Source organism: Drosophila willistoni (assembly GCF_018902025.1).
Source record: "Drosophila willistoni isolate 14030-0811.24 chromosome XR unlocalized genomic scaffold, UCI_dwil_1.1 Seg8, whole genome shotgun sequence".
NCBI lineage: Eukaryota > Metazoa > Arthropoda > Insecta > Diptera > Drosophilidae > Drosophila > Drosophila willistoni.
Genome location: NW_025814059.1, coordinates 2,424,262 through 2,711,042, shown reverse-complemented (window position 1 = coordinate 2,711,042; position 286,781 = coordinate 2,424,262). Strand labels below are relative to the sequence as shown.

The window sequence follows — 286,781 nt, the reverse complement described above, 5'->3', positions numbered from 1 at the left end:
AGTCACGTTACGTTACTCGAGTAGAGTAACCGATTTTTTTGCATAATATACATAGCTATAGTTTATTAGTTGATTATTAATTTAATAATTAAGTTTAAGAACTTAATCAACCAAAGATGTCATGTTTTCGTCTGGCCACGAGTCTGGGCCGTGCACTGCCGAACAGAAGTCAATGTATCCGCCTGCCGCAGAGCCACAGCACCCGTCTAGATGTTAACCTAACAAGGCGTCAACTTTCCGGAAAAGCGACGGGGACAGGGAGTGGAAAGAAGCAATCAAATGGCACCTTCAAATTGGCCATGCTGGGAGCATTTGTGGGCGCCGCCACCGGGTCTGTTTACACCATATTTACAACCTGGACCGATCAAAATTCACACAAGGAACACGAACACACACCACCAAAAATTCTAGATTCTTTGCCGGCTGGTCTGCGTATAACTAAACGATATGTTAATCCCAAAGACACATCTGACCTGGAGATCATACTCTTCCAGTATCAGACATGTCCGTTTTGCTGCAAAGTACGAGCCTATCTCGATTATATGGGTGTATCTTATTCAGTGGTCGAGGTGGATGCCGTTCTGAGACAAGACATCCGATGGTCATCAGTGAAAAAAGTGCCCACAGTGTTGATACGGCAACAAAATGGTCAATACGTCCAGATGATTGACTCGAGTGCCATAATATCTTTGGTGGCCACATATTTGCAGGATAAGCGCACAGATATTGGTGAACTTGCTAAATTCTATCCCCACATCTCGTACTTCGATGATGATGGTAAAAAACGGATGGATATTTTAAACAAATATTTCCTCATGTACGGAGAACGGACGCCGAAAAATGTTACAAAAGAGATAGAAGAGTAAGAGTGCATTTAAACCAGACAATGGTAAACGAATTGTTATCAATATTTTCCTTTTTGCCTTTTAGAACGGATCGGAAATGGCGCACGTGGGCAGATGATCATTTGGTGCATTTAATCTCACCAAATTGCTATCAGACACTTGGCGAAGCTTTCGAGACATTTGAATGGTTTGCCAAAGCTGGTGAATGGGATGTGCATTTTCCGAAATGGGAGCGAGATCTAATGGTTTATGGCGGAGCCACTGCCATGTGGGGTATAGCAAAAATCTTAAAACGACGTCATGGTCTCAGCGATGATGTACGATCTCATATGTATGATGCTTTGAATAACTGGACGAGAGAGTTGAAGAAAAAGAATACAAAATTCATGGGAGGCAAACAGCCTGGATTGGCGGATTTGGCAATTTTTGGCATTTTAAGCAGCATGGAAGGTTGTCAGACTTTCAAGGACTGTCTGGAGAGTACTAATATTGGTTAGTTGCAATCAATAACTAGACTTTGTTTATTTCCCACTTTCTACAATTCTTATCAATTTTGTGTTGTCATTTCGTTTTAGGCAAATGGTTTTATGATGTCAAGGAAGTAGTGACTCAGAATCGCGGAGAATTGCACAGAGAACGCATTGAAGGCGCTGTTGTCGCTTCAAACACAAATGCTTAAAGATATCTGAAGAGTTAAATATGATTGTTGAACATCCCCTTTTCTCTGCATATGAGAATTGTTTAAATAAACACAACACAAAAAAGTTTGTGAGTTTGCCGATTTTGAGATGTATTTGAAATGTAGAAAAAGCGATTTTAGAAAATAGTTTATAATAATATCCAATTGATGCATGCTAATCAAAAATATTTAAAATCCAACAAAAGAGCTTCAACTCTGTGGCTGTCGATAATAAGAATAACGCGATGGCGGCCGTGGGGCTCGTCTTGGTGGATGATGGAACGTGGATCCATACGAATATGGCGGCGGTTGCAGACCGCCCCCTCTATATCGCGGTGGATGAGGATATTGAGGAAGAGGTGGATAAAATTCTTGACCGGTCGCCGGCCAGGCCTGCAATAGTATGAAAAGAAAATTAGATAAATAGATAAACCAAAGGGCATATAGTCTCTAACATAGTTAAAGGGATAACCAGGAGCTGGTACGGGCACAGGAATAGTTATAATGCGTGGCATCGGTGAATGGCGCCGCCGCGGACTTCGACTCCGAGATCGACTATGTCGTCGGTGAGCCACTCTATCCCGATATAATTCTCGCTCTCGGCTTCGACTACGACTTTTTCTACCATGGATAGATCTTTCATTATTGGATCGGTTGCTATATCGAATTCTGGATCTAATAGTTGTGTAGGAGGGTGGAGAAGGTGTACGGTTCGCATGTAAATTACGCCGCCGATCGGATTCGCGTCGAACATCGGTAAAATATGGAATCTTATTTTCTTCCTCTCGTCCGGAATTAGATTTACGCACTCGTTCTTGTTCGCGTCGAGCATCGGCTATCCTGTCACCTGCTTCAGGGCGACGCCGGTTCTGATGGGTTCTCTGTGAATCTGCATAGAAGAATTCGGATTAGTTTCGTTGGCTTCTGTCCGTCGACGTAGATAGATTTCCTTGTTCATTTTGTCCATGCATTTATTTGCCTTTGGTTTTCGTTTTCTCTTCATCTTTACACTATTCTCTTTTCACTTTTTCATTGGCACTAGAAAAAAAACAACAAAAAGATCACTGCAGCAGTTATTGCTGAAAAGGGGTAGGATAAATTGAATATTACGCACCTCGGCGTCGTACACTTCCACTGCTGTCGGCATCCATTGTTTTTGAAATTTTTTTCTTTTACCAATTTAATGTTCATTAATTTTCATTTATCGATATGTACTCGAAATTTGAGACAAGTGTCGATAAGTACTCAAAGCTGCCATAATGATATATCGATAACGAAATGCGATAAATACTCAAAACAACGATAGCATTTGGACATTTATCTTGTTTTTTAATACGGTCACACTGCGAGTTGAGAAGTTGCAAATCATTTCATCTTAAAATTCGTTTTTGTGTTATTCGCCCATAAATATGAACAAATTCGAGCAATTCCCAGATTACCAAGTGCCCGGAGTGCAACATCATGACTTTTCTCCATACGAGTCCAATGGAGGGTAAGTAGATCCACCTTTTCCATTTGCATAATGCTAGATGATTGTTTTATATGTTGCTATTCCAGCTCCATAGTGGCCATAGCCGGTGAAGATTTTGCGGTGATAGCTGCGGACACTCGTCTAAGCAGTGGATACAATATTCACACTCGCACTCAGAATAAATTGTTCAAATTATCGGAAAACAGCGTTTTGGGCTCCACCGGCTGCTGGTCTGACACTCTTTCGCTGACCGGACTATTAAAAGTCCGCATGCAAATGTATGAGCACACACATCTAAAGGTGATGTCCACCGATGCTCTGGCCCAGATGCTATCTATCACCATGTACAACCGCCGCTTTTTCCCTTATTATGTATCAAACATTTTGGCCGGTGTTGATAAGGATGGCAAAGGAGTTGTCTATTCCTACGACCCAATTGGTCATTGTGAACGGGCTACTTATCGTGCTGGCGGCACTGCTGGTCCCTTGCTTCAGCCAGTACTGGACAATCAAATTGGATACAAGAATCAGAATCTGTCCCAGGATGAACTACCCAAGCTGAGCATTGACCGAGCCGTGGCTGTTGCTTTCGATACGTTCATTTCGGCTGCCGAGCGTGACATTTACACTGGGGATTCGGTCATAATCAATATCATCACGAAGGATGAAATAAAATCCCAAGAGTTACCTTTGCGCAAGGATTAAACGGTTTATTGGCGGGCTGGATGAAGGATCAGAAAAAAAGCATTCTAAAATTAAAAATTTTTTGTAATTCCCTACAGAAAACAGGATAAATAAAATAAATCTTGTATAAACAAGTAATAAGTAATGTTAGCTTAAGCTTTTCTAAAAAGTTAAAGGCTCCCGTAGGTGTATAACTCGGCATCGGAGTCCCATTAAACGACACTTTACTGTATATTATTTTTAACGTGATTTGGTCACACTATTACCAGAAAGTTGCCGATTCAATATCTGGCAACTCTGGTGGCAACAGAGTGTTGCCAGAATCAGTGATTTATTTCACACTCACACGTACACACAAATTTAGATTTCATTTAAATTGTTTAAAAATAGTCAAATTAGTTTAACTTGGAACCGTAAACAAAATAATAATAACAATAACAACAATGAAAGTTTTGCAAATTTATTATAAAGCCGAGCTAACGGCTTAAATTCTAGCCCAGCGACCTGTCAAAAAGAGTGTGCAGAGAGTGCAGAGTGGAAGAGGGAGGGAGATAGAAAGAGCACACACTTCAAAAAGTAAAATTCAACAGTAATTCAGAAGAAAACATTGGAAAAAGGCAAACAAACACACAACAAAATGGAGCGTCGCGTTAAACTTAAAACAATTAATCCGCATATCACGTGTAAAATCTGCGGCGGATATTTTATAGACGCCACCACTGTGACCGAGTGTCTGCACACATGTGAGTAAAAGTGGTGTTGGCGGTGTGCCGGAGACGGATTGGATTCAGGGAGCATTTGTCCAACATGTTCATTCTGTTTTTTTTTTTGTTCTGTTATCCCATTTCAGTTTGCAAAAGCTGTCTGGTCAAGCATTTGGAGGAGAAGAAAACGTGCCCCACCTGCGACAATATCATTCATCAGTCACATCCCCTGCAATACATTAGCTTCGATCGCACCATGCAGGATATTGTTTATAAATTGGTTCCAAAACTCCAAGAAGATGAGTCCCGACGAGAACGAGACTTTTATAAAAGCCGCAATATGCCCTGCCCCAAGGATATAACGCCAAATCATGAAGATGATAACGAAAAGGTGATGGAGGCGCATGCAGAGTCCGATTTCCATCGTCTTGATGAGCAGGTCAATGTGTGCCTCGAATGTATAAGCAATAATTTTAAGAATCTGCAAAGGCGTTTCATCCGCTGCAGCTCCCAGGCGACTATAACGCATCTCAAAAAGCTGGTGGCCAAAAAGATACTCAACGGCATCGAAAAGTATCGAGAGGTAAGTCCAAATGAGAGCTTTGCAAGTTTATAAGGATTATTTAAATTACAAATTCCTTTCAGATCGACATATTGTGCAACGAGGAGCTGCTGGGCAAGGATCATACGTTGAAATTCGTGTACGTCACGCGCTGGCGTTTCAGAGATCCGCCGTTACGTCTACAATTTCGTCCCAGAGTTGAGCTCTAAATCAGTCTATAACCCAAACTCCCTCAACAACAAATGATCTATATATATTTTTTTATAATTTATTGACGAAGCGTAAAACAAATGTAAGTGTAGGTGACAGTGAGTTAGATAGAGAGAAAGGGAGAGAGAATAAGCGTATATATATATATAAGCCCTCGTTAATTAGGGCTAGTTAGTTATTCAGGCAATTGAAATTTCACTTGCCTGGCTCTCTCAGATTTAGGTCCTCCTAATGTCCTGTTTACACTAAACAAACATTTTCACATCTCAACATTCTGTTTAAAATTCTTCAGCCCGCACTTGACATTGATTTTCAATTTTCGCTGACATTTTCCTTAAAATTCCGATTTTAATTACTCTAAAAATGTGGCACAAAGTGCATTTATCGACATGGTTCTTAATTCTATTTAAGAATTATTTTAATTAATTGCTTCCCTAAAGTTTCCATTTGTAATTGTTAAAGCTTTCTATCTAAACTGGAACATTATGTTTCTTTTTTGTTTAATCTCCTATCTAGTTTGCATACAAATATTATTAAAAACACAAGTGATTTGAATCTTTGAAGCAATTGTTAAATATCCTATCGAAATTTTTGTTTTTATTCTTTTTTGGTATGTTTCTTATAACGCTACGTCACATCTTATAAAATATGTTGTTTAGGATTTGTTTAAATCTCATTCAGGTTGGCGAAATATAGTAAACAATTCGTTCAATATCGTAAAAAATGTTGAACTTTTGACCACAACAAAAAAAATAAATAGATTACTTTTGTGTAAATAGGACTTCAAATCGGTTTCACGTCTTTAAACAGGATTGTTGAAGGATGTGATATTTAAAAGTGTTTGTTGTGTAAATAGGGCAGAAATCGTTTAGATCCTAACTAATGTATTTTGTATGTTTGTGTATAAAGTCGTAATTAAATATAAAAAAACTGTATATGTATATTTTAGAATAGTCTTAGGTGTAAACACCCCTTATCCTTTTTTTTTTTTAATTTTATTTTATTTTTTATTTCGTGTGTCGCGTTTGCTCATGATTTAATCAACATTTTCCTATTTGCAATATATAAATGTTCTCCTTGATTTTATTAAATTTTAGTCGTACTTGATTGCGCCCAAGGGGCGGGCAAAATTTCTTAAACCTAAATGCATTTCAGGCATAGAAAAATTGGTTTTGCCGGCTAAGATAATTTGTTTTGCTCAATACTTGCAAAACGTTTCAAACTTTAACGTTTTGCGCCGATAACCGATAACAAGTTGGCACTTTGGTCCTATTGTCGATAATATGTCGACATGTTGTTCCGATAACCGACAGTCTGCATTCAAAACGGTAAACAACAGCTGTTTTTATGATGTTTACCTCAGCCTCTGCCCGCTTTGGTGGGTGATTCATCCAAAACAGTAGAAGAAAAACCCATAGATATTTGTAATCAGTTCTAGGCTCTTTTTTTTTTAAACACAATTAGCTCCCCATCCCAGAAAAAATTAAAAAAGAAGTAAAATGTTCAACAATATATTTGGCAAGAAACCCACCGTAAAGGAGCAGCAACGGGAAAACGATCGGAGCTTAAGGAAAGCTACCCGTGACATTGAACGTGAACGTTTGAAGTTGGAGCAAGAGGAGAAAAAACTAGAGGCAGAGATTAGGAGGAATGCTGCTGCTGGGAACAATGATGCCTGTCGGATACTGGCCAAACAACTTGTGGAGATTCGCAAACAAAAGTCCCGAAGTTATGCCGCAGCTGGAAAAATTCAATCCATTGGCTATCAAAATAAAAATATGGGAGCCAATATTGCACTAGGCGAAGCAATGGGAAGCACAGCGAAGACAATGGCCACCATGAATAAGGTGATGCGTCCAGAGCAAATAGCCGGAACAGTGCGAGATTTTCAGGCTGCAAATATGAAAATGGAGATGACGGATGAAATGATTAATGATACGCTAGATGATATGCTTAACGAGTCGGGCGATGAGGAAGAATCGAATGCTGTGGTCAATCAAGTGCTTGACGAGATCGGCATTGAAATTTCCGGAAAAATGTCCAATATACCGGCAACAGGTACTTCATCGGACTTCGAGACAGCGGGCAAACGCACAGAGAAGGATATAGCTGACCAATTGGCAAAGCTGCGTTCCTCATAAATCAACAGCCAGTTGCAGTTGCCTTATCTAAATCTATTTATATTGAAACAAAATCAATCATTGTTATAAATTTATATTCACTAGCTCATAAGCAAATTGTAAATGTATGCAAAACAAAACAAAAAACACATCCTAAATGAATTGCCTTATAGACGTGCCGTCATACCGCCACCAGCCACTATAGACTCTCCAGTGATGTAGCCAGCATCTTCGGAGACTAGAAAAGAGACTACTCCAGCCATTTCCTCGCTAGTGCCCAAACGACCCATGGGAATTTTGGACAAAGCTGCCTCATTGGCCGACTCATCCTCATACAAGGCTCTCGAGAATTTTGTCTTAATTACGCCGGGCGCTAGACAATTGACACGAATACCTTCGGGGGCCAAATCCTTGGCGGCAGCCTTGGTAAGGCCAATTAAAGCAGTTTTGCTTACCGAATAGGCGCCCAAGAGCTGAAAGAGAAAAATCATCATAGTGAAGTTGATCGACGACCTTTGAACTAAACTAACCTCAAATGCATCGTAGCCTGCTATGGATGAGACAAAGACAATGCTGGATGCCTTCTGCTGCCTCAGATAGGGCAATGCCTCTTTTGCCAACATATAGGAGCTCTTTACATTAACATCGAATATCTTATCCCACACTTGTTCATCACATTCGAGGACGCCACCCACTGCCGGATTGGTGGCGGCATTGCTAATCAATATATTCAATTTGCCATATTTACTAATGGTTTGTTCAAACAACTCCTTCCGATCCTGAGCGTCACTAACATGACATTTCAGGCCATGAACATTAAGATTAAGTTTCCTTAGCTCGGCTAAGGCATTATCCACATTTTTTTGCTTACGGCTGCTAATAACCACGGCTGCTCCGTCCTCCGCTAGACGTTTTGCTATGGCAAACCCAATTCTGAAAACGAAAACACATTAATATTCCATTTGAAAAACAATGTGAATGGATCTGGTTTACCCATCGGTGGAGGCGGTGACCACAGCAACTTTTCCTGCCAAACGCTTCATTTGATTGGGTTCAGAATTCGGACTGCTTCCACTTGAGGAGGACGACAAACGTTTATGGCAAAGATTTTGATAATGTTTGATAGCTAATCGCTGGTTCTTGCTGTCGTTGTTATTGTTGTTGGTGAGATTTCTCTTTATGGAACTTTGGACTCCGACTCCGTTTCCATTCACCGCCATAATCGACGTGGGAATAGTCAAAGGTAACTTGACTCCCAATTGTTTACTTAAATTAAACATTTTTGAGCCTAACTCTGACCTGAATTGACCCTAAGTAAATGTTTTATAATTGATTTTTACACTCATAAAGTTTTGTTGTTTCTATTATCTGCCATCATTTGCTTGCTTGCCATTCACCCCGAAATGGGCACAAAGTTGGGCGCGTAAATTTTAAATATTTTTTTTTCACTTGCGCTTTTTTTGTGAATAATAAGTTCAAGTCAATTACTTATGTATATATATATATTTATTTTATTCGATTTGTATAGTCAAATTATTCAGATTATCTTATATTTAATTGAATTGCCGAATCGACTGAAAACTGTCTGCCTGGCTGGCGACATCGGCAAGATAAGTAATAATGTTCGTTTTGTCGCTGCTGAAATGAAAATCTACAAATAAACATTCTGTTTCGTAATATTTTAGCAAATAAAGATAAATAATAAAGTATGACAAACAAATATAATCAAGTGGCAACAGATTTGCTTTAGACGTACACCCAAAATACGTCAAATATACAGTGATAAGTCCCTAAAAATTACAAATCTCGTCGATAAAATTATAATATATACATGATAGCGAAAAGATTGGGTAACAAAAAGAGTCATATTTTGTGTAAGAAATGCGGATACCTTTTCAATTTTATTTAGATAGTTTTCAGCAGGTAGTGGGGGGAGCTTTGCCCCATAAAATATGCAATAGACTGTAAAAGTACTCATTGTTTTCAACAAATTTACAACAAAATTGTCCCTTCTGTTCCAAAATATCATTATATGCTTCAAGCGTTATTTTTTATCCACAGGATTTCTTTATATAATTCGAAAAGAATTTTCGAACTGCTTAGGGGAAAAGTACTCCTAAATTTTTAATTGAATGTATTTTATAGACATTCACTTAAAGTCTTTTTGGTTAATGCTCACTGTACATATTGCTCGTCTCTCGATTGAAAGTGCAAATTATTAAAGCTGTCAGAGCGGCTTCCCTTCCCTTACTCACCAACCTATATACATAGCCACAATATGCTCTGATCCCACACTTTTTGTTTTGTACCCTCAGCTACAGTCGGCCAGTGGCAATTCGTTGGTCTGGGTCGTACCGTCTCCACCTTCGTCTCGGTCTCCGGTTCGCGTTGTACCTCCTCTCCTCCAGCACGCGGTTAACGCGGCATGTGATAAAAAAAAGAAAAAAAAAAACCACAACTAAAACTAAAACAAACAACTAAACGAAGACGATTTTTAATTGTTACATTTAACTTAATATTTTATTCAAAAGAATTAATACAAAATGTCCGAACAAGAGAAAGAAATTGCTCCTGCTTCGCCTGTTTTGCAGGATTTCAAGGCTCCTGTTTTTACGGATAATAAACTCGTGCTCTATTTCCATCCATATAACTTCTATTCGCAAAAAGTTAGTTCATAAATCATGTGATTTTCGATATAAGTAACAAAAATTACAAAACCAAAGCGAATTAATCATCATCATTATCATCTTGATGATCATCAGTTGTAATGACAGGGCCAAATCCATTACATGGACGCAATGGAGCCGAACCAAGTTGAAGGGGTTTGGGGTAGCATATTAAATATGAAATTAACTTCTATAATTTTGTATTTGATGGTATTTTGTTTCTTTTAAATAGATTTTTAAGTTTTCCCGATATAGTTTTATGACCGCATCGAATTGATTTATTTATTGTTTACCTGTCTCAGTCTCAGGTGCTAAGTGGACAAATAACAACTCAAATGAATTTGCATAGAAATTGATCAAAGAGATTGCGTTTAAAGCTAAATAAATATCTCTCAAAAAATGTAAAGTCTAACTCAAGGATTTTAGCTGACAAATAAGATAATATATTTGTCAGCTAAAATGTGGAATTAACTTATAATCAAATCATATCTAAGAAATATGCAATGAAAACTGTAATAACTAGGACATTTGTATACACTTGACTTAATAATAGAGATAGATTAGAGAAAATGATTCTTTTCTATTATATTTTCATCAACTTTTATTGGATTCTAACTCTGTTTAGGTTCTCCTGGTGCTCTATGAGAAGAACATTGACTTTACTCCCTATGTGGTGGACTTATGCAATGGCGAACAGTATTCCTCGTGGTTTTTGAATCTAAATCCCAAAGGCGATGTGCCTGTATTGCAGGATGGTGCCTTTGTTATACCCAATTCTCATCATATAATCAACTATGTGGAGAGCAAATTTCGTGGCGGTAAAACAACAACAGAGTCTTCCCCCGCTTCAGAGAAAACAACAATAAAGACTTTTTATATATTCTTTGTAACTTACAGAAGAGCATCCGAAATTGAAGCCCTCGCAGGATTCAAAAGAATTCGATGATGTAATGGTCTATGAACAGGCTCTGGGACGTTTGCCCATCGGAGCATTGAGTTTGGGATCATTTGTGCACGATGATCTCAAATTGGTGCCCAAGGCACCATTTATAGGACCCGTGCGGCAATCCTGCCTGAGTGAGTGATGCATAAATTTTCAACTTGTTCTTGGAGTTAATTTTGAATTTATCCCAATAGAAAACAATGATAAAGTTCTGGATTTGCTACGTCGTTCTTTGGAGGAGTTGGAGCCCCATAATAAGAGTGCTTTGGAGCATAAATTGGATATACAATTGCGTCGCAAAGATTTAGTCTCATCCCGTGATGATTTCCAACGTGTCTTGGATGCTGTTCGTCATGTCCTTTTGTATGTGGAGCAGGAATTATCAAGAAAATCCCCGCGCACTGATTGGCTAATTGGGGATCAACTTACATTGGCCGATGTCAGTTTGGGTTTGCTACTGCACCGTCTATATCAGTTGGGATTCGAGAATTATTATTGGTCCTATGGCAAATTGCCGCAAGTGGAGAACTATTTTCTGCGTTTCAAGCAGCGTCAATCGTACCACAAGCTACAGCCAAGCAATTTCGAGATATTAAAGGAGATGTGGTCCAAAACGCCGGGAAATTATAAAATAGGAGCAGGAGCTGGCTTCTTGGGTATGGCCATGTTTGCAGCCTTTGCTCATAAATAATCACAGATATGTACATACAGCAGGGTGGGCAGCAGCTACCAACTTTTGGGGTAAATGTCTGGCAAATATCCAAAGATAATAACTGATCCCTTTCCTTTTATATTATATATATATATATATATATCTATACATACATATGTAGTTCTTGGTTTGTTTTCTATTTGGGGCTGCTTGGAACCCATGCTAGACATTTGCCATTTACTTTTTAGTTAACAAATCCAATTTTTTTTTTTTTTTATTATCAATTCGTTATTAAAGTTGGTCACATATAAACAACACAAAACGCCTTAAGACTACCGAGATGACATGGCAACACTCATCACCCATCACCCATGATGCACCAAGTCAACCTATTCAAAAGAAAAATTAAAATTAATTTTTATGGGAAGAGAGCCTCTCATCTACATCTACAACATCTTCAACAAAAACTGTCGAATAAATATGTATGAAAAATTCAACATAAATTTTGGTATAAAAATTTCAATTCCTGCTATGCTTGTTAATCGCTTGGAGGAGGAGGAGCGAGTCTCCTAGCTTTCTGTGACGGACGCCTGTTGATCCCTTCGTTGCTGTTCCGCTTGTTGTACTGATGCTGCCGCTGAAGCTGCCTTAACATTGGTAAAAAGCGGCATACCCATAAATTTGGGTATTTGCTGCTCTCTACTACTCGAACCATTTGTATGTGCACGCGATGAACTTGCTCCACCAGCACCTGGTGTATTGGCTGAGCTGTTTGCTCCTAAATGCGAATGCCTTTTAAGGGGAAAACTATCTCTGGTTGCCCGTTGATAGCTAAAGCTACCAAATCCAGGAGCATCGGGCAATAGACCAGGTGTTGGATACCAAAATCGATAGGTGAAATACCAGGTCAGTATGGCTATAATACCACTTATGACCTTCTCAATCATGCGATGATAATATAGCATCGTTCCAACCAGCATAATGTCCCAGAGCAACTGCAAGGCAGCCATTCCAATGAAAAGAGTCCGTATTATAGGTGTCAATCTCTTGTAGAGAAATTGTAGGCTACGCATTTGTTCTTCGTTCAGTCCTCGCAATGGATTCGAGCCGGTATTCTCGGATATGGAGCGATTGTGTAGCTCATTGCGTATATGTTCCTTAATCGTTTCCCATTTAACAATGGGGCGAGCCTCTTCGATGAGCACCAGACTAGAGTGTATGAGTATAAAAGCATGGCCAGAAATATCGAAACCTTGCCATAGATGCCCAGCTTTAAGACAACTTGATTTTGAGGCAAAACCTGTCAAGAATCAAAGAAATCAATCAATAATCATCAAACACCTTGACAGACTTTAAAAACTTACCCCTAATGGTGCATCTGCCATAGGAGGTTTCCACAACATTGAACAGCTTCGTCCAGAAGAACCAGAAGAATGTTGCTATTACAATGCGTGGAAAATGATGTCTTAACATTCGTTTATGATCACCACAGGTTATTGTATAGGCCGAGAGAACTAGGAACGGCACGACAAATAGCAAAGTCCAGCCCCAACCGACTTTCACGAAATATAAATTAAATAAATTATCCGAACGGGCAAAGTACGTCTTGGGAAATGGCACAAAGTCACCAATAACGGAGATGACAAACAGACTACCCAGGTAAAGGGCCACTTTTAGATCTGTATTGAAGAAAATGATTTTCTTGCATAAATGTATGATGCCCATGACAAGAATCTCTCGAACGCTGGTTGGGGCTGCTGTTGGTCTAGTGCCACGCGCTTCAGATCGACTGATATCTGGTCCACCGGGACGGAAATTCATATTTGTCCCAGAAGTATTTGGCGCTGGGCCGCTTCCTCCGCCCAAGTTGGGTCGAAGGGGTCGCCTTTTGGTGGCCATGATTTTTTTGTTCCTATTTGTTGTTGGAACGTTGTATTTGTATCTCGATGTTCACTTGCCCTTTTTTGGTCTTTTTTTAACTGCGTTCGGAGGGAAAGTGAAAGTTTTTTAGAAAGTGTCAAAGTTCAAACGGAATCCAAGTGGCGTAGGTTCAAGACTTACCTACGTTGATTCCAAATTTCGTAGTTTTGCGTTACTTTTCATTGATATTTATAGTATTTTTCACACGTCATTGGCAACGTTTTGTTCTTAGAAGTATTTCTCTTCTTTTTCTTTCTTCGTTTTAACCAAAATAAAGTGTGCAACAGCTGCACAGGTGTATGGCGCTAACGTCTCACTGTGAATGGCAATAACCCAAAAGCTAGAATTGTTCCCCCTTTAAATTGCTTGAAATAATTATTTTATGTTTGCCATCTTAAAGAATAAAATAATGAGTTCAAATTGTAAAAAATGAAAATGTTCATTTATTTTATTCCAACTTTACACGGATATAAATTTTAGAAATAAATTTTATTTATCTTGGCTCGTTTTTTGCCCGCTTGTCTATGTATTTTAAATCATAGCTAAAGTTCGCATCACTGGTTTTTGAAGGAAACAGCTGTTTTCTTTGTCTTTTGTTAACTCATAATTTTTAAAAATTACCCGCTTGAATATTGAAATTGACAAAATATTGTTTAAATGGGTGTTAAGGAACTGTGGTCTGTCCTAACGCCACATGCCGAGCGTAAGCCCATAAACGAGTTACGTGGCAAGAAAGTTGCAATTGATTTAGCCGGCTGGGTCTGCGAGAGTCTTAACGTTGTGGATTTCTTTATACATCCGCGGCATCATTTGAAGTGAGTTTTGGTGTAAAAGTCATTTTCATATCTCATAATATGCATTTCTATAGAAATCTTTTTTTTCGTACTTGCTATCTGATATGGGAACAAGTCACGCCAGTCTTTGTGTTGGAGGGAGTTGCACCTAAGCTTAAAAGCCAAGTAATAGCCAAAAGAAATGAGCTGCAGTTTCGTGGAGTAAAACCAAAGGACAGCGGCTCGTCTAATAAGGAGAACACTGATAAGACTAAAGAAAAAGGTCGCACTCGTTTCAATCATGTGCTGAAGCAATGCGAGAATCTGTTAATATCCATGGGCATACAATGTGTCCAGGGACCAGGCGAGGCCGAGGCCTATTGCGCCTTTTTGAACAAGCATGGGGTAAGTTAGAAATTGTGTTTTTCTGATTTAGGTTTATTAACTGAATGTCAGACTAGTTGGTAGATGGCGTCATTAGCCAGGACTCGGATTGCTTTGCCTATGGGGCAGTTCGTGTCTATCGCAACTTCTCCGTCTCGACACAAGGTGCCCAAGCGGCTGCTGGAGGAGCTGTGGATATCTATGATATGAGAGATATTTGCTCTCGCATTGACTTTGGCCAAAATAAGATTATTGTGATGGCTTTGCTTTGTGGTTGTGATTATTGTCCCGATGGCATCGGTGGCATAGGTAAAGATGGTGTTCTCAAACTGTTTAACAAGTACAAAGATGCCGAAATTCTGCAGAGGTAAAAGGACGAAAAATATAATGTATATATGTACATATATAGAGAATGTAACTTTAATTCTCTTTTAGATTAAGAAATTGGCGCAACGAGACAAGTACGTATAATGCCCTGGAGATACGTGTGGATGATAAGTCAATTTGTAGCAATTGTGGTCACCTGGGAAGAACTCAATCTCATACAAAAAGCGGTTGCAGTGTATGTCGCACCAATCGAGGATGCGATGAAAGTTTATGGAAGTGCGTCACTACCCCTAGATATGTATATAGAAAATCCAATCATTATCGAAATTCTTTAATCATTCTTCTAGAGAACAACGTTTATCGATCAAGGCCGAGTTAACTCTAAGGAAGAAAGCTTTGCTCTCTGCGGATTTTCCTAATGAAGAAGTTATTGCTGAATTCCTAACTGAACCGGACAGCTTACCACAACTCAAACTAAATTGGCAGCAACCCAATTTGGTTAAATTCATCAAACAAATTGGTCATCTATTACAATGGCAGGAGATATATTGTTTTCAGAAGTTCTTTCCCATACTTACCAGGTGGCAGGTTTCACAAGGACGTCAGGGTAGTGTTAGCGTATTAGAACCTGTGGAAATCCTTAAGAAACGTACAGTCAAGGGTATAGCCAGCTTGGAGTTAAAATGGAGAGACTCCAAAGGGAGCTTTAAGGGCCTAATACCTGACGATCAACTTAGGGAATTCGAGATGGAACATCCAAAAGGTTTAGAAGAATTATATCAGACTGTGGAACCATTGGAATTGCTAGAAACAACGTATCCCGAATTGGTAGCCACATTTTTAAAATCCAAGGAAAAACCTGCGAAAAAATCAACCAGAAAGAAGGCGATACCAGGAGATGATAAACCCAAAAAGGTTTCGAGTCGAAAAAAGAACCTACAGCAACCGTCCATGGAGCAATTTTTGCAAAAAGACAAAGAGAACACCCCAGTGAAGACCAATTCTGCTTCATTGGGAGTTGGACAATGTTCCACACCATTGACTAAATTTTTGGACGCTGATTTGAATAGCGACGATGAGGAATTCGATATGTCTGATATTATCAATGGCATTGTATCCAATCATAGGCCTGTTCTTACCCAGCATCAAGGACATTTATTGCACTATGAGCCCTTGAATAATGATCTGAGCCTGCGACTTGCACAATTAAGTTTGAAGAACGAAGTGCAAGAAAGTAAATCGAACGACAACTTGAGGACTGAGTCTGAAGATGTAGATGATGATGATGATGAACTGAGTTTACATCTTGGACAGCTAAGTCTTAGGAATGAGATAAAAGCAACGCAAAAGCGAGATATTAGCTTGGGAACTGAACCCGAAAGTAAGCGCCTGGACCTAGATGATAGCTACGATCTGTTGGTCAAGGGTGACCTAAAGAGAGTTCCTCATTTACTGGCCAAGACACCTGTTGGACGTTTTAAAATGCAACACAGAATAAGCGATAGAATGCCATCATCAGTGGAATCCGAAGCAAATGTGAGTTACTTTTTTAATCAGAGCCTGGAGCAGGCGGATCTTTTTGAACAGCTGATGGAAACAAGCTTGGGTCATCAGCAGCAGCAGCAAGAGGAGGATGAGGAGGAGCAGGAGCAGGAGGAAGATGAAGAGGATGACATTGTGGTTATTAGTGACTAATATTAAAGCGTTTGTTTTTTTTTTATTCAAACCCGAACTCAACTCGATTGCTTCAATCACAAATAAAGCTTGGCAAATTTATTGGCCTGCGTTAGAGCCTGCTCCAATTGCTCTTCAAAGAGATTAGAAACTTTGCGCGATTTCATATTGCAGACCAACTGAGAATTTTGGCCCTTCGGAGCAGCCACCTGACCCTTAAAAGTGACAGCAAATGAACTTAACCAGGTGGTAGCATTGAAATCCTTTGTAAGGCAAGACTGAAAGGCCAAAAAAAAAAAAACGATTTTACAATATTCAAGATTCAAGAGGCAATTCTTCGTTCCTCACCTGAGGTACACAGCATCTCGCCTTGACGTAGCCATCACACATGCTAACAACCAAAATGGGACGATCTGTGCATAGTTTGGTGGCTCTCTGCAGGGGTATCTCCTCCACCAAAGCAGAACTAGTGATGTAGTGCAATATGAATGGATGTGTGTCCAGTGGCTTTTCCATTATTAAATTTCTCATTTCCACCTCCACGAATTCTCTAAAAAAAAAAAACAAAATTATATGGATTCGTGGCTAAAAGCTATAGATTAACTCACTTGAGCGTTGTCCTTGAAGTTTCCTTCAATCTCTTGAGCATCTCATTGATTCTCTCCAGAGTGTCCATTTTGAAGGCATATGGCAATTTGATATCCGTATGTAACATATTATGGCGTATCGTCTGCAATTCCACTTCAGTGGCATTAGTTAGCTTATCCTTTTGGAATTGCTCAGCAAGCACATCGACCCGATGACGCAGCAGAGCGGCTGTCTTCAGGACATGTTCCGCTGCTTGTCCCGCGACAGCTGTGAAGGCGAAACGGGCCCTGTTTGTTTGCTTTAAATTCACAATGCAAAAGCAGGATAATTCACGGGTATTCGTCACATGAGTGCCACAACAAAGCTCCTTGGATAGCAATTTCAGTTCATCCGATGCGACTTGAACCAAGCGCAATCCCTGCTCGGGATAGACTTCACCAGGAACCATTGTTATATCATTCTGTTGTAGAACTTGGGCGGCATTCAATTGATCCACCTCGACAGGAACACCAAGACAAATGAGGCGGCTAGAAAAATAAAGGTAATGATTATCAGTTTAGGAAAGTATATTTCTTCTTTCCTTACTTAATCAGATCTTCAATGAGTTCAACATCCGTCTTTTGCAGACGCTTGCCCAGCACGGCTAATTCTAATTTACATTGTTCACTGGTAACCGAGCTGGACACTTGATAGGTGACTTTGTGAAACAGGCAACGTATCGCCGCATTTAACAGGTGAGTAGCTGGAAAAGGACAAACTCATTATTGATACGGAAGTAGTGCAGTTTCGTGTACTTACCTGTGTGATGGCAGGTATTGAGCTGCCTGTGCTCGGCATTTACTAACAGTTCGACTTCATCGCCTAAAGACAGTTGAAACTCTTCACTTTGAGTCGGTTCAGTTTCAGATGGGCCAAGTCGACAAATATGTACTACACAGTTATTGAGATGCTTAACACTTTCCACTTGTAATTGTTTTTTGGAATCCTCCTCCTTACTTCTCACCAGCAAATGCCCTTTATCCTCTTCCTGGCCACCAGATTCATAGTAAAAGTTACTGGCCTCGGTGACAATTGATATGGTATCACTTTGTTTCAAATGACCAATAGAATTGACCTCCTTTGCATTGAGTAACAAGCCCAAAACTCGAGTCTTAAGCTGGGGAAATTCATAGGATTCATTTGTCTGATCATAGTGATAATTATATTTTGGGCTATTATCCGTGGAGATGGACAGTCGTTGGGTAAGTTGAACCTGAGCATCGGCTATGCTATCATCATCATCAGTGTGAGCGACATTTTCTCGACCCTTTTTCATTCTCGTCTTGGCCATGGCTACCTCTGCCCGATAACGTTCCAAATCACAGTTCATATTCTCCAGCTCAGCCAATTTAACGAAACTCTCCTCGGTCAAGCCATAGGTGTCTGTCAGTTTGTAGAGAAAGTCACCTGGTATGGTGTTATTATTGAATTTACTGCGTTGCACCTGAAATTCACGATAGGCTGGAACAAATCCCGGACATTCCATTAGATCGATATCATCCAATTTGGGAAATTCGGTGAGAACCTCAGCAAATGCCTTCGATGAACTTTCCCTTAGATTTTTGTACACATCATGTTCGTGATTAATTAACTCAATGACATCTGATTGCTTTATGGACATTTCAGGATACGCTTCACCCAAAGTCTCTACTACAATGGGCACTAGGCGGGACAATAGATTCTCCTGGGCAAAGACGTGCTCTGATAGATTTAAAGCTTTGCGTAATACACGGCGAAGTTTTTGGCTAAAGAAAAGGCAAGAAATCAATTGCGAGAAGTAAAAATTTCGAAATTGTTGGCTTACTTCTGATCTGGGAGCATGCCATCGGCCAGACAAGTGGTTATCATGCGTGCATGATCCGCCAATATTCTATAGCTTGTGTCCAGAACCGCATCCTTTTGAAAGCTTCCCGTATAGGCAGGAGCCCTCGACAGCTGATGAATGCTATCGAAAATGGGTGTAAATAGATCGGTGTCATAATTCGAAGACTTATTTTGCAAAATCGCTGTTAAACGTTCAAAACCCATTCCAGTGTCCACATGATGCGACGGTAATTGGGTAATTGATCCATCTGAATGTCTGAAAATGCTCAACAATGGAGTTTGTTTTTCTGTTAATGTTATTTATTTACTATTTACCGATTGTATTGGATAAAAACTAAATTCCAAAGCTCTGTGAGATCCGAGCGACCCGCATTGACCAATTTGGCTCGTTCGTCCACAGAAGCGAGCTCGGGTTGATGATCTATATGGATTTCTGTGCACGGTCCACAAGGACCAGTTGTACCCATTTCCCAAAAATTATCGCGACAGCCAAAGGGTAAAATTCGTGAAGAGGGAAAACTATTATAAGAAACATAACCGGATTATATAACTGAGGGAAGAAATATATATTACCAATTATTATATTTTACCCCAAGCTGCGCCAAATTTCAAAGCATTCCAAGTCTGCTGGTATTCCTAAAACCTTATCACCAGCGAAATATGTGACATATAGACGTCTGGTATCTATATTATAGGGTCCACGCAGCAACTCCAAAGCCATGGAACAGGCTTCACGCTGAAAAGGCAATATATTCTGTTGTTAATCACTCTTGGTCCAACTTATTCCCTCTTTCAGTTTCACCTTAAAATAATCCCTAAATGACCAATTGCCCAACATCTCAAAGAACGTATGATGATAACCATCTTGACCGACAACAGATAGATCATTATGCTTGCCTCCCACTCGCACACATTTCTGGGAGTTGACCACACGTTTGTGCGGCGCCGCTGCTGTGCCGAGAAATACGGATTTAAACTGGAAAAATCATACAATAGGCTAATCAGTGTGAATCAAATCAGTGGGAGGGAAAGTGACAGAGCACTCAGAGAGCTCACCTGATTCATGCCTGCATTCACAAAGGCCACAGTGGGATCACAGAAGGGCACCACTGGGCTGGAGCGTACGAATTTGTGTTCATGGCTGATGGTGAAGTAGTCAATGAACGTTTTCCGAATCTCTCGTGCTGTTAGCACACGCTGCAACTGTTTGGCCGAGTTGTACATGCCAAACACTTAATAATTATTAATTTTGACGCCAAATTAATTACATTTAATTTGCGGCCTCTGCCGGACCGGCAATTAAAATATGCTCCTGATAAATTTGCTTGATCGATCAGCTGTTGCAAACAGCTGTTTTTTCAAAAAACCAAGAGACATTCACAGTGGAACGTTGACAAGTGAAATCAGCATATTTTTAAGCTAGAAACCCGCCAAGTCATTGGGTAGAAAATATATTGAATTTATTTCAACATAGTAGTTGATAAATCTTTGTAAAATTCATTTTTATTTCGATCAGAAAGTTATGAAATTTTAAATTCAACAATTGTTTTCTTTTCTGTTTTTGGTTTGACAGCTGTCGGCGTTGCACTGTGACTGCGGGAACAGTCGTCTGACATTTGGCAACACTGTCATCAACATCGACGTGTCGTGTTCGTCGTCGAAAAGTAAAAGTTTTCTTTCTCTGGGCAAATTTCGCATGTTTACTGTTTGCTGCAAGGTCTGAAATCAAAAACAAAACTACAAAGCTGCCACACACTTACATACATATACACACAGAGAAGACGCCAAGATGGTTTTAGCAGATTTGGGTAGAAAAATAACCACAGCCCTGCACTCGCTTAGCAAGGCAACGGTTATCAACGAGGAGGCTCTAAATGCCATGCTGAAGGAGATTTGCGCGGCCCTGCTGGAGGCTGATGTAAACATCCGATTGGTGAAGCAACTGAGAGAGAATGTGCGAGCTGTCATAGATTTCGATGAGATGGCTGGAGGCTTGAACAAACGTCGCATGATCCAATCAGCTGTGTTTAAGGAGCTGATCAAATTGGTGGACCCAGGTGTGAAACCCTATCAGCCCGTCAAAGGCAAGGCAAATGTTATTATGTTTGTCGGCCTGCAGGGATCGGGCAAGACAACTACATGCACAAAGCTAGCCTATCACTACCAAAAGCGCAACTGGAAATCATGTCTGGTATGCGCTGATACCTTCCGTGCCGGCGCCTATGATCAAATTAAGCAGAATGCGACCAAGGCCCGCATTCCTTTCTATGGCAGCTACACAGAAATCGATCCCGTTGTCATTGCTCAAGAAGGCGTGGATATGTTTAAGCGTGAGGGATTCGAAATGATCATTGTCGACACATCGGGTAGGCACAAGCAGGAGGAATCCCTGTTCGAGGAGATGTTGGCAGTAGCGAATGCTGTCAGTCCAGACAATATCATTTTCGTGATGGATGCCACAATTGGACAGGCTTGTGAGGCACAGGCCAAGGCCTTTAAGGATAAAGTTGATATCGGTTCAGTTATTATTACCAAGTTGGATGGTCATGCTAAGGGCGGTGGTGCCCTGTCTGCTGTGGCCGCTACCCAATCGCCAATTATATTTATTGGTACCGGCGAGCATATTGATGATTTGGAACCCTTCAAGACAAAACCATTCGTGAGCAAACTCCTTGGCATGGGCGACATTGAGGGACTGATAGATAAGGTGAGAAGTCAAATCTTATTTAAGAATTTAATACACATTTGGTTATCCTTAGGTCAATGAACTGAAACTGGATGGCAATGAGGAGCTGCTGGAAAAGATAAAGCACGGCCACTTCACAATACGCGACATGTACGAACAGTTCCAGAACATAATGAAAATGGGTCCCTTCTCGCAGATCATGAACATGATACCGGGCTTCTCACAGGATTTTATGACCAAGGGCTGTGAACAGGAGTCAATGGCTCGCATGAAGCGCATGATGACCATGATGGACAGTATGTCTGATAGTGAACTGGATAACCGGGATGGCGCTAAGCTCTTCAGCAAGCAGCCCACTCGCTGTGTTCGCGTAGCCCAAGGCTCTGGTGTCATTGAACGCGAGGTCAAGGAACTTATTGCCCATTACACAAAGTTTGCAGCTGTCGTCAAGAAAATGGGTGGCGTTAAAGGACTCTTCAAACAGGGCGATATGACCAAGAATGTAAATCCCACACAGATGGCCAAGCTGAATCAGCAGATGGCAAAAATGATTGATCCACGCATGCTGCAGCAAATGGGCGGCGTTGGTGGCCTACAGAATATGATGCGACAATTGCAACAGGGAGCGGCCGGAGGTTTGGGTGGTCTGGGGAATCTGATGGGTGGTTTTAGTGGCAAGTGAGCCAAGTAGCAGGTATCCTGAGTTGGTTCGTATTTTTTATGTTTCTTAGTAATAATAAATTTTTTCTGTTTGTGACATATTTTTTTCCGGTGAGCGCGTCAATTTTCCCTCTACCCGAAAATTTAAGTAAGCAGAGAATTCCAAAATCGGTGTATCAATAAAAATATATAGTTAACACTGCGATAGGGCTTTTTTTATAATCATATAATAATGATGAATATATTATTGCTTAAACAATTGAAATTTTGTGCATTACCTATAAGAGGGCGAAATTGAAATAAAACGAAAAGAATTCAAATGCATTTTACTAACTACATATGTGTATATTCCAATTAAATGTAATGAATTGTAATTCAAATGATTCAATATACATACATATGTAAGTATATCATCTCAAGTCGTCTTTAAAATAGGACACAAACCAACATCGAAGTTTAATTATATATGCTTTATCTTGTTGAAATTTAAGGGTATTTATACTTCGATGCGTCGAAAAAGCCACTTCATGCATGCATATGTTTATATTTTCACACATACACAGCAAACCACATACAACTACAACAAAAAACAACAAGGGAACAGGAGCCCAGAAATGTGTAACAGGCGTCAGACAACAGAAACGAAACATGAACGTAAACAAACCAACAAACAAAGCGCAAGTGTGAGTATACGGGTGTGTGTGAGAGAGTTTCAGTGTGTGTGGTGTGTGTTTATGACGTTTATCCTATGCGAGTTTGGGGGCGTTGGAAGAGCTTTTGGCATCAGCATCCCTTACAAATATGCGTGGTGGGGCAACAACAAGATGTGAGTGGGGTTGCGGATACAAATGCGGATGTTATTGTTGTTGTACAATGAAGAGGCTCTTATGGGCCATAAAAATGTCCATTATCCTGTCAAGTTTTGACACTCATAAAACCATCAAACAAGTCAAACGAACAGGTGCACAGCAAAAAGCGCAAGTTGAACGCCTGTCAACGTTATTTTTCGTTCATCCTTGTGGTTTACACACACACACACATATACAAAAATTCCTGCCCTAAGGGTATAGGCTTTTTACATTTGCTGCCTGAACCCCCTTTGATTGTACACAAGCAGGGCCCATGGCTTAATCTAATGAATGGGCATCATAACAAGTGGAGTCAATACGACCAAACCACACGCCGACGAATTCAAAAAAATAATTTAAATTAATAAATCGCTTCTACTGATAAAAAAAACCCCTATTGATCCACATTTGACAATACTAATTTAGTATATCCCGAAACAAAATATTCCACCGTTGTCCAACACTTATTATTTCAGTAGCTTTTCCATTTTCACAGATTCTGGGCCTTTAAACGAGATTGGAAAATAAAAAAAAAAAATAGGAACAAATGAACTAACTGCAGTGAAGAAATAAAGTTCTTGAAAGTGAAACAAAAAATATTAAAAACAATTGCCCACAAGAATTACAATGTCAAATCAACGTTTTAAGTTAGCGGCGCACGCTCAACTGTGCAAGACAGAAAGAGATGAAAATTTCCCGCGCGGCGGCTTTGGCGTCGTCTGTGGTAAAATAAATTTGAGATTTGTAATATTTGATATTTTTTAAACATAAAGGTAAATCCTAAACAAGTATTCCATTTATTTAAATTAAATGCTGGTATTTTTCGATTTGCCAGGCTTTAACTTAACGCACAACAAAATTAAAAATGGCGACTTAAGAGTTTTGGACAGGCTAACCCGTTTTCACGTATCAGCCTCATTCTTTTAAAAAGGACATTAAAAAGAAGGAATGGAGGCAACAAGCATACGAAAATCGTTTGAATTCAATGCCTACATGTGCAAATATTTATCACACAACTTGGCAAGATCAGATAAAGGAATAAAAGAGCCGCTCCATACATGTATGTTATGTACGTTATAACGCCAGCGTTAGCTCTTGCAGCGACGTCAACGTTAGCTTATGCAGCGACGTCAACGTCAGCTCATGCAGCGACGTCAGCGTTAACAGAAGCAGAGGTTTCGTCGTTAACATCGTTACTTTAGGTAATTAGTTTCTAATCAGAATATATTTTCAAATTCAATTTCGTCTTTTTACATACATATTGCAAATTGCAGATACAAAAATTAAATCATATTGGAATCCATAAAGCCTCAAAACATGTGGGAAAAAGATAAATAACATATATATTGTATTATATATTGTAATTAATATATACAATGGTAAGTTGTCTTAAACATATGTATATTTTACCTATCAATTGTTGCCAAATCTTAAAACCTAATAATTGCAAAAAGGATTCAAAATTATTGTCCCCGAGAAGTATGCAATATTATTTTAAAAAGATCCGTTAACAGTGTGCTGTTAGATACGAATATACAAAATTTTAAGATTCCAAATAATATGTATTAGGGCCTTGCCTAGATCGAATAAGATCTATGTTAATCCTTTTTCAATTGAAAGATATACCAATTTTTTATTTTATTTTCTATATATGTATGTATAACTTTATTGCTTATTGTACTCTGCATGTGTATAATTTTTGGTTTTTATTTAAATATTATGAGAGTCCTTTCCCGAAGGTTTACCTATTATTAGTTGTAAATGTATCTATGTGCATATGTATTGATGCTTGATGTATGATCCAGTTAAGATGCAAATCCTAAACCTAATTAATGTTTCTGTGCAGGCAATAAACATAAAAAAAAAACAGAACAAAGAATATCAATTATGTCATTGTTCACGATGATGAGCTATGCATCAATATCAGAGGCACTTCATTGCCATATTTAGTACGTTCCTGGCTGAGTAGGGCCGATTCGCTGGAATCCCTCATCATCATGGCAATGGAATTGTTGCGTTGCTCCTTTTGCCTTAACCGACTATGTCGAACGCTATAGGAGAAAAAGATGGCCAAACCGATGGCAATCCAAATGCTAAAGCGCACCCATGTTAGGATATCCAATTTGATCATTAAGTATATATTGATCAGGATGGATATGCCTGGTAGCCAGGGTACTAGAGGAACTTTGAATGAGAGCTTCACACCTGAAGTGGGCTGACGGGAAATAACGAAGAGCATTACTATTAAAGGTATGGCGCCGAGTATTAACAGTATATAATCAAAATGAGTGACATGTTCCAGATCCTCTTCGAATTTCGTCAGTATTTGTGAGAAGAGCAGACTCCAGAGAGCTAAATCATATGTTTAAATGAAAATGGGAAATTAAATGTTGTACGGAATAATTAAATCTCTTGATTTGTTACTTACAAAACAGGGCTACTGTAACGGTCACAATCCTGGCAGTTTGTCTAGTCGACACGGTCTGGCCATTCAGATTGAAGAGACGCCGCCACAGGGCACAGGACTCCTCACTGTTGGCGGAGGCGAATCCACTGCCGTTCACAAGACGACTATCACGACGCTCGTCGACCTCGTAACGCAACATTAGAACACAGCTGGCCACCATGGAATAGGCCAATAAGGTGCCAATGGACATCATATTGACCAATTGGCTCAAATTGAATATGGCTGCCAAAATGCCAGTTAATAGACCCGTCAACATGGTACCCTTAAATGGGGTCCTATATTTGCTGCTAATCTCGCCGAGAAATCTAAATAGTAAACCATCATTGGACATGGCAAAGACAATTCGTGGCAGGGGGAACATGGCACCCATCAAGCTGGCACACAAGCCAAACATTGCTCCAATTGTAACCACATATTCGGCCACATGCCAACCATAAATACGAAATACGTGTGGCAATGGAGCGCTCTCATCCTGCTCATAGTATGGCAGCATCATTGTTAGTACTGAGGAAACGCCAAAGTAGGCCAAAAATATCATGGCCAGGGAGACGATCACAGCAAATGGAATGGATTTTTTTGGATTTTTAGCCTCCTCGCCGGCAGTGGCAATGCAATCAAAACCAATAAAGCCATAGAAACAGACAGCGGCGCCTTTGATAATGCCTGAGATGCCATAAGGCATGAAACCTCCATCTCCATAGCCTTCTGGCACTTTTGACTTTGGTATAGACCAATTGCTGCTGGAGACTGTTAAAAGATAAATGCAAATATTTTAGAAATCTACGAACTGCATACATCCAAAGATGATTCTCACCTTTAAACAGACCGGCAATAAAGACAAAGAGCACGACGCCCAAATTTAGCATGGTAAAAACATTATTCACACGGGTCGACTCTTTGGCTCCCGATGCTATGCCCCAGGAGAATAATATCGTGACGATAAATGCAAACAAATCTGGATACGCACTCAAGCCCTGGACATTAATGGGCAAATGTGTGCCCAGGAAATCACGCATGGCATAACCGCAAAGTGAGTCCAAATACGTACTCAGCCCTTTCACCACACTGGCGGAACCTGTTAAAAAAAAAAAACCAAAAAATATATTTGAATTTTGTCGGTTAGACATTAAATTGGATCAATTTAAGACTGTGGACTGTAGACCGTCGTCTACATCAATTAAAATACAAGCTTACCAATTGCGTACTCGAGTATAAGATTCCAGCCAATGATGAATGCGATGAATTCGCCTATGGTCACATAACTATAAATATAAGCCGATCCAGCCTTGGGCACACGGGCACCAAATTCCGCATAACAGAGTCCGGCAAATATCGAGGCAATGGCCGCAATTAGAAAACTGATGACCACTGCTGGGCCGGCATAACGCTTGGATACTTCACCGGCCAGGACATAGACACCCACACCCAGTGTCGAGCCAATACCGAGGGCTGTTAAATCAAATGCCGATAGCACTTTAGCCAATTTGGATTCCGTGGAGTCCTCCAATGGCTTCTTGCGTGTGAGAACGCGAAAAATATTCGTCACGCTCCAGTTGGGCATGCTGCAAATATACATATATAAGTACATAATACATATGACCGATTTGAATTCTATACATATTTTTATAGACTCTATTTCGCTGAGACACACACAAATGTATTAAGAATCATGTTAATCGAATCGACATATTAACACGTTTAACGAAAATTTTGTATGTCAAACCTGGCCGATGGTTGGTTGGATGCCTCATTGTCAGTGGGTGACCGTGCCAGGCCGATGCCGAGACCAGGGGAAGGTATGGGGGAATGGGGAGCTAAGGTGGGGGTGGTTGGCTGATTGGTCGGTCGGTGGATCGGTCAAAAAAGAAATGTGCGGAATATGTGGTTTACAACCAGCCGTAAGAAAATTAGTGATGATCTGTTAATGTGCGAATGTAGAAAACTTCTTTTACTTCTCCTCTCCCCCCGCACCGCCCATACCGTTGGGTTTGTATGTATGTAATTGGAAAGCTTATTGAAATTGGAAGTCTTGTGATCCCCAAAAATTGGATGACTAACAACAACGGGGGAATATCACAATTGTAAACAAACAAATTTTACAATTTGACACTGTATTATTGTATCTAAATCTATCAGGGCATGTGTTATAAAGATAACCCTTTTGGATATTCCTTAAAAAATAATTTCCACTATAAAACTGACCTTATGAAAATGCTTCCTCGATCATGAAACGTATCGAATCCTTACCTGATCTTCTATAGAATAATCCTCAATTAAATTTGATAACACAAGAAATGTGTTTAGATTTATCTTTTTATTATGATTTCCGGCCACTTGAATGGTGTGTGTGTGTGTGTGTGTGCCAAATGATATCTTTGGGATTATCCTTAGATATCACAATTGGTAATCCATTCTAACGTGTATATGTGTTATCGTATTAGATATCAAAGCATTAACAATGATTAATTGTTAAAACAATGTTGCTTGTATCTTATTTAAATTTCAAAAGAAATCGAAAATGGGAAAATTGAATTGAAATTTAAGAACGCGATCGGAGCCCGCTCGAATTACGTCTGAGCATTTGCCGTGAATGCGAACGCTGTTAAATACCGATTCGCGAGTATGTATTTTTTTTTTTTTTTTTTTTTCGTTTCGCTTATTTTTGGCGTCGTGGTGAATTGAATTGAATAGTAGTAGTAAGTGAGTGAGTGAAGCTCTGTTCAGCCATGTCCATCACCCATCGACAATCGGCGGCGATCCTCAGAAACCGCAGAGATATGTCTGAGCAACCAGCTGAGATTCAAATCGTTGATATTACTAATTAACGGGCCCACATTGTCATTGCTGGGGGGGTTTCGGTTATTTATGGGTTGACTTAACTTGGCCCTTTTGGCCCGATAATATGTATTTACCATATAGATGCATTGTCATATTCGATTAGCAGTTTATATATATAACTCATTAGCTATTGTTCATGAAAATGAAGCGTATGAATGCGAATTTTGGATAATATTATTTATTTCAACGGAATATGAGTATCAATTTTGATTGCCTTACATCAAATATACAAATATCATATATCTTTGGGGATCGTTGGCGCATAAAGTTTTGTATCAAAGAATAAACAAGAAACTTTAACCCAGTTTGATATCAAGTTTTTTTTTTTTGTTTATTTACCTTAAAAAAAACTTGCTGATAATTTCTTTAAATTCTCAAATATTCTAATAATATGAGACTATTTATTGCTCTCTTCATACAATTTATTTTGGTTTGTCCTTATATTGTTTTGTCCTTGCCATATATTTGACATTTCTATGGTTCCATGGTTGGAACTGAGATGATCCTTTAAACTAATTATTCATAAACTAAACAATCTAAGTGTTTGCAGAGTATTCCGAAGTCAAAGCTTTGACACAAATATCTACATATAAATTATTATGCTTATCATAGTAAAATCTTAGCTTATCTTTCTCTCCTTAGTTTTCTTGACTAATTTAATTTGATTGATTTTGTTTGCAGATTTCATTTGCAGCATTTGTTTATAACTAATTTCGCATACGCTATTTCATTTGACTCTTGACTATTCGTTGTCGTGTGGCTTCTGTTTGGCCGTGGGTGTTAATAGATTTGCCTAAAAATATCAATTTGCTTGCATTTGAATGCTAATTTTAGATAGAGGCGAACTCACCACCAACTTGTGGCATGCGGCGTGTCACAGTTGAACTTCTAAACTACACTACACTACACGTAATTACTTACCCATAGAATTCAGCGAATTCTTCCATTTTGTTGGATGCTGTTTCCAATTTCGATATCAATGAATTTCAATTAATATTGTCGTCGCGCTTTGCGTTTATATCACACATCAATTTAGGGCCAATTTCTTCTTTCTCCCAGTTTCTCCCACATGGAAACGCACGATTGATCTAACGCGAAACAGAAGACACGCGGCAAAGCGCAACAAATTCCTACTGCGAGGTTAGTGCTTGAGGTACAACTGCTGGCGTTGCTGCTGCCGCTGGCGTTAACGAAACACATGTGAGCGGTTTTTCATACTCTTACCAATTGATGGTACATTCACTTTGAACTCAGCCGCTTGCCAGGCGTAGATCGAAAGCATATTCCATATTTTATCTGTAATGTTGTGTTTAGAGTGGATTTTGTCTGATCTAATGTGGAAGGACCTAGTGAATAAGATATACGGATATATTCGTTAGGGCATACAAATGTCGGCATGATATTGGTATTAGCCAGTTCTTGTTATCCATCGATGCCGGCCACGAAAATCACGCTGTGCCGCAGCTGCTCGTATTTTGTGGCTCTCTTTTGTGCTCGCTATCGTTCGCTCTGGTACTGGGTTGTCGACTCGTTGCAATTTGGCCTTATCATTGGCCATTTATGGAGCACTACGTTTTGACCTGGCAACCCTTAAACAAGAATCCACCCCCCAAAACTAAATCTCTCACAAACTTTTTTCCAACCGGCAAACATTTCCGCTCTCGTCACACACATTTCTCTTAGTCACACACATTTCTAGCTTATTTCATTTGGCCGCCACATTGCGTCAGTCTTAAGATACAAATAGAAAAAACTTCATTTCCAGGGCTGGACAAATTCAGTCTAAGTAAAATGTGCTAATCAAATATCATTCCCCAATCGAATGGTACTTTCCAATTTATATATGAGTGGATTTCCATCCAAAAACAAAACATCATTCAAAAGAAAAAAATAACCGAATATTTTATGGTTTATTTATAATTAACGTCACATTTTGAAAATGTGTTAATTAATTAGTCTAATGGCTAATTTGATTGAAATGAATCATGTGATTTATTATTAGGGCAGGTTTGCTGCGTAGGCATCGAAATTTACTGATAAGAACCTTTTTATGTGTTTATAAACCTATTGAAAATAGACATTTTTGTAGTATTTAAATTTGTATTTCACAATTACTTATCTTATCTTTGACTTGTCTAGCATTTATAATAAATCAGTTTTTACCAAGAAGAAAAGACATAAATGAAACTATGATGGCTTGGAGGTGCCAGCCAGGATGTTAATGGGGCTCAAGTAGGAAAAGAAGTTTCTTCTTTGATAATCCAACAAATTGTGTTTCGAAACTCTTACCTAATTCCCACTTTTTGAAACGAGTTTTCGACGCAAGCCTATGAAAATTGCATAGTTTGAAATGAAGTTCGAGTTTTAAAGGTGTGAATAATATGCAGCAAGCAAACCTTTTCTTACACCATACTCCCTTTTCAAATAAAGACCTTTGAGTTAAACGTAATTGTTTGTATACTCAATGAATTGAAAGAAGAAAAATACCAAACGGTATAATTTAAATTTTGAAAGTGCCTAAAAGTATGCTGTATAAGTTTATATACTGACAAAATCCCCTCTCAACAGCCATTGGGCTAATCATCATTCGGAGCACCCACACGATGAGAGCGAGTTTTGAATTAATTAAAGTACTTAACAATGATGGGCATCAACCGGTTGTTAGAGTTTGGGCGCTACTCAAAGCCCGCATGCAGTTTCAGTTGCTCTCCACGCTTCCAACCGAGTCCAACGGGCCCAGCCGGTAGACGGCAACATCAGATAGCAGCGGCCGCCAGTCACCCAGCCAGAGCTTGACCATTCAAAAATTAATTGTATATAAAGGTACTAAGTACCAAGTACTTGTTTGGTATTATCTAACAATCGAATAATATAATCGCAAGTGAGTTCTAACTATGTTCAAAATTGTTGTTTGCATAAACCTAACTGATAAGCTTAGTTAGGTGTGTGTTTTTGCTGTTTTCCTTTGTTATTGGCTCTCGTTTTGCTTTGTTTGGTGCGACTGACTACGGATATGTGTGTGAAAAACAAAATGTAAAACGTATAATTATTATCATCTGGGAGAGGAGAAGAGATTATTGTCAAACAAATACAATGATTTTTGGTTTTGTTTTGTATTTTTGATTTTAATTTTTCATTCTAATACATGGATTTTTCAAATGTTTCTATTTTTCCTATTGGAGAGTAGTTATAGGGAGAGTCATTTCTCTCACTCTCAAATTTTGATCCATTGAAATTTTTGTCGTGTAAATTTTATCTTGTTTTTCGCTCATTTAGCGCTTATTTAACAGTATAAGCTAAAAATGTTTATTTAAGTGTACTGAAACTGTGCAAATGTTTAGTTTATTGCCAATTGTACTAATTTTTGTTTCGCCTAGCAAAAATTCAAAAAAAAAAAAATAAATAAAAGAAAACATATACATAACATGGCCAACGAATTTTCAAAAAGAAATGGCTATAAATTATTTAAAATTCATCATGAACCATTTGGTTCATAAATCGAATAGGTCTGTTTGTAAATTTTGTTTGTCTTATTTGTTTAAGCTTCATCATCATCATTCATCATCAGCCTAGACAGACTTGAGAAGTATGCAAATTTCTTTTTTACTCTCTCTCTCTCTCTCTCTTTCTTTTTCTTATCTTCATCTAAATAGTTCCTAGAAATGTCTCCAATTCTCTGGCTAACATTCGGTTTAACATTCACACTAACGAATGGCCAAAATGGTAAACCAAATATTATAATCATAATGGCTGATGACTTGGTGAGTTTACCTGGGTGTGTGTGTGTGTGTGTGTGTGTTTGAAGGTATATGATTTGCAATCAATCATTTTCCAGGGTTTCGACGATGTCAGTTTTCGTGGATCGAATAATTTTCTTACACCCAATATCGATGCATTGGCCTATAGTGGAGTTATACTAAATAATCTTTATACGCCGGCTATGTGTACACCAAGTCGTTCGGCTCTGTTAACTGGCAAATATCCCATTAGTACGGGTAAATAACAACAACTGTTTCATATGATATGCATAGACTATACTGATGAATCCATCTCTAGGTATGCAGCATTATGTTATAGTCAATGATCAGCCATGGGGTTTGCCCCTAAACGAGACGACAATGGCGGAAATCTTTCAACAAAATGGTTATTATACCAGTCTTTTGGGCAAATGGCATCTGGGAATGTCTCAGCGGAATTTCACGCCCACTAAGCGTGGATTTGATACCCATCTGGGCTATCTGGGTGCCTATATAGACTACTATGATCAGACGTATTTACAAAGCGTAAGCGTATAAGATATTTCGAGTGCAAAATAAGTTCCTTAAAATATTTTTATCTCCATAGAGTCAAAACTATTCGCGTGGCCATGATTTTCGTGACAATTTGGAGGCCAGTCACGATAAAGTGGGTCACTATGTGACCGATATTCTAAGCGATGCAGCCGTCGAATTGATCGAAAAGCATAATGTGACGGCTAAACCGCTGTTTCTACTTCTCAGCCATTTGGCTCCACATGCCGCAAATGATAATGATCCGTTGCAGGCACCCATGGAGGAATTATCTCAGTTCGAGTACATTCAAAATAAAAGTCATCGCTATTATGCGGCAATGGTGTCACGATTGGATAAAAGCGTGGGACGAGTCATTGAGGCTTTGGCTAACAGGGAAATGTTGCGGAACAGCATTGTATTATTCCTATCGGACAATGGAGGACCCAGTGTGGGTGAGCATGCCAACACAGCATCCAACTATCCACTCAGAGGGGTAGGTTTTGAAATAAAAAAATCCATTCTAAGCTTCTTGCGTCATCCATTGTTCGTCCTCTTGCTTCCACAGCAAAAGCACACACCCTGGGAAGGAGGCATACGATCTTCGGCTGCCATTTGGAGCACGGAATTTGAACGTCTCGGTAGCGTTTGGAAGCAACGCATCTATATTGGGGATCTGCTGCCCACATTGTGTTCTGCTGCCGGCATATCATTGGACCCCTCAATGCATTTGGACGGTCTCAATCTCTGGTCGGCTCTTAAATACGGCTATGAATCGGTTGAAAGGGAAATCGTTCATAGCATAGATGCAGTAGATCCACAACCTCATCTCGCCTACATGCGTGGCAAATGGAAGATAATCAATGGAACCACCAACTCTGGCCAATATGATGGTTGGCTGGGTCAACGTATTACCGATGAAGTGGATCCACGTTCTGTCCATTATGATCAATTGATACGAAACACAACAGTTTGGCAACAGTTGCAACTTCTTGCAGATAAGCCGCAACAGGAGCGAAATATCACCGAATTGCGGCAACAAGCCCAAATTCTGTGTCCGACCCCGGCTAACGCCAAACCTTGTATGCCCCTAATAGCACCTTGCTTCTTCGACATCGAAGTGGATCCTTGCGAGCAAAACAATTTATATGATGAATATCGTAATACGAGTATATTTCTGGATCTTTGGGAACGCATTGATCAATATGCAAGAAATGCTCATCTGCCAAACAATAAGCCAGCCGATCCAAAATGTGATCCGCGATATTATCGAAACGAATGGACCTGGTGGCAGGATGAGAAGAGCAGTAGTGGTGCAGGTAGTTCAGGTCCTGCCATTGAATTCTTTACAGTATTCTTCTCTATATCAGTATGTGTTGTGTTTATATTTAAAAGTATCTAATTTACTATACATCTGAATAGTATGAAAACATTTGCCAAAAACTAATATTTTATCTGTAAATAGGTTAATCTAGTATGCACAACTGTTCCACATGTTCATATGTTGGGAGAATGCTTCAGTACCCCTTAATAACCGGTGAAATGGTTATAGGTAGTCGCGTTAAATAGCCTAGTTTATTGGTTTCAACTAATAAACTAGCGAAATAATTATTTTTTTTTTTTATACCATACACCCATAGGGTGAAATGGTATATTAAAGTCGCCAAAATGTATGTAACAGGCAGAAGGAAGCATCTCCGACCCCACAAAGTATATATATTCTTGATCAGGATCAACAACCGAGTCGATCTAGCCATGTCCGTCTGTCCGTCCGTCCGTCCGTCCGTCCGTCCGTCCGTCCGTCTGTCCGTCTGTCCGTATGAACACCTAGATCTCGGAGACTGTAAGAGCTAGAGCCACCAAATTTGGTATGTAGACTCGTGTAGTATGTAGAGTGATCAAGTTTATTTCAAATTTTTGCCACGCCCCTTTCCGCCCCCGCAATTTAAAAAAAACGTTTATCTCAAAAACTATTCCAGCTAGAGACACCATATTTGGTATGTATATTTGCTTTGTAAATGCACACATTTTGTATGTATTAAAATTTTGCCACGCCCTTTTCCGCCCCCGTAATTTGAAAAACTTGATTATCTCTCGTATTTTTTTACCTTATGCAATCAAATTTGGCACACTTAAATTTAATACTAATATCTAGCAAAATACCAAATTTGATCAAAATCGGACAAAAAACAGTCGAGTTGTGCATATAAACGTTTTTCCATAAGGCCGGAGTTGGCCGTTGGCTGGTGGGGGCGCTAGGGTGCTCGTATGATTGAGTGAGCGAGATACTAAGATATGCTTGTAAAAAGCATGTGAAAATGCATTTGTTTAATAAAGTTGAAATATTTGATTTACTGGTGTATGGTATACCTAAGTCGGCGAGACGACTTACTTACTTCATTATTTTACATAGTATAGACAAGTTCTAAACGTTATAGTAATGGGTGGGAAACCATAGACCAACCACATTTACTTTGCTAAACTGTTCTCATTTTAAATTTAGCCCGAAATTATACTACACTTTTATTATTTGTTCTTTTTAAGTTTATCATATAATAGATTAAGTAGTCAGAGTTACGATAATCCAATTCTAACATAAATGATCTGATATATATACCAACATGCTGATATAATTACATAGATTTCACTCTAGAAGGAAGATGTTCAATTTCCAAACACTTTTACTTTCCAATACAATTGAAATTGAAACTAAATGTAGTTAATCTAATACTAACTGATTACAGTAAACGTCATTATAGACGTTAACTATCAGCCAAGCTAAGTTATTAACCAATGAGTAATATTTTGAAAAGGCCTTTGAAATCTATAAAGCGATAGCAATAAAATCCCCCCTTAATAGAAAGCTGATAAGGCTCTTCATTTCCAAATTTAAGTATTAAGTGTGACTGACGATAACCACTTGAAAGATAATCATCAAATGATTTGAATAAGATTTATAAGCAGGAATCTAGAGATCGAATCGTTTTATTTATACGCTGAACCATTATTCTTTAATTAGCACTTCATATTTATCGAATGTACGCATAGACAAAGTATCACTTTTAATGTAGCAGAGTTTCTTGGTAAGGTAGAGAGTTCCAAAGATTATGCCACCATCAGTCTTGGCACGGCAAATGTATGTGGGCTCACTCTTTGCCGAAGTACCCACAGAGACGGCGTTTTTCTCATAGAAGCCATCAAAACTGCGTGCCCACCCATATGTGTTGTTGCCTGTGGAGACAAGTAGATCGTACAGGAATGCCTTGGAAGACGTGTAATCTGTGTTGAAGTTCGCTGTTCCTGTTTCGGCCACTACGCGAGCGGGCAGAATGTCAGAACTATACTTGACACGACCCACATAGATCTTATAGCCATAGGGATCGAAGCCTCCTAGAATGGCATTGCTGGGAAAGGGATACGACAGATTGCCAGCCACCCATACATTCTCAGTATCTGTTGGGAATTTCAAAATTATAATTATTATATTAACACTTGAAACACTGTAAAGATTTCACTCTCAATTACCGTAGGCTGATGGCAAGCCATAGGCAACAGCACAGAGTGCAAGAACCAGGCCAACGAATTTGTAGTACATCATGAATTGATTCTTAGTTAACTTGTGGTAATTTTAGACCTTCGGCTAGTTGCTTTTATAGTGATTTCTTATCTAGAGGGATTCCTAGCTATCGTTTTATTAATATTGATAAGAAGGTGTTCTGACTAACTGTCAGTAACTATCTCAAATTTTGATTATGACTTTTATATTGGACATGATTTAATTTATTGTTTGTAACGATTCCTGGCGAAATTCTTGGAAGATCTTTAGTAAATACAATGTATGTCTATGAAGTATAACTAACTATAAATCGAAAACGGGTTGCCAATCACAAGGATTACACATAGACGGAAGGTCTATGGAATAAGAATATTTTAATTTAGCCAATATTGAATTAACATGTCCTTACCTCGTCAAAACTCAAACCGTTGGCCACTGAATGGCTAAAAAATTAAATGAACAGAAATCAACTGAAATTTGCAATCATTTTGTTGATGTCTTAAGTTACGTTATAGAAAACAAACTAATAAATAAACAAAGAACCTAATTGGTTTCAATATACGTCAACTTTACGAAATTCTGACAAAGTCAAAATTAATACACACTCTTAATGCATAAATACAAAAATTAGAAATTTGACCAAGTCAAAGTCGCCACAATTGCATGATAAAGTTCTTTTAATTGCAAGCGCTAAAGTTTGAGTTTTTTCTTAAACATAAATATTCCCCAAAAGTATGCTAAGAGTTTTTTTTATATCTTAACACTCGAACATAGATCATAGATCTAAAGTTGTTTATCTGAATATTTCAATAAGATAGTCCTTATTACCAATATTTACCATTTGATGTAAAATTTTTGGCTTTTAGTGGATATTTCTTTACAGAGAATATTAAAAAACATGAAGTTTTGCACCTGATAAAACTAATTAATATTGTCAAAATCAAAAACCAACTTCAGGGATCGATTTGGCAACTGTTAATTATTTAATCTAAGTAATAAACTATTATACAGATGGAATTAAGACTTAATGACACAAAATGAAAATATAAAATTGTTAATTTTTTTTTATCATTTGCTTTATTTTATAAAATACTTTTTAATGATTTTCAATTTCCAGGTTAAAAGGCATAAAATTAGCCACTTTTCGCTTTCTGATCAAAATTTCGTACTTGGCGAATGTTCTCAATGGATAGCTTTCGTATTTAATAATGCATGCACGCTTCGCCAGATACAGGGTGCCAATGAAGAGGCCTTGATCGGAAATAGCCCGGCAGATGAAGACACGATTGTTGGTTGCATCGGTTCCCACAGAGACGGCGTTCTTCTCCCTGTAACCATCATAGCTTCGGATCCACTCATAGCTTACAGTTTCATTGGCCACCAGGACCTCATAGGTGGCAGCCACATTGCCCAATGTTTCGGTATTGTATGTGGCCTTGCTCAATTCGGGAACGACACGGGCTGGCAATACCGCGCTGCTGTACAACACACGACCGACATAATTGTAGTAACCATCTGAATCGAAGCCGCCTAGAACAGTTCCATCGGGTATATCCGTGGTCTTGTCCAAATAGACCCAATGATCCTCATTGTTGTAAGTTCCGCCATGAATGCTGGCCACAAATTGGACTAGAATTGCCGCAAGGACAATCAAATGCTTGGGTGAGTACATGGCTAATACTGTTGGTTTCCTGATCTGATAGTTCCCAACTACTTAATGCTGCCTTTTATATGCCAATCAGTTTCTGATAACCGCTTCTATCACAAATAAGCAGTAAATTATATAGTTCGGGGGTTATTGGAGCTGACCAATTGATAAGATAAGACTGAGAGTAAGTTTTCTGATTTTGATGGTTAACAGCAAAATGATTAATCCCAGTCGATTGTTTACCTGCTTGGTCATCAAGTGAACCCCCCACCCCATGACGATTTGAACTTTGGTGAATATTTCACAAAATTTTAAAATTTTTTGTGTTCTCCTTCAGCAATCTGTCCTTACCCGGACAATCAGCAGAACGTATGAAACATTGACTTGTGGAGAGATATGATATTAGCATTATCATCGTAGGTGGTAGGAGATGAAAGATAATGTAGGGATTTCACAGTGATTCAGAACTATTTATATTTGTTTCTTAGGTTTAAGGCGAAAATTGCAAGTTGCTAAAGTTAACAATAGTTAAAACTATCGTGGAATTCAAATTACATGCATTATCTCCATATAAATTATATTGGCAAAGCCTAATGAAAGAAACTACACAAGTCGGTACTTTTTGTTATCGTGGCACTTTAACTGTCATTTAATTAAATTTTCAAACGGTCAATCGCGGAATTTTATAACTATCTGATGTATGTGACTGACAGTCTATGTTTGCCCTTGAAAATTGTGGACAGACATTAATTAAATTAGAGTAATATTAAAAAAAAAAAAAGTTGCTACCAAATAAATATGTTTGCATTTGGCTATAACCAGTTATTTAACTATGCCCTTGGGTCTAGGAGAAGAAGACTAACATTTCCGTATTCCTCGTTTAGCTTCTCCTCGATTAGCTTCTCTCTCTAACTCTCCTGTCTTTTTTTCATTACCTATCAAAATCTGTGCTATTTTTTATATGTATGTATTTGAACATTATAGTCATATGTGTGGTCTATCCGCTTAAACTTTATAGCTAAAGTACTGGTTAAGTGGTCTTAACCCTATTGAGTTGCCCTTTATAAGTATACTTGGATTCAGAGTATTACATTTCCTATTACAGATTATATATTTTTAGCAATGTTTTTATTTAAACCATAAATTTGAATCGTTAGCTACAAAACTAACACCAACATTTTTACCTTATTAGCTTACTATGTATATAAATAGTATATATAGAGCTCAAAAGTGTAACTACATTTTAGTTGGGTTGTTTCTGGGTTTTTTAATACACTCACAAAAAAAAAAGATTTAAGACGTTTTAACGAAACATGAATCAAAAATAGCGCAAAAATCTAATTCTAGGATTTTGGTTCTAAGGATTGGCCATAATTTCTTAAGCACTTCACTTTCTATAGCTCCCATACTTATGTGTATGTATATCTATTGTTAGGGTATTGGCAAGGGTAAATAAACTTTGAAATGGTTCTCTGGTTTTATCTGCTTTTTGTCTTTGCAATTGCCTTTATTGTTATTGCTTTGGTTGGTTTTGCAAAAACATGTTGTTTTAGTTACTGCTTTTACAGTGAGTTTGCGTGTGTGTGTGTGTGTGTGTGTGTGTGTGTGTGTGTGTGTTTTGTTTATAGGTTTTTATTTTCGCGCACGACTTGTGACGTCAGAGCCAACGAAAAAGCGTTGACTCTTAAAACCATTCGCACTGTTAGCCGGCCCGTTTAGTCGCTTGTAGCAGACGCAGCTGAAAGGATCTCATCATATGATCGGATCAACAACAGACTTTGAGTGGCTTATACATTGTAGTGGGTGGATGCAATCGAAACCCATAAAAAAACCTAGTGAAAAGTGAAATAAAAAAAAATAAAAGAGGAGGAAAGGTGTTTACCCTGTTGTTGTTAGTCGGCGAGGCGCAGCAAAGTGCAAAGGTGAACACTTACTCTTATAATTTGAGATTTTGTAATAGAAAAATTGTTAAACTCTGTGAAAATACAAGAAAAGTACACAGTTTCATAAGTAACTGAAATTGAAAATGGCAAATATTTTCCAATAACCATTTAGAAATTCCATTGCGATAGGACAGCGATCAAAACGAAATGCATAAAGAGTTTGCATTTGTTATAGTCACGTGTTTGACAAAATTGTTATAGTCACGTGACTGCGCAAAAGTTGTCGTTACGGTTTAATCAATCACTTGACTTAATCAACAACTAGAATTTAGCTAATATTATGCGCAAATCAATGTTCACGCCTTCTCCATAAATAGTCGAAGAAAAGGCAAACAAATGAATCATACCAATGTATGTTTATCAAGATGGTTTATGCACAATGCCTGTTGGCCAAAATGAAACTGAATTCGGAAATAGTAAAGGACAGTTTCAAATTTCTAACTATAAACTTGTATTTAAAAAAATGAATTGAGTAAACATTTTAATTAGATATTTGATATTATTAAGGGACATCCGCAAAGACCCAGCTACGAAATTAAACTCGCAAGTGTTAGTTGCCAAATTTGTGATATTATTGTTGGCCAATGTTGTTGTTGTCAGCGAAACAGACACTAAACAGGCCCAGAGCAGGGGCTTGCCCAATATTCACTTACATGTTCATAGTTACAAATGTAAGAGCCCTCAAGTCGCAGCAGATAGAGTTAAAGTTAAAGCAAATCGCTTAATTAAAAAAGAGGAAACACAAAGCTTGTAGCATGGCGAGGATGTTGAAATGCCCCGCGGATTGTGGCGACTAATTAAACCAGTTTCGCTTTCAATATGCCATTGACAAACGCGAATGAATATCCATTTAACTGTCAAGAATATTCCCCCAAGCTCTTCAATCTGTTCGCATAATGCATCGGGGAAACAGAAAAAAACCCCAAATTGAAACCAGTCCGTTCTCAATCTAGATGAAGTTCTACCTTCGTACGGTTTTAGTGTATAAGTCCCCTGACCCTGACCATAGGCAACGCCACCTGTTTGGCGATCCATGAAGGTCAAGACGACGAGAGTTCTAAACCGCTGGACGTTCTCATTGTGAATTTACATATTACATGTATGTATGTACCTATCAATTTTCAAGTTAATTAGCTTTTAATCATGGCCCAATTTCCATTTCTGTTTATCGCGAAATTAGTTGTCAGATTGTTTTTTTGTTGATGATTGTGTGCAAAGTGTGTTTTCTTTCCGAATGTTTATGATGTCTTTCTGTCGGCGACAATTTAACAATTAAGAAGATAAAATGCCTCATAAACAAAGCAATCCCAAATAAGTATAAGTGTATATACGTATGAGTCCGTAAGTACTTGTGCTTTATATAAAACAGTTAAACAATTGTTAAAAAAAAAAAAAACGCACAAGGTTCGGTTGAATGAACTGGGTAGTGAGTTTCAAAAAGAGAGTTATGTAAGATGGGGAAAATGACTATAAATCAACTTGAAATAATACACATTATGCGAGTATATATACATATATATGTATATAATATTTGGCTAAAATGCCAATTATACATATTAGCTAACGACAACAATTTGAACCCTACAATGTACTATGTACTTCGGTCAAACCTATTTCGTAAATGTATAACGATTGTATAAATAGAACTTGTTAAGATCAGTAAAGACCAAAGTTAAGAATCTGTTTAGTTTGTTTTCATCTTTTATTTCATACAGGTTCTTATACAAAATGCTGAATATTTCATCTTTCATTCTGATTGTCAATTTAATGCTTGGCTTAAGCCAAGCAGAGACACCCTCAACTAAACCAAATATAATTATTATATTGATCGATGATATGGTGAGTTCCACAAACTATTATCAAAGGAGACATTCTTATATCGATTGCATGGCAATTTCAGGGATTCAACGATGTAAGTTTTCATGGTTCAAATCAAATACTAACTCCCAATATCGATGCCTTGGCCTATAATGGGGTTCTATTAAATAAACTTTATGTGCCCAATTTATGTACACCCTCAAGGGCAACTCTACTGACTGGAAAGTATCCTATACATACGGGTAAGTGATATATATATTACAACGATTCCATTCGATTTCAACTAAACCTTTACAATTGCTTCGATAGGTATGCAACATTATGTGATTATCACCGATGAACCTTGGGGCTTGCCAAAACAAGAGCGCCTGATGCCTGAATTTTTCCGCGATGCAGGCTATTCGACTCAATTGATTGGCAAATGGCATTTGGGTTTTTGGGAAAAGGATCTTACACCCACTATGCGAGGATTCGATCATCATTATGGTTATTATAATGGTTATATTGACTATTATGATCATACATTGCATATGCTGACCAAAAATTACACAAAGGGTGTAGATTTCCGTAGAGATTTGGATCCCTGTCCCCAGGATAATGGCACATATGCCACAGATGCCTTCACAGCGGAAGCCAAACGGGTTATAGAACAGCATGACAAGAGTCGTCCACTATTTATGGTGCTGAGCCATCTGGCCGTGCACACTGGCAACGAGGATAATCCAATGCAGGCACCTGAAGAAGAGGTGGCCAAATTTGCACACATCACCGACCCGAAGAGGCGTACCTACGCCGGTATGATTTCTAGTTTGGACAAGAGTGTGGGACAGACTGTGAAGGCCCTATCGGATAATGGAATGCTTAATAATAGCATTATTCTACTCTACTCGGACAATGGAGCACCCACTGTGGGCATACATTCGAATCAGGGATCCAATTATCCGTTCCGTGGTGTAAGTAAATTGAAATCTATATAAATTATCCTTTACGAATATTTAATCTGTCCCCAACAACAGCAAAAGGAATCCCCCTGGGAGGGTGGCATTCGTTCAGCTGGGGCTATTTGGAGTCCGCTGCTGCAACAACGAGGATATGTCTCAAATCAGATTATACACGCCATTGATTGGCTGCCCACATTGGCAGCAGCCGCCAATGTTGAACTTCCCGAGAATCTGAAACTCGATGGTGTTAATATGTGGCCATCACTGTCCGGTAATATAGAACCGCAGCCTCGCAGATTGCTGCATGTTATGGACGATGTCTTCGGCTATTCATCATATATGCGCGACAATCTGAAGTATGTGAATGGCAGCAGTTTTGAGGGTCAATACGATCAGTGGTTGGGTGACCTCGAGTCTGGGCAAGATGATCCCCTCAGTCCGTACTATGCCCAGCAGGTGCTCTCGTCGGAGGTTCACGCTGTGATTGGATCACAATCTGTGACCAATGAACGTATAGAGCAAATGCGCGAAGAGGCCACCCATCGGTGTCCTCTAAATGAACAAGATCACTTACAGGAAATTTATCTCTGCGAACCGCTCAAAGCACCCTGTTTCTTCAATCTGGCCAAAGATCCTTGCGAACGCTTTAATCTTGCAAATTTGTATCCATTGCAATTGCAATTCCTTTCACAAGAGGTTGAACAATTTCGACAGAATGCCGTTCCCAGTGCCAGAGTTCCCATATCAGATGAGCGGGCTAATCCGAAATTACATGGCGGCTATTGGGAATGGTGGAACGAAACGGCGGTAGGTGGTAGCCCTAAGATAGTATCTTGGAATCTTACGACATTGCTAGGTGTGCTTTTATTATTTAGAGTTTTGTAAATATATAATCTAAATATAGAAATAATTTTCAAGCTAATTCCCAAAAATCCAAATTATGTATATAATAAAATTGAATGCATCAAAACATTTCATGATACAAAACACTTTTGTGTACACACACACACCAACAACTCAAAGCACATACATATGTACATTCCATTTAGCAATTTGTCTATTATGTCGCACAATTCCACACAATCCAGTATCACAATTTTTATGATTTAGTCATTGCTTTTGCATACTTTCGAGCTTAAATTCTAAGACTAAATAAACTTGTTTTCACGCTTTTTTTTTATTAAATGGAATTTAAATTTTACTGCCTTCATAAGCACATTACCTATCTTGAGAATCTTCTTCTTTCTCTCATCTGCACCTGCAAATTAGTTTTGAAATCGAAATATTAAGATGTACAAAATTTTTTCTGTGGGTGATTAATTTTCTTTGTTTTTTTTTTGTTCTCCAAGTATTTGTATTTAGCAATCAATTGTTAGGCAAAACAACAACATTCTCACTATAACGATTTCATGTTCTTATAACAGAGAAAATAAGTAACCATAGGGCACTACAAATATATATAGATATATATGGGTAAAAAAAAAAAAATAATACAAATTTATGTAACAGTATGATAACACTCAATTATCAATATGAATACATGCACACGCACTAAAGTATGTAACAACTAAACGCATACACACAATGGGATAATACTCTTAACAGATACAATTAAAAATGGGTCTCCTGTGAGCTCCAATTGGGGGCACCGGCACCGACACCGATCCGTGCCTTTCCTCCCCCTCCTGGATGGCGCTATTCAATCATGTTGAACAGTAAACAGGAGAATATCATGCCAAAGATCTGCAATAATCATTAAGTTAATGTATATGAATCCATTGGGAATGGTTGGATCATTCATCTTACCATAAGTATAGCAACTGCAATGGATGTGCCACCGATAACTGCTGCATGATCTCTTATGAAATTGGTCGTCACATATAGACAACCCTGATTGTACAGATTGGTGACGGTGGGGAACAATGTGCATTCCTTGCGCTGTCCACCGAACAGCTCCTGGCAGCAGGATTCCGGCACTAGGCCATAACGATTCCAGTCATGCCATGTATCCACACCGCAGCACTGTAAACGTTCCTGCGTTAAATCCCAGGCTTGGGTTATTTCACGACGACTGCCATATAATGCCATGGTGGAGCGCATTTCCTATATTCGGGTAGATGACAATTGAGTTAATGAAATCACAGCTAACATAACAACAACAACAACACCAACAAACTTAAAGAGTTGCAAGTGTTACTTTGGGGCTACTTACCTGTCGCATGGTCTGCTGCACACGCTCACGAAAAACGTACCCCAAAACGCCGCCAATTAACATGGTCACGAAAACCAAAGCAACAATGATGAAATACTAGAAATCGAAAAATGTTAACCAAGCGATCGGAATATTGGTAATCTCTCCCCGTCTCTGTATTACTTACCGTTAAGAGCAGACATTTGACTTCCTTGCCGGCGCCCACACAGCCCAAAAATGATACAAGACAAATGATAATCGAGGTGACAAGTAGAACATAAACAGCGCCCGAAAATAGATTTGTTCCCAACAGTTCATTGACGAAACTCCGATCCACCAGAGTCCACAGTGTCAGGCAAAAGACAATGGCGCCGCCCACCTTGAAAGGGAATAAATAATGATTTAAGAAATTCTCGTCTTTTGTTGCTGTTATCATACTCACAAATATTACAAAATTGGCTATGAAAAGGCTATATTTGACGAACTGGCCGCAGCAGTCCATGCGTGAACTGAACCCCATATCGTCGTCCTGTTGGAGGGCAGAAGGCAGACAATTGTGTGAGTTGTTTATCGAATACAGTGAATAGAGAGTGAAGCTATTCAAACGACAGCTAGAGAAACAATGCGTAGCCAGCAAATGCGCATGCGCACACTGCTGAGAGATACCAAAGTACAATTAACCATGACCCACTTTTATGACGGTGACGATGACGGTGACTGCGGCAGCGACGTCAACAGTGACGCTAACAGAGAGTCGGAGACGTAGACGTTGACTAGCAATGTTGTTAAACGCAACAAGCGTTCATTTATTTGCTATATAGTCGGTCGGAATCGCTCTTGACTATTGCCACTACCGACTTTGTAGAGAGGCTTAGTTTTTTTTTTTTATTATTTTCAGTTAGCAGCAACAGCAGGCAAGCGAAATTCAGCGTCAGGCAATTAGTCGCAACTTGAAAATCTCCCCAAACTTCCTACCACATCCCCTCCCTCCATGTCGACTCTCCATACACACACAAAAAAAAAATCATCATAATTAGGGTATAAGAGGATTACAAACTGAACAAAAACAAGACGAAAAAAAAAACCTAAATATCTCGATTACTGAATCACTTTTTAACGTTTTTTGTCGTTTGTTTGTTGCTTTTGCTTTGAACTGTTTGATGTTCTAAACATAAATTAAATGCAATTATCATACACTGTGAATTGTGAATTATGTGAGTAATCGTCTTTCAGTTCAAAAACGACATCTCATTTCGCGGATTATATATCTTTACATATTCTCCACAGCTCCTCAGTTAATTGTAGGGTTATTAAAACAACAACACCAGAACGAAAAACGAAAAAAAATTGTTCTCACACTGTTTGAATATTTTATAATTTTATCATCAACAACGACTTCTAATCCTAAGCATAGCTGAAGGGGGAGAAAACAACAAAAAATCGTGTCGTAAAGATGACAGTAAGTCATCTGAAAGTCGCCATTAATTACGGGGCGTTGCCTGACAAGCGTTCTAATAGTTATACTATCTAATATAGATACACTCACACTCACACATACATATATTTAAGTATCTGACTCGATTTAGTTTTTTGTTTTTTTTTTTCTTTTGCACTTTTGCATCGTAAAACTAATTGACTTTATGATGATTGTAAAGCTCTACATCTCTATCTAACCTTATTTTCAATTTTAAGTACCTTTAAATTTAATTTGAAAATGGTGGGAAATTACTTGGCACTCAAAGATCAATTAATGATTCTTGTCAGTTAATAAGATGTGTGTGTTGTATGAGACACAAGTACACACACATACATACATACATACTTAAGCATGTTTTTGAGAATCAGTAGTTAACTTGAGATTGCATAAACGAATCTACATTATCTGAGCCTTGATTTCTCATATACTATAATTGCTGCACCAAAGATACATACATATAGGCAAAAGTTATCTTATATAATAAAATTTAAGGTCACAAATTGCTTTTTAAGTGGATTTTTTAAAGTTCAAGTTCAGTGTTTACATTATTAACTTTATAAAATTAATACTCTAAGAGAAAATTAATTAAAAATCTAAGATACAAAACAATATAAACTTATCTAACAATAAGTTAGAAATTTTCATAAACAAGGATACTTATTGGAAACTAAGTACAATTTTATACTTAAATCTTTAGTATTAGACTTGAAGCGATCAAAATCACATTTATATCGGGGCAGAAAATGGAATCAAGAATAAATTTGTAATTAATTACTTTGAACTTCATTAAAAATTTAACGATTAACCGGTATATAAAAGTCGATCTGGCTCTAATTGTGTGTCCAGCCTGCTGTTTGTATTTTTGGTCAGCTACCAAACACAGAAGCTTAAATCAAAATAAACCATAAAACTGTCAAAACCGTTTTGGGATTTAAAAATTCAATTTCAATTCTTTTTTTTCTCATTTACAGACACTTGAACAATGTCTGACAAGAAGAGTAAGTAACCATAAGATTATAAAGAGTTATAATTGGAGCAGTCAAAGGCATTGTTTATTTGGTCTCTAGTAGTTATTAAATAAAAAGTTTTATTAATTATTATATACTTACTCGATTGCCTTCGTGTAGCACAAACGAAGTTTTCGTTAGGTAACCAATTTTGACGGCGTTTGTTTTTTATATTATTTATGTAAATTTCGTTTCAGTTAATTTGTCAGTTACACTTGGTTGCACAAAGCCTACAAAGGGACGATAAAGAGAGGGAGAGAAAGAGAAAGAGAGTGGTAGAGGGGAAAATAGTTTTCATTTAACATTTTCTTAGTTATAAAATGTAGACTTATATATATATATATTTATATAGAAAATGCAATTGTATAAAGTTGCAAATAGTAGACGAACTTGGTTCAGATCATATTATCATATTTATTTATTCTATTTATCAATTTTGTCTCGACCAATTGTATGTTTCTTGATAATTGTTGTATATATGCATACACTTGTTATATACATTCACTTACTATAGATATACATGTGTATATATATCTATACTTATATATACATATATAAATATTGTTACTTGTACGATTGCTGATTTTTTTCTTTCTACATTTATTCCAGTTCACCATGGGGAGCAACTTTTAATACCCTATATCCATGGTTTAGAAAGAGGTATATCACACTAATGGAAATTTGTGTAACAGGTATGTAAGTGAAGTACATATAATTCATATTCAACTGAGCTATCATGATTTTGCAAATGTCAGAATGGTAGTGGTTTCATTTCTCCCATCATTTTGAGCATTACATTAAGTAAAAGGATAACAAATTGGAATTCGAGTATCAAATATGTACAGGGTATATCAAGGTCGGTGTAATCGACAAATGTTTGTGTTTGTTTTTAGTTGGTTGTTTCAACATTTTTTGCCTTGATATTAGATCTGGATTATTGTAGGAATTTATTGTTTTCAGTTATTTTATTCTTTATTGTTTTTCGGCTTCTTTTTTGCTTGGCATATATTAATATCGAAATATATACATATATGTGTGTGTGTGGAACATAGATCACGTTATTTAACTGTTATCACATTTATTATATATTATGGCATTTGTCTCCACAAAATCGTTGATATGTGCTTTTCAATTGATGTCGTTGTCGCTCTTTGGAAACTTTAATTTATTGTTTATTGTCACTGTCAAAGGGACCTCTCAACTCACTATATATTCCCGATCGATGTGTGTGTGGTGTAATATGTATATATTAAATAGTTAATATTTCTCCTGGTTGTTGGTGCTGTTCACAGAAACAACAACAACGTTAACGATACGAAGGAAAGGAAAGAAAAAAAAAAACAAAAATAAATAACAACGCTAAAACGCAACAAGTAAAAATCTATTTCGAGCGATCACTTGATCCGACGCCACGGCTCAAACGTTGGCTTGAAACTGGTTGTGGGAACAGTTTGTACGATCGGTTTTTTATTAATTTCCTTCACAAAGAGCTTCGTTGTCTTGTCTTCAAAAAACATACAAAAACCCACTAACAACAAGCGACGAAAAATTACAACAATGTTGCAAAATTCAACAGGTGCAAAAGAGAGAAGAAGTTATATATGTATATACATATGTATGTATGTAGAGAGAGTGAGAGAGAGAGAGAGAGACAAAGAGCGAGAGAAGAAGAGTAGAGTAGAGGGAGTATGAGAGAATGAGAGACCGAGAGAATCGGGAGCTTAAAAAACCGCAAAAATATTGCTTATTTCGTTTTGTTTCGTTGTCTTATGATTCGGTTGTTTCATGTGAGATGCCTCATAGACTAGGTAAACGCCCCCGCCACCGCTTCTAGTCCTCCCCGCATCACCACCCACCCACTATATGAGAATGTGTTAAGTAAACATACGAGACAAATACCGTTTCGTTAAGTTAGTAAACCGACTAAAGCATTCCCTGTAATCATTTATAGGCCCTAATCACTTGACTTATGTAAACTAAATCTAGCAGAACCTATTGCTTTTTCTCTTTTGTTCAGGGATCCACCTAGCGGTGAATACTCAATACCCTATTAAAATTTTAGTTTGCTCTTGACATCAATTTGAAATAGTTAAATCAGCATACCCTAACAACCTACAAATATAGGGTATATAAATGTTTCATGAACCATGCCGAGAGTAAGTAAAAAATCTCGCTTTTTCTTCTTTCACACATTTAGGACATAAATCAGAAAGAAAATACAAAGGATTTAGTCTTAAACATTAGTTAATACTAATCTATTTTCAAAATTAATGATTCTATTTAAAAGTATTTACAAATTCTCAACCTTCAACAATAATAATTCGGTTAATTTGTGTGTAAACTGTACAAATTATTTAGCTTAAACAATTTCAGTTTCCCTTTTTTCTTTTTTTTTGGTTTTTTTGTTAAGGTAATTGAACAATTTGCCTAACTAAGGTCAAAGTTGGCCGTGGCTGCGGCTGGCGGCTGATAACAAATACCAAAACTGTCTGTTGGTCGTCACACCCACCGCAAATCCTCCCTGCCCGTCTCCTCATCCACTTACAATACACGTAGCAGTTGAACAAATTGTTTAAATTGTTATTGTTGTGAGGCCAACCACCACAAAATTGTTGGGTTGTTTAGCACTTTTATGGCCATGTTAACACCAGCAACTTGTCATCGTGTATCCAAAAACTGCCCCTCCTCCTTCTCCCCTATAACTCTGTCCACCTCTCTCTCTCTGCCTCCAACTGTCCACCCACCAAATGCCTAAAGTTGCATGGCAAATCTAACCAAAAACAATTACACTGCCTGTTAATTTTGCATCTTACACACGCTCACTGTGGGAACCTTTTGCGTTTTATAGTTGCAATAAAATACAACAAAATGTAAATAACAAAAAAAAATAAAAACATTTTCAAGTCAACAAAATTTCACATAAGTAAAAAAATAAAACTACTCAATGTAAAAGCAAAATGGTCAAGCAATGACTTGAAATTCGTTTGCATATTTGTTACAATATTGACTGCTATCATTAATAAATGTTTTAACTAGACGGCCCAACTAACAGACTATGTCACAATTACTATACTCTATACATACTCTTAAACACATAAGTTGAATCTCTTAGCCATAGCGTATATACTTTATTTGTGAGTGTAGAAATATTCTTTATTTCATATTAAACAAGTCAATTTTGATTCTATGATTAATGTGATTAGAGTTGGCAAAAAGCCCTGAAGGTGACAAGCGTCAAAGGCGTTAAATTGTTTAATTCTAAAAATGATTGCAACTCGATTTGGTGTCGTATCAAGGCTGGAACGAGGTAGTGATTAGTATCTAGGAACTTTATTTATACCTTCTCCTCCTCCCAAATGTATGCCATTTACTACCATCAGATTCTACTCAAATTTAACAGACGAATTTGTTTTGTATTATTATTTTTGATGATCTAATCAACGGATGAGGAGTCATCCATATGTGTTCTGGATCCCTTATAATATATTCTCCCATCTAGATAATATTTCTGTTACAAATGACTCAAATTTTTAAAACATTTTCTTGTCATTATTTCTGCTAGATTTTTTTTTTGCATTTTAATAAGGGGGCGGATACAAAAACAAAAATAAACTTTCGCCCGGTGCCGGATTAAGTCAAAGCGTTGGCTTTAGTAATCCAACAACTTGAATATACATTGTTGAGATAATTATGAAACGTAGAATATTACTTTCTAATCTAAAAGTTAGAACATCAATGAATATCGGTCAAAAAAGATTCGCAAGGAATCTTGTTTCTTTCTTTTCAGAATTTTTTAACATAAATTTTGAATTAATGTGTTGTTTTTTTCATCCTATATTTTTGACGATTTCTTACCGATTACATCTCATTTAAATCACAGTAGGCAAATTTTAAAATGACATCAAACACTTGGATATTTGAAAAAATTAATTTCAAACCGATTTTTTATAAAAATCATGATGATTTGTTCATGATCATGATTTATTGCAAAAATCGACAAAAATTTAGTTCTCGAGATTTCAGATTGAAAGACATTATGCTAACTTGAATATAAAGACATCAATTTTTCAAATATCAAAAAAGATTTACCAAATTAGAGCTTCATAAAATTAAGGTTTAATGGAATATTTTGCTCTTAATTGGCATTTTCTTCCTTGAAAACATAACTTAATAATTAATTACCTTAACAAATACTCCAATCTAATAATTGAATTTAGATAATAATAGAATTGAGATAAAACTGTCAAAAACGGGATAAAATTTTATATAATTTGCAGATTCATACAATTAAAAGATTTCAAAAATTTTGTAGAGTTTTTTTTAACTTGGCAATAAACAAAATTTAACAGCGCCCCTCAAGGACCGGGCTGCTTTTGCCTCACCAATCTATTTGTATGCCCTTTAAAGTGTTTATTAAATGTATCTAACTAAAACTGAAATTAACTGAATGCTTGTGAATGGTTATATTCCATAAAGAATATACATATATAAGTATTTTTTAATACTTGTGATTGATTAAGTCGAAAATACCCATTTTAAGCATCAAAAGCTGATGAGTCCTATGCAAATTGATGAGAGTACATTCATTTACCTGATCTAGAGATAAAAAACAATAACAAATTCTACTTGTATATCATCAACTTGAATCATCGTGATCTCAAATTACTAATATATTCCATTAAGATTAGTTATGGTTTTTTTTCCCCTACTATGTGTTGACTCTTTTAATGGAAAATTATTCATTGAAATTGCATACTTAGGTTTAGAAGAATGTATAATTGCAATATAATTTAAATATATGGTGGAAATATTAGTAGTTATCATCGTAATTAGGGCGTAATGACTGCAAATGAGTGAAAAAGGATGTAGGATTAGGGTTTGCCAATCTGAGCAGGGCCATGGGAAAGAGTTATCTTTCAATGTTGGATTATAGGCCAAAACAAAATTCATGTTGTTGTCCACTTAAGGTGCAATGGAATTGTTCCATAGGGTTCATCTTTACTTTTGTTTATTCTGCTAGATCAGCTATATTGTTTGTTGAAAAGGTTATTGTGCTTTATTTTTCCCGCAGTTCTTTCCTTGCACTTCCTTTTTTGAATTGAGTATTTAACTAAACAATGTAAATTATTAAATGCAGTGGAAACCAGCAAATTTTTAGAACCAGTGTTCTAGATCAATATGATTAATATTAAGTTATTCATTCCCATTTCAGAATTTGTCTTTGTTTTGTCATGCTAGAAAGAAGTAACCTTCAATTGGGCTTTTAATCGATATCGATGTGATCTATCTATTCCTAAGTCCTTGTCTCCATTCCCACATGTGCATATAGTACAATTTATGTTTTTAAGCATATCATTTAACACATTTAAAAGTCACCTTGACAACCGCAAAAAACGCAACAAGCTCTCAGCTAAAAGTCAATCCGTCTAATTGTTCCCATGCATACATATGTATATGTATATTGTATATATATTTTTGTTTGGTAATATGTTTCAACACCAACAAAATTGACAATTTTCGACAATTTTCCCCGTAATAGTTGCAGCAATAGTTGACCTCAACTACTGGCTAATAGTTATTTGGCCCTCACATGATGGCTAATCAGTTGCTATAGTCGGAAACTCTCTGAACAATTGTCTTAACTTATTTTTGTTGCTTGGGGCCGCCTTCTTTAGTACTCTAGTACCTCCCCCCATCCTCCCACGCACACACACACACTCATTCTTTAGACACATAAATGTACAAACAAATTAAGGCAAATAACCAAAATGACAAAATGTATACAAAATTTTAACTTTAGTCATGTGCCCGCTAATTGCTCGGTGTCAGCTCGATGATTGTACGTGGTGATGTGTCGTCTCGGGTTTAACCTTTTCGTATGTTCTCTAAACATGGCTTATTTAAAAGTTTTGTGTTTTTTTTTGTTTTTGGGTATTTCCGTTGCAATGGACGACGACGCCTTTGAAATCTGTGTGGATGGTATTTTGATATTTTAAGTTCGATGCCTAAAAGTAGGCAACTGTTTTTCGCTTTCAGAAACGAGACAGAAGAGTGAGTAGCAAAATTGATAAGGATAGAGATAGCTAGAGAAGTAAATGGGAATTTGGTGACACTTTATGCTACATCATACCGTTAACCATATTTAGTATACAAACTAATCATAATCCTTAAGTTAGCAGTTGTAAATTTCTAGCTATGCCTGGTTTAAGATAACTTCTTACCTTAAATAGTCGTTTAACAAATCTCCCACACACTTGTATTAAATAATAGATAGTAATTTTAGTTTCATTATTATTATTATATTTTTTTTTTTGCATATTTATATACAGCTTTATACAGTTTCTATACACAATCTCTTATAGTCTAATATGTATGTATGTATATATATATATTGAATTGTTCATTTTGGTACAAATTGCACAAAAACTAAATGTTTTGGTGTTGTTGTTTTTGTTGTTGCGATACATTCAGAAATGTAAATTACTCTATTGACTTAACTGGTGGGCTTTTAAGTACAAAACGAAAAAAATCATAATAATAATGTAGAATTTAATTATTGCATTTTAGTCTATTGTAGGTAACATGTTCTGCTCCTTCCTGAACTTCCTTCTGTATGAAGGCACTTAAAGTTACATGCTTAATGCTAGGAAAAATCTTGTTGATTGTAAGACGGCAACAAATATTTTGTTTCTTTGTTTTTTCTTTAAAAAAAAAAATGGTTCTTAAGCAACTAGAATTGATTAATTGGGAGGATGGATGGGGTGTATATAGGGTTTGCTAGGAAAGAGGAATTGGTGGGGAGCGGGATTTAAAAGGGGGGGTTTTGGTGCTACGATTCACAAGCTATCACTTGGACATATCACAAAACGCGTCTGCATCTTTAGGAAAATAAAAACATTTGTAGAAAATTCCTATCACGCAGTTCGACATGCATTGGCATACTCAACGGTGTCGTGCAACGTGGGAAAGATCTCAAATGGTCCTTCACTCAGGGCCATGCTGTGGACCAATGTATCATAAACTCTATCCACTGGACTGGACAGCAATAGGCGTGCTCCACGCGCCTTTAACTCCTTGCTCAGATCACTTAATGTCCGACAACCGGCCACATCAATGTGTCCCAGCATGGAAAAGTCAAGAATGAGGAATTTAAATAAGCTCGACGAATCGACAAATTCGCAATTCACAATGGCCTTGCCGCCATTTTGGGAGACAGGCGAATAGGAGGACTTTTGACTCCGACTTGGACTCGGACTGCTGCCGTTCGATTGGGGCTTGTCCAGGCCCACTGCCTCATACAGAGCACGTCGGAAGAACAAACTAGTGGCAAAGTTAAGCGAGCCACTATACCGAAAGATACGTGTCTCGGGCACCTGCATGGCATTCCGATGCTGATTGAGGTCCATATAGATGCCAGGGGCCTCGGGCATATAGCCAAGTAAACAGGAATATGGCTTCAATCCCTTGATATACAATGCCAGCAGCGAGATACAGACACCAATGAGCAGGCTGTAAAAAATAAATAATTGTCATTACATATGAAGTTGGATTAAAAATTAATTAATACTCACCCTATATCAATGTCAATGAGTACCACACACAGGAAAGTGGAGATCCAGGTGAACATTTCCAGTTTGCCTTGCTTGGCGAACTTCTTTAACTCTTTGGCTTGCATAAACATTGGCTTGAGGGCAACAATAATGACGCCAGCCAACACACACTGGAAGAGAGAATGATGATGATTATAATGACGCTGAATCATCCAATCAACTAGGCATTGCCACTCACCCTGGGCAAATCACTAAAGAATGGACCAATCCACATCAATGTGGCCACTACCATGGATGCCGATACTAGTGAGGCTATTTGCGACACTCCACCCGTTTTCTCTTGTATAACCGAACGGGAGAGGGAACAAGCCATCGGTATGCAGGAGAAGCAACCGCCTACAATATTTCCAATGCCCATGGCAAACAGCTCCTGATTGGCACGCACCTCATAGCCATGCTTCTTGGCGAAAGTTAAGCCCATGGACATTATAATCGAATATGTGACAATTGCTATGGCAATAGAGTCCACGGCCACTTTGGGTATTAGATCCAAACGTGGCAGAGTTGGTTCTGGCAAACCACTTGGGATGACACCAACCAATTCCACGGCGAACTCTTGATGCATATTGCAAAATTTCGAGATCAATGTGCCACCAACAACAGCAATCAATTCGGCGGGCAGTGGGAAGCGACAACGTTTGCTTAAGCATGGTTTCAAACACTCATTGCAAATGGTCATGAATATGATGACGCCCAGACAGAAACCAAAATTCATTAGATTCGTTTGCGGAACACTTTTTATCACATCGATCAGAGTGTAAATGATCTTGAAGGCGCCCTTATACCGTGGCACCTTAATGCCTAAAACATCCTTCAATTGGGCTGTGACCACATGACAAGCGGCTGCAGTTGTGAAACCATTGACCAGCGGATCACTCAACAGGGAAGCCAATGTGCCCAATCTAAAGAAGGCCATAAGAAGCTGCCAATGAGAAATACATATGGATTATTTGCGGGAGGTGTAAGAGATAAATGTTGACACTTACATTCACTATTCCCACTGCCAGGGCCAATGAGGTGACCACCTCTACATGGGTAATAACATCTCCAGCAATTGGTGTGGCTGCTGTAGCATTTACCAATGCAAATGTTGCATTCGGATTGCCCGTCAGCATCAGTGGCGATGGTTGTGACTCATCCACCGTGGCATAGGTTTGTACCACCTTCAGGGTCATCATACTGGCCACAGCAAAGGTGCCAATCGAAATGTGTTTCGATGTGCCCAACAGCATGTAGACGAGCACCGGAAATACAGCCATATATAGGCCATTGCCGGCCGAAACGCCAGCCAGAAGGCCATAGGCCATGCCATGAGGTATATTCATAATGGCCACGGTGAAGCCAGCGATTATATCGCCAGCCAAATCACGTCTCACCGAATACTGTGGCAGCCATTGCAGTATCGGTATGACTCCCGTAAATAGGGCAAAGAAATTCCAACTTTGCCAACAACTGCGCACCGACGATGGTATACTCTTATCGCGGGCCGCATAGCCAGTCTGTTTGATCACAACCTCATGGGTGAGGACATCCCGATGTATGCTATATTTCGGTTGAATTTTTGGTTTACTTTGTGCGCCGCCATTGTTATTGTTATTTGTGGTATTGCCATTTAAAGGTTTGGTTCTGCAAAAGAAACAATTAAAAATTTTATGAAAAATTGTATGAAATCGTGCCCGCAAAAGTATGCAAAAGACTTGAAAAGTATACATTGTTTTTCACAAGTTTATAACTTGAAAATTGTCTATAAACAATGTTTGCTTTTAAATTTCTTAACCACTTTTCAATATTCGAGTTCTTGGACTGCTTATTGCATACTTTAGGGGGTAAAGTTTCCCTCTATTTTACAGATCCGCCACTGTTCAAAAATAACTACTCACTCTTGTTGATTCTCTTTATCGTTGGGCATATTGACTATATCTACTTCTTCTGCTACTATATCAAGACTTTTTCTACGTTCCACATTGGTATCGGTATCGGTATAGGGATGGATTTGAAGATCACGTTGATATTGTGATTGTCGAAACTGATTTAAAACAGAATCGTTTGCTCCAGCAGCTGCTTCTGATACTTTCAATTGGTTTTTGCTTATGGCTCCAGTATTAGCTTGATGCGGTGATTTGCTTTGATTTTCAAGTGGTATTAACAAGGTACTAGGTGAATCCTGTTGAGCTTGTATGGATCGTCTTTGTTGCTGTAGATCATGTAAGTCTTTTAAACGCTTCCAGGCACTTTTACTGGCCGATTTGAAAGGATTTTTTGGTTTCTAAGAGAGAAAGAAAGAAAAAAATGGTCACTTCTTTTTGAAGGGAAAACAATTTATTTATGATTCGTTCTGTTATTGTGTTTATGTTTCATGCCAAATCGGTTTTGTTAAAGGTTCCTCTGGCTAGTTTATTTCCTGTTTATAGTTTATCACAATTACACAATTTGCCGTTTTTTTCTTATCAATAATTTGACTTTTATTTGTTCTTTACAACTTATTGAGACAGAGATTTATACAAGTTTTTATCGTATTTTCCCCCTTATCCTCATCAAAGTATTTCACAATTCTTTATGGTGACTTAGTTTATATAATACACACTCCATCATAACCACTTAGCATCTATTTTCTATACCTATTATGGCCCAAATTAATTCTGGCCACAACTTAAGCTTATCACAGACAAAACACAACTAAAACATTGATCATCGTGAAAGCGATCTATAAATACAAGTTGGACATTTTTTTTTTGGGATATAAACATATTTCAAATACATATACATATATATCAAATTAACACCAAGGGCTAATTGGCCAAATCATTGGAACAACATGTGTCCAAGTGCTGACCAGAACAGAATAATAACAACCAAAAAAAAAAAAGCCAGAGAAATAGAGGCTGTCAGTCAGTAAGAGGAAGAGAGAGGGAGAGAGACGGGGAGGACTAGTTGCTAATCGCTGCTTATCTATTGACAATTGTCTTCTATTGACGTCCGTGTTTTGCCTTTTTTTTCTTCGTTGGGAAGGGGTGTGGGCGGAGAAGGTTTATCAGTCATTCAGTCAGTCAGCCAGTCATGTTTTAGTACCTGGAAATCTGTGTAAATAATATTAAATACACGCTGAAGCTTAACTTGAACATTTCGCAAGCTAGACTTGTTAATTGTTTAACAAAGTAAATGAAAGTAGACATTTCATACCAAGAAAATGGGTAACTAACTAACTGGGCATTTTGCGTCATTATATTTATACAATACTCTTTTTTTTGTTTTTATTGGTTTAAACAATTAAGCACTTGGTCTTTATGATAGATAATACCTTTATGGTTGATGTCTGAGTTTTTATATTTATAATTGCACAAGGGACGACCAACAAGTGACGACTATTGACACAACATCAATTTTGTAGTTGAGTGTACTTCAATATACAAAGATACTTATATAGGTTTAGCATGTGTTGGTGCCACTCATTTGTGTGTGTGTGTGTGTGTGTGTGTGTGTGTGTGTGTGGGGGTATGACTTTGGACAAAAAGGTTGATTAATGAGCTCGATTTGGAGAAGGTTTTCGTGCCTGAGATAAGCAAAAAGAACAAAAAAAAAAAAAAGTGAACGCCAACTGATAACCAGCAAACGGCGGCAACACAAGCGAATAGCGAAAAAAAAAAGGAAAACGAATTTAACTTTTAGTCTGATGCATTAACTATATGCATTCGAGACATATGTATGTATGTATGTATGTACATAAGTAGTAAAGCTGGGGTGGCAGAAATTTTAGTCGTTTTGACTTTTCACACTTGTGCTTCTTCATTTTTTCATCGTTTTGTATGTGTCTGTTTGCTGTTACAAAAGCCATTTTTGTGTTAAGCCAATTGTTGAGCACTGTTATATTTATTTGAATACGAAAAAAACAAAAAAAAAAAAACGGCAAACCGGTTAGTCGAACTAATGAGAAGGTGCCTCCCCTAACCCCACCTAACCCGTCTCTTCTGTCCACCTCTATCCAAACCTCCAGACCATCCGACCGACATTGACAACAATGCTCAGACCAGGGGCAGCACAATTAAACTGGTATTACACACTCACTCACCGCTACTTATCATCTACATATTAAATACACAAATAACTGGGTACCTAGTGGAATGGATTATTAGTCATTTGGTTATTACTGATTCAATGATAAATGATAATGGCATAGGAATCATCAATAAAAGAATCATCCACAAACATATACATATGTCTAATATTTGACCTAGTGACACTTCAAGAGACAAAGTCAGTTTAGAGCACTTGTTGCATTTGCCGCCCTCTCCCAACGACCCCCCGCCACACCATGAATGATCTTGGGTGACGAATCAGGTTTCTAAGAGTGCGCTCCAACATTGAACTTGACAGTCGTTTGGAGGGGAACTACATTGCCAAACACACACGAGTTGGAGACCTCTCACAGTAGTGACGTTGCGATGTTAAAAGACCAACCAACACACACATTTCAACACATTTTCGCTACTTGTGCTTGAGTCAGCCACACACACACACACACACACACACACACACACACAGTCGACCAGTTAAAGTTGCTTTACTTCCCATTATTGTATACCGTTTTTATGGTCATTTAGCACTCGCAGTGTCAGCTGGTAACAGGGAAAGATCAGTGGCAACATAAACACAAATAAAAGACACATGCACACACACAGACACAGAGAGAGAAGTTAGTTAAAAGAAGGAAAATATATATGTATACATATACACACTTTATCAACAGTCTATATGGAGGATTTTCTTTAGATGCGATCAATTGAAATGTACTTTACTAATCAATTCAATCAAATCGGTTAAGTACATTGAAATATTTGACAATATGTCATCAAACATATATACAGTAGCTATATATATACATATATCTCTGTATTTCGTATGTCATTTATTGTGGGGCACCTGTTTTTCAATATTTTTCGATTCAGAGACACTTGTTGTCGACTCTTGATAACAGTTTGGCCCTTGTTCTCTTATCAGTCAACGCGTCAAGTGGCCATGAAATAGTTTTTGTCATCCTACTAAAGCCTGGAGCACTCGATGTGAGCTCGTTCCATTGATATCGAACTATATCGATTATGTAATACAGACAGAGGGAGAGGGGGCTACCCACAAGAGAGACATGGAATTCAAGTTGGTATACGTACTTCAACCATATTGACGACGTTTTTAGGGTATTCAGAGGGATTGTTCCTTTAACTTTCTATAGTTTTGTTCTTTTGCACTCTGGCCCAACTTCCTGCTTTGCACTATTTGATCCGACTAAATCTGAAAATCATTTGCCTACTGCAGTAGTTTTGTTTTGTTTTTTTTTTTGTTCTTTCATAAGTCCGACTAGATATATTTATATTTATTTAGCCGATCTTGTCGGGACGGGATTCCTTCAGATGATAAAACTTGACGTATTTGAAAAGTACATAAACGAACATTTTCTTCTTGTTAAATATTTGTGTCTGTCTTATTTGATTATTTATGGGGGCATGCTCTTTTTTATGAATATAATATAAAATATATAAATAGAGAACAAAAGAGACAAAGAGAGATACAGATGAGTGGTAGACCAAGAATCAGAGTCGAGACAATATTGTGAGTAATATTTAATTAGGGTCTTAGGCGATAGCCTAAAAATAGGTTCTTAGAAACGGTTCCGGAATGAACAAACTTTTCTTATCCATTTGGAATTCCATTTTGCATAATCTTTGGAGCAAATCATTCATATGTGATTCATTTAACGTTGAACTGTTTGTCATTGTTATTCTATATAATACCTAAAAATGATTCTCTTAGCATTTTCTATATATATATTTTTTTTAAATAGGATCTGAAGCTAAACCATTTCAAACATTGTGAAACTGAAACTGATGTGCCCACAGATAAAAACGTAATGATTTTCTACAATTTGCCAAAGTAAATATTAAAAATTCATTAATTTGTCAACTTTATTTTCCTCGTTTGATTTCTATTTTGATTTTTCTCAGTGTAGAAACGATAAGTTAGCTAAGCATATGATGAATAATCAACAGTAATAACAGGAACAATAATAATAATAATAACTAAACATGATGATAATGCCAAAGCCAAGCCATTAAAGTCAACTGCGTGAAGTTTTTTTTAGTAAGTAACTAACTGAAAGGGGCAGCAGTTCTGGGAATGAAGGAGAGGGGGAGGTATTAGAGGATCGATGGGGGGGATTTAGGTTGAGGCCAGGCCAGACCTGTATAATGTGCTTATCAGTAACAGACAAAGCCAGCTATCGATATTCTGGTTTATTTATTTTAGTTTTCTTCTTATTTGCCCATTATTTTGCAATTATTGCTGGCCTTTTTTATGTGTGTGTGTGTGTGTTTGTACAAAGATTGCCGATTCGAAATGTATCTGCCAGATACAGAACACACACACACACACACACAATTAGACATACATATGCGGAATATGCAATTTCTTGTTTGAAACTTCAGAGAAGGAATTGGAAAATGGAAGCTCTCAATTATATTTATTGTTTGTTTGTTTATTTAGACTTCAATTGTGCGGCAATTATTTGATATTTATTATATTAATTGTTTATTCTTCATTTTTTCTATACGTTTCGCTTGCGTACGCACAAAAATTGAAATGCCACGCCTACATATACATATACATACATATAGCATGTATATATAGAAGATATATGTACATACATATATGGACCTAAATTTGGGGCAACATTCAATTGACATGAATCAAACGCAACTCTTTAAACTGATTTTTTTTTTTTGATTTTGTGATTTTTGTTTTATATCAAGACAAATAGCTTGGCCTTTGTTTTCTGTATCTGGCCATTGATATATATATGTATGTATGAGTGTATATGTACATATGATACATGTATAAACAGAGTAGATATGTTCGCTTTGATTTGCCATTTTGCAACTTTTTTGTTTCGACATTCCACATTTTCCAATTTCTTCTTAAATCATTTGTTTGTTGACTTGCCATTTCCTTTGTTCGGAAATTGATCGGCCACTTCAGGTGTTAACCGTTTGTTTCAGGGCCAAAAATTCTATGAAAAAGCAAATGAATGCTATCTGGATTAGTCCATGTTTTGCTTTTTATGACAGATTATTAGTTAAAAGCTGCCTGGCTGGCCAGGCAACCAAGTGATTATCTGGCCCCAGGCGACCTTGATTTCTCCATAAAGAGAGCCCTGCGAATAAACACACACATGGGCAAGTCTTTAATTTTAATGTGGAGTTTCTATTCATTTGATTGTTGAAATATTTACAAACGTTTGACTGATGATCTGTCAATTCCTTTCATGGATGATCTTCGTAAATAAGAATCAATATAAACTGTAACTTTCCACAAAGATAAATCGATTCCTAAAAGACATGTCTAGATCCAATTCTTATGGAAAACTAATGTTTCTTAATGGAATTATTGATGGCATTTTAATCTGCGAAAATTACTCATCAAATTCTCAAGTTATTAGCAAAGGGTATACAATATTGTGCACTCCCCCTCGACCCATCAATTGGTGGTACATTGTTTCTGCTTTGTTTTCGTCGGCAACCGGAAAACCCGCTACCAAATTGGGTTTTGCCAAACAACTACATGGAAAGGTAATTGACCACGCCAAATTGAATATAAAGCACTAAGCGAAACAAAACCATAAAATTAAAGAAAAGAAAGTAAAGATTATATCAATGGATACCAATATAAGAATTATGAAATACCCTTTCTTTGGTCACATACCATGCATAATGTTAATAAGTATGTGGACCTGATTTAATCTGTTTTATTTCGACAAATTCTCATGGCTTACATGATTAAAAGTTCGCTAAGAAAGGGTATACACAATTCCATCAAAGTGAAGAGGATAATCGTTAACGCTTGACAGCAAAATCATCAACCAAATAAATATATAAATGCCAACCGATACAATCACAACAATCATATATATATATATATATATGTATACATTTGATATACATATACATATATGTATGTGTATATGTATGTATATAGCGTGTCAAGTGCACTTGCACTCAGTTGATGAGTGTAGAAACAAAGCAAAAACGAAAGGAAAATAAAAAATAATAATAACAAATCCTATGTCAAAGTGTCGCCCTATAGATACCCTATCCTAGTTACCAAAAAGAATCTTTGACAATGCCATAAATTTCACGATCTACGCGATAACTATGGCTAAAAAACTTTTTATGTATTTTTTGGCTATATATGTATATGTATGTACCGAGATTATATATACCTCTGATCGCGCACAGGGTATCACAATTAGAGCAATTAATTTGATTGGCCCAAATTGACGTATAAATCTTAGGGAATACGTGCTGCTGGTCTCCTCCCGGGCAAGATAACTTAAATTTAGTCAACAAAAGTGCATTTTTCTTTTTACCTTTTAGGAAAATTTTATTTTTTTGGCAATCAAGCAGTTGGTTTTTGTTGTTGTCGTTGTTGTTGCTGCTGCTGCTGTTATTGTAGGTTTTTAATGTTGTTTATCACCTTCAACTTGTCAGCGGCGCCTCCTCTTGTCGTATCCCTCTTCCACCTTGATTTGGCCAAAAACAAAACACAAAAATTTCTTTATAAAAACCATAAGCCGCGCAGTTTGTAATTTCTAATACTCTTGCAAAATTCGTTCCTTTTAGCCGTTTCTTTCTTATTCTATCAATCGTGTTTTGATGGTCCTAAAGGCTAAAAACACACGATAACCAACTATAGATAAGCGGAAGGACTTGTTCTATTTGATTTCACCCCCCACTACAAATAATGAATCCCTATGCCAATCAAGAATCTATATACATGGCTAAATACACACATAACTTTATATAGATCTTTGATCTCGGCTAATACGGAAAAGCGTGTATACTCTAGGCATTGGCAAGGGTATAATTAGCACTTGAACGAAATTCGTTTGACTAACACTTTCCAAACGCGTGTGTGTATTATTGAACAAAAAAAAAAAAAGAATTGAACTTTAAAAAAAAAAGATAATGTTTTATACATATATATTTATAAATAAATAATATGATTTTCATTGGATGTGTTATCCATTTAATTATCACTTTCTCGCTAACTAATATATAGTAATATTCGATTTATTAGAAATTTAGTTCTTTATTATTTTAAATTTTTTGTTTTTTTTTTTTGTATTTTCAATATTTTGTTGTCGTTTGTTATTTAACCACCCGCTGCGAGTTGTTGTTGTTTATTATTGAGAAATAATTTGTCGCTGTTTGTTGTTGGGGTTCGCGCCAAAAGAAGAAACAACCCAATCACACACACACACACTCAGGCCCAAAGGCACGGGGCCCATACATGCACAGGAACACGGACACGAACGCACACACACACTTACAGCACGCACTTGCAATAAGCTCCGCCGAGCAACAACGGTTCACAGTGTTCGAGTGACCCACAAAAACTGAAACGGTAAGAAAGCCCCAACTCATACAGAAACCAGAGTGAGCCAGGCTGCATGTCAAGAAGCCGACGTTTGTATACTCTTAAAAATTATAATTTCAAGCTGGACCATTGACAATCTCAAGTGGCTTTTACAATATTTGGTTTTATACTGCATTTACAAATAATCGGCCTAATGCAATAATATTTCTAGCTCTTTTTGACATAATGCCTGATATGCATAACAGAAAGAAAGCAAACTTTAACCTAAAGTTAATATACTCTAACCACAAGGGTGTAACAAAGAAAAACAAGCACTCTAAAGTTTGCAAAAAGCTTCTATTGCCACTGCCGCCGTCTTTATTCTTGATTAATTCATATTCGATTTTTCTTTTTGGCGTTAAATTAATATTATTATTTAGTTTGCTTTAGGAAACTATTAAAATAATGTAAATTAATTTGTTGTCATAGCATTTACACTTGCACATTTTGGTCGGAAATTTAAAGACAGCTGAATGTTTTGTCTTTCTCGCAAAGCTTTCTAAACAAGGGGGCTGCCACCTTTTTTTAATCACTACGTTATACTTTACGTTGTCGCTAACGACAAAAAAGAACCCTGTTAACGTAAATTCGCTTCGCTCATGCGGCAACTTTAATTCGCCTCTGATACCCGGCAACGTTTTTCAATCGAGTTGGCAACACTGACAGTACTTTACTATGGCAACAGAAACTTTATATTTTAAACAAGTTAGTTGTCACCGAATTTTTCATCAATTTATCCACAATTCTTGATAAAAACATTTCATTATATAGGCATCATGGATAAGCCCCAGATGATAGAGCATCTCCATGAATCCGTTAGCTATACCGTATACGACACAAAATGGATTCCCTTGTCGGCCAAATTCGTGGTCCTTGGCTCTAAGGCCAATAGTCAAGGAGTTTTGGATATTTTCGAGTTAAACGAAGATAAACTGGTGAAGATCAAGTCCATTGACAAGAAGGTGGCTTTCAAATGCGGAACATTTGGAGCAGCATCGCTAAGGAATCGCCACATGGCGATTGGGGACTTCGAGGGTCGGCTGCAAGTGCTGTAAGTAAAGAATTGTCCATGATGATTCGTTTGTTTTCGTTCTAACGTGTCTTTGTAGAGATCTCGAGCATCCAGATTTGGCTGTCTACAATGTGAAAGCCCACAAAGGCATCATAAATTGCATTGATGCTATTGGTGGCACTCAAGTTGATTGTGGAGCACCGGAAATTGTCACTGGAAGCCGTGATGGGGCTGTCAAGGTGTGGGACATACGACAGGGACAGGCGCCAGTGGTGGACATATCGCCACCACCACAAATGGGTGATGGCATTAATAAGTGTGGTACTCGAGATTGCTGGGCTGTGGCATTTGGTAATACCTTCAATTCCGAGGAACGCGTTGTGGCAGCCGGCTATGATAATGGTGACCTAAAACTTTTCGATCTACGTTCGCTGGCTGTGCGCTGGGAGACTACGCTAAAGAATGGCATCTGTGGCCTGGAATTTGATCGTCGTGATATACCAATGAATAAGCTGGGTGTTACCACCTTAGAAGGTGGCCTTTTGGTCTACGATTTGCGTACTCAGCATGCTACAAAGGGCTTTAGCTATGTAGAGGAACGGAACGCTGGCCGAAGTGTGGGAACTAATGGCGTCATCAGTGGACCAAAGGCCACAGTGTGGACAGTGCGTCATTTGCCACAGAATCGGGATTTGTTCCTAACTGGTGGTGGCACTGGTTCCATACGCCTCTGGCAGTATGAATATCCCGACAAGCGTGTCATCGATGATACGGATGGCAGTAAAGTTGGTGTCGCTGGTTCATTACAAATGCTTAGCGCCGTCACATTGAGTTCACAGCCAGTGCATTGCTTTGACTGGCATCCAGATAAACTGGGCTTAGCCGTGTGCGGTGCATTCGATCAGAGCGTACGAGTTTTGATAACCACCAAGTTAAATACTTTTTAACTATCATTGGAGTACGATTGATATTTAGTGATATGCAGAGTGTGCCTAGTAACAATAAAACAAAAAAACACCTTTCCGGAATTTTAGCATCTTTTTGCACGCAGATTAAAAGTCTGTCGCCTTAGCTTTGAAATGATTCTCCAAGACCTAATCATCTAAATCGACGTCATCCTGATATTTTCATCTTCATAGATATACGCTGATTGCATACGGTATGCTATACATTTATTAATTTTAAAATATCATCTTTGGGGGTTAAACTATGGAACTTGCAAAGAATTTCAATTTTTTCCATTCGAATTTTCCGCCTGGTTTTCTGATACTGTAATTTGGTAAATTTTCAACCGATTTCAATCAGTATATACAAAACACATTTTTTTTTTCTTTATTTTAAGCCAAAAGAAATCTTAATCTTAAAACCAATAAAAACGACGAAAACTAAGTTGAACTTAAGTTGGGTTGTCCTTTGATCATTGTAGTCGTCGTATAATTTTAATTTAAGAATGTCCTATATGACTTAGATTGGCATCAAAAAAAAATTCGGTCAAATCGGGATCTTGATCTTCATTGAAATCGCTGAGATAGAAGGACATTTATAGTCAATCTGATGATCCAAAAAAGGATGGACTGTTAAAATCGATCAATGTCCTGCGAAGAGATGGCTTCGAGAAAATTTTTTTTTTTGTTTTTTAGCTCTTAAATCCTGCAAATCCTGCTGCAGGACGAAAGGACAAGGTTCCCTATAATGTCCTTGATGTTCTCTACAGATTTGCACCAAAAAAAGTTGGTGTCATCTAAGGATGCAGGACATGTAATTTTTGAGAAGGTCCTTTTTTCCACATTTCGAAGGACATTCCAGGACATTTTTATGTCAATCGACGCGCAATGACAAGAACTTCCATCAGTCGAAAGGACATCCCGCTTATTCCTAAAATGAAGGAGTTATGAGCATTTTTCTGTTGTTTTGGACAAGCAATTTTTTCCAAGTCCCAAATTGAACCAAAAGACCAAAAAAACTGCAGAAAACTACAAAATCCTTGATATCTCAGCTCTCCGCAGGACTATCGCCATGTCCTTTGTACCAACAATAGTCCTTTATGGTTCGAATCTTTTGACACCACTCTCGTCCTGATTCTTCACAGGACTTGCGAGATATTTGACATTTTTTCTCAAACAGAGAAGTCCTTTTATCTCGCCCTGTCGAAGGACATTCCAGGTTCCGTTAGTGTCAGTCGATGCGGGTCATCAAGGACTATCATCTAACAAAAGAACATCCTGATCGTCCTTGAAATGGCTGAGTTATAAGGACATTTGTGGTTTTTTGGAGACTTTTTGGCTATTTTTCTGACTCTACCCCTTACAAAAATTCGAGTGATGTTTTTGACAGGATATTGAAAATCCTTGAATGCAGATCGATAGTTCTGATCCTGGAGGTCAAAAAAAGGTGTGTCCTGTCGAAATCGGTCAATGTCCTACAGAGATATGGCCTCGATAAAATTATCCTTTTTTCGTTTTTTAGCTCTAAAATCCACGAATCCTGCCGCAGGACGAAAGGACATGGTTCGCTCGGATGTCCTTGATGATCTCTATAGATTGGCATCAAAAAAAAATGGGGTCGTCTAAGGATGCATGACATGAAAATGATTGAAAAGGTCCTATTTCTAAACAATTGGAAGGACATTCCAGGACCTCATAACATCAGTCGATGCGGACGAAGAAGGACTTCCATCTGGCCAAAGGACATCACTATCAGGCTTAAAATAGCCGAGTTATGAGCAGTTTTTTTTGGACTTGTAATTTTTAGCTTATTTAAATAGAAAATTTATGTTGCATACTTTTGGGGTAAATAATTTGAATTTTTGAAAAAGTGTTGCCTACTTATTGGGGGTAAAACAGAAGCGTTAAAAATTTCGAGTATCCTTTGAAGGATCAGGACAAAAGTGGTGTCAAACGAATCCTTTCATCAAGGACAATAATCTGTTTAAAGGACATACCGAATGACCTGCGAGGAGCCGAGATATTAAGGATATTGTGTTTTTCGGATTTTGTTGCATACTTTTAGGCGTTTGGCCTTGTAGGCTGCCAACATAAATTTGTGTTGCAAACTTTCAGGCGTTTAGCCTTGTACGGTACCAAAATTAATTTGTGCAGCATACTTATAGGCGGTTGAGCCTGTGGGGCGGAAAAATCAAAATCTGTTGCATACATTTAGGCGTTTGAGCTTGTGTGCTTTGAAATAAGCTAATCCGCCGAAAAGTATGCAACAGACTTTTATTTTCCCACCCCACAGGCTCAACCGCCTATAAGTATGCAGCACAAATTAATTTTGGTACCGTACAAGGCTAAACGCCTGAAAGTTTGCAACACAAATTTATGTTGGCAGCCTACAAGGCCAAACGCCTAAAAGTATGCAACAAAATCCGAAAAACACAATATCCTTAATATCTCGGCTCCTCGCAGGTCATTCGGTATGTCCTTTAAACAGATTATTGTCCTTGATGAAAGGATTCGTTTGACACCACTTTTGTCCTGATCCTTCAAAGGATACTCGAAATTTTTAACGCTTCTGTTTTACCCCCAATAAGTAGGCAACACTTTTTCAAAAATTCAAATTATTTACCCCAAAAGTATGCAACATAAATTTTCTATTTAAATAAGCTAAAAATTACAAGTCCAAAAACTGAAAAACTGCTCATAACTCGGCTATTTTAAGCCCGATAGTGATGTCCTTTGGCCAGATGGAAGTCCTTCTTCGTCCGCATCGACTGATGTTATGAGGTCCTGGAATGTCCTTCCAATTGTTTAGAAATAGGACCTTTTCGATCATTTTCATGTCATGCATCCTTAGACGACCCCATTTTTTTTTGATGCCAATCTATAGAGATCATCAAGGACATCCGAGCGAACCATGTCCTTTCGTCCTGCGGCAGGATTCGTGGATTTTAGAGCTAAAAAACGAAAAAAGGATAATTTTATCGAGGCCATATCTCTGTAGGACATTGACCGATTTCGACAGGACACACCTTTTTTTGACCTCCAGGATCAGAACTATCGATCTGCATTCAAGGATTTTCAATATCCTGTCAAAAACATCACTCGAATTTTTGTAAGGGGTAGAGTCAGAAAAATAGCCAAAAAGTCTCCAAAAAACCACAAATGTCCTTATAACTCAGCCATTTCAAGGACGATCAGGATGTTCTTTTGTTAGATGATAGTCCTTGATGACCCGCATCGACTGACACTAACGGAACCTGGAATGTCCTTCGACAGGGCGAGATAAAAGGACTTCTGTTTGAGAAAAAATGTCAAATATCTCGCAAGTCCTGTGAAGAATCAGGACGAGAGTGGTGTCAAAAGATTCGAACCATAAAGGACTATTGTTGGTACAAAGGACATGGCGATAGTCCTGCGGAGAGCCGAGATATCAAGGATTTTGTAGTTTTCTGCAGTTTTTTTGGTCTTTTGGTTCAATTTGGGGCTTGGAAAAAATTGCTTGTCCAAAACAACAGAAAAGTGCTCATAACTCCTTCATTTTAGGAATAAGCGGGATGTCCTTTCGACTGATGGAAGTCCTTGTCATTGCGCGTCGATTGACATAAAAATGTCCTTCGCAATGTGGAAAAAAAGGACATTCTTAAAAATTACATGTCCTGCATCCTTAGATGACACCAACTGTTTTTGATGCAAATCTGTAGAGATCATCAAGGACATCCCAGGAAACCGTATCCCTTCGTCCTTTATTTTCCACTTTTACAGTAAATTGCACATAACTCGCTCATTTTAAGAACCATCGGGATTTCCTTTGAACAGATCGAAGTCCTTGTCCATGAGTCAATTGATAAAAAACCTAGAATGTTCCTTAAAAACAGTGCGATGGAAAAGGATTCCCGCTGGTCACTGACCGATCTTAACAGACAAAATGTATCTTAAATTAAAAAGTTATAGCACACCAAAAGTACACACAAAAAACTTACAAAGAACTAACTTAATATGTGATTTGATATATGTTTCTCTTTCTCTTGCAGATCTCGGCTCACAAAATAAAGATCTACGTCGTGCCAGAGACGAACCAGTAATGACCCTTACATATTAACTAGTTTATTATACTATCTGCTTTCGAATGATGTAAAATTGTTAATAAAGTGTATCCAAATGTATTGTTACTTGAGTTTTATTTTTTTATTTTATACCAAATGCAGAGTTTGCAAGGGGCTTATTAACTTGGCCAAGTAGGCGAAGTTTTCAAGTTTTGCCATTTGGAATGGTACTCCAGTGCAGATGATAATTTGTATAATATTTGAAGTTCTCCTTGTTCGCTTAGCGATGATCATCATCATGAAATAAAGCAGTCCATTATCACAATGAGAGCGAGAGAGGCAGACCAGAAATGTGATTTGAAATCGATTTGCCGATTAGGTTACGTCCTCTTCATACGCTCCTGCACCACCTGGGTGAGTTCTGCGATTTGTTTTTCCACTTGCTGCACTAAATCCTGCTGTTCGGTCGTAACCTCCACATTGATAGCCCGCTTCAAGGCACTCAGACATGATGTGGCAGCAAGTCTTGCAGAATTCAGTTGCGATGTAATCATCACCTCGCTCTCATCCTCGACATGCTCTTCTATGGCAGCACGGGAGAGATGTGTGACCTCGAGGCAAAGATTTAAAGCCTTTAGCGAATGTTCGGATTTGGTTTCCCACGACAAATGTTTGGCTGTATAGGCCCGATAAGATTTCACCAAACGCTCGGCCTTTTTCAGGGGCGTAGCGGCTACCAACGCAGATAGTTCCCAAATAAGAGGTTCATTGCCATGCTGTATGCTCTGCTGAGCTAAAAGCTGAACGATTCGCTTCAAAAGCGTAGGACTTGATGACACTCCCGCCTCCTTCTCGTCCTGGAGCTGTTTGGCAATGCCATAAACGATTCGTGTGAGAACTTCCTGGTCCAGATAATGTTGCTTGAGTTCATTCAGACGTTGATACGAACGCATGGCATCTTCCCAGTGTGAGGTATCCACCGAAACTAACATATAATTCTCCCAGACCTTCCAGTTGCTATAATTGCATTTGAGAGACTCTCCCAAGACTCGATAAGCCCGCTGCTTGTCTCCCAAATTGATTAAAGCCTTCGCTAAATTGTTCCACGACTCGAATCCATTCGGTTCCAAATGCGTATAGGCTAGATAATACTTTACAGCTGATTCCCATTTCTCCAACTGAATGGCCGAGTAACCACAACGCAAAAGTATTGGCTCTTGTAGTACATTTATCTCCAGAGAGATTTCATAGTGTTCCATGGCCTGGGCATATTCGGCTCGTCTATAGAAATAATTACCCCAATATGCCTGAGCCTTGCCCGAGGTTTGCTTCGAATGCTGCCAGGCCTGCTCATAGCACTGTGGGTCATCAATGGCATCGCCCAGCAAGCAATAGAGCAAAGCAGTTGGTTTCTTTTCCAACTCTTGACGTATGATTTCAGCAGCTTTGTGGCGCAACTCTAGACTCGTATAGCAGTCTATAACTTCGGACCAGGCTTGTATTTGCAAACAAATATCTAGCGCACTCTTGGTCATGCCCAAGGAGCGCAGCAATTCCACAAGTTGCAGCTGCACATGCCACTTAGGCTGCAAGAAGGTAGCAAATCCATACGATAGTCTCGATCTCAGGGAATGTTGCTCTTCATTGGCATCTAATAATTTCACGCACTCCTCGCACTGTTTCCAGCTACGTTCCACTGTGCGTCGTTGATTGGCCTCTTGGTGGCAATTCAAAAGCAAAGCAGCCTGACGCACTTGCAATGGACCATGCTCTTGATATAGAAGTGTTTGTGTATACGGCTCCAATTGCTCATCAGCCAAACGATCCTTGGGCTGGGAACGTTTCAATTGTTTTCTGTGAATTACCAAACGACATCATTATAGTTGCCTCTATAGCCTACTTATAAGTTCAGATTTACTTACACTTTTGCCAAGACTAGAGCCTGCAATATACTCGGAAGAGTCATCACATCATTGTCCTTGGGCTCTATGAATCGAATGCGCTCCAATCGTGTGTCATCCTCAAGTAATAGCAGTTTGGGTAGCTTTGTCTTGGCGTTGGTGGTGACAGCCAGCGGCAATGTTGGCTCTCCTTCTGCCAGCTGCACTACCTTCAAACAGAGTTGGGGTAAAGGCTTTTGCTGAAATTTCGTTCGCACTCCAAGTAAACCCTCCACTTTCAATTCCACTCGAAGATGCGTACACATTTCATCTAGAATATCTGCAGCGATATTAGAACGATGGAATTGCAAATAGCCATTGGCCAGTTCTAAAAACAACAATGACTGCAACTCTGGGCTGGTAAAACTTTTTATCTGAGCCTTTAGGGTCGTAGCAAGTGATTTGAATTGCTCATATAGTGATCCGGCCAGGTCATCAAGAATATGCTGCTGCAGGCAAATAACACGCAATTGCCACCAGTTGAGAATCTATAAGAAGCATAACTAGTTAATCTTTAGCTAAACATAAGTAATATATAAAGACGTACTCTCGAATTGGGATTGGCTTCAATTAAAGTCTTTAAGATTTCTCTGGCAATGACTAAAAATTCACCAGTCTTGACATTCGGATTCAGCTCTTCGCCGCTGGCCTTGAGTTGCTCAAGGGGATCGTATGCTTTCAATGGCAATTTCGACAACATATTCTGACATGCCGGTATCTGGTCAAAGGGACCACAAAAATTATTCTGCACAAAGGCAAAAATCAACTGCAGAGCATCACTTAACAATTGCTGCGATTCGGTGGTATTCTTTTGGTTTAACCAGCGTCCAATTATCACTTCCAACTCTGTCACTGTCCACAGTTCTGGACGATTCCATAGTTGCTGCAGTTGAGCATTGTTATCTGGAATGGAAATGAAAAACATGAAGAATATTTGAATTATTATTAATTAACTTACACTCACCGAATAAATTCGATTGATCATTGAAATTGCATACAAATTGTTCACTAAATAGATCATCTAACATCCTGACATATAGAATGATAAAACGTTTTAAAAATTCCTCCCCTTAGGCGCTACACGTGCTAAAAACAACAACAGCAATTGTTTACCATATGTTTTTTTTCTTGGCATTATCGATAAATGGCAACCGGTATTATCGATAGTGCGCTTGTAATCCAACACTGTTCTTTGTGGCGCACTGTTCGTTTGTTGACCAACACTAAAGCAACTCAGCTGCATGTGGCTTTGGCGCAAAAATTTAAAAGTATCTATTAAAATGAAATTAGTTGACGACCTTACCGTCTTGCGAATTGTTTTGTTGCGGTGCACCGATTTTGCAGCCAATTGGTCATAACATACACACAATTTGATATAATTAGAAGCCGATTTGCATAATATTTCTCGACCATACTAGACGGCGCCGCAATGCAAGTTCAAATTTCAATTAATTTGTCTGGCCAAAAAAATTGTACACAAATGATTTCACCATCCCATCCCGTATATTTACATAAGTTACATGCAGTGGGCTCATGAAATTTTGTGTTAAAGGGGGCGGGAGTGGGGAGGAGGGATAATTCGAGGGATACTCACTGGGCATAGAGGGAGTACCCATGGCGCCCTCAAGTGCAATTGCTCAGACACACAAAGAAAAAGCTCTTTTGTACTCTATAATACCCTGTAACCATATGGCTAGTGCAGGGTGTATTGAAAATATATTTCACATGCAAATAAGTGTTTCTGTTTGTTTTTCTTCTTATCTGTCTGTGCGTCAGAAGAGTTAATGCCCGCCATCCAGTTGCAGGGTATCGATTAGTCTACACTTGCACTCAGTATCTTGGGGATATTTTTTACGTCGTAGTCGTGTTGTCGTCGTTGTTGTTGTAGCTTCTAAATTTAAATTTCACGGTCAAGGTCGATATTGAGCAGAACGAACAGACGAACGAACGCAGAAGCTTGTGGCTGAATAGGGGGGGGGGGCAGGGCCAGTGAGTGAGTGTGTGTGTGTGTGTGCAGTACAGTCTAATGAAAGAAAACAAAAGAAATCGTATCTTACAGATACACACACGGACACACCGAAAGACAGACAGACACGCACACACACCGTGTATGTAAGGGCGGAGGGGCGGGGAAATTTGATAATTCTATTATTGTTTGATTTTCGTATAACTCAATTCTATGAATCTCTTGTTTCAGATGATGCTTATCTATGGTTCTTCGTTTGGTTTATTATCTCTCCTATAGATTCTATTTAGGTTCAAGGCTATGTAGACAACAACAACAACAACAACAACAAATTCCTCTATTAAATTTCTAAGAGCTATGTACATATGAATGTATCTCAAGGGACTCGGTTATCTTACTTATGTATGTATGTACATATTGCACAAGTTTCAATTAGGAACTGAAAACGAACATAAAAACTATTTCCACTGAATGTTATTTAAGTTACCAAGGGCAATAACTAATGGGTTTTCCGAAGATTATGAAAGTACATACACTCCACTCCCGTATATGGATATCAAATGAGTCGTAACATGAAGTACATACATAAATGAAATATTTTATAAATTATGGAAAATTTCATTATTTTATTTCCAACTAAGTGCCCCTTATCCAACAAGAAAAAAGCCATCCACTGGATCTGCCCTTCAGATCAGAGTTCGACTGATGAGCTGGCTGAATGCGCCCTGGAGACAACAAGTTTCAGCTAAATAATCTAAATAATACCTCTAACTATTGTTATTATGCTTATTGTTTTTTTGCCATAAATTATTTTTATCTTTAAGTAATCAATGATCTAATTCACTTATTGTTTTCTTGTGGACAAATTGTAAATAAATAAATGAGAATAAAAGTAAAACAGTTTTTTGTATGGTCTTGGTATAATATTTCCAGCTTCACATCGATCAAAATGAAGTATACAACTTATGAAAAGTTTTATAAATATCCAAAAAGATCTTCTACTCGTATTGAATATTGGTTTATTTTAGCTTCGATAATGAATTTCTTGAATATTTATATTTTCAAAAGTGTTTTTTAATTGTGCAGTGTGTTGAGTAAGCTTTTGATATTGCATATCAATCGATTTTCCATAACAATTTTTCACATCTGCAGTTTTCTCATTTGATTTTCCTAGATCAAAATTTGACTGAGCTTTCGTTTTAACGGTTTTCATTTTGAAAATGAAACATTTTCTCTTAAATTGTATATTCACCACAGTGTTGTAAGAGCTTAAAAGCTCTTCTTTTCTCTTTTGCTCTTTAAGACACTGTGACTCTTTGTGAGACTCTTTGCATTTATATTTTGTTTTACTCTCACTGCGTTTTGTTTGGCTTAATCATCACAAAAATGATTGTTGTTGGGGGTCTCGTGTCTCCCTCTCCCTCACACACACCTCCTGCTCCCCCTTCTCACCACATCGATGTCCCCTCTCCCCACTCATAGAGCCATTCAGTCACTGTCTGTGTTGATGTTTCTGGCATGCCGGGTTGCATGGAGCCGGCACGCGGCTTCTGTATGAATGTATATATACATGTATACATGTATATATATCTTATATGCATGTATGTGAATCGGATAATACATATACATAGATATACGAAATGAACGTCATCGTGACCCAAAACTGGCAGCTGCTATGGAAATGCAATAGGAAAAGAAAAAGGAAAATCAACGTCAGCAATGAATAATGCAAAATGCGTAATTGAATTATTCTACAAGTATTTTTTCTCTCAATAATTGAAACCAACAAAAAAACAAACAAAAATAAAAGAATAAATGAATTAAAGTCTATTGTCTTTAGACTTCGGAACCTGATTGACAAAAATCCATTTAAATGGGCAAATGAAAATTGAAAAAGTCATTAAGCTATCTTGCAAATTAAAGAAATTAAATAAAAATTAAAGTATTCCTTACGAATCGAAAAACTATATAATTAACCATCGGGCTCTAAATGATGTTGTTTTTTTTTTGTTATTGTTAGCAAAAAAAAAAAACTTTCCATTGCGACGACTTTTTGGCTAAAAACTCTCTCTCAACTTGTTTTTTCTACATGTATGCCATTTGTTTTATTTCTTTATTAAATTAATTTTAAATTCTAAACAATAAAACAGTTGTTTCTATTTATTTATATCTGTTGTTTTCTGTTTTGCCTGCTCACTTCTTTATTTTTATTTTTTTTTTATTTTATTGTGAGTTGTGTGTGTTTAAGTTTTAGATTCTTATTATTTTTTGTGGTGACTTTTTTATTGTTTAAATTTTAGATTCTTTTTTGCATTGCAATTCATTTACTTAATGTTTGAGTGTGTGTGTGTGTGTGTGAGAGAGTGTTTTCAATTTGTTTCTAAAGCAATTTCAAGGTCATACAGGTTTTATCTGTACAAATTTTATGTGTTGTTGTTTGCAATAACAATAAATGCAAATAAATATAATTTATTTAATTGGTGCACAGTTGCCAGTTGTTAAAATATTGAAATTTGAATTTCATTTTTCTGATTTTAAATATCATTTCCCTGCCTTCTCTCTTCCCCCATATCCATCTCTATCACTGTGTGTGTTTTATTTTCTTTCTTCTTGTCCCACAGCTGAAATTGGTGTCAGTGGAACATTGGCAACGGCAACGGCAACGGCGCCGGCGCAACATTTTCATTTTCACTTTCACGGGCCGCCGCAACTTTCACGAATGCCAACCGGGCACAAGCAGCAGCAGCAGCAGCATACCTCTCCCCCCTGCACCTACCTCTCCTCCTCTCACTCTTCTTACTCACCCACTGTACACCCCACAATGTCTGCAACATTGTTGTAGGTAGTAGTAGTAGTAGTTACCACTCGCCCGCCGCCCCCTCTTGTTGTTGTTGCCCCACAATCATGCTCTGAAGTCGCACAGCTTGTTGCATTCCACTTTGTGGCAGTTGTTGTGTTGTGCTCTCTGTCTCTGACAGTTTCAATTTCATTTTCGCTTTCGCTTAAAAGTAATTATTAAAAAAACAAAAACAAAACAAGACAACAACTAAATATTAACTAAAGTTGATTGAAGTTAATTTAAAAATTCGTGCACGTGTCTTGATCCTACAAATGAAAGGGAATCGCATGACCCAATAAATGTAAAAGTATAGAAAACATTATTGAACCAATTATTGGTTCAACAAATGACAAAATTAGCCGAGTTATCATTGAAGAGGACGACTTAAATGTCAAGTTTCCTTTGGCTTTTATGTTCAATGGAAATGATCCTAAATATTTTCTTTGGTTTTCCCATACTTAACTTAACTCCAACTTAATTTATTCTAAGATTTCTCTCAGTTTAATAAAACAATATTTTCGTTTTCTTAGTCTTTACTACAAAATCAATTGCATTCTTAATGATCACAAACCTTTTAACAAGTTTACTGATAAATATTTCATATGATTATCAAAAAGTACCTAAATATAGAGAAATTTCAATATGAATTGGCAAATTCGTTTGTTTTTCATACTTTTTCATCACTCTTAAATGCCTTTAAAGTTGAATTCATGAGTCATTCGAATGTTTTTGCAGAATGAAATTCTGTCACATGGTGCGTATACGTTATTATTAGCTGTTGCTGTTTTCTAATTTATAATTTCAAGTGTCTTATAATGTATATATTTGATTTCAAATTTCGGTTATTTAGATGTAGGTCGGCCCTCCAAAACTGAACTGAGTTTCGGGGCCCACGCACAAATTTAATTATTAACTGCCAACTTAATACCGACCTTGGCTTGCCTATTAGAATTTTGACATTCGAGCATTTAATAAATATCATAACAAATGTGTATATACACACACATATACACACATACATATATATATATATATTTCTGTATTGCCTAAAATGCGACTAAATACCGCACAAAACGCATGCTAAAAAGTTCTACCGAAATTAATTTATTTCGCACTTAATTATTCACAAAAAAAAAAAAATAATAATAATAAAGAGACGCTGCTGACCTTGAAACATGTTTCACCTGCCTTCTCTGCCTTTATCTCCACCTTCTCCTGTCTCTCTTCCTCTCCCTCTCTCTCTGTCTCTCTATCTCAACCATTGCTCTCATCTCATCTAACTTCTCCGCCCCTTTTCTCTCTCTCTTGTCTTGCCTCTTTCCATTTGCCTTGGCTATCAAATATCGCGCCAAGCAACAAAAATCAGAATTTCGACCAAAATTTGATCGTTCAGTCAGTCAGCTATAATACTCACAATCAGACTCAGACTCATACTCATTCAACCATCCATCCATCCATCCAACCATCCATCGGAATACTTACTGAAAACGCAAAATAGCAAATAACAACCAAAAAAAAAGAAGGAAAAAAACACCAGAGAAGATGTGCGATTTCTAAACATTGTAGTTCGAAAATAGTTTTTGCATTATGACCATGAGAGATGGGATTGACTACCCATAGTCGTTAGGGAATGGAACATATATATATATACATATGTATATGAGAGATATAAAATCTATATATACATAGAATAGTGCGCAATTGTCAGCTGCTTAGAAAAAGGCGCTGACTATGGCTGAATCTCAAGTGACATCATATTAAAAACAAAAAGGAAAATACACAAACAATCTTTGGGCGTCTGTGTGTAACTTGAGATACTTTGAAATTGAGAGCGATTTGAAATCAAAATCATAGTCCAATCGAAGAGTTCTACTTAATTATTGTTTATATTATTTGATTAATTCAACACCCCACACAACACAGTCTTGTGGGCTGGTATCTGAGATTCGGAGAAATTGGATCAATTTCGTGGCATTTCAATCCAAACATATATCAAATGCAGACCTATCTATGCATATCATGAATTCTTTTGACGTTCTGTCTAACAAATATAGGCTGTCTTGCTCACTCCTAAAAGCACTCTCATATGAGCGATATAACATTTCATTTCCATTTCTGGGTACATGGCATAATGATTATTTCACCCAATTGCTCTCTCATTCGTCATATTCTATGAATTTATAATTGTTTGGTCATAAAATCCTACATATATCATCATTATGAACAAATACGATTTTGTTTAAAATTAAATGGATGCTCAAATTAATATACTACAGGTTGTTCAGCTCAAGTCATAGTAAAATTGCAAACGTTTCCAGATTTTCAATCAAAATAAAATAAATAAATAAATGTTAATGTTTGGGTTTTGTATATATTATATTTTTTCTTAGATTAGCTAACTAAAATATATTCATTAACTTTTTTAATGTTCGTGGAAGAGTCGTTTTGTTGTATTTGTTGAAATTTCACACTTGTGGCAAAACAATCTTATACATGTCATATTAATATCCATTAAATAGTACAAATAATGGCCAAGCCCATCACGAAAACAAATCCCTGTTTCAGGGTCATTACCCTGTACTTTATGAGGTGGTAGATAGGTAGGTAGGTAGCTCGATAGTTGGCTATTCAGTGAGATTTATATCCTCTCCTAAGTCCATTGAAGGTGCGACCTTCCTGTAGTTAATAAAAAATATCCATTTGAATTTACTTATTACAGGGTATCACGTTATCGGCTCCATTGTATTTGGATGCGGATTCGTATTATTGCTGTTATTTCACATTTTCAGTGTTGTTTTTGTTCTAAGGCACACAAAATTTCGCAGCTTGACCTTGAGCAATTATTGTTTATTAATATTGCTCATTTGTTGTTGGTGTTGTTGCTGTTGTGTTTTATGTGCGTTTCGCTTGATTCCTGTTTCTTGTTTTTGTTTTTGGCGTGTGCCCCGCCAACTTGTTCTCTGCCTAGCAACAACAACAACACCAGAGAATTCTCTATTATTGAATTAATCAATTCGAGACGCACACGTGTCTAATATTTGTGTGAGAAAAATACAAAAACTAAAAACTAAAGGCAAAAAAAAAAAAAAATTAAAGAGCTAACAACAACAAAAACCACAACGACAACTATAACAGCTTTTCCATTTGAATGTGAACAAATCACACACAAAAACAAAGAGAACAAATTCTTTGCCACATGTAAAATAATAATAAAACGTGCACTTTGGAAACATAAAATGATTCAATTATATAGATTAAAGATCCCAGGGTCCAGGGTTTGCATGGGTTACATCAATCATTTAACTAGAGCGTTAAATGCAAATTTTCCCTCCCAAAAAAAAAAAAAAGAAAAAGAAAAAAACAACATGAAGAATATATCCGAACGAATTTTGCCCCAATTACATTACATACTGAAACGACATTAATGCCCCGAATTTTATATACCCTTGGCACTTTCTTGACACACTTTTTATCAATCTACTCTGAATATTCTTGGGCTTAGCTCTACTCTGGTCTTAAACAATAAAAACAGTTGCAAACACTACTGATCAGGGTAAGAGAATACCCTTCCCTGGGTAAGAGTATGTTAGGTATGTATAAATTCATTTCATTTTCCCCTCAAGTTGTCCGCCCTTTCATATATGTACATACCATGCATCTAAAGGGTAAAGTGAGATATTTTAAGTCGCCAAATGTTTGCAACACGCAGAAGAAGGCGCTTCTGAGCCCATAAAGTATATGTAATTTTGATCAGAATTAATGGTCAATTGAATCTAGATCTCGTCGATTATAATTTGAAATTTTTAAACCCTTAAATTTCAGCCCACCTCCCTTCCGACCACATATTTCTACCGCAAAACTCAAAGTTTCGTAATAACATTTAGGACTCAAACAGTTCTTATTATTTTCTTCCGTTCCACCAAATTTCATAAAAATCAAATGGAAAAAAACCAAGTTATACGTCTCATACGTTTTTGACGAGCGAGATAGCCAGTGTTTTTCCCCTCTTGCTGCATGGTATACGAAAGTCGGTACAAATAACTTACTGACTTCGTTTTAATTTCTTTTCTTTTGTCTCATTCTTTTATTCTTCCCGACTTCTTTGGCTGACAATTCTTAATTTACAAGTGCCCATAGGCTGGGGTAGGTAATGCCAGTCCTTGAACCTCGTTTGGCTCATTTGCAATTTTAAGTTGCACTTTGCACAACGACACAAAAAAAAAAAAACAAAAAATTAAATCGTTAAGAATTGCAAAAATTGCATATATGTATGTACATACATATGTGGTATATAGATACAAAAGTGCAATAAACATGTAAACAAAGGCAACAAAGCAAACTGCAACTAATTTTTTTTTTTGACTTGGCTTAGAGAAATCCTCGAATTGTCTGTTGAAATATTATTCGAACTATGTCAATATCAGGCTGGGATATTTTCCACTTCCAACCATCGGCAGGGTATCATGACTAATTTGTCAAGCAGCGCAAATTTCTAGAGGTTACTTCGTAATATTAGCCTCACATTGAGCTCGATTTCAGATTTTCCACACACTCACACAGTTACTGCTATATATATTTGTACGTGATGTTTATATGTTTATATTGTATACTTATATCAAATAAATGAATTGCTTTTCTTAGCAATTTGCATTATTATTTTATATTTTGTTTGCCTTTTTTGCTTTTTTTGTTTTTTATTTAATTTATAATGATTGCGAATGAAATTGCCACCAGTATATCAATTTGTTTTTGCATTTCGCTACATATCGGCGACGTTGTAAGCACACACACACACACACACACACAGAGCCCTCCCCCTTCCCGCCTACAAAGCCCCTCAATCCGCAGTTAACCCTGTTCCCTGTTTTCTCTCCCTCTCTCTGTCTCTTTCTCTCAATTCTCTGTTCTCCCTTTGGGGGAGGGGGGACTACTGTGACGGGATGCAAGGGGCTGGGTCAGGGGGGAGAGGGGGCGAAATGAGGAGCATTTGTGAGTTATTTGCGTCGTCGACGTCGTTTGCGACGAGTTTAGCGGCCTGTCCGTAAATTCAAGGACGCGTCGCTGCTTTGTTTTGTTATTGTCTGGACTTTTATTTTATTTTATTTTTCTGTTTTCCTTTTTTTTTTTTGTATTTTGTCGTAAGTAATTTTGTTGCGCTTGTTATTGTTGTTGTTGTTATTGGTGGGCAGAAAAGTGCATTGAAATCAGAATCGAGCAATGGAATTTATAAGAATTTGCATACTCTGCCGCATCCACAGGGCTCCAAAAGGGTATATTTCCTAGAGGAAGAAGCGGGTCCTACTATCCTTGTCTAACATTGTGTTTCTCTTTTCCCTGGTACATCATGTTAAGGTTCTTAGCCAATTTATTGACAATATTAGAATCCGACTTTAAGGTCTATCAAAATGGATTCACTTGAGGATTATTGTCCAGGGTATCTTAAAGTCGGTTGCATGGTTGTTTTTTTTCACTCATAAAAATTTACTCGAACTTTGCATTTATTTTGCAGTTGCTTTGCTTTTTATTTTTATTTTTTGCAATTTTTGTTTGCATTGCTTTCTCATTTTTATTTATTTAGAATTTTAAGGTTTGCTTTTTATTTTGGTTCTTTTTCGAAGCCGCCTCTCAAGGTCAATGCGGGAGGAAATGGAGGAGGAAGGGAATGCTAAAAGGGGAGTCAGATTTGGTCAGCTCTGGGCAGGGAGCAATAATTTCTTTTTATCTAATTAACAAATTAAAAGCCAAACAAAATGCCGAACGCAATAATAAGCAATAATTTGCTGGCAACAAAAAAAGTTAAAAGTAAACAGCAAAAAAAAAAAAAAAATTAAATAAATATAATAAAGTAAAGGAAAGAAAGACAAAATGAAAAAAAAAAATAATAAATTCGGGTTTATGGTCAAGGACGCTGCGGCATGACAAACAGAAAACAGCGAAATGTATATAAAGTCAAACTGATTATGAGCTGTTCGACAAACTGAAAGTGAAAAGGAAAGTCAAGAATCTACAAATTAGCAAATACTCTTTCCATGCATCTTTAATCTTATGCATTATGCCATCGATTTGCTCATCGATTCATTCATAATCTCTCATTGACTGCATAAGTTTCGTATTCATATTTCATTTAATCATCTTACTTCAAGTATTTTTTTTACCTCAAATTCGTGACAACCTTAACAAAAATGCTAAAGAGTATATTTAAAACAAATATTGAAATACAACAATAACCAATGAAAAACAAAACCAAAGAGCTGAGCTCATTTGTTAAGGCACCGAAAGATGCTTTACCCTGCAAAAATAAATATTCCAATTTATCAACAAATTTTAAATTTGATTAGAAAATACTTTGAGGGACTCAAATATAACTGAAATCTATATCGAATAAAACAAATCTCTGTTCGATTCTTAAGAAATTTCAATGAGAAACTTTGTCTTTGAGAGTTTTTGTCGATTTCAAACCATTTTGATCTTAGGCAACCGATTACTTAATACAAATGGAAAATATCAAAAATATATTCTTACCAGTTTAGTGATCCATAGTGAATATACCCAATAAAAAAAACAAATGGGTAAACATCAGAAACACAAAATCACTTAACGAGCATTATTAACAAGAACGAATCATGGGCAAGCAATTTGAACTTGACATTGCTGAGAGAGCGCTACCGTTGCGCCCCACGCCGCCCCTCATAAAGAGAGACCCAGAGGCCTCGGCGCAAGCGGTAACTGGGATCCAATTTAAGCTCATTTATCATAAAATGGAATAATAAAAGATATTTTGTTGTATACGACTTTATATATATACATACATATAGTTTGAAAGACAAAACATCAAACGGCGCTAAACAACTGAAGTTTGGTCTGAAATACAGATACAGATACAACTGATAAACTACATATATACATACATTAATACCTATAGTTATTGACGTTTATATGTATTTGTATAATCAGCCGTGGGGGCTCGCTCGTGCTTTTAATTAATGAGCTGAACTTGATGATGCTGAATTGATGTTGAACAGATGCTCATGATGCTCATAATGATGATGATAATAATGATGACTACTCGTAGTTTCCAGTTTCTGGCCAAGCGGAAGTTAAAGCACTGACACGTTGTTGTTGTGTATGTATTGGTGGCTGACTCTGACTCTACCTGGTCTTATCAACGTTATCTATATATAACTCTTCAGGGGTAAAAGCAAAATATCTGTGTGCTCTGCTGACTATACATATACATATATGTACAATCTGGCCATAGGATAGATAGATATGTATTTATGCTTAATTGAAGCCGCAGACAGGCAGAACGAGAAAATATTTTTTTCAATTTTGTATTCTAAAAAGTAAAATATATAAACACACACACACACCACGTAAAAGGCATTAAAATGTATACACAAAAGACAGACAAAAAAGAAAAGCAAAAAACAAATATCTACAGTAACAACAACAACCACAAAAATTCAAATACAAAACGTTGTTCAAGGTTAGGGTTATCATATTGCCAAGATCAAGGTTGAGTTGAGACAGACATTTGTCAGTTGTTAGGTGACTACAAGTACGGGTACGGGTACGGGTACGAATACGAGTGACTGTGTGCGGTTGCTGAGCCAGACAGAATGTCGAAAAAAAAAAATAGCATACGAAAAACGCATGGACAACAGCACCAGCAGCAACAAAAACAACAACCACAACAAGAGTAACAACAAATTAACAAATTATTCAAATAAAAAAAAAAAAAAAAGAAAGACTGAATGGCTATCAAACGATTTAGATTTATAATCCATTTGACTTTTAATGCGTTTTCATATAGAAGCAAAAAAAAAAAGTGTACTAAAGAAGAAGTTTACTCAAATGATGCGATTGAAACACTTATATACATGTGATTTATACTGGAAATGATTTCTAGATCTGAGCATGAATCATTATCGAAATACATACATATAATTTAATTTCATAATGTGTTTAACTTTAGTTAACAATTTAAAATAGAATGTTGTACGACTTAAAAGTTACTTAACGATAAAAATACTAAAAACTACTTCTTGTCTTCTCCCAACCTGGTGTTAAATATAATAAAAGGAAAAAAACAGAGGGCCGGGGCTAACTTCGACCGCGTCAAAGTGTGTATACCCTGGCAACTTTTTTGGTAACTCTTTCCTTACCTATAGCCATCAAAGTGGAAAAACGTTTTATCTAAAAAGGCTAAAGTTTTGCGAAAGAATGGCAATCTTAGCATAGGAAATAACGAAGATATTGATCAAAGTCACTGTTTTTTTCAACGATGGTATAGTTACCCGTTCTTTATCCAATTCGGCGGAGTCATTAACAGATATTTTAAACTAACAAAAGCAATCGCGTTAAATGTAACGAAGTTATTTAGAAAAGTCACTGTTTTCGACCGATCGTTCCTATGGGATCTATATGATATAGTCACCCGATCTTGATCAAATTTGGCACAGTCGTTTATATATGTAATAAAATCTCTAATATTAAATTTCGACAATAGCTTAGAAAATAACGAAGTTATTGGGAAAAGTCACTGTTCGTGACTTTGGCGTTTGTATGGGAGCTATATGATATGGTGGTCCGATCCGATCCGAGATATACAACCCCTGCAGTATTTTACCTCTGTAGCTCTTACGGTCTAGGAGGAGTTTGCGTTGATCCAGATGGACGGACAGACAGACGGACGGACGGACATGGCTATATGAACTCGTCTCGTCATGCTGATCAAGAATATATATAATTTATATGGTGGTAAATGCTTCCTTCTATGGGTTGCTCACTTCTGACCAAACTTAATATACCCTTTTTGCAAGGGTATAATAATTTATAATTCCATTCCTAATTCCAAATTCTAATACTTATAGAAACTTAAAAATCAAGAAACCTAATGTGTATTCCTAATCAATGAAAGTCAATACAAAAAAGTTTAAAAATTTTAATTAAACAATTTTGAATTTTATTTTAATCTAGAGTTCTGGCTTAATTTGGCTATTGGAATTATCTTGTTATTCTTTTGTTTTTTTTTTCAAAACAAAGTTGAAAAACCTTGAATTATTTGAAATCGTTTATAATCTACATATATATTTATATTGTTATGATCATTTTTTGTTATCAAGACTGAGTTCTATCAACATTTTTTTTTATTAGCTTACAAATTTGTAGTATACGATTTCATCATCTTTTTCCATATTAAGAAAAATACGATTAATAATTAAGAAAAATTCCTACAGGCAATAAAATCTAGACAAAACACTCTATTTTTAATATTAATTGAATTCCAGTCCTTGAACTTTGAGGATGAAACAATTGTCAGTTAGCACATCGGGGTCACCATGTATCACCTGAATCTAACTTTATAGCATTCGTCAATGGAATGTCCTTCTTTTTCACCTCTTTTTTCGAAACAATTTTGTATCTCTTGGCAAGTTGTTTGATCTCTGACTGACTGTGAACCTCAAAAAAGTCTCAACAGGAGCCCCAACTCAGGGTCAGACTTGAAGCAGTCGGTTTTAGTCTTTATTATTTTTTCTTTTTTGGGTCACACAATGGATGTTGGTTGAGTAAAATTGGGTCAAGTTTAGTACAAAGCTTTCAACTTCTTTTAAGTAAAAATTGTGTGTGTGTGTGTGTGTATTTTTTTTTTTTTCGTTTTTTAAAGAAAGAAACACACAAAATTAAAGTCAAGGTGTTGATGAAGGTTTTTCCGCACTCAAAAACTTAAACCTCAACTCTGTGGGCTATTTAGAGCGTCAATATTTGGATCTGGGCGTTGTTAAATAGTCGTCGGAGACTGACCTTAGCTAACTGAGAGTTATCTGTGGCTGTTGTTGCTAGTTCATTTCAATTTGTGTATTTTTTTTTGTGGGTTGGGCTTTGAACTTGAACAGAGGAGCGCGCAAACGAACAAATTGGAAAATCAAACTAAAGTCAGGCATTTAGAAGTTTTTTCTGTCGCCCGCATAAAACAAATCGACAAAAAAAAAAAAATAATATAAAATAAAACCAACCATGGACACAGCCCCTGAAACCAGTTTTCCTTCGCTTATTCAAATTGTGATTCGTTTTTCCATTCATACTAATGCTTGTGTGTGTGTGTGTGTGTGTGTGCGAGTGTGAATACACCGTTAGACGTGAATAAACTATAGACACTTCCGATATTGATCTTGCATGCTTGTTTATCACAAGTTTCGATTTGATTTTGATTTCAATTTCCAATGACAAAATGCAGCCTTCTTCTATCTCGTAGGGTCGTCATCGTTGTCATCGGGCAACTTCCTCAAATCAATTAATCAAAATCAAATGACCAAAGATTTGATAAATAAACGAATAATTTCAAATATCTTTCAAATAGTTTCAGAAATGTTTTCAAACCTTGGATAATTTTTTAGAATTGAATCAGAATTGGACTAAGTTGTCATTTTATTTGGGGGTTCTTTGGGTATGACGATTAATGTTAAGCTTCTTTATGTCTTTGTTTAGTGTTCCATATGACCTTTTTAAGAAACAATCTTGACTTTTAACCTAATATTATTAAATCTGTGATACGTTGTTATTAGATTTAAGGATTTCTTTTCTAATGGTGTTTGTCTCTTGCATATTGTTTCTGTATTATAATTATTTTTGTTCACAGTCAGAGATCGGACGTCTCAGTTCAGATCAGATCGTTTTGAGATCAACAAACTGAAAAGCTCCCGTTCATTCCACTTAGCCAGGGTAAACATGACAATGAGTTGACAACTCTGCAAAGTAGCTAACCATGTTTGTTATTTCAATATAGATTGGCTGCGTTTGCTTCATCTTTCTCTCTCTCTCTATCTTAGCCGATAAGAGTTCGTTTTTATTTCATTTAATTTGCTATTTTTTTCTTGTATATATTTATAAAACAAACATCCAAGCTGCCTCCCTTTTCCCTCCCCCTGAGATGGGGCCCACATCAAGTCTTTGTTTTTACAAATCTATTTCTATATTTAGCAGCCTGATGAATATGAATAGAGTTCAATGTCTGTCTCTCCCCCTCTCTCTCTCTCGCTCTTTTTCTTTCACGAAAAGGGTATTAAAAGTACCTACCTATGTATGTCACTTTTCTACATAATTAACCAAATTATGGGCCTTAAATTGAGAAGATGAACAAGAGAAGTAAATACAAAAGATAGCCAAGCAAGATGAAGAATCTGAATTGGTACACGTGATTCGCATATAAAATAAACAGCGAAATTTTTCGTTGTTGTTTTCATAATTCATAAAAAAGTCACCGTAAATCACGCCCAAGAAATTCAGAGAAGTTGCAACAACAAAAAAAAAAAAAAAGAAAAATAAAAGAAGAAGGAGTTGTTTCTTCTTGGTCTTTATTTCCATTTTTTTTTTTTGTGTTTTTCTGTAAACGTGATGAGTTGAGAAGATATTAAAGATGATGGTTCCATATTTATGCCAAGGCTAGCAATTTTTGTAAAGAAGGCGAAGGAGTAACTTATACAAACATATATATTAGTGGGAGAGAGATGGCGCGAGATGATACGTGCAAAGATGCGAGACAGCAAATTCTTGAATATAGGTCTAGACCCTATTTTTGCAAGGATATATCTCTTAAGTCATGCAAAATGATCGATAATATACAACTGTGTTTTTTTTATAAAGATTTCCCAGAACAATTATTTATAGTCAGTTTAGAAATCTTCTAGAGAAGTTCCTTTCCTAGCCTAAACATATTGGCAATTGATGGTTGTCATCTGTTCAAAAAGCACATAATTTAGTTGGTTTAACTACTTTTAGTCTTAACCTTAGCTATCCTCATTTTTTTAGACGACACAGACAAAGACAAAAAGAAACCAATTAATTTTTTGGGTGGTCCCTGATCACTTAAGTTCATTCCGAGAGTGAGCATCCGCTCTACCCACGCACTCTGCACAAGAAGAGCAAAGACAAAAAAAAACTACTATATATCTACTGACCACACAGACGACAAGGACAAATTTTTTTAACAACGTCGCCAACATATTTCCGGGGGCAGTGCAAATTTTGTTCGATCTTCTTTAGTTTTTTTTTTTTTGTGTTGCGTCTGCTCATTTTTCTTTTGTTTCTTCTGTTTGGTTTCATTCTTTTTTTTATATATGTATATATACTTTTTGCAGTGCACTTATTAGCTGCTTCCTCTACAGAAGAGGGCAAAGAAAAAAAAAAAGAAACAGAAGGAAAGATCAATGCAAGAAAAAAAAACTGGCAGCTGGCAGACCCTGAGCTTTGTCTACTTGCAGATTCCCATACCATTTGTATGCAGATTTTCCCACCACTGCACCCGGCGGCTTCCCCTTTTGCCCATATCCCATGTCCCTGCCACCGACGCAGATTCTTTGTCATTGCACTTGAGAGTTGAGTTCAGAATTCGCCTTGAATTGAGATTGGAGTAAGTAAGTGACCCGTAATGATTAAATGCCATAACTTGGACACTCATCCAGAGCCATACAAGTAAGCTGAAAGTGCATTAGAGATGGGAGATACACACACACACTCTCCTCTCTGGCTATGTCCCAATTCTTAAACTTACCATGGCCTTCAAAATTCACTTAAGAAAGTACATGTCTAGCATACAGATAGAATCCCCTTTTCGATAGCTAAGTAGTATCTAACAATCTCAATGATAAGATCGTGTATTATGTATCACGCTCACATCTCTATGTAAGAAAGCATCTGCATAATGCTCCTAACACATTAATCGCACAAGGACCTTTTCTTTTGCGATCAATCTACACCCTTGAACCTGTACATTGACCGCTTAATTAGGGGCGTAAGACTCATATGAGTTGTTCTTTCCGTCATAATCGCGATTGCTTTGTTCAAGTGGGTAGCGGTTAGAGGGGGGTGGAAGGAGTACGATGACGATGACGATGATGACGCGTCCACATTTCAGAGAGTTTCATCAGAGAGTACAATGCCCAGTCAAGTCCACACACACACACACACCACGCCGATCTCTGCCTTCAATCTCAATCTATATGATTGTTGTCGGTCTATGGCCTGGCTGGTCGCTTTTGGATTGGTTGTGCCACGCGTTAGCGTCATCAGATTTCGTCTTTTTTTTTTTTTAATTGCGCCTTGCATATCATTTTGATAATAAATAAGTAAAGTGTAGACTTACTCACACACGATGTTTATATCCAGGCTATACAAATTTACGACGTACTCATCATCATCCTCATCTCACACTCACTCAACATCTCACACTAATTGCCATAAATCTGCAAAAATATGAATGGAAAATATCTTGAGATCCTTAAGTTCAAAAATACTTATTGTCGTTTTTATTTTAAAGTTCAAAGTATAGAGCATTCTCTATATAAAACTTCAATTCAAAAGTCAAAAGATCTATTCTCATTTATAAACTACACAAAATTTTGCGATCGTTGAAAATGTATTCATCTTTCACCTTATCTGAGTTGACTTGCTTAGAAATATCTTCCGATTCCTATTAATTATATTCTTTAAAAGATTTGAGTTCCTAATTATTTGTACATTTATTAACTATCTCAAGGAGTAAGGCCCTTTTAAAATAATAAAGAAGAAGTGTTTAAACTCTGAATTTGAGAGGGTGTTTGATTAGACTCCTGTAATTCCTTCGATAAGGGACAACTTTAAATGTTTTTGGCTTTAGCCTGTACACTGACTTAAACAAAGCACTGTGCCATTTGTGCATTAAAAGTAATTTCTTGTAGCTTTTGGGGGCAATGCTGATTAATTTTTTTGTTTGCTTGATGATTAAAGTTTGGTTAAAGCAAAAGTTGCACATAAGAAGATTTGCTGTCTAGGGCAACCTGAAGAAAAGGAGAATGCGAGGAGGCTAAAAAGCCAAAAGCCCTCTTTGAAATCCAAGACGATTTTCTCCTTTTTTATTTGTCATTTTGTTACAAAAAACTTTGCCAATTTATGAAATCGCTTACTATATAAGTATGTATATACAAATATACGTACGTATATCTTTGGCAATTCGTGGATGGGCGGGTTCTTAGCCAATTGACTCAATTTCAAGTCTTGGTTTCTGCTTTCACTTTGATAAAAAAGGAATTGGAAATATCCATAATTTATATATGCAATGATATTTCAAATATGATTGGGGCGAAACACCCACACAAACACACACAAAAACACCCATTCAATTTGTTGAACTTTTCAGAATCGAGCCCAACCAAAACCCGCCCATTTAATTTGATTCATTCTTGGCCATGCACTTGACCCTCGGCAATTTGCGTCAATGTCAAAATGTGAGTGCAATCCCCTTTTTTTTATATTTATTTTTGTGGGCGTATGTAGAGAGAGAAAGAAAAAGAGTGAGAGAAAGAGAGCGAGTGATAGAAAGGGGTGGGCAGGGGTGCTAATTATCATTTGCTAGCTGCAGCAGTGACCTTGAACGTTAGGGGTAAAACCCATTCGTACGAATGACCTTTGCAATGTATACCCATCTGTCTCTCTCTCTCTCTCTCTCCCTCTCCCGTAGACATATATATTGTTACTAAAAATAAGCTTCGATGGCGCAAAAGCTCGACCTCGTCAAGGTCAACTGAAACCCACCATCCTACGCCCACTACTATTCATAGACACATGCAACATCCGCGTGCGCAAGTTCAAGTGCAAGGGTTTCCATTGCACCCAAAGCTCTGGTAGCAAGGATGAAGCTTCTTCTCTTCAGCACACCTTATTGGATTGACGTCTATGGCCCTGACCATGGCCTCTGTTGGCGCTGTTGCTCTTGCTCTCGGTCTGTGTGTGGGTGTGTGTTTGTGTGTTTGTGTGTGGGTGTTGTCATCGCATATTCCAAGTTCCAAGTCCCACTTGAGCCGCCTCTAATGGCATTCCGGACAGTTGCCGACCCGGCCGGCCGGCTGGGTGATTTTGTTTGCTGCTTGCACAAATTTTTCTCATGGTCAATTGTTTTGTTTCTAAGTTTGAACTATTTTTACTTGATCCCACACCAACAACAACAAGAAACAGATTGAAACATTTGCATTGCCTACTTGAACAAACTGCAAACTAGTTGATGCATCATTGAAATTGAATGCCATCTAAAAAATTAATTTCCCTTGGCTGCACTTTCTCCTGGTTTCTCCTAGGAAGAGCTCTTTTAGTCCAGTAAATTTATGAGATATCTCTATATACATATATATTTGGTTTGTTCTTTGCGAATAACTCGCCATTATTATATAATTTTTTGAATTTTTTCTCAATCAAGAACTTTTCTATAATTTTATATATTACACATAAAGTAGGTGAAGCCTGAAATGTTTTATGATTTTTAATTCAAATCAATTTGAATTATGTTTCTACTCGATTTGCTTCAATTGTCATTGTCTTCGATGGAATCGAATGCCACGATATTGAGACGTCGGCCGCGTCACATATCCTTTATGGATATAAGAAACTCGGTAAGTCCTTGAAGATATTTCTAAGTCAAATTACTCTAACTTTGTGTGTCTTTTAAAAGACGCGTTGTCATTTTAGCGAAAAGACGAATACAAATATTACGGATATGTGTGATTTTGTAACACATACACTCAGTTGTCATTATTTTATGGCCAATATTGATTATTTAAAGATCATATTTTGCTATTTTAAAATACCTCTTGACGGTATCGTTGTATTTATGGGATGTCTGATGATGTTAATACTCTATGGACTAATTTATATGCTAACCAAATACTTGTAAGTATGAGAGGGGGAAGAGGAGAGTAAGATGGTTTTTTTCATTTGTTGTTGTTGTAGTTTTTTACCAAATTTCGAAATGCTTATGGATTTGGTGCCCATCTCGTCATATACCTTTGGTTATGCCGGTTTTGGCTTATTCTTCTTTATGCCCGAATACTTGGAAACTGGGCTTACGTGTCTATTTCAAAACTCCTATGAGGCCACTTTACGTTTATCGGGATTCTTTGGCGATTTGATGCGATACTTTGTCTTGGGAATTTGTACACTTTGCGTTAATGGCTACAAAGTTCGCGGTCTGACATTATGGTCTAGTATTTTATTCCTATTGATGGGTTATTTCTATTTGATTATTGTTGTCCTTAGGAAATATGAAATATTCCAACAGCAAAATTTAATTAATGACGATTTGTATACGTTGAAATTTAGCGCAGTATCAATACTTATTATATTCATTCTATACATGATGGCAAATGTTTTAATTTCCTACAATAAAACAAAAAAGGAAAGGAAACAAATGGGGCTAGACTTAAAGAGAATGACGTCTACTAATCTTGTCAAGGAGAGTAGTGAATGGAAATGGTGGCAAATTTGGTGGTCAACTGTCAATGGCTATGAAACTATGAAAGAGCCAATTGTGGGCGTTGTTACAGTATTGGTTAGTATCAGATAGTAGATCATTTATGGATATATGATGTAGAAACAGATTTGTATATTGATTCCTAGACACCGTTTTACTTTCTGGCAGCTAATTTGATACCGGTGATTGATAAGAAACGACATTTGCATGGCTGGTGCAAAGTCATTGCCTGTACAAGTTATCTATTCCTGCCCTTTATGTGCATACCCTTCAATCCGTGGCCCTCATTGTGGTTGATGTTACTCTTGAACTGTTGGGGCATTGCCCTAACTATTCTCTGTGCCACACGAGCCCGTCGTGTGCCCAATCATTTGGCGTTCTATGCCATCTCTGGCATGTTCATATGCACACTATGCAATAGCTATTTGCTCCAGGAGATCAATAATATGATATGGCAATTTGTCAATTGGCGTTATAATCCAACGCCACAAATGATAACCCAAATGTATTTCAATTCTGGTGAGATTTTCTCGGCCATTGTTTTGTTGTTCAGTTTGATACGTTCAAATAAATTAGATGTGGCCTTTGGTGTGATTATGAGTATGTCCACTTATACCATTTATTCGGCCTTGCCACAATTGGTCCTCCATGTATGCTATAACCGGAATACATATGTATGTACACACAATGTGCTCAATGTATTTCATTTTAATTATTATATTTTCTTACAGCTGGTAATTACTGCCACTTCGGAGTCCTGCAATACATTCTCAATTGTGATGATCGTGTGTGCATTATTTCATATATCGATTAGTGGCAATGAGTTTCGTGTATCTCTGCTCTTGTATCTGTTAACTCTAATGATTGGCTATATGATATTCCAATGGATGACCTTTAATAGTTGGGTACATCCAATTGGCACATTGCATAACATTCAATCACCCAGGGAACCGTCTACAATGTGGGCCTAAATTGATTCCATTAGAAAGTGTATTAACCCATTAAAAGTTATACGTTTTTACAATTCTCAAAAATTTATAGAAACCTATTGAGTGGGAATTTTTGTGAACTTAAACGGAAATAAAAAACATCTTTTTATCTAATGACTATTTGTTTTATATTGAAAAGTTTCTCTCTTTATGGGGAAATGTTTTTCCTGGAATATTTTCCAGGCAAAAAATGAACTAAAGAAATAAATTAGATAACAAATTTATTCAATTTATGGCACTTCGCATGGTTGGCTAGAATATAATAAAACGACACTTAACTTACCTAGCGAAACCAAAGTCATTCTTATTCAATCAACAGTTATATATGCGTCTATAATTATATAACTTTATCGCACACACTCACACACATATGTACATACATACACACAGATGGCAATTGTCCTGCATCCCACCGAAAAGCTAATATAGTTAAGAGACTCAGTCACTCTCACTCAATATCTTTGGCAGTGTCTCTCTGCCACAGAGTTCGATACCAAGAAAGACAAGTTAATAAAACAAACTTCGACAACGACAACGATGAGGAGGACTAGGACTACGACGACACGTGGCTTAATTGCATTAAAGGCATATAACTTTGTTGGCATGTTCAGCCATCACCACAGCAGCAGCAGCAGCGGCGAGAGTAGGAGTAGGAGCATCTTTTTTTTTCTACTTCTCGTTTGGGTGATAAAAAGCCGCCAAAGCATCGTCCTTTTGTTGACCTTTAAGTCTTGGGTAATAACCAAGATTGAGCTAACAGGAGGAGGAGGAGGAGGGGAAAGAAGGCGGCAGGCAGCAGCCAGATGAAGCAGCGAAAGGAAGAAGTGAAAGTCAACAAAGTCAAGCTGCTAAAAGAATCATTTAAAAATCAAATCAAAGTCACGCGCCGCACAATGTAATCAACAGTCGGTGGTGTAGGCCCACGCATACTCTTATATATTTTATATACATATACATTCCATTCCATTCCATATTCTTCGCACTGCGAAGAAGCTCAAGGTCAAAAGTCAGGCGGGCAGGCAGGCAGCAGGCAGCAGGTGCGTAAGAAAGGTCCAGCATAAGCAAAACAATAAGCAGCTCCACGCGCCACAAAGTATGCAAAGCAAAAAAAAATGAAAAGAAAGAAAAACGCACACCTATACAGAGGGAGCAAGTGAGAGAGAGAGAGTGGGAGTGCGAGAGGGACCAAACAAACAAACAAAAACGAAGCAAAGAAAAGAGAAACAACGTGTGCCCACGTGTGACTGTGTGGGTGGCATTGACAGGCAGGCAACGAACAGCAAAACAAAACAACAACCACACCAACAACAAATAAGTAATAAAGGAAAGAAACAACAACAAAAATCCTTCAGCTTTAACCTTGAACTTCACCGTTGCCAAGGCACACAACAATATTATCTGTGTGTGTGTGCGCCAGTGTGCGTGGGTGGAGAAAAAGGTGGTAAGCTTTTCCACTTGGAGCTTTTACGTTTGTCCTTGCCCGCAGAGTCCTTGAATGTGTGCGCGCCTATGGAAATTTTTTGTTGCGCCTATGTTGAAGGGCATTTAACGTTGATTGACGCTAAATAATAACGGCATTTTCCTTTAAGAGGACCCTGCCTAGCGGCCGGGTAGTTGGCTAATACCACCCCTAACTGAAAGCTAAGCCACAAAAGCACACCACCAGAGAGAATAAGAGAGAGAGAGAGAGTGGAAGAGTACAAACTGAAAGCTTTTCAAGTTAAACGTAGGGGCGAGGCACAGTGGGCAATTTCACTAAATTTATTGCCAAACAATCTAGATAATACATATCACTAAAATTTCAATAGACGTACTTCAATGTTTACAAAATTTCATTATTTCCAACAATTTTAATCTAAAAATATTTGGTTTTTATCTCGACATTATTTGCAAGCACTAATTTTAATAATTATAACATATTGAAAAACATATATTATGCAAAAAATAAGTCATAATATTAATCGAACCGCACTTAGATACTCCAAATAATAATTAACTTTGCAAACTTCAATTATTGCTTGGCTGAAATAATATTAGTAGGTATTCCTTAAAAGTGCAATGTTTATTACAGTTAAATCGAAATGTTTATTAGAGTTAAATCGAAAGTGAAAGGAATAATACTAATCTAAACGTTTCTCTATAAACTTTAGAGACCTATTGGGGGACATTCAATGCGTTTAGTTGAATAAATTACATAAATGTTTTTTTTTCTTCTTGTATAGATCTTTTAGATAAAATCCTAAGATAAATACTCAGTAAAATGCTATGATTCCTAATTGATAATCGCCCACTGTGCAAGGGTGTAAACTTTGCTTGGGTTGACTGTACTTCTATGACATTGCCAGAACTTTCTCCTTGGCATTGCACGCTTTTGAACTTTTCGCTCTGGTTCTCTTTCTCTCTCTCTTTACACTCACTTGGACCCACTAGGACCCACTCCTACTGTTGTTTTTTTTTTTTTTTATTTTGAAGGCCGCACCGCAAGTTTGTTGCCACTTTCGCTGTTGCGCATTTGATTTTTGGAGCCAGAGACCAAACACCCTGCTTTCCCCTGCCTTTCCCCACTTTTACTACTACTACTACTAATGTACACTAGCGTACCTATCTCTACTACGCCCCACAAGCTTCCGTCGAGCACAAATGCGTCATTCAGCGGCACACAAATTCAATTTGCATTTCAATTATATTTTCTTGTACTGGAAAACCTTAACCAAAAAGAACTACACCCAAAATGCCCGCGATGCTAACATCCTCCGCCCAAAATTCACTTTCTTTCAATGCTCTTATTCTATAGCATGCTTTTCTGCTGATTTGTTTGACTTCTATATACAAGAAGAAAATTCTTATCGTCTTCGTGTGCCACAAACAATTCGCCTGCTCTCTGCATTTCACTCCACTCTATTTGGGCAATTTGTTAGCCAACTCGTAAAAGAAAATTTTCCAGTCTCAAAGACAAACATCAACAACTGGCAGGAGGCATTTTCCTTATTTTGTGAATGAACGTAAAAAAGTAAACCCAACTTCTATTGCTGCCATCCATAACCATTGCTGGAAGTTAAACAGGCACAACACTGTGGCATTCACTTCCTGCCACACACACACACACACACGCACACCACACACTCTAAGCTAACAAGCTCAAGTTATCGGTGCTATTTATAGGCTCACTCTCACTGGTAATTTCCTTTGGTATCTTTCCTTTTAACAGAACCAACTCGTAAGTAAGTATATTTGCACTTATTTGTCAACTTGTTTATTGACGTGCTGGAAATTTTTTCCTTCTAATTATTTTTTACTCAACATGAAAAACTTGTCACGCAAACCAGAAAGTGAGAAGGCGCTAAAATCAACCTTGACCAGGTATAACCTTGGCTTGTATTTTTATGAATGGTAAGAGAGGCCACTTTGGGTCTATCCATTTGTTATTGTTATCCCTCTCACTCTCTCCCCACAAAACAAAGTACAAGTAAAAGAAATCCATTTTGAACTGCTCGAAACTGGTTAAGATGAAATGGTGTAATATGTCGAAAGGAATTTGAAGTGTATTAAATCGAATTAAACCGAATTCAGAAAGATCCTCAAAAATGTGTGCCCCCTATTCTAGGGGTTTGCTTGAACTTTGAAAAGGAAAAAGGTAAAATCTGGATACTTCACTCAATATATGTATGTAAATATTTTCTAGACAATTCCAAAGGGAACTCTTTTGAAAGCATTTACTCTTGAATTCTGAAAGACTCTATGATGAAAAGAGATATGTAAAGATCTTAACGCATTGCTTCTTTTCAGTTCATTTTGTTTAGTGCACTGTAAGTTACAAGCTGATTATTAAAGTTCTTTTCAAATGACCTTGAGCTGGCATTTTGGCATAGAAATCACGTACGAAGGCATCCATAATGTGCATATTTTATTTATCAAGGCAAACACATAACGAAAAATAAAAGAAACACAGAGAATTCAATTCTCCACCTCAAAATGATGATGATGATTCTTATTCTCATTGAGCATGCTCCAATGCCAGTCTACGATCTCCAGCCATCTCATCGCCATCCTTTCCCCTCCACCTTTGATACGCCTTCTCAGACGTAATAAGACACCTTCCCTTGGCATAAATATCGACAGAATACAATACATTTAAATATTTATAACGCGAACGGCAAATGAAATGTAATGCCTCTGCGATCTCTCTATCTCTCTCTCTCTCTCTCTGTCTGTCTTTCTCGATAAATACAAAAAGATTTCGTTCTTTTTTATATCAAATGCAGTTGGTGGTTTTTTTTTTTTTGTTTGTTCAGTGCGTAATTTGATTCAACATTTTCAAATGATTATAGAACTATAATTTCAATGTTGTTGTTTTTTCAAAAGAAGTAAATAAATCCTTCAAATTGCGTAATGCGAAATCAAGTTCATTATTAATTCATTTTCGATATTTACAAAGAAATTTACATTACCGAGTAGGAATAATACACATACATCAATTATATTGAGGTCAAGCCCAACAACATTTACACAATAAACTTATATATGTAATGTATAGGGCCCTGATAAAATGGTGAATTTAAATTTCGATATATTTACTTTAAGTCAATACAATTCAGAAACATGTAGATAAGGATTTTAAGAATGATTTTTCATTAGAATATTAATTGATTTTGTGAAATGCTGGGAACATGACCTTCTCCTTCACAAACATATTGAAAAGAATAGAAAGGAACGATGAGCACAAGTTATTTTTTCTATTGAAGGCTAAATTTTTAACTTATTGACTCTCACTCTTTCCATACAACTTTCAGTTTTTCTGAGAAACGACTATTCGGCTAGCTCTCTCTCCCTCTCTCTGTCTCATTATAATCTGGAGACAATATCTTTATCTCTGTACAAACAGAGTGCCGTACTTCGATTTCAGTTTGCCCTTTTGGGAATAGGATTACTCTTCAAGAAGGATGTGGTTATTGTTCGCCAAAGTAAAACGGAAAACCACTTTAAATTCTGAGCTATGTGGGGTTCATCGTTGTGTCAGTTGAGAAATAACACTTGAGCAGCAGCAGCCAAAAACAACAATAATAACATTTACATAAGACAATGGATAGAACACGAACTTGTTGGTGGTTTTTCCTTTTCTTTTTTTTAACTTTTGCATATTCCCCCCTCACTCCTCGTTACATTTTACTTTTTGTGTGTTGTGTTGGACCAGAAATTTGAACTTGGTTATTATCGATTGCCAGCAGCCAGTCATGTCAAGTGTTTTGCTCTGAAGTTCTTTGCTCTGGTGAGAGTATGAAAGTCACCCCAGATAACAGAATTTATTTGTGCTTCCGTTTCCAGCAGCAGCAGCAGCAGCAACAAAATGCGGAAGATTTCGACCCCAGATCCATGCCCACGTCCACAGTCATTGCTCTTCTCTCTCTCTCTCTCTCTCTGCATTTTTATTTGAGAAGCCATTCCCTACCATTTCCAACACGTGTTCTGGTGGAATATCTGGGGTTTGCCATTAGGTGGTTGCTTGATTGGTGGGTAGAGGGGAAGGAAGGGGAGTTGCCTTTGGATGCTGCGCAGTTTGTTGTTGGATGTTTTTTGGGGGTGAAGCTTTTCATTTTGTACTTACTTCAAGGTTAACTTCCGGTTGCCTCAACTTCTCTTGACTTGTGCAGGTTCCCCACAAACACACACACACACACACACACACACACACATTGCCCCCCATAAGCTCCCATCCGTCAGCCATATTGTTTTTATACTCTTGCGGAGTGTGTTATGTAATCCTGCCCCAACTCACTCTTTGCTTCTAAGCCTATTTGTCCTATTATCCACCATTTCGCCATTTCGCACAGTTGAGTTCGTTCAACTCGCGATGCGGTCATAAATCTTGTGAATCCAACTACTGGCCAGCCTAGCCCACTAACCAAAAACCCAAACCCAAATTCAGGGCTCAGTTTCAGTTTCAGTCAGATCCTGTTTTGGGTCATTGACTGGAACTACTCATTGCCTCTTCCGTTTTTTGGGGTCAATGGCTCTAGAAGAATTTCTAGCAGGATAATTTGAGTGCGAGGAGGACTACTCCACTCATACTTCCGCTCTGATTTCTCATTTCTGTTCCCTGTTTGTCGCTTGATAGAACTTCAGTTCAGTTTTTGCTGATGATTACTTTGTGGCGTGTGGTCTGTTGTTGGCTGTCCTAGCATTTTATTGTCATTAAATTGATGAATTAGCATTTGTTGCCATTCACTCTATTTCATCCCATTCTCATTCCCATTCCCATTCCCATTCCCATTACAACATTACTATTCCCACACACACACAATATGCTCGCTCGTGTGTAGCCCACAACATTTTCATTTTCATTTCCATTAAAATTATATACCAACATATACATATACAAGTATATGTATATATATACTCTGCGGTAGGCAGATGGAGTTGAACAGATAATATGTAAAGGATAAAAGTATATGTAAATGAGTGGGCATACATATACAGAGATAAAGAGCTTATATACACAACTTTACATACTTTTTGCAAATACATATACATTTGACCTTTAAATACAAATTTTCCATAGGATATAAGTTACACTGCCATGGAAATGACCTTTTAACTTTTTTCTGATTTAATATGTGATAATTTGTGTGTGTGAGAGAAACAGCAACATTTTTGCTGTCGTCAAGGCTGTAAGATCTATTTTGATGCACAGCGCAATCGATCATCGATAGGCAGAACGATCAAATCATCAAGAGTGACAGCTCTTAACATTGACCTGAGTTAAGAGTCTTGGGTGAGAGTGAGTCCTTAATTTAAATAGTAATGTTTCACAATTTGCTTTATAAAAACTATGAACTATCCATTTGATACAAGTATTAATAAAAGGTGGCCTTTTAGATTACTTCGCTTCCAAGTTGAAAATGACGATGGTCGTAATTAGAAAAGGTTACAAAGAGCATTCGTGTATGGAGATTCCAATTCTATATCAGTTCAATCTGTTTTATCTTTCGAACTTTCTCTTTTCTGTTAAAACTTCTTAAGATTATTCAATAAGGAAAATGGATTAAGCATATTTAATAGACTTAACAGATAATAAGTACAATAGATTTGTAAATTTTCGAATCTCTCAGATGGCAAAAAAAGTCCTAACATACATTTCAAATTTATAAAAATATCCCAAATCAAAGCGATTGTCATTAGCTTAGATATTCCAAAAAAAAAAGTTAGCTTCGTATGAAGTATTTTCCGTCTATGAAAAATGAATTTCAAGTGAATATCTCTAACAGATTTTATTTATTTATATTTCCCAAGAACTCTATCAATATGCATTTTAGTCACCGGGTATTTTATTTCCTTTTGTTTGGATTGTTTTGGCTTGTTGGCGCCAAGCGCAAAAATTCTAATGAAATTGAAATCCCAGATGACCCAATTTAAACACTACATAACATAGTGTTCAGTCCAGTTTAATGTCTTCTCACGCTTCCAGTTTTTTTCCACTTCTTTTTTTTTTTAGTGTCATTTAAAGGGGAATCATTCTCAGAAAAAAAAAATGCCATATAAATATACATATAATAATAATAATAAACTGCATGTTTGATATATCATTTGTTTTGGTAATGTACATTTCTATATATATATATGTATGTATGATGTTTTTTTCAATTTTCTGTCACCCGAAGCAGTCTTTATGTAACTTTGTTTTTATTTATTTTTTTCGAATTTGAGTTTCTTGTGCCAATTTCAAGGTTTCAGCAATTATTCAACAAGACATCGAAATGTGCCAACGTCAACGGATTCGCTTCCTGGAATTTAAGGGGAAAACTACAAAAGAAGGGAGGAGGGCGGACTAACCGCCGGCGGCGGCAGGGTAGAATGATGGGGTAATCGTAGCTATAAAGTAAATAAACCTACAAAATTATAGCGAACACATTTCATGCTTTCATTGCATGACGACGTTTCAAGTTCAGCGAAATGTACAAAACTGACTGGGCAAAAGGGAAGAGGTTTTGTTTTTTTTCTATATTGTCAAAGCTATGGCAGAAAGGGTGTGGTGCGGCATCGAGAGTGGGGGAATGGATGGGGGGGACTTGGGGCTGGGCCAATGACCAATGTCCGAGTAGTGAGACAATTGCGACGCTGATGGATATGGATGATGACGCACTCAAAAGTGCTGAGAACAGCAACGAACATACATATACATACATACATACATAGATGGTGAACACGGGGCAAGCAAATGACCCGGAAGGCATTTCGTCGGTTTGGGATAGCTTCAGAGCTGACAGAGCAGGCTCAGGGGGAAGTGTTCGTTCTGTAAGCTTAACACAATTAAAATACCAAACACAATACATTTTGTCGCTAGTCAAGTGGACGAAGAATGGACGAGCTCGGTTTCGAATTGGATAAGCGAGAGGTAGGCCAGCCATCAGTTCTATGCGGTCACTGATTGCACGCGGTTGCCACAATTTCCACAACCCTACCCCACAAGCCCCCCCTCTATTACCATTTTTTTTTTTTCATTCAGCTTAGCTAGCTTTTAGTGTAAATATTTAGCAACAAAATAGGCAAGAAAAAAAAAACGTCACCCTGACCTTTTGAGCATTTCAAGCAACTCGACGAGGCGCCTCCATAGAATATAGTTTGTTTTTTTTTTGTTAGTTTGTTTCTCTAGTTTACTACATATTACCCGAGGCCTTGGCTGACATTGAAATTTCAGTTTGTTTTCACCCCGTATTCTGATTATTGTTTGCATACCCTTTTGAGTTCAAGTAATTTAAACTAATTGACATTATCACAATTTTTTATAGTTCTTATTTAGTTAATGGGAATGCTAGAAGATTTGTTTGGAAGAAAGTTATTTCAACTATGAAAATAATATTCATATATTAAGATTGATTGAAACTTAAACTACATTTTCAAGAGGATTTTGAACTTAAATTAATCTTAAACATAAGTTCTTCTTTCGTTCCTAATTTTGAAGATCATTCAACACAATTTTGATATTTTTTGATTGATTGATGGATTTCTATAAGATTTAAATAGTAAAAAGTAACTTCCAGGGTCAAAAACTAAATAAATTTTATAAGTAATGATTTGTATTACGATTGTTATAAATTTTCGCATTTGTTTTTTATTTATATTTTCTTTGTTATGGCTATGCCAATTTTTCCCTCGTTCGTTTAGAATTTCTGTCTCCTTAAATTCGATACTCTAAGAAAACAGACTGGAACATTATTGGCAGGCAAACAGCTGCTTCTCCATTATCAGCTTGTGAAATTTGATACAATCTTTGGGTTTTTTTTAAATCCACTGACGTTCACTGACCTTTTGATAATTTTTTGTTTGGCAAAGAAAGTTGCACTCATGTGGATATTTATGTTGCTTCATAGAGCAGCAAAAGACTTTTCTCCACCGATCGATAGGCATTTTGATAAGAGACTTACAAAAAAATAAAAAAAATTGTGACCTCAATGTAAAGTTAAAACTCCATCACATTAAAATCTATTCATTCGACTCTCACTTTTTGGGTCTCTATCAAGAGACCCAACGAAACGAGACACAGACACAATGTTGGACAGGGTTTGGAGGGAGGTTCAGTTCAATAAACCTCGAATTAAACTCATTTTGGAGCAATGACACCTGGGTGAATATGATGAGAGAGAGAGAGAGAAAGAGAGAGGGAGAGAGAGAGAGTGCCTTTAGCAAGACAAATGCGTGTATGTTGATGTGACCCTGCACTGATCGGCGTCACTTTCTTTTACATGAAACTCAACTAAAGATCTCCAACTATCTCACTCTCTCTGTCTTTCTCTCTTTCACCCTTTGTATGGGGGATCAGCTCTTACAACTGTTCACTTTCTTTTCGCTTGATCGTCTATTATATATACATATATCACTCGCTGGATACTCTATGCAACTTAAGCAATAAATTAACAGGCAGTAATACAAAATTTCATTAATCTATGCACTTTATTTCTAAGAAAAATCTGGAAATATATCGGAAAATGTATATTTATTATAAAATAAATGTATTCTTCTTTTTGAAACTCTAAATTCGGTATGGTATTTGAAGTAATATCACAATTATGACTAAAGATATCCAGGACTTTTTGTGATATGGCTCTTTTGATCTTAATTGGGGTTAATATTCCATAGTTACCTTAACTAAGTTCATTTTTCCATAACTAAAATTGATATTTTTAAGAGTTGCCTATACAAAAATAAACTTGATTTCAATTGTATCTCAATCTACATCTATCCTTTTGTGACTTTAATACATCCTTCCATGGCTATTGGTTACATTAAACAATGCTCTGAAGATCATTTCCTTCTATAGGGTATATCAAATTCGTTTAATTTTCTTTGTTTTTCCAGTTGTCTCTGGTAATTGCTGCCCACCTACTACTACAACTACAACTACTTCTGCTAACAGTTTGCATTTGGGTTTTTTTTTCGGTAGTAAATTTTTGTAGATTTGAACTTGCAACTGTTGTGTTTGTCCAACGAACCCCAACGAACTCCCATTCTCCGCACTCTCATGCCGTTAGTCCCAAAAAAACACGAAAAAGAAAGTGTTGAACTTTCCTTGTCTATGTCTCAATTTCTATTTATTGTAACGTACATTAAATTGCTTTTAATGGAAAAAGTGCGCTGCAATAGAGAGATGCAAAGATATCATTTGAGCGTTGTTTTGTTTTTTTTTTTTTTTTTGGTTACTTTTCTTCTTTTTTTTTTTTTAGGTTTTTTCTTTTTTTTTTTTTTTGGGGTGTGTATGAAAATGAAAGCGCGGAAAATTGTCTATTTCCAAGTTGATTGGATTGGTTTTTGTTTCTTTGGTTGGTTTCGTTGTTTTTTGTTTTTTGTTTCTTCTGAATAATGGGCTAAGCGGAGGCTCAAGGCCTGCTAGCGGCAGCTGTTATGACTTCGACAGACTTAAAAAATTAATGTCATTTTTGAATATACTTAAATGTATGGCTTTATATGTACAAACATATATGTATGCATGTGTATGAGTGCACTGAAGGGCTCCCATTAAGAAAGTTTTGTTGGCCGGCTGCAACAAGAAGCAAAACTGGCAACTGGCAACAGGCAACAGGATGTCCACATCTTCATTTCCGTATGTGTCCGTCTGCGGTTTTTATGAGGCACCATCCTTTAGTTGCATTTTTGTTTCGCTTGTTTTATAGTCTTGCATAAATGTATCTGTAACTTCTTGTTTTCTTTTTGTTTCGGTTTCGGTCAGGTTGTCATTGAAGTTTTTAGGTCAGTTTTTGGGTCGTTGGCGGCTTTTTTTGGTTTTGCGTTTAGTGAAAGTCACACAGACCGACAGACAGTCGGACAGTCAGACAAACAAGGTGCAAGCTGCCTCATGAAATTTAACTGATTTTATTTATATGTGCATATATAGATGAAATGTGCAAAATATATGATAATTGCAATTCGATTTTGAAACTTCTTTCTCACATATGAGTTTTAGTGTATCTGAAATAGTATCTCAACGCTGGTTTTGTAAAATCTATTCTAGGAAATACTTACTATCAACTTACTTTTAAGGCATGATAGGATCATCTTTAACATCTTCAAAAAAGAAAGACAATTCTTTTTCTCAATAGCTTTACAAAACTAAATAACCATTTTTTGACGCTAAATATGCTTGAAATTTAAACTAAAATCCAAAGCACTTAAAAAACGCAAACACAAAAAAAAAAATTAAAAGTTATATTTGTAAAGATAAAAATTTATTTCCCAAGGCCTTTCGAACTAAGCTTTAGATTAAAAATTTAAAGCACTTATCAATTAACTTTTCTCATACTAAAATAAAAAAAAACCTAAATGAGTCAATTTTCTGATTCACATTTCTATGGCGGAAGCGAATCTCATATGCATTCTATGAAAGATGGAAAAGAAAACATCAAAAACTGTTAAACCCATAACCTTTTGTCATAATTAGACTCAACTACAAACCGACATAGTGACAGACAGAAGAAAGGCAAAGCATTTCTTGATTTCTGACAAAAGAAACAATTCTGCGCCACTTTTACTTTGAATATGAAATTTCTACTTTACCGTAAACTTTTGAACTCTCTAAAATCAGGTCAGCAAACACTCGAAAACAAAACCAAAAGACCAACAGAAACAGAAGACTAAAAATAAAAATTTCACTCTCATTATTAAATTGGACTCTTTTTTTTTGTTGTGTGTGGCTAATAATTGGCAAAAGAAGAAGCAGAAAGAAAGGCGGCTAAGCAACAATGGCAAATGAGGAAGAAACAAAAAACTATTATGACTTGAATTTGAAAAGTGAAAACATTTGACAAACGAATTTGAAGAATTGTTGCCAGTAAGTGTGCGAGAAAGACTGAAAAACTGTGATCGAGAGAAAGGGGTGGACGAGAGAGGCAAAAAACAAAAAACGAAACCAAAATATTATAACAAGCTAGAAAGAAATACACTTTCGCTTTTGCTTTCAATTTCATTTGAAATGGTCTTTTGATGTGATATGTGTGTGTCTTGGCTTTTGTTCAACTTCGTCTCTGTCGTCTCCATGCTCGAATCTAATTGTGTTTTGGCACTGGAAACCTACGGACGGACCCATACACGGCATTATGTTGCGCATGCCCAACTGCTGCTGGCGGGCTGGCGTGTTAATGCGAGGCACGAGTTTCGGTTATGTTCGATGAGGAGGAGGAGGCGAAGGAGGTGGAGGTCGAGATTGATATTGTCAGCCATGCTTTTGGGCTTGCCATCCATCGATGGATGGCGGGCCATTGAACTTCACCTTTGCTTCAAATATCTAATAGAAACTCAATTGGAATCAATTACGATTTTTTCATACTCTTTCTAATCTATGACTAACATGTTCATTTATTAAAGTTTATCCTAATAATGCATATTCTTATGTGAAGCAGCATTTCTTAAGAATAAGACTTCAGTGGGTATTTTGTTACCAAATTAAACGTTTCTGGGGATCGATTATAGATTATAGAAAATATATTAGAAAAAAACACTGATATCAGATCGATTATACTTGAATAACTAGTACCTATGTATAATAAAGTTGTTAAAAGATATTATAAAATAATACAAACTAACTAACTAATTTATTATTATCCCAATAATTTGTATCCTAGATGAAGACTAAACCAGAATTACCCCAATTTTGTATACCAATAAGATCTATTAGATTAATTATGTTTAATAACAAAAAAAAAATCCTGAACTAAAAAGTATTTGAAAGTGATGCAAATTATAACAGAATTAAAATAGCAAATTTGAAATATATTTGTTTTTTGTTTTCATTTGGCTTTAATTGCAAAATAATCTAAAGGGAATAGAGAAGTATTAGAACTCAATAAAGCTAAGTTTGCTAAATCATAAGACTAAATATTTACCTATTAGTAAAGTTTAGTCATGGAGTAAATACAACCAAGTGAACCTTGTTAGTTGGGGCAGACGTTGGTTTGACTTGATGGATCAGACTCATTTGGTATTGGATATAGGAACAAAGTGTTATGGAGTCAGCATAACTTATATAAATGTATCATATATGTATTTCAATTTCCCCTATCAAGCCTAATTTGACTAAGGCTAAGGCTAACATTCATCTAACATTGGTCTACTTTATTATAGTTTTTCTTAATTCTTTTTGCAAATTATTAAACTTAGTTTTTTTTTTTTAAGGTTTCTGTTAGTCACTCGTTGATTTGATTGCTAAGTTGTTGTTAAGGTTTTGTTAATCCTCACTGTTAAGCTAATTAATATATGGCAAATATATCTCAAGTGAATTTATTTGTTTTTAATTTTGTTGGCATATTCATTTACAGACTCACGTGAGTCTGCCCTCAAAACCAAATGGAGATGAGCTCTGAGAGATGAGATGGGATAAGATGAGACGAAAAAAAAAAAACGAAGCGAAATGAGAGAAGTCAATAACCTATGTTTGAAACAGTAAAAAACCATAAAATTTCACTTGGCAGCTGGCAGCAGCGAAAGTGAAACTTGAAAAGAGGTTTTTGAACTTAACAAGTGGCTGGCTGGCTGGCTGGTTGGTTGGTTGGTTGGTGGCAGGCAACAACAACAGATGGCAAAAACACTAAACGGGACAAGCGGGAGGAAGGTAACCAAAGACGATGCGACGACGACGCATAACTGGAGCGGAACCAAAAAAAAAAACAAAAAAAAACAACACCAACGGCAAATTTTACTTTCTTTTCACATGCAACACTCGCTGTCAGTCAGTCAGTCACTCAGTCAGTGAGTGAGTGAGTTTTGCTGCGGTTTCTTCAGCAGTTTCGTCGTCTGAAGGTCCGCCGCACTGCAAATGTCAATGAACGTTGGCAGGGAAATGAAAGCGTCGCCATCGTCCATCTCATATATAGTAACCCAATTCACAAAAATTTATTTTTCCGTTTTTTTTTTCTCTTGTTTTCTTTTGGTTTCAGTTTCTTTCATTAACTTTGACTCTGTATACATATATATTTATTTTTTTGGCTATGATTTTATGCGCTTGGCGTGGCAGCCTCGCCAATGAAATATGCCAAAAAAAAAGAGGAAAAAAAACCAGAGAAGAGACGATGAAACGAACAAAAAAAAAAAAAAAGGTCAACGGCAATTAGCAAGTGTCGTTGAGAGGCAAACACCCGCACTTCACCTCGCCATGATCATGGGCAAAAGCCAAGCCAAGTCAAGCCAAGCCAAGCCAAGCTCAATGAGTATGACGATCAGCGTTGAAGGAAGAGGAAAGACGCAAGAGAAGGGAGGTCGTCAATGTACATACATATGCCTCTTCTGTATGTGTATAAATAAATAACCTCATAATTGCCGTTGAGGGTCTTTGCAATGAATTATGCGAGTTAACCTCAAATGTATATACATACATACCTCTATCTACTGCTACTACATACAACTTATGCAGCTACCGCACACAGAAAATGTCTGACTGACTGAACAAAATATTATCTATATGAGTACTCAAATTTTTTAATACATTCTCACAACAAGTTCAAGTTGGAGTTGAGTTATTTGAACTCAAGTGGGTGGAGTTTTAATTGAATTGCAAACTAAAACTGAACTTGAATCTTGACAATATGCATAATTCCAATTATTTTCAATTTAAATTAGTTCTTCAAGTTCAAATTAAACTATTTGTCATTGCTGTTGGCAGATTGAAAATGTTTTTCTACACGGATACTTGATTTTCCAATAGCGAAATGAAAATTTCATAATTTGTAAGCAATTGTTTATATTATGTTTTCTATTTAATATGAAGAAAATAAAATTGACTTCCTATAAAATGCAATGTGCTATTTAAAATATCGTAATCCATAATTTGAATATGTTCTATAGTAACCAAAAATTGTCTTTAAGCTAAGTTTGCCATAGGAAATACTTTTATCTTTAAGATTTTCCAATAACTTTTCAACATTTTTCAACAAGAAATACTTTCCTTTAATATTTTTCAAATGTTTTCCATATTTCATCAAATTTGATTGCTTGGACTGTCTTTCTCATACTTTGGGGATACATTTTTTTTTCATTTTCCATTTCCTAATTACCCATTACTGTAGGAATTGGAAATTTATAAATTTTATTATACATTTTTATTGTTTTTCTGCCTACTTCAATATGTAGTTTCTTTATGGTTTTCAGAGTTTAAAGAATAATCAGGGTTGAACAGATTTGATCTGAATTTTGTTACATTTCATTTCATTACCACCACAAGAACCAACGAAATTTCGGCCATGGAATAAAACCTATTCAAAACCTTAAAAAATCTTGCTAAAACTTGCCAATATTCTTCGATCTCAGATTCTGTAGTTACAATCTATAGTTTGAATAAATATTTAAATAATCAGTGTGCAAATTTCAGTTTTAAGTTTTTTAAATTTGAAATTTGTCGAAGGAAACTGTGTAATTCAAATTCGACTCGAACCCCACCCCTCCCCATGGAGGGTACGAGTCCTTAAGGTAAAGTCTTGAAATTTGTAATTTTTTGCCATAACGAACTAAAACTAATTACTTTTGGTTAGTCGCCAAAAGTAGCAAATTCTAAATGAAAAATAAAAAACTCCCTCACATATTGCATATATGAATGTATGTATGTATTTCGTACCCATGACATTAAAACGAAAAATAATTTACAAATTGTTTTGTAGTTAAGTTTAAATGTTGCCTTGATTTAAGGTTGTCGTTCAGTTGAAATGAAGTTGTATTGTTTTTTTTTTCGAGCTCACACAGATTGAATGTGAAACCTCCAAATTATTTATTGTGGCCGGCTCATTTTTTGTTGTTGTTTTTTTTTTTTTGTTTTGCTGGTTTTTATTTTTATTTCAATTTCAATGTTTTGCGGTATTGGAAAATTGGGTCACTTGCAGAAATCAAAAAGCAACAACAACAACAACAGAAAAAAGTCGCGTGCACGCAAAATGCGAGTGTTTAATGATCATCGTTTGCAGTTGCCAGTTTTTGAACTTTTGCTTTTGGTCTGTTTTTGTTTTTGTTTTGGAAAATGTTTTTAGCCTCAGTTCCACATTTGTATCTTGGATTCGTTCGACTTGGTCTGACAAATTTCTCCGCCATTTCACCTTTAAAATGTCTTTTATTTTTTCTTTTGTATTTTTTTTCTGTTTTGTGTTTTATATATACAATTTTGTTTTTTTTTTTTGTTTTTTTTTTTTTGGTGCTTGGCAAAAGTCCGTTGACTTTCGTTTTCATAAGCGAAAGTGTACTCCATTTATTTAAAGTTTTGTTGTTGCATTTCTTTTCAACTGAAAACGGGTTTTTATTTTCAGTTTATTTTTTTCTTTCTTCTGTTTTGTTGTGTTTTTTTTTCTGGGTCAACGACAAAAAAATTAACGTTTGTTCAACAGTGGAAAGTGTTTAGTTTTCGGTAGTTTTTTTCGTTATTTTTTGTTTGTTTGTAACTGGAAATGTATGTCCAATTATTTGATTTTCAACATTTTAATTATTTTTTTTTGGTTTTTTGTTTCGGGGAGACATATAGAAAGAGACTGTGAGAGATAGGGGGAGGGAGGGAGTAGAGGTAGACCCTTGCTAGCAAAAAAGGTTGAGTGAACTTTAAGAGAAATTTATATAAATATCAAATAAAACTCAATGCAAAGAAAGTGAATTTCCGAAATCGGGGTCACCTACCCCACTACTACAACAAAATTTTGTTGGTCGTGTTGTTGTTGGGTTTGTAGTTTTTGTAGTTGTCGTCACAAATTGCAGACGCTTAGAGCCGGTTTAGCTTGGTTCGTGGTTGGCTTGAGTCTTGGCAATAATAATAATAATAATAATAAGTTGTAGTAGCCACCATACAAAAGCCGCACAGAAAAGTGAAAATACTTTATTTATGAGCATTCAATGTGTGTGTTTTGTGTTTACTTTGTGGTGTTGTTGTTGTTGTTTGGTTTAGGTTTTTAGTTTTGTGTTATTAATTTGTTGCTCTTTATTATTATTATTTATGCATTTATGCAAAATGATCGTTGAATATGATTTGTTAGTACTAAACGTTTATTTAATTGATTCGTAAATTTGTCAAATTTTGTATTTGAGTGTGAAATGGACCAGAGAATTAGAAAGAGAGAGTGAGATAGGGAGAGAGAGAGAGAGAGAGAGGGATAGTAAGAGAGATCTTTAATCTTAAGAATCAGAAATTATTTGATTACGGAATTTGGTTAAGGAATCAAAATTTAATTACATTTACATTACATAAATTTGTTGTTTCTTGTGGGATTATTATTAAACGGTGAAATTAATCTGCAACTCTCCTAAATTTATAGAAAATCAGATGTTTTTATAATGAAGATATCATAGAAGAATCATTGGAGCATTGTTTAAATTTGTAGGCCGTTCTCGAAAAGCTAAGAAAGGTTTAACACTGAAACTTTCAAAACCTTAACACCTTGAAAAAGGTCTTGGACCGTTTCCCTCTAAGATTGGATTAGAAACTATTTGGATATATACAATTTTATATATATCAAGATATACTTAATGTAAGCGATTTCATGTTTCAACTTACATTGCTCTGATTTGGTCCATTGGCATTGGAATAATGTTATATTTGTCCTCAAACAATCTAAAAAATACAAAATAAAGATAAAATATTTATAGATAAAAATTTCAGTTATGCAGATTTTTATGTAAGTCGATTATATTTTATATTCTTTTTATTTACATACTGATAATCCTATTTCACTGACATATATAAAAATATGAAAGGAAAAACATGTCATTATAAGCATTATCTATGTATGTCTGACAATAACTCATAATTTTTGGTCTTCATTTGCAAAATCCTTGGCTTAAATCATGCATAAAATTTGCAATCAAATGTAAATAGAAAAGCTCATAAGCAATATGTATAAAGGAAAGAAAATATTGCATATATCAAAAGAATGAGAAGAGCTTTATAAAAATTTAGGTTAACCAGAAAAAAAATGCAAAGAGACCTAAAAGGTTCTATATATCCTACAAAAGGGGGTTGATTTGCTTTCCCTTTCCATATATACACATACATACATATAAGTAAACACGCACACACACACACATACGCACTGATATTTTGGGGCCAAGGATGAGCCGAGCATTAAAAGGAATTGTCACGTATACGCCGAGTATGCCTCAGCAATTATGTATGTATATACAAGTTGGAAGTTGTGGGTGGCAGTGACACAAAGTAAAACGAAGGGCAAAGAGAAGAGTGAAGTGGAAGTGGAGCCAAGGATTACGACGGGCATGACACTGGTAAATTGGTGAAGAAGTTAACCAAAATAAGTCGAAGGTTACTTTATGATAATAACATAAAAACATAAACAAAAATATGGCCTGATATGTAATTCAATCAGTTGATGAGCAAAAAGGAACAAATTACAAACGAGAAGGAGTGTTAGAAGTAGGGGTAGAACAAAATAAAATGGGTGGTTATGAGTGGGTGGCATACTACAGATATATATAAACGTATGTATATATATATCAACCCCGAACATCAATCAATTTGGCAGACAAAACTCAGCTTGGTTCCTATTCAAATTCAACATATTCATATTTTGGCTTTTATTTTCAAGGTTGCATTTATCCTCATTACTTTCGAAATGAGTTGGGCTGGGCCTATGTTTATTTATTTTTTCCTTTTGCCTCTCTCTCTCTCTCTCTCTTTCTGTCGTTTGTTATGCCCTTACTAAAAGGTATACCCTTTTGAATTTGCCCACTCTCTCTTAAGAATATCATAAATATTTTCTTTTCTTACTTCTTGGTATATAACTTTTGTTTTATATAAAGGAAAATCGAATTTCCCAACAATTTCTTTTTTTCGTAATTTTCATTGGCAAAGCTGAAATGAAAAATTTTTGTTTTTTAAATGGAATATTCAGATGTCTTTTTCTTTTGTTAGGGTATTTCATTTTTCGTTGAGCTCGTTTCATTTTTGTTTTTGGGTTTTTGTAACTGCGTCGCAGGCAATTCACAGGGTCAATTTTCTCTACCTCTTTCCTACCTATGTTAGCTTCTACCACACACCACACCTCAGGCCCATCATCTCTTTCTCCGATTCCTTTTCTTTATCCCTCTCTCTCTCTCTCTCTGGCTATCTCTTTTCTACGCACTCGCACTCTTTCTGTCGACAAAAACTGATAGCATGTAATTATCTAGGCGTAGGCGTTTACAATGTTTACTGCGCGCCATCATTTTGCTCTTTTTCTGGTCTTGTGGACGGGGAAATATCCTGTACTTATTGGACAAATTAAGGTATATTAGCATAAATAAAATGTTGTTTATAATTCTTGGTCATCAGGTAATTGAACTGATGGCACAATCAAGATGATTAGCCCATCAAAACTGCTTAAAGGTTTCTGAGAAGCTAATAAAACTTAAGCCCATATTATATTATATCTACAAATTTTAGAAAACATAAGTTTAAAGATAGAGAGAGTTTAGTATATAGAATTAACTTGACTGATGACAAATCTATAAAACAGGGCATCTGCCTAGTCGTTGCTATTGATTAAAAATGTAAGTAGATATTATTATATTTGTTGCTGTTGTTGTAGGCCTATCATTATAAAAGTTAATAACGAAAACAAGAGAACGAAAAAAAAAAATTCCTGACAAAATAAAAAAGGGCAACAAATTGTTGCCTAGTAATGAGCAACAAAAATGTAAAAGATGAAAAAAAAAAGGAGAACCAAAAGATGTTAAAGCCTACAATTTTTTTTTTTTTTTTTTAGGAATATATAATATAGATTGTGTATCAGCATTGACGACGGGGAATACATTAAACCTAATTCTGTAGATATATGTGTATATATCGATTGACAATGGTTTCCTGTCCAAACCCAGATTCCAAATTGCAAATTTGATTAAAAACCACGAATACTGTGAATGCCATTAAACACATTTGGCGATCACAAGTGATCTCAGTTATTCATTTTATGCATTCGCATGACAAACGAAATGAACATTTTGCCTTACATACATACATATACATATATATGTATTGAAATGGGCAACAAGCACTTCCTGAACAAAATGACAAACGAAAAAAAAAAGAAACCCCTGACATTGAAAATGTTTGCCCAAGATTTTGATTTTGCATTGCAAAACAAGACAAGACAAGGAGCTGACAAAAAATAAAAAAGACAAGAAGACACAGAAACAAAAAAAAAAAAATGTGCCAACACATCAAACATTGCCAAAGTAGACATAGAGAAAAGTTTCAAATAAAATGTGGAAAATGATGATGATGATATACCTAGTTGAAGATGATGATGACGGCTGGTCTGGAGGGGAAGTAGCTACCTCTAGCTAGAGGTGCCACTTGGTGTCTTAGTCGAATTAGTTAAGTTAGAAAAAGGCGACCTTGTCAAATTTTATGCGCATTCGTTTTGTTTGTGACTGACTTGTTGATGTCCTTGACAGGCGGCTGACTGGAGACAGGCGGCGCCGACATTATCATCATTCCGGGGCCTCCTACGTCTAATATTTCATGCCGCCCACCCCCCTGCCTCATTTCACCTAACGGCCTCTCGATATTTGTGTCGTTTTTTTCTCCCTCTGTCGCTTTCTTGTTGTTGTGTTGCCATTTATTGTAGTACAGGCAACAGTTGGTTGATAGGTCGCCTGGCTCCATTGTCTCCAGGCACGCACATACTTATCCCATGGCGACAAAGGCCAACCAAGACCAAAGACACCATAAGAACTCAAGGACTTGTGTTCGTGTGCAATAACCCAAATTATATGTATCTATATATATGTTTAAGATCTACTTAAAGCGACTCAATCAGGATTAGATCAATGTCTATGTAGATACAATTCAACGAACTTTACGAGTGACATTGTAATCGCTTGAATGAATCTGCATATCGAACCCCAACATTGGCAATTGATTTCAGTTTAAGTTTACTTCAAAAGAAAGAAAAAACAAGAAACAACAAAAAGTGTCTTTTTCATTATTATAAATGTAAAAATCGAAAAATTTATCGATAAGTTTACTAATAATAATCGGAATTTCAGTCACTAGAAGGTCAACTCGCAATGAGGGAAGTTTTCTTTTGCCTGATAAAAATTTCGATTTCCAGGACCGATTTCCATCCCTGAAATCACTCTTTAAAATCTACACCTAGATCCTTTATTATGTAGGTAAATGTAGAATTCTCTCGGTAGATCTTTCGAATGGATTCATGCAAGACTTTTCTCACTTTTCACTTCTTTTCTCTTAGAACTAGATCAACTGATCTAGTTTCTACGATAAATCAGAGCAATGGTGCTCAAATTATTCGTACTCTTCGTGTAATATATTCAATCAGACATTGACTAGGTTGTCGGGGAAGTGCTCTTACTGGAATTACATTAAAGGTTCCAAACTCAATTCAAATCAGGTTATAGACTAAAATTTTGATTTTAAATGTCCTTTAAAAAATCAAAGTCTAACCGAGATGTAGAAAAAGTTTTCCAATTCAGTTTCGATTTGAGTTTATATAATTGTTTTTCCTCCCTCTATAGATTAAGTATCATTAAATTGTAATATACTTTGATTGGCTCTAATTTCAAATTGAAGTATTGTGTATGAAATATATTCCTTATGAGGTCCTTCTAACAAACCACTTAAATGTCAATCTGTGACATCCACAACCACTTATAGACACACACACACAAACATACACAGAGCTGAATCACTTGAGCATTAAATTTGACTGCCAACCAAAGCAAGGGAGAGAGAGAGAGAGATAGAGGGAAAGAGGAACGTGAAAACCTTAACCCTTTGATGGTTCCCAAAAGGGCGGACAAGGCGGCCAATAAACGACCAAAACATTTGATGAGCCACATTTTGGCAAGCCATAAAATGAGTTTCATTTCTCCACCTTCACATTCATATTCGCCAAGGGACATCGGAGAGGAGAGAGATGAGGGCAGAGAGACAATAAATGCGCCAATTTTTGGTTTGTGCGCCTAAAAATATGCTAAGCGCGCAAATTACATGAGCCAAAGGATATGGGTGGGGGCGATGGGTGGTTGAATGGGCGGTTGGTTATGGTTGAGTGATGGTTGAATGGCATTGGCAGCTACCAAGGTCACATTGACAAGTGTTGCACGCGCCTGTCAAATTAAAAGAAAGAGAACGAGCCATATATATGAATGGAAAGACAGAGTGTATGAGAGTGAGAGAGAGCGAGAGAGAGAGATAGAAAAAAGGAAAGTGAGTTGAATCCTCCACAGTTTTGCCACTTGCCGTTTTTTGTATGAATTCTCATTTTGCTTTTCACTTGATTACAGACACGCGCCTTTCCCACACACACTCACACACACACACGCACAGCCAGCAACCGCCTACAAGGATCCCTTCATGTAAGAGTCCCTGTACCCTCTTGTAAGTGATTTTTGGTTTTAAGCAGATTTATTTCGCAGCATTTCTCGATTTGTTTTCTGTTTACACAGCAAACAAAACACCCAAGAAACAGAGACAGCCCAAATGACACACAGAGCCACACAGAGAGAGAGGAAAGAGAGAGATAGACAGAGGTAGAGAGAGTGGGATAGAGGGACATTTTGTCTCTTTATTTGTTCAAGTTTCATTTTTTGGAAAGAATTAAAAGTAGAATTCCAAAAGCTTGTTAATATTCGCGCGCATAGTCAACCAACCAACAAGTTGTTACAAAAAAAAATGTTCTTGGTTTCACCATTTCGTTGGCGAAAATCTCCTTCAGAAAGGTCAAAGGCAAGTCAAGGCACAACATCTTGTGGAACATGCTGTCCTGTGGAAGGGTCCCCAAAAGTTGGGTGGGGATGGATGGATGGATGCTCTTGGTTCGGTTGGGGCGAAAGACAAGCAAGCGTGTGCCTTGTATTGAAATGTCCTTGACAATAACATTGCAATGGCAATGCCTTCAGTTTGCCATAGCAGCGACAGGACCTTCTACACACACACACACACTCGTGTCTGTGTGTTGGTGTTATCAGCCTCGTCGGCCCACGTGTCTTGTGTGGAAAGCTACCCGATAAGATGATGAAGTGGGACTGAAAAGGACTCCTAACTGGGGTGGCTGATGCCAAGTAGAAGCCTTGGGCTTTGCTTGGTTTCTGTGCTCAGTTTGCTTGATTGCTTATTTACACGTGGCGCACATTTGGGAATACGACTCGGGAATACAGAGAGACAGAGAAAAAGAGGAAGAGAAAAAGGGACCCGGATCCACCGCACCACACAACGACATACATATATATGTAGGTAGGTAGGTAGGTTGGTAGGTAGCACAAAGCATAATAAAATTTAAATGAGAGTCAAGTGGTTAAAGAAGAATTAGTTGGGCAGCATTAAGTCAACTTCACAAAAGGTTTTTATACATACATACAGCAAAACTTGGCTAAACTTCTAATCTCTATAAGTTTTTTTAATCCCAATTCAATTTCAAGCCACGAAGCCCACCCCACCATACATAGACTAGCGATTAGCTAGTTAAATGTAATTTTACAAATATCACATGCAATATGCTTAAAGGCTAAAGAAAAAGAACCCCTTCTCCTGCTTAAAACCCACTCCCTTGAATCCTCTTAATGGAAATGGTATGGGGATAGTAGGGGTGGTGGGCATAGGGGTAAGAAGGGGGTGGCATGGCAAACAACCGCAACAAAATAAACGCTCTCGTAACCCCACAGCCAAGCCAATAACCTAGAGCCGTTTTGCTATTTACACAATTACAACAAAAAAATATTTGCTCTGACCATAGAACCATCCCACATTTGTATACAACAAACCCCGTAACAATCTACACACCCACAAATACCCCCACAAATACACACGCATGCACACACACACGCACCCACACAATGAAATTGCGTCGAAAATTTTTGTTCTAACATAATACTCATTAAATGATCGAACTAAAGGGTTTAATATATGTTATAATTTCACAAAATATTCAATATAGCGAGTTAAAAATTTCGACGAAGAATTCACTTCACTATCTTTTAGAGTTTCAAAAATAATAATGCTTAAGAATCAATTAGTGATAAAAAAAAACAACGATCCAAAGAAAGGCGTAAAAAATTCACATTTTCGTTTGGCCCCGAAATCGATTTTTATCGATTTTATGCCATATCTTCAACACCTTCTTAAATCGAATTTAGTTAACGAATCTAATTTACAATAATTTCTTTCAAAAGACAAAATTTTGTTAAATTATTGGCCCCTTCGAATTCATAGAAATATCCTTGAACTATTTAAGTTAAAGCAAAGACAAAAGTTTAAAAAACATATTCAGAAAAAGTCGTTTGTCATTGGAAACGAATCTTAAGTCAATTTACGACAAATTTTGTTCTTTGTAGCCCAAGTTGTGATAGGAAATGGACAAATTTACAGGATATGCGCAAGTCCAAGTCTCAATATCTTAGATTATATATGTTTTTTTTGCTAAAAGAGCTTTTATTTTTGGACAGGGAGGTTAGTAGTGGGAGGTGAAAGTAAAACTTTTTCTATTGTGCTGCGTAGGATCTTTCTCTCTTTCTCTCTCTGTTGGACGACAAAAAACAAAACCTACTGCTCTACCCCTGGACTGTTGTCTCATACACTTTTAGCCATCTTACCCTTGGTTTTTGTGTTTGGTGTTCAAGGTCAAAGTTGAGAGTGGCCGGGCAATAAAAAAAAAAACAAAAACAAAAGCAAAAAAAAAAGAAGTGAGTGTCGCAAATGTCATGAAAATGGAAAGTTTACAAACTTTTGATTTCGCATCAGCACAACTGAAAATTAATGGATACACAGTTGAAAAATGTGGCAAAAGAAAACTCAACTAAAAACCGCCGCCCCCTCTATTACCCCTAAAAAAAACCCTCTCGATGAACACCCACCAAAACCAAAACAAAAAAAAAAAACGCACAGAATCCACTGATGTTATGACTCTGTTAGATGAGACTTAAGTAGGCCACCCTGGAGCCCATAATACATAAAAACAAAGACAAAAAAAAAACCTTTGCCAGAAAAACCAACCCCAAAAATACCAAATTTTCAAGAGCTTAAAGGCTGGCAGCAGGCAGTAGGCGGTAGGAGGGTCTAGCTGTCACTTGACCCAAATCAAAGTAAAAACTTCTCAACTTGAGCGAGGAATCAAATGAAAGGGACTTCATCTTTTTTAATTGTCTAATTAAAATCAGCACAAAAATACAACGAAAATTAAATAAAAGAGAGCGAGAGCAACCGAGGAGATACCAGACCAGGACCAGGACTCAACTCAAGAGACAGCAAAGCAAAAAGGGACAGAACGGACTATGCCCATTCTATGTTAATAAAGCCCGGGGCTTGACCTATATCAATTCCTGTTGACAACATCGATAGCAATTTCGCCCCTTAAGTGTACTTCAAGGATTTACCCGACCTCTCTTACACACGTCGAAATAAATTAATAACGAATGATGATGAAAGAAGTCATATTTCTTTTTTTCTTTTGATTTAAGAAGACTTTTCGACTTTTGAGATTATAGTTCTACATATGTATGTATAAACAAATAAATCAAATAAGGCATAAAACAAGAAGTGAACTAAACTTTAAGAGAGAGAGCGAGAACGAGTGAGAGATCCCAGGGTCATTACATCCGCCGTTCGCGTTATAAATATTTAAATTTATTGTATTCTGTCGATATTTATGCCAAGGGAAGGTGTCTTATTACGTCCGAGAAGGCGTTTCAGGGGAGGCTGGAGATCGTAGGCATTGGCATTGGAGCATTCTCAATGAGAATGAGAATGAGAATCATCATCATTTCGATGATGGAGAATTAAATTCTGTTCACATTATGAATGCCTTCCAAAAATGCCACCAGTTCAAGGATATTAAAAAAGAACTGTCGACAATCTACTTGTAATAGTATATAGCATATATCCCATTACATAACCTTCAAGGGAATATTAATTATAATAGCAGTAAAAGTAGATTAAATATCAAACTTAAAATTATATACTAAGTATTTGAAATAAATACAATTTACTGCTGTTTATTTGATTAAACATATTCCGGGAAATGTAGGTACATACATACATTATTCGCCGACTCATGTACTTTTCTGTTTAGATTTAGACGAAATCATGAGTCTTACTTTACTTAAACAACAACAGAAACGAAACCTTATTTTAAGAAAGAAAAAAAGATTACAATATGATTCAGTTATTACATTTAGTCATAGGGGCTTTTTGAGATGATCAACCACCTTATCTATACCTAAAGTATGTGTTAATCCAACAGATGCCATAGCTTTTGCATCAGTAGAGCAATATATATATAATTAATCATTGCAACAGCAAATTGAAGCTATGTATGTAATATAATTTATCTACTATGGAAGATGGTGTCATATTTTAAATCGTTGTGAATTTACATTAATATTAACAAGAGCGATAAATGAAAAATATACTTGCTACATTCCAATGAAAATTCTCCCTTGAACTTTACGTAACGAGAGGAAAAAGGTTACGTAACGTCGCCTTACTCATTAAGAAGAAGGAAGTCTAGGAATACACATACTAAACAAACAGATTTACAGCTCAAAAGCAATCAACGTGCTAAAACAAGGAACAATCCATAGAATAGATCACTAAACCATTTTGAAGCTACCAATAAGAATGTGACGTCAAAATATCCTCCTTAAGTTGTTTATATACATATGTGTGTGTGTGTGTATTTTTTGGCTAATCAGCTTAAAAGCCTTAAATCCGACGTCTAACGATGTGAAAAGCTCCATAAGGTATAAGTGGTATATATAAAGATCGAGTTCTTTCTGCTTTTCCAGAGTTTCCTAATCCATGTTTAATATCCATTAAAAAATAAATTTAAATTCCTTCTTTAAGTGATAACCAGATTGTTTTCCTTTAATAATTTATACTGTTCTGTTGTTGTGAGACGAAGAGATTTCTTAAAACAAATTCGTAAACTATGTAACACACCTTACCCGTATTATGTAATCTGCATGGGGCTCCATACAGGCCAAACGGAGCGCCCCCATTACACATACATCTTTATATGCTTGCATGTGTGAGCTTCCTTTTTTATTCACTTCAATTATAGTTATATATGCTTTTAAATGAAGTTATTAAACTAAACATCAACTTATTTTATTTTATTTTCATCTCTACATTGTGGTTATGTTTCATTTGGTACAGAGTGTAAACAATTTAAAACTCTATTCAATTTTTTTTTTTTTTTGGCACTACTTTTTAAGTTATGGTAAATATCCTCAAGCTAGAGATGGATTTAACATTCGATAACACCTTGATCGTGCCAATCGATATATCGCTTAAAAATAAATATCGATAGTCGTTAAGTTTTTATTTCGATAAGTGTTGTTGTAGTGCTTTGTTGTTGTTGTTGTGTTGTTATTATTGTTATCAATTATGGTTTACAAGCTTATTTAGCCGCTGTGATTACAGTATTCATTTACTTGGCTATTACTCTGAGTTCATTACCAGCTGCAGCCAGACCTCGAAGCGCATTTATTCACATACACACACACACACTCATACACCCAGCCAGACAAAAAACAGCTGCCCCCCAACAGCTGCTGCTTCTGCTTCTACTGCTGCTGCTGCTGCTGCTTTTGTCGCTGCTTCTGCTATCAGCCTCGCAGTCGACTGCACTCTGCAGTTCAAGTTCAATGTCAAGCGCATTTTGCTTTTGCTTTGTATTTGTATTTGTATTTGTGTGCGCTTTATTTGTATTTACCTTTATATCATTTTGTTATTATTGTTGTTGTAGTTGCTGTTTTTTTTTTTCGTTTTCTTTCTTTTATTTGTTGTGTGTATTATAAACGTAAAATTGTTTTGTGTTATTGTTTATACATAGTATAATTTACTCTTTATTGCTTGATTTTACGTTGTATTTACGTTTTTTTTTTTCTTTCTGCTTTTATTTTCATGGAGAATTTTTTTGTGATTTATTTTTAGGTTAGCGTTTTTAAGGTGAATTGCAAAGGTAATGGAAATTTTTATTTTGGTATTTTGAATGATCAATCCTTTTGCTATAATCAAAAAAAATAAAACAAAAACAACAAAATCATCAAAATGGTTTAATTTTTTATTTTATTTTGGGAATCTTATCAACAATTTGTGAATCATTTCGTCTGCATTTTGACCAGATAACAGGACACTATCAATCCTTTTGATTCGCTTTGTGTTATTGAATTTGAAAAATTCGGAAAATACTTAAAAATGCATAATTTTAAAAATCTGTAACTTTGTCAAATCTCAACCGATCGTCAAAAGTTATATCTCATTTTAATGCATTAATTGAAATTTTTATTTGGATTATAAAAAACAAAAATTATCAAGTTATATTTTTAAGCGAGACAAAAAATGTCAAGTATTCCTTTAAACATTAATTTCATGAAGCTCTAATTTAGTAACATTTTTGAGTATTTGAAAAATTCATTTCTCTATTTTGAAGTTAGAATAATGTCTTTGCATCTGCATTAAAATCTCAAAAAGTAAATTTTTTGCCAGCAGTCCTCGGTAGATGAGTTGTCTAAGTGGCCCAGTCATTTAGTCAACTGAACAACGAGGATCCGGGTTCGAATCCCAGGCTAGTGTATGGATGTAGTTTTCGTCTAAGCCGAAGGCCTTAGTTGCCAGTGCTTGTAAAATATAGTTAGGTTGATAGTTTATAACTATATCCTATACTTTAATAATAATAATAATAATAAAATTTTTTGCCAATTTCGCAAAAAAAAAAAAATTGATATCATCATGATTTTTATGAAAATGATTAATTTTCTCATATATTTATGCGTTTGATGTGTTTTAAAATATGCTAAATTGTGATTTATATGAGATATATATCCTATTTAAAATATAGTATAAAAAAACAAACAGATTAATCAAAAATTTATGTTTACACGATGCTTTGCGAATTGTTCTTTGAGCGCTTTGGATTCATATTCTAATTTTCACAAAGGAAAGTGATGTTTCAAATTCCTTTATGACCCCGGAAACTTATATTTTAGTTGTTGGATAACTACAGAAACCGCTCTGGCTTATTCCGACTCTGATGTCTATAGGTACATATATACATATATGTATGTATATTATCTTAATGGGCATCTACATATTTCTGAAGATTTTGGGAACTACAACACCAAATTTTGTATTCATCATAAGCCTTTGTCACTCCTTTTTTATGAAATCCTGCATTGCTATATCGAAAAATTTGCAATTCTCTAAGTTTAAGTAAAATGATTGATGACCGGCAGGTGGCGCCAGCATAAATGCGTAGGGAAAAGACATTCGTTTCACTACAGTTTTACCATTTGCCATTTCAATGTGATGTTGGTTTTTGTTTTTGTTTTTTTAATCAGTTTAATAAACAATTCCCCGAAATTTCCATTTCCAATCTCACAATTCTAAACCTTTCACAAACTGTCACCACATAAATCGCCATATTTAACGACCTTTGCCTTTGAAAACAAAAGCTAAACAAATTTATACACATATAAGTATATACGCTCGGTATCCCCCCCGGTATGCCCCCTGTGCCTGTACTCCCCTAGACACTCAACAATCCGCCCCCAGAGACACAGAGAGAAAGAGAGAGAGAGAGAGACAGAGACAGAGCCGACCCACGCTCAAGGACAACTTGCGCATAATTCCAAATAAAATGTATAACCATCGGGATATGGTCTTTTTTTTTGGTTTTTTTTTTGCTTTGACTGGGCAAACAGAACGCGGTGGGGACGAGAGGTTTTGGGTTAACTTAGCACGCGGCACATAAATGAAATTTATTATATGCGGCGCAAAATTTGTTCTATACATTTTGCTATATAAAAAATTATTCGGTTGGCGGGACTTTTTCTATTCACTCTTTATACATGTATTTTGTCTATTTTTTTTTTCTTTTTTGATATGTTTCTCTGTCTCTTTTACACAATATTTTTGGTTGTTTCTATGGAGGCCCCCACGGGAATACATATGTATCCACATTATATACTCATATATGTATTGAAATACATATCAGCAAAGGCTTAACGCAAAACGAGTCGCAATGTATGAGGTGAGAATTTTTCTAGAATGTCGATAGACTTATTTTATACACTTTAGCAAATAGTGTGGTTGCATATTTTTGCAAAATTTTAATAAGCAGCCACACTTATGCATTGAACAAAATATGCAGCCACACTATTCCACTAACAATAAGTGTAATACACTGCGTATACTTTATGTGCAACTTCAATTGCCCAATCAATAGGCCACAAATTGTATTAGAGTGTTTTAGTGAGAGAGAGTACCACGCATAGGCCTATAACATTTACCATTTGCTGACGACAATGGTTCCATGGAATGGCTCTCTTCACATGCGTACACACGCGCTCGGTCCGTCTGTCGGATCCGTCGGTCGGTTCGTTGGTCGCTTAAGGAGACTTCGGTGGGGGGGCCTTCGGTTGCCTCTACGCACCCGACATAACGCGTTGCGTGAGTTTTTATTTTAGCGCGTGCTCTCATCTGACCGCTCCCCCAAAAACCCCCAACCCGAATTGTTCCCTCCGTCCTCGTCCCTCGTCCCACACACACGCACTGCTCACTACTCACTCACTACTCTATTCGATCGTCCCCCCACACACACTCCAAGCCCCTTCACCTTCTGCTTTTTCGTCTGCGGGGTTTGCTTCTCGTTCAATCATCTGCTTAGAACTTTTTTGCTAATTTCGTCTAATCAGTTAACCTTGAATATATTTTTTTATTTTTTTTTTGTTGGTTTTTGTGTATTTGTTCTTGTTCTAACATACCATATATATATATATATATATACACACATACATATATGTATAGGTATATTTGTTTTTTATTTGTTGTCGTTGGAATTTGGTCGCTTTCGAAGCGATGAGCGTGTATGATTGTGTGTGTGCGTGTATGTGTGTGTTTGTGTGAGTAAGTGTGTGCGAGTATTAATTTATTTGATGCTTGTTTTATTTCAAGGTGAAATATGCGAAAAAAAATTAAAAACAAAACCAACAAAAAATCGACTGAAAAAAAAAATAAGTATCAAAGTATTGAAAGGAAATTGCCCAAAAATAAAAGCAAAAGTTTGATTTGTCCATTCAAGTATTCATTTCAACTAATTGTATACCCTGTAAATATCATAATAACATCAAATATACATATAATATAAATTGTATTATATAATAATACAAATAAAACTCTTAATAGACCTTTTACTTGAAAACTTTATAAAATTCAATAAAATTGTTATTTAAATGCAAATTAAACTAAAAATTTGTAAATAAAATAAGCAAAAATATGGATAGTGTCAGTTCATCTATTGTTGAATTTTCTTCAAATTTATAAAGCAAATTTTAGATTAAATAACAAATTTTATAAATTTTTAATACATTTTTCATTTAAAGAATTTCTAAGAACTTTACCAAATTAGATACATACCATTCAATTAAAAAAAAATTTGTTTTTTTAAGACCATTAAGCCCACGATTTTCAGTAAAAGTTATTGAGTTTTCCTTTCAATGTATTCCTTCACCAAAGGGTTCCTTCACCATCTATTCCTCTTTCTTCTTCATCTATTTCCACTCCTTCCTTATCTGTTCCTTCTTCTACTCTATCAAAAAAACTAACAACTTCCTTCTCTGTCGGCTATCAGAATGTCAGAGGCCTTAATACAAAACTTACTAAACTCTTTGTAGATAGTCTTTCTTTTGATTTTGACCTAATTGTCTTTACTGAGACTTGGTTAAAACCTGACGTTTTTGACGCCACAGTTTTACCCTCTTTTACTCTTTTACATCAAAATATATTGTAAGATCTTTTAGCTTTATATGTTTATATGAAAATGATCATTTTTTATCAATAAAATAAAAATCCATTAAATTATTATTTACAGTCTAATATACTGGAATCTTAAACTAAAAACTTTGTTAACATTTACTTTATCATAATATAATGAAATTCATATTCATATTGAAAACTAGTACTGAAATTTTTGTTTTTCAAAATTTGGTTTTATATTAGTTAGATACATAAATATTTAAATAGGATTTTGTCTTTAAAAACAGAAAGATCAGTCTTTGAAATAGAAAAAAACATTATAAGTTATGTCTTTAAGGTCTCAAACACTTATAATATATATAAACTCTATTTCAATATATTTTAGATTATAATTTAGTTGAAAATAATTCCATTTAAATGTTCATTGATGTTAATAAAATTGATTATATATAATTTCTTATATGGATGTATGATGCCTTCCCTTTCCTTGCCTTGCCTTTGGCTGGCGTTATGGACATTGAATTGTAATAAATGGAATCGATTCAACAAGTCAATTGCATTTCCTGCTTGTCATTTTGTCGACTTGTTGTCACTGGTCACTTGTCATTACTCATACGCCGCATTGCACACATTTAGTTAATTTGTTACGCTGCTTTTACTCGCCTTAGCTTTGACATTGACTTTGAAGATAACAAAGAGTGTCTAAATATGTGTGTGTGTGTGTGTGTGTACACAAGTGTCTTTCTCTCTCACACACTTGCCCGTGCCTCTGACGTCTCTGGTTTTATATTTAAAATTAGAATATTTTTGCAATGTTATCGGCATTTAAGCGCTCGGGTTGGGCGAGACAGCGGTAGGCGTAAACAGGGTGAAGGAGAGGGGTGGTGGTGGGTGGTAGAAGGGGCCGGGCCAAGGGGGAGATGTGTGTTAGAGTGTCTCTCTCTCTTTGTGTGTGAGTGTGTGTGTGTGTGTGTGTTGTCCCTATCGCTTGACATCGACTATTGTTATCTACACGCGGCACTCACGCTAGTCAGACGCCTTAACACACACACACTCATATACACACACAGAGGCAGGGACGACCCGCTACCCGCTCAACAGCCACGCTGATTTGATTATTTCGGCAAATTCATTTCGCGACACTTATCGCTCTCAAGGTCACGGGCAACAAATTCCACACACACACAAACACAGAGAGTCAGGCGCGACATTGAAAATAATCGTTTGCGGCAGAATGTGTGATGAAGAAGAAGAAGCAACAGCAGAAGAAGGGAACACGAAGTAGGAGGAGGCGGAGGAGCAAGAAGACGACACTGTCATATGCAATATTTATACCTACCTACCTACCTACCTCTACCTCTACATATGTATATGTACATACATATACACACATATATACATATATATATACTTGTATGTATGAGAATGTGTAGAATAAAAAAAAACCAGAGTGATAAGCATTTTAACAATTGTAAATACTTTTTGAATGGCTTGACCATAGGAGGCAATGGATGTGCATTTTAGATAATATTCTTTAACTATTACTGTTGCTAATTGCATTTTTAGAGAGAGGGTGGGGAGGGTGGTGAGGGGGATAGCGACAGTCTAACCGCTTATGGAGTGCAGTAATGATAATTTAAAGCTCTCCACTTCTCTCTGATCACCCCAAGGATCTTTGGGATCAACATACCTGAAAATTTTCCTCTCTAAGAAAGGCGACAAGTTACACAACTGAAAAGAAATCAAGTTAAAATTTCAACAAATTAATAATAAAATTAAATTACAAAAAAAAACTACAATAAGGCTTTTTTTTCAAAAGAAATTAAACTATTTAATGGAATATATAAATAAAAACTTTAAACAAATTAATTTTCAGATTTTAGGTGAATACCTAAAGGATTCTTTTTCCTTTCACAAAATGTTGCATATTAGTTCTGAAACGGTCTACAAATTTATGATATATAAGTACAGTAGAATCCGTCTATAACGACTCCGTTTATAAAGTTCGATGAGTGTTTGGTTCCTCCCAATACAAATTTATATGAAAGGGCCTCCGGTAAGTACGTCTTCCGGATATAAGGACACAAATCGTCGGTCCCTTGAGCGTCGTTATAACCGGATTCTACTATATTTAAGTAAATCTACACTTTTGTATACCCTTCCAGGGGGTATTATAAAATGGATCAAAGACTTCAGCCTTTCCGCTATCTACATCAAAGGCTGAGTCTCAACGGATTGTTCTCTTCTCAGTCCAAGATTCATTGAGATAAGACTTGGTTGGTAAGCATCTTATATAAGTACATAGGTAAGTAAAGTTTTGGAAGTTTCTTTTTATTTGGTCTACTTATAACGTATAAATGTCATAGAAACGATCAGTTGCAAAAACCAACTCTAGATATAAATCACCTTCGTAGTTCTCTAGTTTTTTCTTTATTTACTATGAACCATCAATCGATGTTAGAAATGTCTAAAGAAAAGTTTGTTGCAATTTGTATGTAAAGTTAAAGCATTTAAAAAATAAAATAACCACAATCTACTAGAACTATGCAGTAGCAAATATAGTAGAATCCGGTTATAACGACGCTCAAAGGACCGACGATTTTCGTCGTTATATCCGGAAGAAGCACTAACCGGAAGCCTTTTCATATAAGTTTGAGTTGAGACCAACCAATCGCTCATCGAACTTTAGTCGGAGTTGTTATAACCAGATTCTACTGTACATCTCTTCCCTATTCCCCACAACACGAAGGCTATAACGTTCTTAGGAAACTCCATTATAGATTGGGCCCAATGTACAATTTCTTTGAATCGAGTTAAAACTTGGACTATTTTGGCCATCTCTACTACTACCCGGACTTACCACATATAATAAAGAGCACATTGCGTATACGTAATTTTAAAATTGCGTTAAAGCATTTGCATACTATGATCAAAGCGGGATAAAAAGTAATTAGAAGTTTTTTCCCCCAAAGTATGATGCTGGTGAAATTTCGATATCCAAGAAGGATTTCGATTTTCCTTCCCAAATTGTCGATTTTGCTTATCAGTCTGACATCTATGTCATCCCTTATATGACAGCCATACAAGCTACTAAACATTCTACAGCCGCCATTTTGAGTCTTCTACCCGCCGTTTTTAGTCTTTTACCCGGCCATCTTTAATATAGAGGCCATACTTTCTGCTGGACCCATTCTACAGGCGCCATTTTAAAGAGTTAGATTTGCCATTGACATTAGGACGTGCTAAAAGAGAGAAGTTATCAAAGCCAAGACCAGGCTTATGTATTTTTCTAAGATATCAAGTATTAAAGAACCTGAAAATCCGAGTATTTTTGATGCAAACTCCAAAGAAATGCTAAAAATGTATTGTATTTGTTCACAATATTATTTAATTCACTCATGTCTTTTATGGTTTTCACTTTTCACTATCACTGTGTTATAGAACTGTTTGGCTAGTTCCCAGGGGGGAACTATTGACTGAGCTCTCTAGCCCGAGGCCCTGCTTTATATAGAACCTGACCTGACGACAGATCTCAACATTTGGTTTGGTTTGGTTGTTGGTAAAGCAAAAATGATGCTTGTCATCCTGCAAACTCAACATTCCAGGGAACATTCCAAGTGTCAATTGTGTAACCGCTGCAAAGGTAATGCCAGGGCTACAATTGACACACCTGTCAATCAATTGGAACTAACTAGTAGGCTGCGACTTATTAGTCACTTAATCAACACTATCCGACATATTCAATAAAGATATTCATATTCATCTAAAGATCGGCTTATATCTTCAACAAGATCCATCTGCAAAAGAAAGTTTAACCAAATACTTACCTTTCTGTAAAGAAAAAGATTTGTTTTAGGACTTTTTTTGGTCTGTAATTCCATTTCTAAGGTTTGGTTGTTAAATAAAAACAATTTGATTTTTTCGTTTTTTTTTTTGTTTTTTTCTTTTTTTTTTTTTGTTTTTTTGTTGTATTTTTTTGTCATAATTTTTGTTGATATATTTTAAATACTTATAATCATATTTATTTTTATTCACATATTCCATTTCCATGTTGGGTTTATCCCTCATTTCATCATTTTCATCCTTTATTCATTGTTCTTTTTCATCTTATTCTGGGGTTTGTGTTTGTTTTTTTGGTTTGTTTTTTGTTTTGTTTTCTTTGTTTTTGTCTGTGGTTCATGTTCTTTATTCACCTTCTTTTTCATATCTGCTTTGTCGTCGTCTTCCTTTCTTTATTTTCTTCGTTTGTTGTTTGTTGTTTTAAAACAAATTGTATTGAGTATTTTATTATTTTATTTCACAATTTCACACACAAAATACATAAAAGTTTTGCTCCTTTGGAAAGTTATTTTACTTTCTTTCTCTTTACATTTGTTTTTTCTTTTTTCTTTCTTGCTTCTTTCAAACTCTTTCTTTGACTCCTTTTTGAGTTGCTTTAAAATCTCTTGTTTGTTTCTCTTAAGTTTTTCTTTGCTCTTTTTCTTCTTCTTATGCCGCAAATTGTTTTGTGACTAAAAAAAAAAAAAAAAAACTATATATATATATATATATTTTATATATATATATCCTTTCTTTTGCTGCTGCTCTTTCTCTTTCTTGCTTTCTTTTGTCTTTTGTTTGTGTGTGTGGTTTACTTTTCTTAAACTTTTTTTTTTGTTTTTTTGTAATTTTTTCATTTTGGAATTACACAATTGAAATGTTTTTAAGGTTAAGTTTAGTTACTAAATACATTAACGCTTAATTGTCGCAAATTTCATTGTTTCAGTTGTCGCTGCCACGTACGGAAAACCTATATCGTATAATATATTTATATATATATATATATATTTCATCATCATCATCATCATCCTTAGCATCCAATAACTTTATCCTTTTCTTTAATCTTTCAAACTCTTTGCTTTCTCTCTATCTCTCTCTCACTCTATCTATCTCTTTTTTCCTTTTGCTTTACATGGATTCAAAAGTATTTATCTTCTTTCTCTTTTACTTTTTTCTTGAATTTTTTGTTGTTTTTTTTTTACATAAAATATTTTTCCTTTTTTTGTTGTTTTTTTTTGTCTTTTTTTTAATACACAATTACAATAATATGTTTTTGTTGTTTTTTTTTGTTGTTTTTTTTTTTATTTTTTATTTGCTGGCTAAAAATTACGGACAATGTTTTACACACACACATACATCAAAAAAAGTTTTAAGATTTTCTTTTGTTCAGTTATTTTTCTTTTCTATATAGTGTATATGTGTATATATAAGGTATATATACATATATAATTATTGAAGTGTGATATTTTGTTTGTTTAAATTTTAAAAGAATATATTTAAAATATATTTTAGATTTCCTTCTTTCTTGTGTTTTGTTCTGTTTTCTTCTTATGTTCGGTAATTTTCTTATTTTCCTTCTTTTTTTTACATATTTCACATAAAACTCAAAGAAGAACGAACAAAAGTAAATAAAAACTTACCTTTTTTTTGGAGTGGAAACAATAAGAAAAACAAATTAAGAAGAACAAATTTCCCAAGGTTTCTCACCCTTTAGAAAAATCTAAACCAAAAACTGAAAAAAGAAAACTGAAAAAAAAGAGAAATCTGAAAAACGCAAGAAAATCATAAAAAAAAGTAAATAAAAAAACTGAAGAAATTTTGTTGTTTTTTTTTGGAAATTTTTTTTGTTTAAACAAATTTTTTATTGATTTGACAATACAAATTGTTGTTGTTGTTTGCATTTTTTGCTTTGTTTTTTGTTGTTGCTTTTTTGTTGTTTTTTGTTGGTTTTTTTTGTTGTTGTTGTTTGTTTTGCACTAAACATAAGAATATATTTAAAATTTAATCATAATAATAATATAATAATAATAATAATAATAATCATAATTCATAATTATAAAAATAATTAATGTAATAGTTTTTTGCTACCGCAAGTTGTTGTTGTTGTTTGTTTTTTTTTGTCCACATTTTTAAATATAGATTTTTTGTTTGATTTTTTGTTTGTTTGTTGTTAATATACATATATATATATATATATGTATATATATCCTTATAAGTTTGAAATTTGTTTCATCATTTTATTATTTTTTAATTCAGTGTGTGTCTAAGTTATTGTTGTTGTTGTTCTTGTTGTTTGACGCCAATTAAACATTTAATTTGTTTTAAGCATAGAATATTTTAAATATTTTCTGTTTGTTTTTTAATTTAACATTTAAATATGTACACAACAAATACAATATATATATTTATGCATATATATACATATATATATATATATATATATATATATATATATATATATACATATATATATATATATACATAGTTATTATTAACGTTGGGTTTTCCTTTTCAATATTTTTTTTTTTTTTTGTTGTTTGATAAAAACTTTTAAGCATTTTCTCTCTTTTTCTTTTATTTTTTTACTTTTAAGTTTGATTATAGTTAATTTCTGTGTGTGTTTTTTTCCGTTTTTGTTTGTTTTTTTTTTTACTCTTTTTTTCTTTTATTTTTTGTTTAATATTTATGTTGTTTAAAATTAGAAAACAATGTTTTAATATTTTTGCTTACTTGGTTTTTTGTGCCAAAGAAAGAAAAGATAACAAAAAAAAAAAAAATTAAAATCTTCCTAACATAAGAAAAAAAAAAAAAAAAGTTCCCTAAATAAAATTCATAAAAAATGAACTTCCTTTCTATTTGTTTAAGCTAAAAAAAAAAATCATTATTAATTCAGAGATCGTATAAAATATTAAAAAAAAAAAAATATTTAGATTATTACACAATTACTTGGTAAATTTGCGTGTTTTTTCAAAAAACATAACTTAATCCGTTATATAGAAGCAAAAAGTAGTTTTTGCTCTTAACAATAAATTATATAATAATAATTAATATTTAATTATTGGATAAAAAATAATGTATAGTGTTTTGTTTTCTCATTTTTGTTTTTTGTTTTGATAGTAAATTTTAAATATGTACAACAAGAGCTTAAAACGTATAAAAACAATGTGTTGAAAGAAGAAGAAGAAACGGAAGAAGAATAAAGTTAAGAATTAAAAATGGAAAACCTTTTGTTTTTTGTTTGTTTTTTTTTTAAATTTAACTCCATTTTTAGTTGTTGTTTTGTTTGTTTGTTTGTTTGTTTGTTTTGGGAGAGCAGCAAAAACGGTAAAGATATTTCTTGACTTATCATAATTATATATTTTATTTTTTATTTTTTCTTTAATACCTTTCAAAGCTGGGGTTGGTTGATTTCTTCATTTTTGTTTTTTGTATTCTTATCATTTTTATTTAATAATAATAATAATAATAATATTTAAATTGCATGCATTTTTTTTGTTTTTTTGTTTCTTTATTTTGTTTTTCTTGGTTTTCTTTTACATATTTTCTTTTTGTACACTGCTCGAACCCCATTTTGAATTAATTTTTAAATCTTTTTTGTTTGTTTTTTTGTTTATTTTTTAAGTGGCTGGTTGTTAAGGAAAGTTTTTTTTTGTGTAAATTATGTATTTATTTTTTTATTTGCCCATTTTCAATGTCAGTCTCTCCCCTCTCACCTGCTGCTAATGTTGGTTGGTTGGTTGGTTGGTTTTGTTGGTTTTGTTTTGTTTGTTGGTTGGTTGGTTGGTTGGTTGATTGATTGGTTACCTTCCTTACACCTTACGCTTCCAGCATGACTTTGTGCACTGAGGCCAATGCACCGCCAGCACCACCGTTCGATGAGGGTGAAGCCACTGTGGGTGGTGTCGAACTGGGCGCCGGACTGGCGGTGTGACTGCTGTGGCTGGGGCTCGGACTGTTGCGTGGCCCATTGCTGGCCGTTACAGTGACATCGGCCGATAGAGTGGGATAACGTTGGACCGCATTGGCTGCTGCCACAAGGGCGTGCAGCTTTGAGGGCGGCGGTGTGGGAGATTTCTTGGACAGATTCAATGGCTGGGCCGAATCGGCGATATCCACTTGCAGTTCCAGCATTGGCACCGTGGTTGTTGCTGCCGCTGATGTTGTGGTGGTCGATGCTGCTGATGCTGATGCTGCAGATGCCGCCGATGTCGATGTGGCAGCTAGGATTGTGCTGCTGTTGCTGCTGCTGGTGGAGTGTGGGGACTGGAAATACTGACAACTGCTACTCTGGGCCGATGATGATGAGCTGCACGTTGAACTGGACGACGACGAGGATGACGATGAGCTGGAGCTAGAGCTGGAGCTGGAATTGCTGCTGCCATTGCTGTGCGGTGATACGGACTGCTGACGCTGCTGGCAGGTGGTGGTAATCACCGAACTGCTGCCCCATCTGCCAGCACCGCCGGCCCCGGTGGGTGGTGGTGGCGGCGAGCTGGTCGATGGTGATGCACAGTTTGGACTGCGACTGCCGGGACCACTGCTGCTGCTGGTGGTGCTGGTGGCTGCTGATGGTTCACGCATTAGATAGTTTTGAATGATATCGCTGCGTTTCATTTGCTCGGGTGTCATGCGGGGCTCGGCCATTAGGGATTTGGCCAATACCGAATGAGTGCTGGCCATTGAGGAGCCATGTTGTTGTTGTTGTTGTTGCTGCTGCTGCTGGTGGTGATGATGATGATGATGGTGGTGGTGGTTGTTGTGCTGCTGTTGTTGTTGTTGTTGCTGCTGTTGCTGGTGGTGGAATTGTTGCTGCTGCTGCTGCTGTGGTGGCGTTTGTTGACGTGTCAAATGCATATGCAATTGACTGCCTTGGTTGGTGTTTGGTGATGATGCCGGAATTGCAGCTCCTCCTGCTGTTGCTGTTGCTGCCGAACCGGATGATGTTGGTGCTGCTGCTGATGCTGCTGCCGTTGTTGTTGTTGTTGTTGTGGTTGGCGGTGGTGGTGGTGTTGCCACATTTGCCGGTATCGGACTCTGTCTGGGACTCATGGCGCTCAGACTTTGGGTCGAACTGCTCGCATCGGCTTCGGCACTCTCGTATTCACGATGACGCAATGCACGGAATTTCTTATGCGGCTTGTAGGCCTCATCCATCAACGAATTGGTATCGTACAATGGTGGAGCTTGCAACACACGCTTCAACACGGGCATATCCTCGACAATTTGTCGCTTCAAATTGGCACTGCTCGATGGTTGGGGCGAACGTATGGGCGATACGGATACAACACTCAATTGCGGTTGCGACACAACCACCTGATGATGATGATGATGATGATGTCCACCGCCGACATCACTGCAATCCAAGGCATCATCGACACTGGAACGTGGACTGGAGCATGAGCTGCTGCCGCCGGAGCTAACCGCTTTGCATTCATTCTTCTCATTGCCCGACTCAATGCCCGAATCGGTGGGTGAATCCAATTTACGATATCTACCCGCCGATCCTGATGTCAAATGATGATGTAGCTGGGGATGCTGTTGCTGCTGCTGCTGTTGTTGTTGTTGCTGCTGGTGATGATGTTGCTGCTGCTGCTGCTGCTGATGTTGCTGCTGTTGCTGCTGCTGTGGTGCATGATGACGCACAATGGGCGTGATTGTCAGACCATTTTGTGTTAGATGTGCATGCGATCCAACAATATCCATATCAGCGGCACCAGAATCTCCACTTGAACCAGAATTGGCACGATTACGCAATGGGCAACCACCGGATAGAGTGGCCGCTAGCAATGGTGCCGAACTGGCCAATGCCGATGGCTGTGCTGTGGTCGATGATGTCTGATGTTGTTGCTGTTGCATCAGCGAGCTGCTACTTGCCACCGTTGCATAATCCAAATCACCAGATTCTGTACTCGACACGGAGCCCAATGGACTTTTCGCTGCCTCCACATCCATGGCATCCCAGCCACCAGCACTGTGTGGACTGCCCTTGCCTGACGATGTTGTATTTACATTTGCTCCGCCACCAGCTGCTGCTGCTGCTGTCGCTTGATTCGTCTCCATTTGACCATCCTCCATGCTCCACATTTGCTGGCGCAACAACTCTTTGTGCTCGGTGCGAAAAACAACCAATTTCTCTGTATGCAATGTACTCAGTGTACGCAAATCGGGCATTGTCTCTAGCAATTTGGCCAAAAAGTCCGGCTGATCGGGACGATTCTGTGATACAATGTATTGTAGGCAACCCTTCAAGCGGCTATACATTTTCTCAATTAACTCCAGATTCCTTAGACCCGGACGATCGGGGGTTATGAGGACAATTGCACAGAATAGACCGATTTCGGCATCGGTTAGATTCATTGAGTTCATGCGTTCGGCAAAATTGAATGTGGAATCCACTAGGAAACGGGCATTGGCACCATTCTGGATGGCATCGCGTCGCATCACTTGGCCATTTAGACAGATTATCGAATTGATCGATGAATCGAACATGCAAATCAAACGCACGAATAGCGCATCAAAGAGGCCGGCCTTCAGTAATGTGAATTTATCATCCTGGGTGAGCAATTGGAAGCCAGGTATCATGCCAGCGAAATCGATAACGCCGCGTATAACATGTGCAAAACGTTGAGAGAACTCCTGTTCGGATTGTAATTCAGGTGCGGGATTCAAAGGACAGGCCTGAACACAAAGAGAATGAAGAAAAAACGAAAGAAAAAAAAACACATTTTATAAACTCTGACGTTTTTGTCTTTTACAATTTTCCCCTCCTCCTTCTTCTTTTGTAGCATTTTGTCAAACTGTTGCATAGTTTCTCACCCGCCTCCCACATCTTTTCTATCCATAGAGCATTCACGTCATTGCACGCGAAGGTCGCCGAACCTCATTTCTTGCCTCTGCCCCTGCGTCGTCGTACCTTCTCCTCCTCTCTAGCCTTTTGCTAGTGTTGTAGCTCATTTAAATCAATAATCATAACTATTTGTATTTCCGTACGCCCACCACTCGACACTAAAACGCCCATCCCCCCGTGTAACTGTAGCAGAGAAAGAGACACACCCTCCCCATCTCTCTCTCCCTACCTCTGTCTCTATCTTTGGCTTTGTCATTTCCTTATGGCGCGTTGCCTTTGACTTTGCCTGGAAGCTTTCTCTGTGTTTTTGTATAGAAAGAAGAACGTAAAGCAAAAAGCTTGTTGCCTAAAAAGCTAGTTGTAGTTTCTAGGGGCGGTTTTTCTCCCTCTCTCTCTCTTACTCTCTCGTTGCTGTCTCTTTCTAACTACAGTTAGGTGTGCTTTCGCGCTCGCTGACATTACCAGCCAAGGTCGACGAACCAGAGTTCAAGGTTTTTCCTCATAGTTGCGATGTGGCGCGTGTTTTTTTTTTTCGGTATAGAGGGGTTTTCTGATTTTCTACCCCTCCATACACTCTCTTTTTCTATCTCTCTCTCTCTCTCCCTCTCTTTGTGTGTGTAAGTATCTCTAAGCCATGCGATTGTTCATGTTATTTTGCTATTTGGCTTTCCGGGTTTTGAGTTACATCAACACGCGCGGCATTTGTCGAGCGCATTGAGACACCAAAACGAACGTGCCGGGCGACCCCTACACACACACTCAGACCCCCTCCGCCATCTGTCGCTCTGTCATTCCTCACCCTGCTACTCATTGACTTAATTTATAATTTATGTTTGATTTCATATGGTCCAAGAGCATCTCTCATCTCTTTTACTCTGCTTTGGCATTTTGCATTCGGTTCTGTTTCAATAAGCACACGTTATGTAGTTTCGCATATATTAAAAATATATATACATATCTGTCTATATAGTGTGTGTGGTCTGTGATTAACCTTGAAAAATTATATATTTGTCCCCCTCCCACCCAACAAAAGAATTTTTGCCGGCGTAATGGTTGTTGGCCTTCATCAAGTGCAAAACCGGCAAACCGGCGAAACACCCACCCAATTGAGAGAGAGAAAGAGAGAGCATTTTCTTTCATTTGCTTTCTTTTCTTTTCTATTTTCTATCTCTAGACGTCGTCGTCTCTTGCCGGCGCTACCGATATACATATATATTTTTATATATCGTATCGTTTCGCATCATTTCGGTTCCTTTTGTATCATTTGATTTGCGCAAAAGCGGAAATAGTTTTTGTGCAAAAATAGCATCAAAAATATTTTGTTTTTGCTTGCTTAGACTGGTAGGAGGAGAGAGGTAGGTAAAAATCACAAGACCCCCGCGAAAAGACCTTCAACACAACATGAATTTCTTTTGCTTTCTTTCGATTATGATTTCCTCTATTTGCTCTGACTCTATCAGCGATCTTTGTGTCTGTGTCTGTGTCTGTGTCTCTGTCTGATCTGATCTTTGCATTTTAATCTCGCCCCTTTTGGGTTTTGTTTAACCTTGTATTTGATTCTTCCGTCTCACATTCATTCACATATTCACATTCATTGCACTTCCTTATAAGCCAGAGAGTAGGCAACCACCTGACGACAACAACATCGTCTAGTTGGGTGGGGGGAAACCCCTTTTCCACATCTCAGTCAGTCAGACAGTTGTAAAAATGTGCAAAAAACATGCTTCCTCATACATATATATAGATTGCATATATAGAGAAAGAGAGGGCCAGAGGTTCTTTTCCATTTCTACATACATGTATTTGTTGTATGTATATTTTAATTTTTTCTATTTTTTTTATGATTATTGTTTACTCATTTAAGTTCTGTATAGAATGGAAATATCAGCGCAAAAATGAACCGCTCATTTCATTATTTTATATACCAAGGTTAAAAAATAACTCGCTCACAAGGTCGCTCGTTTTGTTGTTGTTGTTATTTCGTTCGTTATTCCAAATACCAGAAGTTAAACTGCGCTGCAGAAATAATTAGAAATTACTTGCCAGCAGCAGCAGCAGCAACTTTAGTTAAAAAGATTAGTTTCTTCTGTCTGTGTGTGTGTGTGTGTGTGTAAAGATCACAGACATTTAGTTTAGCCTTGCTCTTGACTTTGACATTGGCCATTGGCCATTGGGTTTGGATCGCTCGATCTATCTATCTATCTATCTATCTTCTATCTTTTTTGTGGTCTGCTTTAATTTTTCTTCTTTTATTTTAATAATAATTTATTATTAAAATAGCTGCGGCATGTGTTGTCGTTGTCGTTGTGTCGTTGTCGTCGTCTGGACGTTTTGCGTGTGTTTCTCTCCATCTCCCCTCTCCCTCTCTCTCTCTCTCTCGCACGCTTTATTAATAATGACGCTACGCTTGACCTTGAGCTTTAGAACTTTTTTTTTTGTTTAAATGAGGGGGGGAAATAAGTACTATAATTGTTATTGTCGATGAACACACGTCTTATCGCTTAGCTAAAACTGCTACAAACACTTTTTTTCTCGCTTTCCTTCTTTTAAGAGGGAAACAGAGAGAGAGAGAGCGAGAGATCTTTTAAAGATCTTTGGTTAGTGACGTCATTAAACATTTATCATCTATTGGATTGGATTTTATGTGTGTGCATGTGTGTGTGTGTGTTTTCAATGACAATGTGGTTTTGTCTTTAGGGTTTTTGCTTTGATTTTGATTTCACACACACACACACACACACACACAATGATCATCATCATTAAGAACTTGACCCCAAAGAAGTGAATCCGATGCGGAGTAGTCACTTCAAGAACACCTCAAGACGCGTCTACGTGTTAGCCACATGATTTCCTGGTTTCTACTGTATGTCAGACAGAGATGGCGAGCCAAATAAATGAATCAATGCAAAACCAGTTCACCTTCGAGCATGAGTAACTAGTTTCAATATGGTTAATGTTGTTGTTGTTGTTGCTAATGTTGATCTATGCATGTCAATAAATGTCTGTCTGTCTAAGTTTCTGATACGGAATGTATCCCCTCCCTCACCCTCTACACTATTTACCCGGAAATGTCGCCTACACATAGAAGAAGTAGAAGAAGAAGAAGTGGTGGAAGAAGAAGAAGGTTTCTGTGGCTAAAACTTACCAGCAATGTTGGCATTGAGTACGATGGACATTCACGGGCACGTTGACGCATTGCCGATACTTTTTCCTTTGTAAATTCACATGTCTCTAAATGGGCGCGTAATACGGCGGCCAATAAACGTGGCTGATCATCCAGCTCAGTGGCCAAAGCTCTCTGTTGGCCACGATTCTGTGTACTCTGTTGCATGGCGGCCAAAATGCGCGCCTTCTCTCGCTTGGGCACGCGTCCAAATCGCACAGCTGCAAAAACAAAAAAAAAATACATTCCGGTTAGTACTTTTTGTTTAAAGAAATACAGTTTATATATACAAGGTACATATGTAACAATCATCATCATCATCATCATCTTCATCTTCATCATCGTCTGTAATTACAACAGCAGGTGCAACAAGAAAATAAAGGGACAAGCAACAGCAGCAACAGCAGCTGTTGTCCTGTCTGTTGTTTGTTTCTTTGTCACGCAGGAAGTGAGTTTTGAGTTTTTCTTTTTTTTCGTTTTTTTTTTTTTGGGTTTCGATTGATCTTAAACTAGGTCATTGCCTTTTCTCAGCTGCTGTCAGTTTGCTTGATCCGCTGCGTTCATTGGCTTGTTACACTTTCTCTTTTTTCTCGCTCCCCCTCTCTCTTTCTCTCTGTGTGTATATGTGGGTGAACTTTCACATTTTGCCAAAAAAAAAAAAAACGAGATTAAGGCTCTACAACACGTTTCAAGTCACGTTTTTTGCATTAGACAAAACATCGTGGGGCTAATTGTCTCAAATGAAGGGAAATTTTCGGCCCCAAAACTTGAACAATTTATTGGTATTAGGTTAGTTTGGTGTATTAGAGAGAGATGTTTAAAGACTTTTTGGAGACAGTGTAGATCATATTTCATAAGTAAGAATCAAAGTTTTTTGCTTTTCATCTACCTTATCAATCAAAAGTCTCAAGTCTCTCTCTCTCTCTCTCTCTTTGATGACCAACTTTTCAATGTCAAAATGAAATTTCTACAATTTCACTGAAAAGAAGAAGAAGCAGAAGAAAAAAAACTCTATTAACAAAAGTGAAACAAAACTCAATGATGATTTTCCACTAGACACCAACTGACAAACTGACTTTTTCCAGCAGCAGCAGCAACAATAATGAGAAATCGCCTACTAAAGTTTTTGACCCACTTCTTTTAGCCACCCAACCGGCTGTCAGCCTCTCTCTGTGTGTGTGTGTGTGTGTGTTTGTGCCACTCTTCAAAGCGAAATTCAGGTCAAATGAAATGGAAAATGCGACTGCGCGACTGACTGCGCGTAGAAATTAGAGCGAACAACTTTCGAAGCTCGAAAACAAAGCCAACAGCAACAACAACAACAATAAAGTTGGTCAAACATGCGATATAGAAAATAGCGAAAAAACAAAACACACACACACACACACATAGAAACAGATATACAAACGCAACTCAACTGAAGTTTCATTTCAAGTTTAAAGCTCTTCCGCGGCCGCAAACCAAAAATACAACAAAAAATTATGGTATAAACGAGGTCAACACTTCAATGGCGCTTAAACGAAACGAAAATCCAAAAAAAAAAAAAAAAGGTAAACAAAGTCAAAGCCGAGTTTGAAGACTCTTGGAGTGAAAAGAGAATTATGATCTTCATCATGATCATCATCTATCTACATATCTCTAAATAGTTTTCAGCCGGCTTCAATCCACACTCACACACACACACACACACACACACACACACACACACACACACACTTTATGCCCAGAAGAGAGTGTGAAATTAAAGTTGAAAACTGAAAGCGTTTGAATTTGAGTTTTGAGTTTGTAAACTGTGTCAGGCCCCAAATTGTTTGAAAAGAGAGTTTTGTTTTTGGGTTTTCTTGATGATAACAAGTCCAAATTATATATACATTTCTTTTTTTTTTTTTTGCTATTTTGAATATTATTTAGTTTTTTTTTTTTTTGGTTTTTGGTTTTTGGTTTTTTCACTTTCTAAATTTTGTGCTTTAAAACTTACGCGCATTGTGATAGACATTGCCTTTGAGTATGCCCTTCAATATGGGTAATTCTTCAGCCATTTTGTGATTTGTAGTTAGTTTAATTTAATTTAATTAATTTATATTGTTTTTTTTTTTTTTTTGTTTTGTTTTAAGAGGAGTTTTCTCTCTTTCTGTCTGTTTCTATTTACTTTGGTTCTTGCTTCTTTTTAGAGATTCTTGCACTCTGTTTTCGCATTCATTTTTAACACTTATTTTCTTTGATTGAAGTTTTTGAAAACATTTCAAATTTTCCTTTGGCACACATACATACATATAAAGCACACACACACAGACGACAGAGGGGCACACAAAAACAAATTTTATAAAAAATTGTTTAAACTTTGGTTTTGCTCAACAACGTTAAAAAAAAAAACACAAAAATACATATATAAAAAGAAAGACAATAAATTTTCTTTTCTTTTTTTTTTTTAAATTTTTTGTTTTGCACTTGTGTAATAAACTTTTATTCTGATAATTTTTGTTAATTATATATTTCTGATTTCTTTCTTCTTATTTTGTTGCTGTTGTTGTTGGTGTAGATTGTGGTTGTTTGTTTTGTTGTTGTAGTTATTTTGCAGGAACTTTTGTTTCACAATATATTATTAATATATATTAATATATATTTTATTTTGTTTTGTTTCTTATTATTTTTAGCGCGTAATCCAAAAGAAACGAGTGAAATTCTGGAACTAACTTTCTGGAGAGATTTTCTTTTTTTTGTTGTATGTTTTGTGTGTGTTTTTTTTTTTGGTTCTTATGTATGTTTTTATGTTTTTCCTTTTTGGGTCGATTTTTCTTCACATTAACCAGAGTATTGTATAGAATAGAATATATATTTTAGAATATAATTTTTTAACATTTGTTTTATATATTCATTTTTTCTTTTTGGTTTGATGCTTTTTCTTGTTGTTGTTGTTGTGGTTTTGGGTTAAAACACGTTATAATTATTTTTAATATTTTTTTTGTTTAAATTATGTATTTTTAAATAATTTCTTTTGAAATATTTATTTAGATATTTCTTTTTTAACATTTAACAAAAAAAAAAAAAGTAATCTTTCGCTAACATGACAAAACTCGACAAGGTCTCGAACGCGACTAACTGTAAAAAGCAAAAGCACGTTACGAATATACCCCACAAAAGGTAGCAGCCGTCGCCGTCGCCGCCGCAACCGCCGCTAGTAGTAGCAAATGAAGAAGAAGACAAAATCAGCGGACAACAAACCGACAACAACCGCCAACAACTACTGCGAGAGAGAGAAAAAGTGAGAGAGCACAAAAGCGGTTAAGCAAGCGAGAGAGTGTTAAGAGAGCGCTTTAAGCTCTTTGAGCTAAAGCCAAACAGCTGTTTATTTTGTTCGAAGAGAGAGGTGTTTTTTTTTGTTTTGCCTTGCAGTTGTGATAAGACTTAAGAAATAACTAAACAAAATATTAACCATAAAAACATAATTTATTATGTTTATTTCCTGAAGTTTATGCAAATTATTGCATTTTCATTAGAAAATTTTCTTTTTCGACTCCTTTGACCTTTAATTGGCTTCTATTGCGACAACTCCTTTGTTGTCCTTTATCCTTAGTCCAACCCACCCACTTGGAATACTTTGTGTATATGCTCTATCTTAGCTTCTTGCTAATTATCATCAGCAAAGTTCAATGCTCGCTTTACCACAACAGAACAAAACAAAAAACAAATGCAAAAGCTTAAGAGCTCTCACTCTCTCTCTCTCTCTCTCTTAAGAATTCTCTTTGATTTAAAGCTTTTCAACACACTCACAGAAGAGCGACTCTCTTCTTGTGTTGAGTTTGGTGAAACTTAAGAGATTGAAAGCTTTCCGGCTGGCTAAAAGCTTTTCATGAAACTTACAGATCGTCATCACTCATACGTCACGTTGCCTGGACAGGTGTGCGTGTGTGTGTGTGTGTGTGTGTGTGTGCATTAGATGATCTAGGCTAGAGAGGCTGCAAATTGGAGGCCAACTAAATTGTTTGTTCTGCCCAGTTAAAAGTGCATTTGCAATGCTTCTAATTTACGACAGAAATGGCCCCGTCTGGGCCATATAATCTATTGCATATTGAAATTACTCATATGTAGATAAAAACCAAAAACAAAAACAAAAACAAAGAAAAACAAAGCAAGGTAAATTCCATTTTTTGCATTTGCATTTTCGCCTGACATTCATCATCATCATCATCATGGATTGTGATAATTTTTTCATGCTGTTTTTTTGGGGTCAAACTTGCTGACTCACTTCTCACACTAGCCGACTGCCTGCCTGCCTTTTGAGTCATAATAATAACTAAATACATATGTATGTATGTATGTTGGCTTGGTGGGTACACAGAAATGTCATCGCGAAATCGAAGAGCAAAGCTCAGCTGAGCTGAACTGAGCTAAAGGAGAAGGGGGTAAACGTTTTTTTTTTTTTTTTTTTGGTCATTGAACTTAGCATCGAAATGGGGTCGAAGACAGACACAAATAATAATAACAATAATAAAAAAAACCAAACCAAACCGAACCAACAAACACAATGACGACAGAAAAAAACCACCACAAAAGAAGACGACAAAGACAGTAAAAAAAAAAACACGCTCAATTTGTACAAGTGCAAGCGAGACGGCAAGCGAGCAGCTATGAAAGTAAAAGTGAAAGTTGTTTCTTGTAGAAATTTCGGTGCGTGTTGTGGAAATGCAAGCGGCTCAAAAGGGAATTGAGCAAGTTGACCAACCAAAAAACTATAGGCCTATAAATTTCGAGACTTTTATGTTGCATAAGTCTCGCCAGCTTGGCCTCGGAAGGGGGAGCGGGGTGGGGAGGGGAGACAACTGTATGGGATCGTCCCTACTGTGTGGCAAAACATTATGACCCACAAAGATCAAACATATTTCATAAGATGCAAGAGTTTGTTTTTGGAAAACTATTTAACCCCATTTCTAGTAATGATTCATTTCTCTTACTCTCTCTCTCCCTCTCGCTCTCTCTCTTTTTCCCCCTTTCTCTCTCTTATCAAGATCTTCTTTCATCTTCTTATGTTTCTTCAATTTGAATTAGCATTTCAATTAACCTTTTAATTGTTTAATAATATTTTGTAAATATTTTCAAAATAATTAAAAGCCAATTAACAAGTTTTCAAAAACAAATTATATTATAATTCATTTCACTTTCACTGACTGTCTGACTTACTGACGACGACGACGATGACGACGTCTCACCTCATTTCGCTTGCTGCTTTCTAAATTTACAAAGAGTCAGAGAGATAGAGAAGCAGCGAGGAGTGAGGAGAGAGAATGGCAATTGTTGTTTCATATGACATTGTTAATAATACCATCATTACTATTATTATTATGACTTGATTTTTTTTTGTCCATATGTGTGTGTGTGTGCGTGTGTGTGTGTGTTTGTTTGTTTGTTGACTTCCCGTATTACGATGCGCCAGCTAACTTTAACTGAATTTCGAGTTCAATGCACTTGGATGGGGCCTACTTTCGGTTTACTAAGAGTGGTGGGGCGAAAGGGGGGAGGAAGCTAAAGCTAGAGAGATAGGTGATTCACAATGCTGTGTGTGTGTTGTTTTTGTTTTACGTAAAAAGACACACTCACAACCTGGGTGAGTGAAAGAGATAGATATTAACTCTTGCGTAAGTTGTTTACAATATTGTTGTATATATAATCGAAAAGTGTGGAAAGATACAAGAGGAGACACACACAAAAATGAAAAGAAATGGAAACGCAACAACAACAACAAAAAGCCATGAAAAGATGATGATAATAAATAATCAAATAATTAATAAAGAGGGAGTAAGAGAGAGAGAGAGGGAGAGAGAGAGGGAGATATAGAAAATGAAGTATTTTTTGAATTAAAATACATTTTATTAAATGTAGGCAAACAAACATTTATGTATGTATGTATATATAGTATTTTATTTTGGGTCATGAAAATTGCCGCCTCAATGAAACATTCGAGGAGGTCAGCAGCAGCAGCAGCAGCGACATCGCTCGCTCAATAACAAAAGCCCCAGACCCTGTCCCATATTATTAATTTCACATCACATATGTATGAAAAGGTCGAGCTCATTTATTTTCATCAATAAACGCCAGAGCCAGAAAAAAAAAACAAAAAAAAAAACAAAAGCAATGACAAACAAAAGAGCTGAAAGGCACAATTTGTTTGTATCAAGGGAATCCGAATGAATATACTCACACACACACACACACACACACGCACACATGTGCACACATGACGTATACGTAATGTAGACTATGAATCAAACATACTCACTCATACTCATACTATTTATTTAACAGTTCAAACTCTATCTAGACACAACATGACGTATACTTAATAACACAAATTTGTTTGCATATTAACTTATGTATTTAAAGGGCAGACAACATGACGTATACGTAATGTGTCCTTTGATATAAATATGTTACCACTTGACTTGTCGTACGTAAGTAAGTTATTTTCCGTTTTCTCGACACCACATGGCGTATGAGTGCTTAATTTGCCAAAATCGTTACGTATACGCCATGAATTCTCCCCCCTCCCTACCCCCCCGTTTTTGTTAACAACCTATAACTAGGTCAATTTTTAGTTATCCAAAATACAACAAAGAAAAAAATAAACCTGAGAAGGCTGCTGCTCTCATTGCACATTGCAACCTAAATCAATAAAGTGCAATGCAATAAAAACATTTACAACAACAACAACAACAAGAACGAGGCATTTACGCATCAAGGGAATGCCAAGCGAAAAAAAATAAAACTCAGCCTCGGCAATTTTCTTGGTTTTTTTTTCTCGTTTTTTTTTGATAATTATTTTCAAATAAAAGCGCGCCAAGGCAACTGCGCCGCTGCAGCTGCTGCTGCTGCTACTTGGCCGAGGCGAATGACCGTGCCTGACCCAAATAAAAGTCGCTGCACTCGTACGCTGCCGCTGCCGCAGCTGCTGCTGTTGCTGCTGCTGGCGACAAAATGCAATGCGAATTGGCGCTGCTGTTGCTGCCGCTGCTGCTGCTGCTGCTGCTGATGTCGTTGTCGTCATCGTGCAAAAATTGCAACGAGCCCGAGAAACGAGGCCGAGTGCAATGAACAGCATTCAGCACACACACACACACACACACACTTTGCCAGAGAGCAAGTGTGAGTGAGAGAGAGCTAACTATGAGTGCAATGCAAATGCAGCCAACGACGAGATGTTGCAATGCGAAACCTTCGAGAAATTTTACTAAAGTCGTTGAACTCAGCCTCTCTCTCTCTCTCTATCTATCTCGCGCGCGCTCTGCTTGTCAGTTGCAGCAGCAGCAACAACAACTTAAGCTTGGCTCTCTGAAACTAGTTTTTTTTGCTGTTGTTGTTGTTGCTTTTGGCGCCGAGGCATTGAAAAAAGCGAAAGTACATTTTTTCTCGTCATCGTCGTCGTTTGTTCGTGCGTCGGCTTGTTCGTGTCGAGGCGCGCGAACACAGCTTTTGGCGCTCCGACGTTGGCTGACTGGCTGGCTGGCTGGCTGGCTGGCTGGCTGGCTGACTGGGCAGCGAGGTAAATGAACCTTTTGAAGGTTCAACTTGCGTAGTAGTAGGCGACGTCAACGACAACGTCAACGTCAACGTCAACGGCAGCAGCAGCGACGTTTGTAAAACAAGTTTGTTACGTTTTCTTCTTTTTATTATTATTATTATTTTTTTTTTGTTTGTCTTTCTTTCTACTCTCCTCTGGTCTTTTCTTTGCAATTTCACCGTTAACAAAAACGCAGGTGAAGCTAACTTCACGCAATTTTATGTAACCTCTGCCAAGGAGGAGGGGAAGAAAGCCAAAAAGAGAAGCAGCAGGTGAAGGAGGAGGAAGCAATGATTAAGTTTGCCTGTTTTTTTTTTTCGTTTATTTAAGGCATGACACGCGTAAAATAATTTCACTTATGGTCAATTGTATAATAAGAGGCAGGGGCAGTGGCAGGGGCAGGGGAGGCAGTTTTGGCCTAGCCCAAATATTTGTTAAACCCCTCACCCACCTAGAGTCAGCAGCAGCATCATCATCATCATCATCATCATTAGCATATTGTACTTGAAGCTTCATGTCCGCCCACTGTTCGCCTTTCGCAACAACAAAACCAAAAGCTCCTTGAACTGTGTGTGTGTGTGTCTGAAAAGTGTTAAACTTCCAATAGATCGACCCAACCCTCAAGTCAGTCAGTCAGTCAGTCAGTCGGTCTCTCAGTCTCCTTGTTGTCCGCCTTGTTCTCATTGTTATTGTAAATTTTGTGTAGCCTCCAATATTATTTTAGTCAACAGCTTGTGTGTGTGTGTGTATTAGTGTTAGGCTGTGTGTGTGTGTGTATAGCACTGGCATTTTAATGTATTTGTAATTGACCTGAATAAAGTTCAAAACACTCACATACAGTGAATGAGAGAGCTAGCGAGCGAGAGAGAGAGACTATTCGGACGAGGCAAGGCGAAATCTACATGCATGCGCATGTTGTTGCTGTTGTTGTTGTTGCTGCTGCTGCTGTAGCCTCAAAATAATAATGATTGCGACAACAGCAGCAACAACAACAACAACATGAGCATGACTACTGCTTATAGTTTTTGTTTTTGTTTTTTTCCATATGCTGTGTGTTTTTTGTGTTGTGCCTTCGATAATTGTCAATTGTTTGATTATTTTATAAGCTTTTTGGGGACAAAAACGAAACAAACAAACGACCGACCAACTAATTGCTAATGTGTGTGTGTGTGTGTGTGTGTGTGCCCACTTTTGATTTAGTTTTCATACACACACAAAAGTTGCCTATGAAAACTTTACAAGAATTTTCAATATTTTAATTAGGCATCAAATAATTTATGTAAACATTTGAAAATGTTTAATATTTTTTTTTGTTTTTATATTTCTTGTTTAAAATTTTAAATTTTAGCAAAGAAATTTTTTCTATAATTTTTTATTAAGATTTCAAATCTTGCAAAGTTTTTTTAAATCTTAAAAAGCCATGGAACAATTTATATATTGTTTTTCATAATATTTTTCAAAAATTCTAAAATTAAAAAAATTAAATTAATAAGCCATGGAAAAATTCATATTGTTCTTTTAGTAATTTTTGTTAAAAATTTGTTAAATTAAGTAATTTTTGTTAATGTAAATTTTTAACAAAATTATTAAAAGAAATTAACAAATTTGCATTTGATTTTTTAAATATATGAAAGAAAAATCTATTAAAAGAAATATATTTAAATATTTATATTCATATAAAATAATAAAAATAAAAACTGCATTTAGTTTTATTTCACTCTTTGTCTCTTCTATTTCTATGTCAAATGTTCTGTTTCTTTCTCTCTCCATCTCTCTCTCTCTCTCTGTCTATCTCTCTCTCTCTGATTTATGTATGTATTTCATTCAACTTACTTTCAATTTACTTAACCTCGCGCTAATTTAAGTTCACTTCAATTAAAATAAACATGTTGTATATGCATGTGAAAACTAATAAATATAGTTTTGAATTTATATATATATTTTAATATTATTTTTTGGAGGGGGTTTTTGTTTCTAGAAAAACTAAATATAATAATAATAAAATGCAAAATGAGCTAGTGTAAGTATATATACAAATACATACAAACATATATTGTTTGTTGTTTACTATCAGTCAGTCAAGCTCACACACACACGCACACATACATCAACCACCTTCACTGCCTCTGTGTGTGTGTGTGTGTGTGTGTGTGGGGCTGACCTAGTTTTCGTCGTGCACGTCAGCGGCGGTCAATGAACTGAGCCTCTGTGTGCTCTGTGTTCATGGGGCTGGCGCTGCTTTTGGACGGATAGATGGATGGATGGATGGATGGATGGATTTTTAGTGTGTGTGTGTGTGTCTCTCTCTTTCTGTTTTTTTGTTTTTTTGGGGGGCGACGTCGAATCGTGTGCGCTAAATTTTCGGTTTCGGTTTCGTTTTCATTTCTTGCGTTATTTTTGAGTGTCTTTGCAATAGAGCAAACAAAATGGCGCCTATTACTTACTTATTCGAAAGAAAAGAAATTATGAAAGAGTCTCTCTCTCTCTATGGTGGAGGGGGGTGTCGAGTGGGGGGGGATGACTGAAAAGAAAGTGTTTCGAAATGGCCCCAGCCAATTATTTTTTGAGTTGTTCGTCTTCAAAGTGAAAAGTGAAAGTAGTTTCGAAAATTCAAAATATATAAGTATTATTTTTTTATATTTTGCCATCGAGCTTGCTGGGTAGGATGGTAGGGGTGAAGGAGGGGGATATTTTTTTTTGTTTTCTAGGTCAGGCGTTGGCTCTTGTGTTTTATAACTGTAAAGCGACGTTGACGGCAACGATGTTGGCCCTCATATGAATTTAATTTTCCTTGAAAGATAAGGCAGCAGCAGCACACACACACACATACACATATATAGGGGCATGTGTGTGTGTGACTGCGCTGTTGGCTTTGCTTAAATAGCACACGGTCATTTTTATTATAAACAATTCGAAATTTGTGTTTTATTTATTGTTGTTGTTGTTGCTGCTGCTGTTGGCATTTTCATTGCTATTTCACTGTTGCCGAGTTCGAATTTTGTGTTTTTTTTTTTTCATTTGTGTTGGCGGTCGCATTTTGTTTTAGTTTGATTGTTGTTTTTTTGGCATTAGTTATTGTTGCTATTTGGGGTTTTTGGTTTTTAGAACTAGTTCAAGGATTTGCCAAAAAAAAAAATCAAAGATTATTTTGCTAATTTAGTTAAATTAATGGCTACCATGTGGGTGTTGGTATATTTTTTTATTTTTAACTAAAATCCCATGATATCAATATTGAAGGTCTTCAATAACAACAACAACAACAACATAGAGATAGAGATATATTAAAATTGGGTTAATTACTACTACAACTATGACTAAAAATTTGTTGATCTTTATCACAAATTTAGTTTAAAAGCTCTACTATAATTATTTAGTATATGTTTGGTTATAATGATTATTTATAATTGTTTTTAATGATTTATTCTTGTCTTTTGTTAAGAAAATTTATATATTTCCTAAATCTGTTAATTAACTGACAAATTTTTTATTTTCTCATGTTTTTTTTTTGTTAATTACTAAATATGTCCCAAAATAGGAAATACTAAAGACTAAATAGACCAAAATATATATGTATTGTCACCCATCTATTTAGCTGATAATTTCAGCTTCCCCCTCACTCAGCACTGTCTCTCTCCTACTGCACTCTATGATGGAAGAAAGAGAGAGATAGAGAAAACAAAAACTTTCATACGATTGCCACAGACGCTTTTTGCTTGCTCTACAAACAAAATAAAATATCAAAATCTAATCCATCAATTACAACATAACAAGCAACCGACTGAACGAGCAACGACCAACAACAACAATACCAACAACAAATAAAATAATATTATTACACAAAGGCCGCGTCTGCGTGCTGCCCCTACAAAACAGCTTCTCTTCCGCCCCACTAAAGCCCCCCCGCTATACATTTCTTCTCCCTCTCTCTAGTCAATCAGTTTCAGTCTTTCTCTTTCTCGCCACACGCATGAACCACTTTCATTTTCGTTTTCACTGCACGACGACGACGACGACGACCACGACGACGTCAACGGCAGCGACGTCGTCGTTGGCAGTAGCAGCAGCATGCAGCAACAGCAACAACATGGCTGCCTACCATGCAGAAGAAGAAGTCAATGAACGACGAAAGAGAGTTGTTGTGTGAGAGTGTGTGTGTGTGCACGCTTTCATAATCGTTTTGGTTAGCTGCTTTGCTGCTGCTGCTATTTCCTGTAAAATATTTTCCGGGCTTTTGAGTTTAATTTAAACAAATTATTACAAAATTTAATAATAACCAAGGCAAGACAAAAAAAGGCCGCCAAAGCAACAGAGAGAGAGCAAGCACACGAGAGAGAGAGAGCGAAGAGCAACTGTGCTGTTGTCTCCATTATGGATTTAGGTTAAGTGCGTTCATTCAACTTTTAACACAATTTCGAAATGGCGCACACACACACACAAACATACATACACACACAGTTGTTGTTGTTGTTGTTGCCCTGGTCTCCATTTATCATGCGGGTGTTGTTGAAAATTTGTTTAAACAAAACAAAAAAAAAAAAAAAAAAAAAAAATGCTCAACAACTTTTACTTTGCCGTGAAAAAATGTTGCAATACAAACACACACGCACACTCATACTCACACACACTGGCCCATAGTATATAGCATATTGAAATTTCGTTCATGGCTGGTCAATGAACTCTCAAAACGAGACGAACGACGAGGGCCAAGCCAAACCAAACCAAAACGAAACGAAAATTATAATACGAATACAAAAGTTATAAGAGATTTTCATGTGTGTGTGTGTGTGTTCGTTTCAGTTTCGTTTATAATAATAAAGAGTAATTTATTAATAATAGTTGTTAAAAACTTACCATCACGACTCATGCCAACGGCAATGCATTTCTTGAGACGACAATATTGACAACGATTGCGATTAATACGCAAAATGCTGCACTGTTGATTCTTGGTGCAAGGACGATATTGAATCTTCTGCTGTATAGAGCGACGGAAGAAGCCCTGCAACAAAAAATTGAAAAAATTATTCCATTAGTTAAACTCAAAAGAGGCATAAAAAGAGGGATAGAGAGGGATATATATATATATATATAGAATAGTCATTAAAAGTTTCATAAATTTAATCATTTAAAAGTAAAAAGAAACCTACATCAGCATCTTCATTGGCTGCTGCTTTTGCTGTTGTCACTTTGTTGTTATTATTATTGTTGTTATTATTATTACTGAGAGCTGTGTCCAAATTTTCATCAAATTTTTGACATAAATAATTCAATTGTCTAGAGTCTAAATGCTGATTATGTTGTTCGCATAGCTCATCATCACATCCCGAATCCTGTGCATCATCTTCCTCTTCATCTTCTTCTTCCATACCCTCCATTGGCTGTTGTTGCTGCTGATCATCGGTGTGTTTGTTGCTGCTGCTGCTGCTGCAAGTGCAACAATTCTGCATATTGTTGGTGGCATTTGTTAGCGATTGTGTACTGGAATTGCTTAAAAGTGAGCAATTACTATCGGAACTATCCCTTCGTTGTTGTTGTTGCAGTTGTTGTTGCTGGTGTTGTTGATGATGATGATGATGGTGTAGCAATTGCTGTTCTTGCTGAGATTGTTGCCTCAATAGATTGGCAATTTCTTTATGCGTTTGCGCCGAGAAAGGACTATCACAATGCAATTGATTGAGCTTATTAGTAGAAGTAGTTGTTGTTTTTGTTGTAGTATTACTAGTAGTATTGTTACTGGTGGGTGTTGTTGTTGTTAGACTACTCTGCAAAGTTGCCACAGTTGTTGCTGCTGCTGCTACAACTGCTGTATTAGCAGCTGCATCATCATCATGTTGCTGCTGTTGTTGTTCCAATTCTCGTTGCTTTAGCTCACGTGCATAACGTATTTTCTTCCAAGGACATTGATATTGCTCATAACCGTCATCATGATTCGATGATCCATTTGATGCTGTTGCTGCTGCAGCAGATGTTGCTGTCATCGTTGTTGTTGGATGGTGGGGAGAAGCAGCAATATCATCATCGCTATTGGGACAATCTTCATCTATGCCAGATTCACTATCATTTTTGGCGCTCAGATCGGGCTTTGGTGTAGCTGTTGCTGTTGTTGTTGTTGTTGTTGCTGTTGCTATGGGTTGTTGTTGCAGTAGCAATACAATTTGTTGCTGCTGCTGACTAATACTATTTGTTGTTGTTGTTCTTGTCTGGTTGTTGTTGTTGTTATTATTGTTGGTGGTTGTCTTTACTAATGTTGCAGGTGTTTGTTGCTGTTGCTGTTGTTGTTGCTGTTGTACAATTACAGCTTCATTTTTCAGTCTTTTACGTTGCTGTTGTTGTTGTTGTTGCTGTGGCAGGTAAACAATTTGTCTGCTATGTTGCTGCTGCTGCTGCTGCTTATTGTTGTTAAGTGGCGCCGATTCCAAGAGCTTAACTAAAGCAGAATGTTGCGTCTTCAAGGAGTTATTGTTGGTGTTGCGCTGTTGCTGCTGTTGCTGTTGGTGAAGGGCAGCTGATGGAGCCTGATGTTGCTGCTGTAGACTGACAATATTGCCTGTTGTTAGCAACACAATGGTTTGCTGTTGTTGTTGTTGTTGCTGCTGTTCACAAACCATTTTGATTTTGTTTGTTAACTTTATATATTTTTTGTTTAAATTAATATAATAATTTTTTTTCTTTTCTTTTTGGTTTCGAAATGACACTTGAACTCTGTTGCTGTTGTTGCTCTTTCTCTTTCTCTCTCTCTCTTTCGCTCGCTCTCGCTCGCGCTCTTTCTTTCTCTCTACAATTTGCTAATAAGGAACATTGCACACTTCATTCACACTTCACTGGCGGGCACCAACAATAAAAAAAAAAACAATTCTTCTTATATGATTTTTGAAATTTTGTTGTTGCTATTAACGTTATTTGCGTTGACTTTAGCTATTTTATTTCTTTATATTTGATACTTTTTTGTTTGAAATTGCTCTATTACTTTTTCTTTTATTTTTCGCGCGCTTTTCTTGCTCTGCACAACCGCTGCCAATGACGAGCAATTTGCGAATGAAACGACAACAGCAACAGAAACTCAAACACCAGCAGCAGCAGCAGCAACACAAAACTTCGTTGGCGTTCGGCAATCTTCGTTAAATCTCTCGCTCTCTCTCTCTCTCTCTCTCTTGCTCACTGTGGGAGCTCACACTCGTTCTCCCGCTCTCTGAATTTTATGTTGGGGTTTTTTTTTTGTTGTTTTTGTGTGCCAACTGAGGACATTCACTCCAAAGACGTCGACTGCGCTGCCAATTGCTATGCGGGCAGCTAACAATAGATGTTTTTGCTGCTGCTGCACATTTTGGTTGGGGGCGCCTCGACGCGTTGTTGCTGTTGTTGTAAACAATTCTTGGAACACCTACGCAAGGCAGATTTTTTTTTCGTCGTTGTTGTTGTTTTTGCTGTTTCAGGTAGCTGCTGCTGCTGCTGTTGCTGCCACCTGACTGATCAGCTTTGTTTGATAACAACAAAAAGAAAAGAACTTACAACTTATAGACGACGACAACGCATTGTAGGTGGCAGGTATTCAATTGTTGTAAGAACTCAGGTGAGTGGGCGGGAGGCCTTCCTTTTATACATATATATATTTGTTCATGTTTTGATAAATGAGTGACAAATAAGATTAATTGATACGAGAGCAACAAAAGAAGGGTAGGAGGGAAAAGAAGAAAGAAAGAGTTGAGTTGAGTTGAGTTCGCTGTGGCTAAGGCTATCAATAAATGTGACAGGCCTAAGAGGATCTTATATATACATATATATTTGGTGTTTGTGTGTGTGTTTTTTTCGGAAGATCTAGAACGATAATTCCAGAAAGATAGCGCAGACTAGTTTTCTTTCTTTTTTTTTTCTTTAAGTTTTTTTATTTTTGGGGTCAGTTTTTGTTTTTTTTTTGTCACAATTCTTGGTAAAGATTACGATTTTCGGTTTTTTTTTTTTTGTTGTAAATTTTTCCCTCCCGTTTTTGAGGTCATGAAATTTGAAACTACTTTAAAGGAATTCTTGATTCAATGAAAATGAATTTGTCAAAATCATTTATTTTTGAGTCTAACTAATATAAACTTAGATAGACTCTCTAAACTCTAATATAAACTCTTTCCATGGAAGAACCAAAACTTACATTTTATTCAATAAAGTTTTGTGAATAATTTTCAGTTTCCAATTTCCAATTTTTTGATGTAAAGTCTTAAGTTGCATTTCGAATTTTCACTTAAGTTTGCACAATATCAAATTATCAATGTTCCAGATTTTCATTCCATTTTTGTATGTACATATACTTTGTATAATATGTACATATATTTGAGCAGTTGTTTTGAAATTAAAAGGGGGGAGACCTACCACATTTTTTCTTTTTGGCCGTTTACGTTTTGCCCTACTTTCTTGAGAGATGAAAAACAATCCCAAACTAATTAACAAAACGGATATCTAAGAAAAAGTCTAAGCAAATATTATATTAGTAAATATTTTCAACTAAGATTATTGTTGTTTTCTTTTTTCCAAGTAGACAATGAAGTTGACTTGTTTTTTTTTTTTTTGCCATTAGATCAGTGAACTTTACTTTTCACTTCTTGCTGATTATTTAATAAAACAAATTTATTAATAATTTATTAAATAATAATAATTTCTTTTTCTTTTGAGGTTTTTAATTTTTTGAGGCCACACATTCCATCTCTTTCGCTCGCATTCTGACTCGCTCTCTTACTGTCTCACGTAACCAGCAAACAAAAAAAGAGCCCCCCAAACGTCAACGACGTCAGCAGCGACGTGGACGTAGCGTCAGCGACGGCCAGCAGCAGCGACAGTAGCGCAGCAGCAGAGGTTGGCTGACTGGCAAGAGTCAGTTCAACGAACCCCGCCATTGTCGTGACCCAGTTTTCGGTCAGCTACCTCCAAATGTGGAGCTAAACGAGAGCCAAAGAGAGCGACGAGCCAATTGTATGTGAGTGAGTGAGTGAGTGAGCAACGTCGTTACGTACGAACTTTGTTGTAGTTGTAGTTGTCGTTCGTCATTCGTTTCTCTCTCTCTGTGTCTCTCTGTCTCTGTTACATTGCACGTTGAGTGTTAGCATTAGCAAGCATTCGCATTCGCATTCGCGTTCTCGCTCTCAATCGGCTGGCTGTGGGCTCTGGGTCTATTGCTGCTGCTGCTGCTGTTGCTCTCAATGCACATTTGCATGCAAATTTGTTTGCAGTTTGCACAAAAGTCTTTGGATTTGTGGCCTGACGGTCGGTCAACGACACAGAAACCTCACCATTTGGCCCCTTGCCCTCCCCCTACCGATCCATCCATCTCTCTCTCTCACACATAGTGTATTTATTTGCTTGGTGTGGGCTTGGCCCAAAGACTTGGTGGCTTAGTATTGCAGCTACCCGAGGAGTTGGTGGCATGGGGCACCAAACACTATTTAAAGGGAGTGCTTGGTATATTATTATGTACATTGTACAAAATAAAATGCGTTCAAGGAAATCATCTTTTGGGCAATTAATATTAGAAAATCATTCTTAAAACAAGAATTTTGAGTTCAATGCACTCAAGTGCCGCCAATTTTGCACTCATTTCAATGTCTTGACGCGAAGAACTGCTGCCCCCAAGCCGAGCTCTCGCTCTCTCTCGTTAGCCTCTCTTCTACATGAAATTTGCAACAACGAACTTTCGGGAACAGCTGTGCCCATTTTCAAGTTGGCTCTCTCTCTGGCAGTTCCTCTCTCTCTCTCTATCGCTGTGTGTGTGTGTGTGTGTATGTGTGTTTCAGGCCTGGCTGTGGCTGTCAAATGTGAATGAACTCTGTGGTCTGGTCTCATGGCAAAACGCAAAGCATATAACAAGTTTCAAAAGAAAGTGAGAGCATTTCCACATAGCACATACATAGAGAGGAGCTGTATGGAGATGGAGCTCAGTCTCCCTCTCTCTCTCCCTCACTCTTTCGTTTACTGACTTTTTTTTTATATGTAATTCATTTGTTTGTTTGTTAAATAATTTGTGTGATTTTTTCGGGCCTATTTGGGCACAACTCAGCCATGGCACATTTAAATTCTGGTAGATCGGATACGTTTGAATGGAATAATGCTTAAGGCAAACTCCCCCCCTCCCCCTTTCGTGCCTTGTTGCTTATTGTTAGCCACAATGATCTCCACACATCTTGTTGAACTTCTTGACCAAAATTTTGTGCTACTACTTTTTGGCTACCGTCAGAACTTGACATCAAAATATGCCAAGAGATCAAAGGTCTTTCAAGGGCTCTTGAGACACGGAACGTGTGCGTTTTCTTTTCTTTTTTTTGAAGGAATTTTTGGAGCACACATGAAGTTGGTGAAAAGTTTTTGCATTGCCTGTTAATATCTTTCTGGTATTGTCATCTTCTTTTTTTCTTCGTCTTTCAGCAGCTTAACGTCTCTCAAAGAAGGTCTTAAAATGTTGTTTCACTCACCCACAAAAAAAAAAAAAAGTCTTTCGATGCGTAAGCAATTAGCACGTGCCGTGCCCCAATACCCACCCAATCCCCAACATCATGCCACATCATTGGACATTGACATGGACATGGAGAGACAACATCAAATCCGGAACTTTATGGCGCTTTATGGTACTTCTCTCTCTCTTTCTTTCTGTGTTCTGGCACAAAACAAAACGTTCATCATGGCTAAGCTTTTGAAAATTATTTGACAGTTTTTTGACGTTCGAACGAACGAACGATGAGTGGGCAGGCGGCTGGCAAAAGTCAGAATTTCACTTGCTTCTCTAATTGAGCTGGCGGAAAAGTCATTAGGTTTTAGTCTATCTCTCGCTCGCTCTCTCTTTCTCTCTCGCTCTATTCCTGACCAGCAGGGAACAGCAATTAGTTGACAAAAACAACAACAACAACAAGCCAAAAAATTTGTATGTATGTACAATAAATAAATTATGTTCAAATTACAAGTCGACCCGCGACTGGTTGCACATTCAGGTCACCAAAAGTTCAATGCTCTTTCTCTCTCTATAGCTATCTCTCTCTCTCTCACTCACTCTGTCTCTGTCACTCCCTTTTAACGTGCAAGGATATTTTTTGGCCTGGTCCAACCCCTGGATATCTGCTGCTGCTGCTGCTTTTTCTTCTCCTCGTAGTAGCAAAAATAACAACAGCAAAAAGAACCAAAAAAAAAAAAAAGCTAACACGAGGTCAGCCGCACGTAGGCAAACGCTCACGTAGGAAAGGAGCTAACTCCCCAATCCTCCCCCACACACACAAACACGCAAATAGGGAGAGAGAGAGAGAGACGTTTCCATTTGGCCTCGCGCTCATTGACGTCACTTCTCTGCAGTTGTCGCTGTCGCTGTGTGTCTCTGGCCTCAGTTCGTTCAACTCGTTTGGCTCATGGTCGCCTTTTGCATTTATGTGTTATTCTTGTTGTTGTTATTGTTGTTGTTGGGGTTGAGAACTAGCACTGAACCAAAAGGGATAATATAAAGGGTTTTCGGGTTGGGTTCGGTGGTTACTTGCCATTAAATAAATTGTCATTCATCGATATAAAAGGTTAATTACTTGTTTATAAATATTTAATTGAGGACAAAATATTATTGTCATTAGTCTCACCCCTCCCCCCCCACACCTCTTGGCAACAAATACAATATGCGGGAGGAGTTCAAGCGAGTGGGAGACAGAGCAAAAGGAGATCAATCAAAATTGTTTATAACCAATTAGGGTTAAGAGTTCTTCTAAGAAAACCAACAAAAAACAACTGCAACCTTTACTTACATATTTTTTTTATTCTAATTTATTTTTATTTAATTTTTTTTTATTTTATTCATTTTTTTTTATTTTTTTATTTTATTTTATTTCTAATTATTTTTTTAGTTATTAATTTTATTTATTCTTTTTATTTTATTTTATTTCTAATTATTTTTTTTAGTTATTATTTTTATGAGTTTTTTAAATTGTTTTAAAATTTTTTTTCATTCTTTGTTTGAAAGTTTATTTTTTTCAGTTCTAATTTTTTTGAACTAAAGTTTTTTTTTATCTATAAATTTATTTATTAGTTATATTTTTTGATATTTTTTACTTGTTATTCATTATATTTTTTTTTTTAATATTCTAAGATTTTTTTTTCATTTATTTTTTTTAAACTTTATTCTTAAATTTATTCTTAGCGTTTTTATATTTTATTTAATTTTTTTTAAATTTATTTGTTGTTTGTTCATTTATTTTTTTTTGTGATTTAAATTATTAAATTGAAAAGCAAAAAGTTTTACTAATTAAGTCATAAATTTAAAAAACTAAAATAATATTTTTTTTTTTTCATTTCAGTTTAGATTATCAATTTGTGGGTTGATTTCTTTTTAATTATATTTGAATATTTGTAATGTTATTTTAAGTTAAGATTATTATGACCTCCATTTCAATCTCGCTCTCTCTCTCTCACTCTTTCTTTCTCCCTCTCTTTCTCAAACGTCGCTTTCCTTGAATATTTCACACATGAAAAATGTGTGTATGTTTTTGTTATTTTTCATTTCTTTTTGTTGTATTTTTGCATAACATTATAATGACAAATGAGTTTGCGAGCTCCGAAGAAAAGAAATCATATTGAACGGAAATACCTTTCACATTTCGCATTTAACATTTATGCGAAGGGCAGCTCGCAAAGCAGAACAAGACGAGAAACAGGAGGAAGACGTGGAGGAGGATGAAGAAAAAGCACAAGTAACAATATCTGGCCAGGGACATGCAGGCAGCATCATCTGAGCTCCCAAAAACGGACTTGGACACACAACCATCACACACTATCATACAGCAACAACAGCAACAACAACAACAAAAATCGTCGAGCCAAGGCGACCGACAATTGAGGACATTGCACTGCAATAACCTTAAAGAAGAAGCACAAGCAGCAGCAGCAGCAGCAGCAGCAGCAGCAGCAGCAGCAGAAGGCAGCAGGCAGCATAGGCTGAATCAGAATCAGAATCAGAATTGGTATCACACACACACACAACTGTTGGTGTGTGTGTGAAAGAGATGGCAATAGCGTGCGTCAGAGAGTGTGTGCGTGTGTGTGTGTGTGTCATCGTCGTCGTTTTCTCTCTGGACTTGGCGCACAGCAAAAATCAGTTGCCTTTTTTTTTTTGCATAAATGGGGAGCAACAACAACAACAACAACAATTGAGTGTGTGTAGAACTTACAACTGCTTTGCCTTCTTCTTCTTCTTCTTGGACGTTGTTGTTGTTGTTGTTAGGGCAGCGCGCAACAGAGGAAATGACCTCAGGAAGGAAATGCAATGCATTTAATTGGCCAAATGTGTGCACAATATGGCCAACAATTCATCATCATCATCAACAACATGAACATGCTGCAGGTGTATGTGTGTGTGTGTGTGTGTGTAGGTAACACTGGCTAATGGCTAATTTGAATACACTAAAAATTTCCCTTTTTCGACCAAGAGTTCCCCTCCATTTGGTTTCAGACCATTGAACCTCAAAAAGGGAACTTGTCAAAAGAACCTTCTTCTTCTTCTTTTAGCTCCTACACCAAATGATTCTAGTGTTGAAAATTGGCGCGCACAAGAGACACCTGTGCCATGTCAAATGCCCTACCAAGCCAACCCAAGCCAAGCCAATCCAATCCCCCACCCTCCCCCCAAACAACGACAATCCTCCCTCACTTTTGCATTTCACTTTTGCCAAGAAAGTGGGTGTGGGTGTTTGGGTGGTTAGGTGGTTGCTGCTGGTGGTGGTTGTCATTTTGCTTTGACCTACTTGTCGTGCATTGAACTTTATTTGGCCACAGAGCTGGGGATAGAGAGGAGCTTCGGCGTAACGGGGAGTGGGAGGGGCGGGAGGGTTGTTGCCACTTGCCACATACATATATATATGTATGTATACATTTTTAGGGGTTACGTTCTATGTACAACGAAAGTGTTTTGTGTGTGCTCTCTCTCTCTCTCTCTCTGTTGCTCGGACCACCCGCCGCTAGGTGGTGCTGCTTCTGCTGCTGCTGCACAAGCGTTAACCTTAAAAATTTTCCTGGCTGGCTGGTCATGTGACTGGTGCAACTGCTGCTGCTGCTGCTGCTGCTGCTGGGGAGCTAGAGCAATGACCGCAGCTCAACAGAGTTGAAGGATAAATATATGCATTACGAAATGCAATTCCATGCCACACAGCTCCAAAGGCTGTCTTCTGTCTCTTTTTGGCATTTAATGTTTAGTTCAGTTTTAATTATTATTACAATAACTGCAAATTACATGAAACATTTTCGTCCAAAAGTCCAAGATGTTGAGGGTAGTTGAAGAATTTTTTGTGCTAGTTTTTTTAGCTCATATTTATATCTGCATATTTTTATCTACACACACACACACACACAGTCACACATTTTCCTCTATGTCTGTGTCTCATTCTAAGTGTATGCGTAACAAATAATTTGTTGGTACGTGTTAGTTATACACATATATATATATATATCTTTCTAGGTACTTGCTTCTCTCTCTCTCTCTTGGTCTCTCTCTCACTCGTAAGTGTGTTTGGCTTGTGCTTATGGGCAAGTTCAATGAACTGAACGCAATTATTTAGCCATTATTTGTATTGTTATTATTTGGTTTATGATTTTTCAATAGTTACACAAAGAAAGAGAAGGAGGGAGAGAGAGATAGAGATAGTTTAATAACGAGTTCAAAGAGTTCAGTTTTAACTTTAATTATAATAGCAAAACAAGACATTTTCTAAAAAGACCTTGGAATAGGACATAAATAACTTATCAACTTATTGATTGTAATACAATGGAGACATTTCATAGCATACTTTCAGGTAACTGTCAAGCAATGACATTAGGTCAATTGTTTGCTAACTAATGACTTCATAATTACAGTTCAAACTAATTACAAGTTCATTATTAATGATAGAAGGTAAAGCAAATATTTCCATAGCATACCTTTGGGAGTAATAGAGAGCAAATACGGCACCGTGAGGTTATCATTATCAGTTCTTTAACTGAACAGATCTTAATACAATATTGAAAAATGATGTGAATTTGTTTTTTTTACTAGATCATAGCATACTTTAGGGAGCAATTTTTGAAAGAAAATCGTTGTACTCATAAGAAATTGCAATTTATTGGCCCTAATAAAGAGTTTGAATTGTTGAAGGTACTTTAGCAGCTAAATCTTTATTAAAAATTGTTAAATTTAATGTTAAGTATAAAAATACTATAGCATACTTTTGGGAAATTGGCAAACTAATCAAATGATCCCAATGATTGTTAATTAAAGACCTAAAATTGTCATCTGTCACCTGTCTAATTGTCTATTCTATTCATAAACCATTTTACCTAATTAATAATATTATTTATTTAAGTTTTTTTTTTTGTTGGCCATTAAAAAAATATCTCAAACAAACAACAAAAAAATATTGACAAGCAACACAAAAAAACATAGAAAAATCTAATCCAAACCTAAGCATTGACGCAAATATTAAAAACAGTTGCCCAAACACAAGACGAGAAGGAGACAAGGGGGGAGGAGAGAGCAAGAGAGATAGAGATCTAGAGAGGTAAGAGAAACTCGTTTCCAGATAACAACAACACTAAAATGAATGGATATTAGAGGCAAGTTAGAGATATATATATATATATGTATATGTATAGAGAGAGGCAAGGTCTTTTGCTTGCAATTGCAACAAACAACGAAAAAAGAATCTAACTGCAGTTCTGCGCAGGTCGTTGGCATTTGCCAAAAGCGAGAGAGAGCATAGCACAGAGAGCGTAAGAGTGAGATAGATAGTTCGAGAGAGACAGAGCGAGAGAGAGAGCAGGTGATGACGGCCTCAAAGCTGGGACCCAAAGTGCAGTGAACTCTGCGAAAAACTCCAGTTCCAGCTTGTTCCCCCTTCCCCTTACCTAACTCTCCCCTGTATGTGTGTGTGTGTACCCACAACCCCCGCACACACACAAACACACACACAATTAATGTAATTTCAATCGGCGTTTTTGTTGCTGTTGCCTTTTTTGGTCACTTTGGCCTCTTAATGACGCCTCGCAACTTCTGTCATATAAATTGTTGTCGGCACTTTTAATGACTCACCCAAAAAAATATATATATCTCAGATTCATGTGTATATCTGAGCAACCCAAACAACTCACGTGCCGTCTGTCTTTATATGGGCGGAATTTTGATTTTTTTATTTTTGTTGTTGTTTCGGTTTCAGTTTAGTTTTTTTTTCAGTTATTTGGCTTTGTCGAGACGCATGAGATCGCTCCTAAAGTGGGCGCCTTCCAAACCAACTGACAGCATTTGGTTTAAATGCCTCTCGGTTGCAGCTGCAGCAGCAGTTGTCGAATTATGCAACATTTTGAATAATTTTTGTTCGGTTTTTTGTTTTGTTTTATGTTCGTTTGGAAAATTTATGACAAAAGTCACTGCAAATTATCGTATTTTCAATATTGAGTCATATGGTGTATGAGATCTGTCTCTCTACTCTACTTTGTTTTTTTTTTTTTGGGGGCAGGAAATGGGCGTGTTATCAAAGAAACAAAATATAAGTTTGAAATTTTCAAATTCAAATTCAAATTGAATTTAAAATTGCTGCAAAATATGTGATTGGCTCAGTTCAGAGTTCTAGGTGTTGAAATTATAGTTATTGGAGGCAAAAACACAATCTGATCAGGCAATTGATTCATGGATTGATTGATTGATTGATCGATTTTAATAAGCTATTCTATGCAAAATTATAGACCACCAAAACATATTTGGTAATCGAAATTATTAGTTTGAAAAGCCAAAAATATAAACCGTAAATAAAAAAAAACACAAACTTTATTTAATCTAATTTATATTTTTCTCACAGTGTATCAAGAGAAGTAGCTTAATTTTTTAAGAACTTTTAATTTTTTTTATTTAAGAATTAGTTTGGTTCAGTTATCAGTTATTATTATTGGTAATTAATTTCTATTCTTGTACTTTTTGTCGATCTAAGTTTTGAGTATATTTTAAACCCATTCACTGCATTGCATTAGAAGTAATTCAGTGAAAAGTAATGCAATTAAAAGGATTTATTGTTAATTACAAATACTATACACTTCCATTAAAAGTAATTCTGATAGAAAGGCACTTCATTAGATGTAATTTAATTGAAAAGTAATGCCATGAATTTGTTTCAATATTCATATTTCTGTTTGTTTGTACTTTTATCTAATTACTTTAAAATTGCATCTAGTTAACGTAATTACAAAATTGTAATTGTCATTGTTTAAGTAAGTATTTCTATTCTGTTTTGCAAGTACTTTTATTTAATCACTTTAAAATTGCATCTAGTAAACGTAATTACAAAATTGTAATTGTCAAGTACAAGTAGTTACGTGATGTAAGAGCTTCAAATTAAAAGTCATAACATTTACTTTATATCCATTAAAGGTATTTTCAAACTACTTTGAATTCAATTTCTTATTTTTTTCATTACAAGTACTTGGTTTACAAGTATTTACTTTACAAGTACTGTCATTAATACGCTATAAGTATGCCATGGCACTTGATTCTAGAACTCTCAACTTAATGAAATATTTCGCACACAATTCAATTGAGTAATCATATGCCAAAAAGCAATTACTTGTGAATTTATTGAAAAATCTGAGCATTTTGCAACTTATTCTATTAAATCGGGCTATAACAAAAGGCCTCAAATGAATGAACGTCGTCGTTGTCGTCGCGGTGAACGTTTAAAAGGATGACGACGACAAGGGGAAGTGGTAGGTGGCGGATAGGGAGGAGGAGGGGGGTGTGATTAAGCATGTTTGCCTTAAACTAAAACTGTGTTAAGTGTCTGACTGCCAAGTGTGTCTCAGTGTAAGTGTGTGTGTGTGTGTGTTTGTTGCACAACATTTATTTTTTTTTGTTTATAAACTTTATCAAATATATATAAATTGCTGACAGCAACGCCACCAAAGACGTCAAAAGGGGTGAAGGGGGAGGGGGCGGCGGCAGCGGTGGCAACGTCGACGACTGCTGTCTAATAATAATTTATTTTATTAATTTGAAATTACATTTGCTTGACAAGAGCAACAAGAAAATTACACAGCAATCTACTGAGACCACAGATACACACACACACACACATAGAGTCGAGTGTGTGTGTGTGTGTGTGTGCGTGTGTGCCTCATGCAAAGTGAGGTCGCTGCCGTTCAATAACCTCGAGAGTGTCTCTACGCAATTGCAACGACAACTTGCATGTGGCAGAGAGTGAGTGAATAAGTGAATGAGTGAGTGTGCTGCGGCGCTTGGCAACACCACAGTCAACCACACACACAAACACACACACACACATGCACACGCACACTAATCGGTCGAGTCAGCCTCGGCTATATGGGGTCCGGGTCTCCTCCATTTCCATTCCTCCTCCTCCTCCCTCTCTTCTTCGGTGCGTGGTAATTGCTTGTAAACGTCAAAAAAAGGGGTAGGTAGAGTAGAGAGTGGAGAGTGGGGAGTGGGGAGAGTGGAGTCGAGTGCAGGGTAGAAGAGGAGATGTTTCTAGATTTGGGCCTGGCCCGGGCATGAAACAACACTCGAAATTCTCGAAACACACACACACACAAACAGATCTAGAAAATTTTCCAACATAAATTCTAATAATATCAAGACGACAAATCGTTTTTCAAATGCCTTTTAGTTTTTAGTGCGGCGGTTGCCTGTTGTCTGTCTGTGACAAGCAAAAAAAAAAACCAAAAAAAAAAATGGAGCAAAAAAAAAAAGAAAAAGAGAGCATAATCTATTTTTATAATTGCTTTTAATTAACAAGAACCTACAACAACAACAACTAGAAGAAGATTTTTTTTTTTTTGTTAAGTGACAAGCATAATAATTTTTTGTCATTAATGCAATTATTTTGACAAGGGGCAGAAAATCGGTGCCAAAAAATTTATGTTTCGGAAAAAAAAGGCACAAAAAAACAAAAACAAACTAAAATAGTTGAGTTGGGTGGGCGGCAGGAGGAGGAGGCAGGGGTGTTAGGGTGGCGGAAAAAACGGCACACAAAAAACAACAAGATAGGTCGACGACTATCAGTAAGAAAGAGTGAGAGCGAGCGAGAGAGAGGGAGATAAATGCAAAATATGCCGCTATACCAAGTGCAATGAACTCGAGAACTAAACTGAAACGAGCAACAAAACGCTGACGCTTACGTTGACGGCGACGCTGACGTTGGCGCTGTTGATGATGACGACGACGACGACGAAGCGGACGACAACGACAACAACAACGACAACGAAGACGAAGTCAAGCAAGTTCTAGTTGAGGCAGTCCAACAGAAAACTGAGACTGCGACTGAGACTGAGACAGAGACAGAGGCTAAAGCCCAGACGGAGAACCCAAAGTGTCCAACAAGCCGACCGACCGACCGATCGACTGTCCGTCGCACATGCATATGCATGTCATTATGAGCATCTAGAAATATCGCCCCAACACACACACACACACACATATACAGTGATTAGGCTGACTCTTGGATTTACAGCTAATCTATATTTCTATATGTGTGTGTGTGTGTGCATGCATGTAATATAACTTGAGGCCAACTGAGCCGAGATTAAAATTATGGTAGGTTCTATAAGCTACCTCTCCCCCCAACGCCTCCCCCCCACACACACACACACACAAAGAGAGACTCTCTCTCTTTCTTTGCCTTTATGTATGTATGTATGTATGTGTGGGTTTGTCTTTCTTTGTGGTATGCGTGTGATGGCTCTCTGTTGTTTGGGTTATTGAACTTTCAGTTCGTTTTGTGGCTCTCTTTGAATTGGGTTAGCGTAGGTTAGGTTAGTTACTTTGCCTGCCGTTGCCGTTGCTGCTGCTGCTGCTGCGTTCTAAAAAATTGTGAAATGCGATAACGACCAGAAGAGAGAGAGAGGGTGGGGGCAGAGGAAACGGGGCCGCTGTCTCCACCTCTCAACTTGCACATATGAAGTTGGGTTTGATTTTTTTTTTTTTTTTGGTTTTTGATTCACTTTAATTGCCTCGAGAAAAAGGTAATAGTAGCAGTAGGCTAAAGAAGTTAATAGTCAAGCGGCAGCACACACTTTTGGCTTGTTGAGATTCTCTTTAGAGTCTTTCGAATAGGTCGTTAATAGTGTACATACACACAGATAAGGGTCGCTTTTTGACAGGCAATTGAGATTAGTTGATGATTGAAATGAACTAGATTAAAGTCTCGAAGATAGCAGGAAATTAAAGTTATTAGAACTTTTCAAATGCATTCCCCACCTCATGCCCCCCGAAGATCTAAAATAGTTGAAATTTGCCCCCTAAAGTATGCAATGGTGGACCAAATACTATTTCACATGTTTTTATTTGCATTTTTGAAGAATATTTGCAAGTAGAATCAAAGAAAAATAGTCTTTGAACCATCTATTGCATATCTTGGGGGGCAAATTTTTGTTAGGACTGCCATTTCACACTTTTTTTTGCAATTACATCAAATTTTCTTTCTTCTTTTTTGGGGTTAATGACCTTCTCTATGCATAGTTTTAGGATAATTTTTCGTTTTGTTTTGATTTTTTTGTTTTTTTGTGATTTCCTCTCACCCAAGTTGAATGACTTGTTGCATCTATCAACCTACTTGTTTCAATTTACGCATTGCCAATCATTTTTTTTGTTTTTCTATATAATTGCCTATGGATTGGTGCCGTCAAATATTCAAATATCAACGTAACCAGTGACTCCAACTCCAACAAAACAATAGAAAAACCAAGAAAAACCAAAAAAAAAAGAAATCAATTGAAAATTTGAATTGTAAAGAGCCTGCGGTTTTTTTGGTTTGGTTTTTTTTTGGAGGGGACGCGGGTGATGGGTGGGGGGGACCAGGCAGAATTTGCTTTCGGTTCGCCCATTAAATGCAATTCCATCTACTTGACTTGACTCGGGCCCCGCCATCGAGTCACGTTTTTCGCTGTGGTCGTCGTCGACGTCGTTGTTGTTGGAGCTCTATAACCAGAGAGGTGATTGTACTGGTTAACAAGTACGTGCAGTTTCTGAAGGCTGTAGAACAAGTTTTCCATTCGAACATAGCCACATAGAGATAGCAACAACAACAAAAATCTATTTCAAATTGAGTTACATTCGATTTTCAGAGTCAACATAAATTACATGCCGCTTAATTTTCACACACACACACACACACACACATAGATAGAGCAAAACTCCTTTAGCTTGAAGCATTAACCGACAATGTGCTTCTTTTTTTCTTTTTTTTTGCATTTTTGCTTTGACATTTTCGTTGCATGTTTGAGGTTATGACAAGAAGGCAACCAACCAACTAGCCACACACACAAAAATCACAGACAAAATAATAAGAAAAAAGCCAAACATGACACGACACTATTAAATGAGGCAAGTTAGTTGAAGGTGTCTGTTTGTGTGCCAGGCCAGCCGCAAGGGTCTTCAAATCTGTTAAATGGCCAACCAGAGAGTCAAGTAGGAGAAGGTTTCCCCTCCCTGCCACCCAGCAACCCCCACTCCAAAGCAAAGAGAAAATGTCAAATGTCGTCCAAAAAATAAAAAGAAAGGAAAGGCGAAACGAAAACTAACAAAAAAAGTTTCCAATTCAATTCAAAGGTGACATAATCAAGATGTCTCTAAGAGAAAGAGATAGCCACAGTAAATGAGAAAGAGAGAGAGAAAGATTAAGAAAAGGTTTACCATAAATTGGGACTTTTATATATACACAAATCGAACAAATATCATCTATATATATACATATGTATATATAAATCAAAAGACTTTGCAATTAATTACAAATTTAAGTCATTTACGTTTTATTTTGAGAGACCAATATTAGGTAACATAATTTAAGCTCAGTTTTTTATGAATTTTTTTTAAAGAAAACCTAAAGAATTTCCATTTAAACTGCTTTTTTAATAAAATAATATAATGAAATCTTGTTAAGAAGTAAATTCCATGCGAAACTTTTGAAAAATTGGCATAGAAAATCATAGTCTATATAATTCTTACAAATCATTTGCACTTTTTATAGAAAATATTAAGTAATTAACATTTAAAAACAAACTTTATTTTGTGTTTTTTATGGTTAAATGTATTAATATTTGAATAGTAGATTGAAAATCTATAAGTAAAATTATACAATTCTAAAGAATATTGTTGGATTTTTATTTTATGAAATTCTAATTGTGCTTTATTCTGCTATCTCACTCTCACTGTCTCCCAACCTGTCTCACTCTCTCTCTCTCTCTCTCTCTCTGTCGCTTTCTCTGTCTCCCTCTCTCTATCCAATTGTATCTCTGACTTCTTCTTGCGCAGTTCTAAATGTAAAGTTCATTCTTTTTCATTTCTTCAACTTGTTGTGGGAAATATTTGTTATTTTATATTTGCTCTCTTTATTACTAACTCCCTATCTCTCTCGCTCTCTCTCTCTTTCTTGCTATCTCTCTCTGTCACTCCGTGTCTATGTCATCATTTATTGGACATTTTTGATTTGTTGCTTAGCATATTTTTTAACTTGTGGCCGCCTCTCTCATTATTCATTACTCATACGCACTGTTTGACCACAGTCAACACACTTAACGGTAATTTACAAATTCTCCTGCCACCAACCACCCTAGACGTTGGACGCTGCTGCTTTCATGTAAATTTATGCATTATGACCACTGAGAAATGGTCAGAAACATAATTATTACTCATATGCCACAACCACACACAGCCTGCCCCACATTAATTACCATAAAAATAGGCAGGACGGCCAGAAGCAGCACTAAAAAATAAGAGAGAGGGGGAAGGGGTGGTGGTGACGGGTGAAGATGGAGTATAGAAGAAGGCGGAGACTTGTGCACATTCATAGAATTTGTGACGGAAATGAGTTTAGTGCCGTTTGGCATGATGCCCCCAAACCTCAAACCCCGTGCCCCAACCCCTCCCTGCACTTTAACCAAATTAGGGGTACCTACACACACACACAAACACACTCGCACGAAATAGAAAGAGAGAGAGAGGAAGCAACCATGCACACGCATGGCTTTTCTTCAAAATGAAAGCGCGTGCTGTGACTACCAAATCAAATGGGATAGATGGTTAGATAGATGGTTGAATGGAGGGGTTTGGAGAGGGGGCAGGGGGAGGGGGAATTGCTCTACACATGCAAGGCATGCATATGTATGTAGAGTTAACTTAGCCACGTCAGGTTGGCATTTTTGGTTCGAAGCTATTTTGTGTTTTTTTTTTTCGTTTTTCGTATTTTGCCGGGTTGCATAATTATCATGCAACAACATGCGGCAGCAGGCTGGCACACAAGCAGCAAATGCAGTCAACGATAAAGATTTGTTGTTGTTGTTGTTGTTGCGACCAGACAAAAACGTTGTTGTTGTTGTTGTTGCTGTTGCTGCTGTTGTTTTAACGCCCGAGTTTGTCGAACGAACGAGGCAAATGTGAAGAAACAAGGGAACGACGTCGTCGTCGTCGTCGTCACGCATTTTACGCACAATTTTCAATGAGTTGGATTAGGTTAGGTTTTTTTTTCGCGTTTGTTTCCTTCTTGAGTGTGTATGGGTGGGTGGTTTGAAGAGTTCTGCCATCGCAACGAGTTCAAAACGAATGAAATGTGTAAAAGTTTCCATAAAGAAATCAAACATTTTTAGTATTTTTTAACTAATTACCATTGCATACCTTAAAGGGCAAACATATTGCTTTATTTTTGTAACTTTTTGTTTGTTTTCGTTTAAATTCATTAATTTATTTCTTCTAATAGATATTTTCACTAAACATAGATATGTTATATCATATTTTAAAGCATACTTTAAAGGGCTATGAAATATATTATTTCACTTTGTTAAAACTTAAAGTTTATTATCTTAATACTTTTTCTTAATGCTTATGGTGTGCCCTGTTTACAATAAGTCATTCAACTTGTTCAATTTCGTTTCAAATTATTATCGTTGCATACTTTAAGGGGCAAATATATCGTTCTTCTAAAGAACTGCTAATTCTATGTATTAAATTTTAAACAAATATTTTTCTAATGACCTTACAACTTTCTGTTTAATTTAATTATTTATCATATTCCTTTATTTATTTGCTTAAATGTTGTTATATCATTTCCATAGCATACTTCAAAGGGCATAAACAGTCCACAGTAATAAAAAACTTTTCGATCTACCCTCATAGATTTTCGATAGGCCTGTTAAAATCCCTGCAATATTTAACCATTTAGGTAAAGCCAGGTTTTTGGGATTTGCCTTTCTTTTTGGCCTCTGTCAACAGGCTGGACGGGGGCGGGGCATACGTGCGTAGCGAAAAAAGACCTGACCGACCAAACCTCTCTCTCTCTCTCTCTATCTATCTCTCTATTTCAGTGTGTGCCTAGTGAGCTACCAAAATTGCATACAAACTGTACAACAATCACAGGCCAGATCCCAGACCCCAAGACCCCAAACCTGAGACCCGAGATCTTAGATCCCCCGTCCAGAGACCTAGGCCAGCTGCTGCTGCAGTCACTAGAGTTTGAGGTGGTAGCCAGGCTACCAGTTTAAGTCGCTGCCAACTGGCGCACTTTGTTGGTTGTGTGTCTGTTTGTGTGTAGGCAGTTAGTTAGTGGGATAAGTAAGTAAGTATGTGAATGGTCTATTGGTTCGTTGGTTAGTTGGTTGGTTGGTTGCTTGGTCTGTCGGTCTTTGACCGCAGCAACAGAAGTAACCGTTAGGTAGCCAGAAGGATTACGTAGACGCCTTAACGGGACGCCTTGTTGCCAGCCTCAATATGCCGCTCATTGCACGAGGTTAGTTCACAGCCATCAACAACAAAGCCAACAACAACTGAAAAATCAGTTAAAGTTAAATGCCTTGAGGCCACTTGCCGAGCGTTTTTTTTTTTTGTTTTGTTTTTTTTTCGGGCTCCCTGACTTCTCTCTTGCATGCTTGCGAATTGAATTGGATTGCGCTTTGGGGGTACATTTCGTGTTGCTTATCGCGCGATTCTCGTCAAATGCTCAAGCCGCCATAAATCAATTAGTTAAGGGGGCGGCGGGCGGTTGGGCACACTCGCCGCCCCTCCCCCGCCCTCTCGATTGTTTATTGTGTTGTGTTTAGTAGGTTCATTTCATATGAAGGGCGTTGAGCTAGGCAGTTTATTGAACCTAATTGCTGCTGCTGCACACAAAATGTTTGAACTTACTTACTTGGCTACCATAAATGGGTTAAGGAAATAAGGCAGAAAACCATTTGCAAGAAATTATCATCAAGTTTGCTTACCTGTAATTAGATGGGAAATTAAAAACAGAAATTAATTAGTATATTTAAAACAGGTTGAAAAAGATTTTCAAGTGTTCAAGATTATTGCCAAGTTAAGGTTTTTCGTTATCACTTATTTATCTAAAATTGTTTGTTTTATTTCCCACAATTTTTCTGACTTCAATTGTATCTTAATCTGCCTCACGGCATTATATATTTAAATTCATTTGTTAAACTTACTTTAAATTAAAAAACATTTGTTTTATTCCTAAATCTGAAAATACTTTTAATACTTTTGAAATTCAGAGTTTGATTTAGAGTTTTTGTCGAAATTTCTAATTTAAGCTTTACAAAATTAGCCCATTTAATTGTGATTCCCAACTAGTTTTAGCTAAGGTTCATTTTCTATAAAACCTTTGACCTCGTGCCTCGTCGCCTTTTGATTTAACTGACTAATTAAAACGCCTTTCCCACGCCAAACGGCGATGACACACCCTCGCCTACTCCTCCTCCTCCTCCATGTTTTTGGCATGAAAAATCATATATGTATATAAATAATTTATAAAACGTTTTCGCTCTTAATTATTGGCCAACACATAAAACCGGCAAAAGTTGCTTGGCTTTGCTTTGCTTTGCTTGGGTCTTGGTCTGGTCTTGTCTGTTCAGCTTTGGCGGCAACAGCTGGGCACAACAACAACAACAACAACACAAAGACAACATAAAACTGTCAACACAAATGTCAGACAATATATATATATGTATATAGTTTTTGCTTCTTTTTTGTTGTTGCTGTGTTGTGACTTATGACATAAGACAATTACTAACTAAGTAAGTTGGTAGCCAAGGTGCAGCAGCAACATTTTTATTGCTGTTGGATCATTGAACTCCTCCGCCTCCTCCTCCCCCCTTCTCCACCTTGTCTCCTCTATGGTCAGAGATCGTGAGAGTAGAAAATCGAATTAGATTTTTTCTTAGTTGTTTTTTTTTTGCAACTAAATAAATGATCATCACAAAGAGGAAGAGGATGAGACATCATCAAGTGGAGAGGAGGAGGTTTATGTCTAGGCTAGAGTTATGATATTTTTTGTTGCCACATGATTTTATAATGGCTTTCTCTTCTCTCTCTCTTTCTCTATCTATTTCTCTACATTGCTTCATAGTTGCTGTTTTTTTTTTTTGCTGCATTCAAAGAGTGCATTCAACTCGATTCAGCATGCAACAAACGTTAACGTTCAGCATTGCAGCTGACGCCAACGTTGACGTTGACGTCGACGTCGTCGTCGACGCTGGCTTTTGCAGTCAACGTCGAAGCTCTGGCGCTGGGCGAAAGAAGAAAGCAAACGGCGACAGCAAGTCAGAGTCAATGCACTTTGCCTGCAACTAACTATGCCTGCCTATTTATCTCTCTCTCCCTCGCTCGCTCTCTCACTCTGTCTTTCTATCTCTTTCTCTTTTTCACTATGTGCGATTTTGTTGCGGTACTTTCATTGCTCAACATAGCGCCAAGTTGTGAGTTTGTTGACGTTTGTTTCTTGTTGTTCTAGAATGTTGCCCGGGAAACTGAACTATGTGTTTTTTTTTTTTTTTTTGGTTGCAACTCGAGGGAACTATGCAAGAATGACCAATGAATGGTTTGGGGGGAAGGGAGGGGAGGGGAGGGTTTAGCCGTGAGTTACACCTGAACAGGGGAAAGAGAAAGCAATAGAAGAATAAAATGTATTGACAATGTATTTAATAACTAATTGAACAGCATTTTCTGTGGTATTTTTCTTATCTAATTCCCATTTCTTTTTCACCGCCCACCCACCACTTGGATTTGGCTATAGAATAACCTCGAATGAAAGCAAAGTCATAATACCCCCCTCCTCCCTCTGCCCATTAAAAGCACGTGACTCAAGCTGCTGCTGCTACTAGAAGGCGAATGACATTTAACTGGGTCAGCAAAAGTGTTCGGTCATCCCCTCTCTGTCATCCTCCCACACACACACACAAGAACTCCCCATCCTTTCGTTTTAAGGGTAGTTGAAGCTCTCTCTCTCTCTCTCTCTCTCTCTCTCTCTCTCTCTCTCTCTCTCTCTCTCTCTCTCTCTCTCTTAGACACATTCATATACATACATACATACAACATACATACATATATGAGTTTTACTATCGCTCGTAGTTTTACACAGTGCAAAAAACTGCAACAACGGCCTGGCTTTGGCTGGCCAGTCAGTTCATTGCACTATGCCCTCGCCCCAGTTATGCAGCTCGGCTAGAGTAGTACTCACAAATTGTTGCTGTTGCTGTTGCTGCTGCTGTTGCAGTTGCAGCTGCACGTTCTCTTTGCCAGTTCACAAAAACACAAAAAAAAAAATTGTTAGATAAGCCTCGTCGAAATGCTTGTTGTTGGCGTTAGTGGTAGGCAGTAGTAATAGTAGTACTAGTAGTTGTAGTAGCAGCAGTAGTAGGCGTGCTTAAACCATTAATTTAGTCTATTATTATTATTATTGTTATTGTTAATTAGTCAATGTTTAAAAACCTATAAATCATATTTTAAGGAGGCTGCTGCAAGGCCATGGCTGTGGCCCCTGCAGCTCTATAAGGTGTGTCCCATTAGTTAGAGAGGCAAAAGAAATAAAAGTTAAAATTCATTTAACATATTTATCCATAAAGTTCAACTTTTTCTATTTAAACACTTTCAAAAAGAAGCGCCATAGTTTTTGTTTGCTTTGGTGGTGGCTGTCAAAAGCTCCAAGCTTTTGAGTGCTCTGAGCAAAAACCATTGCATACTTTTGCGCAGTGGACTAGTTAGCCATTTGGTGGTGCTGCTGCTGCCATCTAGCGACAAGAAGTTGAATGACTAGTATGAAAAGCTTTTTGAGCGCTCGCTTTGAATTTGGAAAAAAGCAAAAAATAAAGTAGTTAAAAGCAAAAATCTTACAAATTTAACATTAAGGCAAGGAACTAGTGTATTCAACTAGCTGATATATGAATGTTGTTTTTATTATATTTACTCTTTTATATTAAGAATTATATTTTCTTTAAATTGTAAGCCTTAAGGACTTGGTTAGTCTAATAAGACATTGTATAATGCAAAATTTTGAATTCTCGAAATATTATATATTTTCTAGATTTATATACATATATTTTTTAAGATTTTTGTTAAATCTTCTCTTAACTTGGAACCTAACAACAAGTTTTTAGATATTTAATTTAATCTAGTACTAAATTATTTGAATCTATGTAGTAATAAAATTCTTTAATTTATGCAACATTTTTTGACTACTACTTTACTAAAAAATGTTCAATTTTTTAATGAAATTATTTTATTAATTTAACTAATTTAAGCATTTACTAGATAAGCAAAAGTTGCACATCATTTTAGTAGAATTTTTGGCAATTTTCAATAAGAAACATTTGAAAATATCAAACAAAAATTAAATATTTTTCTTAATATGTTTTTTAAGCCTAATTTATGTTTATATCAAAGAGAACTTTCTATTAATTTATACGATTTTTTCTAGCAAACTTACTAAGCTGCTGGGGCTGCTTTCCCTCCTGTTCTTTCCTCATTGCATCTAGAATTTTCTTTTGAAAACTCAACCTAAATACGAATTGAATTTTCCACCTCCTGGTCACACGCATACACAGACACCACACCACAAACCCTCCCCAGCAGCAGCAGCAGCAGCAGCAGGCACACGCCTAGATAATTTCATGCAACGCTGCCTGCGCTGCTTTTGACGCTGCCGCTGCCTCTGCCACTGTGTGTCGCGCTGCTGCTGCGCAAGGCGACTGCAGTCAGTCGTTCAAGTGCATTTCAGAGCATTAACCTCTGATTTTATATGTATCTATGTGGGTCCTAGCACAACACGCATACAATCACAGCATAATCATTTCTCTCTCGCTCTCTGTTGTGGTCTTCCTCTCTCTCTGTGTGTGTGTGTGTGTCACTCTCTCTATCTCAGTCAACCGTTTGAGCTAGAGATGGAGAGTGCACTCTCCTATTGCATTTATCTCTCTCTCTAGCGCTCTTTCTCTCTTTGCTACAATTCGAGTGGAAATCCTGAAATGAGGGTATCTCTTGTTTTTCCTATTTACTTTATGATTCTCATATATTGACAATATTTGTATAACTATCAAGCCCTCACTCCCCCTCCCCCTCCACCACATCCTTCATCGTATGTCCCAGTAACAAAAATTTGTTCTATTTGTAGTATTTTCATGTTTCTACCTATTTAATTTTTTTTTATATTTGTTTAATGCATTTCCCTATACACTTCTTGGGTTCATTTTTCTTTTTGCCCCATAGAGATTATCAAGTGTTTCTTATTGTTCTGTCTCTCTTTCTCCCTCTCCCTCCCTCTCTCTCTCTCTGGACTGTGTTTGTGTGTGTATGTGTATGTGTGTGCATGCAACGTCATTATTATCATAAGCACTTGAAAAGTTAATGCAGGTTAGGGAACTAGTCGAGCAAAGAAAATGAAAGAAAAACAAAATCCACAATGAAAACGAGAAATAGTAAGGGGGAGAGAGAAAGAGAAAGAGGGTCAAACGATAAGATAAAGACAGTAAATCAGAGGAAAAATTTCAAAATTAAAGAAAAAAATAGGAAATAATAAATGTCTTGCACTTGAAAAACTAATTGATACTAAAAACATACATACATATAACTTTTTAAATTAGATCTCTATGCTCTGAGATTGAACAACTTTTGAATTCTTAGAGATAGAATTAACCTCTACATAATTAACCAAACTGTGGATTATCAAATTATTTCAGATATATGGACTGAATTTGTTTCTTTTTACATTTCTATATCTAACATTTGATTAAAGACTTTAACTTAATTTTTTTTTTGTTTTTATAGGCAAAGATAATTACATATTTTTCATTGCAAGACCTAGAAAACTTCATTTCCTTTTACACACATAGAGCAAAAGAGACAGAAATAGAGACATTTTCAATCTATTGCATACAATAAAAGCGAAAATTCCCCTTGAAAAAAAAAACGAAGAAAAAAATACCCAAAACTAAGAAAGCAGTGAATGCAGGGGGAGATACAAATACACAGACACACACACACACATATGCAGAGTAGAGTGGGAGAGAGTCGTAACATACGCTCTCTGGAGCTCACTCACTCTCTCTCTCTCTTTCTCGCTCTCGGTTTGGTTTATGTTGCGTACGCTGCTTCTTCTGCCTTTTGCTTTTGACATTGAACGAGTTCATTCACATTTGCTGCTGCTTGCACACACACACACACACACACACACGCGCAGAGAGCCACAGATACTACTCGCATACAAATGCATGTAAATGCGTATGTATGTGTGTGTGTGATGAAAAACTACATGAAGCATAAAAAACAACAACAGCCCCGCCGCCACCGCAGGGAATCACAGAGAAAGAAAGACAAGGGGAAAACAGAAAGAAGAGGAAGAAGAAAAAAGAATAGCCTCTACATACATACATACATACATATGTATGTATGAGTGAGTGAAAAAAAAAAAGAATAACAAATAAATAAATAAATATGCTAAATAATGTGAAAAGAATAACAATATGTTAGGTAATAGCTGAACGAACCACAAAAATAACAAGAAGAAAAGGTATAGAGAGCGAGAGAGAAAGGAAGAAGGAAAGACTAGATGTGTGTGTGTGTGAGGGGGAGTGAGATGGATGGGGGGAAGCTAGCGTTAAGCAAGCTGACCAACAAAATTTATTTACTTTATTGTTTTTTTTTTTTTGGTTTTTTTTGTTTTCCTTTCGTCTTTTGCTTTGTCTTTGCATAAAATTTTGTTGTAGAACAATTTTTGTTGTTGTTGTTGTTTTTCTCTTTTATCTGGAATCAGGTCTATAATTTCTTTCTCTTGTTGTTGTTGTTGTTTAGTTTTGAAATTGAAATTGGGTCATTAAGGCAACAGGCACCAACCAAACGAATGTGTGAAAGATATGTATGTATGTATATGTATGAGCAGATGAAGCAGAAAATGAAGGAAATGACAAAAATTACTATGTATGTATGTATGTATGTATGTATGTAAATGAGGAGTAAGACAAACATAGGGTTTAGGGTTTAGCCTAAAAATCTATTCAAGCAGGTGTCTTTAGGATGACATCATCAGATCAAAGTTAGATGGACAATATAAGTACATATATAAGATCTATATAAAATGAGAGAATATAATGGAAATGAGAGAACATTTTCCTTAAAGAAATTTTAAATTTGGCGATTCTAAAGTAGTTTCCTTTTGTCTTCTGATTGATGAAAAGTTTCTAATTTTTTTGGGTTTTCTATTCAAGTTTCGTTTTACTGCAATTTGGATGAAAAGTTTATAAATTTTTTCGGGTTATCTATTCGAATTTCGTTTTACTTCAATTCCTTTTCCGCATCTGAGGAAAACCAATGACAACATAATTTTTAGAGAAAACGAAGCTTACTTATAATTACTAATCTTTAGAATTGTGTGAGTGTTTTTTTTTTCAACAAGAACTTAACAAAAGACAATGAGTCAAAAAAATTATGAAGTCATTCGATTCCCTAACACGGCGAACCGCAAAAAGCAAACAAGCCAAGCCACATTCGTCTTGGAAAACGAAAAATAGAGGTCAATAGACAAAATGAAGGTTGGTTATAAGTATGGCCAGGTAGGTAGGTAGGCAGAGAATTGGTTTTTGGCGGAAGCATCGTTGTTGTCGACGGACACGACGGCGTATGAGCAATGTCGACAAACACACACACACATACACACACAAAAACTTGCTTCCTACTCGGCCAGAGAACGCACAAAAGTGCGTGCCATAGCAAGCAGAGCGAAAAAAGCTTGGACAGGTTTTCGATCTAACCTTGAACTTCAAAAAAGCGACAACGCGATATCAAAGCGTGTGTGAGAGTGTGTGTGTGTGTGTGTGTGTGAGTGGAGATGGAAATTGTTCAATAATAGGCCTACCTACCTACATATATCTACATAAATTGGATACATAAGATATATACACACACATATTTGATAGATAAATTAGCACATGTGAGTGGTCAAGATGATGTGTTTCATTTTTCGGGGTAAGGGACAGAAAACAAAAAAAAGTCAATGAACTCCTTTTTTTTTGCGTTAAGCAAAGCCAAAAGAACTACGAGTTTAGTTTTATGGTTTGGTTTTTGAAAATTTTATGCCCTTGTTTAAGTTTTTGGGCCCACAATTGAAATCGGCTTAATGGATGCTCTATATTTATCTTATTTATCAAGCGATTCTTAAAAGATTTCATAGTTTGTAACTAAATGCATTTATTAATAACTGTGCCAAATATTATAAAAATCAGTTTACTATATCCCATAGAAATGATTGATTAAAGAAAATTACTTTAGCTTGATAATTATTTTGTGTTCATTTTTGGCGTAAAAGTTACTTTTTTTGTTAGTTAAAGAGCATAGAAAATTCGGTGCTATTTTTTTTGGATTTGTTTGACTTGAAAGTTTGAAATTTCAGACGCGCAGACGTCCAAATATAAAAATAAATACGCAAGGATGGCGCAAAAGAAGCAGACGAAAGAGTCAGAGAGAGAGAGGGAGAGAGAAAGATATTCTGAACTTCAACTGGCTGTTAACCCAATTCAAGGACGTCATTGAGACATTATATACACTCTGCTTGATGTGGCATCAAGAAAAAAAAAAAAGAATATATATAAGGGAATAGGGCAAACTACTGCGTCAAGGTTAAAAGGAAGAGAAACAGAGACAGAGACGGCACTCGCCATTGGGCTTAGCGATGATATCGTGAAGTGCCCCATCTGCCTCTGTTTCCCCCTTCGTTTATGGAGGATCGTGAGGATCATCGTGTTTTGTGCTTGGAATTCAACAGTTTACTAATGTTTCTTGAAGTTGACAAAATGTTATTGCATACTTTTGTGATGAAAATTGCAATGATTCTTCTTATTATCATTTAATTGGCAAAAACCCTTCACGTTTGCATCTCTATGGTATCAGTTTTGCTCGCTCTCTCTCTCTCTCTTGCTCTCTTTTGCTCCATCTATCTCTGTTGCACATTGGCGCGATATTCAGAATCGTGTGTCTGGGCCCTGGGCGAATGAACTTGCCGGCATTTTCAATGTCACAGACAGCAGCAGCAGCAGCAGCAGAAAGCAAAAGGGCCACAAAAACATTGAAAGTTTTCGTTCTGGTTCTTCGTGGTGCTGGTGGTGGTGGTTGATCGGTTGGTTGGTTGGTTAGTTGGTTGGTTGCTTGTTGTTTTTGGTTTCCTTTTTATTTTATATATGCCATACATATATGTACATATATATATATAGGTATATTTGTTCATGTTCCATCCTCTCTCATTTTGATTTATTTTATTGCGACGCAATTTATGCAAGGACAATTCGCAGACGCAAACGCAGACGCAGACGCAGACTGAAGCTGAGCGGCAGGTTTAGTGTCGTCTGCAACGCAATTGTTAAGGTCCCTTACCCAAAAAAAAAAAAATAATAATAATCGAAGGGCATAAGAGCCTGTTGCTCACACAAAATTATATGTATTGTTTATTGTGTACTTGAAGAACAACCCTCATTGAGTAATGAATTAAAGGATAAGTTAACCCTCAGGACCACGACGACGACGCGAGGTCAAATGAGTTCAATGTCAGGCGAAAACTACAGAGTTTCATTGCACGTGGCTAGCACACGACTCAAAGACCGACAGACCGACAGACAGACAGACAAAAGAAGAGTATGGAGTAGAAAACTTACCTTGCAACCCTCGCAGGAATGCACACCATAATGAAAGCCAGAGGCCTTATCCCCACAGACGCGACATAGCACAGTTGTTCCATCAAATTCTGTAAATTGAAAAAGAACAAATCGATAAATTAATACACAAGTGAGTTAACTTTTACTCTTAACAAAACGAAACGAAACGAAAGAAAGCAAAAGAAAGTCAACAAAGATCATGTAATAACTGACACACACACACAGAGAGAAAACTTGTTGCTGAACTTGAGCTCGATTCTTGGCCATGGTTGAAATGGTTACGTAACTTTCACCACAAAAGAAAGCACAGCAGCCAAGAGAGCGAGAGAGAGAGAGAGAGAACTGAGAGAGAAAGACTTTCTTTCTGGCCACTCTGGCAAAACAAGTTCTTAAGAACCTGTTTTTAATGAAGAAAGTCTTTCACTCGTCTCTGTGTTTTTCTTTATCAGCAAAATAAAAAAATATCAGCAGGGAAGAACAACAACAACAAAAGAAAAAGGGAACATGCCACGCTTGGCAAACCCAATTGTAAATTATATTAACAACAAATAACAACAACAACAACAACAACAATGCCAAGTGATCTTCACGCTGCCACGGTCATCATTATGAACATGATCATGATGATGAGCTTTGTTTTGTTTTTTTTTCTCTGTTTTGCTATTTCTGTGCCAGACACACACATACAAAGAGGGAGAGAGAGACAGAGAGAGAGAGAGTATCTGCATTTTGTATCTGTGTATCTCACTTATTTTCCCCCTCCCCTCTCTCTCTATCTCTCTCTCTTTCTGTGGCACAAGTTCACTGACATTTCGCATTGCAGATCGTTGCACTTTTGCATTGCCTCGCAGCGTCATCGTCTCCGGTTTTTTTTTTTTATGTGATCTTTCGCACGACACAAGAGAGAAACAAACACAGAAAAAAAATCGTTGCCGTCGAGCCACTGACTGACTTTTATTTCCAGTGGTTTTTCATTGTGTATGTGTCTCTCTGTGTGTGTGTGTGTGTGTGTGTATTGCAATTTGCTGATCCACTTTCAAGTAACTACTCACTGATCAATAAGCAATTTGGATTTAATCACTGCAATTTGATAACTTTAAACCGTTTTAAAAACAAATAAATCCTTAAGCATCTATCGATAAAAGATTGATGATCTTGGGTCTATAGTTGTTATCGTTATCGAGAGTGAAATCGACTTTGTTGATCCACAAAATGTGCTAAATTTTTCTACATTTGTTATCTACATAAAAGATTAATTGATCTTTGAAAGTGTAATCGATTACTATAGTCGTTATCGTGATCGATTGATAGCCACAAAGTATAATAATCGTTTAAGATTAGCTCTAACAATAAACTTTAACAGCTTTACAGAAGTTATTTCATACACAATTACACTTAATTTGAAGTTATTTCGAAAATAATTCTTTATTAAATTCAACAAAGATCAATAAAAAAGGCGATACATTTGTTATACAATAATCGTTATCGATATCAATGAAATTTTAAATTCTTTTTGCTTACATATTCCCCGTATATCAGAACTTGATTTGATATGAAGTCTCTGTCGTAATAGTGTTCGTATCAAAAAATTATCACCTATTGTTACCCTCCCCGTACATCGCCCCCTCTCTAGCATTATCTTATTTCTATTGATAGAGCCATATAATACCACATATTACAGCATTTCCAAACAATATTATTATTATTAATAACAACCAAAAACAAAACGTAACGAAATGAATTTATCAGGCCATTACACGTGTCGCCCATTTAGCAAATACTCAAAAGGTGAGTGAAACTATTTTATATTGACCTTGTCTCTCTTTTTTTTCTTTTGTTGTTGTTGTTGCTTTTATAAACAAAGCAAAAATTATAGAATCCCACCTAAAACCCATGAACAGAATCCATTACAATGGCATAGAGATGTATGTATATACATATAAATCAAAATTCGGCGGCGTCTTTGCCCCAAATGACGTCAGCATTCTCCTCCATGACCCCACCATACTCCCCCCAGTGGCTCTACCCAAAAATGTCGGAGATGAAAACGTGGCAATTCTATCTAAATAACACGCCCACATTCAAATCAAAATCTATATATAAATTATACCCTATATATGCTTTCAAATGTGTGCCAAGTGATTGTCTGTTTTTGGCTTTTTGTTTTTGTTGTTGTTTTTTTGTTGTTTGCTATAATTAATTAAATTAAATAAAGTAAAATAACGTATTCTTTTATTTTCAAGTTCAAATGAAATTGTTACGCGAGAAAAAACAAAACACACAGTAATACTTTGTTTTTGTTTGCCTTGATTCTATAGGCTGATAAGCATTAAAAAAAAAAAGGGGGAAAAAAAGACAAATTGGCGCATGTTTTTCAGTTAGATAAGTGAAGGGTAATGACGAATACTTCCTAGTTTTTTGAGCAGCTGCTATGTAGATAAGTTTTTAAATCGTAGAGATCATTTACCCAAAAGAAATCAAACATTATTAGTTAGAAATTAGATCCATAGACTAGTTAATCTTTCCCTAAAAAGTCAGTGTTCACTAAGCTAACACACATCTTTATAAAAATTTTAATCTCCAATCTGAGGAATTGTAGATTTGAACCTATAATCTCAATATTTCATATATATTTTGGAGTATTTTTCTAAATAGAAGTTGTATTTTCAAAATATTTAGAAATCTTCAACTAAAATCTATTAAGTTTAGTTATAAATACTTTGAAAATACTTTTTCTTAATTCTCCAAAGTATATGAGGTTTTGAGATCTCAGATTCAAATCTTAGATTCTTCTTCTAAAAACAATCTAGAGTCAAATCCTCTTAGATTATAGATTTGAATTTCAAAATACAGTAGAAACCGGAGGCCCTTTCATATACGTTTGTATTGGGACCAACCGTTATAGGGACGGACGTTATAGGCGGAGTCGTTATAGTAGGATTCTACTGTACTTCATAGATGATATTCAGGAACCGTATAATAGGTATTCAACCTTAAAAATGTATATATATAGTACGCTTTTGTTTATTATTTTTCGATCTGGCTATATTACTAAGAATCTTTGAAGAAATCACACACATAGACCTACTTTTGGTTCTATTTTCTGGACATACATTTTAAAATATATATATGTAGATATTATAATATTCTGTATGAGTTAAAATTTTGTATAGTTATTTTGTTCTATAATATTCTCCAAATAAACTATTATAGCAAAATTATTTTTATAAAGATTTCTAAGAACACCAAAACAAAACGACCAAAAAAAATAATTCACGAATTTTGTTTATAAATTGTTTACATTTTGTTTGTAGAATTGGCAGAAATTGAATACTACAAATTTGCCCTATAGAGATACATATATCCTCTTTGGTTTATAACTTTTATGCCTAAATATGAATTTAATTTTGAATTTCATTATTTAATTGGGAAATTTTCTTTTTTAATTTAATTTTGAATTTCATTATTTAATTGGGAAATTTTGTAGTTGTAGGGCTAATTTCAAGGGATTATAAATAAATCCAAATTAATTATATTGACATTTTTTTTTATATAGGAAGCAAAATTTCCAGGAATGAGAAACAAGAACAAAAAGTGCAAAAAAAATGTGTTTGCCAAAAATTCCCAAAAAATATAAATATATAAATTCTACCTTGAAATTCCACAAAAATGGTAAAAACTATATTTCTATATATTCTACATAACTCTCCCTCTCTCGCCCCTTTTCTCTCCCTGGCTCTCTGGCTCTCTTGTTTGTACATATTATTAGCTAACCAAATAATCTACAGTCAAAATCTATGAGTATTATCTAATACGCACTACACACATACACACATACACACAGACTCACACACACATATATATAAAGGCGACCTTGAAAGTTTCATTCACTTCACACCAACACAGAGACAGGGTAAGAGAGGGTGGTGGTCTAGGGGTGGGATGAGATGTGGTGCGTTGTGTTATAGGGCGGGAGGGGGTGAGTCGAAGAAGAGGGGGGGCACATCACTATCAGCTAGAAATACACCAAAAAGAACAGCAAACAAATGGCACACACACACACACACACACATTCAAATCAATTCCGACAGCTTGATATGAGCCAGAGAGAGAGAGAGAGAGATAGAGAGAGAGAGACACCATATTGCCAAATGTTCTATGGGTGAACAAACAACAACAAAACTCAACTAAATTAAAATTTGACATTGAAATTTTTTTTTATTTTTGGCTCTCTCTCTCGCTCGATCAATAAACAATTTTTAGCGCGTGCAGTAGCAGAGATAGAGAGAGAGAGAGAGAGCGAGACATAGCGTGCTGAGAGAGCGTGTTTCTACTCCCCCACCACCCTTCCATCCCCCTTCTACGGACGACCCTATCAAGACATTTTGGAAATACATATTTTGAATGCGGAAATGTTCGGACAGGTTTGAGAATCGGTTCAATGTATCGTGCAATAAAATTAAAATTTCAATATCAAATTTTTTTTTGAGAGTTCAAAAAACGCAACTGAGGTCAGGCGGCATTTTATTGCTCGTGTGTGTGTGTGTGTGTGTGTGTGTGTGTGTGTGTGTGTGTGTGTGTGTGTGTGTAAATGTGGGCGTGGCGCCCATTGCCTGTTGCTGCTGCTTCTTGACTCTTGTTTTTAGTTCATTGAATTAAAAAAGTAAAAACGTGAAATTCATTTGTTTTCATTGCGAGTTTTTTTGACACTTTTTTTTCTTCTCGGTTTTTTGATGACGAGAAGTTATGCAATTGAATTTCTGCTGCTTTTGAATTCAAGTACATTGATCTTCTTCAAAACGTTGAACCTTGAGCGAATTGCCAGGGCAGGGGCAAAAAGAAGGTTATTGATCGACGATTAACAATAAAAAGCGTGGGAATTATCAAAAAATGTCAAAAAACACTCGAGAGATTACAAGGGGGGTGAAGAAGAAACTGAGAAACAATAGTGGGGAAATACTATTTAAGGCTTTTAAGGCGAAACAGGAGACTTTGAAATTACATTTTGGTTAAAATTTATCGTCATTTTTATTCGTTTCTTAAAGTTTTCAGGTTTGTAAGGATATTTATGAGCAGAGGACCTTCTGCTTCCTTTTAATAGGAATTCTGTACCGTTTCCTCTAAGGTAATCCTATGAGAATCCAACCTAACCCTTAATTGATCTAGGTTTAGACTTTGGGTTTAACATTCTAAAAGTCACTTAGAATGGTCCAAGATTTGTCTATCTTTCAAAGGCTGAAATTTGCCTTCACTCCTCCCTCCCTTCTCATTAGATCCCCCTCTCTCTGATTATAAAATTTCCAAAATATTTAAGATTTCTTAAAATTGATTAAACATTATGGAAAAAATCAAAAGTCTAATAAATTCAACCATTCTAAAGGACTTTGGAGATACAATTGAGTCTCGATAATTCGGCAAGGGAACAGAATTTTTTACGAATTACAGAGATTTTAGATTTACCGGGTTTTCCAAGGGGCAAAGTTTTTTCAAGTTCTTACGAAATATTAAGGTTTTCGATTTATCAAGGTACCAATTATCGAGACTCGACTGTATTGTAAACAATTTTAAGAAAGTATCCAGGCGAAAGATCTTTTAGATTTCACGACTGTATTATAGTTATTCCTTTTGCTTCCACATCTATGCTAATCAAATAATAATAATAATAATAGCTGCAGTTCACTTTGGATTCAAATATTATTTAAAATTCTTTGATCTTACTTCTTCTTCACCTTATTTTATGATAACTTTATAATAACAATCTCAAAGCTAAATCTCTATATTGTTTAAAAATAAGAACTTTTGAAATTTTTAACAAATTATCAAATTAGATTGATCAAACTGATCAATTAACGATCTCACCTTGGTGGACAATATTAATTATTATGGCCAGTAAAAGTCAACTCTATATACAAGTATATATTTATATACCTATAGATAGATAAATAAAGAAACAAAAAAAGGTATTTGACTTTCAATTTGTTGGTTTTCACTTTCTTGGCCAGCAAAGGTGAAGGTGATGGTAAAGGAGACGGCGAGGGGGAGGTGGCGGGGGCCCATCTAATGTCTTGTGGGTCTTTGAACGCTTAATAAATTTCTAAAATGCACAAATAATTGTGCCAATAAAAATAAACACGATCACAACAAAAAAAACTAAAACTAACTTTCCTTCAAGTCAAAAGCAGAAAGCAAAAGTTCAAACGCCGCCTACGAAAAACTCGGTGCTATGAAAAACCTATCTACCAGTTATATATATACATATATATGTATCTGTATCTTCAACAAAGTGTTGTCTCTATGTATGTATGTGTGTGTGTGTGTGTGTGTGTCTAGCAAAAGGCAAATAACTTTTCTTTCTGCACAATTGTAGCGAGGCAGGCAAAAGTTATTGCAAGTTGACTTGACTTTCACCGACATTGAACAAAAGGCATTTTTGTTGCTTTTGGAAGATGTTTTAGAGGTAGGTAAGGGGAGTAAGTAGGGGGTGCTTAGATGTATCAATCGTATCGAGGGAATTGGTGTGGGAATGGGGGGGTGGTGGGGGTCATTAACCCTTAATCGTTTGGTCGTGTGTGGAGAAGGAAAATGTCAAAGACAATTTGACAGCGAATTTAAATTAAGAGAGAAGAGACAAACGGACGGACGAACGGACGAGGAGAGGACACACGACTTTAACTTGGCTTTTTGGCCATAAATTGGTTAGCTGGCTGACTGGCTCACTGACCGACGCGCGCAGTGAAAACGTGCAACAAAAAAGAGTTAGTGAGTGAATGAATTCGTTCGTTCGTTTGCAATTGCATTTTCACTTTCGTTTTCGGCTTGAGGCAATTGAAATTGAAAACTTGGCAAACGGATGCACTTACAACAACAACAACAACAACAACGAATAATAACATTTCAGTTAAATCGAAAAAGTCATATCATTTTGTTTTTTTTTTTTTTTGGCCTGGGGCAGGCAATGAACTTGGCTAACTTACTCTTTTAAGCCATTCATTTTTTTTTTTTGTTTTCAAGCGTATCAAATGCAGCCCAGTTTTTCTTCTTCTTCTTTGTTTCTTTCTCTTTCGTGTGTGTGTGTGTGTGTGTGTGTTTGGATTTGGAGAAATGCAATGCGCCTAGACGCATAAATAAATAAAAGCAAAAACAAAACACATAATAAAAACTCACAGTGTACACATAAATATTATTATGTTTTTTTTTCTTTTGGTTTTTTGCTTTTGGTTTTCACTTTCGTTTCGTTGACAGGGCGTGAAAAATGTGTCTCGAAAATGCATTGATATCGCAGCAATTTGGTTAGAGTTGTAAGGGGAGGGGGGGATGGGGAGGAGGACTAATGCATTTTATAGACAAATATTTCCTGAAAGGCACTTAGTACTTATTGCTGAACCCTGGCTTCAGTCCTGGCAGATCCTCAATAAGGAAATTGAAAGCGACAAATCATTATTTACCTCTTCAACTGAACCATAACCTAGAAAGGTAGCCAATTTTCCTAACCAGATCCCTAGATATACTACTTAATAATTTCAATTACCTTTAATTTCTTTCTTGTGAAATGGGGAAATAGGCCCCCTTAAGTATGCAATAGGCTGCAAGTGTTCAATATTTGCAAAAAGTTTATAACTTTTCGTATGTTTTGTAACTTTAAAATTGTGTACAAGCAATGTTTTTTCGCTTAATTTGACACAACTACTTTATATGTTTCAAAAATGTAGTCCTTGCATACTTTTGGGAGCGAATTTCCCTCATTTCCAACGCCTATTTCCACCTATGGCTTAAACAATACAATTTTAGCACATTAAAAGCTTAAATTGTTAAATTAAAGTAATTAACTTTGTAAGATCTTAGCTAAAAGATTATAAAGAAACGAATACTCATTACTGAAAATGCCTTTTACTCTTAGAAAATGTTGAAAAAACCTCAGAAAATCCTCAATTTGATATTGAGTTGCACTTGAGTTGAAGATGGTTAAGAAGAAGCAGAGAGATTGAGGCGAAGTAGAAGGAGCGAAGGAGAAGGAAGCATTTACACTACCTTGACTCATTCACTTGAACTGGTGAATATATTTTAACCGGTTGTTACTCATTCCGAAGTGCATTAACTTCCTTTTAGTCATAAAACAAAAAATTGCCTGACATTGGTACAGTTATTTAAAAGTTAATTGAACTCGCATGAACTTTTGCTCGTTGATATATAAATTTTTATATATACATTTCGTATGCGGAACGACCTTGTTTCGCACTTATTGTACGTTTTTTTTTTTTGTGTTTCTCGCTTTTTTCTTTTTTTTTGGGGTAAGCAAAGTTGATTGACTGGCCAAAAACGGAATGATTCGGAAGCTAATCATCATTTTGAATGTGACATAAAGTCAATATACCCATTAAGGTTAAAGCCTTGGATTTCCGCTAAGTAGCAGCTAAAGGAGAGTGTTCTGATCAGAGTTCTCTCTGTCTCTCTCTTTAGGCCTAAAATGCTAATTAACCTTTTTAGATTTGGTTAAACGGAAGCAGAACAAACATGTGATTTTGGATCTTCTTGGATCTCGGAAGGTCAATTGTTAGATACATATATGTATTTTGAGACGGAAGTGTTTTTTTTTTGCAATTCTTTTTTTTTTTTTCTTGCAGACTCACCAATATTGAGTTCGGGTTCACCTTTGACCGAACTGGCCACAGTTGTATCCATAACTGGATATGATTTAATATAGTCCGGTGTCTGTGGACGCGAATCGGCTGGTACTACAACAATATTATTGTTGTTGTTTGAGGATGAGAATGTTGAGAAATTCAAACCCTGATGATGATGATGATGTTGTTGTTGATGTTGATGATGGTAGATCGAATGATGATTTGGCGTCTGTTGTTGTTGGTGTTGCTGCTGCTGCGATTGATTGTTTGCCTCAAAGTTAGTTTGTATCTCTGTGGTGCTAACTACCGAAACGGCATTAGCAGACGAAGAAGAAGATGATGAATTTGGACTCGTTTTATTCACATAGATAACATTACTATGGGGCATTTTACTGGCCATGGGCACACCTGTGGGCGGCACAGTATCCATGTCTGTGACAGGTGCGACCAGGCTACGTTGCGACGACGATGATGATGATGATGCTGATGCTGAATGATTTAAATGATTTAAATGATGATGATGATGATTCATATGTGAATGAGGATGATAATCTCCTGATCCTGCTCCTCCTCCTCCGCCTGGACTTGTATTTGGATAGATTACTACACTTGTATTTGTTGTTGATGTAGTTATTGTTGTTGCCGGTTGTTGTTGTTGCTGTTGTTGTTGTCCATTTAGCAATTTACTATGTTGATAATATGTCGATACACTTGTATTTGGTGGCAATTTTAATGCATTCTCCAAATGTGAACGACCCAACAAAAGTTGATTATTATTTGTCGAGCTGTTGTTGCTGTTGTTGTTGTTGCTGTTTGTTGTTGTGGTACTTGATGCAACCACCTGAGTAGTGGGTGATGTTGCAATTACAGGTGCTACTGCTGCTGCTGCTGGTGTTGGTGACACTGTGGATGATGATCCTGATCCTGATCCTCCTCCACCACCTAGACATATCACTGAGGTCTTGGCGCTACTTGTCGATGGTGTTTCCATCATTGTGGCGCTACTGCTTGGCTGACAATCGGAACTGTCCGCTGACATAAGCATTTTTATATACACACACACACACACGCACACAGAGGGACACACACACTTTGATTATTTCTTTTTTTTCGAACCAATATGTTGTGGGATGGTATTATATGTGGTATTGGGGATTATGTTTCCAAAAATCCACCAAAACCAATGAAAAAAAAAAATTTTTTTTTATATAAAATTTGTTACCCTTTCAATTGGGCATAGTTACAAATGATTTTTGTTGTTGTTGTTGTTGCTTTTGTTATTTCATTGATATGTATCCTTTTTGAAACACTTTTTGGTCACATTTAATCGAAAAATTGTTTAGCACACACACACAGTAAAAAAATAGAGTAAATATTGTGATATTGAAAATATTTTGTACGTGAAAAAAAAAACGAAACGACGAAACGTTTTTTTCTTTTGTGGTTTTTTTTTGTTATATATTTTCTGATATATTTATATTTCTTCTTTTAGCGTGTATTATTGACGTAGCGACAAAACGATCTGCACGTTGCGAGGCGCAGTTAGTCAATGAAAGGAAAATCAACATTCGCGTTGGATCTTGTTCAGTTTTTTCAGAGACCCCGAGACTGCGACCCTGAGAGCGGTCGACAGAGCGAGAGAGTGAGAGAGAGCGCCACACAGCACACACAAATAGAGAGCGTGCTACCACAACAAAACATTAAAAGAGAGCAAGCCATGCGAGTTGCTGCTCTGTGTGTGTGTGTATGAGAGAGAGGGATCTCTTGCTCGCTCTGTCTTTCGCTTGCTTGCTTGTTCCTTTTGCTCTCTTTTTTTTTTTTTTGGCTAGAGCAGCATATGTTTATGCTTGTGTATGTGTGTGTGGGGGGTGCGGTGCGAGGGTGTTTGGGTGTATCTTACCACCCCACACGAAATTTTTGCCATCGTGGTTAAGTAGTATCTTCTCCTGACGACAACCAACAGCTGAACGAGAAAAATAAAAAAAAAAGTTACGCTCTTTTTTTTTTCGGCCGTTTCGTTTCGTTTTCTCCTTGGGCTGATGTTGTATGTAGCATGTTTGTATGAGCAAAACACATGTCATCCACACACACACACGCACACAGACAGATAGTGTGAGTGAGTAAGTAAACTCAGCTTCAAGTCTCCGGTTATTGTCCGTAATGATTTCCCATTGCCAATCCAATCCCAATGTTGTTTTTGCTTTTGGGCTTTATAGTTCATTGCGATTATATTGAAAAGTTCAATAAAACTTCAGGCCAAATGCCGCAGCGCAGCAGCAGCAGCGGCAACAGCAGCAGCAGCAAGTGAAATTTATTTAATTGCATGTTGCAGATTTAACATTGCATTTGCGTTTTTTTTTTTTTTTGTTTGTTTGTTTTTTTCGTTTGTTTGCCTTTTGCTTTATAATTAAAAATTATATCACCATATAATGTATACACATGTGAGTCCGTCGTCGTCGTCGTCTTGGGGAGTCGTCGCTTCGTCGTCGTCGAGGAGTTGACAAAGGAGCATTGACACAAAGTCGTTGACATTTCGCCTGCTTGGGAAATATGCATGCCAGCCCCGATCAGAGAGAGAGATAGAGAGAGTGAGAGAAAGGCAATCAACCCGTTCGTTCCGTTCAGTCCAGTCCGATCAACAACCGATCAGAAACCGCGAGGCAAAGTGAGGTGAGACGAGGCGAGGCAAGGCAAGGCAAGGCGATCGTCTGCCTAGGTCAATGTTAAAAACGTTTCCTGTAATGGGGGCCACAGTGTTAAATGCGTGCCACGTGTGGACTGCCCCCGCCTCACGGTTCGTACTCATCCACCACCACCAGCAGCTCCACCTCACCTCACCTCCCTTCACCACTCACACTCAATTCCACTTCTCGTTCTCGTCGATCCCTAAAAATACTTATTTTCATTTTCGGCACATTTGTTCATCGTGGAAAATTGAGGGGGAAAAAACAAAAAATTTTCATTTCGTTTGGTGTTTTTCTTTCAGTCTATTTGTCTGTTTGTATTTTATGGCATTTTCATTTTTTTCCTGTTGTTTTTTTTTTAAATACGACATGTTTTTCCTCTAAACAAAACACAAACAACACAAAATTGTTGTGAAAATTCTTTTACGACGATCATAAGAGGGTGAGACGAGGGCGAGAACAAGGAAGAGGAACGGTCTATTAATGGCTGAGGGAATCATTTTTAGCTATTCAAGTCATTATCATCATATTGGAGAGCCAATTTGTATTGTTAAACGGTTTTAGTTAAAGCCAAACAAAGGAGAATAATTTCACAAAATTTTCTTCTACGATTTCCTATTACATTTACACACAAAGTAATAGAAAATTTTAAGTAACTTTAGTTAAAACTTTACTTGCTTTAGGTACAAACTTTAGTTGGATTCATATAGATTCCTAATACGTCTATTAGTTATTATTTATTTATTTATAATGTGATTGGGCAGTGATTACAGCCAATCTTCTTACTATCTAAAGGTAACTAATGTCCATTAGTTTTGCTTTGATTTCATACAAAATTTGCTACAAAAATGTTACAAATTCCTTTAAGATTTATACATAACTTTATTTCATAGAAATTTTATATATATTTTATTTTTTAAAACACAAAATGATCTTACTGTCAAATAAGACTTGAATTAAGACTAAATAAAAGCAATCTTACAAAAATGAAGATATTCAAAACTTTTTTTAAGAATTGCTTTTATTCAGTCTTAATTCAAATCTAATTTAACCGTAAGATTTTTTTGTTTTATTGTTTTTTACTTCCTTATAATTAAATGTCTAAGTTTTTGCTTATAATTTTTGATCTTTCATTTGAATTATTGAAATTTATTAATTTAAATACCCATAGAAGAAGAGGATTATAGGATTAAGCTATCAAAAAGCTATTTACAGAAAATATTTTTGAACAAAACCCTTCGATAGAGTCCTTATAAGGCCATAAGAAAGTCGATTAAATCTAATCTCTAGCAATGTTAAGTTTTCTTTTATAAAAATTTCTCAAAGGTGGCCTATTTTTGTTTGATATCAAAACTTTTGTTTGTCGGCTTAATATAAATCAAAATCCGATCAAAAACAACTAAATTTTCCATATTTATAATCTTTTTGATCTTTCAAAATTCATTTAATTTGCTCGTTTAATTTAATCTTATGCGTCAGAGTTCTATTAACAATTAAGAAATTATTAATTTTCTCGATAAATTTCATTTAAATTAGGATAAATCTCTCTCTCTCTTTCTCTCTTTAATTCCTTAAGTTTGACTCTCTTCGCTGACGTTAACAAAGTGTTTTTGTGCTTTATTTTTTCAGAAATTCAATTTTCAGACTTCATAACGAAAATAAACATTGAACTTCCTTATTAATGCAATTTCAATAATGACAACAAGAGGCAAAAATAATAATAATAAATAAATGGCCAGACAAAACGAAAGTGCCTCAGAAAGAGATAGCATGATGATGGAGGGATGGAACATGAAATTTTTATGAAAACCATGAAACAGTTCAAGTGGAGGTCAAGTTCAAAACGCATACATATGTATATACATATATGTATGTGTGTGTGTGTGTGTATGTATAATCTTCCTCTTTCTTATTTATTGAAAAAACTTCCCCCCCCCCAATCCTCAAAAAATATATAGTTTATAATAATTGTCAAGGCAATACACTCTCTGCTGATATGCCATGTCATGATTTTGATCATCATGATGATTATGTGATAATAATCATGACAATGACAAGATCTGTGTGTGTGTGTATGTGTGTGTGTGAGTGGAGGCGAGTGAACTTCTCCTTCTGATTTGCTCTTGGTTAATGTCATTGGCATTTTGGCTACTGCTTGACTGACTTGTATGACTGATATTTATAGTGGGGGCGGCATGCAAAATGTATGTATATATATTCTTCTTTGCTTTATCAGTGCGCAAAGTCCCCGATAAAGGAGAGAGAGGGAGAGAGAGATGGCCATCGAGGCATTATGTTGCCTTCAACTGCAAGCAATTGACCGATAAATTGAAATGAGGGCCAAATGATGAGGCGGCCGGCAGCCAAAGTACGCAACTTCCGCGGGGTAGTGAAATGGCGAAAAAAAACCTCTACACACACACACACACACACACGCATACTTGAAATTTATTGTATAATAATCATAACATTTAACATTAGCCAACATTAATCGCTTGATTCTTATATTTTTTTTAATCAATGCGACCTTCTTTTTGATGGGTCTCACTCCCTCAATCAAACACACACTCTCCCCCTCTTTCTCTCTCTCTCTCTCTCTCGATCTCTCTTCATCTATCACACACATTTTTTTTGGAAGTTGAACGACATTTTAAATAAAATTTCCTTGTAGTTTGTGTTTAATTTGGCAAAAACTTCCTTGATAACTTGTTAACAATTTTTTTTTAGAACCGAAAAAACCAGTTTTCGGTTTTTGTTTTTTGTGTGTTTTATGTTGTTGTTGCGCAACTTTTCTCTATCTGTTTGTTTTATCTATGTGTATCTGTGGTATACATATATATGTATATATAGGTATGTATATAGAGTCTGTCTATCCATATCTATCTATATAATTAACGCACAATGAGAAGGTGCGTTGGATATGGCGGCAGTTCAGTTCAGCCGTTCATGAACTCGGTCAATTTGAAGGCCAACCATTTTTGCGGCTTACGCACTAAAAGCACTTTGTGTGTGTGTGTGTGTGTGTGTACTTCAGTGTGGTTTGTTTGGTGATTTTTTTACTCGAGCAATTTAATTTTTGCAGGGTTGCGTTGATTACGCATAATTTTGGGTTGCCGCAAGATCATCAACATGATGTCATGCCAAAAAAACTGAAAAAAATTCAGCAAGACAGGGAGCACTCACAAGTCAGAGAAGTAGAATGAGAGAACCCAAACAAGAATATTCTAAAAGGGGCAAAAAAAACACACACAGGAATCACTTCTTCTTAATAATACCCTGCACATGGCATGGGTAAAAGTTTTATCAAGGACTCTGAAGGAAAATGAAATTCTTGCTTATAATCCATTCTTATTTTAAGGAAGCTTTAAGTTTAGATAGTTTTACTAGTACTTTTGTGCTAACTTTTCATAGTAAATGATCAGTCAAAATGTTTGAATTGCAAAAATTTTCAAAATTATCAGCCAATTTAGCAAAAATTTTTGAGTCATAGTGAAAAATATAGAAACTATGTGGAAAATGCTTTTAGATCAGTGTTCGGCACGGCCCATTCGCCGGACTAGGGTTTAGCTCTGCCGCAGCGCTGCCGTCTCACATACACTGTAAATGCTCGTGTAGGTTCGGCAACGGCACTTGAAAAATTTATAATATTTGTCACAGGGTATTTTTAAAGTCGTTGTCGGAATTGAATTTATGGGCAGACTACTTGAAACAAGGAATCTTTTTGTGATAGGCAGAATATTGAAATGTCTTTGATTATTTTCATGTCGATCAAGGATGATTGTAGTCGATGATTAAATCGAAAAGAACAAAAACGAAACAAAAGCAATGTGCAAATTGCTCAGGGGCACAAAAAAAAAAGAAAGACAAAAATGAGCCCCAAAAAAGTATATAATGATCCATAGGTAAGTAAAAACTTATCCCTTAAAACAATTACACAGTAAATCAAGTGAATACTTTAAAATTGAAACCAACAATAAGACTTTATCAAGAATTAAGTACATTTTACACTCACTTCTTGATAAAGTCTTACTTAATATGGTTTATAAGTTTAAGAACTTAAGCACTTAATAATATACAAAAAATCGATAAACATTATCGATAGTCTCCCATCTCTAATACATATTTCTCTTAACTCTAGAAGTCGATTTCTTTCATTTAGGGATTAAAATCTTAGCTAGATTAATAAATTTGGTTTCCGGATATAAAGATCACAATTTAAAACAAAGTTTTTCAACAAAATTTCTAAAATTATATAAATAATGTTTATACTAATTTCATTATTCAAGAGATTTGACTAAGAACTTTAAATTTCTAGGTTAATTATGAGATTTGCATTAATTTTACTTTTATATATATAATTTATTTCACTTGTATAGATATTTTACTTCTATATATGATGTTCTAAGGTCTCTCTGTCACTTCAGTGTCCTTAGACTTCAGCAAGTTTCGACACTTTCGTCTGTTCTAAGTATTCCAAGACCTTGGATAGCAGAACTTCCTATTCTCATTCACATTAGCTGTTACTTTTTTTGTGTTTTGCACCCAACACACTAATTGTTTAAACAAAAAAAAAAACCAAAAGCTGTTTGGAAGAAAAAAAAAATGAAAGCAGTTCAATAGTCCCAGACGAGGCCATGGTCATCGATGGCGTATGCTTTCCCCCAAATAAAACAAAAAAAAAACTATTGTTGAATTAAGAATTTAGCATTCTGTCTGTGTGTGTGTGTGTTTGGCCCATCGATGATAAAAAGAAAATAACAATTCGCCGACCTTGGCTAATAAAAATCCGTTCGTCCGATAGTTAAAAATTTTCTAAGCAAATATTTACAAATACTTAAGAGTCGAGAGAAGAATGAGGAAGACCTAGGAAATATTTGCACAAAATTCTATGGTCTAGATATGGCTATATGTATCGCTCAGATACTTATTGTATAATAACCTACAGAGAACTCTAAATGTGTTTGTGTTTGTGTGTGTGTGGGCAGCACGCGCTCTTTATATTTTATTGTCACCTACCTATCAGCTGTCTATTTTGTTTTTTTTTTTGTTTTCGTAGACCTTGAAAACTCTTATCGAATTTTCACCTTTTGCGCGAAAAACTACAAGTTGATAAGTAGTTGGCAAAACTAAAATTATAAGCAACAAATCCCCGAAACCCCAACGCCGCACCGCCCCCTCGCACGTTCATATAGTCTGTATTGACTATTTTTATCAAAGTGACGCGGGTTATGCCTTTGTATTTGTGGCATATAGATAAGAGGAGAACTCGCGGCCAGGAATTTGTGCTGCTGACCTTCATTCTTTTTTTTTTCCTTATTATTTCTTGTTGTTTGTTGTTGTTGCTCTTGGCTATAGCCGATAACATACAAAAATTGATAAGAAATTGTCCCAGTGTGTGTGTGCGAGAGAGTGTTTATTATTATTTAAGTTTCGGCTGTGTTACGTCGATAAGCCACACACATGTTACGAGTACTTTTCTATATATATATATATACATATATATATGTATATATGGTAGTTAGTTTGTTGTATCATATTACGTTATGACATGTGCGCCCCAGTAAACTTCGGTCTTATGCATTATTTGAACAATTTGTCAAAATGGCTTCAACTGATTGCAAAGCGATATTATATATTGTGATATATGCAATTTTCAAAAGAATTCCTATGGCTAAGTGATTTTCTTTGAAGGCCTAGAGGAGATTTGCAGTGAAAAGTGTTGAAGCAAATGTACAAATATCTTGGCACAATTTCGAAAACTAAAGTTTTTAATAGAAATATGAAATAAACGACATATTTTGTCATAACAGAATAGGCTAAAAAATACTTTTCCAGCATTATATTATAAAGAAATCAGTATTAATATGAAAAGTGTGGCTGCATATTCGTAAAAAGAAAATACCAAATATCAGTTGCGATTAAAATCAGAGATTTAATGATTATTTATATTGAAACTAAAGTTTTTAACATAAATTTGAAATAAACGACATCAGAATAGGCTAAAAAATACTTTTCCAGCATTATATTAGATAGAAATCAGTATTAACATGAAAAGTGTGGCTGCATATTCGTAAACAGAAAATACCAAAATTTCAGTTTCAATTGAAATGAGAGATTTAATGATTATGTGAGACTAAAAGGCAATAAAACTCTATTCCAGCACTGTGATTTTTGAAATATTTTGTATCATTCAGAGTGTTTAGAATAAAAAGTGTGGCTGCATATTTATAAAAGGCGAATACCAAGTTCCAATTGAGTTCAATTATAGATTTAATGACTAGAAATACCTGTTAGTTTACTCTTCTTTTATTTAGTAGATTTAATAACTAGAAATCCCTTTAAGTTTTATTATTTTATATAAACTTAAGCAGGACTAGAATAGAAAGGAAAACTAGAAAACACTTTAGGCTCAGAGAGAAAAAATAAGTTACACTAGATCTATGAATTGACATAATTTAAACGAGCATAAATTTTTCCTCTCTTAGCCTAAAGAATTTTCTAGTTTTTCTTTTTAATTCAGCCATCTTCCCCTCCCCCCAACTCCCAGGATGTACATAGTGGCTCCATTTCCATTTGTTCTAACTCTTTCTAGAAGCATTCTGGCATAGATAGCCTTCATGTACTTGAACTCGTTTCTCGTTTCTGGTTTTTATTTTCTGCTCCCGAAACCCCCATTCTTTTTACCCCCCCTTCTAACTCCATCTCCTCAACTTTAGGACCTAAAGTACACGCCAATGCACCCCACTAATTATACAAAAATTTTCAAGATAAAAAACAAAAGGAAAGGGAGAGAGATAGAGCGATGATCGAATAAATGGCTTTTCTTTTCTTTCTCTGGTTATTATCAAACGACATGCAAAGGGCAGGAAATACACATAGGCACACACACATCCACATAGAGAAAGAAAAGAAAAACCACACACACACTCACACACACAAACACTCACACAACAATTGTTAATGTCTTATCAGTTGTAGTTGGGGGTGAAGGGAAGACAGAATTAATCACAGCAGACACCTCCACTTGAAAGCATCAAACTCAGCTCAGCCTCAGCCTCAGCTTCAGTCGTCGCCGTTGTCGTTGTCGTTATTCGTCGTTGCCTTCAATCTCTCTGAGTAATTCATTCCAATTATGGTGCATTGAACGTTCAATGATCTATCCCAATAGCAATGTCCATGCTCCGTTTTTAAAAAGTGAACTCGACATTGAAAAAAAAGAAAAAAACTCTCACACACTCACACACACACACAGAGAGAAAGAAAGAAAAACACGATAGTCGTCGCAGCCACGATCATCATCATCATCATCATCGGCAACAGCGACGTCAGCGTCATCGTCAGCGTCATTATGGAGCATGGGTGATTGAGCATCTCGAGAGCAACCGCAGCCGCATCATCAAGCGGGAGCAAGAGCGAGAGAAATGAAAACAACAACAGCAAGTAAACTGTGTGAAGTTCAAAGCCACTGCAGCTATGATCTCTCTGCCCATTCTCCCCCCATTCCTACTCACCACACAGACACACACACACAAACACACAGCACCCACCACCTACCGCCGCCGCTTCACTGTTCGTTTTATTTCATTCTGTTGCTGTTGCTGTTGTTGTTTTTGCTCTTGACGTTGCTCTATGTTGATGTAGGTTCGTTTCGTTTCGTTTCGTATCGTTTCGCTTCTAATGGGGGACGACTGCACTTTTGCTTTTCCCGCTGCTGGTGCTGCTGCTGCTGCTGCTGCAGAGATTTCTTGTATCTTTTGGATTTTTCCACTCACACACAGTCACAGCATAAGAGGAAGAGGAGCAAACGATCGAGACAGAGGCAAGCAAGAGAGAGGGAGAATGATGGAAAGAAGGCGAAAGACATTTCACTCGAGCGCATTCGTTGAGGGTCTTTAACCCTTTAGGCAGTGCAATGCACTCCGCAAAACCGATCGAGAGACTCCAACTCTCTGTCCAACTGTCTCTGTTACCTCCTCAACCCAATCCCCTACCATCCCTCCCTCCCTCCCTCTATTTCTGCTTCTACTGTTGCCTTAGGCTGTGTTTTCCCCTTCCCCTCTCTCTTACTCTCTCTCTCTATACATATATGTGCAATTTTTCCTGCACATTCTTCTCTGGTCGTCGTCGTCGTCGTCGTAGTCGTATCTATGCCTAGTTGCGTACATTGACTCGACAGTACGAGTACCTCCAGGGATTGCGAGTGTGTGTGTGTTGGGGAGGGGTTTGGTGGTTTGAGGGGGTTTTTCTTCTTCTTTCTTTTTACGACTGCTTACAGTTTTGTAACTGTTATTGAGGGTTATTCGCACTTCGCACTGACAAGAGAGCTGTTGCAGTTTCTTTTTTTTTCTTTCTGCAGTTTGCTTTGGAGTTTGATGTTTGAAGTTCTCTTTCTCTGTCTCTGTCTATTGCCATCTCTATCTAACTTATCTATTGCCATCTCTTGTTGGCCTTTTTTTTTTGTTTTCCTTTTTTTTTTTTTTTGATCGTGCTTAGTTTGCCTGATAAGCCAAGTTTATTGACTTGTCCGCAGGCCGCGTTGCAGTCAGCCACGCATGTGCACAGTTGGCCAAGTTGAATGCACTTGGCAAATGTTTTTCGAACACAAATTGGTAATTACCGCACGTGCTTTCTATGATTATGCCACAAACACGGAGATACAGATACATATACAGACAGAGGTTACACAGAGAGAAAGGGACAGACAGACAGATAGAGAGACAGACAGACAGAGAGACAGACAGTGTCTTTAGGGTCTTTGGTTAATTGGCAATTTGCACTTGCTGACGAGTAAACTTGTGTAATAAGCACTTCTTCATCTTCATTTTCATCTCATCTCATCTCATCTCCTAGAGGGCCTAAAGGAGCTCTAGCTCTGGCCAAGTTAGTGGCGGATGGCATGAATTATAGCTTTGAATTTGATAGATTCAAACGGTAGTTGATTGCACAAATTCTTAATGGCCATCGTCATCTTAAAATGGGGAAGTAGTAAACGAGAGAGAGAGAAACTTGCCGACTTGCCAATTTGGCCGGCTGCTGAAAAAATGATTTATGAACGATGTGATGATTATCGGCTGCTTGACCAAACAGAATCTAACCAAAGAACAACTACAACTAATGGGCTATAAAGCCAAGTTCGCATGCCAAAACCAAAAAAAAAAAAACCAACAACCATCAAACAAAAAGGGGTTAGCAACAGTCTTTTCTGTTCTCTAAAACACACTCTAACTCACTTAATTACCCACAAATGTATAGCCAAACAAACAATGATGAAAAAACAAGCAAAAAATGACTTAAACAATTGCCAAGAGTTAAAACTTCTCATTACTTTACAACTGAAATCTCAATTAATGTTAATAAGAAAAAAAAATGAAGATTAATTGACGGAACATTTCTTATTCTCACTCTCTATCTGTTGAAAACTTTATCTATCAACACTCTAATTTTTTGAATATTTTCTAAAACCAAATTTAATTTTGCAAAAACTCCATATTTTCGTAGAATTTTCTCGAACTTAACCCCAAATAGGCATCTAGAAATGATAAAATGCCGCAAATTTGCTCCTTAAAGTATGCAACAGGCTGCTAAAATATTCATATAGAACCCTTGCTATGTATTCTGTGGCTATTAACAATGTTTACACTGAAAAACATGTTTCATAAGCAGAATACGTAACAATTGTATGCATTTTGATCGAAAAAGGAAGTATTTTGCATACTTTAGTGGGCAAATTTTTTCTCATTTTACATCCCCAGAGATCCAACTATCGACCTTCTAGCCAAATAACAGGTAATTAGTTTATATTTTTATAGCCCTTTTTCTTCATACTTGTGTGTGAGTGAGTACACATACCACTTTTTTTGTTGTCTTGGTCAATAGGCTGACAGCTGCCGGACGGAGGCCGCATCCGAAAGCCAAATAAGATTGATATCTCGGGCGGTAATAAGTGCAGAAAAGCCATAAAAATAACAAACAAAAAGAACAATAAGAACAACATACATACAAGAAGAAGAACAAAAAAAAATCAAAAGTCAGCCACAGACATGGTATTATTGTTATTATTTTTTTTGGCATCGTAATAAGATTATGCGATATATGTATGTATATATCGGGGGAGAGCTGCTGCTGCTGCTAAAGGTGGAGTAAGATGAAACTCCATGCTGACTTGGCGACTTGACTTGACTTGACTTAAAGCACAAAAATTACAATTCGTGCGAAAGTGAATGACCTCCATTAACCGCCATTAAAACAACAACAACAACAAAAAATGATGAAAAAAATATATACCTACAAACATATGTATGTACATACATACATATACATATACATATATATATTCCTATAAGAAGACCAAGCCAAGAATCAAGAATCAAGCTTGATTTTTTTTGTTCTACAGAAAACATGCCGTCTTTCTTTTGCTCTCTCTCTCCCTCTCTTTTACTCTCCATCTGCCTGTCTCTTTTGGTATACGAATTCGCATGAACATGAACCCTTTTGGTATCAAGCTTAGCATAATAATTAGTAAGCCAAAAACTGGGGCCTAAAGGAGAGTTAAGGCCCGAAATGTTGTTTATTGGTTCGTTTGGTTCTCTCCTCTCTATGCTCATCGTCATCGTCGGTTGTTCTTGCCACCATCGTCAGGTGAGTCGTCGCAACTGCCAAGGAATTTGAAACCTGTTTGAATATACCTATATATACATATATGTACCTATATCTCTGTATATATATGTATATAGCAACAACATAACAACAAATTTTTTTTTTTTTTATACGCGCTTAGCATAATTTTTTCCCCATTTTTGAATGTTATTTTTTTTTCTCGGTTTTCGTTTTTGTTGCCATAATTTATGAATGCTTTAGCAAAGCTTGGGGCAAACACACACACACACACACACACACACACACACACACACACACACACGCACACACACTTCTTATAAGCGCCAGTGGCCCCCTCTCCTACTTCTTTGCGCACTAGGAAGTTGAAGTTTAATGTACGAACTCGGGGCCATAGAACACAAATATACAGAGATAGAGAAAGACAGGGAGAGAGAGAAAGAGAGAAGGAACGATTGAGAGACAGGTGTTGAGCGATCCGACTTGATTAGATTAGGCAAAGTGTTAGAAATGAACAACAGGAAGAATAGTGTTTTTTTTTCGTTTTGTGCTATAAACCAACTTGATGATTTGTAATTAAGTTACATTATTTACATCGCAATTTCTTTCGTTAAACTTAGTTAAATAAAACAGTAAGATAATCCCCGAAGACGTAGAATTCTACTTTGTATCTCTCTTTTCTTTTATTTTGCTTTATTTTGTTATAATTCTCAACAAGTTATAGCATTAAAGTACTATGCAATTTTAGAGTCTTTAGCATAGTCAGTTTCATCTTGAACTGTGAATTGAAGGGAACTTTGCCCCCTAAAGTATGCAATAGTCTGGATTTTTATAAAAGTTCTTAACGTTTCGTATGTCCTTGTCACATTAAAATTGTCTAAAAACAATTATTTCTTTTATTTACAGAACATTAAGAACTTCTTTATATGTCTTGAATACCAAATTCGTATACCACTTATTGCATACATTAAGGGGCAATTGTTTTCAAGTATGATTCTAAAGCAAACCTGAACAAAAAGGCTTTTATTATTGTAGTCATTTATTTTAGATTTATCTTTTCACCATGTTGATGGAATACGAGTTATTCTGTCAAAGTTAGTTAAATTTTTAGATTTTATTTTGATTGATTTATTCAGGACACATTTGTGGCAATATTTTAAGCATTTTCAGCTTTTCATAGCATTTTCTAGATATATTTCTGTGGGAATTTTCTACAATTTTTCTTACTTTCTTGTTCCGTTTTATAAGAAAATCTTTATTTTTAAATGGTTTCTGATTCGGAATTCATTTGTTCTTTTTGACAGTCCATAATGAGTCTTTTTCCCTACTCATAGTCTAACAATTATCATCATTGCCATCATTTGTTCGCCAGTTTTCAAGTGTATTTGGATCATTCAAGAAGTGCACTTTCCAAGCAAATGCTGCAATGCAATAGCCTCAGTCACTAAGAGGCAACAGCAGCAGCACACGCGGCGGAGGCACAGAAGTCAAGCACCCCGTGCAAAGAGTTCATTATACCTATCCCAGCAGCAGCAGCAGCAACAGCAGCAGCAGCAGCGTTGCTTTCTACCACATGTGGTGGTGATTGTTGGTGGTGCTGCTGCTGTTGCTGGTGGTGCGGCTGGCCTGGCATGCAAAATAGCGCGAATAACAAAACAGCAATAAAAAGAAACAACAACAACAACAACAACAAACTGGTATGCAACTCAGAGAAAGACACAGAGAGAGAGTGAAGGTGAGGTAGGGAGAAAGAGAGGAGTGGAGAGATAGGTGGGTAGGTAGGTAGGTAGGTTGGTTGGTTGGTTGGTTGGTTGGTTGGTTGCAACAAACATCAGCTGATGACGTTGCCAAAGTCAAATGGGGCCTGGAGATAACCGAACACCACCGATCATGATTCAGTATGCTGAGAAGACTGTGCTGTGCGGACCGAGTGCAGCAGCAGTAGCAGCAAAAAAAAAAGCCCAGGTCGGTGCACTCTCTGTGCAGCAGCAGACTCGACTCTACTCCACTCAGTGGAGCATTCGAGTAGAGTAGAGTAGGATAGAGGAGTTTTGGTGGGCAACTATGATAGTGATACCTAGCAACAACAACAACAACTGCAACAAACTGCAACAACAAATTGCAATTGCGAAAGTTGACTGACACCTTGATGCCCAGGACTTTGACTTTAAACTCAAGACACAAAGTGAAATTGTTGCCCCGAGAGACGTTCGGGCAATTGGGATTTTCCACGTGTTGCACGAACAACAACAACAACAACAACAACATCGAGTCACAAGCAGTGGGAAAATTGGCTCACTCAACTCACAATGTTTTCGCATGTTTTGTGAAAGTTTTTTTTTTTTTTGTTTTTTTGTTTTGTTTTTTGTTTTGTTTTTTTTTGGCATTTTGTTTTTCGGTTATTTTGATTGTAATTTATAGTTTATTAACTTTATAGAGCGAGTGCATTGACTGGAAAGCGATTTCGTTGCTTGCACTTTTTGTTTCTTGCAACGAAGCAGGAGGCGAAGCAAGAGAAAGATGAAGGGGCCATAGTTGCATGGAGAAAAGGTGCAATGTTCGTTTGGTTGTCGTTTTTTTTGGAGGTCAGGTAAATGCCGTGGGTGGCAGTGAAAGTCGGTTAAAAAGAAATTGATGGGTTGACTGACTTGTATGTGTGTGTGTGTGTGTGGAAAAGCCAAAGGAAAAGGAATAACCCAACGTTTCTTTTTTTTTGTTTTCGATATGGAAATGCAAAATAAGAGATAATACCAATTTATTTTACGTTGTTAAAAAGACAAATGAAACATTTATTAGATCAAAGATACAATTTTTCTTTTTTTGGATTGTTTGGGCATAAATTGTGGTACTAGGTTAAAGGAAAAGTAAGTCAGAAGAGGCGTGAAGGAGAACAGATAGACTAAGAGTGAGTCTATAAAGACTGAGAGTAAGTGGGTAAATTTTTGTATATATAAAGCCCAAGGAGCAATTCAGAATTTAGTCTTAAGAGAATATTCTAGTGTATTCAATATAGAATATTCTATTCTAGGCAAAACTGAAATGGATACTTCTTTTTTAATATTTTTGAAATCATAAAGGGAAGGCCACCTCAAGCACCGATCTCTCTCTCTCACTCTTTTGACTCCTAAATAAGATTCAATTTTATTTTTTAAGCATAAGAATATGTTTAAACATCGAAAGAATATATAAAAACAGATATAAAATTGTCAAAAACTGAAAACTTAATGAAGACATTTTAGAATATATTTTCATAGGGTGAATATTTTATGATATAAAATCAAAAAAGGGTTCTAAAAAATGTTCAAACTTTACATGGAAGGCAAATTCTATTAAATCTAATAAGAATAACTTTTAGAAAGTGGCCAAAAGTTTCACTTGAAGTCATGAAGGAATGTTGTGAAGGCTTTATGATTAGCCTTCTCTTTCAATAGAAATAGAAAGTTACTCTAGATGATCTTAGGATTTCAATAAATACCACCAAATCTCTGCTTTTATAGCAAGGATAAGTCGACTTTAAAATCTTATGAAAACAGAATTTACTTTAAATTTGCAAATAGAAGAATCTTTTTATTAAAATTTCAGATACAAACTTCCTCAGACTAAAGAAATAAATGATATACATATGTAGAAATTAAGCCTTTTTGGACATTTTATGAATGGAAAACTAGAACCTCCAAAATAATTTTGCTTAATTTTCCGATTTTTTGTTTCTCACTTTGATTGCACCTAAGAATGATGAAAATATCATTTAAAACCAACTAAAATTAAGTTCTAAATGTAAAAATCTAGTAAAAAATGAAAAAAAATGGTGGAAACAAATTCTAGAACCAAGTAGACTCAATCAAGAAATAAGTTCTTTGCGTTTTTTCGTGTTGTTTTGACTTGGCAATTAATACGTTTTGGCACACGCAATTTTCCATAATTTTCTTTGTGAGGCAAAAAAAGAATTAATTTTAAAGCTGCTTCAGCTAAATACCGTTAATTGACAGTGGCCAACATTTTGTTGTTAAAGTCTTCTTCTCGTTGTGTTGTTTTTGTTCTTGAGTTGAGTTTCTTTCCAAATTGTTTTGTTTACGAACCAAAAAAAAGCAACAACCGAGCAGTCAAAACAACAAATAAAATAGTATTACATAAGATTTCTTTTCACAGTCCCTTCTCCACTTCACTCCACTCCACTCCACCACTCCACCACTCCACACTATACTTCATTCCTATCACCTTTGCCTCCCTCCTCTGTCCCTACTTTCTTCATTCCTCTAGCTAGATCTAGAAGCAACAAAACAACCCGAAAAAAAAGAGAAAAAAAAGTAGAAAGTCATTAAGTAAGCAAGCGGCGCAAAAATAAGGTAGAACCAAAAAAGAAAAAAAAAAAGAACGAAGAAAAAAAATCAAAAGTTGTAAACAAATATGAGTGTAAAAGAAAATGAAAATCAACTCTTCACTCCTCCTTCAGCCCCTCTTCTGCTTCACATTTGACTCTTTAGCAATTACAAGACGAACCGTCAGTCAGTGCGTCACATTGGATAGCCAGAGATCGTAAGATTGTTAAGATCTCTTTGCCCGGGTCCCGGTTCCCGCTTTACCGTAGTTTCTTTTCAGCCAGTGAACTTGTCCCAAATAAACAAAATTCCACAAAGCCAAGTCTCGGGGTCTCAGTCTCAGTCTCTTAGTTGGGCAATATTGTTTACTCCAAGCTTATATCCATTCCCTTTCTGCTCGTCTTGCTTCTTCTTTGTTTGTTATTGTTAACTATGTATTATATAACATATACATACATACTTATAGTATGTATGTATGTTGGTTAGAAGTATGCTTATGGGGTGTATGTGGGGGTTTTTGGGTCTTTCTTTCTCTTTTTATGATATGCCAAAAAGGTGTCGATGTCACCCCCAGACGAAGGGCGGTTTTTTATTCCAAGAACTCATTTTCCAAAATTTTTTTGACCACAGATTGAGTCATTATTATCTGACTTTTGATTTAGTGCATGTTTTATTTTCGTTCTCATTTCGGATTGAATTTTACTTGTAACATTTAAAATACCTAAGTGTATTGGGATCGCAATGTCAATTTGCCATCATATTCTAGTTGACTTCTTTTAATCAATCTTCCTTCTTTAAATAATCGTAGAGTAAGGCTTGGTGCTATCTTTATTCACAAACTTTTAATAGGTAAAATAGACTCTCCTGAGCTGTTGAACCGGATAAACCAATCTGTACCCCGTAGACCTACTCGAAATTGTATTCCTCTAAAACACTAAAACACTGTAGTTCTAACTATTGTTTTCATGAACCTTTTGGAGTTCTATGATCTGATTGCAATCTTTTGTAGCCAGTAATCAGATCAGAAGTCTCTCTTTCTTAGTGAAAACCTCTATTTTAGCACGCTTAGCTCATAATTAGCTGTAGTTAATCATATTTTGTCCGATTTATTTGTATTTGTCTAGGTGATCGTTCCATCCGATATACGTCTGCGCCCCACGGTCCGTCGGGCGGGAGATGGACAACTCTCTGCTTAGGATCGTGCGGAACATGCCATGTCCTGGTCCCGTATGGGCCACTTGTACGTACTTCGCTTTGTACGCATCAACGTCCAGACACTAATATATATATCATACTTCTTATTTTCTGCATCTTTATGGTATTACAGCTTCTATCAACATTGTTAATTCTGTTTCATTTCATTTTTACTTTTATTCTCTTTTATTTCGTTCAATTTTGATTCCATTTTGACTGAAAAATAGTATAGTAATCAATTTCATTCTATTCCATCCATTCAATCTATTAAATTTTGCAATATCCTTTTTCATTCCGTTTCACTTATAATAATATTATGTTCTTTTATGTTTCATTTCATTTTTGATGTTGTTTTTACTTGTATTCTCTTTTATTTCATTCAATTTTGATTCCATTTTGGCTAAAATAATAATCTAATCAACAATTTCTTCATGAATCTATTAGATTTCGCAATTTCCTTAATCATATCATTTCATTTTATGGAGTTTCATAACATTTCCTTTTCGTACTTACTTTAATTTTGTTTAACTTCCATTTGATTTCAAAAATGTAAATCTTTTTCTTTTTAAAATTTGGATTTAGATGCTGTTCTTTTCGCTTACATTACAAGAGAATGAGAGTGATAGAGAGGGAAAACTAAACTTCAGTTTGTGTATTTGTTCTCAATGTATTTGACATTGGCACAATCATCAAATTAAATATTTTTGATCTTATTTCCTTGTTTTCTCTTGTCTACTACAGTTTTTTTTTTAGCCATTTTTGGTGTTTTTTTTTTGGTTGTTGGTGTTGTTGTTTTTGTTGTTAAGACAGCTGCATAAACAGCGGATGCAATTGTGATAATATCCTCAACATTGCAGGCCAATTAAATGCGCGTGTGCCTTTAAAGAACCTTTTACACAAACCAGGCCAGGAGGAGACTACAACAACAACAACCACTAAAAAAGTAATATATATATATATATATGTATATATAAATCTACATACATATGTATGTATGTGTAGTTGCTTCCTTTTTCAGGTGAATAAGAATGTATCATCAAACAATTTGCAAAAAAAAAAAACAGGCAACAACGCAACAAGTTCAAAAAGAAGAAGAAGGGGGAATCAAAATCAGAACAACACGGAAAGCGTTTAAGCAAAATATTAAGAATAACAACAACAACAACAACAACAACATTAGACGACGATTGCAAACGTCACCACAAAATGAGCCCCAAATTCAAGAAGAAAAGAAACGAAAGGGGCAGGAAGACTAAGAGCAAAAGCAGACGGAGATTTTTGCACATTGAAAGGAAAATTCCAAAATTTGACACTTTTTTCTTGAGTTAAAGATACAAACAGGATCAATTTAAATATTAGCAATGTGAAGAATATATAAAAACAGAATCTATATGTGATTTTTATGGTAGATAGTTTCGATAGTTCTACTCTTGTTCTTGTCGTTTTCTTTCTTTCAAAATCCTTTTTTTTTTTTTTTTTGGATGCGCTCCTGCTTTTTGCACCTTTATATCACTCTTATTGCTGTCTTTTGTTTGTTATTGTTGTTTGTGCTCGTAACGGGGTGAATGTCATCAGGATTTTTATTTGCCAAGCGGTCAATTGCCTTTTGGGGAGTATTTCAATCGTCAGAGCAGAGAGAGAGGCAATACACACACACACACAGAGAAGAGATTGTGTGTTAATTGCTGACGAATGCAAGAGAAACAAAAAAAAAAATAAATAAATAAAATCCATTATGTATTTTTGGGTTGTATGATTGTATAATCGTGACGCTTTATAAAAACGTTTCAACGAAACCAGAACAAATGAGACATGCGAATTGCGAATTGCCACATATGTATGTATGTATATGTGGATATAAAAAGGGGGTGCCCAACTCCCATCTCCCCCTTCCATCATCACAATTCTTCTCCACCCACCCAATTCTCAATTATACGAATATGAAATTTTCAACGTTTTTCTGCGAAATGCTTAAGAAATTAAACCCAATTTCTTTGAATTAGACCAAGTGAACTCTGTTTGATAATCCTTTCTCCATTATTTTATTCAATTATATATATATATATAGATATATTTATCAGATCAATCTAAGATCAATGTACTAGTAAACAATGTGATCGTGATCATTATTATATTTATCAACATCTTATTGAACCAAAATAATACAATCATGATTAATGTGACAAATGTGATCAATTTAATCAACAATCATGATCATATTATTTTGATTCAATATGAATGATTAAGTGCTATGTTATCTTGATCAATCTCAATATCTGCATTGATCATATTGAGATGATCAAAGATCAATGGAAGGCTATTGTTAAATAATTATAATATTTAAACTCTTTTAGTGGGTATTCTAGCATTAAGCAGTTAAAAGACTATTCCGATCTTATTGAGAATATATGTATATATATACATATATATGTATACCTGAGGGCCTGACGATCAAAATGTGTGGTATTTAGTTTATTTTAGTTTTAATAGATCTAAAACCTTTTCTTAAGCTCCGAAGATGTACGATCAATTCTTAAACAATTTTGCCAGGTGGGGCTATTTATCAAAATTTATATTAAGAAAACCCACAAAATGTTCAGTACATTATCTCAATAGAATGACCAATTGAATGCTATAAATTAACTCATCAAAACTTTTCACTAACAATAAATAAAAATCGCATATAATCAGAATTTAAGGTTAAAAAATTTATGTCTCAAATTTTTTTGCCGCCACTGTATGTAATTATTGTTTAACACCAAAAGTCGAATCAATATGTGATCTGGAATTTAGTTTTTAAGTTTTATAAATAATTTCTAGAAGAATTTGTTGCTCTCAGAAATGAATTTAGCTTTTCTGATGTTTGTTTTAATTAAATTTTAATTATAATATGATTTTATTATTATTTATTAGGCATTTTTCATTGGTTTTCTTTCTTTCTTTCCCTTTTACTTAGTACTTTGACTAAGAAGGAATAAGTGATTTTTCTTTTCAAATTTTGTGCATTTGTTTTGAAAAACTTTAATATATTATTTTGTTTTAGATAGTTTTTCCCCCCTCCCCATCAGCCATTGCTCTTTCTAATAGAGGATTTCTCCCAGGAATTGCAATTGCCAAAAGCCAACTATTCCACAGAGCACACCAAGTCAAGTCATCATTTGTAAGTCAACGAACCGCCCAGCCGACCAACAAAAACAACTGAAAATCACTTCCATCTACACAACTACGAGTATTTATCTATAGTTATTTTTCTTGTTTTCTTTGTATTTTGTTTTTGGAGTCAAATTCAAGTGAATGGCACAGCGGCACACTCATACTCATACAACGTCCTTGCTTCAGTTAATAACAACCAAGCCAAGACGCAGAGTTGAAGCTGGAGTCGAGAGCTTGAAGCTTGGAGCTGGTAGATGGAGATAAGAGACGGAAGGGGTGGGGAGGAAGGAGACAGAGAAAGAGACAAAGACAGTTGCTAACGCGATCAATGTTGTTGGCAATGACGCTGCAAATGTTGTTGTTGTTGTTGTTGTTGCTGTGTGGTATGCCCAATGTCTCATTTGCTGGGTTAGTTACCCCCAGCGCAATGGCAATGAACCAGAGAACCATTGACCGACCAGAGACAAGGCGCGTCGCCGCCGCCAACAACAACAACAGCAGCAACAACAACGATGCGGCCATGCAACTTGCAACACACGATCGCGCGCCACATTCATCGGTTCCAGTTTTTGCCATCCCGACTCACACACTCACTCATTCTCTAGAGAGAAACTGGTTTTGTTTTTTCGGCAAACAATTTGCAACATGCCGCCGAACGACGCTGCTGCAAAGTGCAATGATCGCAACGAGGCTGCAACAACGTGAGAAAAGGGAGCAAGAGAGAGAGAGAGAGAAATTGAGATACAGAGAGAGAGGGGGGCATATTAAAGTGGTTTTGGCAGTGTTGAAGCTCTTAATGGTGGGCAGTGGTTGGTTGGCTGGACTGGCTGACTTTTTCAGTTGTTGTTGATTGTTGTTTTTGTGTTTTTGTTTCTTTCGATGACGTTGGCGGGCAAACAGACAAACAAAAACAGCAAAACAAAAAAATGCGTCATGCCAAAAGACGTGGGATTTGCAAGTGAGAAAAGACAAAGGCAACCTAACCGAACCAAGCCTTCAAATGGCCAAAATCAAAAAAAAAAAAGTACAACAAAAATATCACCCACAAACATACAAAACGCTTAGCGCGTGAAAGGAGAAAGGAAATGCAGAAAGAAAGTTGAATCTCCTATAGAATAATTACACGAAAAGTTTTCTCAATTCATTTTATAAAGAGTTTTAAGATTTGGTTTTTTTTTTAGATTGATTAAGCCATCTTTTGGTATTACTTTGTTTTTAATTAATTCAAAAGATCTAGTATTTTAAGCAAAGTTATGATTACAAAAATTTTCATTGACAGCATTAAAAGATGACCCAGAGCTTTTCCAAGAAGTTCCAAGCGATTTTTTCTAATGACTTTAGAGTTCAAATGGTCATATCAAAGGCTGAATGCTAAAACTGGTTGGGAATTACAATTTAACGAAGCCAAAAACGGCGATATCAGAATAAAGTCACTAATCCATTTAACATTACGGTCTGTTAACTTCAATTATAGACTATCAATTGGTTTACCATTGATTTGGTTGAGTAAAAAGTCCCAACTTTGGGAATCACTTTGTCCCAACTAGTCTTTTAGTTCAAATAATTCATAAGACCTAATATTTTAAGCAAAGTTTTGATTAAAAACATTTCATTAACAGCATTAAAAGCGGTTTTTCTTAAGGACTTCAGAGTTAAAATGAACATATCATAAGCTAAGCGCTAAAACTGGTTGGGAATTACAATTTAACGAAGCCAAAAAAAGGAAAAAAGCATAGCCTTAGGCAAATATCAGAATCAAATGACTAATCCACTTAACATTACGATCTGTTAACTTCAATTATAAGTCTAATGGAGAGACTATCAATTGGTTTACCAACTTTTTGATTGAGTTAAATGTCCCAAAAATCGATCGCGTGTTTATTGTGTTTATGGCATTTCCTTTTTAAGTTTTAGTTTATTAAGCTTTATGCCAATCACTTTCTAACTTGAATGCCTCTTCATAGTTGAAGTTGGCTTAGTTAGTTTTTTTTTTTTTGTTTTATTTATTTGAATATGCAAATCTTATTGCTAACACAGCAAACCACAAAAACAAAAAACCAAAAACAAAAAAAAAAAAAAACAAAAAAACACAAAGAAAACAAAAAATTCTCTAGCTCTCGGTCGGTCAGTCAGTCAAAAGTTGGGTATGGGGGGAGGGAGGGGAGGGGGTACTTTCCCAAAAAGTTCTCAATTCTCTTTTAGCCAACTCAGCCGAAATGCCAAAAAAGCGAAAACCACATGAAACCACAATCTTTCCTCCTGTCTCTCTCTCTCTCCTCGTTTGCCCCTCTCTCTCTCTCCCACTTGCTATCTCCCTCTGTCTTTCGCTTCTTTTCGCTGTTGCCCTCTGGACAAAATTTGGCAATGAACTTGAAACACGTGTAAGACGTATGAATAATTCTGCGCCACATTTTGGCCAAAAAGCGACAAAGACAGAAAGCAGAAAAAAATAAAAAGGTAAAGGTACACAGAGCAAGAGGGAGAGACAGAGAGGAAGCGTTACCAATTTTTTTCTTCTTCTTCTTTTTTTTTCCTTTCCTTTGTGTGTCTTTTTGCTTTTAATTTTGTTTTTTCTTATTCTTTTTTTTTTTGTTGGCCCGTTTGAGTTGGGCTTTTGTAATAATTTTGCATGATTTACGAAATGGCAGAGAGATGACGACGGCGGGTAAGGTGGAAGGTGGTTCTGTCTCACTATCTATCTTTCTCTCTCTCTCACACACACTCACACATTCTCTGGTCTTAAGCGGTATATTGTATTTTTAATTATTTTCGGCGTAATAACCTAGATTCGTGGCGTCGACACGTAGATTCGGTCGGTTGGTCTGTTGGTCGGTCAGTCATTTGTTTGATTCCCCCCTCCCTCCACCTGCCTGCAGCCTGCTCCACCCTGGCATTATGAGTTTCTTGGATTTTGATTCTTATGTTGTTATGTTTCTCTTTTATGCATTCTCCTCTTTCTTGATTTTATTTCATTTTGTTCACTTTATTGTTGTTGGCTTTTTGCTTGAGCGCCATTTTCTTGATTTTATTTTTTCCATTTCGATTCTTTTTTTGTTTTGTGGTGAGAGAGACAGAGAAAGAGATTAAAAGGTGGTGAATGACACTTTGCTTCTTTTATTTTTTTTTGAGTACTTAAGTACTCAAAAAAAGCACCAGCAAAGATCTTCAAATAGTTTTCGTAAAGAACTAAAAAACTAACTACATAAATCACAAATTCTATTGTCCTTTACGAAAAATGGGGCAAATTATTGTTAATTGAGTTGTAAATTATCATTGAAAAGTAAGATTTTAAAAATATTTTGCATTTACGTCAAGGAAATTGTTGATAAAAGAGTTTAAATCCAAAATATTTAAAATAATTTTGTAAGCTGATCGTTTGTAGTGAAGATATCTCGGAGGAAAAGAGAAGATTTTACTTCTGAAACTGATCAAATATCGATATTTAAGAGCAAAAGTTATGAAATAGATCCGCAATTGACTATATAATATAGATATACGATCTTAAACAAATTTGGCATATATATTAATGGGTTTGTTATGGCCTAAAATTGTAAAATAAATAAAAAAATTGTTTATTAATAATTTTTAACTTCTTTCTATTCTATTTTAAAGGTTTCTAACTTTTTGTCCAACATAATTAAATTCAAAGAACACGCTACGTGTCTCTACAGAGCAATTATGTCTCTCGAGAGAGTATTTCAAAGTCATTTAACCAAAAGTTGACTTTTTAAAGAAATTTGTATTGTTATTTTTATTGGACTAATCTTAACAAATCTTTCTACAACACTTTTAATTTCCTTGCCTTCATTTTACATAGTTAACATGTTCACACACAATTTTCCTATCCCCCGGCCCCTTCACTTTTGTCGTCTCTCTCTCCCCATCTCTCGCCATGTCTGTTTCTTGTTGCCTAATAACACTTCCTCAATGTTTTATCTGGTTTCATCCTAGAACAGGTACCTATCCCATATAGAATAATAAAAAGAAATATATATAAAAAAAAAAGAAACCAGGCTATCAACAGACCCCCAAACTGACAGTTCATTCATCAAGCTAGTCAACCTTTTCCATTCCTACCCTCCTCCATCCATCTATGGTCCGTGAACCTACCTGACAACTAGAAAAGAAAAGAGCACAAAACGAAGGAAAGCAAACGAGTAGAAGAGTAGAGAAACACAACCCATAAAAAGAGGCTAAACCATAACCTAACGCACAAGAGATGGACATTCCAATTGGATTTGGTTTAAGGTGAATGGTATAAAACGGTACCTACTCGTAAACGGCTACCTTTGCCCGCAAGGTAACCGAGAGAGAGAGAGAGAGAGAGAGCATAATTAATGGATTCCAACTCATCCTCCAATAGTAATCATAACAATAATATTTGACTCACCTGCAAATAGAGAGAATGAGAAAGATGTAATTAAGTATTAGTGTAATTCATTTAAACATGGCTAATTTATTTAAGGGTTCCCCCTTCTCCCCGTCTCTCCCTACGACCACTGAGCCCCTATTAATATAAAATAAACTTCCGTGTTTATACACCTAAAAAAAATAGGTGTTTTTTTTCTGCGTTGTTTCGCTTTATGATCGCGGCATGTGCGAGTCATGAAATCGCAAAAAAGCCCTTGCGATCTCTGAGAGTTCACAGACCACAGAGTGAGGGGCCTTTAGAGGGTTATTCTACGCCACCCATCTGCCCCACCTACCACATTGAGATATGTATGTATATGCCTACATGCCGAAATGCTTATCTTATCATCATTGAAACGCACGTGAACTGAAAGGCAAATGAATAAATAGACTTCAAGACTCGTTGGTTTATAAATATTTTTGGAAATACATTGGCAAAAGGGCATGGCTCGATTACAAGGTTGAATTAGATACAAATAGATAGATATACCTTGTATAAGGATATTGGTTGTAGATAAAATTAAAAAGAACCCATAGAACTACATACATATGTGAAATACATAGAAAGGTAAGTGATTTTGATAGTAAATACTTTAAATATAAAATGAATCGAAAATTTATCGATTAATTAAAAGTGATATATAAATAATAGATATATAATTTATCCATAGGTTAAATTTGAGTAAAGTATTAACAGGATTTAAAAGAAGTATTTAGTATTTACATTGATATTAATCAAATAAATCTTGTCGATCAAATGATTTACCTCCTTTTGAAATTCGACTCCAAAAAAAGTATGTTTCCGTTTTCAATATCGCGAAAAATGGTTGGAAATGAAATCTCCTATTCGAAAATGAAACGAGAGCCAATGAATTTTTACTTTTTATAACCAAACTTTTGATAAGAAGTATTCTCTTGAATGATATTTAACGTATAAAATAAATATAATAATTAAATAATCGAAAATTTGCCCGTTTTCATATGTTCCCGTTTTCAATATCGCGTAAAATGGTTGAAATTGGAATCTCCTATTTGAAAATGAAACGAGAGCCAATGGTGTTTGGTGTAAAGTATTCTCTTGAATAATATTTGAATTATAAACTCAATATAATAATTTAATAAGCGAAAGTTTGCTTCAAGAATTTGGGAGAATCCATGATAAAATAATGAAATTATTAACTGGAATCCTGAAAACCAATAATAAACAAAATCGGTTGATATATGTTTCGGGAAGTTTAGTTAGATTTGATTTGTTGATTGGTTTGTTCGATCGAATTTTTGTTTTGGTTTGTGACCTTTTCAATCAATCTGAAATCACATTTTATTGAGCGAGCATAAATTCCCTTCCTCCCTTGCTCTCTTACAAGCAATATCAAGAGCGATTGTTATCGGCGCTAATGAAGGTTATATATAATGAAATCGAACTACATTGAACTTGTCCCCCTCCTCCCTCCACTCCACTCCACTCCACCAGCAATTCGCTGCCTCATTCAGACATAGTTCACAGCGGGGGCAGTTAGAGACTATAATATACTTATAGGTATATATATTTAGATAGTTTTTTTTTGCGCTATATTTGTTTTAGTTCATTAGAAAAACCATTAAACCAAGAACAACAACAACAACAACAACAAAAAATTAGTGTAAGGCGGCAGCAGACGGACAAAGTTCTATACAAATTTCCATACATAAATAAGAGAAGAGGAGAGAAGAGAAGAGGAAAGTGTATGTACCTAACCAAAGTGTTTGAAAATTTATGTATTGTTGGGTCGCCAGTTGGTATAGTATGCTATATTCGGGGCTACACACACACACAAACACACACAACAAATAATAAAAGAGGAAAAAAGAAAAATTATTTCGAAGTTCAAGGTCAGTAAACTTGCTACGCACACGCACAATGGGAAACGACGTCGACGACGACGACGACAATGGCTGGGCCCAGACCAGGCCAGAGCAGAGCAGAGCAGAGCAGAGCAGAGAGGTAAGTCCAAGTCGTTCGCTCGGATACAGATACATACCGCACTCACAGAACGAAACCACAGTACTTCTCTCTATCTCTCTCTCTCTCACTCTCTAGAGATCTGTTGCTTGGTCGTGTTCACATACATTTTTAATGAAACTAGAACGAATTTGAAATGAGTTGTGAGCGGCTTTTTATGTCTATGAGTAGTTCGGTCGGTCGGCAACTAGGGAACTAGGCAGGGGATCTACACACACACACACACACAGACAAACACACGCACCTCTATTTCATAGGGATAAAATAGAACGTAAAAAAACCTAGAGAACGACAACGAAAGAAGAAGAAGAAATAGACGACAAAGATACATTCTAATGAGTGTAGGAAATTGCTCCCACAAAATTCATCATTTGATGATGATGAACTTGGAATTGAAATTGTGCGGGTGTAAAAATACAATAACAACAAAAACCTATATCTATCTATCTATCCAACTAGTTGATGATGATGATGATCTTATATAGTTAGAACCGGTTAAACAGAATCAACTATTATATACATTAATCATTTAAAGTTTTTGCGTGTTAATGAATAATAGAAAAAAAAACTTGTTCAAACACACACACACACACACACACACACACACACGTTTAGATGATGGCCAAAAGTGCGAATCAAGGGTCAAAGCACGGCATGAAGGTTGCTTAGTTTAAATGCCTAAAAAGCCTAACCATTCTACTGATAGTTAATAATCACAATAATAATCATAATCAACATCATAATTCAATGCTTACATTGTAGATACACATATTTGGCCATAATCAAAAAGAAAAAAACAAAAACCAAAAGGTGGGAAAAATCTCAAAAAACGGAAAGTTGTTTAACAAGTTTTATTATATTTCTTTGTTTCTCACTCTCACCCACTCAGCCACACGGAGATCATCTCTTTAAACTCTTTTTTTTAGCTGCTGTGGTTGGGTTCTTTGCTTGGAATTAACCAAAAAGCCATGTAAAAATTCTTTTTTCTTTTTCTCTGTGTTGATTCTGAAATCAAAAGTTGTAAGTGCTGTCATTTCCCCTCCCTCTCTACATCTCTCTGTCTCAATTGTGTGTTTGTTTGTGTGTTTTGTTCTTTCTTTTGCTACTTTCTTTTGTGCAGCGAGCGCTTTCTTTCAGCCGCTACTTTCTTTTGTCGTTATGTAACCTGTTGTGGCCATGGCCTGCTTTTTTTTTTCTCTTCTGTCTTTCTTTCTTTCTTTGTTTTTGTCTTCGTTTTTAGTCTTGGTCAAGAGAAATGGGTTAATGGGCAGGGAGAAAGATGTTGTGCGTGTGTTTTGTGTTTTATTATTGTAATTTTTATTTTTATTTTTTTGAAGGTTACCAAACAAGATCTTTTTGGGGTTTTCTTTTTTTGGAAAATCATTCTACACAGTGAGAGAGAGAGCGAGAGAGAAGTAGAGTTGGAGGGGCGTGTGAGATAGAAATCAGTTTTGTAGGTAAATCATTTCGTAGAAGTAGGTAAATCATTTTCAATCGCTTGAGATAGGTCTTTCAAATGTTGCCAGGAATTACATACAAATTGGTTAACAATGATTTAACAAAATAAGTGAAAGGGTTTTTTTTGAATAGATTCACTTTGGAGTTTTAATCAACAGTATTGAGTTAGAATTCTCAACTGGTTTTAAACAAGAATTCGTGGCAAAACTATGTAATTCCAGTAGCCGATTCTCGTAAGACGAAACGAGGAAAATGTTTAACCCAAAATTGAGTTTTTGCTTCAAGGACTCATGATTTTGTTGTCCAAAATGAATAAAAATCCAATTTTCCATCAAAGACTCAATATCCCAAAACGATTTTTTTGTCCAAAACAAATAAATATTCAACTTCCCCCAATAAAGGTATACGCTTTACCATTAGTTCTAGGTATTTCCTTTTTTTTCGTAATTTGGTAAACGTGAATTTATCCTAACAGTTTATATAAGTCTTTGCCGTCCCACACGATCCCCAAAAACCACCCGCAAAGCCTTTTCGAAAATACCAAACATGAAGAGTTCATTTCTTATAAAAATTATTCATATTTATATTCAAAAATCAAGAATCTAGTTAGTTTTGATTGATTTACAGCAGTTTTCTTTCTGTTTTACATAGGTAAATTGTAAATAAAACCCATTAAAACGTCCAACAAGAAAAACTGAATATAAATTTTCCATGCAGCGTGTTTTTCTGTTGATTTTTTTTAGAGTTCAATCACTTATTTCAACCACAAAAATAAAAATATTGAAGTTTTTTTTTTTTTGGTTTTTTGTTTTGTTTTAATATTGATTTAAGAATTTAATTTCCGTTTTCTTAGGTGCTACGTGACATATGGTCGAATTTCCGAGATCAACAACAAAATTTATGCAGACACATAAAGTTCAAAAGCGTGTTGTTGTTGTTGTTATTGTTATTTGTATGATTAATGTTTTTAAATTGTTTATAGGCTGAGTAAGTGAGTGAGTGGAATAGTTAAGATGATGTCACCCCGAAAAATTAAAGTTTGAAGTTCTAATGGCCACAAAGCCTATTAAAAAAAAAATAACTTTTTATTTTTTCATTCTTTTTTTTTTGCTCAATCATGGCCTGATTATACCCTATACCTAACCGACAGTAGTTAGCTGGGTAAAGGGTAAAGGAGGTTAAAAAGGGGCAAATTTCTGTCAATAAAAAGAGACATAGAGAGAGAGAGAGAGAGAAATAGAGGGAAGAAGGCGAATCTCCTTTGCCACTTGACAGAAGTAAGAGAGATTCTCTTTTTATCCTTCCAGTAGATTTAGTTACAAAATAAAAGAATATAAAAAGACATTTTTAGCTTTTTCTACTTATTTAGATATTAATTTTCTTATTTAAAATTATAATTCGAAATTCTTATTTCCCTAATCAAACTGCTAAAGGGTATTTTCATGTCGTTATTATGGCTTTTAGACATTGATTTCAAAATTATTATTATTTCTATTATTTTTTTTTTGCCAAGTCAGAGAATAATTCGCGTAATTAGGCAAAGTTCAAGTTAACTTTTTGTTTAAGCCAAGTTTGTCATGGCTCAGTTGCCAAGCGGCCTACCAAGCAGATTAGATAGATGATGGGGTTCTCTTTTGGGCAGTTTTTTTTCGGTTTCTTGAATAGTTGTTGTGTGCCTGGCATATTCAAGTGTCAATTACAATTGCCTCAGGGGCGAACAAACACACAAAAACCAAAAAAAAAAAAAAACCAAAAAAACATACAAAAATTTAAATGATATACACAACGGAGGTAAGCATTTAAAATGCGTAAAACGAAAAAACGAACTTGAACTTGGACAAAGGAGGAAGAGTCTCTGCCTGCTGCCTTCCTCATCGTGACTGTGTGTGTGTGTGTGTGTGTACCCTCTGACTGGGGTACATCAAACTATCTCAAAGTCAAGGGCTCCCGTTGGGCCAAACGTGTTCAAAATGTTTAATTACCTAGATCATACAGGCGAATATATATATATATAGGTAAATCAAAGGTGGAAAAAAAACAAAAGAAAAAGTTTTGATAAGTTACTACGTGGCACGCGGCACGTTAAACGCCATTTTTTGCTTTTTGGGGGGGAAGCTCCAAAAGAAAGAGAATTTTTGAGTATTTTTTATATATATATATATTTATTTTTTTTGGTATTGAAACAACTTTTCAGTGCCAGTTGCTTGCTCAAATTTTATGCGGGCAACATTAACAAAAAAAAAAAAAAAAATCAAAGAACACGCACCAAAAAAGAAGAGAACAAAAACCAACTTTTTTTTTTTTGATTTTGTATTTTGCCCAAAAAAAAAAAAACGAAATAATGAAAATGTCAATGTCCGAACAACCTTGAAAGAAGCCAGAGGAGAAAAGCTGCCAATGGCGAACCCAAACAACAACAACAGCAAAAAAGAATATCAAACGAAAGACGAGAGAAACAGGGCAAAGAGACAGAGATGGAGAAAGAGATTGAGAGAGAGAGAGAGAGGGAGACAGAGAGGAAGCGAAAGGGGCACAACATTTGTATTGAGAATCACTTAAGTGTAAGGGCTAAACCATCATCAGGCCATCCCATCCCAATCTACAAGGCAAAATTTGCAATGCGCATAAAGTTGCCAAAAGGGTTTCTTCTCTTCTTCTTCTCTTTTCGATGATGTTGTTGTTGATCATTTTTATCCGCCATCTATGATATGGGTAATTTTAAAGTCAAATTTCGCTCAAACGCTGACAAAAAAAAAAAAATAAAAACGGAGAGGGTGGTGGCCATTAAAGATGGCACTTGAAAACTCAAATGCGTAATAGACACAGAGGGCTCAGAAGAAGAAGAACAACAACAACTACAACATTAAAGATGATCGATCAATGATCGTTCTTCGCTTTCATGCACAATAGTGTAAACTAATTAACAAAAAGCTTCTTTTTCATACATATCGAAATAGAGAAGAAACAAAATCAGGAATATTAGAAAACAAAATCTTTGTAATTCAATTTTTTTGATAATGAATTGTAATTCAATTCTAAATCGCTTTATAGAGCAACTCTAAAGTAAATTTAACTAACTGATAACTAATTATAAATAATATAAACTTCAAACTTCTTTGAGAACTATGTGTCTCACTCTCTTTTGGTTTTGTCTCTGTCTACCTTCTTAGGAATTGGGCAAAGTAAGCAAGTTTTTCACTTTACATAAACTAAAAGTGATTTAAAATATTTTGCTAAATGTTTTGCTTAGATTTCGATCTTTTTTGAAGTCAATCAAAACTGGGTTTTAGCCGTCTTGAGGTCAATAAATCTTACTAATTTATAAGATTTTAAATCATTGGCAGCACAAAAATTGTTCTAAATAAATCCATACACTCGGTTTTTAACTTTCTGCAGTCACAGATTTGAATATTTAAGTCTTTAGGTTTCAAAGATTTTGTTTCAGATTAGGGTACTTAAAAACAAATAAATTATTGACTTTAGATGCGCATTAAATGATATAGATTTATTTATTGGAAACTAAAAGAACATAAATGTTAATTTAAAGACAAATCTAGAGATGTAAAAATCAATGAAAAATGCTCCCTAAAGTATGCCATAAGACCTTCAAACAGTTTATTCGTTGAAAACTCTAAAATAAAGAGGTAAAAGGAATTAGTCGGCTATCAACTTCCCCTCAGTTCACATTCCAAGATCCTAAAATTCTTTTTGCATAAACGTTTCAAAACTTTATGCAGTTTCACTAAAAAACGCATGAACATAAAAGTTTTACTTTACAAATTTAAAAATTGCCGCCAAAGCAAAAAAGCTTTTATAACTAGTGCGCACAGTGGCGCTTGCAAGCGGTCAGTATAGATAACTATTAGTTAAGATTTTCGACGCTAGATGTTGGCTTGAACAAGATTCTATTGCATACATTTGGGCTGCAGATTGAAATGATTAAAATAAGATAGTCTTATACTTATACTTAATGATCAAAATTTATAGATATTTCCAAGTACAAAATAATGAAAATTCTCAAACCAAAGAAATTGTATTCGAAATTCGCAGACTTAACATGAAAAGTATTTGCCACAAAATGTATTTAATTGGAATTGGAATTAGTATGACGACAAAAGATACTCTTTACGTTGGCTAATGTTCTAGTATATGGAAAAGCTTATTTTGATGTATAGATTTTTAGTTCAGTTTGACGTCATGGTTAAGAGTAATTCGACTTGTTGGTTTGAATTTATGTTTTCGGGCAATTTTTAATGGATCAACAATTTTCAGATAATATTGAAAAATATGTGACAGTATTTGACTATCGATAAAATGGTTAAATAAATTGGTTTGATGTTTTATATATCATATCGAATATCGAATTGAGTTCATGAACGTTTGTCGACTTCAATTTTGTCGTGCACACACACACACACACACACACATAGATGACATGAAGGCAAATGCATTTGACGGCGCCGCCGACGCTGCTGTCGCTCTGCTAACTGCCGCCAACAGCAACAGCAATAGCAACTGCAACATTGCAACGAGGTCACGTGCAATATGGCGCTCTATACACAATGATAACATAGTCGCTAGCTCTCTCTCTCTCTCTCTCTGTCTCTCGCTCACTCACTCTATTGCTCAGAGGCAAAATGCATTGCAAGGTTGCACTATATGTATGTGTGCTCCTCTCTCTATCTACCCTCACCATCTCACCATTGTGCACCCGCCCCCTCCTTACTCTCCTTTTTCTTTCTCGACATAAAGCTCATTGCTGGCCCAGGCGAATGAACTGAATTGACCCGCTTCGCTATAACCTCTAAAAATATATGTTTGAGAGACAGAGAGAAGACAAGAGTGTAAGAAAGAGAGGGAAAGAAAAAAGGCTTGTAGAATATACATATTCCATACCTACTGCATCTAGTATATCTCTATGTTTATTCAAATTCGTTGTAGCAATGTAGCAAACAGAGTGTAAGTGAGATAGCAATACTCAGTCGTCAGTCTAGGCCTGGACAATAAAGTTTTGGCCCTGAGTTTCGATTTTTATATTTCACATTTCAATTTTCATTTGATTTCTTTTCAAATGCATTCAAGCCCATTGACAAAGATATATATGTATGTAAAATGATTGAACTATTCATTGATTTGATTTCTCTTTTTTCCAATTAACTCAATTTCTTGTGCAATGAAAAATCCAAACTTGATTTTAAACAAAATTTAAACGAATGAATAAAAATATATGTATACAAAATAAAGTTATTTTATTTTTGGACGCAAAACGGAAATCTAAAACTTATTAAACAAGAAGCATTAAAAAAAGAAAAGGATGGTAAAGAAAGAAATCTTCTTGCTTTCGCGAGGATCAATTTGTAGAGAGAGAGAGAGAGAGAAAGAGAGCGTTAGAGGGAGAGAGAAACAGTGGTTAAAAACGAGCTTTCGTTGACTTTCCGTCATTTTGTATTGATAAACCGTTGCTGGCACTTCCGTTTGCCATATACAAAAATAAAACCGAAAAACACACACAAAAAAAAGCTTTGCAAAAAAAGCTTTTTGTCAAAATGGCAAATCCCTCGTTATCGGTGTGTGTGTGTGTGTGTTTAGCATACAAAAATTGAGTGCAAGTTCAGCACACAGACAGAAGCCCAAGAGATGTTGGACGAGAGGAAGAGAGGGAGGTGGGGGGGGACTGGCCAACAACCAACCGACCAACCAACTAACAACTACATAAAACTTAGCTGCAGCTGGCTATATTCCTCTATGTATTTGTCTGTCTGTGTGTGTGTGTGTGCTTCTTTGTGTGTGTTAGTAAATTTGGATCGAGGTTATTGCTTTACAATGCTCCCCGTACATTCAACTCTTAGTTCAACTGTTATACCCTATACAACATAGCTTAGAATACACGGGTATACATAGTTAATCCTTATCCTAATCCCTCTAACCTATATAGAAGCAGGAAACATGGAAAATCTCTTAAATTATTACAAACAACTCGTTTTGTATGCAGTACAAATCATTTAGATTAGTTTCCCTGCAACAGCTGTGCTCCTCTTTGAAAAGGGGTTGAACATTGCCCCTTTAAGTATGCTATAAGTAGTCGAAAACATGGCTTTTTCACAAATATACAAACAATTTTGGAAGTTACTGTGAATATAAAGGAAACCGCATAGCTAAGCATTCTTTATAGACAATTTTAAATGAAAAATTGTTAGCTTTGTGAAAACAATGAACACTAATTCAGACTATTGCATACTGTGAGGGGTCACCCACTATTATAGAGTATCTCCAAGTTGTTGTGATGTGTGGATTAATGAAAACAGAAAAAAGAACCTGGCATTAATAAAAAAAATTATGTTGAATTTTGTATTTTTGTTTGTGGCATATAGCGAATACTTCTTTTCTCTATCTCTCTCTCTAACCCTCCTCTCTATCTCTAATTGTTCGCTCTCTATCACTCTTTTGAATTCAATTGCATCAACATGCAAATCTTGTGTGGGTCGACGGGGTTTAACCGAATAAGCATACAAATATGATGAGAAGAGATAGAGATAGGCAGGAGTGAAAGAGAGGACGACATATTTATTTTTATGAGTTATTTGACTTAGTTTTTCTCTGGTTGTATGTGTGTGAGAATATGCATTTGCTTTTATAGTTGCAAGGTTGCAACTGGTGATCAGGTGAAAAACCTCTAATGACATTCACCAAACAACAATTAAGTTGAGCTTGAGCGATATTTTGTGTACTTACAATGAAGGATTCAATTCATTTCAATTCAATAGTGATTGTAAAGCACTTGACTTACCTAAAATGAGAACAAAAATAAATAAAATAGAGAGTTAATTGAGTTTCATTTGATCTTCAAAAAGGCTTTTCATGAATTATTCTTTGGAAATGTTTATAAACTTATGGATAATAATAATGTTAGGAATTCTATTATACATTTATGTTAACTACTTCAATTTAATGACTTATACTTAAGGCATTACTTAATAATATTCAAATGAAAACCAATTAATAAAGGCTATTGAATAATTTTGAGTAAGTATTGCCTATAAATTAGAAAGCAAAGTAATGCTATGATCAAAATACTTAAGTCTTACAGGCAAATCGTATGCAATTACTTAATTACAAATACTTTTCTAAGTGAATCAAGAACATGTGCTTTTAAGAAATGGAAGCAAATTCCAATTAAATGTGAGATGTTGCTGCGAACCTTTCAAAAAAGGTTGCCAAAAGGTTGGCAAAACAAAAAAAAAAAACAGTTCTTAATCTCAAGCTAAGCAATCTTTTGGCCTTCAGTAAGTCAGTCAGTCAGTCAGTCAGTCAGCTGCAGCAACCGGTCAACTTACATCAGTTCACTCTCAAAAAAGCATGAAAAAACAGTTAAACAAAATTTCAGGGGCAAATGAAAACGAGAATAAAAACGTCAAGAAAAACGAAACGGCGACGACGAAACAACTCGAAACTAGCCTAAAAAACAGGAGCGAAATTTATGGCTGAGAGTGAGAAACTAATACAAATTCAAGCCCCGCTTTGAAGCGCCTAAAGCCGACCCAGTGACAAATGCAAATTGAAGGTCGTACATTGGCCCAAGACCGATGATGCATTTAACCCAGAAACAGAAACAGAAACAGCGTGGCAAATAGCAACAGCAACAAAAACAACAACAACAACAACAACAACAACTGCAACTGCAATGCAAAACGAATCTCACTCTCAGTTGGAACACGTTGCGTATGAACAATATTTCTGTTGCTAGAGAAATTGACCAAAGCAAAAAGGAGAAATGAAAAAATCTTCTACATGGAAATCATAGAAAAGTTCTTGTTCTCCCTCGCTCTCTCTCTCTCTCTCTCTCTCTCTTTCACTATCTATCTATTAATTTTCTTTTTGCTTTCAATTGATAGGAGCACAAACCCTTGACTCCTGCGCAAAAAGAACCCCCCCCCGTCCCGAGCCATTAAAGTGTTGCCTGGAGCAGCTAGCAGAAAACATTTTTATTAGGTCATATGGCTGGCATCCATATCGCCTCGTACATCGGCTATGGCGATAATAGAAATAAACTTATACACACACATACAGAGAGAGAGATACCACACACACACACACACACACACAGACACAATTCGCACCGAAAAAGAAATATATAACTCTCGAGCTGTGTGTGTTTGTGTGTGTGGCAGGTCAATGAACGGCACAACCATTCCAAGGCCAAAGCCACAAATGACTAGAACTGAAGAGCGATAGAGATAGAGCAAACTATAAAGAGAGAAAGAGGGAGCGAAAGAGTGGCAGCGAGAACTGTGTTCTCGATTCCGTTTATAAGGGTCCACACATTAACTGAATGGGGGGGTATAAAAGGGGCAGGAACTTTGGTTTGGTTAGGCTGCTGTGTGGTTTTTTGGTTTAAATTCCAATTTGCTAGGCTTAATATCCTTTTGCCCAAGGCTCCTCTCACTCTCTCTCTCTGGTTAGACGATAGTTTTCAAAAAGTTTTACGTCGCCAACAAAATTGAAATGGAAGGGGTTTACCTATCGGCGAAGACGATTTGCCTTTATGTCTTATCTGATCACAAACACACAACTGGAAGCCTACAAAACTCGACCAAAAATGCAAAAAGCAAACCAAATTTCTAAAGAAAACAGAACTTAAGATTATGTGCAAAACTATTCCCATTTTGTTAGTCAAATTTTCAGAATCTAAAGCTACAAAGTTTCATTTTGTCATTCAGTTCATTTGCTACATTTATATCAAAAGACTTTTGAATTTCAAAAAGAATCGAATATCAATTTCATTTAATTATAATTTTATTTTAGAATTAATATTCGTTGGAATTTTAATATTACTTTTAAATAGTTTATTTTATTTTTGTATCCACACACACTAAAATTGAGAATAATAATAAACAAAATAGAATGATAAAGAATAAAATGAAAAACAAATTGGTGTCAGTTCATAAATCTAACTGACAAAAGGAACAAAAATAACTACATCAAAATACAACGACAACGACAACAGCACAGAAACTGCCACAAATGTCAACAAATGCCCTAAATACTTGATTTTGTAATACCCTACGCTGGCAGGGTATACTTGAAAATGGAGCAAAGAGAAAACATACATATGTATACCAGAGAAGCCTTAGATCGCAAAAGGAACTTGTCCTTGTCCTGGCAAAACAATAAAAACTTTCCCAAGACTAACAAGAAGTCTATAATTAAGCAATCTAAATGTTATGTTTCTTTAATATTAATTTTTAACCCTTTTTTTTTGTTGATTTTTTAATGTAATCATTTGACAAAAACTATAAAAGTTGTGGAATCAAGAGAGAGTTGACAAGTTTTCTATTTAATCATTTATTTTTGTTAATGAAAATCAAGTAAAATAAGAGTATTGAAATGTCAAAGTTAGCCTGGCCCTGCCTTGTGGCTCCTTGTGCATATATATGTATGTGTGTCTATCTGCTCTGCATCTGAGTCAAACATATTTTTGGCCAACAACAACAACAACAACAACAGCAGCAAAAAATGAAAAACCAGTTGTTGGCCATAACTGCATCTAATGCCATGAATTGTAACCAGGGCGTATGAGCAATTTATTATGTTAGAGAATAAAATGTTTGCAACAAAATTGAAAGCGAAATAAAATGAAATGAAATTTTTTCTAATGCTTTTGCCTTATTCTTTCTCTTTCTCTCGTGCCCCGCATGTCTTACTCTCTCGCTGTCTCTCTCTCTCTGTGTGTGTCAGCGTCGACGACGATTCGCCATTTGCCAAGTTCAACGACCGCACAAGTCCATGGCCTAGATTTTACAACAAAAAAGCAAAAGCAAAAAAATATACACACAAACACACACACACACAGAAAGCATTTGCTATCGTCGACGTCGTCGCCGTCGTCGTCGTCGTTCGCTTTTACTTTCGTGTGGATATATTCGCTTAGATTTGAATCGGTTCGACGAACGTTTCGTTTTGCACTTCGGCATAATTTTGTGTTGTTCGTTTTTTATTTTATTTTATTTTATTTTGGTTGTTATAAATAATCGTTTGATTATGCGGCGTATGATTAATATCATATGAAATATTAAGTATACGCATGATCATAATTTAGAGCAGAGTTTCTTCGTGACGATTGGAGCAAATTATGCTTTTTCTGTTTTTTTTTTGTTGGGTTTTTGTTTTTTGATTTATCAATTGGTTCTGCGTAAAACAAAAGATAACAATAAAACTTAATTGACTGGCATTACATTCTCTATCTCCTTCTCTCTCCCTCTCCATCCACTCTACTCTTTATCTATCTCTCTCTTTGCTCTTTCTTGCCTATCACTATTTGTTTTTGCACAAAAGAAAATTTAGGTTAATGAGTTCAACGACCGCTAAGGAAGCACCGAAAAAAGAAAAAAAAAAACGCAACACACACAAAACGATAGAAAGTGAAATCATCCAAAAAACAAAAAACAACAAAAATTGAAACATTGTGGGTGATAAAAAGTGAGAGCAGCAGCAGCAGCAGCAGCAGATAGGGCAACTAAAAAATATATAACTAAAATGGTGGATGGTTGGCATAGAATTTGCCATAGTTTTTTTTTTTTTGTGTGTGTTTGTATTTTTGTGTATGGACAAACAATGAACTAAAAATGGCACACCACCCACCGCCCACTACCCCCACCCATTAACACCTGCAGCAGATATCGTACAACAAATTGGTTTTGAATATGCAAAATGTAATAAATATTAGCATTTAATTTCATTACTAGCATTAAAGAGACTCAATTAAATTTAGTAGGCCCATTCTCATCAATCAAAATCAATGACTAATTTTAATTGATTCCAATTTCAACTTAATACAAATGAAATACTGAAGCAAAATATGGCTAATTCGTTGTTTAGTTTTTTGTAATAAGTAAGAATTTTAAACATTACAATAAACTAACTCAATCTCAAGTCTAAGATTGTAATTTAATACTAAACTAAACTTAAAATAAATTATTAAATCATATTTAGCTTGAAAATTGAAGAAACTATTGAAATATTGTAAAGAGCTCAAAACTTGTTTTCAATATTTTATAATTCCTAATTTTACTATTACTTAGTTAGCTCTTAAATACATAAATAAATAAATTTTATTATTGAATTGTCTTGAGAAATAAGTTAAAAATCTGTAAAACTCAGTAAATAACTAGGTCTGATACTGAACTGGTTCCCTGAATAATTTTTCCTATCTGTATTAAGAGATAACAAAAATGAACTTGTTTTTTAAGAATTAGTTGGAATTGAAATCAAATGAAATCAATTTATCGCTAACGAATAAAACAAACTAGTTTTCCTAATAGTGAGTTTCTAATTTTCATTACAAACTGTTGGTATTTAAAACTGGTTCAAAAATGTTTCCATTTACTAGTTCTTTTAGTAGTGAGTTTCTTTCAATTGGAAGAAATAGTTCAAAGATAGTTCCAATAACTAGTTCCTGTACTAGTGCGTTTGTCTTTAATCTCCACTATGAACTAGAACGGAAATTGCCAAGAACTAGTTCTTCTCCTAAAGAGTTTTTTTTTAAATTTATAAAAAAAACTAGTTCAATAGTAGTTTCAACTAGGTAGTTCATTCTGAATCCATTTAATTTTGGAGCCATTTTAAGTTTTCTGTCTTCAGCATTGCCTGATTATCATTTTGATGAATCATTCAAACGAATGTTGTAATTTGGGGGCTTGATAGACCGCTAACTCACCAGCTAGAACACGACCAATCAAACGTTCCGTATCATCAATATGCTTGGCCTGAGCAAACAGATCCTCTCGACTGCCCACGGTCATATTTGCAATGATCCTTGTGTTAGTTGTGTTGGCCTCTTGGATAACTCTGACGTAATTGTTTTGTTGTTTATATTTATTATTATTATTTTTTGGAGGTAGTTTGAATTCAGGAAAATTGTACCGTTTGGCAGTGTTTGATTTTATACATATATGTATATATATAATTGGAATTGCTAAATTTATTGAATGGCTTGCTTTTGCAATAGTTTATTTTTTCGCTTAGTAATTTGTATTGTCTAGTTTAGGTGTTGGGTTTATTTAAATTATGGCACCTTTTCTCTACATACAGAACAGATAATTGTATGTAGTGGGAATAAATTTGTTTGGCCTAGCTAAGTGTCTAGTTACCCGTTAAGATTGGCTAATTAACGAATTGTGTTTACGTTTGTTAATTGCTTCTAATTAAAAACTAAATTTTAATTGTAGATTTGAAATTTTTGTGTGCGGCGAGAAAAAAAATATAATATTTTAATTATACATATGTATTTATCACAAAATAGCACTTGCACTCTGGCTTTTGGATATCATTAAGAATTTTTTACGTGTTTTATTTTTGGACAAGTCTTTATGCATTTTCATCTAATAAATGCCACAATTTGTTTAAACATTTTTTTGCTCTTCTTTAGCTCTCTGTTTGTTTGTGTAGTTTTGGTTTGTTTGGAACAAGAAAAAAAATTTAAAAAAAAAATTTATATATTTTTTAGGCTTTTTGATCTCTCCCTTTTTCCTATATTTTTTTTTATTTTTTTTTTGTGTGCAAATTTGGGGGGTAAATTTGAAGTCTTTTGAATTTATGACACTTGAATTACAATTTTTGTGTGTGAGTTGTTGCTTTTGGCAATTTTTTTGGTTGTAATTTTTTCCGAAATAAAATTTCAATTCTTAGTTTTCGTAGTTAGATTTTTGAGCGCCAAAGCTGCAACAGTCTCGGGGATATTTGCCTTCGTACACGCGCAGCGAACGAAGAACACAGAATAATAAGCAAAACAACAAACGAGAAGCGCGAAAGCCATCCATAGAGAACGGAGGAGGCAAACAGCTGATTTCCTCTTGCCAAAATGGTAGCCGGTTGTTTTTTTTCCTCTGTTCGTTTTTGCTTGCTACTCAAGGAGCTTTTTGTCTCGTAAAGCTTTTAACACACACCGCCAAAATCAAACGGTATGCGACAGCTTAATTCAAGTTCGCCAATTTGCCAATTCTTAAAACGTGCGAGCGAGAGAGATATACAGACATACAAAGAGCTTTCGTTTTGAAGCATTGCGCGCGTTGATTTGAAAAATATAAACTTAGTAATCGTTAGCAAAAGTAACTAAATTCAAAAAGAAACTTTTATTTTACACAGGGGACTCTCTAGGGCTTGCAAAAGAAGTGATTTTACCCCTTAAAGTATGCTATAGGTTGGAAAAGTATTTAACTTATTTTGAAAACAACTGATATGAAAAATAACTTGTTGCTTAAGACTTTTCTATAAGCAATATTTGCTTCAGGAATTATTTTTTACCCCTAGAAAATATCAAAATTTCTTTTTATTGACATAGTGAGTTTTCGGGCGGTCTGTAGCATACTTTTGGGGGCAAAGTATTTCCCATTAAGCATTCTTTTTTATCCACATATTAAAAATTTTGTTAAGGCAAATTTTGTTAAGGCAAATTTGTTGAATCAAAGTTGTCGATTGAAACTTATTTTTGATTTCTTTTGTAATTTTAATAATTCTTTTTTGGAGAACATTTATATAACCAAAAGTTTTATCTCTTATATTCATCAGATCAATGATTCATAATGAAATACCAAAGAAAATTTCAATTCGATGATCCTTGCCTGCCAAATAAGCTTAAACTTAACTTTAAACTTGAACATGCCTTTCGAATATTGTATAACAAACATACGACAAGCCATTAGAATTCATACCCTTCTCCATTGAACTAGATAATTTAGCTCATATAGAAAGGTTTGCTTAGTTCAGTAACATAAACTGTTAATCAAATTTTTTGCCATTTTTGTTGCACCATTTTGATTAATTTAAGTTTATGATTAATAATGTAGGCTTGTCCTTTAAAGATTCTTGCAAATTATATTCAAAGCCATTTTAATTATACAATGATTCATTCACGATCCACAAATAGCACTTCAGTTTATTAAACGATTAAACTAATGTAAGATTAACTAATTTCTCATAGAGTGTTAAAAATTCGTTGTGATTTGCTATGCTAGAAAATGCTACTTTTTCTTGTTATTTTGTGGTTTTTATTTCATTTCCATTCTGGAGACCCTAACTCAAATGCTGATTGCCTGTCCGGTTGGCAACCAGCAGAAATATTTCTTTGACTGTGGTATCCTGTCGACGGACGACCCAGAATACCGCGATAAGTTAAATGAACTGTAAAAATGCCAATGACAGAGGGAATTATTCAAGGCCGTATGACGAACGAAACGAAATAAAACGAATCGAATCAAAATGAAATCAAATGAGACACTTACGAACTAAACGAAGAAAGGAAATGTAAGCAAAGGCAAAACGGCGTGAGAAAGCCATCTCATCCCAGCCCAGTAGAGAATATTAGGAACATTTGCAGTGGCAAGAAGTCAAACTCAATCTCAGAGCCCATGTCTGTCGGTTAGATACATAAATTCGTTTATGGAATCCTTGAGCCACATTTAAGGCTCTTGGCACTCTCTCTCTCTCTCTCTCTCTCTCTCTCTCTGTCTCACTCTGGCGTCGGCGACATTGAGAGCTGCAGCTAAAAAGCTAAAATGTCAGCGAACGCATTTGAACTTTTCATAGAGATATACAACAAAAATCCGCCCACAAAAAACAAAATCGCCCCTTTCAATGTTTGTTTTTGTTTTTGTTTTTTCTTTTTTTTTTTGCCTTTCGCCCTCAATTTTGTTTGCAAAAATCTTGGTGCCGCATGTTGCACAATTTAGCCAACGCGACTCTAATGCCTTGATGCCGCCGAGTGGTGTGGCAAAAGAGTTTTGTCTGTTTTCTGTGTCGTTGCACGAGTTCAGGGTCAGTTGCAATATAGTTTTTGTTGTTGGGTTAGGTATGAGTATGGGTTTTACTCTACTTAGTGTGTGTGTGTTTATGTGTGTGTATGTGTGTGGGTAGGTCGGCCCCAATGGTTCATTCCAAACACTGTCGCTACATTAAACGTGTTAAACGCCCAAAGCGGTGTGAAAATAAAAAGGCACTTAAGACCCAAAACCACATGCTGTTGATTCGATTAGGCATAACAAAACAACAACAACAACAACAACAAAAATAAAGAACGAACGAACATTCGAGGTTTTTTTTTATATACGTTTGTTAATAAAGGAGACAACAGAATGGCCAGAAAGCGCCATAGAGTGAATGGAGTGTGCAGTGTGGGCAAGTCGCAGCCCAAAACTGTCAAAAGACAAAAACCTTCAAAGACTTTTTTCAACTATAAGACTTTAATTTCATACTTTTCAATATGCTTATATTTAAAAGGGTTTTTAAAATTCTATTAACCCTTCTAGAAGAGTATACAAATGGGTAAACAAAAATATATTAAACCAAAATTAGTTTAAAGTGCTCTAGGTAGCCTGGTTCGTCCTCCTCAAAATAGCAAACAGATTTGTATCTCATCGAACAACTAGAAACAATCAAGAGGCACAGAGAGAGAAAGATTCCTTTCTTTCTTTATTCCTTATGCCTGACAAGGCAAAAGAGAAAACTGTTAAGACCATTCGTCATACATAACTGTGTAATTGAAGAAATATTTGGAAAATGTTTCTACATTTATGTATATTTATCATTCGAGATGGTTGTTTCTTTTGCCATTTAGGTATCTGTAGCATATTTTTTACTTGCCACGTTGCTGACGTCGTCGTCACACTTTTTATAACCTTCAGCGTCTATTCAACTCTGTGGAAAATCGGACAAGGACATGAACTGTACTGGGGCTGCTGCTGGTGCTGGTGCTGCTGCTGCTGTTGTTAGCTGTTGGCTGCTGCCACTCAACTCAATTCAAGTCATGCCACCCCATTGACCCACCTACAACTGCTGCACATTGTCGATAACCCATGCAAATGCCATGCAAGCATTAGAAGATCATAAACCAAAGAGAATATAGTTCTTTAATTAAATTGGCAATAAAGAAAAATAAAAATAATAATTCCAATTAGACCGCAATCATGTGTCTTTCTCATGGACAATTGTATTTAGATTTGTGGGGCTATTTTTATGTTCCAGCCAAGTCATTGTCCTGAAAAGAGTGCAACGACTTGGGGTCATGTGAAAAGCTTTTCATATATGGAAGCTTAGAGCAGGGCTTTAAGGGGGCAATAAGTGAAAGCTCTAGCAAATGGAAATTTCTTTTATAACCATATTGCAGCTAAAGACAATATCAAGCATCACATTTGAATATTCCATCTATCGATAACAAAATCAGATGATCTAGAACAAGTTCCCTTTCGTTTTTTTTCACAAATAGAATTCTTAAATAAAATAATTCACTATAAAAACATCATTTAATAATTGATATTTCTTATATATTTTATCTTTATTAAATCTCCATTAAAAGCATAGCATACATTTAGGCTGCCACTAGATAATAGCTCGTTCTTATTAAACTATAACACATTTGCCATGAATTTTAGTGGAATAAAAGGAATAATAATAAGAATTTCGAAAATATTTTCACAATTTTAAACAGATCTCATTCAATCAAATATTCTGTCTTATCAATCACTTCCAATTCTACGCACATTTATTAAATTAATAAATAAATAATTATATCATAAAGATATTAATGAACTTTAGATAGAAACATAAGAAAAGAAATAAAATTGGCAAAAATTTATATTTCCAATTAATAGGCAACAAAGGGAACTCTAACCCACACACACACACACAGCAGATGAGACAAAGCGAAAGTGAGGGTGAGATAACATCAGTATAAACAAATGATCGATTCAAAGTTACCCTATAGCAAAAGAAATGTATTGCTTTTACATTTTTTTTTAACATTTTAAGTTAATTTATCTAATTTTCTTAACTAATAAAGATCAAAAAGGATTATACTTAGATACCTCAAAGTTTTCCCTATTCCTGGCATACCCTGAAGCTACACTCTATCCACTCTACAGGGTATAACAAGCATTTTGGGAGCATGAGAGAATGGGGATAAAATGGAATGGTATGGGAATGGGAATGGGATGGCAAGGCAAGTCTCCCACATAGTTAGAGAGGGATATTCACAGTCAGAGCGGGAGACAGAGAGAAAGACTGTATGTGTGTGTGTCTGTGAGAGAGCCTCAGGCAGAAAAAAAGTGAGAGAGAGAGCGAGATGGAGAGAGAGAGAAAAACAAAAACAACAATGATATTCCACTTGGCCCAGATTATTTTGAAGGTCGCGTATTATCGACGGTCGTTCACCTATTTACTGAACAACAATGACACACAAACACACACACACACACACACACATGCCACGAAGCAGCAGCAACACGAACATTGATTGCCATTCGTTCTGCCTTCGTTTTGGTAGCTTTTTTTTCGGCAAACTTTATATACCAAATGTACATATTGGAGGAGACCTTTATATGTATGTATACCAACGAATATATGTACATACATATGTATGTATATGGGTTATATATAAGGCATTAGGTGTATATTTAATCAGTAATTCGTAATGCTGTTGCTGTTGTTATTGTTGTTCTTTCTCTTTGGGACGCGTGCGACAGTTGGCTGTTTATTAGGAAACTGCCAAAAACGAAGAGTGGGAGAGGGAGAGAGAAAAAAAAAATGCAAAAGAAAAGTAAAAGAAAAAAAAGGAAAGAAAATTATGCGGAAAAGCTTTCACAGGAAATATTGAGGCAGTCCACACACACACAGAGGGATGAAAATTTTCGGGGCTATAGCTAAATATTATGAATTGCTTATAGACTTGTAAGAGCTGAAGGTGGTTGGGGCGAAAGGGAGGGGTGGTACGAAAGAAAATACAATACATACAGATGTATGTATGTGTGTAAAAGGCGTAAACAAAACGATTTACAAATACTAATACACTTAAAAGGTTAATAAACACATGCGAAACGTAACAACAACAACAATGAAAGGCAAAGGGGGAAAGGTAAACGAGGCATTAAATTGACTTCAAGCCTCTTCAAGATGTGGGGACGTTTTTAATAAGCTAAAACATATTGATTGTACAAACAAACATACATATGTACATACACACACACACACACACACATATATATAGACCTATGATGAGGACTATTTTTTAGAACTAATGATTATCGATTCACATGGCAGAAATGCAAATTAACCATATCAATTGGTTTGCTCTTGATTACTAGAAAAGATATATACCTATATATATATAAGATTTTGCCTCAAACTTCAGCAACAGTCTGTCCAATTTTATGTGCCCTTATAAAGACCAAATGTTAAAAAAAGTTTAAGCTTTTGAAGACTTTTTTTTTTACCTTAAACGAAATACTATGTATAAAAGGTATGTATATATGTAGCTTAGGGTATATATTAAGACACTCAAATTTAAACACTTTGGTGGACACCCAAATTGTAGTTTAGTCTCATTAAATAAACTACTAAAGAAATTTCCACAATTTAGATCCATCCTGAGATGATGTTGGACCTTCCTTGCTCTTCATAACATTTAGACAATCTTTATGTACATCTATCTTTGAATCGGAAGACAGTTAAAGCTCAGGTGAGAAAACATTAAAAACAGTTTCAAAAAAGATATGATTCTTTCATAGCTTCCGAAGTGATTAAAAGTGATTAAGAGTATATGTTTTTAGGGCACATACACATAAGATTATTAATAAAGAGACTCTAAACCATTGAGTTAATTGTATATATCTGTATTAGTCATTTTAACCAAACGGATGCAGTGAAAATCGTTTTTTCCTATGCAGATTTTAAAATTAGTTAAGTAATTTTCAAATACAAAATGTTTTTAGTAAAAAAAAGTTGACATTTCTTCAAAAAGAGGAAGAGTTTTAGGAAATATGATTGTTCAAATTAATTAACTTACTTTTGAGAGCACTGTGGTCTTTTTGTATTAAAATTAAGAAATCATTTTGTTTACGATTTACAATATAATTCAAAAATAATCAGAGTATAGTTATTGACTTGAGACCATATCCTTAAGAAGAAGGAAATGCTAACTATAATGTAAATATCCTTAAATTAAAAGATTACTGAATCATCATTTAATATTTTTGTTATTTTAGTAAATGAAGCTTTTACTTGAATTAATAACCATTATGTTTTAAGTATTAGTTGCTTAAAGATTTTAAAGAATGTAAAAGATATAAATGATATTTTCCAAGATTTTCTATCTAGAGGGCATGTTTCTGATTTACATACTTTCAAATTGCCAATGGGCAGCTATTGTACCCAACGATATAAAATTAACAAACATGTAATGATGATGATGATGATGATGATAATGATGATGATGATGACGAGAACATCAAACAAGTGGACAATAAAATGGAACTACCTACACATGCACCTCGAACCAATTCCCTCTCTACCATCTCATTCCCTAGTGAAACCTTATGTAATGACCCAAGAAACACAAAAAATAATACAAGAAAAATTTACATTTTTCCTTCTATTATTTTCAAAAAAAAAAAAAAAAAAAAATGAACCCAAAAACTTTTCCATAATAGTCAAGAAATGTAGAAAAAATGCGCCTTATCTAACCGTTTTTGATCCCCTCGCAAGGAAAACAAAATTAAAGGGGAAGAAGTAAGCAAAAGTAACAACAAAAGTGCGAAAAAAAAAGAAGAATGTTGTGTTAGATGAAGCGAGAAACGATAGAATGAGAGAGAACACGAAAAAGAGAGAGAGAAAGACAGAGAAACAGCTAGCAAACGCCACAAAGTAGGCAATACAAAACTTTCGTTTTAGGTTTAGGGTAGGTTGGGGCCAAAAAGAAAGGACTTACTGTTATTTTTAGCTCAAAAAAAAAAAAAACACCCACACGCAATACCACAAGAGAAAGCGAGAGAGGCAGGCAGAGAAAGAGAGAGCGAAATGATTGAGAGAGAGAGAAAGAGAGACACTGAGTGAAGCTGGTGCTGCTTGGTTAGGCCTAGCACAACAGGGTGTGGATTGAGGGAGTTTTTCTCAGTCATTTTTGTGGGGTGGATGGATGACTGGGCATTTGGGTGGTTGAGTGTTTAAGTGGGTCGGGTGGGGTTGGATGGATGGTTGTTTAGTGTGTCTTAGCTTTTTGGGGGACCAACAGGCTTATACGTCCTTTGCTGTTGTTGTTGTTGGCACATTGACCATGAATTTGTTACAAAAATTTTCCTGTGGGTGGCAAGTTTTAGATACAGTTTTTTTGTTGTTTTGGGTTTTTTGGGGTAGGTTTCTGACATTACTTAGTAGCAAATTATCATTTATCATAATTAAGCAGCTTATATACATACATCCGAAATGTATAAGCATATAGAAAATACATATACATATATATATGTATATTTGTATATAGCATATCTCAACCTGTGACTTATCACAACAATATGACTAACAAATTCAATTAACCCATAAAAGAAAGACTACAAAAGAGAGATTAAGAAATTGAAACAATGTGTGTGTGTGTGAGAGAAAGAGAACCAGCGAGCGAGAGAGAGAGAGAGAGGGGTATAACTAAAGAGATTGTGAGAGCGAAAGCAATTTCCAACGAACGACCATTAATAACACTAGAATTAACCGAAAGGTTACTAAAAGTCAAGGCCAACAGAATACGAAATTCGACACATGCAGCCAAAAAAAAAAAAACAACGAAAAAAGAGAAAAAGCAAGAACGAAACGAAAGAAACAAAACAACAGATGAGTTGTAGTAGTAGTAGTAGTAGTAGTAGGGAGTAGTAGGTGTCAGTAGGAGAAGCGGGCACAAGGAGACGACAAATGTCGAGCAGAGAAAGAGAAAGTGACAAAGTGCTAATGCCTGTGAGAGTTATGTGTCAAATATATTGCCAAAAACGAAACGAAACGAAACAAAAAAACAACAACAACAAACTGAGACACACTGATGGACTTTATGTCTTTTCCTGGCCAGAAAACACTTAACGGCCCAGTCGAAAAATACATAAAACAAGCAAAATGGCAAAACACGAAAAAAGGTCATGAGGTTTGCAAGGGGGGTGGGTGGAACAAAAACAAAAAGAAAGAAATAAAGTATTTGAAATATTTCAACCAACAAATGCTTAATTAAATTTCCACGCTTGCTTACAAATTGCCCAACAACAACAACAACAAGAAGAAAGGGAGAAACACACTTGAAAAACAAAAAAAAAATTAATGGTTTTGGTTAGGGTTTTTCTTTTTTTATACCCTTGCAAAAAGGGTATATTAATTTTGGTCAGAAGTGTGCAACGCATAGAAGGAAGCATCTCCGACCATATAAAGTATATATATTCTTGCTCAGCACGACAAGACGAGTTCAAATAGCCATGTCCGTCCGTCCGTCCGTCCGTCCGTCCGTCCGTCCGTCCGTCCGTCCGTCCGTCCGTCCGTCCGTCCGTCCGTCCGTCCGTCTGTCCGTCCGTCTGGATCAACGCAAACTCCTCCTAGACCGTAAGAGCTACAGAGCTGAAATTTTGCATGTAGGCTTGTATATACTGCAGGCGTTGTATATCTCGGATTCAGCCGGATCGGATCACTATATCATATAGCTCCCATACAAACGCCAAAGTCACGAACAGTGACTTTTCTCAATAACTTCGTTATTTTTTGAGCTATTGTCGTTAATATTGGTGAATTAATTATACGTATAAACGACTATGCCAAATTTGATCAAGATCGGGTGACTATATCATATAGCTCCCATTGGAACGATCGGTCGAAAACAGTGACTTTTGTCAATAACTTCGTTACTTTTGACGCGATTGCTTTCAAATTAAATATTTGTTAGTTTAGTATATCAGTTAATGACTGTGACAAATTTGATAAATATCGGGTTACTATATCACATAGCTCCCATAGGAACGATCGGTGGAAAACAGTGACTTTGATCAATATCTTCGTTATTTCCTATGCTAAGATTGTTGGCCATTCTTTCGCAAACATTAGCCTTTTTAGATAAAACGTTTTTCCACTTTGAAAAGGAAAGAGTTACCAAAAAACTTGCAAGGGTATGCAAACTTTGATGCGGTCAAAGTTAGCCATGTCCCTCTGGTTTTTTTAGTAGGCGGGCTTTGGGGCTTGGTTTTTCGGGGTTTTTTTCTGGGGCATTCGTTCAAGGTTAAGGTCGCTTTTACATAGACATTATAATGGACAGAATACGATTTTATAGCCTAGAAAGTGAAACAAAAAGGGGGCATCTTCAAGTGAATTTCTTTATGTATCACTCCCCAAAGACTTAACGAAATTTATGATGAAAACCCTCTGTCTATATATTTTGCTCTCTTTTTCTCTCTCTCTCTCTCTTTCTCTCTAGAGATATATGTATGTAAACATATTACAGAGTAGCTGCATAGCTTATATTACAAATATTTAAATACTTTTGTTGATTTAGGCTTTTTGTTTTTTGATGTGTTTATAAAGATTTTAAAAGCCCAAAAGGGTTTTGCTTTCAGCATAATTAATCATTAATTGAATTTGATCGTATATAAGTAAGTATGTACATATAATAATAAACGCTATATCGTCTGGGTGTCTGTTACACCGTGCGTATACGTTATAAGTTGTTTAAAAAGTGGCGTTTTTTGGGATGATGCAAATGATACTTTTGCACTTGAAAGCTTTTGCAATTGCATTAACTGCAAAAGCTGTGTTCATGCCGAGGAAAAGCTCAAGCTTTGCAGGCAAAACTTTTCAACGAATGCACTTTGCACTTGTTTTGGGATTGTTTGTGCGGTTTTAGTACACGGTTGCATAATCGACTAAATCGACACTTGCACCCAATGCACTTTTTGCAACTTAAGAAAGCTCTTAGCTCAAACTGCAGGTGACAGACTCATGTCAGGGAGTAAGGAAAGGTGAGAAAGTAAGAGTGAAAGCTTCAGCCAGTTTGGCTAGGCTACAAGTTGCTGTTCAAGCGCAACAGATGCAACAACAAAAACTATCAAGGTTAATTGTAACAGGCAAACAGCTGAAAAAGCCCAAAAATGAAAAAAAAGAAGAAGAATTTCAGCAAGGATACCCAAACACACACACACAAACAGCCATGTGATTGGCGAAGGACCTCTGCACAAGGATCCCATTATGCTGACATTGGTCTGCCCTTGATCGGCAGTAAACCTTTACACAGCTTGCCAAAGGACACTAAGCCGGTTCTCTTCCATTTCTCTTCCTCTCTGTGTGTGTGTGTGTGTGTGCCTTGGTTTAGTCCTTGGCCCTGACTTGCAGGCAACTTAATTGGCAGTTAATTGACTTTGAGTGGCAAGGATTTATCTTAAGGCATTGAAGTGTTTTGTATTTGGTATAACTTACAGTAATCGATTTGAATTTAATTTCATTTGATTTGTTTTGCAATTTGATGGCATTTTTTTTTGCTTTACATACCTGCAAAAAACAGAGAGAGAGAGAAATTAGAATATTTAAATTTCTTAAATCTGGGTCATCATATATGTAAAACAGAGACAGAGACAGAGACAAAGAGCGAGACAAAAATTAAGGTTACATTTTCCTTTGCCTTAGGTTTTTCTTTTATCTATGCATGCTTTCCTTTCCTTTTTTCTCCCATTTTTCTCCCATTCTATTGTTGCTTTTTCTGTGTATTTTGTTTTTCGTTTTTTTTTTATTCGTTGCTGTTTTTTTTTTGTTATTGCGCACACGCCAACGACCTTGACCATCACAATTTATTTTCATTCCGTTGCCTCTCTCTTTCTTTCTTTAGCTATCTCATTCTCTATCTGCGTGTGTATGTATGTGTGTGTGTTTGTAACTGTATAATGTGTGTTTGAACAGCGCAAGTGACACACATTACGTAGGTCCCCCCATTTAGTTGGCCGTCGTCTGCTTATACAAGACCCATATGCCTTAGATACACACACACACACACCCAGAACCCAATGGGCGTATGAGTATTATGTTTATTATTATTATTATTAGATTTTCGTATATCATTTAAAATTTGAACAAACAATTAAAAGGAACTAAATTGCATTTATTTAATTTTTAGCTAAAGAATTTATTATACAAAAATTCTGAAATCATTTTTCCCCACATTTTAATTCAGTGCAATTAACTAAATAAATAAAACAACAACTTACTCGTATGTTTTATTTTAACGTTGATTGATGAGATGACAATACAACTCGAAAATCAATCAATATTAACTTGTAGCTAACATTCAGTTAATTGGAGTCATTTATATACTTATATTATTAGTATTTCTCTATTTCTCTATATTTGTAACTAAAATATAGATAAATAAAATTAACAACTTTCACAAAAGGTTTTCCCTTTTTGTTTTTCATTGTGAAATGTGTCAGAACACTTGGGGTTAATAAAGAGACTTTCATAATTATTCAACCTTCAACTTTCTCCTTTGAGAGACTGCCACAAGTCCTTTCAAAAGTTATTTTTGAAACATTGTTTACCCTAATTTACTTGCTTCATTCTCTATGAAGCTTGTCAAATTTGTAAAAAGTTTCTTTCCTTCAATATTCTATCGATTATCTGTATAATGTACTTATTATTGACAAGTTTGTTAAGAATAACACGGAACAATCTCAAATCTTCTTTGTTTAAACTAGATTTTTGCCTGAGCTTTGTTTCAAATACAGTAGAATCCAGTTATAACGACGGTCCGAAAGGCGCACTAACCGGAGGCCCTCGAACTGATTTATCAGAATTAATATTTAGTTCCGACGTATTCTGAATTGTTCTCCAAAAAATTGTACACTAGCTTGGAAAAAGTTAAAGGTCAAAATGGTCAAAAAAGGTCAAAAAACAATCAAAAAATTCTGCATATTTTCGGTCGATTAAGGATAAAGTTTAATTCAACACATTTTTGGGGGGAATAGAAAGACAAAGATCTTTATTTTCGTCCCATTGTCAAGAAAACTCTCAATCTTTTGTTTGCCTCAAATTGTTGTAAGAAACAGTTTATACTTGAGCTCGACATTTTGATTTTTGAAGTTAAAGAAACAAAGAAAATTTGCTATAAAGACTGAACAACTGAATATTTAAAAAATTCCTAGAAACTATTTAATTTGTTTGGATGACATTTTTAGATTTTTAACTATATAATTATTCCGAGTTTTTGTTTTTGTATACCTAATTGTCAGATCAGTTTGGAATTGCATCTTTCTAATCAAGAATTCACATCAGATGCATCATCTAGTATATATGTATATAGATGATGATGATGTATATGATGGTGTGTGTGTGTGTGTGTGTGTGTATAGAGGTGTTTATTTGCTTTTGTAGTTTCAGTATGATTATCGTAAAAGCATTATGCACACCTGTATTATAAATTTAATGCGGAAGCAGGCAAATTGCTTGCCTCTTTTGCCTCGTGGCCAACCAATAAATCGTTGAGAGTGTTTCATATACACAAAAATAACATTTTCAATGTCGCGCAAAGCAACAAAACTAGAAGAAGAAAAAAAAATAAAGGAACAAAATGCACACAATACAAATTGTACAATATATATATATATATATATATATATATAGTAATTGGGTGAGGTCAATGCGGTGGGCTTTAAGCTACGTCAATTGGGGGTGGTCGGTCGGTCGGTCGGTCGGTTTCAGATGATATTGGTAACTCTCTCGCACGGAACTGAACAGGCAGCAGGGCAGGCACAGTGGGCAAAATGCCAAGGCAACAAAAACAAACCAAGGAAATAAAGCAAAAACCAAACTAAAAAAAAACAACAACAACAACAACAAATTATAATTGAACAAAGCACAATTTCATAATAATTTGCAAAGTATAGAAAAAAAAAGAAAAGAAACGAGAATAGGATATAAGCAGGCAGCAAAGTCAGCCAGCAAGCCAATTTTAAAAATAGACGACAACAAACAACAAAAAATCGACCCAAAAACCTAAAAGGCAAAGAAAGTGAAAATTGGGTTAGTTGGGCAAAAGAGAATCGAACACAGCAGCTGAAGAATGAATAAACTGAAAATCGATTGCTCATACGCCCCGTTGCTCGCTGGATAATTTCAAAAGCAAATTACAATGGCCAATTATTAGATCATTCAATGTTATCCCGGCTAGACATTAACCGACTTCAAGCACCCAGAAGGATAACTGCAAACTTGTCCTTATTCTTGCCTTTGCCCTTGGCCTTGCCCCCCCCTCTAAGCCTCGTGTCCTTGCCCTTGCCACTTCTTGATTATACAATCCTTAAGCACACGCGCTGTGTGTTATTATTGTTGATGTTGCTGTTGTTGCTGTTGCTGTTGTTGCTGCTGCTGTGTTGCAATTGTCATTGCCATTTTTGCCCACATCCATGACCATGAACAAGAACTTGTCAATTTCAGAAGGTTTTCCATTCAAAATGGTGGGGGAACATAAAATAAGAAAAATCGCGCGCTCTCTCTCTCTCTCTGCTAATATTGCCAGAGAGCAGCTAAAGGAGAGAGAGAGAGAGAGAGAAACATAAACAGAAAGAGATAGACAGAGTGAAAAAAGGTCGTCAGAGATGATGATGATGATGACGGCTGGCTGGCTGGCTGGTTGTGTGTTGTGTGGGTGATTGGGGGACAAAAAAGACGTAATTTGATTTCTAAAGAGAATCTCCTCCTCCAATTTCTACACCTTTTTAACTGATTTTCCCCTCTTATGCACTGCATAAAGTTTATTGGCGGCAATTGCATTTAGTTGCAAAAACAAAAACTTTTACTCAAAATAGAAAATAGAAAAATTAAATTGGCAGAAAAAAAAACTTTATTTTTAATGATGCAATTTAAATAGAAAAACTGCTTTTTAATAACCAAGTTGCCTTCACAAAGAGCATCGAACCCCAGCAAGTGCCAACGACAAATTGAATGAATTGAATCCTATTACAGAGAAAAATGCGTCATACGATCTAAAGAGGATACCAAGAATAGAGTTTCTCTTTACAAAGATATGCATATACATTTGCTTTATTGATTAATTTAGCATTTGAGAACTTTTTATTGGAAACTCTTTTGCACAAGATACTTATTTTCTTGAAGCTGATTTTCTCATTTAAGTCAAGAGACTTGAGAAAAACGTTTCATATCCTAGATAGTTGAGAAAGTACATTTTCTTCTATTGATTTGAAGTTTATTTGGAATACTATAGCAAAGCTATATATAATTTTGATGCATGGGGGGATCTGGGGCTGTGAAATGGGCGAAATTTGCCCCTTGAAGTATGCAAGAGACGGTGAAAAACTATTTGTTGCTTTCTTTGTAAGTTATATTTAGAGTAAAATGAAGACCAAAGACCTTTAGGCTTAGCTAAATTAAATAATACTACTTATATTTATATATAAATTTTATAACTAACATTGAAAACCATTTAATTTTAACACATTTGTTGGGAAAATAAATAATTTTAAGCAGCTTAAAGACAATGCAGATTAAAGCAATTTGTTAATAGAGTTGACAACTCTCTCTCTCTCTCTTTCTCTCTCCCACTCTCTAAGTACTTTCTAATAAAATTGCACTTAAATCTGCTTGACTATTTCATCAGGGGTCACCTGTTATAACAAGCAAACAAAAATTGTTTATAGAAAGCGGAAAGAGTAGAGAATCCAACAAGGACATCATCTATGGCGCGACTATGCCACTTGACAGTGACCTTACAACAACTGACCGTCAATGCCCCACTATTTCTAACAATCTGCCACATTTTGCTACCCTCCTCCTACCAACTAACCATCCCCCGCCCCCATCACCTCATTGGCACTCATGTGCTGCTGCTGTTGGCTGCATAACCTTTTGCATTGCATTTTACTCGAAGCTCATGAACCTGACATTGAACGTGAATGTGTATGGCAATGAAAATTTTCTTTACTCACACTTCCGTCTAGCTAAAAGGAGGCTAAAAACGTCAAGAGTGGGAGAGAACCACAGAGAGAGAGAGAGAGAGAAACAGAGAAATTGAAAATAACAGAGAATGTGAGGATAAAAAGAGAGAACGAGCGGCATTGGTGAAATGACAAAGAGTATGGGCAAATGCCCTAGGCGCTTTTGGCTGTGGTGGCAATTTTGATGATTTTTTTTTTTACATTGTTGCCTGTTTCTTGGCTAAATTGTATGCGTCTGTGAGTGTGTATGTGTGTGTGTGTGTGTGTGTGTGTGTGTGTGTGTGTGTGTAAATTGGAGGTCAGGTCAGGGCCAAAATGCTTGACATTTTTCCAATGCACAACACCAAGTTCATAAATATGCAAGTGTAAAATACTTTTTTTCCTTTCATTTTCTATTTGTCCCTCATTTAGTAGTGGGTTAGTGGGACAAACAATAAGTGTTTAACTAAACCAAATACAAATTCCAATAAAAATTGCGTCATTGTACCGCAGCAAACTAAAAAAAAAAATGAATAAAAGGCAAACAGACATTTGGGAGACACTTTCAAAGTTTCAATGGGCAATTAACTATACAATTTTTATAACAAATCGATAATAGTTTAATGAAAATCCATTAGGAAATCAGTTACTAAAGAGTTTGTCCTTGTAATCGCGTCTTGAATAATATATAAGAACAACAGATTGAACTTTAAACAGTAATAAAAAAAAATCTCCTACATATCAATGAAAAATAATAATGTAAATGGGGTTTTTGAGTATTTTACTTAAATAATAAATGGACAAATGAATATTTAATGTTTTATTGCAATGAACTTGATTCGTATGGCCCAAAATATGTTTAATATTTCACTGGATTGTAAAGAGCAACGACTAACCTAAATATCTGATGATGTTTTAAAGCCAAAAACTAACAAAAAGAAAGCTCAAATAACTAATCATTTTATTTAAATGCATATTTCTTGAATAGGGAGTTTAGAACCACAACTAAAAAACCCAATCTTCATTCGTTGAATTCAAAATATAAACCGATTTTTACAGAGTTTATATAGGGAATCTTAGGCTCTAGGAGGTAACAATTGTTTTTAGAAGATCTTATTCTAGTACGACTCAAACCCACGTGACCTTGACATCCTGCTGTTGTGATCTTTTGAGTTAGTTGCACAGTTGTATTATATTTTCTTTAGTGCATCGGATTTGGTGAAGCCGCTTCAGATGAACACGATGTTTATTCTTAAACATTTCTCCTTTCATTATACAATATCCTGTCATTATACAACACTAATTCATATTGTTAAACAAAAAGAGACTTCAGGGGAAGCAAAGAAACTAAGCTTTGTAACGAGGAGCTAAATAAAAGAGTAAAATTTCTTGAACTACTCATCATTAGATGAAAAATTTTAATTTATTAAAGTAAAAAATTCTAGTCAGAGTAATATATTATGTTAAAAGAGTGTTTCTGCAAATTTTGTTCCCTTCTTTAGCCACTGCCTGTCTCTTTAGTTGCCCTAAATTGCACATTTAGGTCATGAACCGGAAACGTCTTAATTACATGGAATAAGTGAAGCTCAAAGTCAATTTGCATGCACCACAACAAAAAAAAAAAGTTGCAGACGACAACAGCCAACATAAAGGAGAAAGAAAGAGAGAAAGAGGTAGGGAGGTAAAGAAGGGAGAGACAGAGAGAGAAAAAAAAAAAACAGAATTGCATATAAAACTTGAATCGAAATCAAGAGTTGAAAATAATTAAGCCGACCAGCAGAGCAGAACCAAGCCGTGAAAGGAATTGGCAGACAAAGGGCTGAAAGATGATGATGTTGATGATGGACTGGACAAAGAAATATATATATATATATATATATATATTTATATATAATGTATATATATATATATAATACATATATATGCAACAAATTGGAATAAAAATCCGTGCAGACGCTATAGAACAGCAAAGACGATGAACTAAACCATTAAAGACCTTGAACTTTGTTAAGTAGAATAAAAGGAGATGTTGAAGGTGGACACCAGAGAGTTGGAGACATGGCAAGAGGCAAGAGAGCAGCCTTAAATCAAGAAAAAACCAAGCCAAGCACCAATGTAGGGCAGAAAACACAAGACAGAAGACAGAAGAGGGAGAGATGTGAGAGATAGAGAGAATAAGTGAGGGCGAAATAAGGGCCGCAGAGGATATGTATGTCTGCGAGTTATTAGCAGGATCTAAAACAAGAACTGGTTAGTCAGTCGTCGACAAAGAGAGTGAGAGAGAGGAAGAGGGGGAGAGGGAGAGAGATCTGTTGGATTTGGCTGGCCATGGCAAAGACTCAGAGACTTGTGGCAGATAAATGCCATTGACCCACAAGCACAAAAGTCGTTGGCATTGCAACGAGGGAGTTGCAGCTTGGGGGCCCCATCAAGACCTTGATATTTTCAATGAGTTAGAGAAAGATGGCAAAATAAGACATATACACAACAGAGTGCAAATAGAAGAGAACAGACTAAGAATTTGTGTAAAAATACACTGATATTTTTTTTAGTTTTGTTTTTTGTTGCACATACATACATACAATCAAGTTGCATCGTCACGGAAAAACGACCGAACACAGCTATTTATATATATTTATATACCTTCTTTTTGTGATCTACGCGCGCGCACAGCGTCGGCATTCCTCCTCCCTGAATCCCCTATCTGAATCTGTACTATATCTGGATCTGGACTGTACTCTCTTTCTGGCTAGTTGGCTCCTCACTGACTCTCTGCCTTGCTGGCTGGCTGGCTGGATGACTGGTTGCCTGGTTAGGTTGCTTGTCTGAGGTCGATTCGGTGGGCCAGCCTCAAGTGCAGTGCCCTTGACTTAGGTCAATAGCATGAGTCTGATCTGGTTTTTATTATACATACAAACCCAAACACATACACACACACAAAATGCACAAACAATTTCCCTAGAAAACAGATTCAATTTAGTTATAGTAACCCACATAAATGAAAATATTTCAATTGAGATGACGAAAACAAAATCATAGTTCTTTCGAAATTTCTTAAAGCATTCAAAGATTTTCTAACCAACTTTAAAATGAAGGCTTACTTAAAAATATGACTTTTTAATGAATTTTTTTTTTTAACTCAACAAAGGTTCACCTAAATTTTTGCTCGCATGTGTAATCTAATTTCCAATGGTAATTGTATCTCTTTTCGATGCGCGGAAATACAAACCAGAAGGCCGGAGCTAACTTCGACCGCGTCAAAGTTTGTATACCCTTGCAACTTTGGTAACTCTTTCCTTACCTATAGCCATCAAAGTGGAAAAACGTTTTAGCTAAAAAGGCTAATGCTTGCGAAAGAACGGCCTACAATCTTAGCATAGGAAAAAACTAAGATATTGATCAAAGTTACTGTTTTCCACCGATCGTTCCTATGGGAGCTATATGATATAGTTAACCGATCTTTATCAAATTCGGCACAGTCATTAAGGGATATATTAAACTAATAAATGTTTAATTTGAAAGCAATCGCGTTAAAAGTAACGAAGTTATTGACAAAAGTCACTGTTTTCGAAAGATCGTTCCTATGGGAGCTATATGATATAGTCACCCGATCTTGATCAAATTTGGCATAGTCGTTTATATGTGTAATAAACTTACCAATATTAAATTCACGACAATAGCTCAGAAAATAACAAAGTTATTGAGAAAAGTCACTGTTCGTGACTTTGCTATTTGTATGGGAGCTATGTGATATGGTGATCCGATCCGGCTGAATCTGAGATATACAACCCCTGCAGTATATAAAAGCCTACATGCAAAATTTCAGCTCAGACGGACGGACGGACATGGCTATTTGAACTCGTCTCATCGTGCTGATCAAGAATATATATATTTTTTATGGTCGGAGATGCTTCCTTCTATGCGTTGCACACTTCTGACCAAAATTAATATACCCTTTTTGCAAGGGTATAAAAAGGTAGATTGAAGGTCGACTGAACTAGCATATTCTGTTTTACCAAAAGCTTCCAATTAATAATGAGTCTATAGCAGGAAAATGTATATAACTTTTCAGTATCATCATCTCCAACCCAAAAACCACTGATCCCACCCCCTTTCGTCACAAACATATGTGCGTAAGTTTGTCAACAGGACAGGCCACAAAATGCTGTCAGATACAGATACACCAACAGAGGCAAGACAAAAAGGTAGCAGAAACGCGGTAGTAACATGTGCCCGTTGCCAGGACAACCATCCATCTGACAATTTGACAGGCTTTGAGGCCATAAAGTATGAAGAGTGAGTGAGAGAATGGGTGAGAGGGAGGGGAATGACTCCAGGACTCATATGCGTCAAATATGAGTTGCGGTTTCAGTTCAACCAACCAACCAACCAACCAAACAGACTTTTGCCTTTTGGTTTAAGTATTTAATTCAATTTTTTATGACACAAATACACACAAACTGAAGCTCGGATGATGCTCGACATATTCCTCATATTCTCTAAAGGTCACTTCTCCCCCAAAACTATCAATTTCGAGTATAATTTTTGCAACTAGGACATATAAACTCGAGAGTTAGAGTAACTTTATAATTTGTTGCGCAAAATTCAATTTGTTTCGTTTAAAGTTTTCGCCGGTTTCTGGGAATAAATAATTATTCTTTGTTTGGCAAATAAACGCCATTAATTAGTTTAGAAAAACTATCCAAAATGCAATGCAAAAATTTATGTTATTTGGACATTTTCTAGGAATTTGTAGCTTCTAATTATTGCGCCACACATTTCTCTCTAATAAATGATGTGTCTGTCCTTCAAGAGTTTAGAGTTTCATTTTTGAGTTTATGAAGCAAATTGTTAAGACGACTTGGATTTACCCTTTTTACTCTACTTCAACGTTTTGCTTCATAAGAAACAATTCGATTTTAAGATTTAAATACATGCTATACGTTTAGTGGTAATTCTAAGGCTGTGAAATTGGTTCACCTTGTCCCCTAAAGTATGCAATAGGCATTGCAAGAATTCACTTTGTTAAACATATAAGGAAATTCTCGAATATCCTGAGGACAACAAAATAATCCTTGATATGCAACTTTGTTTATGGACAATTTTTGAGTTGTAAGGCATACTTCAAGGAGTAAAGTTCCACATATTTGATCCTCAGTTCCATCTGTCTTGGTACAAACAATTTTCTCGTCTTTAATATACCCCAATTTGCCCCCATACAGGTGTAAAGAGTATATTTCAATAGAAATTTTGTTTTATACAGCTATCTAGTTGAAATTCCATATAAATCATATAAAACTCTCTACGCCTTTATTGTCACTCATACATACATATGGTTAGCTTTGGTTTTGCGTGACCAAAAACTCGTTGAAAAATACGACAAAAAAAAAAAAGAAATAAACGTTTAAATTGAAATTGAAATTCAAAACGTTTTCAATGCAACTATGTACATATGTATGTATATACATATATATATGTATATACATATATACAATTCGGTTAGTTGAGACATCAAGCCGCCGCCCAAGTTGAAGTAGCCCTCAAATTAAATGAATTTTCAACTTAAAAAAATCTAACAAAATGTTATTTAATTGCCGACTGCCAACGAATAGTTCCAGCTGCCATTACACAAATGGCCTTAGTTGTGTGTGTGTGTGTGTGTGGGTGTGTGTAATCAGATTTCGGTTTTGGATGGCCTAGTCTAAATGTAAGTTTTGTATTGACAACCGTTACTCAACCTTGCATATTGTAATTGAAAACTTATGGCAAAGAGAGAGAGAGAGAGCGAAAAAGATGGGGAGAAAGAGTGAGAAACTGTGTCTAACGGTTATCGGGGGCAATTGTAAAGCGAGATGAAAAGACCATCAACTGATAGAGAGGGCAAAAGAGAGAGAGAGATCACATCTCAAGTACGTCACGTCACAAACATCATGTAACTGTAATCAAATTCGCTAATTGTCATTCTCTTACTCACTCTCGCTCATTCAGGAAGTGTTCTAGTTTTACGTTACGTTACGCCTTGCACTTGTCTATATCTGTATCTCATACACACACACACACACAAGCACACTCTTACAGAGTCAGATACAAAAAGCGTTGTTGCTATTGTCGTTGTTGTTGTTGTGTTTTATTTCGCTTTCAGTGTGTCACATTTTTGTTGTTGGTTTTTTTTCGTTTTTTTTTTTTTTTTTATTATTATTATTTCTCTTCCGCTTCTAATTCTAATGCCATCGCTGTCGACGTCGTCGTCGCTGTCACCGTCGCCGTCTCCGTCTCCGTCACGTCAGACTCGAAGTGACCTTGTGGTTTAGTTTTTGTTTTTATTGTTTGCATTACGCTCCCACTTGTAATTCGCATTTTGTTTTATACTACATTTTTTTTTTTTATAATTGTATAATTTTTTGCTGTTGTTGTTCTTGCTTTTATTTTACTATATAGTATACGTATATATGTGTATATATATTCTTGACACTGGAAACTGGTTTTATATGGCATTTCATTCCGCTAGCATTTGGTTAACTGTTTTCTGAACACGAGTGTAAGTAGCCCGGCGGGTTTAGTTAGTTAAGTTAAGTTTAGTTAAGTAACTGGCATGAGACTTTGTCTCAATGTTTGAAATTGAAATTGTATTTAGATTGAGACCGATTGAGTGGGACAAAAGTTATAAATCAATCACTGCAACTGTATGTATATATGTATGTATATATAAACTGATTCTAAAGAAATTTCATGGCCAACTGCTGTTCATTTTAAAGCAATGAAGCATTTCTATAACAGTAAAAGTTCAGAGGGTGATCAAGCGACAATAAATCGAATATATATATACCAGATTTTAGTTAGTTTACATGGAGTTTAGTATACGTTTAGTTAGTTATATTTAATGCACATTTAAGAAATGTTTTAAAATATAGAGAAGAGATCGGTAAAGGGTTTTCACAATACTTTTTAGTTCTTCACATTAAGTGAAGCTCTTGAAAGTATGCTATGGAAATTTATGACATTTTCTATAATATTTACATTTAAAAAGGGCTTCCAAGTGTTATAGTAAAAGCAAAAGGTATGATTAGGCTTTTGATTTTACAGATCAGATAAACAATTGAACTTGTTAACATAAGTAAATTTGAGTAATATTCGCTTTTTGTGGAGCCCTGTTAAGTATGCTATGGAAAATTTTGAAAAATTTGGTTCCAGCATAGTTTTTAAGAAATGAATATGGTTAAAAGAGAACAAATTACATGAACAAAAAGACAAAGCAAAAGTCTGCTAAGAAATGTAGTATATTTTATCATAACTATTCCATTTTTAGTTAAGTATGCTATGAAAAATATGGAGATTTTTTGAAATATTTATCAAATCAAGAGAGTATTTCCATTAAATTTTCTTTTCAAACTTTGTCTTTTAGTATTTCAATTCAAAGAATAAAACCCTGTACAACAGATCCAGCAAGAAACACAATTGTAATTAACATATAAACATTGTGTAAAGCAGCCAATGAGAAGTGTATCTAGCATTTTGGAAATGCATTTCACATTTTGGGTTATTAAAATTAATTAAATGTAAACAAACAATCGATTGAAGAAATACAAGTGATTGCCAACAGAACCTTGAATTTGAAACGTGTATTTGGCGCACTTTATTAATAGAAACTAATATTGAATTGTATACAAAAACATAAAAGTATTGTGAAATCTTTGTGATATTTGAATAATTTTTGAACCTGCATATGATTTGCATTTTCTGCAGCAAACTTATTTGCACACATGCATATAAGTTTTTAATTTCTTTGTCTTTGGTTTTTGTGTGTTTGATTTGCGTTCTAGCCAATTTTCAATTGACTCATATTTGCGTAAACTATTTTTCCGGCTTGCCCCGACCTTAGTCGGTCAGTTAGTCAGTCATTCAGTCAGTCAGTCAGTCAGTCACTTGCTTAGTTAGTCAGTTAGTCAATCAGTTCGGTGCGACCTTGCCAGCAAAATCGGTTACATAAGAAGCGCCGTGTTCAAGCAATCGCAATTTGTTGCCGTTCGCGCTGATGATATTTGTTCAGGTCTCCGCTCTACCTCTTTGCATCTCGCTTTCACTCGTTTGCTGATAGTTGTTGTTGCGCTACTCGCACTCGCACAACGTACTCATAGTCATACTTATATTATTTAATAAATAGGCAAACGCGTAATTTGTTAAGCTCCATATATACTAGTTGCATTTTGTGCAATTGCAAATTGAAAACAAACAAAATAAAAACACAAAAAAAAAAAATAAAAATAATTGTAAAAATAACTAAATTGATTATGGCCCATAAAAATGCATAACCAAATTGTTGATAGAGGGAAAACGAAAGAGTTCAAGTGGAAATTAAGTACAATTACATTTTCATGTGGGAAATCTACCAAAGAAAAGGACAGGACCTTTAATGATACTCAAACACTTAGGAATCAAAAAGCGCTTTGTTTTGAAAATATTATAGTTAATCATTCAATTAAAATTGTTTTCTAGAATGATGCTTAGTTTAAACAATTTAATTCTTGAAAGTGTCGTCTTGTATAAGAATTACAAATCGACTACTAACATATTTGTTATTATTTATTTGTAAATGAATAATTATTTGTTGCCTTGTTGTGTAAAAAGGGTTTTATAATGCAATTGAAATATTGATACTAGTTTTGATATGCATATTATATGAATATAGCTAGCTGCTGATCGTGTGATCATGATATGAAATCAAGATTGTTTAATAATAATGCAAAGGTCATTCATAGGCTAATCGTAGAAATTGTCTATAATATAATAAGTAATATAAATTGTTGTTGATTCTCAAATCAAATATATATCTCAAATAAATATATTCAATATACTCATGTGTTTGATTGAATAATCAGTGGGATTTAATTCCTAATACTAATTTGTAATGAATAGATTAGTTTTCCATTTTTTTTTTGTTATAATTCACAACCAGTTGTAGGCCTGAAAAGTAAGTAACGTGAGTCTAGAGTTTGCTGATGATCAAAGCCTTTTTCTTAGTTTAATATACAATGGAGTTAAGGTTAGTAAAGATTATTACATTCCTGTTTTTTTTTAAGAGATAATTTTGGAAAGTATTTTTGTTGTTGTGATCAATCCATAATAATCAGTAACTAACTGCTGGTTAGTGAAACTAAATTGCAGTTTCTAGAGTGCTTTTGCATTGCATCTAAAACTTGTCACGATATATAAAATTTATTGTATATACAAGTATATACCGAGTTGATTTCTTACTTTGATTGACACTTTGAGTTCTTCATTCAATGGGCGACAACAACGACAATTGCTGCCATTCGTTGAAAACATAACAATGAAATAAAAATATACCAAGAATACAAACAAACGTTCTATATAAATACATACATACATATATAGATATGGGGAGTGTGTGTTTATATATACATATACGTATGTATATATGAGCTGATATGATGCGTAAGCTGATTTCAACTTTATCAAGAATCCCTGGCCATAGGCATTCGCCCCCATTTACTGGCATTGACATTGAAATTTTGCGTGTGTTTTTAAAGTACACTTTATGGCGATTGAGTGAGTTGGCTCTATTAGAACAGGTAGCAGCATCACTTGACAAATTGTTCCACATCGAACACATATAAATCTATCACACATCTATCAACAACAACAACACTAAAATGGCCTTGACTTTTATTTACTTAACTTTTAATAAAAGTAAAGAAAGAACCACAAAAAAAAAAAAAAAACGACAACGGACCAGACTTGTTTATTTATTTATTAGCCAAAGCAACACAACAAAAATCGACACAAAAAAAAAAAAAAAAAACAACCTACAGAAAAGAAAAGAAATAAGAATAATAATAATAATAAAAAGCAACAAAACCTAGAGACAGACAAAGGGAAAGACAGAGAGAGAGAGAGAGAAGGCAGAAATCAGTTGCCTGGACTGACCATATAAGTATCTATATATACATATATATATTGTATAACTCGAAGCGTTTCTTGAGACATGTGCCAAAGCGAGAATACATTGCGGTCGAAAAGCAGCGAAAAAATGAAATCATTAGAATGCTATGGGCTCAATCTTGTCTTGAAAGTGACAACTGGGTCGAAGTAGTCCCCACCTCTGGGACCGCCACTCCCCCGCCTCAGTATCACTCTCACTCTCACTCTCTGCTTCTCCTTCATTCTCTTTCTCTCTGTCTGTCACTTTTTGTTTAATGCTCGAAAAAAACTGGTTTGCAGTTTTTTTTTGTTTTTTTAGAAGTCTAAACAACATATGATTAAGCCGTATTTATATATATATATGTATTTACCTGACTACTTATATACAAACATAAGTAGTTGTTAGTTTTTGTTTCAAAAGATTCGCACAAAATAATGATTAATTATGGGGTATGGTCAAATCAGGAAGAAAACCAAAAGTGAATAATCATATTGAAAATACTACCGAATACTCTTGCCCAAAAAGGGTATATTCATTTGTGTCAGAGTTGTGAAATGGCAAAAGAAGCCAAAAGTATTTCGGATCATAACAAGTATATAAAGTAGATTCCTGACTGTCTGTTCATTTGTAAGTCTGAATGAAAGTCTTTATAGTCATTTTGCTTATAGGCTTTTATTGCTCAATTTCACCTAGATCGAACCCCTATATCATATATGAGCGATAGAAAACAAAGTTTCAGTAAAAGGTTTGTAATTTGATGTTAAATAGATAGTCAAAGTGTAAAAATGTTTAAGGGTATTCAAATTTCTTTCAATTTGGACTCTTAAATCAATATTTTCGTTCTCATGATTGCCAACAAAATAAAGCTAATGATCATAATTGAACACCTAGCAGCAAAAATATTATTATTTAACTTAAACGAAACAAATCTATAGCAGATTCCAAACCAATTTTAGGCTACATGATCTTTTGTTTCTTATTTCCTATTCAATCGACTACAATCTGAAACATTTTTCTAGAGAAACTGTGATTATCTTAATAAATATTTAACAAATTTCATTAAACAAGTGAACTAGGCATACCAAAACATTTCAGAACGAGAAAAAATAACAGGCCATTGCTTATCTGTCAGATTAATAATATTATATTCGAGATTGACAATTAAATTTGATATGCCACACAAAGCCCAAGAATAGCAAATTAAATTACTTATGTATATATTTTGTATATCAAGTAAGTATATAACTTTCATTAAAACAATCAATCAAACAAACAAAAGGAAAAAATGCAAATTTTTTTTGTATTTTGATAAGCAAAAAGTAGATTCTCATGTTTCATTTCACTGAGCAAGAATTAACAAAAGTTTTGTGGAAATTAACTTACCACATATCGTCAACACCTTCCACTTGATATATATCTACTATAAAGATACATATATATATATATATGCATTATATATAAAATATAAGAAACACATAACCCGCATCGTTTTGGGCCAGACAAAACGGAAGCTTGCCATGAAATCACCAATGCAAATTTGTTTGGTTTTGGGAATAAAATAAACCCAAAAAATAAAAACAACAAAACAAAACAATATAACATATGTATATATATATAAATGTATATATAAATATATCCAAAAAAAAAATTGCCTATACTTGGTATTTTTAGTAGTCAATGCAAATTTGCACCCTTATATATTTAATTTATGCGCAATTTCTTTATATTTAATTCTAATTTGGATACAACAAAAACACAAATCGGAGCTGCCCCGCTGCCAATGACGCGCTGCTGTTGAGCCAATTGAGTTTATTCCAGTTGAAGTTCAAGGTGAGAGCCGCCCAGTCAAAACACAAGCGAGATAGAGAGACAATCAGCAGCGGCGAGTGAGAGTGAGAGAGAGAGAGAGAGAGAGCGCGCAGGAGAAAATAAGCGAAATTCACATACAAACAAAATGAAACAAACAAAAAAAAATAAATTTCTTTAAAACACTGAAAAGCTTTAACGACTCGATGCATACCCTGCAAAACAAACAAAAAAATTTAACTATGTCTTTGTAACACATTAACGACACCTGGCGGCCAATTTGCTATATAAGTTAACTTTTACTTTTGAGCCAATTTCTAAATAAATGATTGTAATACAATGAAGATTACAATTTCAATCAATCAATCATTTTCAATCGTTTTCTACTTTATTTAGTTATAATTCTCAACTAGTTTAAGCTTTAAAAATGTGCCTGTGGGTATTGCAGTTTTGGAATTCTTTTAGCGAAGTCTGTTGTTGATCTTAGAGGTTCTTTCTTTCTTTCTTTTTGAGCTGCCTATGAAATGATATTCTACCAAAGATTAACCACAAATCCTTAATTGATCTTAATTTAAGGTTTTTTTCATTTCTAGACTATGATTTCTAATCTATTAAGAGTTTCATATACCCTTAAACTTAGGGTATGAAAACAAACACATACAAGGGCAACCTTGACAAACATTCAGAATAAAATTAATGAAATGAAAAAAAATATATAAAAAGAAGGGAGAGAAGAGAAAAACAAACAAATTTCAATCTAAATTGATAATTATATTTAAATGAAATAAAATGATATATCATTATCTCATCTTAGGTACTCTTTCTCACTTTATTTTTTTACCTGGTGGATATTTTTTCAGTAAAATTACAATTCAATTTTCATATCCCTTAGGAAACTGTCTGAGCGATAAATATTTATAGGATAAGTATATATTTCTTCAACCCTCACAATTCCCGAATGCATTCCATCATACAAAGTATGTGGACATTATTAGATTTGCAGATTATATAGAACGTAAATTGCTTTTAGCTTGGATTTCATATACATATATACATATATAGATAGACATGGAGACACACAAATATGTAATATAATAATTTGACCTTTTAGCGGTTGTAAAAACAACCGTTACCTCCCCCACCCCATTAACGATCTCACACACACACACAGTAAGTATTTATATTCACTTAGTAACTGAACCCTCCTACCCCCGACCTTTCACACCATCCACCAACACTGTCACCTTCACCTCTCTTCGGAGAACCGCATAAAGCTCGGTAGTAATTGTCAATCGCTAAATCAGTTGCATGTCGAACGTTTGACCATTTCCTATAAGCCGCCTTTGACTGCCATATTTTAAAAATTAAACTATACAACAAATATCAATCAATTCAAATTTTGATTTAGAATTAATACTTTTCCCAAAACTAAACTAATAATTTTAGAAATCTAAACAAAAAATGTTGAAAAATTTCTATCAAGTCTAAGTAATATTGATTCCTTGTCTGTTTTTTAGTTGTGGCATTATTAAAAGAGAGAAACCTATCAACCACAACCTACCACAACCTTCCACGCTAGAACAAGTTGGGAATTGTAACAATATGAGGTAAAAAAAGAGCTTACAAAGTTAAAATTAATCAGAGAACGCATTAACAAACAGTTAAACTGCTGGCTTCAATTTAGTTTAAACTTTATCTGACATTATTCTTGCGAAAATAATTTAATTTTAAGGTTTCAAAAGAGTTTCTAGAATTGGTCTTACAATTAGATCAGAGAATAATCCCAGATTAATTTAAAGCTAAGTTTGGTCCTTTTTTAGAACCAATATTGCCCATAGACTAAGCTAGATGTATTTAGGATTCCAAGACTTTTTAGTTTCCCAATTGTAATTTGTTTCCGAAATGGTTAATAAAAAGTTTATCAATCAATTGGACTTTATAGACAAAGAATTTTATTTTTTTTTAGTTTTTAAGCTTTTGTTGATGATAAATGTGTGTGTGTGTGTGTCAATTAGAAAGACAAATTGTTTTGAAAAACCAGATATATCGCATTTCTTTCAGAGCTCTTTGGAACATTGTCTGATTGTTTGAGAATCCTGCATATGATTTCAGTTCTATTTATATTTTGTTAACCAGTGTTTATAGAATTTTATAATATATGTATGTTTGTGTATATAGAACTTGTCAACCATCGATATACCGGTCGACAAGTGCCTGCAAGCTTCAGGGTCAACAGGTTGCTCAGTTACTTTGGCATATAAATTAATTTCAATCTCATCAGGAGGAAGAAAGAGAAACAGAGAGGGAGAGAGAGAGAGTGAGTTGCTTGGAAGACTTACCTAGATCAGGAATTGAACTGGATGGTTCCTCGCCGTTGCTGTTGCAGTTACTATTGTTGTTGTTGTTGCTACTGTGGTTGTTGTTGTTGTTATTAATATTGTTATTATTATTATTATTGTTGTTGTTGTTGTTGTTGTTGTTGCCCATATTTGATGTGGCATGCTTAATTTTTGGTGGTGGAGGCGGCGGTGGTGGCCGCATTGATGAATTCCCAGCATTTGTATGCGTTTGTGGTGCAGCATTATTATTATTATTATTATTATTGTTATTGTTAATATTATTATTGCTACTACTACTGGAGCTACTACTGGATACAACAGGTGTGCGAAATATGTGCGATGCACTCGATGAGGCAGACGATGTCGATGAGGATGCCGCCGCCGCTGCTGCTGAAGAAGAAGAGGAGGCTGACGTTGCTGCTCCATTGCTGCTGCTTGAGCTGACATTGGCAATAACATGCTGTTGTTGTTGGTGATGTTGTTGTTGTTGTTGGAAGTGATTTGAGGCAATGACATTAACATGTCTTGTACTCGTACTGACCACAAATTTGCGAGCTGCTGCTGTGGGTGGTGGTCCTGCTCCTGCTCCTCCACCACCACCACCGCCGCCACTATATTGCTGTGGTGGCGGCGGCGGAGGCGGTGGTGGTGCTGGTGTTGGTGCTGGTGGGGCCAATGGTGGTGTCTGACGTTGTTGATATTGTTGCTGCTGCTCCAGATATGCTCCTCGACGGGCAATAACTGGCGAAACGGGAGCAGAACGCGAATGATGATGTAAGGGTGGCGGCGAAACGGAATGACGACGTGTACCGACAACCACAGTGGAACAACCAGTGGTTTCATCATATAAACGACCATCACGTATAACACGAACATGCTGTTGTTGTTGTTGCTGCTGTTGCTGATGATGCAAAGGTGGTGGCGATTGATTAACACTTAACGTACGTTGCTGCTGCTGCTGCGTTGAGATGGGATAATGTTGCTGCTGCTGCTGATGCAATTGCTGTATGGCCGAAGGACTTGCCGAATGACGACGCGATAAATGTTGCTGCCCCGTTTGTGTTGAGGATAATGTACGGGTTATTATAATTTGTGGTGCTCCTGTACTAGATAATATTGTCGTTGTCTCTGGTGAACGTATGGAGCCACCACCACCACCAGTTGCTGCTGCTGCTGTTGCTGCTGCACCACTGCCCGCCGTAACATGCTGTGTGTATATGTGTTTGATGGCACCAACTGTGGTCCCAGCACCAGCTGCTGTACTTGTTGAGCTTGCCCTCTGTTGTACATACTCGACGCGTGGGGTTAAAATCACTTTCTGTGTGCCACCGGGTGTGGTTAGGCCAGTGGGTTGGCGTGGCGCCACCGTTTGTACCTGTACATGAGTATAACGTTGTGGGGGTGGTGCTGCTGCTGCCGCTGCTGCACTGCTACAACTTGGCTGCTCATCACGGTCTTGTTGCTCCAAGTGTAACATTTCAAAATCTATTGGTTCGCTTTTAATCATTTTTGCCGATTGTGTTATTATTGATGCGGATGCCGATGCGGATGCGGATGCGGATGCTGCTGCTGCTTGTACAGCTTCCATGCATTTAAGTTTCTTCAACATGTTGTCTGAGAAATTGTTTTGTTGCACACAAAAAAATTAAAAATGTAGATGTATACCAAAAATATGTTTGTTTACTTTTCTTTTTCGTTTTTTTAATATTATGTATAAGAAATGTTTGTTTTTGTTTTTTTTTTTGTTTATTTGCTTATTGGATTTGATCCTGAATCACTGCCTCTCCTTTTTCTTTATTTTTAATGCTCGCTTGCTAGCTCTGAATTCGCTTCTTTAGTTTATTATTATTTTTTTGTTTTGTTTTAATTTCTTAAAATCAGTCTCTTCTTCTTTACGCTTTTTGTTTTTTATGTTTAGTTTTTTTTTGTTGTCTTCTGCTTTTTTTTCTATTTTAATTAATTATTATTATATTTTAGATATTTTTTTTTTTTTGGATTATCAAAAATGTTGTCAGCCTTTAAAGTTGCAAAGTTGTTTTTCCTTTTCTTCTTTATGTATGTATTATTATTATTTTTGAGTTTATTTGTTCTTCTTATGGTTGTTGGGTATTGTTGTTGCTGTGGTTGTTGTTGTGTTTTATAGTTTTGTATCCTAAAGAGAGTTATCCTTACTTTATAGCTAGCGTTGTCGTTAAACCTGCCCACAGTGTTGCTTGGTTATCCTTTTTGTTATGTTTTTGAGGCTCTTGTTGATAGATAGATAATGTTCCTTGATGCTTAAATGATGCGCGAGATGATAATGTTGATAATAATGTCGTACGTAAATGTAGTTTTACCTTTCCAAACAATATACATATATATATATACAAATATATATATTTATTTTTTGTATGTATATGTGTGTATATATGTAGCTCTCCTACTTTTAGTTAGTTGCTAATAATACTTGTTGTGTTTTGTTTATTGGTTTTTCTTCGTTTCCTGCCGTTTTTAATCCTTTTCACTTTTCCTTATTTAGCTCCACAGCAGCTTCTTGAGTATTTCCTGTAGGTATTTGAAGTATCTGGAAATGTGAATTGTATTTAAATTAATACCAGTGAAACATAATTGAAACTAATTGAAATTTTATCACTAGACCCTTACTTTATGCTTGGCATCACGCACTTTGGCGCACCTATCGACCGAACTCATGTTAATTCCAGTAACCAAAGATTTGATACATATAACTCAGTTATTTTTAAGCCAATTTTTATGAAATTTCTTTGACTAACAGATTTTGATCGTATAAAACATGGTACACAATTTAAGAAAACATTAAAGTAGTAGTTACAAAAGGTGAAAAGAAAATGAATTCTCTTACCTATAATACGCTCCACAAGTATATGTATGTATGTATATTCCCTTTTAGAATCTTTCTATTGTTTATAGGGCATACATATTACTAAGAAATTGTTGATAAACACTTGCAAAGTGCCAAGAAATTTCCTACATACATATGTATGTATATATATATCCAAGTATGTGTTTGCTTAAGGAAGGTGCTAGGCATATCTGACATACGACAAATGCCTGACATATCAATAATATTTCAGGTACAAACAGAACAGAAGAACCTTACGTGCCATAACTACAATTGGAGGAGTTTTATTACTGCAGGTTGGTACTGCCTAGCGACCAACAAAATGGGAGGAGGAGAAAGTGAAACAGATTCTAAGTAAACTAGCTGGTGTACACTACTTTACTTACACTACTGTGGCCTGGACTCTCTGCCTTTCTTTCTCTTCATCTGCCTCAACATTCTTGTTTCCAAGTCTCACTGATGTACAAAGATTCATGTTTATGTCTTAACTATTTTTTTGCTTAAATAAGAGAAATTGATCTTTAGAGGGGGAACAAAGATCGATAAATATTGCTGCTGTAATGCTTTGCTATGTAATCGATAACATTAAAGCTTCTTGTAAAAAGCCAATAAGTTGTTTTAGCCGTTTCAAAAACTTCTTTTACCAATATATACTTAAATATATCTTTATCTCACCAAAACTTATGTCTATTTTACCCTCTTGTTATCCTGATCTTGCTTCTGATAGATCCCTAAAACTTTTTAAATACATATATTCTTCATGCTAAATCATGAATATAATGTTTTCTAGTTACCTATTATATATTTTTACAATGTTATATAGTAATAAAATCTAGAAATTTATACATTTCAATAGATATTTTGTTTTTACTTACGTTTCAAATAAAATATATATTTATATGTGTATGCTGGATTGATTGATTGTTTGATTGATGAATTGATTGATTAAAATCGTTGATTAATTGGTAGAAATCTCTCCCTTAGTTATCTTAGTAGTAAGTAGTGTGATGAATACTTGCAAGTTTTCTTTTATAAATAATTTATAGCAATAAAAAAAAAAAACAAACTATATATAACACATTGTTGTAAACTTTTTAATTATACATGCATTGAAATTAAGTTGAATTGTTGTTGTTGTTGTTTGTTTGTTTGTTGCTTGCTTGGGTTGTTTGGTTGATTGGTTGTTGTATAAGCTGGTTAAGGGTTTGATAACATTTAATTAAAGTTGCACAATTTCTCACTTGATATATATGTATGTATATATAGAATATATATATGATTATAATTACGTTTACATACAATTACGGTTTACATTTACGATTACGATTCCAAAAATATATATATATATATATATGTATTTATATATATTTATGTATGTATATATATATATATGTTTGTTAAATATTTTGCACATGAAACACAACGCTGCAGTTGCTTTACTTTTTCTTTTTTTTTAAAGGTTTTTTTGTTTTTATTTATTATTTATTTTGTTTTGTTTCAACCTGAGCAGTAAAAATTATTGAAATTTTATTTTGTTTGTTGGTTTGTAGTTTTTTTTTTGCTGAAGTTTGATTTATTATTATTATTATTATTATTATTATATCCATTTGTTTGAAAACACCTTTTAAAAAAATATATTATATTTGTTATACATATTGTTGTTTTAGTTTAGTTTCGTTTTATCAGTTAGAGTTATACTTATTTCCGTTTTGATATATTGTATTTAAGTGGGGTTGGTGGAGGAGGACTGGAGATAGATTTTTGTGGGCATATTTTTGATTAATTTTGCGTTGAATTTTTTTTTGTTTTTCTATATTGTATTTATTAAAACACATTGTCAATTTTTGGTATGTACATATGTATGTATGTATGTATGTGAATTTCACTTGATGGATTCTACAGCTGTTATTGATTCTTGCTCAGCTGCAAAAAAGAAAGGCTCAACAGCTGGGTGTGCTATTAAGAGGCTGGGCGGAGTCAAAATTTATATACACAGTTATGCACATAGGATTGATAGGTATATATGTATGTATATTACTTTTTTAATTCGGAGAATTATGCTTAACACCCACACACACCACACACACGAGAGCGGAAGGCGTATTTAATATATTACTAGACGACACAGAGACACAGCCGCCCAGTTCAAGAGCAAGGTGAATACTAGCAAGGATAACACCAATAAAATACACCCAACAGCTGTTCGGCTCCTGCGTTTTTGCTCTGCTCCCAAGCTGCACAAGGACAAGGACGATTCAACACGGTCAGTAGCAGCGGCAGCAGCAGCAGCAGCAGCACTGGCACTCGGAATGGCAATGGCAATGGCAATGGCACTGGCACTCGCAATGGCAATGACTATGGCAGCAATTCAATGTTAAACACACTTTTTTGCCCTTGACAATGAGGCGGCTTCCTTTCTTATATAATTTAGCCATAATTATTGCAACAATTTCTCATTTTGCTTGCGAACCAACAAAAAAAAAAACAACAAAAAAAAGAAAACAAAAAATGCGTAAAAGAAATTATTTTTAGTGAATATTTTATTTAGCGAATTTTTTATTTTGAATTATAACGACGGTTTTTTATTTGTGTTTAATATTTTTGGGGGGAGGGAACGATCTTGTTGTTGTTGTTGTTCTTGCATTTGCAATTATTATTATTATTAACTCTCTGAGGTCGAGAGGATTTTAGCTTTTTTTTTTGTGTGGGGAGGTTCTTTTCTGTTTTTTTTTTTTTTGAGGGGGTTACGGTTAGGATGTGATTTTTTTTTTAATATATTTTGTTTGTTCTGTATTTTGTCGCGTTCGAATTAAAATTCGCAACCGCTGCGTTTGCCGTACTTTCTCCGACTAACAAAACCCACAAAAAAGCCCCACATAAGCTTCAGAACAGAAAACCAGAATTCTGAGAGACTCACAGAGACAGAGACAGAGAGAGCAAACGAGCTCGGGAGAGAGAGCCTCTGCTAAACACACATATACAAAGAGGGAGCAAGAGCGACAGAGACAGTGCCTGCACACACAATGAAAGTGAAAACCGCTAAAAAGGTGGGCACGTCTGTGTAGGCGAGAGAGAGAGAGAGAGTGAGTGGGACTCTCTCACACATACACACACATAAAGGAGATAGCTATGCAAGAGAGCTTGCGCCAGCGCGTACAAGGAAGTTGAGAAAAAAAAACCATGAAGACAACAAAAACAAAAAAAATACAGTGTAAAGAATACAACAAGCAAAACATAAATAAACAAAAATAAACGCGAATGAAGCAGACAAAAGCAAAAGACGCTTAAGATGCCTACGATTCTGATGGAAGGAGGGCATGTGGAGGTGGAGGGTAGCGGTGTGTGTTGGGGGGAGAGGTAGCTGAGGGTTAACAAATTGTAGCATGAGGTAGGAAGAAGTCAAGCCCAAAAAGCTTTTGAAGTTTAGAAGGGTGGCTCGCTTAACGGAGTTGTTGGCCCCCCGTGCTCAACAAGCGAGAAGCCAAGAAAGAAAAAATAACACACGGTGCGTATGAGCAATGTGCGTGTGAAACGATTCCTTTTCTGTTTTTTTTTTTGTTGTTGTTGGGGTGGGTTTTTTTTCCTCTTTTGCGTGTTTTTCTTTGTATGTGTGTATGTGTATTTAACAGACAAAGTGACAGACTGGCCGACAGAGTTACGCATTGAGGTAGGTTCGGTTTGTGTTTAGGGCCCAACTTGATGAATGAAGTTCAAACTAACACACACGAGAACTCCATGGTATTAATGAGCCATTGCTGTGACCGTGTTACTCTCTAGCTTTATAATTTCAAGTCAAGTGAGAAATGGTGATCTCTATGCTAAAACTGTCAAAACTTTGATACCTAATATAAACTATTACGATGGAGTTTTTGTATGGTCAGAATGGAATAGTCATGGGCAAATAATTGTTTTTTGTTTTTGTCTAGTCTAGTGAGTCATTCAAATGCATTTTTATGACACTTACTAATCACCAGAAAAGGCCAAACTCGCTTCACTTTCTCTTAAAACACTTAACACACAGCTAGTACTCAGAGTAAGCACGTGGCAATATAAATTTGACATTGTTTGAAGGCCTCCACTCCACACACACACACACACACACACACATACACATGTTTGTATCTGAAACAAAGTGCCATGAAATGATGCATCATTTCTCATAGTGCACAAACATATACACTCATACACACACACACACACACACATTTGGCGGTGTCGATTCATAAAACTAAAAAGCTTCCGCAAACGTCAAAGTCAAAACCCCCACACAACAACAACAACAGCAACAACAGCAAAATGTACCGCTATGACGATGACATTCGCAGTTCATACATACGCTCGCATGCACTCGGTGCAAGTGTGTGTGTGAGTCCAAGTATGAGTGTCTCGTGTGCATGACAACAACATTCAATAGCAAACTAATCAACGGCACAAAACAAACAAACAATAACAACAACAACAACAGGAAAATTGCAACCTCATAGATGCAATTCTAGCACACAACAAAATGTATTGACCTTAACACTGAACGGCGGCGCGCACAGAAACACACATACACACATGCACACACAGACACTCACTCACACACTCAAATGAGCACGAACTTGAAATAGAATCGCGAGAGCGTATTACAGATAATATGAAAACAGAGAGAGACAGAGAAAGAGAGCGAGAGCATGCAAGCGCGAGAGCGCAAGCGAGTCAAGTTCACCAATACAATGGCGCGCGCTACAGTTGAGCGAACAGCGCACTGTTAAAGCTCTGTAAAGTTTCTTTGCGTTCTTTTTTGTTGGGGTAGGGATATGTGGGAGGGGTGGTGGTGCTGGTGGTGGGGAGGTAGTGGAGTTGCAGACGACATACTATTTTAGGGGGCGAAATTCTAATGAGGGTGGTTTATTGCAACATGTCTGGAGTTTTCTATACATACAAATACACACATATATTGAAGTTATTGTTGTTGTTGTATGTGCAAATTTGGGTGGCATTGGGCAAAATGGGTCTGCAACTCTCTAGTAGTCGTCTCTCCTGTCTCTATGGTATGAGTCCAGACAGTTGTGGTATGGGCATGTGGGGTGGTAGGATGGGCAGAGGACTTAATGAGCAAAGGATGAGAAGGAGTTGCAACAACAAAAAAAAAGAAGGGAAACTTTACAGCTTGTCGGTCTATAGATAGGACATTTCGACAACTTAATTGAAGTGACTGACTGGGTTTTGCGGATGTGATTTTGAGAGTGAAAGGTCAGGTGGGTCAGTGGGAGCATTAAAATATGTCCTTAAAATCGACAGGGTGGCAAATTTTGTATAAGATGCGTGTGTGCCACCACAGACTAAAGACTAAAGATTTACTAAGGGTTGGGCGAATTTTCAACAAAGGAAAGAAATAATATTAAATCGAAGTTCTTAACTGTTGGGAAGATCAGCTAGAATATAGAAGGAAAGAATTTGACAATTGAGTCGTAAAAGTTCAAAAATTTACATTTCTTGCCAATACAATAAAAAGGTTTCAGTCAACTTCAAAATTCCTCCCTATATATTGAACAAAAACATATAAGAACATAATAATTAAGTCCTTAAGGGATCTAGTTGGATGATTTGTTTTAATTTGGATAGAGGTTTTTCTTAGATATTGAAGTAAGGTAAAAGTGATTTCCCTAATTTGAACCTCTATTAACCAGCCACTGATACCAGCAGTTAAAGTGTTTCAAACTTTAGTTTAGCTAGAAAGTTGTGAAATTATTTAAAAATGTGCAACATTTTAAATTATAAAAAATACAAAATTCCTTTTATAATCCGTTTAATGGAAAACCATTCCGAGTATCCAAATTTACTTGTAAGCTGCATTTTCTGATTGGAATTCTTTTGGTATTTAGAGCCACATACAAAAATCCATCTCACAGCACTTTTTTCCACGATCCAGATATAATTTGTTTACACAAACACACACACATTAAAAAAAAATGCAACAACAAAAAAAAAGGAACAGATAAAATACAAGCAAAAAATAAATGGGGTGGAGGGGGGTAAGGTTGTGGTAACCGATATTTTAATTTAATCACGTGACGCCGATACGACCGATATGCAATTAAATAGTATCACACACACACACATACACACTCAAGAAGAGGGAACAAGTTAGTTAGTTGCACATACTTAATGTGGCATATACAAATGCGCAACCGAATTAAAATCCTCCAGAGTGTATCTCTCTATTAAATCAAAAGTCTGAGTACTGTAAAACTGGTCCGTGAGATTAGAGCGTAGCGTAACGTACGACATGACGTCGTTAACGAGACTGATACTGTGACTCTGAAACGAGACAGAAATTTGTGCAAAAGTGAAAAATTCTACTTTCAATATGAAAACGAACAATGTGTGTGTGAGTCTTAGTGTCTCGGTGTGTGTGTGTGTGTGTGTGTGCAGCGAAGCCTGGGCGGGAGTTGTGCATGGAAGAGCAAAGCCAGGCAAAAAGCCCACTGTGGGTATGGGTAAGGTAGGTCGTGGTATGGGAATGTCAACGGGAGAACGAGAGCTAGATAGAGAGAGAGAGAGAGAGTAAGCAAGCAAACAGGAGAGCCGCCAGTGCTGCGAGAGAAAGAAAGAATGAGCAAAAGAACATTAAATTGAGAGACAAGAACTACTACTACTAAATGGAGAGAGAAAGAGAGAGAGAGAGAGCAAATGCTTCTGCTGCTGCTGCTGCTGTTGCTGCAGGTCCCATTCCCAGCGAATGCAGAAAACAAAGCGTAGCCCAGAGAAGTCAATGTACAATACATTGGGGGTGCAATGACTACGTATACGATGTAGATGTATGTGTGTATGTATGGATGTACGTATGTGTCTATAGGAAGCGATGAAAAATGTTGTGCAGATTTGCTGACTCTTGTTCTATGTATGTATGTCTGGAGTTTCGTTCGTCGTTCGCTCGTCCACTTTTGCTCACTTCTTTATTATATTTATCTTTTGGGGTTGTAAAAGTTCGTTTTTTTTTCGTTTTTTGGTTTGGTTTGGTTTTGGCATTCCGGGAGTTGTCCTACCATAGAATAGAAATTAAAAATAATTGCAAAAATAAAATAAAGAAGTGAAATGTTCAAAAAAAAAAAAGAGTGGAGGTGAGTGAAGTGGTGGGGGGGAGTGTGGGTGTGGGTGTAGAATATGGGGTTGCGACTTGTCTGTCTGGGAATTGCAACCCTCAAGCAATGAAATGAAAGCAAAGTTATGGTTACTTTTTCTTCCTTTCCTTTACTTATCAACAAGAGGAGGAAGAGAGACAAAAGATTTCCTAGACATTTGTTTTGGGTTACATTTTTGAATTTTCATATCAAAATTATATGGGGGTATGGTCAGTATGAAGAAGAGTAGGTATATATATCCTTTATTTCTTGAGATCGCTTCAAGCTAAAAAAAAAAAAAAAAGAAGAAGCGAAATGTTCTCTATGTGTGTGTGTGTGTTTGGGGGAGTTGTTTGTAATGAAAGTTGGTTTGGTTCCTTTTTTTTGCGTTTGTCATTTTACTTGATGGAAATCTTTGCTCTTTTGTCTGTTGACAGACACAATTAAATTACGTTCTAACTTTAAGTAAACTTCGTTTTCCTTTGTCACCCTATATTTTTGAAATTAATAAAGAAGAAGATTTGTCCTTTAAAATGGACAACAACAACTAAAATGGTTGCCTTCAAATTGATGCGAGGCTATTTCATTGAATTGAATAATGGTAATGGGTCGCTTTTGTACTAAGGTTATTTTACAGTTACCTTCATTTCAGTCCTCGTTCAGTTAACTAACCGAACTGACTGACTGAGTGACTGACTGACTGGGACTGGGGACACAATTGGCCAAAATATCATGGTCAATGACAGAGCCATGAAATTTTTGCACAATTTTAACACACACGTGGCAGGGGCAACCAGACAACACCCTTTATCCCCAAACTCTCTGACAGTTTTGGGGTATGCAACTTCCTTTAACTCTAGCCCCAAATAAATCCTGTATTTCTCTCTGTTGTTTTTTGGGGGAGCGTACAGAGTTAAATGCAACGCGCATGTTTCTCTCGCTGCAATTGCTGCATGCAATAGCCATGATACTACATCCTTCATCAGAAACATCATCATCGTTCTGCTATTGCAGCTGCACGAAGGTTAAACATTTTCAGGGGCACACACAAACTACACAAAACTACTACAACGAGAGGGAAGCCAACCATCCAGCCAACCATCCAGCCAGCTAGCTAGCCAGGCCCTTTTGCTTTGCTTTAGCTATAATGTACCAAGGGCAAGGACACGCAAGCATGCGCATTTCCGCATGGTAAAAAAGCAAAAAACAAAAATCCTTGCATACACACAGGCGCTGCAGTGTAGGGACACACACACACACACACACACATACACACAGACTCGTTTATATCCCTCTCATTGCCAAGGTCTGAGCCGGTTTTGCCGGTTGCCGCCGTTGCTGCAGCCACTGCAAATGACATTGAGTCATGTGGGTGGATGGGAGTTTTCAAATACGAAGGATACAAACGGACAAAACGACCAACCGACCTACCGAGCGAGCGACATCCACCCAGACAGCATAAATTTCAGGGTTGTCGTAGCAATCCTTGTTTAAGTCTGACTCTCTTTTGCCTTGAATCACATTTCATTCGATTCTGTATGTGTGTGTGTGTGTGTGTGTGTGCATATATCTGTCGAGGTTTTCTATCGAGGATGCTCTAAAGGTTTCTTCGTCATCCATCACATGGTCGATGTAGTTTTGCCTTGTCGCCAAATCAGAGAGAAACACATGGTCAGAAGCTTTTTCTTATTCATTCAGACTAGACACTCTAATTTCATGCTAATTAACATTAAGAGCCATTTTTGTTTTGGCCAAAAGGAGCGTCGATTTCTAGGCATTTATCGTAAATTTTTTTACGAGCCCATCGTGTGACAACACGCACTCCCCGGCGTGTTTTTGTGTAGTCAAATTCAAGCCAATTATTATTGGGTCAATGTGCGTACAGTGAACTGATTTTGGTTTGCCACGAAATTGACTTGGCTGAAAAGTATGCTATGATAAGTCAGTTCAGTTCAGTTCAGTAGCCTACGCATGTAAAGAGAAGTTCAATGGAACTTAATTTTATTTGGGACATCGGTGCTTAACCTCAACTCAACGCACTCTCACACACACACACAAACACACAAACACACACACATGGGAGCAGTATAACACACAAACGCAGCAGAGGATAAAGCCAAAGCAAAGGCATTTTATTTTATTTATGGTCTCGAGTTTTTGGCCTGCTCTCGGTCAGTGACTCATTGGGAATTATTTCGCTCTGTGCCATCGGGAACATCATGTGCCAGTGTGTGTTTGTGTGTGTATGCGTGCCAGTGTATGTGTAAGGTCCTTTTTTTTATTATTTATTTTAAGGTAACAAAGGTGTGAATCATTTTATGAGTAAGCCATTGCACCTCCTAATGCCAACAATGATAACGATGATGATGATGATGATGATGGGGCAAGTTAAACTCTAGTTCAAAGTTCATAGGGATTTGTATTACTCATATTGGGTGAGGTTCAAGTCGCATATGTGTCTGATGAGAAATGACAAAAAGCAAAGTCAATTCGAATGCCAAACCCTTGTTTAGCCCTAGCCAAGTCTACACAAAACAATTACTTCTCAATGTTAATTCGATATTATTTATGACCAATGGAGATAATTATTTTTTATCAAGTGTCAAAAAATAAAAAAAAAACTTGGCCATCCTTAAACGTTTTTTGTATATGTTTGTATCCTTTGTACAAAATGCGTTTGAAAACTAATTCTTTAGACAGTTTCCGTAAAAACTTGGTTCCAATTACAAAAACACAGCCAAAATCTTTGATATCCTTTAAAAATTTGTATTTAAATTAAGATTTTAGCTTTTATAATCGGTTTTACCGATTTTTAGGCAATTTGACTAAAAATTAAATTAAAGAAATTTTTAAAAACTCTTTTAACCAAATAACTATATCTAAACCAATTTTCGGCCAATTTGTAAAGTACCTATATTAATTTTTTCATTGAAAAGCGACCTTTTTTTGCATTCAAAACTTAAAAACTTAAATTTTTGTAAATTTTCGACAAAAATCGTGATTTGAAAACGTGAAATATTATATCAAAATATGCTAAACTGCTATAAAATTAATACAGAACGTTTTGAAATCGCATAAAAAAGTATTTAAATATAGACTAAAGAAAATAGGTAAATTGTAAAAAATTTTAACATTGAAAATTTGTTAAAAATTTGCGAAAACCCCAAACCCAATTGTAGGCAAACTTTTATTGCAATTGACTAAAGTCTGGTATGTCCTTAGTCTAAATTTAAGGGGAATAAAATAAGACAAATTATTATATTTTAAATTTTTAACTTGACCCTGTAACAAACTATATACATATATAGTTAAGAACTATGTAGATACTTGATACATGCAGTAAACGCAGTTTTATACAACTTTCTTTTCAACTATCAGCATTGCCCTAGCCCTTTGGAAATGTTTCCCCCTTCTCCGTTTCGCCTGCTGCCAGTCAATTGTGGTTATTCATACTCTCAATGGCTGCATTTTATTGCCACTTAGAGTGCTCGTAAGGGGAGAGATGGGAGGATGGGGAGGGGAGGATCCGTAACATTAAGTGACGCCAAACAAACTGTGCAAAATGATATAGATTACAGTTATTATGCCGTCATTGCTCTCTGTTGCTATAACCTACGATACTCCCCATACCCCCTTCTTCCCACCCTCCTATTCCATCCACCCACCTCGAAAAAATACATTTCATATGTCTGAACTCAGACAGTTGCTTTGCGCCTTCATGCTCCCCGCTGCTTCTGCTGCTGCTGCTGCTGCTGTTGTTGCCCTTCATATCAAACTTTCGCTAATTTGTAATGCAACGACAACGACAACGACGATAGCGTCTGCAGTTACTCCGAGACAGAGCTGGGAAAGGGAAAGGGGTAGGGGGAGAGGGAGTCAGAGCAAAAGGGTTTTGCAAAAAGCTACCCCCAATCATGGCCAGCCAGTCAGTCAGTCAGCCCTTTACGCAGTCTGCTGCCTGCCGCCTTGGCTGACATTTTTGATGCCTATGCGTGATAAGAGCGAAACGTGCTATGTGCCTGAAGTACTTACATACAATGACGATGATGACGCAATGTGCAACATGGAGGTCAATAAACCAAGAGAATTTTGTGGCCATAAAACAACAACAGAGAATAAAATAAAATATAATAAAAAAGGGGTTGGAGCTTTTGCGATACGACTGCATTTTATGTGGCATATTAATCCACATGAGTACAAAAAACAAAACAAAAGACACAGCCATTAATACGAAACATATATTAAAAAAAGTTCTACTTCTAAATGTTTTTGGTTTTTGTTTTATTAATTACATTTAATAGAGATTTGATCAGTCGGCAAAAGTCTAGAAAAGAAATCGCAAATCCCTGGCAATAAAATTACTTGAAGTTAACTTTCTATTCAGAAGCAGAAATCAAAGTAAATTTTGATATTCTTCACAATTTTAAACTGATTAGCATAGGGAATACAGTAGTAAAACAATTAACCTAACGGTTAGGGTATAGTTGGTTCTAAGGACCTTTTCATGACAGCCATATAATATAATATACGACAGAGAGTGATTCTTGGTGGACGAAATATAGAGAAATTTTCTCCCATAAAAGCTATATTTTACACCTAAAACTTTGCCAAAATTTTGACTTTAAAAACTTACAAAATCTAGAAAAGTCGTCTAAAATCATATAGAGTGAAAAATTTGTATATGTATATGTGAGGAAAAATCTCAAGAAGTGTTCTATTCTGTGTGAACCATTATTTTGACAAGAGCGTCATATAATACAATCGACGAATCTAACTCAGTGGGATGATCGAAGTCAAAAATTATATTATAATTATAATTTCAATAATTATACAGAAAAACAAGTTTATCTAGTATTGTTTACAAATTTAAGTGTACTGGTCAATCTATCCTAAGATTTTTCATAACTTCTCTAGTTCGTAAGATATATCATCTTAAATTTAGGTCAAAAATTAAGAGTCTATGAATAACATTTGTTGAGTATAGAGTAAAGAGCATCCTATTTGATGTTCAGCTTTTTCTTCTAAACCGAAAATTGTAGAAATGACCGCTAAAAGGATATTATAGACATAAGTACTATCTATATGATTTAGTATGAAGTCAGATTCTTAAATAATTTAGTAATAGATTTTCTTTACATACACCCAATATGTATTCATATAAAAATATATTGAACTAAAAAGTTGATTGTCAACTTGAAGAAAGTAAAAAACAGCCTAGTTGATAGTTAAAAAGTTTAACTCTTCTCGTTTTCAAACTGGTTTATTGGTTTATGATTGTAATTTTTATTAGATTTCTTGTTAAAAAACAAGAATCCTTAATGCATATATTATTAATAATAAGTTTTAGTCACTGAAGCATGACTGACTGCAACGTGCAACACCTTCAACCACTTAAACTCTCATTACAGTTTGCTGGAACTGAACTTTTTTTGTTTTTGTTGTTGATTTTGTTTGCAACACCTGTGCCTGTCGCCGTGCCACAGTGCCGTGATCCTGAAGCTCTCCTTTGGTGTTTCTCTCTCTCTCTCTGTCTCTCTGTTGGGTTGTTTGCATGTTTGTGCAACTCTGCAGGGTAATTTGCCATTCACCGTTGGCCAGGAGACGAGCCTTATAATTAGCAACCAAAGCGGTGTAGAGTGGTGCCATGATGGTGGTGGTGCAGGGTTGTTCTAGTTGCAATTTGTGCAATATTTGCCAGTGACTCACCTCACCTAGTTAACGTTAAAACACGAAGAGAGAGGGGTTGGTTCCCAGACACAGAGTGAAAGAAAGAACAAAAGAAAGAAAGAGCAGAATGAGGCGGCAGGCGTAAAGGAAATTCTACTCTTCTTTAGCTTGCCACTTGCTTTTTAACTTTCACCATTTCTCTTGTAACAACAACGATTACGAAAGCATTCTCACTTACATAGAACTTTCTCTATGCCAACTAGAAAACTAGCTTAGCCAGTTTTTAGAAGAAGAACCGAGAACACACTTGGCTATCTCTCTCTTCCTTCTCCTCCCATCGCTCTCTCCCTCTCTCTCTTTCTCTCTCTGTTGGAGTTAGTGAAAAACTAGTTTTTCCCAACATTTGCAATTGTGGAAAATTGCAATAATGGCAAATGGCAATGGCAATGGCAATGACCTAAGTAGGCTTAGCCTTGAATGCCTATCCATCTCTTTGACTCTGGCCCTTCCGCCCGTATCCCCCCCCCTATGCCCCATTGGTGAGAAAACCAGTTAAAGAATTAGTTAGAGCAAGAGGGCAAATTCAAACCAATGACCATGCCCTTGCTTAATACTAGATATATTGTGAAAATTCGTTTGAATCTAATCTAAACAAAACAAAAAGAAAACCAAGACTATTTAATACAATTTTTATGAGTCAATTGTCTAACATAACTTTTACTTTGTCATCCACCCACGTTTCTTTCTATCCCCAGTGGAAGTTGTAGGTGGTAGTTGTAGTTTTCACTTGTCAGCAAAAGAAGAGTGAGAGAGAGAGAGAGAGAGTGAGAAGGAGTCACAAAATGAGTCAACAATAACAAAATGTGCAAACAAGCGCAAAACTGCAAGAGCTAAACAAACGAGTCCTGGTCCTGGGTCGTCATAGTCATCGTCGTCGTGGTCGTAGTGGGAAAATCTCTTTAGTATGGGTAGGTCAACCACCAGACATTGAACTCAACACATACAACATGTATATAATATATATATGTAGAGGAAGAGACAGAGAGAGGGACAGAGAGAGGTACTTCCGTCGAAAGAACGAAGAACTCGGCGCGTCCCCCCTCCAGACCCCAAAAACGTCGTGCGGAAAATGTTGCATTGCAGCGAAACGACGCGCAACGCGACGGACGAAGCCACGAAAAGCGTGCAAAACATTCAGCACGTGAATCTACATCGAGGTAGGTAGCTCTAGATTGTAAACACATACAAACGAACCAACCAACGAACGACTGAACAAACGAACGAACAAACGAACGAACCAACAAAACAAAAGTCTGTTATGCAGGGGTCAACAAAAAGGGGGAGAAGGCGTTGCTATAGCCATCCTCATTATCATTATCATCATCATCATCGTCATCATCCACATCATCATCATCATCATCATCATCGTCATCGTCGTCGCATTGTGTTCAAGTTTAGTGGGTTGAGTGACACAGACACAGTTTGTTGCGGGAGAGCGAGATGGTATCAAAACGGAGTGAAGAACGAGTTTTCTTTTCTTTTTCTTTTTTTGCCATGCTATTTTGTAATAGCAATCAAAGTGAGATGATATGCAATGGCAATGTCATGTGAGAAGCAAGCAGAGGAAACGAGACAGAGGGAGAGAGAGAGAGAGAGAGATAGTGTGTGTGGCAAGATCCAAAGCTTGGATCGGAAACTATACCAACAAACTGAGAGATCAAGAGAATAAAACATGACAATAAGCTATACATTAGTTTACAATTAAAAGTTCTCAGAAAGTTCTATATAGATTTGTTTATCCTTTACAATAATAAATTATATATTTCCTATTTCAAAATTAGAAAAAGATTTGGAACATCATCAATATTTCTAAAATACATTTGAATGGTATGAATCGAATAAAAGATCTATTTAAAATTCATACACATAAACTATGAAGAACTTAAAAATGAGCTTCAAATTAAAATATATTCAACAAACTATAAAATAAAAGAAAATCAAGAAGATTTTCCAAATACGGTTTTGATATTTACGGTGCAATTTTTGTAAGGGTCAAACAATTTTTTGGGTTTATTTGGTGGAAAATTATCTCAATTCTTCTCTAAGATGGAAAGAACTAAACAACTAGGTGAAAACTTAACGAGTTTTAAGCTATATTTAAAAAATTTCAGACTGTTCTAATAGACTTGAACTAATTCACCCACGTTTTTTAACTAAGAATTAGTTAGAATTATGCAGGGTATAACTTTTCTCGCTAAGCTTTTGAGTGATGAGATTGACTCTACTGAGCTGATGGGTCAGATTAATATTTCTGTTTCCTATAGATAAATTATAAAAGAATATCCTTGTAAATCCAATAACTTTCGTTTCATGTATTCGATCATATTCACGAATATCTGAAGCAAGCCCTTAAACAGAACATAAATATATATCAATTTTGGGTTGTCTTGATCCAAAAAATCATCATTCTCCATTGATCAATGGATTTATGCCTAGAAATAATCGTTTTAAGTAATTTAATTTAATTTAATTACAGAGGTAATTACTTTTTTATATTCAGTCAATTTTACCTTAAAGCTTTAGATTCTGTCTATAAGTACGACAATTAAATAATAAATCATACAAACAATCAATAATAGAGAAAAGAAAGTCAATTTTGAGTGATTTTTGTAATGTACTATATAATTTACTTAATAGTAATTACTATTAGGTATACATTAGTTTGTATTTTGCCTTTTTGTTGCTGTTATTGTTGTTTCTTAGTTGAAAGTTGTGCTTAATGATAAAACAACCACACAATTAAAATGAAAATCAACGAAAAGCGAAAACTTTTTGTCATACACAGACAACACAGACAGAGACACACACACACACTATACATATGCATATGTATGGCAAATTCATACATAGAACAATAACAGACTAACCTATTGTAAAGTGGGGGAAATATAAAGCTCTCTATATATATATATATACATGCATATATCCACAAATATATATGCATCCATATGTATATGCGACATTTTCCAATATGGCGTCCCAATACTCCAGCAGGCAAAATAAGCAACCAACCAACCAACCACCCACCAAACCAAACCAAACCAAACCAAACCCAGCCAACTCTCCTCTTCGCATGCATCAAAATATTTGCCAAAAAGGGGGGCAAAACGGAATGAAGACGACGACAACGACAATGGGGACGACGACGGCGAAGCTTTTGTCTGCTGCACAACTCCCAAAAGCCGTAGCCAAAACCAGAACCATAACCATAGCCATGGCCATAGCCCTATAGCCATAGCAGGGAGCAGGTCAATGATACCAAAAGTTATACCCAAACCAGCAATGTCTGCGTCGCACTTGAGTAATTTTCACAAAAACAACTTTCCTGGGCCGCACCCTTACAAAACACCCACACTCCAAATTCACACACACACACAAACAATCGGGGGCTAAAAACGAAAAAAAAAACACACACACAACTTCAACGCCAGTGTCAAGTTTACGCTAGCTAAAGTATCCACTCCCTCCTTTAAACCCCTCTCACCCTACACACACACACACATAAAACTCCACTCGACAGTTTGTCCCCCACGCCCCCTCCATTCCTTGTCTCGGTTCTACCGGGCTTGGTCATGAACTCCATTTTCAATGGCAGCCCTAGAGGAGCACTTTTATCTTTCTTTCTTTTTACTTTTTTTTTTATTCTTTTTGTTAATTTGTGCAGTGAAAAACGCTATGGGAGGGAGGGGGTCGGTTAGTGCAACGTCAGTGGAGACAGACATGAGGATAGAGAGAGAGAGAGGGAGAGAGAAAAGCCAATGCGGCACCTAGCCACCTACCTACCAAACGCTGCTCCAGCCCCTGCCCCTGCCTCAGCCCTGCCACCTTCTGCAATGGCAGGCAAAGCTATGCAACTTCCCAACTGCCCTCATGCATCATTTATTTGCCTCTCTCTCTCTCTCTCTTCGACTCTCCCATTCTCTGCATCTTTTATTTTTCCATTTTGCCTTGCTTTTCCTGTTTATCTGTGTATGTGTGTCTGTGTGTGTGTGTGTGTGTGTTGGTTGGAGCAGCAGCAACGGCAACAACAACCACAACTTGAACAACGCGGTGAAGGTCATTGCTACCAAAATTGTGTCTCCCTTTTGTCCTACTCTACTCTCGACGCGACTCGACTCGGATTCGATTCGCAGCACTGCAGACACACACACACACACAGCAAAAAGAGAGAAGCAAAATAGATAGAGACAGAGGGGGAGAGAGAGAGAGGGGGAGGGAGAATGATTGTGTGTGTTTGTTTGTGTATGCATGCAATGCTGGTATCCACATCCATCCATCCGTTTTATCCATCCTAGTGGTATACTCCACATCCACATAACTTGGACTTGGACTTGGGCTTGGTCTTGCTGCTCTTGGATACCGACTCTGACTGTGCCCCTGCAGTCAAGCGAGTCATTTTGCTTTTTGCATTTTCATTTCCATCAACCCATCTACCTTCCATCACTCTCCCCCAAAACGTCCCCAACCCCCTTCGCCGCCATACACTGGCAACAGTTAAAAAAGGGGACAGAGAGCAAGATAGAGAGTTGCCAGATGGTTGGGAAATTAGTTGAAATAAATCTTTATAGTGTTATAATAGTGAAATTTATCACGCCAAATTAAAAAAATGAATTAAATACTCAAAAATTGACTGCAAAATTTATAAGAAAACGAGTTTTAACTATATTTTCAATTTAAAATATATGTTATGGCCATTCTTTAGCAAAGTCTGGCTGACATTTTTGAGGTCATGAAAAAGTGTTTCAAGTTCAATTATATAGTAATAGTAATACCAAAAGGTCTCTTATATAATGCTGATCACGGTACTGTACTTAGTTTTTATAGATCACGTCAATATTTCGACAAAAAATGCGTTGGATTATACAAAATGACCTCATTTGCAATCTTTTATTGTATAATACAAACAAAAATGTTTGGTATAAATAACCATTATTATTTTAAATAACCATTATTATTTTAACCTATTAATTAGGGTACATGTCATAACGCCCAGTGTCATAAGGCCCTTGGGCCTTATGACACACATTTTGCGACATAAAGCCCACGGGCGCAATGACACTTTTAAATGTGACATAAAGCACGCCGGACTTTATTTCACTTTTTTATGGGCGTTATGACACGATTAAAGGGCAAACAATTACATTTTTTAAATATTTTATTGAATATTCTTCAATTGTGTCGTAGCGCCCTCGGGCGCTATTTCGTTTTTGGAGTGGGCGCTAGTTCACATTTAAAAGTGTCATAGCGCCCATGGGCGCTAAGACACACATTTTTGCGACATAAAGCCCATGGGCCTTATGACACTGGGCGTTATGACATGTACCCATTAATTATTAGGTATGATTTAAAAGCAATTTACAAAATATCAAAGAGGTGTTTCTTTGTTATAATCCATAATATTTTTGCAATTTGGATATGGTTTTAAAATCAGTAAAATTTGAACCAAAAAGTATGCTATAGGAATTCGAAGAATTTGCTGCTTTTTAATTTCAAAGGATTAGTGGAATCTGAGGAATCTAACAAATTGTTTGCAAGCAAGTGCTCTTTTTCTTGAAGGATATTCTAAAAAAAATCTGTTAAAAATGTAGGAAGGCAATTTTTAACTTTCTATAGTATACTTTTGGGTGCTTATTTTACGATCTCGATCCCCTGATTTCACAAAGTCATGAGCAAAAACGGAGTATGCAGACAGAGTCAGCGTATCCGAATTAGCTAAGAAGACCTCTCAAGTTAGCATCACCAAAAATCATGTTGGTCGGTGTAATAGAACGTGGTAAATTGTACGTGGCACTGTCTATGATTTAAAAACTTATATATCTTAAGAATCCACAGATATTTTGACTGCTTGTAAAACTCTTTTCTAGTTTCCTTCACCTGGATCTGCCACATATGTACATATATAGAAATATACATACAGCTTGTTCAGGGCGAAACATTTTCAAAACCTTCATTTCCTTTTATAAGCCTTAGATCTGATTCTCAAATATTATTTCACTTTTTAAGCTTTTTCTATATTATGAGATATTTCTCACTAGAATTACTTCATCGATTAATCGTTCCTATGGCAGCAATATGTTTTAGTGGTCCGAAATGCCAAGTTTTCAGACTTTATCTTTCTAAAAGGCCTAAGCAACCAATTTCACTTCGGCAGCTCTTGAATTAAGAGCGTAAGATTTTAACAGACAGACATGGTGTTATATCGGCTGATTATATAAATATTTTAAGGAGTTGGAAATCTGAATAATTTTAAAATATTAACTGACTTGGGCAAAAAAACGAAAGAAAACTTTATTGATATACGGTGAAGACCTGATTATATATATTTTGTGCAGACGACGATATTCCTTTATTTAAGGATTTGTCTGACAATAAACTTCACCTAGATACGTTAAAGGACTTTCGAGTTAAACGTTAGAGTGCTTTTAGAACAGTTTCATAAAAGACCCTAAAAAGGGTCTAATAATGTTAGTTGATGTCAATCTATAAGTATTGCAATCTGGATTGCATATAACAGATTTAGATTAGTTTTTCAAAATTATATTTCGACTAATTCAATATGAAAGTTGATATTATTCACAGAATTTCATCAAACAATCAAGTATTGATTTTATTTTATTTATTTATTATTAATTATTATACAAAATAATATAATAACTAATGGGTAAAGAGTGCTAGCTACTAAGGCCATCGACTCGTATTGATTTTAATTTTATACCTTCCTTCAAATGGACAGAGTTAAAGAAGAAAGGAATAATAAACCTTTCTATTACATATATGGATGTTAATCTTAAAAATAATAATAATGACAAGATTTTAAAAGCTGTTTTCTTCTGCTGCGATAGAAAAGGGTAGAAAAGGATCCTATGAATACATTAAGGAAGATAAACAAACCTATAGATCGTTGAAAAGTTTATTAGAAATCATTTCTGTGAAATAGTATGCAACTTTGTGGAAGAAAATGCCCGATTTGCTAATTTTAAACTAGTTTCTACTGTTATCCAACTGCAAATTCCCACCTTAATTCCATTTGCAGTAACCGAAACAGAGACATAAGCCTAGGCCTTCAGGCGGCACTCAATGGACTAGGCCAATTAAGAATCCAGTTCAAGCTCACACATAAATGCAAACACAACGGAGGGGGGAGGGGAGAGCTTAGGGAGCTGACTGGCATCATCATATCATCATATCAAAGAGTATACATAGACTGGTCAGAGGCATGTCATTGCATACAATAAAGAAGAGTGGCCAATGCATAAAGCATATCAGCAAATAGTGCACCCCAAAGTCCCCCCCACCCATCCATCTATCCATCCATCCAATACGATGATGATGAATGCGAGGAGTTGAAGGTAAGCGGCAGGCAGGCAGGCAGGCAGGAAGCCACTAGAAGCATTCAGAATGCCATGGCCAATGCCAGTGCCAAGTATGCAGCCGCAGTCAGTGTCAATGCCAGCAGCGGCTCCACATAAAACTGGGTGAGAGTATGGGGAGGAGAATGACGCCCGACAACGACCGCGTCGACAACCACGACGACGACGACGACGACGCCGATGACTACAACGAACCTAGCTTTGGGTCTATGGCATACCTCGACGATGCCCAGCGATTATAACATCAGGCAACACACAGAACACAGAACACAGCAGAAGCGAATGCAAACTCTAGAGGCCATTAGCCTATGCCTAAGCTAGGGAGAGAAAAGACCCCAAACAACAAGACTAACAACAAACCGAACAGAGAGACAAAGCGACAGAGAGCGAGAGAAAAGGAGATGCGAAAACAAGAAGAGGGACCATGAGAATTAGGCAACTCTCTCTCTCTCTTTATCTCTCCAATTGACGCATGCGTTCTAAATTCTTTTTCGGCGCTGCAATTGCAATGACCCTCTATTGAAAATAGAGTATGGAGAAACATTTCACCGAATATTGAAAACGAAAAGTGACCAAGAAGAAAAAAGACAGAATCATAACAAAAAAATATCAATGTCGATCAAGTTAAAACTAAAAAAGATGTCCAAACTAGTTAAAAGCAAGAATGGGGTACATTGAAACTAAAATAAAATCGAAAAGGGCCTAGTCTAATTAATGCAGCTTAATAGAAAGTCTGTCGATCTGCGTTTAGTAGGGCCTAGGGTAGACCTTGAATGTTGTATATCACGGATTCAGCCGAATGGGCCCTACCAAATCGCTTCTCATAGGAATGATCAGTAAGGCATTAAGCTTAGATCGATAAGTTTTGTTATTTCTTGAAAGTAATTATTATAAAGATCAATTACCTTTGCTTTTTCTTTTTAAGCAAATGTCATTAAAGTTAACAATTTATGTTTGATATAGTTATATGATCTATGGAGAATTTGTCAAGATCGGACTACCAAATCTGTCTTAAAGATATATCAGACATGGATCGCTTTGCTACGATTTTTATGTACATAATTTGAGGAAATTTCATCTTTGGCTAAAATTTGAGTTTTCGGATAAAAGGTTTTTACTTTTCAAGGGTATCAAACATTCGGATTAATCAAATTTTTGATGAGCCTTTTAATTGGAAATTTGTTAATGAAAATTTTCTTTTATGACATAGAAACAAATTCGATTCTATGTGCCTAAATGGTATGGGATAAATGGTATTCTGTAATTTGATAAGACGTGTTTCCTATAGGGCAAACTTTTTTTTAGATTCAATTTGTATGTTTTTTAAGATATTTCCGATACAAATTATTAAACAAATTTTCGGGAACCGTCCAAAAAAGTGACAAATTTTTAAAGATAAAGCATTAGAGAGCCAAAAGATATTTAAATCCACG

General features: G+C 36.1%; 22 protein-coding genes and 2 long non-coding RNA genes across 34 annotated transcripts in view; 12 read left to right on the top strand and 12 right to left on the bottom strand.

Annotated features, from left to right (window-relative positions):
* The window catches only part of LOC6645721 (prostaglandin E synthase 2), a 1,651-nt gene extending 19 nt beyond the window's left edge, over positions 1 to 1,632 (top strand). Inside the window, exons 1-3 of the mRNA XM_002068600.4 lie at positions 1 to 862; positions 931 to 1,337; positions 1,421 to 1,632. The exon at positions 1 to 862 is cut by the window's left edge and continues 19 nt beyond it. Of these exons, the coding sequence (XP_002068636.1) occupies positions 117 to 862; positions 931 to 1,337; positions 1,421 to 1,524 (1,257 nt within the window). The 5' untranslated portion in view covers positions 1 to 116 and the 3' untranslated portion in view covers positions 1,525 to 1,632. The remainder of the gene's footprint in view (positions 863 to 930; positions 1,338 to 1,420) is intronic.
* Positions 1,611 to 2,717, bottom strand: LOC26529795 (female-specific protein transformer). The gene is made up of 3 exons (XM_015177760.3): positions 2,639 to 2,717; positions 1,980 to 2,413; positions 1,611 to 1,917 (listed from the first exon to the last, which is right to left on the bottom strand). Exons 1-3 carry the CDS (start codon positions 2,673 to 2,675, stop codon positions 1,735 to 1,737), a joined length of 654 nt encoding a protein of 217 aa, XP_015033246.1. The 5' UTR covers positions 2,676 to 2,717; the 3' UTR covers positions 1,611 to 1,734.
* A 126-nt stretch (positions 2,718 to 2,843) lies between these two features.
* LOC6645720 (proteasome subunit beta type-1) lies at positions 2,844 to 3,829 on the top strand. The gene is made up of 2 exons (XM_002068599.4): positions 2,844 to 3,016; positions 3,082 to 3,829. The coding sequence occupies exons 1-2, from the start codon at positions 2,934 to 2,936 to the stop codon at positions 3,698 to 3,700; spliced, it is 702 nt and encodes a 233-aa protein (XP_002068635.1). The 5' UTR covers positions 2,844 to 2,933; the 3' UTR covers positions 3,701 to 3,829.
* Positions 3,830 to 3,986: 157 nt separating this feature from the next.
* Positions 3,987 to 6,246, top strand: LOC6645719 (polycomb group RING finger protein 3). The gene is made up of 3 exons (XM_002068598.3): positions 3,987 to 4,422; positions 4,530 to 4,966; positions 5,029 to 6,246. The coding sequence occupies exons 1-3, from the start codon at positions 4,317 to 4,319 to the stop codon at positions 5,152 to 5,154; spliced, it is 669 nt and encodes a 222-aa protein (XP_002068634.1). The 5' UTR covers positions 3,987 to 4,316; the 3' UTR covers positions 5,155 to 6,246.
* A 251-nt stretch (positions 6,247 to 6,497) lies between these two features.
* On the top strand, positions 6,498 to 7,437 carry LOC6645718 (charged multivesicular body protein 2b). Its single transcript, XM_002068597.4, has one exon. It carries the CDS (start codon positions 6,655 to 6,657, stop codon positions 7,294 to 7,296), a length of 642 nt encoding a protein of 213 aa, XP_002068633.1. The 5' UTR covers positions 6,498 to 6,654; the 3' UTR covers positions 7,297 to 7,437.
* LOC6645717 (dehydrogenase/reductase SDR family member 4) lies at positions 7,354 to 8,555 on the bottom strand. The gene is made up of 3 exons (XM_002068596.4): positions 8,269 to 8,555; positions 7,806 to 8,208; positions 7,354 to 7,748 (listed from the first exon to the last, which is right to left on the bottom strand). The coding sequence occupies exons 1-3, from the start codon at positions 8,553 to 8,555 to the stop codon at positions 7,443 to 7,445; spliced, it is 996 nt and encodes a 331-aa protein (XP_002068632.4). The 3' UTR covers positions 7,354 to 7,442.
* A 1,038-nt stretch (positions 8,556 to 9,593) lies between these two features.
* Positions 9,594 to 12,039, top strand: LOC6645716 (ganglioside-induced differentiation-associated protein 1). Of its 2 annotated transcripts, XM_023177692.2 has the most exons (5): positions 9,594 to 9,941; positions 10,567 to 10,759; positions 10,839 to 11,018; positions 11,079 to 11,540; positions 11,834 to 12,039. In XM_023177692.2, the coding sequence occupies exons 1-5, from the start codon at positions 9,819 to 9,821 to the stop codon at positions 11,845 to 11,847; spliced, it is 972 nt and encodes a 323-aa protein (XP_023033460.1). In that variant the 5' UTR covers positions 9,594 to 9,818; the 3' UTR covers positions 11,848 to 12,039. The 2 variants fall into 2 exon arrangements, with proteins under 2 accessions (XP_023033460.1, XP_023033459.1); XM_023177691.2 differs by having other exon boundaries at positions 11,079 to 12,039.
* Positions 11,948 to 13,754, bottom strand: LOC6645715 (acyl-coenzyme A diphosphatase FITM2). The gene is made up of 3 exons (XM_002068594.4): positions 13,598 to 13,754; positions 12,901 to 13,515; positions 11,948 to 12,836 (listed from the first exon to the last, which is right to left on the bottom strand). The coding sequence occupies exons 2-3, from the start codon at positions 13,433 to 13,435 to the stop codon at positions 12,106 to 12,108; spliced, it is 1,266 nt and encodes a 421-aa protein (XP_002068630.1). The 5' UTR covers positions 13,436 to 13,515; positions 13,598 to 13,754; the 3' UTR covers positions 11,948 to 12,105.
* Positions 13,755 to 14,004: 250 nt separating this feature from the next.
* LOC6645783 (flap endonuclease GEN) lies at positions 14,005 to 16,716 on the top strand. The gene is made up of 5 exons (XM_023177607.2): positions 14,005 to 14,271; positions 14,325 to 14,634; positions 14,691 to 14,980; positions 15,049 to 15,216; positions 15,288 to 16,716. Exons 1-5 carry the CDS (start codon positions 14,114 to 14,116, stop codon positions 16,633 to 16,635), a joined length of 2,274 nt encoding a protein of 757 aa, XP_023033375.1. The 5' UTR covers positions 14,005 to 14,113; the 3' UTR covers positions 16,636 to 16,716.
* Positions 16,622 to 20,404, bottom strand: LOC6645782 (alanine--tRNA ligase, mitochondrial). The gene is made up of 10 exons (XM_002068592.4): positions 20,122 to 20,404; positions 19,868 to 20,041; positions 19,656 to 19,801; positions 19,381 to 19,584; positions 19,046 to 19,321; positions 18,001 to 18,986; positions 17,788 to 17,944; positions 17,223 to 17,729; positions 16,963 to 17,164; positions 16,622 to 16,892 (listed from the first exon to the last, which is right to left on the bottom strand). The coding sequence occupies exons 1-10, from the start codon at positions 20,287 to 20,289 to the stop codon at positions 16,692 to 16,694; spliced, it is 3,021 nt and encodes a 1,006-aa protein (XP_002068628.1). The 5' UTR covers positions 20,290 to 20,404; the 3' UTR covers positions 16,622 to 16,691.
* Positions 20,405 to 20,640: 236 nt separating this feature from the next.
* On the top strand, positions 20,641 to 22,744 carry LOC6645781 (signal recognition particle 54 kDa protein). Of its 2 annotated transcripts, XM_047012315.1 has the most exons (3): positions 20,641 to 20,782; positions 20,842 to 21,772; positions 21,825 to 22,744. In XM_047012315.1, exons 2-3 carry the CDS (start codon positions 20,855 to 20,857, stop codon positions 22,431 to 22,433), a joined length of 1,527 nt encoding a protein of 508 aa, XP_046868271.1. In that variant the 5' UTR covers positions 20,641 to 20,782; positions 20,842 to 20,854; the 3' UTR covers positions 22,434 to 22,744. The 2 variants fall into 2 exon arrangements, with proteins under 2 accessions (XP_046868271.1, XP_002068627.1); XM_002068591.4 differs by having other exon boundaries at positions 20,642 to 21,772.
* Positions 22,745 to 24,895: 2,151 nt separating this feature from the next.
* LOC6645780 (cationic amino acid transporter 2) lies at positions 24,896 to 29,724 on the bottom strand. 2 transcript variants are annotated; one of them, XM_023177609.2, is made up of 5 exons: positions 29,486 to 29,724; positions 26,921 to 27,288; positions 26,541 to 26,801; positions 25,688 to 26,473; positions 24,896 to 25,611 (listed from the first exon to the last, which is right to left on the bottom strand). In XM_023177609.2, the coding sequence occupies exons 1-5, from the start codon at positions 29,509 to 29,511 to the stop codon at positions 25,157 to 25,159; spliced, it is 1,896 nt and encodes a 631-aa protein (XP_023033377.1). In that variant the 5' UTR covers positions 29,512 to 29,724; the 3' UTR covers positions 24,896 to 25,156. The 2 variants fall into 2 exon arrangements, with proteins under 2 accessions (XP_023033377.1, XP_002068626.2); XM_002068590.4 differs by lacking the exon at positions 29,486 to 29,724 and adding an exon at positions 27,974 to 28,225.
* Positions 29,725 to 31,266: 1,542 nt separating this feature from the next.
* On the top strand, positions 31,267 to 34,279 carry LOC6645779 (arylsulfatase B). Of its 2 annotated transcripts, none has more exons than XM_023177596.2 (6): positions 31,267 to 31,387; positions 32,218 to 32,325; positions 32,400 to 32,559; positions 32,621 to 32,847; positions 32,909 to 33,328; positions 33,401 to 34,279. In XM_023177596.2, exons 2-6 carry the CDS (start codon positions 32,227 to 32,229, stop codon positions 34,232 to 34,234), a joined length of 1,740 nt encoding a protein of 579 aa, XP_023033364.1. In that variant the 5' UTR covers positions 31,267 to 31,387; positions 32,218 to 32,226; the 3' UTR covers positions 34,235 to 34,279. The 2 variants fall into 2 exon arrangements, with proteins under 2 accessions (XP_023033364.1, XP_002068625.3); XM_002068589.4 differs by having other exon boundaries at positions 31,267 to 31,445.
* Positions 34,280 to 35,801: 1,522 nt separating this feature from the next.
* LOC6645778 lies at positions 35,802 to 36,438 on the bottom strand. The gene is made up of 2 exons (XM_002068588.4): positions 36,358 to 36,438; positions 35,802 to 36,285 (listed from the first exon to the last, which is right to left on the bottom strand). The coding sequence occupies exons 1-2, from the start codon at positions 36,428 to 36,430 to the stop codon at positions 35,837 to 35,839; spliced, it is 522 nt and encodes a 173-aa protein (XP_002068624.2). The 5' UTR covers positions 36,431 to 36,438; the 3' UTR covers positions 35,802 to 35,836.
* Positions 36,439 to 37,468: 1,030 nt separating this feature from the next.
* LOC6645777 lies at positions 37,469 to 38,074 on the bottom strand. Its single transcript, XM_002068587.3, has one exon. The coding sequence runs from the start codon at positions 38,058 to 38,060 to the stop codon at positions 37,485 to 37,487; it is 576 nt and encodes a 191-aa protein (XP_002068623.1). The 5' UTR covers positions 38,061 to 38,074; the 3' UTR covers positions 37,469 to 37,484.
* A 1,701-nt stretch (positions 38,075 to 39,775) lies between these two features.
* LOC6645691 (arylsulfatase B) lies at positions 39,776 to 60,945 on the top strand. 3 transcript variants are annotated; one of them, XR_006954774.1, is made up of 7 exons: positions 39,776 to 39,958; positions 41,695 to 41,818; positions 41,880 to 42,039; positions 42,107 to 42,750; positions 42,814 to 43,545; positions 48,023 to 48,105; positions 60,857 to 60,945. XR_006954774.1 is itself a non-coding variant. In XM_047012344.1 (6 exons), the coding sequence occupies exons 2-6, from the start codon at positions 41,708 to 41,710 to the stop codon at positions 48,044 to 48,046; spliced, it is 1,671 nt and encodes a 556-aa protein (XP_046868300.1). In that variant the 5' UTR covers positions 39,776 to 39,958; positions 41,695 to 41,707; the 3' UTR covers positions 48,047 to 48,114. The 3 variants fall into 3 exon arrangements, 2 of the variants coding, with proteins under 2 accessions (XP_046868300.1, XP_023033463.1); XM_047012344.1 differs by lacking the exon at positions 60,857 to 60,945 and having other exon boundaries at positions 48,023 to 48,114; XM_023177695.2 differs by lacking the exons at positions 48,023 to 48,105; positions 60,857 to 60,945 and having other exon boundaries at positions 42,814 to 43,710.
* On the bottom strand, positions 43,774 to 48,853 carry LOC6645690 (CD151 antigen). The gene is made up of 7 exons (XM_002068585.4): positions 48,620 to 48,853; positions 47,516 to 47,643; positions 45,372 to 45,458; positions 45,117 to 45,308; positions 44,951 to 45,046; positions 44,545 to 44,841; positions 43,774 to 44,481 (listed from the first exon to the last, which is right to left on the bottom strand). Exons 3-7 carry the CDS (start codon positions 45,447 to 45,449, stop codon positions 44,434 to 44,436), a joined length of 711 nt encoding a protein of 236 aa, XP_002068621.1. The 5' UTR covers positions 45,450 to 45,458; positions 47,516 to 47,643; positions 48,620 to 48,853; the 3' UTR covers positions 43,774 to 44,433.
* LOC6645689 (sulfate anion transporter 1) lies at positions 53,830 to 63,456 on the bottom strand. The gene is made up of 6 exons (XM_002068584.4): positions 63,434 to 63,456; positions 56,904 to 57,289; positions 56,010 to 56,649; positions 55,202 to 55,945; positions 54,985 to 55,133; positions 53,830 to 54,922 (listed from the first exon to the last, which is right to left on the bottom strand). The coding sequence occupies exons 2-6, from the start codon at positions 56,930 to 56,932 to the stop codon at positions 54,328 to 54,330; spliced, it is 2,157 nt and encodes a 718-aa protein (XP_002068620.1). The 5' UTR covers positions 56,933 to 57,289; positions 63,434 to 63,456; the 3' UTR covers positions 53,830 to 54,327.
* A 1,656-nt stretch (positions 63,457 to 65,112) lies between these two features.
* On the top strand, positions 65,113 to 66,889 carry LOC6645688 (dynein axonemal assembly factor 10). 2 transcript variants are annotated; one of them, XM_023177629.2, is made up of 3 exons: positions 65,113 to 65,187; positions 65,254 to 65,533; positions 65,592 to 66,889. In XM_023177629.2, exons 2-3 carry the CDS (start codon positions 65,259 to 65,261, stop codon positions 66,439 to 66,441), a joined length of 1,125 nt encoding a protein of 374 aa, XP_023033397.1. In that variant the 5' UTR covers positions 65,113 to 65,187; positions 65,254 to 65,258; the 3' UTR covers positions 66,442 to 66,889. The 2 variants fall into 2 exon arrangements, with proteins under 2 accessions (XP_023033397.1, XP_002068619.2); XM_002068583.4 differs by lacking the exon at positions 65,113 to 65,187 and having other exon boundaries at positions 65,194 to 65,533.
* Positions 66,890 to 70,596: 3,707 nt separating this feature from the next.
* On the bottom strand, positions 70,597 to 73,738 carry LOC6645687 (tetratricopeptide repeat protein 27). The gene is made up of 5 exons (XM_002068582.4): positions 73,722 to 73,738; positions 73,383 to 73,504; positions 72,966 to 73,321; positions 72,401 to 72,906; positions 70,597 to 72,332 (listed from the first exon to the last, which is right to left on the bottom strand). The coding sequence occupies exons 2-5, from the start codon at positions 73,444 to 73,446 to the stop codon at positions 70,859 to 70,861; spliced, it is 2,400 nt and encodes a 799-aa protein (XP_002068618.1). The 5' UTR covers positions 73,447 to 73,504; positions 73,722 to 73,738; the 3' UTR covers positions 70,597 to 70,858.
* A 774-nt stretch (positions 73,739 to 74,512) lies between these two features.
* Positions 74,513 to 75,211, top strand: LOC111519034. Its single transcript, XR_002724213.2, has 2 exons — positions 74,513 to 74,961; positions 75,026 to 75,211. It is a non-coding gene; the product is annotated as an uncharacterized LOC111519034 (long non-coding RNA).
* A 17,281-nt stretch (positions 75,212 to 92,492) lies between these two features.
* On the top strand, positions 92,493 to 94,567 carry LOC111519040 (mitochondrial sodium/calcium exchanger protein). Of its 2 annotated transcripts, XM_047012313.1 has the most exons (5): positions 92,493 to 92,642; positions 92,702 to 92,919; positions 92,980 to 93,577; positions 93,646 to 94,173; positions 94,231 to 94,567. In XM_047012313.1, exons 1-5 carry the CDS (start codon positions 92,535 to 92,537, stop codon positions 94,468 to 94,470), a joined length of 1,692 nt encoding a protein of 563 aa, XP_046868269.1. In that variant the 5' UTR covers positions 92,493 to 92,534; the 3' UTR covers positions 94,471 to 94,567. The 2 variants fall into 2 exon arrangements, with proteins under 2 accessions (XP_046868269.1, XP_046868270.1); XM_047012314.1 differs by lacking the exon at positions 94,231 to 94,567 and having other exon boundaries at positions 93,668 to 93,729.
* A 39,586-nt stretch (positions 94,568 to 134,153) lies between these two features.
* LOC6645686 (ecdysone-induced protein 75B) lies at positions 134,154 to 263,904 on the bottom strand. Of its 3 annotated transcripts, XM_023177581.2 has the most exons (8): positions 191,275 to 191,698; positions 190,624 to 191,082; positions 181,997 to 182,085; positions 152,933 to 153,077; positions 140,512 to 140,750; positions 135,454 to 137,197; positions 135,349 to 135,387; positions 134,154 to 135,207 (listed from the first exon to the last, which is right to left on the bottom strand). In XM_023177581.2, the coding sequence occupies exons 1-8, from the start codon at positions 191,660 to 191,662 to the stop codon at positions 134,336 to 134,338; spliced, it is 3,975 nt and encodes a 1,324-aa protein (XP_023033349.2). In that variant the 5' UTR covers positions 191,663 to 191,698; the 3' UTR covers positions 134,154 to 134,335. The 3 variants fall into 3 exon arrangements, with proteins under 3 accessions (XP_023033349.2, XP_023033348.1, XP_023033350.1); XM_023177580.2 differs by lacking the exons at positions 190,624 to 191,082; positions 191,275 to 191,698 and adding an exon at positions 262,283 to 263,904; XM_023177582.2 differs by lacking the exons at positions 152,933 to 153,077; positions 181,997 to 182,085; positions 190,624 to 191,082; positions 191,275 to 191,698 and adding an exon at positions 142,508 to 142,594.
* A 769-nt stretch (positions 263,905 to 264,673) lies between these two features.
* Positions 264,674 to 271,427, bottom strand: LOC124460773. The gene is made up of 3 exons (XR_006954777.1): positions 271,293 to 271,427; positions 266,018 to 266,168; positions 264,674 to 264,845 (listed from the first exon to the last, which is right to left on the bottom strand). It is a non-coding gene; the product is annotated as an uncharacterized LOC124460773 (long non-coding RNA).
* Positions 271,428 to 286,781: the final 15,354 nt, after the last annotated feature.

Excerpts from the sequence above, each read along its gene's own strand:
- LOC6645781 (XM_047012315.1), top strand. The coding sequence starts at position 20,855 with ATGGTTTTAGCAGATTTGGGTAGAAAAATAACCACAGCCCTGCACTCG. Across the intron at positions 21,773-21,824 it reads TTGAGGGACTGATAGATAAG|GTCAATGAACTGAAACTGGA; the intron begins GTGAGAAGTCAA and ends GGTTATCCTTAG.
- LOC26529795 (XM_015177760.3), bottom strand. The coding sequence starts at position 2,675 with ATGGATGCCGACAGCAGTGGAAGTGTACGACGCCGAG. Across the intron at positions 2,414-2,638 it reads TGGAAGTGTACGACGCCGAG|ATTCACAGAGAACCCATCAG; the intron begins GTGCGTAATATT and ends TCTTCTATGCAG. Across the intron at positions 1,918-1,979 it reads CTGGTTATCCCTTTAACTAT|GCCTGGCCGGCGACCGGTCA; the intron begins GTTAGAGACTAT and ends ATACTATTGCAG.
- LOC6645688 (XM_023177629.2), top strand. The coding sequence starts at position 65,259 with ATGGATAAGCCCCAGATGATAGAGCATCTCCATGAATCCGTTAGCTAT. Across the intron at positions 65,534-65,591 it reads GAGGGTCGGCTGCAAGTGCT|AGATCTCGAGCATCCAGATT; the intron begins GTAAGTAAAGAA and ends GTGTCTTTGTAG.
- LOC6645778 (XM_002068588.4), bottom strand. The coding sequence starts at position 36,430 with ATGATGTACTACAAATTCGTTGGCCTGGTTCTTGCACTCTGTGCTGTT. Across the intron at positions 36,286-36,357 it reads TGGCTTGCCATCAGCCTACG|ATACTGAGAATGTATGGGTG; the intron begins GTAATTGAGAGT and ends AATTCCCAACAG.
- LOC6645720 (XM_002068599.4), top strand. The coding sequence starts at position 2,934 with ATGAACAAATTCGAGCAATTCCCAGATTACCAAGTGCCCGGAGTGCAA. Across the intron at positions 3,017-3,081 it reads CCATACGAGTCCAATGGAGG|CTCCATAGTGGCCATAGCCG; the intron begins GTAAGTAGATCC and ends TTGCTATTCCAG.
- LOC6645715 (XM_002068594.4), bottom strand. The coding sequence starts at position 13,435 with ATGGCCACCAAAAGGCGACCCCTTCGACCCAACTTGGGCGGAGGAAGC. Across the intron at positions 12,837-12,900 it reads TGGCAGATGCACCATTAGGG|GTTTTGCCTCAAAATCAAGT; the intron begins GTAAGTTTTTAA and ends GATTCTTGACAG.
- LOC6645718 (XM_002068597.4), top strand. The coding sequence starts at position 6,655 with ATGTTCAACAATATATTTGGCAAGAAACCCACCGTAAAGGAGCAGCAA.
- LOC6645689 (XM_002068584.4), bottom strand. The coding sequence starts at position 56,932 with ATGCCCAACGATAAAGAGAATCAACAAGA. Across the intron at positions 55,946-56,009 it reads TGGCAGTGGGAATAGTGAAT|CTTCTTATGGCCTTCTTTAG; the intron begins GTAAGTGTCAAC and ends TCTCATTGGCAG. Across the intron at positions 55,134-55,201 it reads TCTTTAGTGATTTGCCCAGG|TGTGTGTTGGCTGGCGTCAT; the intron begins GTGAGTGGCAAT and ends TCTCTCTTCCAG.
- LOC6645686 (XM_023177580.2), bottom strand. The coding sequence starts at position 263,891 with ATGTTGAAGAAACTTAAATGCATGGAAGCTGTACAAGCAGCAGCAGCA. Across the intron at positions 137,198-140,511 it reads ACTCAATGCCAACATTGCTG|GCCTGTCCTTTGAATCCCGC; the intron begins GTAAGTTTTAGC and ends CTTTGTGTTCAG. Across the intron at positions 135,208-135,348 it reads TTTGACACGTCAACAAACGC|GCTCCTCAATGGCCAGCACT; the intron begins CACCACAGCAGC and ends AACAACAACATG.
- LOC6645719 (XM_002068598.3), top strand. The coding sequence starts at position 4,317 with ATGGAGCGTCGCGTTAAACTTAAAACAATTAATCCGCATATCACGTGT. Across the intron at positions 4,423-4,529 it reads GACCGAGTGTCTGCACACAT|TTTGCAAAAGCTGTCTGGTC; the intron begins GTGAGTAAAAGT and ends ATCCCATTTCAG. Across the intron at positions 4,967-5,028 it reads GCATCGAAAAGTATCGAGAG|ATCGACATATTGTGCAACGA; the intron begins GTAAGTCCAAAT and ends AATTCCTTTCAG.
- LOC6645687 (XM_002068582.4), bottom strand. The coding sequence starts at position 73,446 with ATGTTAGATGATCTATTTAGTGAACAATTTGTATGCAATTTCAATGAT. Across the intron at positions 72,907-72,965 it reads AAGCCAATCCCAATTCGAGA|ATTCTCAACTGGTGGCAATT; the intron begins GTACGTCTTTAT and ends TGCTTCTTATAG. Across the intron at positions 72,333-72,400 it reads GCTCTAGTCTTGGCAAAAGT|AAAACAATTGAAACGTTCCC; the intron begins GTAAGTAAATCT and ends GGTAATTCACAG.
- LOC6645783 (XM_023177607.2), top strand. The coding sequence starts at position 14,114 with ATGGGTGTTAAGGAACTGTGGTCTGTCCTAACGCCACATGCCGAGCGT. Across the intron at positions 14,635-14,690 it reads CCTTTTTGAACAAGCATGGG|TTGGTAGATGGCGTCATTAG; the intron begins GTAAGTTAGAAA and ends ATGTCAGACTAG. Across the intron at positions 15,217-15,287 it reads TGCGATGAAAGTTTATGGAA|AGAACAACGTTTATCGATCA; the intron begins GTGCGTCACTAC and ends TCATTCTTCTAG.
- LOC111519040 (XM_047012313.1), top strand. The coding sequence starts at position 92,535 with ATGTTTCTACTCGATTTGCTTCAATTGTCATTGTCTTCGATGGAATCG. Across the intron at positions 92,643-92,701 it reads TTATGGATATAAGAAACTCG|ACGCGTTGTCATTTTAGCGA; the intron begins GTAAGTCCTTGA and ends GTCTTTTAAAAG. Across the intron at positions 92,920-92,979 it reads TATATGCTAACCAAATACTT|TTTTTTACCAAATTTCGAAA; the intron begins GTAAGTATGAGA and ends TTGTTGTTGTAG.
- LOC6645690 (XM_002068585.4), bottom strand. The coding sequence starts at position 45,449 with ATGGGGTTCAGTTCACGCATGGACTGCTGCGGCCAGTTCGTCAAATAT. Across the intron at positions 45,047-45,116 it reads TCAAATGTCTGCTCTTAACG|TATTTCATCATTGTTGCTTT; the intron begins GTAAGTAATACA and ends TTCGATTTCTAG. Across the intron at positions 44,842-44,950 it reads TGCAGCAGACCATGCGACAG|GAAATGCGCTCCACCATGGC; the intron begins GTAAGTAGCCCC and ends ACCCGAATATAG.
- LOC6645717 (XM_002068596.4), bottom strand. The coding sequence starts at position 8,555 with ATGTTTAATTTAAGTAAACAATTGGGAGTCAAGTTACCTTTGACTATT. Across the intron at positions 8,209-8,268 it reads GTCACCGCCTCCACCGATGG|AATTGGGTTTGCCATAGCAA; the intron begins GTAAACCAGATC and ends TTTCGTTTTCAG. Across the intron at positions 7,749-7,805 it reads CAGGCTACGATGCATTTGAG|CTCTTGGGCGCCTATTCGGT; the intron begins GTTAGTTTAGTT and ends TTTCTCTTTCAG.
- LOC6645716 (XM_023177691.2), top strand. The coding sequence starts at position 9,819 with ATGTCCGAACAAGAGAAAGAAATTGCTCCTGCTTCGCCTGTTTTGCAG. Across the intron at positions 9,942-10,566 it reads ATAACTTCTATTCGCAAAAA|GTTCTCCTGGTGCTCTATGA; the intron begins GTTAGTTCATAA and ends AACTCTGTTTAG. Across the intron at positions 11,019-11,078 it reads CGTGCGGCAATCCTGCCTGA|AAAACAATGATAAAGTTCTG; the intron begins GTGAGTGATGCA and ends TTATCCCAATAG.
- LOC6645782 (XM_002068592.4), bottom strand. The coding sequence starts at position 20,289 with ATGTACAACTCGGCCAAACAGTTGCAGCGTGTGCTAACAGCACGAGAG. Across the intron at positions 20,042-20,121 it reads TGAATGCAGGCATGAATCAG|TTTAAATCCGTATTTCTCGG; the intron begins GTGAGCTCTCTG and ends TGATTTTTCCAG. Across the intron at positions 16,893-16,962 it reads CGAGATGCTGTGTACCTCAG|TCTTGCCTTACAAAGGATTT; the intron begins GTGAGGAACGAA and ends TTGGCCTTTCAG.
- LOC6645691 (XM_023177695.2), top strand. The coding sequence starts at position 41,708 with ATGCTGAATATTTCATCTTTCATTCTGATTGTCAATTTAATGCTTGGC. Across the intron at positions 41,819-41,879 it reads TTATATTGATCGATGATATG|GGATTCAACGATGTAAGTTT; the intron begins GTGAGTTCCACA and ends TGGCAATTTCAG. Across the intron at positions 42,751-42,813 it reads CCAATTATCCGTTCCGTGGT|CAAAAGGAATCCCCCTGGGA; the intron begins GTAAGTAAATTG and ends CCCCAACAACAG.
- LOC6645777 (XM_002068587.3), bottom strand. The coding sequence starts at position 38,060 with ATGTACTCACCCAAGCATTTGATTGTCCTTGCGGCAATTCTAGTCCAA.
- LOC6645780 (XM_023177609.2), bottom strand. The coding sequence starts at position 29,511 with ATGGAAGAATTCGCTGAATTCTATGG. Across the intron at positions 26,802-26,920 it reads TATACTCGAGTACGCAATTG|GTTCCGCCAGTGTGGTGAAA; the intron begins GTAAGCTTGTAT and ends TTTTTTTAACAG. Across the intron at positions 26,474-26,540 it reads TATTGCCGGTCTGTTTAAAG|TCTCCAGCAGCAATTGGTCT; the intron begins GTGAGAATCATC and ends ATCTTTTAACAG.
- LOC6645779 (XM_023177596.2), top strand. The coding sequence starts at position 32,227 with ATGTCTCCAATTCTCTGGCTAACATTCGGTTTAACATTCACACTAACG. Across the intron at positions 32,560-32,620 it reads CAAATATCCCATTAGTACGG|GTATGCAGCATTATGTTATA; the intron begins GTAAATAACAAC and ends ATCCATCTCTAG. Across the intron at positions 33,329-33,400 it reads CCAACTATCCACTCAGAGGG|CAAAAGCACACACCCTGGGA; the intron begins GTAGGTTTTGAA and ends TTGCTTCCACAG.